A 227,014-nucleotide genomic window follows, 5' to 3' on the forward strand; every position below is an offset into this window, starting at 1 on the left:
GTAGGATGTTGAGCACAGCTCTTGTGGACAAGCATGCAGGATGGTTTGGGAAGTAGGAGCTGAAGGGGGAGAAGTGGCAGATCACCAGGTGAGAAGGAGAACAGAAGGATCCAGAGATTCATCCCTCTGCATCCCTTACCCTCCTCTGCTTTCTCACAGAGACAGTGGGGACGATGGGGCTGGTGGCTTGCAGATGGGACTGAGCCTCTGCCTGTGAAGAGGCTTCAACTGTATGCCCCCCTCCTCCCCCATCATGGAGCCCTTGAAGGAGCGGGCTGGGTGGTGCGCAGGGTACCTGGGGGAGGAGGCTGTGGCTGAAATGAGACCTTTGCTACAAGAGATTGCTGGCCAGGTGAGTATCAGGGAGGCCACCCACTGGGTCTCTCTTATTACATACTGTCTTCTGCATCTTTCTTTTGTGTGCAGTCATCATGACCCAAACTCTGTTCTCTAAAGCTAATTACATTTGTCTAAGAATGTGAAAATGGCTTTGCTGGGCTGAGGATTCAAGAAAGGTCAGAACTCAAAGCTGAAACTATGACTTCTGGCCAGAGCAGCACTTACTAGTAATTTTTCTGTCTGGCTTATGAATCAACTCAACATCAGTTCCATTATTCTGTCTCCTGCTGGTCTTCGGACCGTAGCATTGCAAACGCCATATCCAGCAGAGCACATGAAAAGCTAGCATGTCTATGGCAGTGATTCTACAGACTGATTCTCGGTGCTCTGAATCTAGTAGCTGGTTGATAGGGTAGCCCTGCAAGCCAAATCTAAACCAATTGTTCTGGTTGTGATTCTTTGAAAGAGGAAGTCCTTTATCTTATTTCTGGGCCTATCCCTTGCATCAAGAGGGAAGGATCCTGAACCTCTCTGTTAATCTATCAGTAGAGTACTGCACTATATAGCAGAAAGGGGAAATGTTATTCCTGGTTTTCCTTCAATCCTCCTATCTCTTCTCACATTATCTCTCTTTCTGTAGAATTCCATTGGCCAGTGTATGCATCTTCTTTTTCAGGATGGTATTGAAATGAAGGTTGAGCCCACAGGTTGGGGATCGGATGATCCAGAGTTAGAGGAAGAAGACACTGGTCCAGATCCTGTGCGGGTTTTGATGTTGCCACTTCAGGCCCAGCACGCCATGGAGAAGATGGAAGAATTCGTTTTGAAGGCAAGTTATACACATTAAATAAAGCCGTCTTGGGTGCCACCCCCTTTGTAACTTCATTCTTCTACAACTGCTGTTCAGCAGTCAACTCTTGAATGAGCCCTACTGATTCTGAGGCAAGCCAATATGTCACAGCAGTACTCCGGGAAGCATCATTATGACTTCAGCTGCTGGCCAACATCCTTTTCCTTCTCAGCTTTACCAGGCTGGGAAAAATAGTCCCCTTTGCCAAATGATTGGGAGTGGAAGAACCCTAAGTTTTTCATCCTTTGCCCCGGGGAAGAGAGTCTCCTCTCTGCCATGACAACCTGTTCTGAGCCATCTTCTGGACGGGTTCATAGAGGGGCAAGGCCATCTGGCCACATTACCCAGAACCAGGGAGACCAGGAGAAACAAAATTGGAGATTCTGTGGGCTCACTCTTCTGACTTGCAACTCAGTCACCCAGCTGAGTTCCCTTCAGGTCTGCGTCTGAGGGAGGCCATGGGAAGGAGACATAAGGAAGCACAAAGAGCCAAAGACCACATTTCCAAAGATCTGGAGGTGGACTATTGGCGGATGAAGGCAAGTGAGAACTGAGAAAAGTCAGGAACAGTCTCCTGGATCACTATTGTCCGTATTTGTAAGCTATGTTCAATCTACTTTCAAAATTGATTGAACTCCAGCATGTAAAATATCTTATCTGGGACTCCCAGAAATTGGTTCCAAAGTCAAAGCAGCCTTATTACTTTCCTACTTTAGTAGCCATCAATGGAATCCCCAAGCCAGGGCTTTAGAGCAGAAATCCAGGCTGCCACTCAACAAAGTAAGAGGTCACCAAAATGCAGAAGGACTGGCTTATTACATTTTAAAGTAACATATATATGACTATATAAGAGCCCCCTTCTCAAATAAGATCATTATATCTAGGGCCTAGAGTTCCTCACTGCCTCATTTTGATATTGTGGATCAGCAATGACCAACTTTTAAGAAGGCTAGAAAATAAATTTGTGATAGAAGGCTGACCAGAATTTCAGAGGAAGACATATAATTTATTCACTAAAAAAAGGAACTTTTGCTTTTGTTTTATTTTATTTACATTAACAAGGTCATGTAGGTGATGGCAGGTAACGTCTTGTACTCCTACCCATTTCTTTTCCTTTTTCCCGGAATTCGTTTCTAGTATTTGTGTTAAAAGAAAACACTAGTGCAGGGGCAAGCAACCTTGGCTCTTTTGCGACTTGTGGGATTTGAAGTCCACGAGTCATCAAAGAGCCAAGGTTGGCTACCCCTGCACTAGGGGAAGGGGAAGGGAAAAAGAGAATCTCAGCCTTTTATTCCTTTCTTCTGCCTGCTTTATTTCTCAAAGGGAAGACGTGTGATTAAGAGACAGTTTCCTAGTACCTCTAATTGAATTTGGCACAATAGAATTAGAACTTGAGATAATGTCATAAGACTATATCCATTTACCTGAATATAAGCTTTACTAAATTCCCTTAGACCTCTGAGTAGAAATGCATCGAATAGCAGCATGACATTCCCAGAACCTCTGTAAGGCCAGAGTTCGCAATATGGTCCCTGCAGAGCCCCACAGCACTATTCAGTTGCACCCACTGATTGCCAAAATTGAATAATAGTTGTTGCTGTTGCTTAAACAGCTGCAATTTCTCAGGAAAATTACATCTCAAAATATCTCCATGGTTGGTGTGAAATACTATTATTACTAATAGCAACAATAACAATAAAAATGCACCAATAGTAATAGGAGCCCTTGGAGCAATACCCACCAGGCTGCCTTGATACATGGAAATTGTGAGCTTATTAGACTTGAATATCATGTAAAAAACCACCCTACTTGTACCTATATACCTATATACTCGGACACTACCTTAACAGCTCTTAGGTTCTTGATTAGGACTTGAATTGTTACGTTTTTACCAGTCCTAGACTGTGAATCAAACTGAAGATTAACAACAGCAATAATGCACTGATACATTATGAATCATAGGTTCTTGGAAAGAACTTGTTGCGTATGAAAGCTAAAAAAATGGCAGCTGTAATTTCACGCTGTGTATGTAATAATATAATTCCCATTGTTTTCAAGACTCTAAATGATGCAGTGGTGCCCACATCCTGGAAAGATGGCTTGTTCCTGAAATAAGGCTTTTTGGTCAGTACACCACCCCAACTCAGATGGTTATTTGATTTTATTGCCATTATTTTGCAAACAACTCTTTCTACCTCTGTATCCCTCTCTGTAATGGTCCGTGAGACTGTTTTTGAGAAACAGGAGGAGGAGCCACAGATGAGGCAACAGTTAAATAAGAGGCAGCTGAGTCTAAAGAAGGAATTGGGGTTTCTTGTCTGGACTATCTCTAAGTTGCCCAGACTGCGGTGACGGCTCCTCCTGGCTGCTGTCTCTCCAGGATATTCTCACTTTGCCTTTTTAAAAAGTTTATGTGATCAGACTTGCCACATTTTTTATGATAGAAACTGTCTGATTTTAACCGTAAGAAATTACAGTAGTTTTCCCCCATTGGGGGAAATGCTTGTTTTCAACCAGACATTCAATCAAGATGGAAAGTAAACGCTGTTGGGAAGCAGGTCTAGCTCTGCTCACTTGCTTGTCTTCTGCATCTAACAAATGAACAAGCAAAGCGGAAGGGATCGTGAACCCAGAACATTGTTAAAGAAGAGCGTGAAAGCGGTTGGTGATGCCTGCTGTGGTTTAATCATGAGCTTTAAAAATTAAAAAAATTTAATCTTGTCTTTCTTCAAGGAGTTCAAGTCAATAGAAGTAGCATTCCTTTTTATCCTGCCCATTTTATCCTCATAATTCTGTGAGGTGGGGTAGGCTTTTTTTTATAACAAGAGGTTCTAACTCAGACATGTCAAACACAAGGCCCGGGGGCCAGATCCGGCCCACGAAATGGTTTCATGCGGCCCGCGAAGCCATTCTGGAAACAGTGAGGGAACGGCCCCCACTGCCTTGGCCCTGGCCCAGAGACCCTCTTTCTGCCAGAGACCCCCAGATCTGTCTCACTCCTGCCCGGGCCCCCACAGGCACCCTTGATGCGAACCATGTAGAGCTGGCCATGCCCACCCAGTAGGCCATCCACGCTCTAGCCACGCCCACCCAGTAGGCCACGCCCACCCTGGCCACACCCACCCGGCCCCCTGAGGGCAACCGCAATGCTGATGCGGCCCTTAATGAAATTGAGTTTGACACCCCTGTTCTAACTGGAGATTACTGGGAACTTCCCAATGCAAAAAAATAATAATAGTTTCTTTAAAATTAAATGTCCGCTGGAAGATACCCACTACCCATTTTCAAAATACAGGATCAAGGCAAGTGAGCGCGTCTCCGTCTAAATACATATATGCCCATGTAGTTCATTCAGTTTGATTTACCTTAGGGGTGTTCAAGGTTTTTTTCAGGATGAAGTCCACACTTTAGTTCTGGGTGGCATATGGTGGCTGTGCATCAGAAAAAGAGACAGACAGGTCCAGACGGTGCATTTAAACTAGAACAGATTTATTTTAAATTACATTAAATTCAATACATCCTTTTAATATAATTCATTCTTGGTAGATATTATTACTCTCCTCCACTCTGGCATGAAAAACAGCAATTTGCTTGGAACATTTGGAGGGCCCCATCTAAATCCTGGGGGGGGGAGGGGGAGTTGGGCTGCGCAACTTTGCCCTAACTTCAAAGCACTTTGGAATCTTGAACATTTCCTCAAAATTCCCACCCCCAAGCTTATAGGGAATGAAGGCCAAAAAAAAAAAGACTCTACTTTGAAACTCAATGAGGTGAACACTAGAAAAATTCTTCGGGAAAACGCTAGAAATTCTTATCTCCCAGGTTGTTGGTTTTTTTTTCCCCCAAGAGGGATACCATATCTCCAAATATAAAAATGCACTCACTGTTTTGATGTTCTCAGCTCGCAGAAGGAGGGGTAGGCAAGCTTCTTCTGTGTCTCTTCTAGCCTCTCTTCTGCTCTTGCAGGTTTGGGAGGGCCGCTGGCGTGTCATGCCGTACGATGTGCTACCTGACTGGCTGAAAGACAATGATTTCCTCCTGCATGGACATCGGCCCCCCATGCCTTCCTTCCGCGCCTGTTTCCGCAGCATCTTCCGTCTCCACACTGAGACTGGCAACATCTGGACTCATCTGCTTGGTCAGTCACAGGGCAGAGGACTGTATAGCTCTATAGACTGAGGAGGAACAAAGAGGGTGGGAAACGAACTGCACTCCATTGCATAAAACTCTGGCTTCCACTTTTTCCACTGTGGTTTTTTTTTTTTACGAAACACATCCAGCATAAAACTTGGCTAAAAGTTATGACTCTCAAGTGGTGTCCACTTGACACCAGTGAGATTTAGTGACTGACTGGATCATGATTTCTCTGGGTTTGTATTACCAACTTATATGAACCAAGTATACATTATATAGGTAGTCCTCATTTACAACCATTCCTTTAGCTACCAATTCAAAGTAATAATGGCACATAAAAAGATTGCTTAGACTTATGACTGTTGCTGCATTCCCACAGTCACATAATTAATTCAAAGTTAATTCAAAGTAATAATGGCACAGAAAAAGATTGCTAGACTTACGACTGTTGCGTAATTAAAATTTGGGTGCTTGGCAATGGGCATGTATTTACCACCACTCAGCATCCTGGGGTCCTGTGATCACCATTTGCAACCTTCCCAAATGACCTCTGACAAGTAAAATCAGTGGGGGAAGACAGATTCACTTCATGATTGCGTAATTCACTTAACAATGCACTGATTCACTTAACAGCTGGGGCAAAAAAAAAGTCATAAAATTGGACAAAACTCACTTCATGACTGCCTCACTTAGCAATGGAAATTTTGGTCCCAATTGTGTTTGTAAGTTGAGGACTACCTATATATCAGACATGTCAAACACAAGGCCCGGGGGCCAGATCCGGCCCGCGAATTGGTTTCATGCGGCCCACTCCTGCCCAGGCCCCCATAGGCACCCTTGATGCGAACAATGTAGAGCTGGCCACGCCCACCCAGTAGGCCACGCCCACCCAGGCCACACCCGCCCGGCCCCCTGAGGGCAACCGCAATGCTGATGCGGCCCTCAATGAAATTGAGTTTGACACCCCTGCTATATATCCTAGCAAAAGTCATTTATGGTTTGGGGGGGGAAATCCTATGGTTTACCGTGGGAGTGACAATCTTTTTGGCCTGTAGGGTTGCCCTAATTTGTGGACTTCCAAGTGATATGTTTCGTCCCTCAGTTTCCCCACCACCACCACCACCAATTTTTGCTAAAAATGACTGAAAATGATGTCTGCAGACATCTGTTAAAAAAAAATCCTTGGCAATAGGAAAGAAAATTTGGACCTGTTCTAAGCCAAGTGTCCTCCTCTATCTTCCCTCCACAGTGATTACTAGGGAGTGAAAGGACATCAGGATATGTGTCCTCTTCTATCCAGCCTTGTTCTTTCACTCACCAGAAGCCGAAGCAAATTGCTATAAATGTAACTACAAGGGTAGAGAAAGAAGTTTGTTTTCACACAGAGGAAATCTCATGAGTTCCAGTTTGTATGTGATAAATTGATTCCACTGCCCTACAAAGCTTTTTGGTCCATGGATTGTATCATTATTGTACAACTTGCTGGAGCTACCAGTATCTAGTTGGCACAATTTTGCATTAAGAAAACATGCCTACTAAATAAAAAAGCATTTTAAAAAGCTATTTGAATTCTACATTGAGGAGACATACATTTTTGCAACTACCCCAATGACGATAGTGTCTTCAACATTTACTCTTGGATGCCTTGTCACATAATCGCATCTGCCCAGTTTCTTGGGAACAATGAACTCTTAGATCATAAAATCCTCTTTCAATATGAGATGAGATGTCCAGCACCAAATCTGATCTGACACTGGCTGATACTAGAAAGTTTCTCTAACTACCAGGAGTAAGGCAGTTCAATCAGCCGTGCTCCATCTCTTGTAATGCATAGATTTGAGGACTTAAGTGTAAAAGCAGATCCTGCAGTCTGAAAGACCATTGTTGTCCCAAATCAAGTTTATTGGCGACATGATTAATGCAGGGCTAACTCAGTGGCTACTTCAGTGGCCAGCTTTGGTCAAGTATTTGGCCTTCTCCTCTCCTGGCTAATAGAACAATGCTTACTTTCTATCTCTAATAATGTTATTGAGATTTTTAATAAAACTTCAATAACATTATTATAGTAAAGCTAATACAAAGTAATCTGGAGGGGAAAAATAAAAGTTCAGAAGGTGCAAAAAAACCAAAGAAAAAAAACAGTTAAGACAGTAATAAATTAGTGGCATCCAACCTTCATTATACCAAGCATAAGCAAATATAATAACTTTTCATCCTCTTTTAAAGTTACAAAAAAACCCAACCCACCTCTTCTCCCCACAGCCTTTTATCTATACACAATCCAGAAATCATCATCTTTTGGATCCTAGTTCAGCAAAAAGTCCATTGTGAGTTTCTTGAAATATCAAACAAATAGTTTATCCCTGGTCAAATAATCCAACTTTACATTCTTTCTTTTCATTGTGTACAATCTTGATCTTTAAATCATTCCTGTGCAGATCACAGGGTTCAATCTTTCATCACTCTTTGGCATTTAGAAGTCTTCAAAGCTTTCACCAGCTTACTTTGTAAATCCCATACAGTACTGCTATATTTTTTAAATTTATTTAAAATTCTTAAGACGCTTGCTTAAAGTTTCTTAAATCAAAGAAGAAAGAAAAACTCACCAGGTGTCAAATTAAGCTTGCCATTTTGAAGGTCTCTAACATCCATAAATAATTAAATTGAACCTTTCCAAATGTGATTAGAAAGTGAATCCAGCTGACTTAGTGACCTTATGAAAGGTTACACTGTTGTTCAGAACAAAGATGTTGTCTTGCTTGGCTCATGGTGGTCAAACCAGCTGGAGATGGCTGTTTTGTGTTTCTCATGATGTGTTGCCATCCAGAGCACTCATAGGCAATCTCCAATTCTCCCCTTCTCTGGAGAGACTCGAACAATCAATCTGTTCACTGGTCTTTTGTCTTCATAGTGGTTGTCTTCACTTGTTTTCAGAGACATCTTCAGTCAAGTATGACTCACACCAGAAGCCACTTGTACTACTTCAGTCTCCCATTTCACATATTGATTCTCCCAACTTGAAAAAGGTCTATGAAGTTCCTGAAATGGAATCTCTTCAAGGGTAGATTAAGAAAGGATCCTTGCAGTCCCTGCCAAACCAGATGTATGTCTCCCATTTCCAAACATGTCCTAGTATTTGAATACATGCAGAAACATTTATATATTGATAACTTTCTTCCCTTTCCTCAGGGTTCCTCTTCTTCCTGGTTTTGGGCATTGGATACATGTTCAGTCCTAACATGAAATATGTGGCCCCCATCCAGGAGCGTGTGGTCTTTGGCATGTTTTTCCTCGGAGCCATTCTCTGTCTCTGTTTCTCCTGGCTATTCCACACAGTCTATTGCCACTCTGAGAAAGTTTCTCGCACCTTCTCCAAGTAAGTTGATTTCCCCTCCTCTCTCCATCCTCCTGCAAACTTCTGGGGCATGTGACCAGCAGGCAAGAATTAAGAATCAATATATTTTCTCTCATAATGAAGTGTGAGGACTTATGCTTAGAGTATACAAGGCAAATTTCTTCTTTGGCTGATAACTGGACTGCCTTTCTTATTGTAAAAGAAAATCCCCATCAAGCCAAAGCATATGACCAATCAGATATTGGAATTTGTCAGAAGTTTGCCAGTCTCCCTACCCCCAGTGCTTTTTTTGTAAAAAAAAAAAAAAAAAGAAGTGCTGGAACTCACACATGTCATACAACCTGCCTTGCCTACCCTACAAGGTTCCATCCAAAAAACGGTTCCGGAACTCCGTTCTGGGCGTTCTGTGACAAAAAAAAGCCCTGCCTACCCCCAACCTTTTTCTTCTGTTCTGTGGTACACAAGCTGCAGGTAATGGAGATGCATCAAGATTCTGGTATGCCATTGTCTGGGCTGGCCTCTACCACCATGCAGCATCTGGAAACAATCCAGGGTCCTGATAGGACTTCACACTTGATGCTTCAACATTTGGAACTTAATAAAAATGCTATGCTCCAATTGAAATTGTATCTTGGGAGCCATCCGATTCATTTTTGAAACTATGCCCCTAAAGTGATGTTCTTTACAGCACTATAAATCAGTGTTTCTCAACCTCATCAATGTTAAGATGTATGGACTTCCACTCCCAAAATTCTGGGAGTGGAAGTCCACATTCCTTATTAATGTGTCTGAGGCTGAGAAACACTGCTATAAATGGTTCCCAAGGACAGTAAGTCACAAAGTATATTTATGGTAAATATACCATACACAAGTGTTACACAAGAGATATTTGGGGGATTTCAGAAGTGGCTGTTGCTTATCTGAAGGAAGCCAATAGACAGCACTTTCCCTCGAGACTTCTTGGGCCAATAACAGATAAGCTTCATTTGGTCTAATGCAGCTTTTCACCTCCTGAGCACTTCCTCATTCTGTTGAGAGGACAATTCCCAGGCAGCCAAGTCAAAGGCTGTCCTAGGTGGGAATTTGAAGGCTGACACAGTGGGCCACAAGAAGTGCAGGCCTGAGAAAGAGCCCTGGCCATCTGTAATACCCATAACGATTCCTTGTCTCTGATTAGTGCAATTGAAACCTGTAAAAATTAAGCGGCAGGGATTATAGTGGGATACCTATGAAGAATACCCCCATTTTAGGAGAAGATGACAACATCAGTTACTAGTTCATAAAAGAAGGTTTCATTGTTCTCCTTACAGCCAAGCCACCATAATGTGGCAAAATAAGTGATTCTTCCTTGTAGAAACCGGCATGTAGGTACAATCCTTGCTGTCTATGATGTCTGCATACATGCTTCCCATAACATGGATCATCTTGGCAGTAAAATCAAGGCCAAAGGTACTTCACAATATCTTGTCCACACTGTGACGATAGAGACCTGTACTTTAGTAAAATAGTTTAAAGTCTCCTGTACTTTAAACTTTACACACCAAGCCCTGCCCTCTGCCTGATGTCTACTGATCACCCTGCTTTCTGTGGTACCTTCCGTGCAGATTGGATTACTCTGGAATTGCCCTGCTCACCATGGGCAGTTTTGTTCCTTGGTTGTATTACTCGTTCTACTGCTCACCACAACCCCAGCTCATCTACCTCATCATCGTCTGTGTGCTGGGTATAACTGCTATCATGGTGTCACAGTGGGATCATTTTGCCACGCCACAGTATCGGGCCGTGCGGGCAGGTAAGTATTCTTGATTTGAGTGCATAAGTACCGTATTTCCGGCGTATAAGACGACTGGGCGTATAAGACGACCCCCTACATTTCCTGTTGAAAAATTATAGGGTTTGGGCTATACTCGCCGTATAAGATTACCCCTCTTCCAACGCACACCAAATAAAAATTAAAAAACATCAGATTTGATTTTAATATGGTAATTTTAATTCAAATGCTTATGACATGCAGGTACTTAGTAGGAAAACTGCCACTTATAAACATAAGGCTGTTTGTCATCAAACATGTAAACATAAAACAGTGCAAGTGGATTAAACTTAATAATAATAATAATAATAATAATAATAATAATAATAATAAGAAGAAGAAGAAGAAGAAGAAGAAGAAGAAGAAGAAGAAGAAGAAGAAGAAGAAGAAGAAGAAGTAGTAGTTGGAAGGGACCTTAGAGGTCATCTAGTCCAACCCCCTGCTAAGGCAGGAAACCCTATACCATTTCAGACAAATGGCTGTCCAGTCTCTTCTTAAAAACTTCTAGTGTTGGAGCATTCACCACTTCTGGAGGCAGGTTGTTCCACTGGTTAATTGTTCTAATTGTCAGGAAGTTTCTCCTTAGTTCTAGGTTGCTTCTCTCCTTGACTAGTTTCCATCCATTGCTTCTTGTCCTGCTTTCAGGTGCTTTGTAGAATAGCTTGGCTCCCTCTTCTTTGTGGCAGCCCCTGAGATATTGGATCACTGCTATCATGTCACCCCTCACCCTTCTCTTCATTAAACTACACATACCCAATTCCAGCAACCGTTTCCTATTTTCCTAATTCACTTTTTCACTTTTCCTAATTCACTCTAAAGCTTTCCCTGCGCAGAGCCTTAAGTACCACCAGCTGCCTGCAATTAGTGCAGGTTCGCATCCCACCAGGCTCAAGGTTGAGTCAGCCTTCCATCCTTCCGAGGTAGGTAAAATGAGGACTCAGATTGTTGGGAGCAATAAGCTGACTTTGTAATAATGCTGCTTGTGGGGGGGGGGGGTGAAAGCTCTAATAAGCAGGCATATACATAGAATGAAGGCTATTGCTAAGCACATTGATTTGTGCTTTAAATTGTAAGCCGCCCTGAGTCTTCGGAGAAGGGTGAGATATAAATGGGATTAAAAAAAAAAGACCAAATGGGAGATCCGCTCCATGTTTTCCAGCCAGCCCGCCCAGTTCCTGAGTCAAATGTGTCCTTAGAGCTAAGCAGCTGCTCTGGCTGCGGCATTCCCCACCTGCCTTTCAGGTTGCTCTTGCATTCCCCACCTGCCTACAGCTGCTCTTCAACTTTAGATATAAGACGACCCCTGACTTTTGAGAAGATTTTCATGGGTTAAAAAGTCGTCTTATACGCCGGAAACTACGGTAGTACTCACACTGCTACATTATGTGGAGAAACCTATAAAAGGTGGGGAATGCTGTTGGTTGCTTTCTAGTGTTTTGGTTCTATTTCCTTTGCCTGGTCTTTCCATCCTTCCCTTCCCACAACAGTTTCTGTGGCTTTTGGAACCCCCTGTTTCTATGCTGCTGCAAGTCTCAGGGGTGCCAAGATTCCAAAACCTTTCTTGTAGTTTTCAATTGTGCCCTTTTTGGTATACAAACAACACTCCTAACCTGATCATTGGAAACCAAACTAATTATTATATAATAGAGGCTCGGTGGCTCAGTGGGTTAGCACGCTGAGCTTGTCGCTCAGAAGGTCGGCAGTTTGGCGGGTCGAATCGCGAGAGCCGCAAAGCAGAGTGAGCGCCTGTTACTCGTCCCAGCTTCTGCCAACCTAGCAGTTCGAAAGCACGTAAAAATGCAAGTAGAAAAATAGGGACCACTACGGTGGGAAGGTAACAGCGTTCCGTGCGCCTTTGGCGTCTAGTCATGCCGGCCACATGACCACGGACACGTCCTTGGACAAGCGCTGGCTCTTCGGCTTTGAAACGGAGATGAGCACCGGCCCCTAGAGTCGAAAACGACTAGCACGCATGTGCGGGGGAACCTTTACCTTTACCTAGAGGAATTTACCTAGCATAATGCAAACTTCCCAGACCTAACATTGTCCAAATGTGAGGAAAGTCTGACATGAAAATGTTGTTGTAATCCCAGCACATCTGGAAGAAACCAGGGTCGGAATGGTTGGCATATTGAGTTAATGTAAAAAATGCAGGAACGAAACAATAACTATCATAATATGATAGCCAATGCCAACATCATCAGTTCAATATGAAAAAATGTGTCTGCTTCTTGTCTAACTTTGTGACAGCTGCATAATAATAATAATAATAATAATAATAATAATAATAATAATAATAATAATAATAATAATAATAATAATAATGTTGGAAGGGACCTTGGAGGTCATCTAGTCCAACCCCCTGCTCAGGCAGGAAACCCTATACCATTTCAGGCAAATGGCTGTCCAGTCTCTTCTTAAAAACTTCCAGTGTTGGAGCATTCACCGCTTCTGGAGGCAGGTTGTTCCACTGATTAATTGTTCTAACAGTCAGGAAGTTTCTCCTTAGTTCCAGGTTGCTTCTCCCCTTGATTAGTTTCCATCCGTTGCTTCTTGTCCTGCCTTCACGTGCTTTTTCATTATCAACATTAAAACTCCAGTTTGGGGGTTAAGATTTTATTAGCTGGATTGATGTTAAAGCCATGGAACTGTCCTTCCCAGTTACACTCTTTCTTTCTTTTTTGGGGTAGGTGTATTTCTGGGCCTAGGGCTGAGTGGACTGGTGCCCACCCTTCATTTCATGATCATGGAAGGTTTTATCAAGGCCACGACAGCGGGACAGATTGGTTGGCTCTTCCTCATGGCAGTCCTCTACATCTTGGGAGTGGGCTTGTATGCTGCCCGCATTCCTGAACGTTTCTTCCCGGGCAAGTGTGACATCTGGGTATGTCTTTGGCAAGAAAATATGGAAGAGGGATGGAGGTATTTAAGCTGAAACTGAGAGTGAGTCTTCACATGAGTTCCACATTAACTTTCCTCTTGATAAAATCCATAGCTTTGTTCTGAGGTAAAATACTAAGAATTGACACCTGATTTTGCCATGTCCAAAATATCAGGAGGCAGATTAAAATAAATACTTTGCTTTGGCAAGCTGTGAGGGCACATACCAAATCAGATAAGGTAAGCAACGTTTTTGCAAACAAGAGAAATGATAACATGACAACGTTCCCAGAATAGGTAGAGTGCATTTTTCCCCCTTCCCCTTTTTTTACCAGGAGAATGATCGCCCAGAGGATGCGACAGAGTGCAATTCATAAAAGCAAGATTTTTTTAAAAAAAACAAGTCAAATATATGCAAAATTTATATCTTTAATTATGTTTGCATGTAAGTACCATGTTTCCCGAAAAGTAAGACCAGGTCTTATATTACTTTGTGTTCCAAAAGATGCATTAAGGCTTATTTTCCAGTTACGGCTTATATTTGGGGAAATATGGTAGTAAATGTGTCTGTTTGGCTGACAGTCTTAACTGGTGCATGTTTTTGGGTTGGGGCTTATATTACCAGCATCCTGAAAAATCATGCCAGGGCTTATTTTCCGGTTGGGTCTTATTTTGGGGAAACACAGTGTATAAAATTGATGAAAAACACAGAGTAAGTGCTGTGAAACACTTAGATGACAGGTTTATATGATCTGAAGAGAAACCAGAGTATGAGTACACTTAATGCTTGGCTCAGCTAGGAACCTTAAATCACAAATCCTGAAGGCAGAATTGATTTTTTAACATAGTCCATCTCTTTCAGCTGTGGATTCCTGAGAGCAGATTTTAATGTTCAAGGCAAATACATGCAAGGATAAGCGCTTCCTGAAGTATCAGGATCCAAATTGTTTTTTTTTGTTTTTTGTTTTATTAAAGAGTTTTACAAAAACAAAATTTTACATTATATCCCCAAATCCCTCCCACCCCAAACCCACCCACTTCCCCCCACTTCCCAGAGCTAAATACAGGATTATAGTTGCAATAATCATATTCTAAATAAAAATTATGAATAATATACAATTAACCAAATTCATAATGCGCTTTAACTCTCTTTTAACATAACTACAAACAACGTACTAATAACAATATCCCACTAAAATCTACTCATAAGCTAAATGGAACTTTTTAGTCCCATATTTGTTTTGAATATAATTTATCCATCTCCTCCAAACTGAAATATATCTTTCCTGTGAATGATCCTTCAAATAAGCAGAAATCTTAGACATTTCTGCAAGATTTGAAACTTTAAACACCCATTCTTCTACAGTGGGCAAACTATCCTTCTTCCAATATTGTCCCACCAGTACCCATGCTGCCGTTATCATGTTCAACATCAAGTTAGTTTCTTTAACATCACAACCTACAACAATACCCAATAAAAACAATTGTGGGGAAAACTTTATCTTTCTCTTAAAAATCTTTTGAATGTTCCACCAAATTTTAATCCAAAAAGCTTTTATATTTCTACAAGTCCACCACATGTGAAAATAAGTAGCTTCTAAACTACCACACCTCCAACATTTAGACTGTAAATTAGGATACATGTTGGACAACTTCTTGGGATCCAGATGCCATCTATAAAACATTTTATAAAAATTTTCTCTTAAATTTTGAGCCTGGGTAAATTTAACATTTCTGACCCAAATTATCTCCCAGGTGTCCAACGAAATTGGTTCCTGAATATTTTGTGCCCACTTAATCATGCAGTCTTTAACCAGTTCCGTTTCCGAATCCAATTCAATTAAAGCATTATATATCCTCTTTATATGTGCACAATTTGAATCTCTAATTTGCTTTACTAAATTTTGATCTGTAATTGTGATGCCAACCTTTTGATCTGACTTCCACCTAGCTTTCATTTGGGTATATTGAAACCAAGAGTAACTCATGTTTTCTTGTCTGAACTCCTCTACTGGTTTAAGTTGCCAATCATTCCCTTGCAATCTAAGTAGTTCCTTATAAGAAATTGGATCCAAATTGTTAATGGTCTTAAACATCCATACTAAAACCTTGACATCTAGCTGTTACATATAGATACCTAGTGTGATTATTTGGGGGCTTAGAATTACGTTGTTACATATAGATACCTAGTGTGATTATTTGGGGGGTTAGAATTACGTGAAGTATATTCTTCTCTATAGCCTTATATCTCTCCATTTTCAACTACTAGTCACTTCCAAGAGCAGAACCACAGAGAGCCCAGTAGTAACCTGGAGTAATGGAGTGATCTAAGTGGGATCACTGGGACATGGTTTACTGAGGTCAGGGCAACTCTGTCCGAAAAGGGTTTCAGCTGCTGGGCCAATCACAGCTGATCAGATGCATTTCAGGGCAGTGTACTTGTTCTTTTGGCAGAGAATATCCCTCTTGCAGCAGAGACCAACCCAGTTCTCAGACCCATGACCTAGATGTGGTAGTAATGGTCACTTTCTGCTGATATCTCAGTTCAGAAAGGAGAGACCATGACTGTTTCTGGCCCTTCTTCTTTTTCATAATTGTGAAGTCAAGAGTTACAAACCTAATCAAAGCAGAATTCCACCTACTAAAGTTAACAATAAACCACTCACTATGCTTCTCTAGGCTGATAATGCAGCCATTCTTCCCTCAACTTATGTTGGCCTTAGAAGACGTCTACACGTTCCAGCAGGGAAAAATGTGGGAAGAAAAATTCACAATAAACTATTCCAAAAGGTTTTTTTGTTTTTGGAGACATTTAGGCACTCGAAGCCTCAGTGGTAGCTGATGATGATGATGATAATAATAATATAGACAAGGTTTCATCCTTGAAATAACCTGGCCTAACATTTGAAGCTTCTACAATCTGGCACAAAAACACGAAACGTATCTCTGATGAAGATCAATGCTGCTGTGGGCTTTGTTCATCCAAAGGAGGCAAGAACATTCCTACTGCCGTAAAAATTTTCAAAGCTACGTCAACCTGCCAGATGTTATTTGGCTCACAGACATATAATAATTTAAAGCTTTTAGATGTCATCCAGTCCAGATGGCTAAAATGTCTATAGTACTCTGAATGCCTTTTACTGTATGGTTGCAATAATTTCATGAGGTTTGCGGGAAGTATAGCCAGGTTATGGGTTGACAGATTTTACTGTTAAACCTTCTACTAGAATGGGAAGTAAAATAACTGTGGCCTCACTGCACTTTTTTTAACTGTTAAATCTTCTACTAGAATGGGAAGTAAAATAACTGTGGCTTCACTGCATATTTCTTTGAGTCACTAGTACTGATGACGTTACCTACTTTGGGTAATGAAACATCTGCAAGAAAACAAGCAAGCTCAGAGAGCACCAAAGACCCCTCATACCAACGCTGAACTACAAATATTCCCCCTTATTAGCATATTTCTTTGTCGTTGCCTCCTTCCCCCTCTTTCTGCATACCCAGAGGAAGAGTGGGGCTAACTAGAGGTATACAAGCTGGAGAAGCCACAGCTACTTTGTTTTCTATTTCATTTGTGAATGTCAAGAACACCAAGAAACCTCATAATGTGTTAACGGTCAATATGAGGCAGCTTGGGCTCCAATCCCTCTCTTCTCCTTTCATTCCAGTTCCATTCTCACCAGATCTTCCACGTCTTGGTGGTTGCAGCTGCCTGTGTCCATCTTCACGGGGTCTCCCAGCTGCAGGCGTTCCGCTCATCGCTGGGCGGCAGCTGCACAGAGAACACTGTGCTCTGATACCTTTTGAGGCCCCAGGGACACCTCTGCTGAATGAGGGCAGCCCTCCTGTCACCCTGCACACTTCTGGATATGGACCACAAGGGGCGGGGCCTCTCTTAAAGGGCACTGCACCAAGTCTCCTTTTGAAAAACCATCTTTGTGTCCCAGGTCTTCTTTGCGGTTGGGGGGATGGCTCTCCTTTCCTCCATTAGGGCAACCTACGCGTGAGCCAATGTAATATGTGTGAGCATGTGGATTACGCGTGTGTCTGAAATGCCAGCAACGGGTGTAAGGCTAAAGAGATGGGCGATAATATGGTAGGCAGTTAATCCCTTCAGACAACTTAAAATGCCGGTACGTGTGGGGATTCATATAGAGCACGATGGATGCATACAGTCTCTCCCATAAGCTAAGGAGATGTCTTTTTTTTTTAATGAAGTATTCTCAGGTCTGTCCAAGCTGTGCATATTTGTTCAGTTCTGTTTATGAACTGGTGCTTTTTTAAGAGGCGGCTTATTTTCAGATGGGTGCCAAGAAAGCATGCCTGTCTACTAAAATACGTAACGAACTTATTTTTGTTCCATCAAAAGTGAAAAGTGAAGGAGACGACAAGATAGGATGACTGAGTGGCTTTGTTGCTGGACAGCAACAGATTGCTTGCTTCTCTATGGAAATGTAGGTTATACGTCTAAGAGCTAAGCCTACTGTTCAGACCAACATCAGGGCATGGATGATTGGCATATATCTATTTCCACCACCACCCCAGGGTAAAAATGGATGCAGTTATGGGCCAGTAAGCCTCCCTCCCCCTGAGATTTGTGGATATCCAAATGTGTCATCCTTCCTGGGTTTTTAGGGTACAGATAGGGAAACTTTTCCAATCATGACTGCATAGAGAGAGATCAGGGCCTTGGCTGGAAAAGCCTGCATTTTTTAAAACCATCAATTTACTAGTTTGGAAATTACAGTAGCTGTTGCTCAGTTCTCTGTTCTTTAATCCCTGACAAATAGTTTCAAGGATAGGACATTTCTTAAATAATAGATTGTGTGTATGTCTGTGCATGTGGTGAGAGGTCAGATTTCTTCTTCTCCCCAAGAATCTAGATAACAGCAAATGAAAATAATCTCAACAGAACTCTCATTGCTCCTCCATCTTCTGAAGGACTTGGTGTTTTGCTACAGAACCCTCACCCTTTTTCTGTTGAAGATGAGGTATGAAGGGAAAAGTCAGTCAAGTGTAATGCAAGAGTCGTCTTTCTTTACACATCCTTCCCTGCTACTAGAAGACCAAGGGGCTCCAACTTTCATCCTGGGTGGCATAGTGATGCAACTTCTTTGGATGCTGTCAGTAGAGCACCAATATCAGTCTTGTGGGAAAGAGCCTAGAATTTGGATCTGAACATTGAAACATCCCTGCAATCAAATTCGTAATCACTGGACTCCTACATCAGCCAAGCGAATTCCTAAAATTTATTTATTTATTTATTTATTTATTTTTTATTAGATTTAATGCTCTAGAACATTTATCCTCAGTCTGCATTACCAATGTATCTGGAGATGGCACCAGGTGCTTAAAGTCTGCTCTAGAGTAAATGCCCAGCCTCTCTCTCTTGAAGCAAATTTACAGTTTTTTAAAAATATTTTAATAACTGTAAAGCACAAAGAATTAAGATGCTGAGGCAGGATAGGGAAGTCAGTTTATTAATTCATTGATAACAGCTATAGATCAATCAAAGTGGTGTTAAGTGTATTGGAGATGGTTCTAGTTCTTTCATGATACAATGGAATTTATAGGGAAAAGAAATGGAAGAAAAAAGAGGCCAGTTATAAAGACAATCATGTAGATCCTTTTGTGAATCATCTGGTTTGACTGACATATAAAAACGTGAGAGAGAGAAAAAACTGATATTTAAAATATGCCATTCATTGTGTTCTGAGTATACAGCTGCAATATCCAGAAACTGGCAAGCTTTGAAGAAAAGGGGCAACCAGGCGTAGATACTTTTGCCTCTAGGCCAGACCCTTTTGTGGGAGTGGAAGCACTTTTTATCATGGTACAATATTGAGAAGATGTGTCACTTCTCTAGAAGTGATGGGACATGTTGGAAAGTGAGCCTGGAGACTATGCTTCCAAATGGAGATCTAAGGGAACGAGGAGATCACGTAAGAAAAGGGTGCATGACTTTTGACCTACCAACCCAAACCCAGCATATTAGCAGGGTCTGGCAGCTTCCAGAAAGTTTTATCAAAATACCAATCCATACTTTTGTACAATTCCAACAGGCAGAAGAATCTTGGTATTTTCAGTGAATTGCTAAGCAATGCCAGTCAATTGGGTTTATATTGGAGACTGGGATAACAAGTAGAACAAGCCAGATTTAACAGGATATACTACTGATATGTTTCCCTGAGATGAAACAGCCAAGATTGAGTGTCTTTTAAAATATTTTTCCCCACATCGCTTTTTGGGGGAAATGATTTTCTAAATCACTTGCTAGAGTGAACTGTATAAAGTTCACAGAAAAACAATAATTTCCCTCAAAATCCTAGGTTTTATTCCCAACTGGAAAGATGAAGCAACAGTTCCAACTTCCCAGTTCCATCATACTCCTAAAGAGATTTTGCTGCTTGGTGGGTCATAACAGAAGCCAATCAAGTATAAATTAAAATTAAACACACTGGAGAAAACTTATTTACTACAGATCTCTATACAGGGTTTATGACTCAGCCTTGCATTCCCAATTGTTTAATTCAAAGCAGGGCACTTGCACAGCCATGGATACTAATTGCTCTGTACATAATAAACTGTGAGTCCCTTTGTGATATGCTCTAAACCCATTGCTTCCTCACCCCCATACTGTAAAGTGTCTCCACTGTTCCACGGTTCTCTTCTGAACTTTATGGGAAGTGCTAAAGAGCGCCTTTGTTTTTAAGAGTTTGGTTATTTTTCTACTGGCCATTGTGATAAAAAATTCTTAAGAGATCAGACACTTTAGGGGAAAAAATAGATAGAAAAATGTAAAAATATTCAAAGTATAATATTAATAATTATAAAAATAAAGATTGTTTCCCTAACTCAATATGACTAATGTTTGAGTCTTTTGAACTGGAATTAAAATCGATGGCTGAATGGAGCCCGCCTTTATTGGAGCGGCACATTTCTGTTACTGGATTCTGAACTAAGCAATAATGAAAACCTATTTTCACACATTGACTGTTTTCATACAATATACTTCAAGTTTAGTAAGAAATCATGTAGCTGCATCTATACAACATGTAAGCTTATTTTTAATCTTGGAGAAGGGCTTTTTTCCCCAAAGTTTTCCTTAGCCTAATTAGTTGGTTTCTGGTTTGAGGTACTGTAAAAACCAAAAAAATGACTTAATTCAATATACAGTGGTACCTCGGCACTCATCATTAATTGGTTCCGAGAGGTGCAATGAGTACTAAAAACACTGAGTACCAAACAATTTTTCCCCATAAGGAATAATGTAGTGAGCCACAAGGCAGCTGACACCAACAAGTTCTGGCTTGTGTGTCAGGTACCAAACAATGAGAATTTTTGTGTCAAAATGTACAGAGTATCAAATTTGGTAAGTTTCAAAGCAGGTGAGTACCAAGGTACCGCTATATAACTTAAGTGTATCCTACATACATAGTTATGGGGAGCTTTTAGGAAGTATGTGGTTGGCCAGTGATGGAAAGAAAGTACCAATATAAACTAGGTAATATTTCTGTTAAATTCAATAATTTATCAATGCAACAGAAGGTCCTGAGATCAAATCTTGAGCAGGTTCTCAGGAGGCAAGAGGTCCTTTGGGTAACGTGGTCTTGCAAAGTTGAGTGCTTTAAAGTTCAAAGCCAGCACTACATTGAAGCCAAACAGAGGTAGCCAGTGTAATTAGAACAGAATTGTTAATATCTGCCCTGCTTTCTCCATAATGCTGTAAGTAGCTAAAGTAAGCACTGTATGAATTATATCACTGCAGGCTAACAGCTACATTAGAATTAAATCAATAACACAGCAAATGAGCTTTCACACCTTTGCACATTATTTTTCATAAAGGTAAAAGTTTCCTCTGACCAGTCACGTCCAACTGTAGAGGATGGTGCTCATCACCGTTTCTTAGCCGAGGGAGCCAGCATTGTCCGAAGACATTTGTGGCCAGCATGACTATACACCCAGGCACATGGAACACTGTTAGCTTCCCACCAAAGGTTATTTTTGATATTTTAATTAATTCTATTAGATATTAATCTGTTGTTATATGGCATTATTTTCTTTTCTAAAGAAATACATTTCTACATCCTTTATATTTATATATATTATATTTATATTTATTAAATTTTTATACTGCCCGTCTCCCGAAGGACTCAGGGCGGTGTACAGGGCAATAAATATCAAAATACAAAGTACAAAAGTTAAAAAGATTAAATAATTATGCCCGATATAATACAATAGTTAAAAGCTATAGTTAAAACCCAATAGTTAAATAATACAATAGTTAAAACCCCAAACCCATCAGACCAGGCCGGCTTGTTCAAATAAATAGGAAAGAAGGTTGGGGGCCATCTGGACCTCAACCAGCAAGCGGTTCCATAGGTCTGGTGCGCCCACAGAGAACGCCCTTCCCCTGGGGGCCACCAGTCGACATTCTCTGATCGGAGGCACCCTGAGGAGGCCCTCTCTGTGGGAGCGCAATGGACGGAGGGAGGTTGATGCCGGCAGCAGGTGCTGCCGTAGGTAATTTGGACCCATGCCATGTAGGGCTTTATAGGTCATCACCAGCATGTAAGTCATATCCCTAGACTGGCAGAAAGAGTTGGATCTATCTGGCCTCAATTTTGAAGTCAGGATAATAAATCTACCTGAATCAAATAGTGGAGTTTTTCCTGGCTGTGTCATTTACACACTGTACAGTTCGGTTGTAAGGTTCAGTGTTTCCCGAAAATTCAATTCTCTGACCAGAAAAAACAGAAACTGAACCATCCTTGTAGCCATTCCTTTAGGTGCAGAAGGCTCATTAGAATTTTGGAAAGCATGTTATACTCACTCACAAAATCTTTGCTCTTTTTTCCAGACAGTGTGAGGTAGTGTTCATCATTTTTATTTTCTACAAAATCAAATGCCTCTCTTGTAAATACAAAGGTGGTTTGCTGATTTACTTATCACCTTTCCAGATAATTAAGTATTCAAAAATTAAAACGGGTTAAGGTAGGGAGTCTAATGGGTATGAGGGCAAGGGCCATGTCAACAATATGCATATATGTATGTATGTATGTATTTCACACTTCTTAACCCCCCATCTCCCTCACAGTAGTATTGCTCTCAGCTAGATTTAATTATTTTTTTCTTAGCTTATGATTTCAACTTTCTTTCCCAATAACAATAACAAGAGTTGGAAGGGACCTTTGAGGTCTTCTAGTCCAACCCCCTGCTCAGGCAAGAAACCCTATACTGTCTCAGACAAATGATTGTCTAGTCTCTTCTTAAAAACTTCCAGTGTTGGAGCATTCACAACTTCTGGAGGCAGGTTGTTCCACTGATTAATTGCTCTGTCAGGAAATTTCTCCTTAGCTCTAGATTGCTTCTCTTTCATTAGTTTCCATCCATTGCTTCTTGTCCTGCCTTCAGGTGCTTTGGAGAATAGTGTGACTTCCTCTTCTTTGTGGCAGCCCCTGAGTTATTGGAACACTGCCATCATGTCGTCCTTCTCTTCATTAAACTAGGGCGGGGGTAGGCAACCTCGGCTCTTTTTTTTTAATTGAAAAGTTTTACAGTACATTTTTGAATACAAAACCCCTCCCATCCCCCTCCCCTCTCCCCAAACATCCCCAACTCTCCCCTCCCCTCCCCCCCTCCCCGACTCCCCAGAGCTAAATACAGGGTATAAAAATACAAACAAACATAATCTAAAATATGCAAACAACAATAAAATATTAAATTCTATCGCACTTTAACTCTTAATAAAATAACTACAAGCTAGTTATACATCATATCAATCCACTACTTATTCAAATGCTAAGTGAAACTTTTTAGTCCCATATTTATTCTGGATAATAATCAATCCATCTTCTCCACTCCACAATATATCTCTGTTGCGATTGGTCTTTCAAATACGCTGAAATCTTTGCCATTTCCGCCAAATTTAAAGTCCATTCTTCTATAGTCGGCAGTTCTTCCTTCTTCCAATATTGCGCTACTAAAAGTCTCGCTGCCATGAAACCTTGGCTCTTTTATGACACATGGAGTTCAACTCCCAGAATTCCTGAGTCAGCTGGGAGTTTTTTATTTATTTTTTTATTTTAATTCCATTTATATCCCGTCCTTCTCCGAAGACTCAGGGTGGCTTACAAACTTAGCAGTAGCCTTCATTCTATGTATATGCCTGCTTGTTAGGGCTTTCACACACACCCCCAAGCGGCATTATTACAAAGTCAGCTTAATTGCCCCCAACAATCTGGGTCCTCATTTTACCTACCTCGGAAGGATGGAAGGCTGAGTCAACCTTGAGCCTGGTGGGATGCGAACCTGCACTAATTGCAGGCAGCTGGTGTTACTTAAGGAGGCATTAGCCCACTGCTCCACCAAGTTGAAGTCCATGAGTCATAAAAGAGCCGAGGTTGCCTACCCCTGAACTAGAGACATACCCAATTTCAGCAACCGTTCCTTTTAAGTTTTAGCCTCCAGTCCCCTCCAGTATTCTACTTCTCTTTTGCCTACTTCGGATAAAATGGCATTCTCTGAGAACAGTACGATGGGTACTGTTCTGTCTGCATTATTAAACCACAAAGAGTTGGATACCCTTGCTGTCTAGTGTACTGTATTACAAACTCCCAGAGATCTTCCAGTGAATGCAGACCCACATCCTTATCACTCCCGATGTATTGCAATAGTTGGTCGCTTTCCAAGTTCTCTATACTGGAAACTTTTCCAAAAATATCCTTTGATTTTTTTTATTATTTTTTTTTTGGAACTGGGACATACCCTTCCCTCTAAGTCTAAGCCATAATTCTCTCCCTGCAAGGTTTTTTTTGTTTGTTTTGGTAAACGTATTTCTCACCCCCAAAGAAGACCTAGTTCTTTGAGTTCTCTGGCCTGGTCTGAGCATATTAATTGGGATTTTAACTGTTTTTTAACTGGGGTTTTATTGCAAGGGCTATATAATTCTTTTTAATTGATTTTAAGTTTTGTAATTGTTGTATCTGTTTTTTTGTTTTTTTAAAAAAAAAACCTTGTGAACCGCCCTGAGTCCTACGGGAGAAGGGCGGTATATAAATTGAATTAAATAATAATAATAATAATAATAATAATAATAATAATAATAATAATAATAATAATAATAATAATAATAATAATAATAATAATAATAATAATAATAATAATAATAATAATAATAAACACATGAAATCCTCGACGGTAAAAGAGGCAAAGCGAAACGCTATTTTATTTTGCCCCTCTGAGCTCTCCGCTGCTTCCCGATGGAATTCGAAGGATGAAGGCGAATCAGGAATCAGAACGACTGGCCGAGCCAATGAGATGGGTCCGGGGTGATGAGCAGGAGTGGGGGCGGGCTTTACACAGGAGGCACTATGGCGGCCGAAGGATGGTCCGAGCGGGTTCGGAAGCTGCTGAAGAAGATGAATTCCTTTCACGGAGCAGGTACGACCGCGAGCTTTCCCCGCGAGCAGTTTTCCACAGGATTTAAGCCACCGGAGCGCATGCAGACACGCCCAAGCAGATTTAAAGCCAGCGTTTAGACGCCTTTCATTCTTAAACGTCCTGGGGACAGGATTGAAATTCAACCGCTAGAAATGCAGAAAGCTTCAGCCTAAAAGGTAAGCCAAGGCGAGCTTGCCCATGTTTCATTACCTGCAGCTCTACTATGGGGAGAGACCCAAATAACGGGAACGTATAAAAAAAAAAGGTAACTGCCATTTCCTTTAAAAGCGCGGAAGAAATCAATGAGAAACGGAGTTTACTCCCCCACCCTTTTTTTTGTTTTTGCTTAGCTTCACCTCGTGCAAATCGCACCACAAATCTGTTCGAAGTTCTGGGCGCTTCATGATGGGAGGTTTTTAAGAAGAGACCGGACAGTCCTTTGTCTGAAATGGTAGGGTCTCCTGCTTGGGCAGGAGGGGGTTGGACTAGAAGACCTCGAAGGTCTCTTCCAGCTGTATTCTGTTTGTATTGTATGGCTTGTGGCAGTCAGTTTTTCAAAGACCTCTATGCCAACAGCAAGATAAATGAGCACTCTCTCTTATGGTTTAATTATTTCCAGTACAAGAAAGCCCAGAGTAGGAAATAAATGGGCAGTTTTTGCAAACATTGGGAATGATGCTTTTCAGAGCCTTCCTAAAAGATCCGGAATGAAGGCAAGCTCCGAAATGGATCCGTTTGCTGGTACCTTAAGATCGTGGTTTGTGTTTTTTTTTAAAGAAAATGACAGTGAAAAGCTCTTTGCAAACAGGGAAACAGACATCAAATGGCAAACGTGGTTTAAGATAAGTCATGTAAAAGCAGTGGGGCAAAAGGCTTAATTTTATGTGTTCTGATTGAAACTGAGATGATCAGGAAAGAAAATGGGAATGTAGTGAATTAGACTTAGACTTATATACTTATATACCGCCCTTCTCCCGTAGGACTCAGGGCGGTTCACAAGGTTTTTTAAAATAACAATACAACAATTACAAAAATTAAGAACAGTTAAAATAATTACATTTAGTAATGAGGACATATGGCGGGACCCTGTATGTCTTTTCTGACTTCTGTTGATGGTTCTCCTGGAGGATGGATCCATTCCATTCTTCTGGCTGAGGTCGCCCACCTAGGTGGGTTTCAGATCCCTGGCAGCTCCCAGGAGGGACACCTGCTGAGGTGCCTGAATCCCGCTGGGACGAAGGAGGAATCAGAGGGTTGAGGCTCCCTCCTCTATTTTTAAATGGCACAGGCTTAGGCGGAGAAGATAAACTGATGAACTGGAGGCCTTATTAAATCCTGCTGCATATAAAGGACAGGCAATAAGGCAAAGCCAGAGTAAAAGAATACAAGAGCTGGAGGTCTTCTAGTCCACCCTCCTATTTTCCTTCTTTCTTCCCTCCTTTTTTCTTCCTTCCCCTCCCTCCCTTCCCTCCTATCTTTCTTTTATCTGAATTAGCAGAATACCAGAGCTGGAAGGGACCTTGGAGATCCCCCAGCCCAACCCCCTGCTCAGGCAGGAAACCCACCATTCCAGACAAATGGTTGTCCAATCTCACAAATGCCTAGACAACAAAATTCTACTGTGTTTTTTTTGCCCCTGAATTAGTGAGAGCCAAAAGCCCATTTTAACGTAGCATCATTAAAAATCTAATATGCATTAAAGGCGGTGTGTTACTTTGTGGGCCTCTTGGACCACCCCTGTTTATTTCTGGGCACTTTAAACAGGGGGCCCTTCATTGTGCATACGGAGTCTGGTTCTTCCTTCCACGGCGATGCAACTGATGATGCACGTGTGCCCAGAATCCCAAATGGAAAGGAATGGGATCAGAGCTGGCAGTGTCAGTTGAAGAAAGAGAGAAGTGGGAGTAAAGGGAAACAGTTCAATGGTGTCTACACATTGAGAAAGGCCAAGGGCAGGTAGAAACGGTATTGAATTGGTGGATGAAGACGCCAGCTGAATTGTGGCAGTTGCTCTGAAAAGGCAAGTTCTATATAACTTGCATAAGTAGGAAATGAATTTAAAAAATCAGATACTGTAATGACGTTTCACAAATTTGTGCAGTGATGTCACACAATATCCTTATTCAGGTTTTGATAATTTCACCTTAAGAAGTTGTAGGTTTTGGAAAAGGACAGAAAAGAAAATGCAAAAGCTCAAGTCATCTGTCAAGAAAGCAGTTTGGAGCTTTTTAGCTTACTACATGATAGCCATCAATTTGAATTGCTTGAAAAAGAAATTGGATAAATCCATCAGTAAAATTAGGTAAATAATAATAAAAGGCTTTTCAGTATTGGTTGTTTGCATGCTGCTTGTGACCGTCACATGGTCACCTATTTACCTCTAAAAGAAGAAAACGGTGGTCTGTTTTTTCCCCCTCAGGCTGTAATGACTCTTATTAATCCTTTCCTCATAATGATTTTTGCTGTAAGTTTTGTTACCACAAAAGCTACTTTCCCTACATCATCTTTGGGTTTGTACAAGTAGTCCTTGTCTTATGAGCACAACTGAGTCCAAAATTTCTGTTGCTCACCAAGACATTTGTTAAATTAATTTTCCCCCATTTTATCATCTTTCTTGCCAGTTGTTAAGTGATTCACTGCGGTTGTTGGGTTCGTAACCCATAGATCATTTTCCAAGGAAGTACTTTGGCAGATTTGTCTGATTTGTAGAAACTAGATCTTAACTGCAATAGAGGATTGATTTGGGTTGATTTCTCTGCAGGTTCTTCCAAGGCACTGTGTTTGCCATTTATGGTTACTGGACAACAAGTAGGGTATGTCCCACCGGCTGTAGCCAAATGTCTCCATCAGCACCCAACTGTTTTCTCAGTGCCTCAAGGAGATGAAGCCCCTCCACGGGTGGAACTTAACAAACAACTGACTTCTTGTGACCAGAGGACAGCTGCTGTACAAAGGGTGCTCAAGGAGCTGAAAGAACAGGAAACTTTCCCTTGTTTAAAAGGATGGAGAGATGAGGTAAGAGGATTTGGCACAACCAGGTAAAAGGAAGGGGACTCTCTTCTATTTCTGACTATAGAAGAGATGTAGGCAAGAAAAATCCAGTTTTTCCCTTCTGAATAACAGTTTAGGAGGAAAACAGTGCAGCGGGAGCTATTCACTAATAAAAACATGCCTCTGTTTCAGATGTACAATGTAATGCCCTATTTTTGTGACATACCTTTCTTCAGCATGGAACGTGCTGCAACACGTGAGTTTGAAATTTAAAAATCGTGGCACTGCTTTGCTATATAGGAAAGACCTGACTTGTGCAAAAGTAAATAATAATGCCAATGTGTGTGATTTTTAAAATTATCTTAGAAAAGAAAGCCAGAGTGGTATGTTAGTTAATGTGTTGTACTAGGGGCAGAGAGGCCAAGATTCTAGTCCACCCCTAGTCATGGAAATTCATTAGGTAACTTTGGGATAATCATTTTTTGTTTATCCTACCTTAAAAAAGGTAAAGGTAAAGGTTCCCCCGCACATGTGTGCTAGTCATTTCCAACTCTAGGGGCCGGTGCTCATCTCCGTTTCAAAACCAAAGAGCCAGCACTTGTCTGAGGATGTCTCCGTGGTCATGTGGCCGGCATGACTAGACGTCGAAGGCGCACAGAACACTGTTACCTTCCCACCATAGTGGTCCCTATTTTTCTACTTGCATTTTTACGTGCTTTCGAACTGCTAGGTTGGCAGAAGCTGGGACGAGTAATAGGTGCTCACTGTTACACGGCACTCGGGATTCAACCCGCCACACTGCCGACCTTCTGATCGACAAGCTCTGTGTCCTAACCCACTGAGCCACCGCGTCCCTATCCTACCTTACTGGTCTGTTATTACGAGGAAAACTAGAATGGTGCACTATGTATCCTGCTTTCAACTGTAAAAAATATGGGATTTAAATCTAGGAAGACTGTTTTAAGCTGCAGACATGGGATAAAGCCTCAACCAAAGAACTTATGGCATTCCTGTCAAAGTATTTCATTTACTTAGGAAATTTAGATAAGAAATACCTTAGTGAAGAAACAGTGGGGAAATGTGGCTTCTTTGCTGATATTCTTTTAAATGTGCACATTGACAATTGTTTAAATACTGTAAATACTCCATTTGTTTCAGAAAACATTTCATTATTAAGGTTTCCCATGATCAGGTATATAGAATAAATCTCTTGAGTTTATTTATCACCAATTCTAAAGGAAAAATGATATTTTCTTCCTGTTTCCCAACCCCAAAATAGGAATGAACATTCTATGAATCCTGCAATTACATTTTGTTCCAATATTGCTTCCTGAATAACCAGTATATAATTTTATAGGTCTTTGAACAAAAACTTTATAATTTTATTTTAAAACAGATGGAATAGTTTGGACATAAAGGGTAGATCAGTATCCCTTTAAACTGTTAGGGTGAATACAATAAAGCATGTCAAGATCACTGCACAACCAAAAAATAAACCTAAGCTGACACTAATTTTCCTTTCCTATGAAAAAATTTCTTCACCAATAGTATGCTATAAAAAAAACTGTTCGTGCCAAGCATTCCTCTTTCATAAAATGCAACTATTCAAAGTGTCAGACTTCCATCAGTGTATAGGAAGCTAAGCAGAGGCAAATCACTTCAGAAGAGATGATAGCAATTCATTTTCTGCATTGGAGTTAACCACAATATAGTCTCTTCAGTGCAAAATTCTGATTATTGAAAGTTTGGGACTGGTCTTTAGGTATTTTTAATGGACCACCAATCCTGGATCAACTTCAGCAGCTCTAGAGAAATAAAGAACAGTTTGAACTTGCATAAGAATTCTTCAAATATTGCACTGTGAATCTTACGGAATTGTGCCTATGAACCATCCTCGCTGTTCATTTAATATCCTATTTTCTTGTCAATAATCCCCAATGTTTGTGGTATTTTAAAACAATAGTTATGTTATGAAGACTTAAGCAGATGAAGTCACCCAAATTCAGAACATGTGGTGCAAAGGTAGGTGTTTGATTTAGGCAGCAAGAAGCGTTGTCTAAATTCATTTCTGATTTATTTCTCTTGATTCAGCATTATTCGGAGTGAAGTGCTATGGTGCCCACCTAAATGGCTATACTTGGCGAAAAGGTGAAATGCACATGTGGCTGGCCCGTAGAGCCTTGAACAAACCCACATATCCTGGCTTATTGGATAATTTGGTAAGAGACAAAATAGGATGACAAACAAAATATCTCATCTGAAAGTGAGATTAGCTAACAGCTATCTAATACACTTATCGGTCCAATATAATCAGAGAAATAACTTAATGAGCTTGGGCAGGCCACAGTATTGGGTTGAATGCCCAAAATACAAACAAGCCTTTATTATTTATACAAAATTTTCAGCATGAACCATTTTTTCTTAGCAATGTGAATAGGGAAGTTCTTCTTGCCAACATTCTTACAGATTAAAAGCATATGTACTAGTCCTCAATCTACAATAGGGACCAGAATATAGGGACCAGAATTTCCATTACTAATCAAGGCAATTAACAGAGTTGCACCCAATTTTACGACCTTTTTTGCCACCGGATAAGCAAACCACTGCAGTTAAATACACAGTAATTATGCAAATCTGGATTCCCCCATTGATTTTGCTTGTCAAAAGCCAGTTGGAAAGGTCACAAATTGTGATCGCATGACCTCAGGACACGGCAACTGTTATAAATTCATGCCGATTATTAAGCGCTCAATTTTAGATCATGTGACTATGGGTATGCTGCAAGTTGTAAGTGAAAAGACCAATCATAAATCACTTTTTTCAGCGCCATTGGAACTTTGGCTACTAAGTAAATAATTGTGTGTAAAAGCTCCAAAGCAGTCTTGAAGCCATCTAGTTTGCCAACTCAGAAATTATTCATGTTTCATGGACAGAAAAGATCCTTCTTAAAATACCAAAAATAGTTAATGTTGGCTGTTTCCTTTATGGTAAAGCACAATTTAGGTTTTTGGGGGGTTTTGTTGTTTTTTGGCTAGGCTGCAGGTGGCATTTCATCAGAGCTGGGTGTCAGAGACACACTAATAAAAGAGTGCCAAGAAGAGGCTTGCATTCCTGCTTCACTTGCTACATTATCCAAATCCGTTGGAACTGTCAGGTAATGCAGAAAGTTCTAAAATCCAAGGTACTTTGTAAGTATTTATGTTTATGTTGCGTGTATATTTACATAACTATGTTCCTTGAAGTTGACATCGAGGGAACACAATTGTATTTATAGCCAGTCATTTCACATTTCAACTACTATATGGCAATTTTCCTGCTTGCTACATATTCCAGCTGAATCGTGAAAATATGGAAGCAGCATTAATATGTACAATTTCTAGACCAGATTGCCTTAATGTAGCACACAGCATTTATCTATTAAGCATATATGGACCTTTAAATGTGACTCCTAATTTCATAGGAATCCAGGTAGCAGTATATAAAGATGAGCTCTTCCAGAAGAGGTCACTTCCTCTGTAACTCTAGTCAGTGTTACTCCACATGAGAACATTACCTGAACCATTCTCTACGCAAGTTCACTGGTGCTATTGAATTATTCTCCCTCTTTTCCTGCCCCAGCTACACATATGAAGGGTCAGATGGAGGCATCTATTCTGAATGCCAGTTTGTATTTGACCTGGAGCTGCCTGAAGAATTTGTGCCCCAAGTGGGAGATGGAGAAGTGCAAGAATTCTATCTTTGGTCACTTGATAAGGTTCGTAGGTGTTATGTTTGCTTACCGATAAAGGTTGCCCTGTTTGAACAATAAAAGATAAGCACTGGCAACGCCTCCCACAAGCAATTTTCTTTGTTGTTCCCATTTGTGATGAGTCTCTCTCTCTCCCCCCCCCAATGAGAACTGATTACACATTACTGATCCTATACCATTTGGTGGCATATTTCAAACAAGAGATGGTAGGGCTGCGGCTCCCCTGTGGTTTCCTAGCTTGTTATTATAGTTTTTAACTTTATTTGGAATGATAGAGGAAACGTATTAGCACACATTCTCATTAATTCTGTGCTATGGTAGCCAGTCTAGGCACGACATTAGGAATACTAACTGCCATTTCTACTTTATATGTTCATTGTAAATCTTCTTGGGCAGGTGAGAGAGGCCATCGGATCTTCAGATTTCAAGCCCAACTGTGCAATGGTAGCATTGGATTTTCTGATAAGACATAGTTACATTCAACCTGATCAAGGTAGGAGTCAGCAATGTATGGTCAAAGTAAACAAGTGAACTAGGGGAAGAGAGAAGGGGGAGAAAATGACAGAGACAGGCTCCTTTGTAGAAACGCATCTGAAGGATAGCGAGTACCATGCATACAGTTTTCCTCTGCTTCTCTTTTCAGAACCCCATTACGTAGAGTTGGTGGAAGGGCTACACCAGAGCCTTTGAAAAGCCAAGGACTGCCTGTTCAGATGATCTAGGGTTTTTCCTGCGTTTTCTTTTTTGCTAAGCCAAGACCTGCACCTCAAATGGAAAGCCCAAGGACGGAGACTACAAGATCCTGGTCAGTGCTACTATTACTGCCTCTTTGTACCTATTTGTGGAAAGTTTGTAAACTCAAGGGTTTACTGTACCACATTTATACATAGTGAACATTGGAAACGTTAATGGTCACAAGAGCACCGAGTATATTATTCATTTTCCACATGCTTCAGCCGTGTAAAATCCTCTTTTGTCCATTTGAACGTTTAATAAAAAGTCAACCAAAAGAACATTCTGAAAATTGGATGGCGGGGAGTAAGGGGAGACAGCAGCAAAATACTGTACAATAGGTGCTTCTTACAAAGTTCAGTCTGACTCATTGAAACGAGTGAGCATTGTCTTGTGCAATGCTTCCCGGTACGACTCTGATGCTACAGCCCCATAAGAGCTGCCACGTGCACCAAGGCCAGACCCTCGTACCCGAGTTGGGGCCTAAGAGAGAAGGAAAAATAAAATCACATTGAACCACCCAAACAAGATAATGCCTTGTAACAGAAGGGGGGGGGGAAACTACATCACAAATCTACTGTTTACCCTATTTTGTAAGATGCCATATTTTCCCTAGACCATCATCGTAAGTACACCATCAACTCCTTGTGGAAACAATTCAGTTCTTGCTCCCAATTTCTATTTTTTTAACAATTATATTTCCTAGCTATAACAGCAATTTTCTTTTTTACAGACAGTGTAATATATGGGACAGAAGAATCCCAAGGCAATTATGCATATAAATTGATCTAACAAAGCTCTAATGCTATGCAATAAAACTTGACTTTCCCTTCACACAAAGCCAGTGTATAATAAGAGAAAGCATCTGGAGAGGCTGAACGCCCTTCCAGAATACAAAATTTATTTTTTTTACATATAGATCAATCCGAAAAATTACCTCAATGGGGGTTACGATACCCTGTTTCTTGCGACCCAACCCGCTGCCCTCTTTCCAACCCATGGCCTGTAGCATGCGGCTGCCAATGTTATCGCTTCCGAGTCCGTCTCGTGTGGGTTGTTCAAAATCCCTGTTGCAAATGGGGGAGGGGATGAAGTAAAGAATTAAGACAATCCTGCTCTCTTCTGCCAATCAAGACCCGGGGGGGGGGGGGAACACAGCCCAATGCAATGAGGCAAAGGACACTTTGTTAAGAAAAGCAGCTTCTTCTAAAAAGGTAACACGTAGCGTAAAACGTACACCGTGGCTGGGGTCACAGCTGAATACTTTCTTTTCTTGGGTTCTGGTGGCTCAGGAAGCCCGTACTTTTCCCTTCGCTCAGCTGCACGATCTCGATACTTCATCTGACAACAGTGATGAAGGGACGGTGTTAGCTGATGAGATGCTTCCTTATATAACACGTTCCCTTGTGTCCCACCCACCCCAACCCCATTATCTGCTCCATCTATTGTACCTCCATGTCATTCTTTTCAAGAGCCTCAAGCTCTTGCTCTGACAAATGTGCCCGTCGGTGAATCTCCAAATTTTGCTGCAGGGGAGAAAAAGAACAGAAGGATGAAGGGTTGAAAGTAGAATCAAAACAATCCTCTGGAGAGCCAAGTTGCTCCTAAGACATGTAATCGTTTCTGTGTCAGCAGGATTATGTTTATATTTCAGCTTAATGCTTTATACCTGAAGCACCAAAGGCAATAAGCATCTTGAAAATAAATGACGGCAAATTAAAAATTACACAGATGTGTAAGTGAAACTGGAACAAACGTTTTCAGGTTGCATCTAAACCTTACTAAAGGAACCAAAAACTCGAACAAAGAATGCTTTCCGGGCATCTCTGAAACTATCTCAGGAATACAGTCAGAAATAGGCTGACTCTTTGGAGCTTAAGATTCTGCCGACAAAATTCTGAAGCAAACCTTTTGGGAACTTTGTTGGCCAATCTCACCTTGCTAGCCGGATTTGGCTGTACTCTAACAAGACAGGAGTAACAATGATTTTTGACTTTCCTTGCTGACATTTTCTGCTTTTGGCCAGGATAAAACTGAAGCAGAGGATTTGGCATTTAGATAGTCAAATTTAAACCAGTGCTTCCCATCTTTCCTACCTCAGATCTAGATTTTAATATCTTAACACATTCTTCATTAGACTTTGGCACAAACTGAAATAATACCTATTGGAAGAACAACTGGCTAACTAACTAGTTGAACGCAGTGGTTGCCTTTATTCAGATATAAAGGTTGAATCTATATCACGTGTTACTACAGTTACCTGTTATATAGCTAACAGGAATCAAAACTCCTTATTTCCCATTGTCAGTAATTTCTGTTGCTCTTAACAATTAGAAGATTATACCTCTCCTATGTGATCAATTCTCAGAAACATTTATGAAAGTTGCAGTATTCTTATTGATAGTCATGACTCTTATAAACCACTTGGTGTGTCTCATTATCTCTTTCACAATATTAGCTGTTCATTATTATTATTATTTTTTGCATTTGTTGCTATTTGCTTTTTTATAACCGGTCTAAGATCACAAATAATGCAAATAATAATAATAATAAAATAATAATAATAATAATAATAATAATAATAATAATAATAATAATAATAATAATAATAATAAACCTTTATTGTCAAAGTACAACATGTGTACATTGAGATTAGCTGAGCCTCCCCGTGCTCTCTCCCCCCAACACACAGTGACAACAAACCCTCCATCCTACCACACCATGTGAACCAACTACACCACACACCGGCCTCCCAAGTCAATTCTGCATAAGTTCACAGAGATTATGTCCCATTCAAAAGCCTAACAGCCCACGGATAAAAGCTATTTTTCAGCCTGTTGGTACGGCTGGCTATACTCCTATATCTCCTACTGGATGGTAGGAGAGTAAAGAGATACCGTCCAGGGTGTGAGTCGTCCCTTAGAATTTTCCTCACTCTTCCAAGGCAGCGAGCCCTGGCGAGGTCATCCAGTGGTGTCAGGGGACAGCCCACAATGTCTTGTGCTGTGCTCACTATCCTCTGTAATACTTTCCTATCTGCGGCTGTCAGACCAGCATACCAAACCACAATACCATACGAGAGGATGCTCTCTATAGTAGACCGGTAAAAGAGGGTCATTAGCCGTTGTTCTACCCTGTTCTTCCGCAAGACCCTGAGAAAGTGAAGACTCTGTTGGGCCTTTCTAGCCACCTGGGTTGTGTTAACTTTCCGGGTCAGATCTTCACAGAGGTAGACTCCCAGAAATAGTAGAGGAAACTCTCTCTACTATTAAATATTTAATTTATTTATTTATTAAATATTTATATCTATTAAATAATTCAAAACAATAACAATCTGTTCCAACGTGCTGACAAGAACAAAGTTGCTTTCTAACAATTTATAGGCCAGGAACAGCGAGGTCTTGCTGGAGCTGGCATGGTCCAAGTATTAAAGCTCTGCCTACAAAGAATCAGGATCGTCACAAAATCCCCCCCCCCCCGTGGCCTCTAATCCAAGCAGTCCAATTAGCTGCTATTGTCGATTGTACTGAAAATGGCACACCGTTGTCAGCTGCATACCTTATGTAAACCCGAGAGCTGCTGGTGACGAATAAGTGCCTCCTTGCTGGGAAACTGTCGGCGACAAAGCAGACAAGCCAGTTTGTGCCAATCAGTCAATTTCTCCTCCCGATCAGCTGCCTTCTCTTGTTCCTCTTCACTGTCGCTTTCACCACTGTATGCAGCCACTAAGCCTCGTGGTGGACTCTGCAAGGGGGGGGGGGAGGGGAGGGTTACGTGCCCTAATCAGAACTATTACCGTAATCTGTCGCAACCTTTTTCAATTTAATTTTAATTTAATTTAATTTAATAATATTTCTATACCGCCCTTCTCCCTGAGGACTCAGGGTGGTTCACAGGGCAGAATAAAATACTAAATACAAACATTAAAAAGAGATTAAATGATTGCCCAAGTTAAAACAATTGGAATAGAATTCTAAAACACCAAGTTAAAATTAAGACACCAAAAATAAAAAACCCCGCCAATCCCCATCAGGCTAGGCCGGCTTGTACAAACAGAAACGTCTTGAGATCGCGACGAAAGGAGCGAAGATCGGGCGCCATCCGGAGCTCTACCGGTAGCTGATTCCACAGCTCCGGAGCGCCCACAGAGAAGGATCTCCCCCTGGGGGCCACCAATCGACATTCTCTGATCGGTGGCACCCTGAGGAGGCCCTCTCTGTGGGAACGCACAGGGCGGAGGGAGCTTGATGCCGGCAGCAGATGTTCCCTAAGGTACTCCGGCCCCATGCCATGGAGGGCTTTGAACACCGTTACCAGTACCTTGAATCTCACCCGGAAGACAACTAGCAACCAATGCAGCTCACGGAGCAGAGGTGTAATGTGGGAGTATCGGGAGACTCCCAACACAACTCTCACGGCTGCATTCTGTACCAGTTGGAGCTTCCGGGTGGTCCTCAAGGGCAGCCCCATTTAGTGTTGTTCCCTGGGTGAGTGAATTCCCATAATAATCCCCACTGTTCTGGATAATCTCCGAAATAGCTTTTGACACTGAAGAGTTCTGGCGTTCAAGACTTCCCGTGATACATAAATACTAGTATTTCTTATACCTCAACGTATGAAGACGTCGGCAAGATTTATAGAATCGCTACACTTTTACCCGTTCTTCTGGTCACTCACGAGCGAAACCCAGAAAGTTTTAAATTTCAGAGAACGTCGAGAGGAAAGGCTTACCAGCCTGTCATCACCCGTAAGCTTGGATAAATCCATGGTACTATGTTGTCGCTCAGCCAGCGCTCCCTAAGAAGACACAAAGGGGAGCAAGGGAAGAATTTAATCGTTTTTCTTAATGAAAATACTTTTTTTTTTCTACTCGGCAGTCAAAACAGTCTCTCAAACTACACAAGGAAGTCATTCAGGACGTTGCATAATGATGAACACTAACTCAAGCATAACCACTCCTCCATTTCTGCATGATTGTATTTTTTCAAAACGTCACATTGCAACAGCAATTGTACAATAGATATATGCGTTAATGGTGAAATAATATCCAGTATAGTTCTTTATTAGTTAACGAGGGCTTGATGAATCTGTGTTCTTACACCTTTATTAACTACAGGTAGTCCTCGACTTGCAACAGTTCATTTAGTGACCATTCGAGATTACGATGGCATTGAAAAAAGTGACGTACAATTGTTTTTCACAACCACTGCAGCATCCCCAGGATCAAAATTCAGATGCTTGGCAACTGACTCAGATTTATGACATTTGCCGTGTCACCTTTTGCAGCCTTCTGACAAGCAAGATCAATGGGGAAGCCGGATTCACTTAACAACCATATTACTAACTTAATAACTGCAGTGATTCCCTTAACGACTGTGGCAAGAAAGGTCGTTAAAATGTGGCAAAACTCATTTATTTATTTATTTATTTATTTATTTAGTTAGTTAGTTATTAATGGGGCTTATATCCTGCCCTATCTCCCGAGGGACTCAGGGCGGCTAACATCAACAAAAAAATTAACGATTGTTTCGCTTAGCAACAATAATCTGGGGTTCAATTGTAGTTGTATGCCGAGGACTACCTGTATCGGATTGTTTTGTTTCAATTGTCCAAAACGAGCAAACAGGTATATTCCTCATTTAATGGTGGGCTCCCCACAAACTGTACCTTTTTCTCAAGGATAGCATAGCCAGCATCAGCTGTGGCCGATTCCCGCCTTTCATCCTCTCGTATGGAGGAGACTGGCTGAAAGCTGTTTTTGAAGTTCTCCTTCTGTTTATTGAGGCTGCGGGCCCAGCGTTCCATATCCTTGGCAATCTGGAGGACAGTCCATAAAAAGGAAGGAAAAGTACAGGGGGAAAAGGGAAAAAAAAACAAACAAGAAGGAGAAATGAGCTCTCGTTTCACTTCGAGAAGATACACTGTCCTCAAAAGAGCAGGAACGTTAGCAAGACCGAAAGAGCAACACTAAATTTCTGTCAAAAGGGCTCCAGAGAGAACTGCCTTTCCCCCCCCCCCTCTCCCCATGGGAGGGAAATGCTCTTCCACTATGGCAGACATGTCAAACACAAGGCCCGGGGGCCAGATCCGGCCCGTGAAGTGGTTTCATGCGGCCCGCGAAGCCATCCTGGAAATAGTGAGGGAACAGCCCCCACTGCCTTGGTCCTGGCCCAGAGACCCTCCTTCTGCCAGAGACCCTCAGATCTGTCCCACTCCTGCCCAGGCCCCCATAGGCACCCTTGATGCGAACGATGTAGAGCTGGCCACGCCCACCCAGTAGGCCATACGCACTCTAGCCACGCCCACCCAGTAGGCCACACCCACCCTGGCCACACCCACCCGGCCCCCTGAGGGCAACCGCAATGCTGATGCGGCCCTCAATGAAATTGAGTTTGACACCCCTGCACTATGGGATGCCTTGCTACTATTTCCAGTCATCGTGGAATGTATTTTTCCGCTTTGAAAAAAAAAAGAACATCTTAACACAATGTAAAATTCTTCCCTGTGCAACAGTTACTCAGTCTAGAGAGGAATACCCTTTGAGGAAAGCAGAGCCGCCTAACTACTCCAAGACAGAATCATAACTATACATTATTTATTTTATTTATTAAATTTTTATAGCGCCCTTCTCCCAAAGGACTCAGGGCGGTGTACAGGGCAGCTTGCCAGAAAATTCTAAAGGCTCTTCAGAGGTGAAACATCTAGAATTAAAAGGCAGAGGAAGAGAGGCAGCGTGAGAAGAAAAAAAAAGGTGGTCAGCTCACCTGCTGGGCTGTTTTTGTCTTATGCTTTTCCTTTTTCTCTTTTCCCTCTTTGCTGCTGCCACCTCCCGAACCGCTACCATCCTTGTGGCTGTCAGCCGCTTGGTCTGAGGCTGGGATGTAAGTGCATCTCTCACTTTCCCAGTAGAGATACTGCTGCGTCTGAGCATTGTAGTAATACTGGCAAGAAACATTGACACAGCACATCTTTGGATACCGCAGCACATTGTGCACTCTGAGAGCTATCCTAGTACTACAGGACGAGTCAAACTTTCAGCTCATTGTTCTTATCGCTTTGCCGCAAGAAGAAAGTAACCAAGTCTGCCCCAAGGGCAGACAACTCACCTGGGAATTAGGATCGTAGTAGAGCCCGGTCAGAGGATCGTAATAGTAGCCAGAACTTTCATCATACTGATACGTGGAGACATCTGGGACAGCTGGTGGCCAGAAAGAGAGAAAGCAATGAGCAAAAAAAAAGCAGCCACGCAGCCTAAAAGCGTTGGCAATCTCCTAAGGGGGTTCCCTGCTCCCAAGAAGATCTGAATGTACACCAATCCTTCCTCCCTCCACCACTCACGGTACTGTGTGTAAGGCTCCTGTCCAGCAGAGCCGGCTGACAAACTGGAAGTGCTGGTGGACATGCCGGGAGTTGTACTGGAGAGCTGGGCAGCATTAGGCACATCAGGCTTCAATACAGCTGGGGAGACTATGGTGTATGACTGAGAACAGGGGAGGGGGAGAGAGAGAGAGAGATCAGTAGGTGCACAGATTATGAAATCTTCTTTAATGCATGGACTTAAAATCACCCCAAATATATACCTGACCAACAGCATTTCCTTGGGCTGGACTTGTCCCTTCAGAGCCTCCGCTGGCCTGGTACGCGGCTGGTACAGCTGCGTTCTGGCTGGTGCGAGGGAAAGTTGGTAGGACAGGCATTGGATCAATACCTGGCACACCAGGTTCCTGTGAGGCCTCAGCTATTTTGCAAGGGAAAAGGCAGGGAGGCAAAGTAGCCAGTCAGTCAGGAGGTACAAAGCATCCTAGAGGTCAGAAAGGAGTATGAGGCAAGAGGAGATTACCTGCTACTGATCCCTCCCCCTGGATCTTGTCTGCCTTCCCAGCAGCTGCTGCCCCAGAGGTGCCAGACTGAGATTGGGATCCTTTCAGGTACCCCGCCTGGGAGTACGCTGTGGCTTCTTGAGCGCTGTAAGGTTCATCGTGCTGGTAATAGCCATAATCTACAGACTGCTCATCCTGGGTAGCCCAGGAGCCCTCTCGGCCCTGCGACGCCTATTTGGCAGACCAATCGAGAGGAAACCTGTTACTAAGGCAAGGTAGCAATTATACTTCTTTCCCACAGTAATAAAAATTGTTGAACGTAGATTTCTTCTTTTTTAAAGATTTAAATTTTACGGCACTGTGCTTTTAATGTTAAATTATATATTTTTAGCTTGTTCCCCCCATAATCGGTGGCAGCAATTCACTGTATATCACTGCATTTCTGCTGCTGTATGGGATATACCTAAATGTTCCCCTTCTTGCCCAGAAGTGCTCTAAGAAGTCAGAATATTTTCCAGAATATGTTTGAGAAGAAAAAAAAGTCCACCCCCACCTTCCACCTCCGTGTCCTAAACCTATTCAATCTTCTTTCCTTTCTCTTCCCTCAGTTACCTGTGAGATAGCCCACTGCGCAGCTGCAATGGCGGTGCTGGCTACCGAAGCAGCACTAATGCGGTTTCCATCTGATGAACTTAGGTCCCTGTGCAAAGGGATGAAGAATTTTTAAATTTTATTGTATTCAACTTGTACCCACCCCAAACTCAATGACTCGAGCATTCCTACACCAGCAGAAGACTCAATTCTTAGGCAAATGACTTTTTACAAACCGTTTGGAACCTTTTGCAAATTCCACATTAATTGTCTTGCCATCAATGTTTAGTGGCGGATGGAGGGCCTGAAGGATCTGCAGCAACTGAGCTGCCTCCTGAGAGACAAAAGGACAAGAAATTAAAACCCTCTGAAAAATAAATGTACAATCTGCTGAATAGGATGTTAAATGTGCTATAGTGATGAATCGGGAATATGCAAATTCAACTTCCCGCTCAACTACATAGTATCACTGGGTATCTTTGATCCCCCTGTCTCAATCCAACCTATTTTACAACATTGTTTTCCATCTGCCTAAAGAAACATGAATCCTACTGGCATTTAGTCTTAGCAATTTCTTTAAGTGTCCTTGAGGGTGCAATTCAGAGGAGAACAAAATGTTATTAATCCTGAGCTCCATTCTGCACTATAGATAGTTCTGCAGCAAAAATAGTTCTCAATGCACAAAATATTTTGGATTGTGCTCCCAGGTTGTGTTTTGTTCTTCAATATTTAAGTATTAGTATGCTTACTTTTCCATAAACTGCAAAACCAGACACTGACATAATTTAGTCTATATTAGTTTACTGTCCTTTTCTGTTTGCTTCCCCTCAAGTCTTTAGCCTAGTAGAAGGGAGGGAAATAATGCCTTGAGCCCGTAAGATCTTCTACATAGCTTCCCCTTGGCTTTCCTCAGACTAAAAGTTCAACTAAGCTCTGTTTTCTAAGATATTACCTTCCTAAAGCCCATCATTCTCATGATTTTAACCTCTAAAGCAAAACTGAATTGCCACGTGTGCTATTTGTTGCACTCACCACAATAGTAGAGAGCTGAATGAAAGCAAAACCACGATTGAGCTGTGTCTGCTTGTCTTTAATGACCCGGACATTTGATGAGGAGAGAACTGCATATGGCGCCAAGGCACTTAAGATGGAATCCATTGTGCTATGTGGATTCAGGTTTCGCAAGATAATGGCTGGCAAATAAGACACAGCATGGTAGTTGGAACTTGTAAACTTGCGAGTACATGTGAATTTTCATCTAAAGGAATTTAAAACTCCGCACAAAAGCCAATAAAATTTTGCCTTCCTTTTTGAATGATGATAATAAATAAAATTTATATACTGCCCGACTCCCAGGACTCTGGCCCTTGTGGCTATGAATGAAACTTTACTCTCATTTTATCTGTTAAACACAATATACAAACCAAATTTAAAAGCTTAAACAACACTGTGGGCACTCTCCTGGCTATTCTGTTTATGTATGGCAGTGGCAGATTCACAGTTTGAATTCTGATATACGCTGCCATTACCGTTTGGCTGTTTCGTTTTGATAACAGCTTCTGATGGACAACAAAGTCAGGAGAACACCTTTTTCCATTTCAGATACTGGTTCCCTTTCTCAGCAATAGCAATGAAACAGTAGCAGAGCAGAAAAGTATTCAATTGTAGAGATTTTTTTTCCTTCTCAGTTTTCTTACTGCTATTGCAACTATCTTCTTTTTCTCTTGGAGGGAAAAAAATCTCTCTTATCAAATAACAAGCTGTGGTATATTTTCCCTCAATAGAAGGGGACTTCCGGTTTTGCGTCGCAGCGAGACGGATGCAGGAAGGCAGAGCTCTGCCTTCCGCGCACCATTTTGCCCTGATGGGAGCCCTAAAAAGGCCCTTCATCACCCTGTAGAGGCGATGAAGAAGCAGGGGTGTCTCGTCGATCACAAAGACGGTGGTCTTTCCGTTCGATCCGAGAAAAGCCCTCCAAACCAGCAGGGGAAAGACTGGCTACATTCCTATAGCCACTCAGTAGCTGCTGACAACTGAAGAAGAAAAGCACCAATTAACACATCCCAAACAGCATGTATGGAACTGGGTGAGAATATTGATCCAGAGCTGTCAGGGGAAATGCTACAATTTGGGAGACAAATGATGAGGGGAGAAATTGCGGGAGAAGGAAGGTGGGAGTTGCTTAAGGAACATAAGTGGGCAGAATCCCCCCCCCCCAAAATACCCTACCTAAATTGTTTTCTTCATACCAAACAACTTTCATTAAAAAAAAAGAAAATTCCTGGGCGATCTAATTGCCTTGGCTTGGAAAGCTACTTGGCAAAGAAAGAAAGAAAGAAAGAGTTAGATTTAAAAAATAGAAGACTTGACCTATTAGAGGGGCAATACGTTTAAATACTTGTTTGAATATGATTAAAAGAATGGATGACTCCTAGATATAATTAGACTTTTATAATGAAAGATATGATTTAAAATTAACAGTATTTTTTTCTCTCTTGATATGGGAAATATGAAAAGAAGAGGATTGGTATGAATAGGTTTTAGCTATATAAATGTAATTAATATTGAGAAAATAACTGACAAAGATACTTTAAATATTGATGGGAAATCAAACTTTTAACAAAAGCACGAAAAACAGGATATCGATTTGTGAATTGATATTATTTGTATAATATTAGTAAAATATGATGAAGATGTTTATAACTGTATACATCAATAGTATCAAGAATTATACTTGTATAATGAGGGGAAAATGGAAAAAATATGGGGAAGAAAGGAGGATCGGGAAAAATACTGGATTTTGCAGTACTGAAGAGATTTATATTGAATAAGTTAATGTTAAATATGTGAACCCAGACATGTTGTTTACTAAGCTCTAAAGATTGTAATTCTTAAAAATTAATAAAACTTTTAAAAAAAGAGGACGAAAGGTAACTAATAAAATAGCTGACCAATAGCTATAGCATGTGTATGTTTGTGTGTGTGTTTTCAGCTCACTGCAGTCATATTTCCCCATATTTTTCCTAAACTTATCTTCATTTTGCAAAGAGTGTTTTTTGTTTTTCTGTATTTCCTGTTTCCACTTTATAAATTCTCACTTATCCACTTCAAATCAATGATAACACCATGTCCTGCTATCAGATTACTTTCAAAAAAGAGTTGACATAATTCATTCCAACTGCAGGATCTACTTTTGCAGGGACTTTCTTCAATATAAGATTTCAACACCTACTACAAAACATCTATCTACACATTAGCACATTTTCCCCTATTTGCCAATCAAGCTTACCAATCTGGGCTCACTTTCTAGAGCTAGGAGTTACATTTAAAAACTACACCAATTAAACCAGCCAATTTATATTTTACAGCCAAGTTGGGCCTGCCGACTTCCAAACCTGCCCACAAAAATGCAACTATGTAAAATGTTATGGAACCTTCCTCAGAAGCTTTTGACGTTTTTGAATCAATCAATCAGCGAGTAAACCTAATTAATAAATCTCAACCCTCTCATCTATAACAATTGCCGCCCTGAGTCTTCGGAGAAGGGCGGGATATAAATGGAATTTTTTAAAAAAATTAACCGTTTCATGGGAGAACACCATGAAAATTGAATGACTTTATTGCTCTTATACATCAAATTCTATACTTACTGTCATTAGCATTCTCTGTACATGGTTCAGACATGGGGGCCACAGGCTGAGTGGAAAGAGCTGCCGACACCTGGTATGGCTGTGGGAGAGGCAGAAGGCCTTGGCTGAGTTCACGCCCTGATAATGCCACTAGTTGATCTAAGCGACCGCCAGGGGGTAGTTTCTGCTCAGCTTCTGTTGCAAAATGAAGGGTGATAAAATGGGGGGGGAGGAATAAGAGTAGTTTTTACAAGCACAAACAGAGCTAAAAGAACTGAGCTATTAATCTTACCAGATCTGGGAATGCCACACTTAAAACACTTCTCTCTGCGCTTGAAATTCTGAACTCCACACTGTTGGGGGGGGAAGAAAAAAGATAAGACTTCATCTTCATTTTCAAATAAATGTTCACCCACTGAACGCTCTTTTATAAAAATGTTTCCCTATCAGGATATGTTCCTTATTGCAAAATCACAAATACAAGTGGCTTCCATTATCCAAGGACTTGGTATCTGTGGTTTCATATAATTACAGTTGGAAAATACACAACCTGACTTTGGTGTCCATAATGTTCTATCCCTCACATCCCAGTTTTTTTTTCTTCATGATTTTGTGTTATTTTATGTTTGCAAAGATGCATTTCTGCAGGCCTAAAGTACTTCTTTGTTATCAGCAGATAATGTTGCAATGGAATCTGTGAATGAAAGCCACTGTACCTGCTAGTACTATCCCTTAATGTGTGATTTAGATTTTTGTCCTGATGGTTGTGATGGAAAAGCTTTGAAAAATATTCAATATAACCTTGAAAAATAATCCCTTTGTCCTATTTATGCATCAGCCTTTGCTCATAAAGTCAAGCTTCCTAAACTTCTCTGAATCTTTTATTATCTTCTTGGTGGTGCAATCTTTGACAAAAACATTTGCAATCCTTATTTTAGAAAAATACTGAGGAAAAGAACACTTTAATCCTTATTTTAGAAGCAAAAACTATTCAAGATAAGCAAGAGGGCTGAACTTATCCTGAGCTTTCATTACAGAAACAGATTAATATTCAACATTTACCCCTTGCAACTGCAAAAAGTCATAGCCGTTGTTCACAGTACACCAGGCCACTGCTGAACTCTCCAATCTTGTTCCTCCAGGAGGACCGCATCCTTCACACCGCAGTCCTGACCCACAACTCTTTGAGTACCACATCACAGAATACCTCTACATACCGATTCCAAAAAAAAAAAGATACCTTGCTGCAGAGCCAATCCTCGTTGATCTTGGGTTTAGGGTCACTGTAGTGCATGGAGACCTTCTGGCCAAGGATGGTGAGTGAATGCTGCAGGGAGAGAAACACCCCAATGAGACTCTGAAGTGGAGGGAGAGAGAAGGTGCCCATCACTGCCGCAGCAGAAAGGAGGAGAGGTTCAAACCCTTCAGCTGAATGGATGAGGGTGAGGGAGGGAAGGGAGCATAGGCTGAGAGAGGTTTGGAACTTGTCTATTTGGCTAGTGCACACCTAATCTGGCCGACACCTGTTTCTACCCAAGGCACTGGGACGTCCGGTTGTTGTGATGGAGGGAGAGTGTGTTGGAGAGAGAAAGAAAGATGAAGAAAAGGAGAAACAGACAGGAGAAATGCAGCCGTGCTGTGAGATACCACTAGACGACACCTCTAGACCACTAGAATAACCTTTGTTGACCTTCTGCCCCACCAGCTAGCAACATTTCTCTTTACTTCTCTTCTCCCAACCCAGTGCCATTATGCCCCCCACAATGGGCATCTTTCCCTACCCGCTCCCTCATTCAATACAGATCTCTGCTACAGTTGTGTCACGTTCCAGTTTAAGGGCACGCTTGGAGAAAAACTCAACTCTCCTTTGAAAATGAGAACTTTTGGGAGAGCTTAAATAAGATTTTAAATTATGCACACATCCCTAGAGGTTCAATGCTAGACTTCTATTCTGCTCTACCATACACAACACCCCAGTTTAACTATCTGCTGTAACTGTATATTTTCCTAAACTCAACGTTTGGTGAAGTCGCCAAAAAAAAATTCTACGGGCATATAATCCAGGAGGACCAGAACACTAAGCCAGACCACTTTCCACAAACCAACTTCTAAAAGGCCTAATTGACTAGAGCCTCTTTCTGGTAAATGTACGAACCTTGCCTCTCTCTTCCCCACTGCCAACCTTCAGACAGAAACACTGCCACTTTCACACACAGTTTACAGTCTGTGCTTAAAAGGAAACCCTCGTGTCTCTCCTCCCAATTTTTCCGCATCCCTCCCACATCCAGAGCAACATGTATCATCTCAGCCATGCCTGGGGCTACACGTCGGCTCCCACTGGGGATGCGCACATGTGGCCCGGCTATATTGTCAACACAAGAAAACAGGAAGAAAAGGAAATGGCAAAGGTATCTACCACAGCTGCATAAACCCCGGGAAACCCAGTCAGGGCTAGGATTGCATTTTCATCCACATTATGGTCGCTTGGAAATTAAGAGTAGTTTTAAACTAGTCAGAACAGACAGTTTGGGTCTTGAAAAACCTGGCATGTCACATCGTCTCTACTGTAAACCTACAGTGCTAAAGAGAACATAGGGTCTTAGACAGAGAGGCTGTCACGAGACAGCTGTTGTGGTAAAGGAGGGGGGGGAAAAACCTTCCTAGGGAAGTTTCCGTTTTAAACTTGCACTCCTATCATAATAATATCTGGCAGATTATGGAGAAAAAGACACCCGCTGAGAGGTGGCCAGCTTCCATATCTACTGTTCACCTACAGCTATAAACTGCCAGAGTCACACTGAGCATGCGTATTTCCAGAGCAGGAGAACACAGGCAGGACTCGTGATTTCCCAAGCCCCTATTCCCTACTGCTAGGAATTCCCACAATCCCCTTAAATGTGGATCAGCATCTAGGTTCCCCTGCTCAACGTGTCAGACCCCGCTGTCATCCCCATGGTGGAAATTAAGTCCAGGTCTGACTTGCTGCCTGAATTTTTTTTTAATGTCACTTCAAAACCCTGTTTTCTTGAACCCCCCCCTTTTTTTTTTCCTCCAGGTCATGAGTAGACCTCAGAAGTCCAACGCCCAGTTCCCAGTACTCTGTTTGATTCCTGGAATTGTAAACAAGGCAAGATAGCTGACTTTCAGTTCTAGCTGCTCTTCCTAATCCCAGTTCAGTGATTCCCTAAGGGGAAAGCATCTAGGATTTGTCACATGAACCAGGTGTTCGGATTGGTCATTAACAGTAGCAGTACTTGTGGGTTTCAAGTGCAGCAAAGCAACCTGATTGGCTTCCATCCATCGTGTAGCGTCCTGCAAGTGATTAAACTCGACGAAGGCGAAGCCCCGGCTCTGACCTGGAGGACAGCATTCAGATACAGACGCAGTGTGTTAGTCAACAGATCCAGCCAACATCACGCACCCCTGTTGCTGTACCAAATGGGGCAAGGGCGGGGCGCAGGGGAGAAAAATAAAGTAGAGTGGGAAGGCACAGAAAAGGCACCCTAGTTGCAAAATGGAGTGCTGCAGACTCAAATGCTGGCCACCAGCATCTCTTATGATCATTCCAGTAAGGTATTTTTGATGGACAGATGCTATTCACTGCTACTCAAACCATAGAGTTGCTTTATTTTTTCCCAGAACTGAGAAGAGAATTGTGGTGCCCCACTTCCAGGTCAAGGCTTATCTAGCCTGTATTTCCAAAAGGATAAGGACAAGAGAGAGAATATCGTTGAAGAGATCTAGTTCTAGCACTGATAGAGTCAATTATCTAAAAGAATCTATGCAGGAGGCTACATATGGCACTTGTCCTATTGACTTTGCTGTTTAGCTTTAGGAAAGGTTAAAAAAACACCACATAACAGGACATAAAATGCTCCAGTCTGCTGAACTTGATTCGGAAAGAATTGGATTTTAATTCCAGCTGAACATTCATTTGATGACTCTGTCAATCACTTTCAATCTTATTGGTCCATCTGTCCAACAGAAACAAGAATAGTTCCTTTCTACTGCAATAAAGAATGATAAATGATGCCTGCATAAATGTAACAAATTTGTGTGCCTACATTGAGAGATGTTTCTTAAAATTCCAAAGAGGCATTGATTTCCACTTTTTCCCCCCTTAGTAGCACTGGAATTAAGATAAAACATTTAAAGGGAAACCAAAACTGACATAGGTGAGACCAGTCGGCTAAATGGGAACGTTCAAGAGAAGACATTTTGGGGGGGGGGGGCTCTTTCTCAAAGAGTCTGCAATTCCAGTCTTTGTGAAAATGTAAAATTCATTTTGCATTGTAATTTTCTCCTCTTAGCCTCTGGTTGCCCAAAGACGCAGGGTGCCTTTCTGTACCCTCCATCTTGCTGTATCTGCCAGTCCACTTCAGGCCTTGAACAAGGGCAGATATGGAGGGCTATAATCAAAAACATAAACCTTGCTTTAAAATAAAGGAGGGGGGGGGAGAAAAGAAAGGTACACAGCCCTATCTCAGGGCCTGCAACTGTGTGTGATAGGTAGGGAATAACCTTGGCAAGAAGAAGTATACTTACCTGCTTGATTAAACCACTTACTTTATTCCCAGAACAGGCCTACATCATTTTGTTTTGGAGCAAACTAAAGAGATCTCTTTTTATACTTGCCTACACCATACCCATCCAGCTTGTGGGCAACCTGTCCTCCTTAATGTAGGCTGGCACTATTTATGGTCTATTAAACTTAGCAAGTTCACTAATCAAGTACTGTATTCACACGGGTGCTTGACAATCTCCTATCCCATCACAAAAAAAGGCAGAAAAAAGCCAGGAGTTTTCTTAAATCCTTGGTGAATCACAAGTGCCTGGAGAATTATAGTTAACTTGGTGGGAGGGGTCAAGAGTTGGACACACGCCCAGCTATATGTTTCATCAGTATCAATCTTAAAATGAAGTCTAATTCTCACTGCAGAGATCTAAAAAGGCACACAGATGTATCTGACAAAATATGGTCAAACAGAAAGTGCAATATATAACCAAACGTTTGTCTGCATCCCTTGCCATGTATTTGTGTCTCTTTATCTCAAAGAAAGAGGACAAGTAAGAAACATAGAGGACAAGTAAGAATTCATCTTAATACAAAAAGCAGTACTGAACCACTAAACCTCCGAAGAGTCACACTTAATGCAGAGTACAGTGAAACTTGGAAATGACAGGCCACGTCTTCTGCTACTTTTTCAGGCCAATCTCACAGCAGAAGAACCACTGAGGCCCCCATGTATAAGATTTTGATAACAGACAATAGCGCTTAAAGGACTTACTTCTGAGTCAACTTGCTAACATCTGGAAGACTGACTTATCCTTATCGCTGATTTGGCAGATTCTAAATACGCTACAAGCAGAAGCTACAACTGAATACTTAATGCCACAGGGCAAAACTGCTCCACAAGCACACATGCATAGCATACCACACTCTTAGTTTGCCGTGTGTCAAATGCTAGTTGAATTCTTGCAACCGTATCAAAAGAAAGGAGTAGGAAAAAAAGCTGCGAACAGAAGCTCACCTGAGGCTTTATTTCGCATGAGTCGCACCTCACGGGGCTGGAATCCGTGTGCCTGGAGCTGAGCCCGGATCTACAGATGCAAAAGGATGCCAGTAACAGGAGGCTTTAATATAACAGTCACTGAAAGTAGTAGCGCAAGGGTGTTAAAACTGCTGGCCCACCTCATGCGTCATGCCGAAACCGTGCCCACCTCTGCTCCGGCCATGGGGAAAAACTTGTGATACGTCAAGACACGTCACGTCACGTGACGCGTTTGACACCCCTAAGGAGTAGTAAACGTTGGCCTTTTAGCCCAAGCAACCAACTTACATCACTCTCAGTGGCAGATTGAGGTAACATCCTCAGCATAATGATACTGCTAGCCTTCTGTTCTTCTTCTTCCTGTTCAGTCCGATAATCTTGGTCCCGGTAATCGCCATCACCGGGAAATCCCAAATGCTCATTTGGGCTATCTCGTTTTCTGTGTTGTGTCTCTGATCCGGAGGAGGCCTCATAAGAATCCTAAGAAACAACAGCACAGAAGACAACACCTTAGCAGAGTAGGCGGCCAAGACTGACCTAGACAAAGAAGCCCTTAGGCTTGCAGGCGAAGGCCTAGCACTGTACAACCACGTTGCCCTCCGAGCATTCTGCCAAACGGATACCATGTTTTATGAACAAACACTTATCTACAAACCCAGTTCCAGTGTCTCCATTCTTTTGCATGTAGTCCTGCACAATTTCTTCATATAGCCCGCAGGAGAAAAACGAGGGATGAATCCAACCGGACATGACTTATATAGGGCTAAGGTCTACCTTGCAGCGATAAGAGAGGCAAAGCACCATTATTTCTCCACCCTTGTTGCTTCTGCAGACTGTTGCTTGGCAGCCCTTTTCAGGATCACCCGGTATCTCCTGGGACAGGAGGGCTCACGTGATCATCTCCAGGCCCATACAGGGGAATCTGTTGAAGTTGCTTGGATTCACTCTCAGCTGGGACCCCATACAAGGTGCAGGTCCATAAGAGATGCCTGGGGAAAGATCTTACCCGATCCGGTGGGACCGGAGGAAATGGACAGGGTCCTTGATGCTGTCAGTACAGTGCAGTGATGCTGTCAATTAGATTCCAGTCCCTCCTGTTTGGTGAAAGCCTCTGGGATGGTGAGTGCCAGGTGGGTTCAGGCAGTGATTAATTCTTCATTGCAGTAGGGGACATTTCCAGGACTTTTTAAGGAGGCCCTAGTTCGCCCTCTCCTCAAAAAAACCATCTCTTGATCCCACCTGTCTGGACAATTTTCATCCAGTCTCCCAACTTCCCTTTATAGGGAAAATGGTAAAAAAAGGTGGTGGCTTGGCAGCTTCAGAGAATTACGAATAAAATGGATTATCTTGAACCCTTCCAATCAGGATTCAGGCTGTTTTGGGGACAGGAAAAGCACTGGTGACACAGTAGTTAAAAGTGTAGTATTACAGGCAAACTCCTCCCACTATCTGGAGTTTAATCCTGATGGGGCTCAAGATTGGCTCCGCTTTCCATCCTTCTGAGGTCAGTAAAAATGAGGGCCCAGATTGTTGGGGGCAATATGCAAATAAGGCTTACACTGTAAACCATCTGAAGAGTGCTGTAAAAGAGGCGGCATATAAGCCTAAATGCTACTGGCATTGTGGACGATCTTTGGTCCGAGTGGTATAGGGTTAGTGCCTCCGTCCTTGCTCTCCTTGACCTCTCAGCGGTCTTTGACAGCATTAACCAGGGTATCCCTTTGGACCGGTTGCAGGGCTTGGGGCTGGGTGGCATAGACTTGCCCTGGTTGATCTCCTTTCTCCAACGCAGGTCCCAATTGGTGTTGATAGGGAATGAAAACTCCAGTTCATGGCTGTCCCTCTGTGGCGTGTGGCAAGGCTCAGCATTCTACTCCTTTTTACATAAAGCCACTGGGTGACATCATCCGCCACCACGGCGTGAGGTACAATCAGTACGCTAATGAGACTCAACATTACCTACCCATTCCCAGTGATCTAAGTTCTGCTGTCGCTGCTCTCTTGCAGTGTCTGGAGGCTGTGGAGATCTGGATGGGGGAATGGCAGGTTTTTGCTGTACTCTGGTTAAGACCAAATGGCTTTGGGTGCACAGAGCTTCAGGATCCCAGAATTTTTAACATTTTTACTTCTGGAGGGCTTGTATTACCCCAGACAGACTTGGTGCACAACCTGGAGGTTCTCCTGGACTCATGACTCCTGCTTGACGAGCAAGTGACAGTCATGGCTAGCAGATTCTTTGCACAACTTTGTGTTGTGTGCCAGTTGCCATGGCTCCTGCCCTTTGGAACATTGTGCGTGCACACACACACACACCCAGGGGAGATCAGCACCCACCCTTCTGGTCTTCTGAAAGGGCTTGAAGACCTGACTCTGCCAACTGGCCTGGGGCCCCAATGGGATAAGATCATTCTGGAGACGGTTAACAGACTAGATAAGATTCCCCCACCCCATGCTTTTGCTTTCTTTCTTACCATCTTTATCAATTTCAAATTAATTTAAGGTTGCGATTTATTGTTTTAACATTTCTATTAGTTTTTAATGACTATAAGCGGCGTAGAGCTGCCTCGAGGAGAGATGAGTGGCATATAAATTGAAGAAATAAATAGTAAACAAATTTGACCTCCCCAATCAGCTGCACTTCGAACAGTATGAAATTTCCTTAGGGATTCTAAAGTAGGAAAGAAGTTCTGATGCGTAAGTCGAAGGAATCCTAACCCGTGAGGCAGCAGTTATTCAAAGGCTCCAAGTTATTTAATTGCTCAGAAAAGCCATTACTTTATTGTTGCTGAGAAAACTACACGAATGTGACCATTAAACAAACAGGAAACAAGATTTGCTGGAAGGAGATTTTACCCTCAACCTACCTCCACACTATGTTCTTCGGAGGAATCATCGTAGTCATTAGAAGGTTCCTGGCTGTTGAAATCTCTCATGTAGGATCGATAGTCCATATCTCTGTAATCGTGGTCCCTCTGATTCCGGCCTTCTGAGTTTTCATCCTGGATCTGTTCAACAGCACCATATCGACCTGTCCGATCCCCACGGCCACCTCTAAAATGTGTAAAAAAGGAGAAATGTTAAAAGAGAGTTGTAAAGTACCAGCACCACTACTGGCAAAGAGGAGAGCATACATTCTACTTAAACTTTCCATTACAGCTTCTTAACACAACTGAAACAGGGAAAAGTGATAAAATATTTAAAGAAGTCAGAGCTTCCAAGGAGTATTATTTCCCTTACACTTGTTTACAAGAAGTGTGTTTATATATTTATATTTATCCACATTAGCCGCCCATTTCACAATCAAGTCATTCTGGGCAGCATACAACAGAACACATTCTCTCTGTGCAGGTGTATGAAAACAACATGTGCTGAGAGATTGTGGCTTCGAGACAGTATCGAAGTTATGCCCCATCTTTCCTAGGCAACATGGGAGATGGATTGGAGATGAGTCTTGTAGACTGACATTATTAAAATGGCCGTACCTTCCTCATTATGCCAGCAAGAGAGCATTGCTCTGGCTGTAACTTAAATTACTTGCATGCTGGAATGCAATGAGTAAGGTGGTTAAATGCAACTATCATTCGTGTTTAAAGGTAGATGGACACAATCTTTGTGAAATCTTCAGAACTATAATCAGACTAAGATTCCTAGCTTACGGTAGTTGTTCTCCACCTGTTAAAGTTTGTTGACTATCAGTCAACATATCTGTATGTTTCGTTCCCTATCCAGCAAGCTTTGTTGCTGTAGTGAATTGCTCTTAACCCTCATGAAGAAATCAATGGAAATCAAGAGCATTCACCCCTACTGCACTTCAGTAAAGATACTGGTAATCCCTTATAACAGGTCTGATCGAAATCAATTGTCCTAGTCATCAACTGAAAGGCATAAATTTAGGCTAATTCAGTCTTTAAGAAGATCCACTGATTGATTACTATTTCTTATACTTCTGTAACTTGGAAGGGCATATGAATGATGACACTGCAAGTTTTTCACTTCTTTTTGCTGTTGTAGTGATAAGAAACACAGGCAAAGCTCAGCACGCTAGGTTTCCAAGTACTGCCAAGCCCGTTCTACAGCTGCTTTCTCTGGCACAACGCATTAAGCGCCTTTCTTGTGCCAAATCTTTTCTTTACCACATTAAGGACAGTGGACAAATACTGTTAGATTACATTTTTAGTCACACAATTCTCATATTGCAGTGTTGCTCTGCCCCAGAAAGACTTCATTATGTTTGTAAGGCCAGCTCACAAAGGTTCATGTTCATCATTACAGATTATACATTCTGGAAGTTAATGACAATTAAAGAGAGACTGGCCTTAATTTAGCTATTCATTCATTTTAATAAACTGATTATGTGCCATCATGTTGTTTTCAACACCTAGCAATTGTATAGGTAGATTTTCTCCATGACAATCTATCTCTAAACTGTCCTTTTGGGTCTCCCAATACCAATACCTCTCTATTTGGCTTCTTTAAACTCCAACTTTCACTTTTGGGCTATCAGGGTAGGGTCATCAGTGGTAGCACAGATTATTAATCTTTCGCCCTCCAATTTTAAAATTGCACTCATCTTCTACTAGTCCAGTCCTTCTCTTAATATAATACTCTGCACATTGGTTGAATAAGAGAGCCAGTTTGTTTCACCATGTTCTGTCCATGTTCTGACTGTGGCTACCTGACCTATATCTAAGTTCCTCATGAGGACAATGAGATGCTCTGAGAATCCCCCTTTTCTGAGCACATTGCACAAACTGACACAATTAAAGGCTTTTCTATAATTATAACAGATGCAGTACATAGTGACATCTTTCTGTAATCCTTTGGCTCTTTCAGTTAATCAGCATGCACCAGCAATAATGTCTTATTTTCCTTGGTCTTTTCTAGGCCAGATTGAACATCTGGCGTCTCCTTTTCTACGTAGGGCTCCAATCTGTGTTGGATGACTCTAAACATTCTTTTGCCAGCATGTGAAATTAAGGATATTGTCCAATAGTTTGTACGCTCTGTTAAATCTTTTTTTTTTTTTGGTATTGGAATGTAGCTTGACCTTGTGTCATTCTTCAGATTTGCTGGCCTAACTTGATTAGGATTAGGGTGGGAGCTTCTGCTGCTTGCTTCTGGGTGATGGGTTTGGGTTTTATTGCTTTTTATGTATTTTAACTTATTGTTATAGTTTTTGGGGCATCTTGTTTAATCTCTTTTAACTTTTGTATTCTTGTTTTTTAACCTGTATTGCCCTGTTCACCGCCCTGAGTCCTTCGGGAGAAGGGCGGTATACAAATAAAATTATTATTGTTAAATTATTATTATTTAATGGGTATTCCGTCAGTTCCTCTAGCTTTCCAATTTATTAATGACTGGAGTGATCTAACTTGGTTTTCTAGTACTAGAGGCCGTCATAAATAAAGAATATCTTCTAAGATATCTTAGATGTTGACATCTCTACTGTATACTATTTCAATATACTCCTTCCAACCTCCTTTGACCTCCTTGGAATCGGCTACCATCTGTAGCATCCTTTAGGTTAGAAAACCAACTTGAGGTTGGAACTTTCTTTTTAAAAGACTTTCCTCCTTTTCTGTTTCTTTTCAACTTCAGTATCTTTATAAATGTTGCTGTAATACTGCTTCTTGTCACTTCTAACAGCTCTCTGAAATTCTTTATTAAGTTTCTTTCTGAGATTTTTGTCTTTCTTCTTTCTCGGCAGTCTCTTTTCACATTTATCCTTACTTACTTAAGTTCATTCCATAACTTCTCTGTTTATCCGTGAAATTCAAGACTTCAAAGCGATTTCTGATGTTTTTCTTGAAAACTGCTGGTGTACGATCATATCCTGGAAACTGAAGAGCTTTCTTCTTCTTTAGCTTAAGTTGAAGTAGTTCACGGTTTGTTCCACAGTCAGCACCTGGTCATGCCTTTGATATTATAATTGAGTTCCTCCTATTATTAGCAATAATATAGTCATTATGATTTCTATACATTACATCTGGTTATGTCCATATATAGAGGCACCATTTTGGTTGTATGAAGTTTTAACAGAGCAGATCCTAAAATTACTGATTTCTTTTCACAACTCCTTTGCTTAACAGCATTGCTTATCTAACCTTAGCAATCCTAAAGGAAAAAGAGAAACAATATATTTCTTCCTAGGCTGTAAAGTAATTGAAAGAATACTTTACCTTCTCTCATAGTCCATTGCTATCTGTGAAGTGCAAATGCCTCAGGAATCTCCCAACACGAACCCTTCAATGGGTAACTGCCATCCCAGAAGGTCATAAGAAGTGGATTATAAAGATTTCTGTAGGGAAAATAGAACACCGTGTGTTTATTCAAATCCTCATGTAGCTTAGAATCCCAGCAGCAATAACTTCTAAAGCAATTTCTAAAATCAAAATGTTTCCGGTTTCATGTGTAAAGGCTGCATAATTTTTAAATTAATTGTATTTAATGTTTTGAAAGAAGATAAATGAAAAGAATGTAAGAAAATACAGAACATGTAAACCCAAGAAATAAGATAAAGATAATTATCCTGATTGAACTCTGAATTGAACATACTTGGTTAATGCAGTATTAATCTCTGACAAAACTAGGAACGGTAAGCAATGCATTATCAATACTAAAACTAAGATCTGATTTAGTTCTGTAAACAAGAAAAAGAAAATTCTGGATATGGCACAAATCCATGTATTGCCTTCTAATACAAGAATGGTCACAGGTTCTCAAATCTGCAATTCCCCACAGTGGTAACCCACAATTTCACAAAAACTCCAACTATTATCTTCAATTTTGCAAAGATGTATGTTAACTTAAATATAAATCTAACATCTCATTGCTGGAATCAGCTACGTATGTAACTAAGGTCAAATCTGTATGACTGGTTATTATTAAATAATGTGGAGAGTTCTTTCATAAATTGTTCATAGGGAAAATGTCATGGTTTCAGAAAACCATAGGCAGGTAAGGACAGACCACAACTTTTCCCACTATATACTTCTGATCCCTCCCATTTCCTGAGCTCCAGAAAGAGACTAAATTCTAATACGTCTTTCATGTATTAAACTAGTTAAAACTTTTACAAATGCATTCTTAGCTTTTTAATCGACTGGCTATCTGACCTTGAGTACATAATTCCGGTGTTTTATCAGTCAGATGATCATTTTTGAGGTTTGAAACAGATTTAGAAAGATTTATGGGTCTAAAGCACTTTTGAGTCTCAGTAGCCAAAGCTCCCACTAACAACAACAAAAAAATCCTTTCAGAAACATTCTTTGTTATTCTCTTGTAGAATTCCAGAATTAATTATATTTCTTAGTGCAGTGGCTTATGAAAACTAAATTCCATGAATTTTCAACATGGAGAAGAACAAACACAGGTAAGTCAACAGAAAACTGTGAATTCTTTATGAGCTGCATAACAAATATACAGGTTATCCTCACATTACAATAGTAATTGAGATGGGAATTGCCATTGCTAATTGACACAGAAGTAAAATGCAACATCACATGACCATGTCACTTAGCAACCATTCCAGTAGTCCCAGGTGCCATCATTAAGCAAGGACCACATGTGACCATGACTTCCAACCTCTCCATAAACTTTGCTTGTGGGAACCCAGCAGGAACGTTGGAAATCACAGTTACGTGACCAGGAGACACACTGTGATGGCTGGAACTCCAAGGACCAGTTATAAATCCCCCTTGTTCGATGCAATCACCAAGTCTGAATGGTTGCTGAACAAATGGCCATATCCCAGGGACCACCTGTACTTTGCTACCATTATTCATATACTCACTGTAATGGTTCCCATGAAAAACTGGAATTAATCTTTTAAGAAATAAAGATTTTCTTATCCTTGCCAGGTTAAATCTAATGGTCTTTGTAGGATCTATGCTTGCCTTACTAGTTCCCATTCATCTAATATTAAACTAAAGGCAAGGTACAATTAAATCATCACACAACTGCAGCTTTTATTGTACTAGTACAGTGGTAAGAATGGAGTATTGCAGGCTTAACTCTGCCCACAGTCTGAAGTTCAATCTTCATGGGCTCAAGGCTGACCCTACCTTCCATCCTTACAAGATTGATAAAATGAGGACCCAGATTGTTGCTGACATTGCAAACCGCTCAGAGTGCTGTAAAGCACTATGAAGCAGTATATAAATCTAAGTGCTATTGCTAATGAAATTTAAGACATACAAAGGATATAAATATCGCCAGTTTCTTTGTGCATGCTGACTGTTCTATGAACTATTTTCTTATTCACTCCAACAAGATACAGTAATTTTTATCGCTATTCTTAGAGTAGAAATCCAACCCAAGATGTAATAACTAAACTTAGTAACTTAATTAAAGCCTCTTACAAGTAACAAAAACTCTTCCCAGATATGATTCTAATTAAAACTGACCAAGAAAGACAAATTCCCAGTGGCCAAATCAGTCACGATATCACTTATATCCCATTAGTACCTTCTCCTCTGATGTTTAATTTAAATTTACTTAAAGATAACCAATAATGCGGTTTATAAATGTGTCTCTAGTCAAGAATATTTTAACATTTAAACTATGCCTTCCTTCCCAAGCATGTCAGATGAAATATACATTTGTAGATGAGCGTGCGGAGATTCAGTGGCTGTGAATTTTGTATTTATGTTTGAAAATGTATGCTCAGCTTCATCAGTTTATCTCATAGGTTAAGCATAACAGTTTGTCTCTTGCTTAGCAAGTTCTAAAATCTAATTCCAAAAATGTGATTTCAGAACCAAAGTTTATATCTTATTGCTGAGATCAGCATCACCTTTCAGGTATCACTGCAGAGTATTAAATGTATCACTTTTTTAAAAAAAAACACCTCCAAAATCCCACATCTCTCAAGTTTTGCAAGATTTGTTCATCTTCCAAAGTTTTGATTACTTTGTCTTCATTTTGATCTTCTGAACTTACTTTGATGAGAACAGCCACACTGTCAATTACTGGCTTGATATCTAATACAAAACAAGCATTTTTTTTCTTTAATAAAGCCATTCTGTCAGCACTTCCAAGTCTGGACCAAAACCAAAACCATGAGTACCAATATACTCTTATTGTACAGTAACAGAATCTTGCAAATCTGAAAGCATTTCTCCACTGCCCTGCTTTTACTTTTCAGAAAATTAAAGGGGTAGGTGTCTTTTGAAATATTTTCCATTCCCCTATTACTATCCCACCAGGCTCAAGGCTGACTCAGCCTTCCATCCTTCCGAGGTAGGTAAAATGAGGACCCAGATTGTTGGGGGCAATTAAGCTGACTTTGTAATAATGCCGCTTGGGGTGTGTGTGAAAGCCCTAATAAGCAGGCATATACATAGAATGAAGGCTACTGCTAAGTTTGTAAGCCGCCCTGAGTCTTCGGAGAAGGGCGGGATATAAATGGAATTGAAATTTTAAAAAATAAAATACTTCCACAGGCTGAGATATCTCTTGTCTGACTATTGTCTAAGCTGCAGCGCTTCCTCTCGTCTTCCCAAGATCATTCTCACAGCCCCATTCTATATTCTATAGCACAATGTTTAATAAACAGTACTGTATAATGCACACATATGATACATAACCATATATGTCCATGTGTGGATAAGACGACCTTCAAATTTTTAACTAAAGTATCATGGAAAATGTGCTACCACCTGATAAGCCATACCTCAAAAATTTTGTATTTTTTAAAAAATTTTCACAATTGGCTTATCTGCAGGTGGTGCAGATCATTTTGGTTAAAGATTCAAGGGACTGCTTAGATGTAGATGGGCTTATCCATGAATACGTACAAGATGCAGAGGTTCTGAGGGGGAAAACCTATCATATATATAACCAACGTTTTGCAAAGTGCAGGAAAGGAGTAAAAATAATAAGCCTAAATAATGAAGGCATCAGGTACAAAGAGAACAAAATATGGCTAAATCTAATTTATATCAAACCATTCACTACATCACTCCATATCCTTATATCTTGCAAACCAACCTTGTTTGTATCACTTTCATACACTGCTTTTTACATTTCCTTTAATTTTTAAATTCTCAACTCTTTATCTTTGGAGGATCTTTACCAACTCCACTGCACTGAACCAGCCATGACTTTCACAATCTTTTTCTTCTTCTTTCTCTTCCTTCTTACGCTGGATTTGTGATTCTCTCTATATGGCTAAATCATCTCAACACAGAGAAGATTCTCATTATTCACGATAGTTATGTCCTATGAAGTCACACTGAAAACTGAATTAGCAAATACTGAAACCTCAGCTTGTATAATTTAATTTTTTGCTTCTCTCTGTATCCACAAATGACAGCAAAGGTGCCATGAGTATTTTGTGTTTACAAATAATTTTCACCACATAGACATATTTGAAAATGCAGAATCCACGAATAACAAGAATCAACTGTTCTTTTGTCTTAATCATATCTTTTGGACTCCCTCAATTTCACTCGGCACCCATTCATTCCCGAGTCTAACGTTCCTTGCAACAGCTCATATATATTACCCATTTCTTTCTATCAATATTATAATCCTAATATTTCTCCATCCCTTTTCCTATATCTATTAAATATTCTACCAAGATACAGAAATCATTCTACTTGCTCTAGTTTAGATTTATGTAAAACTTAAATATTAAACTTAAATCAAGTTCAGGAATGGTGAAATATGGAAGACTGCTTTCCCATCAAGTACTACAAATTGAACCATCAATTCTCAGAAAACTGAAATAACAGAATAACAGAGTTGGCAGGGACCTTGAAGGTCTTCTAGTCCAGGGCTTTTCAAGTTTTTCGCCCATTGTATCACTTTTAGGATATGGCAACATCCGAGTACCACCAGTCACCTAGCAAGATGTCAAAAACTTGATGACCCCCCCCAAAAAGGAAAAAAGTGATGAAGTACAGGTAGTTCTCGACTTGCAACAGTTCATTTAGTCACTGTTCAAAGTTACAATGGCACTAAAAAAAGTGCCCCCCAAGCCACAGCCGAGCAAGACACCTGCCTGCCCGCCCGGCGGCACTCTTCCTCCTGTCCGAGGTTTTTATTGTTGTGAGCATTTCTGTTGAGGATTGGCAGCGGGGGTGGGGTGGGGGGTGTTTGGTTTTTATTTCCTCCCATCTGCTGGGTGGTTGCAGCAGGTTTTGGTCACTTCACATGACCCTGGGACACTGTGACCATCATAAATAAATATGAATCAGTTGCCAAGCATCTGAATGTAAATCACAAGACCCTGGAGATGCTGCGACATTCCAGCTGATTGGCGCTTCTTCTGGGCTCAGCAGAAGTGCCAGGATCAGCGCCAAGCTCCAGCTGGAGCCAGGCGCTGATCCTGGCACTTCCACTGAGCCCTGACAGCTCTGCAGCTCTAGCCATCTCTCGCTCAGGCTTGTGTGGTGCTGCCATTCCCCTCCCCTGCTACCCCTTTTCTAGGATGGTCATGTACCAGCTGCCAGGTGCCAATGTACCACAGGTGGTACCCATACCACTGGTTGAAAAGCCCTGTTCTAGTCCAACATTACTGTGTCACCCCAGTCCTTTTCACTACCGTGTTTCCCTGAAAATAAGCCCTAGCTTGATTTTTGGGAGTCGCCCTATAAGCCCTATGCCAAAAATAAGCCCTAATTTTGGGGTGAGGCAAAATCAAGCTAGGGTGGGGGTGTGGAGCCACCCCACGCAACCCCTTACCTTGCAGCCAGGCCTCTCCTTGCCTGTCCACTTCTTCTGTGGCGTCTTCTGCAGCCAGGCCTGCATTTCTCAATCACAGGCCTTTCCAGATTCAATCCACAGCTCAGTTCTGCAAAACCTCTGTAGCCGAGCTATTCAATCCATAGCTTGGTACCCGGCCGCAGAGGCCTTCCGGAAAAACCTGAGTATGAAATTGCAGACCGGAATGCCGCTGCAGAAGGAAGCTGCTCCTTCGGCCACAGAAGAAGTAGACCAGCTGGGCAGGGCTGTCAGTGCCAAAGGGAGAATAAAAGACATCTCCCCAAAATAAGACCTGATGCCTCTTTTGGAGGCAAAAAAAAATAAGACCCCATCTTATTTTCGGGGAAACACAGTAGATTAGACATACCCAATTCCTGCAACTATTCTTCATATACCCCATATTTTATACCCTCCAGCCCTCTAATCATCTTTATTGCTCTTTTCTGCACTCTTTCCAGAATTTCAACATCTTTTTTATAATATGGTGACCAAAAGTGGATGCAATATTTTATGTGTGGTCTTATTAAGGCTTTATAAAGCAGTATTAAATGACTTGTTTCTACTCAAAAATAAACGTCAACAAATTCAACAGAAGATACTACTAAGTACGAGTGGGCTTATCATATTAAAGATAGTAATATTACCAGCAATTGGCAAACCTGGGGTTCTTTGTTATCATGCTGCATATACAGTTCTTAGTGTTTCGGACTAACTGCCTCTCTTCCATTTCCTGGCCCCTTTTAGCTCTCAATGTTTCCGCTCTGAAGTCAATGTTTTTGCAGCGTCTGCCTTTCCAATCTCCAAAGAAAACAGATTCTAGACCTCAAAAGCTTGCTCCACAATTGATGTTTGTTCTTGACCAGCCACAAAAACATGTTGCTCTTCATATTGACCCCCTCCTCTTCATAAGAGGAGGGTGTGCGTGTGTGTGTGTCAACTTATTTTCCAAAGCACCAGAGGGCAAGGCAAGAAACAACGGATGGCAACTAATCCAGAAGAGAAACAACCTGGAATTAAGGAGAAACTTCCTAACAGTGAGGATAATTAATCAGTGGAACAGCTTTTGCCTTCAGAAGTTGTGGGCGATTCATCAGGGGAGGTCTTTAAGAAGGGACTGGTCTGGAATGGTATAGAGCAGTGGTCTTCAAACTTGGCCCTTTTAGGACTTGTGGACTTCAACTCCCAGAATTCCTCAGCCAAGCACACTGGCTGAGGAATTCTGGGAGCTGAAGTCCACAAGTCCTAAAAGGATCAAGTTTGAAGACCCCTGGTATAGAGAATCTCCTGCTTGAGCAGGGGGCTGGACTAGAAGACCTCCAAGATCCCTTCCAGCTCTATTCTGACTGCTATACACATAGGACCTAAGAGGCGAGCCCAAGTCTCTCTCCATAGGAGCTTTTCGCTCCCCACCCCACCCCACCCCCAGCCCCACTACCGAGCAGGTTTCCCCTTCCTCTTTTGTGTTCGGATACAGGGGCAGAATTGGAGAGGTACTTCAGGCGCGGAAAACACAAAAGCGGCCTTTGGATCAGTTTCCGCCAGGCTCCAAAGCAAGGCGGTTTTCTTCTCGACCAGCAGCGAGGAATGATGCTTTCTCTCGGATTGCCCAGGGCCCCCGCCTGTCGCGCCTTTTGGGGGAGGGGGTGGGGGGGAGACCCAGCCTATACCGCCCCCGTCCGGGACACCAAGCCCCACAATCCTCGCCCGGCCTCTCCCGCCGCCTTACTCACCTGGCGAGCCCTTCCCAGGCTCCCGACCGCTGGAGAGACCACCGAGCCACCCGTCTCGCCTTGCAAAATGGCGGCGCTCCTCCAAGCCACCTTCCCCGCCCCCCCGCCTCCCCCCCGCCTCTTCCCAAGACTCTCTTCGTCACGGTCGTCGTCGGTGACACCGGAGCGTCCGACCGCCTCCCTCATTTCCCCTAGCGCGCAAGGAAGCCCATCACCGCGCGCCCATTGGCTCGCACTGTTGTAGCGACCGCCCCCTCCGCTTTACGATTGGTGCAAGACTCCGTCGCTCCAGCTTTTGGTTCGTCGTCGTTCGCTTTTCTCGCGCCGGCTTGCTGAGTTGGTCCTCCGAGCTGCTCGGAGAAATTTGCTTTGATTTCGTTTTGTGTTTGTTTGTTTTTTGTTGTTGTTGACAGATGCGAATATTTGTTGTTAGTTGGAGTCTAGCAAGATCGGCTCCTCGTTTGCAAAAGCCTGTGCAAAAGGAGCAGGGATACCCAACTGTGCGGAACCTACAGTAACCATCAATTTATTCATTAATTGCCTTTGCATTCACATTGACCAGTACACTAACTGCACCAGCTAGGTTTGCACAACGCATCAAAGCACACTTCAGGTCCACTACGTTCGGTAAACCTAACCGTAAATGGAAATCTTTATTAATCAATGCATCTTTCCTTTTATGATATACAATCTTCCAAAGAGGCTTAGAAGCTGATAAACTGTTTTACATTAAAATATTAAATAATATTTAGTGGTACTGGCCTTGAGGAAAGAATACACTTGGGGCAGGCGGCAAGGGAATATTTTCACCTGTCGCTTCCTAAGTTACTTTTTCCATTGTGAAGTCAGGAGGGTGTTGTACTTGGAATAATCTCCCCCTCCCCATGAATTCATGAGACGTTTTCTACATAGAATAAAAAAAAAACAGGACAGCACTATTAACGCAATAAGGAAAACTGACAAACAACTGAGCTCAAATATACCTTTTAAAATAAAGTTACGAGCAGAAACATTTTTTTTTCAGAATAAAAGGTAGCTGGAGCGATTGATCTATTGCTCACCTTACAATCCTACTAGCTTTGCAATACGAACTCCAGGCAATAGAGTAGGGACCATTTGAAGAGAAAACCCTGAGAGAGAGACTTGTTTATACTAGTTCAATACCACTAACAATCTAAGTTGTATTTGGTCGTACACCGTCACAGAGGCTTTTTCAACTTCTCTATCGGGGGTTTTTATTTAAAAGGGAAAAAAAGTCATCTCTTACAATTCCGAAATATCCATCGGACCTTCTCCACCATTACTATATAGCAGGGGTCGGCAACCTCGGCTCTTTTATGACTCGTGGACTTCAACTCCCAGAATTCCTGAGCTCAGGAATTCTGGGAGTTGAAGTCCACGAGTCATAAAAGAGCCGAGGTTGCCGACCCCTGCTATATACAGACTACAAAAAAAAAGCGTGAAACTTTTGCTTCCCCTTCCCAGCACAACTTCCGGAGGAACTGGTTCCGCTTCCGGTTAGATTGTTGTTGACCATGGCGGCGTTGCGGAGGCTGCTGGGCTCGCAGAGGTTGCTGGGGTTACCGGTTCGTGCGGTCTCCTCCGGCCAAACAACGAATGCCACGGTTTCTACCCGGATCCCGCCGGCCTCTCGCTTTCCGGACGTGGTTGAGTGGCACCCAGTGGAGAAGAAAGACGAGAAGAGCGCTTTCATCAAGGTGAGAACTGTCAAGAGGAGAGAGCTAAAGAGGCAGGGGATCATAGGGGCAAGCTGAGTAGGAGTTTTGTTCCATTCCTGTTAAAAAGCAGGTGCGGTATATTTGGAAAGGTGCTTCACGTTCTCTAAGAACATATCTTTCTGCGATATTTATTTTTTATTTATTTTTATTTTAATCCCATTTATATCCCGCCCTTCTCCGAAGACTCAGGGCGGCTTACAATCTAAGAAGCACAAATCAATGTGCTTAGCAATAGCCTTCATTCTATGTATATGCCTGCTTATTAGGGCTTTCGGGGGGCCCCCAAGCGGCATTATTACAAAGTCAGCTTATTGCCCCAACAATCTGGGTCCTCATTTTACCTACCTGGGAAGGATGGAAGGCTGAGTCAACCTTGAGCCTGGTGGGACGCGAACCTGCACTAATTGCAGGCAGCTGGTGTTACTTAAGGAGGCATTAGCCCACTGCTCCACTATGGTATGCCCTCTGGATAGATCGGGCTACAATTTGTAGGATTCACAGCCAGAGACTTGTGCTCACGGAAAGTTTGGACCACGATCTTGCCAGCACGTCTGGAGATTTCTGAAATGTAGTTGTCTGTCCTGGAATTATGAGTATTTCATGGTCCCAGTTTGTAGCTGCAAAATAATACCTTTCATGCTAACCCAAGGATGCAGCTACAGCTAGTCCTCGACTTACAACGGTTCATTTAGTGTCTCTTCAAAGTTACAGCGGCACTAAAAAAAAGTGAGTTATGACCACTTTTCACACTTAGGACCATTGCAGCATCCCCATAGTCATATGATTTACATTCGGATGCTTGATAACTGACTTACACTTATGATGGCTGCAGTGTCCTGGGGTCAAGTGAACCCCTTTTGAGATTTTATGACAAGCAAACTGAATGGGGAAAACCAGATTCATTTAACAACCATATTACTAATTTAAGAACTGCAGTCATTCATTTAACAAATGTGGCAAAACTCACTTAACAAATTTCTCACTTGGCAACTTAAATTTTGGGCTCAACTGTAACTGTAAGTTGAGGATTACCTATTCTGGAATAAGTATAGGGTAATAAGAGTGGAGGATTCTGCCCAAGAGTGCATCATTTATGCTTCTTTCACTCAGGATTTGTGCTGCATGGAGAGATGAGAAAACTAGCGTTGTGTAAGTTTTCTTCACTCTGCTTAGTGAAAATGTTAGTATGTCCAATTTCAGCTTTTCAGAGTCCTGAATTACTAATATGCTCACTAGAGAGAGAGTCATTGAGTTTAGGCTATAGTTTTGAAACAGTCCTTTCTTTTTTCTTTCTATTTTAGAGTCATAGAATTATCATTGGAAAGAATCTTGAATCTTGAAAATCATCTCCAAACCATACTCAGTGCAGTATACAACCTCAACATCAGTGGGAGATAGAAGGCTCTTGATTTTTACAAATATTAAGCAGATTGCTGTCACAACATAACAGAATGAATGAAGACAAATGAGTCTGATTTTTCACTCTAGTGTGTTGTTTAAATTGAAGCCTAAGATAGCACTGCAATATCTAATATCCACTTGCTGATTAGCCTTATGCCATGCTTTAACCGCTACATTAAACTGGGTCTCATAAATGCTGTAGCTGGTTGCAATTAATATAATAAGGCAAGAGAGAATTAAAATGAAGTACAAACAAAAATTCAGTTATGTGTAATAAACAATGGTTTGTGTAACTATACACTTTCCATAACATACTAAATTATCTGTTAAAGATAGACATGAGGTTTGTGAGCATTATATAAACATCTATTCATTAATCAGTTGATTAACATAATCATAATCTTAATATGCAATTTAGTGATTGACTTCTCATTTTACACTAATTCTAATAGTTTGTTTAAAGTAACATGTTGTATGAGTGTAGATAATTATACTTTATTCAAAATTTTTGTCATGAAACAAGCCATGGCATAGTGTGAACCTATCTATATGATTCTCTACTCAGAAATAAAACTTAATTAGTTGAATGTGGCAGATATTGGGAGCAGCCCAGAGTTGGTTGGAAGATGGGCAGCTATATAAATGTTTTAAAATCGATCAAAACTGAATAGCAGATGTTTTTACATGAATAAAATGTAAACTGTTCTTTATATATATTTTTCTTTTCTCCCAAATCGAGCCACAACTTCAAAAAGTATAACTTTTTATTAAAAGAGTGATTTTACCAAGTTTGTAAAATTTATTAAAATCAGCTGTTTTAAAGAAATTAAGAATTGCATTTTATATCTGTATGGATACCTTTTATCTGGTTACAATTAATCAATTGTATGTTTTCAAATGAAAAATTCCAAAAGGAGTTCACACAATAAAATACGAAGCAGGGAATTGTGAGCGATCCAACTTTTGGGTGGTTGTTATAAAGCCAACGACTATCATTGCTAGATTTTTTTCTTCTGGCTGGATCAATATGTATATTCCAAATCAGAACACCCACTCCACTCTTAAGTAATTATTAAGGTAATCTTCTCCAACCCCTTTTGTGGGAGAGAGAAAAAAAGAAATATTCAGCCCTATTAAAATTAAGTGGATAATACATCATCATCATCATCGTTTTAGCCATTGTCTATCCACTGCAGGATGAAGACCTCTCCTGCATATTTCCAACCCATACAGTCCTGAGCTTTCTTTTGCCAAATGGGCCTGCTGATGTTGCTGATCCATCTTGTTTTAGCTCTCTTTTGTGGATGCTTTTTATCAAGTGGGATCCATTCTATGATTGCCTTGGTCCACCTGCCATCAGTTCTTGCTAGGTGACCAGCCCGTTTCCATTTCGATTCTTTTGCTCTCTTGATGATATCGTATATTTTTGTTTGTTTTCTAATCCATGTGCAGAACTTTCTATCTTGTCTTGTAATGCCAAGCATGTATCTTTCCCATGGCTATTTATGCCACTCGTAGTTTTTATATCGATTGTGAGTTAGTGTCCGTGTTTCACCGGCATATGTTAGAGCAGGTAGCACACACACTGATCAAAAACTTTTCAGGCACAGCAGGGGGAGGTTGTTCTTGAAAATTATGCTTAGCTTGCCGAATGCCTCCCAACCACATATAACACACTGTTCCATTTCCTTTATCCTATCACCTTCCTCTGAGATCCTTTGGCCAGGGTATATGTGGTGTAGTACTATATCTAGTAGTACTACTAGATGTAGATCTAGTTCTTCTCCAGATGTATTTTTTTTCTTTCTTTGGTGAATTTATTAAACATAATCTGGCTCTTTTTCAGGTTTATTTTTAAGCCAAACGGTTCTGCCTTTGTGCAGCTCTTATATGTCCCTTTGTAGCTCTTCTGAGTCTTGTGAGAAGAAAACAACATCATCTGCAAATCTGAAATGATTTAAATAATGGTTATTTACTGATTAGTGATTAGATTAACCCATTATGTTAAGAAGTAATTTGCTTTTGTCACCATTTGTTGAAAAAAAGCCACAGTGGTTTAATGTGATGCCAGTATGAGTTTCTTTTACTGTTCTGTAACATCGAATGTCTGTGCTGATTTTGGTTGTTCTTTGTAGTGGACAACTGAGCCTCTGTACAGAGAAGCACCAGGACTTTTTTTTTCCTTGCAGAAAAGAGAAACGAGGAATGTGGAAGCTTTACTGTCTACTCGGGTGTGGAGTTCTGACACTGGTCACCAAGTTGTTGTGGTAGAACAGGGGTCTTCAAACTTGGCCCTTTTATGACTTGTGGACTTCAACTCCCAGAATTCCTCAGCCAGGCATGCTGGCTGAGGAATTCTGGGAGTTGAAGTCCACAAGTCATAAAACGGCCAAGTTTGAAGACCCTTGTGGTGGAATCTTCCCTTTCAATTTTGTTCCCCTGTGGGAAAGAATTTTTAGGCTTTAACCTCAACAAGAGCTTTTCTTTCTTTGAGTGGGAAGAAAAGGATAGGAGATTTGCTTTCTGCCTTGCAGCCAGGGCCAGAAAGACTTCTGCAGTCTTTCTCCGTGCACTTGGAAGGCCCTGGGGTTAGATTTCAAAAAGATTCACAGAAAAATTAAAAATTTGGTCTTGCCCTTAGCACATTGACTTGATGTGTTTTGCTTGGGGATTTTTAAAGCTTTAAAGTTCTGTGTAGGTTTACTAACAGCAATTAATGAATTTTATACTATAATCACTGTTAATATATTATGTGTGTCAGCTTATGCTTTCTGATCAGCGGAGATTAGATTTTTCCTAGTGGAATCAATATCTTCCCATGGGACTATAACATTACTGGGAGTGACTTACTAAAAGAGAGTAATGGAAAACTATTGTGATGAGGAAAACTGTACTTTTTGGGGGGCTACTTTATTTTAGGGATGAAATATATTCCTGGATATTTGTAGTGATGGGAGTAGCTATTTTTATTCATCCAGTGTTTGTGTGGTTTGATATTGTTCTTTTAGTTGATACTTTGCCCTTTATATTTGAGTTTTAAAGCACTGTTTTCTAATGCCATAATAATTTATTGTTAAAAGTGGTTGTGTATGCCATCCCTTTATGAAGGAATATCAATCTGCATTCTCTCAAAACGGTACCGTTTCTTGTACAAGGCTGCCAGTACTAATTTTACTTAATTCAGCCTTATGCTAAAGATAGGGGGGAAAACCTCATTTAAAAATAAAGGCAAGAGTTACTGGACTAGAAAAGAGTAGTGTTTTTTTCCTTTCAAAAAGGGAAGAGAAGCAGAGGATCTTTGCTTCTGGGAGGTTTTATTTCTGTAGAAATAAATAACAGTTTTTAGCCAGGAATTTGTGTGAGGTTATGGATTTAGGGTTCTCTCTGGTGCAAGTCTCATTGTCTCACGTTCATAGTTCCTGAACTTAGAATATTGTGGTTTATATCGTTCTTGAATCAGTACCGTGATTTCTCTTTTTTTTGGTTTCCTTATGATCTGTGATTTCATTTGGAATCCCAACACGTTTTTCTTTGGTTACTGTGGTAGGAATCACCCCATTTGTAGCAGATCAATGCTATCTTATGGTCTGACTGAAACATTTCATTCCTTTTGTATTTTTCTTGTTTAATATTGAATACAGATTTCAGTATCCTTTGAATCTCGAGGTTATAGCTCCAAGAGTAAAGGAACTAGGAACTTTTTAAAGGGCTAAGTGGATACTGTACGCTTAAAAGGGTGCTATTAAAAATAACCTTCAGATGTCATTGGGAAGTCTGCTTTCCAACGGCTAACACTCTTATATAACTTGTTACTACAGTCATATTCTTTTGTAGTCCTTGGCCATTTCAGAGATGAGTGTTCTTGAGCCAGTATTTGTTTCCAGTTTTGTAAACTTTTAGGATAATAAATATTCATTGTTAGAGGAGAACCTCTATGGTTCACGGTTGAACTGTGGACTCCTTGGTGCTCATGTTTTCCTGCAGACGTTTCATTACCAAACTAGGTAACATGATCAGTGCCAGAAGGAAGTGGCGTTTCCTCTCTGTTTATATACAGATAGTCCTTGACTTACGACCACAGTTGAGCCCAACATTTCTGTGGCTGAATAAGACGGTTGGGTGAGTTTTGCCCCACCTCGCTATCTTTCTTGCCACAGTTGTTAAGTGAATCACTGCAGTTGTTAAGTTAGTAACACTGTTGTTAAGTGAATCTGGCTTCCCCGATGACTTTGTCAGAAAGTCACAAGAGGGGATAACATGACCCCCGGGACACCGCAACCTTCGTAGGTATGAGCCAGTTGCCAAACGTCTGAATTTTGGCTGTGTGACCGTGGGGGCTGCTGCAATGGTGCTAAGTGTGAAAAATGGCCATAAGTCACTTTTTTCAGTGCCATTGTGATTTTGAATGGTCACTAAATGAATGTCCTGTCGTAGTTGGTGTCCTGTCGTAGTTGGTGACATATTGTTTTTTCCCCCTTTATAGTTCCTTGATTAGGCCAATTGATTAAGCAACAGCCTAACCTTGAATCACCTTGATTATTAAACAAACAAATGCCAACCCTGGTATCCAGCAGATCAAAAACCTACCAAGGGGAAAACAAAACATCCATCCTGGATTTATTGCCCTGCAATAAACAGAAGATTTTCCTGCTTGCCAGTCTTAGTAAGAGTTTGCAGGCTTCTTTATAGGGTTGAGTCTCTTTGGACTTGAAGACCAACTGGAACTCTTGGCTTCTCAGCTACATCCATTGATCTTGGAATAGCAGTTACATCTGGCCACATGGTGGTGCTGTGACTCCATATATGCCATTAGAACTAGGGTTTGGTTTGGTTTTTTTAATTGCTATATGTGCTATTGTTGATCCTGCCGGCTATGTAGCTTTGGTGCCTCAAGGAGATTTTAAGAAGCAGGGGAAGAGAGCAAGCAGTTCACGTTTACCTTTACCTTTATTGACATGTTCAATTCAGAGTCATTTCACTGTCTGGTTAAGTGAGACAAGAGCTAAAAGGGTATCATAATATCCATTGTCTTTAGAGAGAATTGTAGCTTTTGCTACTAGATGGGAAAATGTATTATTGGAGGAGTGGGATGTTGCTTAGTTCAGAGGTCCCCAGCCTTTGGGGCACCAAGGACTGGTTCCATGGAGAGAGGTTTTTCCTGCGGATCGGAGGGTGCGTGGTTTTGTGTGCTGCCTGCATCTCGTAGATGGGGTTTTGCTAGTTTGTGTGGCCCAGTTGCTGGCATGCCGCGGCCCGGTACTGGTCCATGGATCAGGGGTTGAGGACCCCTGGCTTAGTTCTTTCTTATCCATATTTTTTCCCCGCCATTCCTATAACTTCAGCATCTTCTCCCAGTTTCAGTTAAGTCAAATATTTTTCCTTGTTCCTGTTTCTTTAATTTCTCTCTCTCTCTCTCTCTCTCTCTCTCTCTCTCTCTCTCTCTCTCTCTCTCTCTCTGATATGGATTATTGTCTGAGTGCTGGTAAAAGGAAACTTTACAGGAAAGCATGATGGCTTACTTAGAGTAGGTGCTAGAGAGCCAATGAATACAGATTGTTACCTATTCAGGCATTTTAGTGGAATTTTCTCCTAGTTTCTGTACTGAGAAGCTATGTCAACATTTGCAAAGAGCACATCTCTACTTGACAAGATGCAGGAAAATGAAAACCTCAAATGCATTAAAGATTTTGATGTCTAGCTGAGAGTGATGTTGAAAAATCCATGTTTTGTCTCTTGAATGAACAGCTAAATATATATGGTTTTCTCATTTGATTTAGGGAGCTAGAAACCATCTGCATTTATTTCTTGATTTGCATGGCCCAAAGCTACCGAGTATACAATAACAGGGGTGGTAGAATTTAAGATTATGCTAGGGATCTTGGAATGTTCTTTGACTAGCAGTTATTTTTCTGTATCCCACATCTTGCAAGCATCCATATATATATTTTTAATCAGTACTGGTATCTCTAGGATACTGATACTCCTTTTCATGAGCTGAATTTTCCATTCAGTTGGAGCTGAATTTCAAACTGGCTACTGATGAAGTACAGATTCAGCAGCAGTTTACTATAAAATAAGTGAAGTTATTTGCATTAGCCAATACACACTACTCACAGCTGCACAATTTTCTATTTATCATTCTATATTTTTTATTTTTTTTATTTGTTTTATAATAAATAAATAAAATAAAAAATATATTTAACCAAATATCATTTCTACCATTTATAGAAAGGTAGGATTAAGCGCATTGGTAGGTTTTTTCCATTACCCAATGCTATGAATGTTTCTGTTGAGTACTATATAATAGCCTACTGTGAACACAAAATTGCGTTATGTAATTTCTCAAACAGTACATCTGGAAGTGTTTTTCTGATTTTTGCCTTTGTGGGAATATGTAAATTCAGCTGTAGTGATTTATAAACTATAGCACTTAGTTTAATGCGTTTCTAACTATTGAGAAGCCTTAGAGAATAAACATATCCTTTCCTACATCTGAAAACAATAATAAAGCAGGCATCAGACATATTTGCTAAGAAAGGCATTCTGTAAATAGAAGGTCAGAAATGAAAAGGAAGACTGTCATTTGAATTAACATCCCTACAATTTAGTCAGATGTTTCCTCCACGAAATATTGACACTGTTATGTGCAGAAAGGTGGAAAGATTTGACTTGACCCACAATGGAGGAATGGATAGTGCAGATGGTAGAACCTCGTGAAATATCCAACTTGGCTGCTTTATTTAGAGAAAAGGCATTGTGTAAATTTCATGATTGGAAATCGCTCATTGATTTTTTTTTGTGGGAAACAAAAGTCACAATATATGGTTTTGAGGATTAGATTAAAAATAATAAATTATGGAGAAAATGTAAATGCTGTATTTATCTGTTTAAATCTGCTGGCCGCTCATCACACCGCAAGTCAACTCTATAACCATAAAGGGGTTGTTTCATATTTTTACTTATAACGGCTGCTAGAGAAAATTGGAAGTCACTTCTTTACAGGTCTTTCTCTTTTCTTTTTTTTTCTTTGATTGCTGCACCTTTGTCTTTGCTCTTCGGGGGGGGGGTTTCTTTCATTTTTTCTTCCCCCCCATTTTAAATATTCTGATTCGTTTTTATTCTGCTTTTAAAATTTTATTTAAAAAGTTTCTTCCACAAGTTTCTTCCCCTTCTCTGTTATTCTTCTTTCTGAATAGCTTTTTGATTTCCTTTCTTAGTGGCTTTATTGTCATGATAACTACAGACCTTCCTATACCCTAGCGCTGAAGTTGATGTCTAGTAAGTAGGTGAAGTTGCAATGTATGGCAGTGAAAGTTGGACCATAAGAAAGGCTGAGCACCAAAGAACTGAGGCCTTTGAACTATGGTGCTGGAGAAGACTCCTCCGAGTCCCTTGGACTGCAAGGCAATCAAACCGGTCAGTCCTAGAGGAGATCAGCCCTGACTGCTCTTTAGAAGGTCAGATCCTGAAGTTGAAACTCAAATACTTTGGCCACCTAATGAGAAGGAAGGACTCACTGGAGAAGAGCCTAATGCTGGGAAAGATCGAGGGCAATAGAAGAAGAGGACGACAGAGAAAGAGGTGGCTGGATGGAGTTACTGAAGCAGTAGGTGTGAGCTTCAATGGACTCCAGAAGATGGTAGAGGACAGGAAGGCCTGGGGGAACGTTGTCCATAGGGTCGCAATGGGTCGGACACGACTTCACAGCTAACAAGTAGGTGAAGAGCATTTTCTCTTCCAAAGTTATGCAGTCAAGAATTCTCACATGTGCTTCTGAGACCCTCTGTTTCCATCATTATGGTGATAGTGAAGCCATTATGATGCTGTGCTGTGCTGAGTTTAAGGGGCAACGTCCTTGAAAATTAGGTTACTGCCACCAGAATAATCTATGAATTTGACCAAAGATGGGATGAAATTAGGGCCTTCCTATAGAGGGATGACAAATAATATCTTTACACATAGATTTTCTTTTCCTGCTATTTCTCATAATACCTCAGAGGTAATACTATTTCTGATGATGGCGGAGCTTTAGGAAATTTCTAGAGAAATAACATGACTTTTGAGTTCTTCAGAGAAACCTCATCTTTGTGCTGTTCTTGATTGAATTTGTTGTCAAGGTAATAATCACGATCCTTTAACACCATCAATAAAGGTAAAGGTAAAGGTTCCCCCGCACATGCGTGCTAGTCGTTTCCGACTCTAGGGGCCGGTGCTCATCTCCGTTTCAAAGCCGAAGAGCCAGCGCTTGTCCGAGGACGTCTCCGTGGTCATGTGGCCGACATGACTAGACGCCAAAGGCGCACGGAACGCTGTTACCTTCCCACCATAGTGGTCCCTATTTTTCTACTTGCATTTTTACGTGCTTTCGAACTGCTAGGTTGGCAGAAGCTGGGATGAGTAGAGACTGACAAATAATTTTAAGTTATGCAAATTATGCTGAAAAGGGGAGTTTTTCTGTGTGGGCTGAAATGTTGGTGTAGTTCTGTCATTGACTGCCCCCCATTAACAAATGGGCTGTTGTATCATGTATTCATACCACTCCTGAGCAGCCATCAGGGGCTGCTCTGTTCTTATCATAATAAACAAATGCTGGGTTTGTTAAAGATCACGCAGAACATTAAGTGATCATGTATTTTGTTTGATTTTGACTTGTTGCTCAAATGTAGCTAATTGTAGCTTTTGCAGTAAGTAAAAGTAATAGAAACAATGACTGCAGTCAAGCAAGAAAGAATGAGGATGAAAGGGGGGGGGGGAAAGGCTCAATTGCCATTATAGTTTCAGGAAAGAGTGGAAAGTAAATTGCAGGAAAAGAAGATTATTTGTAATTGAGTTCCGAAATCCCATCTGCCCCCAATTCTTTTGGGAACAAAGTTTTCAAGATTAATTGAAACTGTACAGTGCTATCATTGTGTCCTCTGCTTCATTTATAATTACACTTCCTTTCCCATCCTTCATCCCTCAAATCTGGCACATACCAACTGCATCTTGACACCTTTGATCTAGTTTCCTTTTTCAGATCTCATTTCTAATCCTTGCATGGTATTATGTGGGTCAGAGGAAACACAGCAATGCAGGTTATAAGATTTAGTGAATACACAAGGGAAATTTTTACTGTAGCCGGAATTTGCAGCTTCTTGTTTGTCAGAAATGTGTGGCAGCTGTATTGGGATAGAGAATTATCCTTATCTTAAAATGTTCACAGAGGTTCTGCACTTGCTATGCTTGCTGAAATGGGGACACTGATTTTCTCTACAAGCCCTTTTTTAATGCTTTCCTACTTGGCCTATGGCTGTGGCTGGGATGATGAGAATCCCAGTTCCTGGCGTTAAGGAGCAGCCGTGGCTTTGCAGCTTATGGCAATTCTTGGTGCTCTGATGGATTGGGTTCAGAGCCAGCATATCTACTGGATGGACAGCTGGGATCCAGGCTTCTTGGAAGCATTGAACAGCTGGCTGATTGCTTCCTTTCCGGAGAGGCATTCCTAATGGAGCATCTGCCTACCACACCTGTACTGCTTTTCCCTAGTGGACACCGAAAGCAGCAGTATCCCTTTACTCTTCTTCTAGCTCAGGCATGTCAAACTCGCGACGTCATGTGACGTCGCGTGACATATCACAACTTTTTCCCCATTGCTGGCAATGAGATGGGCGCGGTTTCGGTGTGATGCATCTGGCCTGCGGGCCGGCAGTTTGACATACCTGTTCTAGCCGTTCCATTTGAGTTCCACTGAAAGAAAGAGCTGGGTCAGATCCAGTTTAAAATTTTGCAGCTAAGAGGACAAAATAAAAATGGTGCTGTTCTCCCACCGATCAAAACACAGGAACACCTGTTGTTGCACAGCTTTCATTCGGTCCCATAGTATTTGCACAGGAGAACGGTGGAAACATGAGCTATGAATGGTGAAAATGTCATCCCCTAACTCTGACCGCAAGGAGCGATGTCCTTAGAGGTGCTTAACTGAGTGATTGCTTCTTGTTGAATGAACAAGGACTGTTGGAGCAGCACGCTCCAGGGAACGGCCTCACTAAGTGAGACAACAGGAGTGGAGAAGCCCCTAAAGTACTTTTCCTGTAAGTTGAGAGCTGGTGTTTGGCTAATCAGACAGCCAACCAAGAGAGCAAGAAGCATTAAAAGTCTTTCTACTCGTTGTGCCCCAATAAGCAAAAATAAAGTTGAATGAGTAAAAGTCAACAACTGTGATTTGTGACCGGTTGCTTAGCGACCGTTTTAAATTAAGACAGATCCGAAAACAGTTACTCACAACCCAGATTCAGAGTTCCGGCAGCCACCCCACACCCACATGCTCCCATTTTGGCCGGTCAGCAATTGGCCTGCATTTTGCAGCCGTTTGCAGCGTCCCTCAGTCATGTGACTGTGACTTCCATTGGCCAGCGTGACTTAAGACCTTAATTCCAGGCTGAATGACTGTCGTAAACTGAGGAGCGACTGTATACTCCTACTTTAAAACAAGCTGACATATATGCGGTAAATGCTGGCTTGTACATTTCCTTGAAGAAATAGGCCACAGGTCTGCAACCCGCAGCTCCGGAGCCGCATGCGGCTCTTTCAGCCGTCTCCTGCGGCTCCCGGTCCTCTGCCATGTGCAGTCCCCCCCAAAAAAAAGTGGGACTAAAAAGGTTCAAAGAATCAATTCAAATATGCAGGGTAGGTACATATCTCGCCTTGGCTCCACTCTTCAGTCAAACCTTGTTCTGCGCATGCGCACATGTACGCACATGCGCACATATTTTTTGCGGCTCCCAGTTTTTCCTTTTGTGAGGGAACCAGTTCCGAGTGGCTCTTTCACTGTTTCAGGTTGCTGACCCCTGAAATAGGCAAAGGATTAGGGCACTTTAGCAGGTGAGAAAAGATGGATTTATCAATTGCACAAGGAGACTGTACAACAGAAGCTGACAGTAAAAGCAGGTTCAGTTCAGGAAGACAACCAAAATGGAGGGTTAACACCAATAGCTGAGAGTAACAGTTAGAAGGATAGGAAGTGGATGATATTCTGTACGGTGGGAACTGAGAAACAATTTTTAGAGACGAAACGTGTTCTGAGCATTTAGTAGGAAGGAAAAAAACGTGATAGTAAATTTATAAAGGGCAGAGATGTGCCCTGTAAGAAGGCTAAGAGAAAAGTAGTGACTCGCTACACGCAGGGGTGTCAAACTCAATTTCACTGAGGGCCGCATCAGCATTGCAGTTGCCCTCAGGGGGCCTGGTGGGTGTGGCCAGGGTGGGCGTGGCCTACTGGGTGGGCATGGCTAGAGTGCATATGGCCTACTGGGTGGGCGTGGCCAGCTCTGCATCGTTCGCATCAAGGGTGCCTATGGGGGCCTGGGCAGGACAGATCTGAGGGTCTCTGGCAGGAGGAGGGTCTCTGGGCCAGGGCCAAGACAGCGGGGGCCGTTCCCTCACTATTTCTAGGATGGCTTCGCGGGCCACATGAAACCACTTCGGGAAGGAATCCAAACAAATAAAATGGTAAAATAAAAAGTAGCAACAAAATGCTAAAAAGGAAAGCAAAACAGAACACCTCCTCACCAGCAATCAACACCCAGATAAGCAGGGTGAACACCAGGAGAACAATCAAACAGTAAATAATACCCTAATCAAGGAACTACTAAGTCAAACACTCAAGTAGTAAACAACAGCCTAATCAAGGGACTACCAAGGAGAAAACAAAACAGCCCCATCAACGCTGGCAAGGCAAGCTGCTGTATATAAACAGAGAGCAATTCCACACACACACCACACACACACCACACACTTCTAGCACTGAAAATTGAATGGGGTTGTACTTCCGTTTTACAATTGGAGATATTCTTGGAATCATAGCTCCTGTTTCAGGTGACAGCTGTGGCTAGGAAGGCCTTTGAACAAATTTGTCTTTTTTTTTCCTTTTTACTGTGTACTTATAAATCATTGCATTATTTCCGTACAGTGATGTTTATATAATTAAAGATTATTGACATTCCATTATTATAGCTTATAGGTACTGAAAATAGAGGGGGGAAAATATTCTATGTATCACCCACAATTTCAGGTACCAGTGTCACAGACATAAAATAATGTGACTTTTTTTATTCAAAATTGAATATTATATTGCAAAAAGAACTGCTGTGACTCACATCAGAGTATTTGTTACATGGTAAAGATTTTGATCTTAAACAAATTGCTTAATATTAAACGTTAATACTACTAAACTAAATATTAATTACTTAATATTCAATATTGTTGTAAATCATCCGGAGTTGTCATAGCCATATAAATGAATTGCGTAGCCATATAAATGTGTTAAATAAATAAATAGTCTCAGTTGTTTTGTTACTAGATGTGTGTTATGTGAGGGAGAAATAGAGGGAGGGAGGGAGCGAAGAAAAAAACTATTAAAAGAGTTTTTTTTTATTGAAAAGTTTTAAAATACAATTTTCCTTTAAAAAAAACCCTTCCCCCTCCCTCCTCCCCCCCTACCTCCCCTCCTCCCCCCTCCCTCCTCCCCCCCTCCCTCCCCCCTCCCCCCCCTACTTCCCAGAGCTGAATACAAGGTATATATATATATAAAAAAAAGCAAACCTAAGCAACCATATACTAACAACTATAAATTCTAAAATCCATCACTCTCTAGCTTATATAGGATAAAACAAACCTTAACAATATTAAGTATATGTATAAAAAAAACTAGAATAAGAAAAGGACACTCTCTAGCTTATATAGAATGGAACAAACCTTAATAATATTAAATATATATTAAAGACAAAAGAAAAAAGAAAAAAGAAGAAAAAAACCCCTTCTCAACCCTATACTTATCCTAAATAAACTCCATCCATTTTATCCATTCCATGATATAACATTCTTACAAATAATTTTCCAAATTAACCAAGGATCCCAAATCAAAAAACTTTAAAGTCAACTCTTCTGTAATCGGCCGTTCCTCTTCCAGTACCACAATCCAAAAAAGCTCACCCTTTCCACAGAACCACCAAATATAAAAATATATTGCGTCTACACCCAAATCTTTTCCCCCCTCCCCTACATGACTACTTGACTATATCGTGAAAGTTCCATAGACTTCTGCAATTCCTGCTACTTTCTCTTCTTAGATCGTTTTGCAGCAGCACGCGTCACCCTCTGTTTTATAGATTCATCCGACGAGGTTGTATCTTGATCTCCTCCAACACCGTTGTCTTCTATCTGACCATCTTCGGCCTCTTGATGCACTCCTTCTCCAGATCCCTTTCCAGCTTCCAAAAGTGTTAATGGCGTTGCATTTAAAACATTATTGTAGAAATCACGCGCTTGCATCACAGTAACCAAACGGTACTTTTTACCTTCGTGCGTCACCATCAACCCCACTGGGATCTCCCATCTGAACCTTATATCTCGCTGCTTGAGCTCTTGCACAAGAAATGTAAAATCCTTCCTTCTCCTTAGAATCTTTGGAGGAATTTCTTTTAAGACCAAAACTTCTTGATTAGCAATCATAACTTTAGTATCATAAGCAGCTTGTATAACTTCATCTCTAGTTTCCCTTTTTGCAAAATATACCACCACATCTCCAGGCAACTTTCTCTGTCTGGCAATCCATGAATTCACACGAAACACTTTGTCCATGCCTCCTTTTATTTCAGATGCTGGCTGTTTCAACACTATTTCAAAAGCCTCAGTTTTGATTTCTTCCTTTTTATAGTTCTGCTAATTTGCAATAACTGTAGGCATTTAAGCCCCATATTATATTTGCCCTGCTGTGTAATGTCTTGAATGTATGATTTTTGGCTTAATTTTGGGTTTAAATTAAATATGCACTTATATTGTGTATACAGTATATACTATTAGTTTTGCCATTGCTGCATATCCTCCATATTTTAAGTTTCAAATCAGATATCGTTGGAATTGTGTCATTTTTCCACGCTGAACAAAATTTATTCTTGCTGCTATAAACGTGCATCTCATTAAATTATGATGTCGATTTTCTGGGAGTACGCCTAGTAAGAAAAGTTGTAGTTTCATTTCATATTTAAATTCCAAGAATTTCTTCGTTATACAAGGTATGTTTTCCATATAGCAAAAGGTTCCTTTGGTTTCATGACATTTTCATCATTTATCACTGTATAATTGGTGCAACCATTGTGCCCATAGCTAGATTGGGAAGACATTCACTGATGCTTGATTCATCTTATATGTGGACTGTTGCAATATCATCTGTATGGGCCTGTCCACTCAGGAGCTGCAGCTAATCTAAAACACAGTGGCATAGGCAAGTTAAGAACATGCTATAGCATACTCCTATAAGAACATTGTTTCATGAGCTTCCTTGGTTTTCAGGAACAATTTAAGGAGGCTAATTGATTGATTGATTGATTGATTGATTGATTGATTGAAATTTTATACCGCCCTTCTCCCAAAGGACTCAGGGCGGTGTACAGGGCAATAAATATCAAAATATAAATACAAAAGTTAAAAGAAGTTAAAAGAATTAAATAATCATGCCCAATATAATACAATGCTTAAAACTATGTTAAAATTAGATCCAACCCTAAACCCATCAAACCAAGGCCAGATTGTTCAAATAAATAAGTTTTTAAATCGCGCCGGAAGGAGCGAAGGTCGGGGGCCATCCGGAGCTCAACCGGCAAGCGGTTCCATAGGTCTGGCTCGCCCACAGAGAACGCCCTCCCCCTGGGGGCCGCCAATCGACATTCTCTGATCGGAGGCACCCTGAGGAGGCCCTCTCTGCGGGAGCGCACTGGACGGAGGGAGGTTGATGCCGGCAGCAGGTGCTGCCGTAGGTAATCCGGACCCATGCCGGATTTAGTTATCACATATAAAACCCTTCGGGGCATAAGGTCTAATGGTTTATGGGACCAACTATATTCCATAGCTTCCATACATCCTACATAATCTCCGTGTTTTGGCTCTCATTGATTAGACAGTGTAACTTGATGGAATCTAGGTAATGTGCCTTGTCTGCCACTCACAGCACCTCCCATTTGGCATGTATACTTCCAGAGCTTGTATACTTCTCACCCTAACCCAATTTAAACAAAACCCTTAAAACCTGGTTCTTTCCCCAGGCCTCGAGTTCGTGGTTGGTGGATACATTGGTGGTGTTTATTTTAATAGTGTTAGTGTGCTTTTTCTGGGTGTTTGTTTTGTAGAATATTTGTATTATTATGTTTGTCTCATCTTGCATGCTATTTTAGAATTGGGATAGAGTTGGAAAGCCCATATGTTTATTTATTTATTTATTATTATTATTATATTGAATAAATAAATGTAATAAATAAGCAGTTATGTGATCTGCTGAAGAAAGGGCAAATGCACTGTTGATTTGTACCAAGAGAAGTATACTGTACATTCCAAATGATGGAAAGTATTGTGATGGTTCTACTTTATTGTGCTTTGGTCACACCCCACTTCGTCCTGTTTTGGGTATCTTCACTGTAAGATGGATTCAGATTCAGAGAATGACAGTGACAGTGATCAGGAGACTAGATATTCATCCATATGAAGAGAGACTGAAGGAGCTGACTAGGTTTTGCCTGGACAAAAGATGACTGGGTGGGGACAGGATACTATTCTTGAAATATTTGAAAGGGTATCACACAGAAGAAAGCAAAACCTGTTCCCTTGTATTTCAGTCTGCCAGATACGTAAGAATGGATTTAAGATTTTGAAAGATGTATTTTTCGTAATTGTTAGATGAGGTATCTGCAGGGTATGGTTAAAAAAAAAAAAGTTGAGATGGTAGCCACAAGGGGGTGATTGAAGCTCTACCTGTTTTTTTATTGGGTCATGTATACAATGCACATAAAAATGCTTTGACTGCTGTATTACAGCCACCATATTGACTTTTTTAAAAAAAACCATACTCTGTAGGCACCCCTGAGCATTAGGGGGAAAAAATCTTGTAACAGAAAATGCAGTTTAGCACTAGAACTGATTATTAAGAGAGGTGCAGATTTCATCCTCATTCGGTATACTGAAACAGAATCTAAACTGTTCTTTTCTGAAAATATTTTATCATATTTAAGAACCACCCATTCATCTCATAGAGGGATATACTGTGGGCAGTATATGATAAAATATTAAAAACATGAAAAAAGCTATATAAAATTTAAAGGAAGCAAGAAATGTTAAGAATTACTTAAAAGGCAGGGGCTTTCAGGGCACCAACCAATCCCTCAACTGCATGCTCATCTGTTTTAAAAATGCTTTAATTTGGTTTCCTGCACTGAGCAGATGATTAGACTTGATCATCTACATCATGGGTGTCAAATTCGATCGCGTCACGTGAGTTATTGTGACGTATCGTGAAGTTCTTTGCCTTTGCGGAGCTGGGGTGGACGTGGCCTGCGCATGACGCATCCAGCCCGCGGGCCGCCATTTGGACACCCCGATCTATATGGTCCATTCCAATCCTGTATTTCTGATTGTACAATGGAAGGTACCCATGGAATTAAATCTGTCTCTACTCAGTCAGGTTTGGCACCTAAAATTTAAGATTAAGATAACCTTTACTGTCATTTCTTACTGTGAGCACACTAGCACACATTAAAAATGAAATTCTCTTGCCTGCTCTCAAAAAAAAGTATATATATCTGCCCATACCCATACATAACACACATAGACGTAGCAGAAAGAGGAAACTTGAGAGTTCACAAGGTTGATACTATATGGAACAAAACTGTGACTGAATCTGGATGTTCTGCTTCGGATACCACGAAGCTTCCTCCCAGAAAGTAACAAGGAAAACAGGCTGTGAAGTGGATGTGTAGTGTCCCGGACAATCCTGCGGACCCTGCTCAAGAATCGCTTATATGCTACGTCCTGGGTAGAAGGAAGTGAACTATTAACAATCTTCTCTGCCATCCTCACCACTCTTTGCACCGCCTTCCTGTCTGAAGTAGTGATGCTTCCAAACCAGACAGCGATGCCATATGACAGGATGCTCTTGCTTATCAATCGAGAGGGGACTCTGTCTCGTGTGGAAGATCGAGACTGGTAGCAGCAATGACGCGAATGCCATTTGTATTTACATTCCATCCATACATTCCGTTGTAGAATGAATTGAGTCAAGGTCGCTAGTGCAACCTTGGAAATACAATTTTGTCACTAGTATCTTTCCGTAGCATGGTAGCCATTCTTAGTTTAATGTTTGCTTTGTGTACACTTAATAAAAGAAGTAGCGAGAGGTGTGCAGTTTAGGGAGAGGTGAAAGGAAAGAGACTGCAGAATGTCTACAATCTGATCTTGTTGGATTATTAATCCTGTTAACAGTATTTCCTGGGTTGCTTCCTTCCACATTTATTGGACTGGAGTTTCACCAGTTGTCAATCAATGACCAGGGCCAGAGAAGATTATGAAGTGCATAATCCGTGTCATTAGGAAGATAGCGAGATGGAGAAGCCTGAATTAGAGGATAGAGAGCTAAAGTTATCAAGTACATTATTTGCTATCAAATGAGATAGTTTGGCATCTTCTATTCCGTCAATTGTATGCAATGTGTTCAGAGACCACATGTGTTCAATTAAACTGTGGTAAATTAAACTACAGTCTGTTAAATGAGTCATGACTCACTACAATCATTTCCTTCTGTGAGCTAAAATCAAACTAAGTACCTTAAGGTTATTGTTTTGTGAACAGTTATTGTGTGGTGAACTCAGCCACTGTCTTGTTGGCTGCATACACTTCTCACTGTTTCATTAGTATTACCGGCACTCATCTCAAGTGACAGTGAATGTTAATCAGTTACTTTTCAATGTCACTTCGTTTGTTATAGGAAACAAATACGTGGGTTAGTTAGACAGCTTCTGTTTCAATGTTCTGCTTGACCTCTCAGATTTTCCTTAGTGTTGAGTGTTTCCTCCTTGATGATTGGGAAAACATTGCTCTTTATTGGCATTTTTTCCTTACCACGAGTATTTTAGAGCATGTACAAATGCACAAACTATATGTCAATAAATTTAGCAATATTTATAATCATGAAAATTGGAAGTGTTCACAAAATAGATAGGTAAGGTAGGAAATCAAAAAGAAACATACAGAGGAATTGTGGTTTCAAAAACCACTGACTAGAAAGGCTAGTCTAAACATATTTGCAATATACCCATCTTCCCCAATTCATTTACCATATTATAAAATAAAAGGTTTTTGATGGGGAAGTAACTTACTTCTTTTTTTTTCAATGCCGTATCAGGCTTATAATGTGTCCTCTCAAATTATTTTTTTCTTTCATTTCCTGATACCATATGTATCTTTGAATATGCCTAAGCCAGCTGTTTTTATGATAGATGTTTTGTTATTATCTATTTGGTTATCCACGTTGGACAGCTACCATCATAATATAATTTAGGTTTAGAAAATGGAAGACCACCTCTTTTTCATCTTGCAAAATTCTAAATTTTTCTGTTGCTTTTTCCCACTGCACATAAATCTGTTTTACCGTTCTTATCAATCCCTATACTTTTGATTATCTGCTTGTAGGATGGTCTTATGGAAAACAGCTAGTCTAAGAAGGTATTGGTCCATCTAACTCAGACATATCAATCTACCGGCCCACGGGCCGGTTGCATCATGTGGAGGCTGCGCCCACCCCAGCTCTGGCAATGCAAAAAAAGTCACAATACGTCGTGACATGACATGGCGAGTGACAACCGTGATCTAACTCAATCTTGTCTACACTAACTGGTAGTAGCTTGCCAGGATTTTAGTCAGTGGCTTTCTTAAAACTAGAGCAGAAGTTCCCAGGATTTGAATCTAAGATTTTATACTCGCAAAGCATCAACCAGGCAGCTGAGCTTCAGCCTTTGACTCTACACTTCATGCAATCTCACACACATACTGTATAAGCATTATGCATCCTGCCTTAAGGGATTTAAATAAGAGTTAGATGTTAATGTCACTATACGTCGAGAAAAGTTAGGAAAAAATAATTAAAATTGAATCATTGCTAGTCCTTCCCATGTTGGGCCATAGCTGACCACTTAACCTCTGTTTTGTGACATGTATCTGTTCAGTGAAATTATTAATCAAAGGTAGATGGTCTGTGTTTGTAGTGAGATGCTGTGTGGTATCTCGTATCTTTATAGGATGTAAGCATTCTTTGGGGACTTTGGGAATTAGCTTGCACAATCTACAAATCCACTTCTAATTGTACTTGCCAGCTTGGCACTAAGTCTGGAGATGTATTTCTGTTCTTACAATTATGGTTCAATACTAGGCAACTGATGTCTGCCTTGAAGAGGATTGTGATGGCTAATTTTTTTCTAAGTAGCATGATGTCCACTTTTTGCTAGGACAGCACCAGACTGTATCAGGAATATTAGAATCGCAATCCACTTCAGTTCACAAGAAGTGAATAGTTAAGAAGCCCCTGCTGTAGAGAAATTAGATTTTTTCAGACTGGAATGCCATTGTCATAAATCTCCTGCCAGGTTCATTTTAGCAGACGTTCTCTCTGCAAACCTCAAAATTGACATTACCCAGAAGCCAGAACAGACTTATACCTTTCATGCTGGATGGAAATGTAAGGAAACGTCTAAGCATCTTGGGAGCAATTTTGAACCTTGCTCCATAATTAGCCCTCAGTACTGGGTGGGCTGGAAGAAGGAGGTAGGGGGACTGCCAGAGTCTATACATGATATATCAACTGCTGTATCTTTAGTAAGGAGTTGGTTTTGTAGCTTTAGGCAATGTTTTATACAGGTTCCATGTATGTCAATACTGCAAGGAAGAGGCAGCAACTGTGGAGCCCTGGGGGTAGGCATTTATTAGGCCCAGGGGAAATTAATTGTAATGCCTGCTGTATTTCTGAAGGCTCAGGAGAGAAAAGGGAGAATAGATTTCTGCCTGAGAAATTTTCCACTAAGGAGAATGTGGCTCATGAAATACTAAAATGTTGCCACCCCTTCAATCGGTGAGTTGGGCTTTATGGTGAAGAACTATAAACTACCAAACCATATTCTGCAAGAGTGATCCCTATATGTTACGTTATATTATGTGCTGTCATTTTAGTCTGAGCAGCTCACAAATATCACCAAGTGAAATAAATAAATCCTCAAAAAATGAATAAGCTCATGTATAAAATATACCAAATATAGTATCAAAATTTAAAAATATACAAGAATATGAATGCTCCAAATTATTGTTTTTTTTTCCAAACATAGCATGCCCTCCTCCTGTATGTGGTGGAATAACCAAGTCTTAACTGTTATCCTGAATTACACAAGGGAAAGAACAGGCAGAATCTCCATGGAGAAGGAATTCTAGAATATAAGAACACCAATTAAAAATGTCTCCTTCCAAGGCCCGATCAAATGGTTTGTTCCTGAGCAAGACTGGAGGTAGTGGACCCTATTCAACTTGATCAGATGGACAGATGAATATGGGAGAAGGTGGTCCTCGGATAGCCCAGTTCCCAAAACAGTGGGTTCATCCTGTCCAGGCTGCCATGTTTTGTACCAGATGCTATGTCTGAATGCTTTCCAAGGGCAAATCCATGTAATATGGATTACAATAATCCATGCAGGAGGTGACTATGAACATGGCCTCCTGATCTAGGAATGGCCGCAGTTGGCACATAATACTGTACAGACGTCCTTCTGAGCCCAGTTGCCACCTTCTAATTAAACAGAAGCTGTGAGACAGGAGGACCTCCAAATTGTGAACCATCTCTGTGATTGGAGGCATACAGCTCTGTTGCAGTTTTGTAATTCTGTGGAATTGTTTGGTCCACTAACCCAAAGCCATTCTGTCTTAGAGGGATATGTCCTGAGACTATTTCCCCCCATCCAAACTCCAACAGCTTCCAGGTGCTAAATCAGCATGTCTGTTGTATTACCCAGGCTCAAGATGTATAACTAGATACTTGTAGAAGGCGGAGGGAATAACCTTGAGGAACTGGAGGAAGAACTGCTGCCAAAACAGTGGTCACATTAAAAAAAAAAACATGGTCCAGAGCAGAATGTACACAAACACCTCAGCCAAGCCACTTCCTAGTTTGCGTGATGATAGAGAGGGAGGGGGAGTTGCATTTAGACTGGCAAGATTCTGCTATTAAAACTTTCCAGTGAAAACAATATCGGCTATATTACTTTGGTTTCCTAATCTAATCTGCTTTGAAAAGCTGACAGTATAATCAGCATCTATTGCTGTCAGGCCATTTTACAGCATGTGACTTCTCCCAGCAGTTTTATGTAGATATCAAAAAGATGTGAAGGGAACAGGAAGGTCTGAGGCATTCCACAGAGTAGACATCCATAACCAGATATCTCCTAGCCTCCTATCACTGACTGAAGGCCACCATCCTCTTAGAAAGGAGAACCATGACAAAACAACGCCCGCCCTCCAATCCATTTAGGCAGTCCAAAAGGACGCGATGGCCAATGGAATGGAAAGCCCCTGAGACATCAAGAAAGTCCAAGAAACCTGAAACGTGATTTCCCAGTGTCCAAATAATCCACTTGGCCTAGGATTGTGTTCTGAAGTTGTAGGGCCATCATTTTGTCTCCACTGTTCTCTGAAAAGGGAAGGTTGGAGACAAGTCCAGAGGCGGCTGGCTGTAGAAATCAAATAAACAACCAAATAGTTGTGCCAGACAAAGGCTTCTCGGGGAGGGGGAGGGGGGGAGGGAATACTACAGCCCCTTTCAGCAGTTTATGGGAGCAATCCCAAGAAGTCTAGTTTATCACTTGCATCCAACCTCCTGTCACCCCATTAGCAACCATGGTAACCGAGGGAAAGATGGCAGAGTTGATATTTTAAGGTGCCCTATACACTTCCTGTAAATATTGTTAAGTGTTAATTCAGTGTAAATTAAATCAAAATTTGGTTGTCTGGGCCCCGCCATTATTATTTTTTATTTTGGGGGGAATGCAGCCCCCTGCTTTCCATTCAGAGTCTGATAATTGAAAATGAGTTTGAGAGGGATGCAGGGGAGGATAGGTCTGATTGAAGGGAGGGTAAACGGGGCTGGCAAAGACTAAAGTTCAGAAGATGACAGCCAGTTTTCTGTCAGAGCTGGGTGGCTGCTGTCAAACTCCTCCATTCCTCTTCCGGCCCAGTAACCACCTTCAAATTAAAAAGGTTAGCTTTGTATTTCTGTATTGAAAGTACTCTTGATTGTTTCCTTGAAACCGGGGGGACTCACTTCTTCTCGTCTGGTCATGAATTTTTTCCAGGAAGGTTCAATTTCTGCATAAGCTTTTTTTTTCCCCTTCCACCAATGGTAGGAAGCTTAAACAAAAGATAAACAAAACCGTAACTTTAGAATCAAGGAGCAGAATGTAAACTAATAATACAAGATCGGCAATAAAATTAATAAAATAAATCAAGAAGGACTTAAATTACAAAGAATATAATTTGAGATTATACAGAGGAGGAGGAGGAGGCAGCAAATAATCAGGACCCAGAGTATGATAAAGCGGAATTTTTTTTCAACCAGGTAAAATGAAATGCCAATGGGAAGAAAAGTAAGCTTATTGGGAAAGAGAATTTCCCAGTCAGTTTATCATTGCAAATGTGTTAGGACGCTGAGCTTGTCGATCAGAAGGTTGGCAGTTTGGCGGGTCAAATCCCGAGTGCCACGTAACAGAGTGAGCGCCTGTTACTCGTCCCAGCTTCTGCCAACCTAGCAGTTCGAAAGCACGTAAAAATGCAAGTAGAAAAATAGGGACCACCACGGTGGGAAGGTAACAGCGTTCCGTGCGCCTTTGGCGTCTAGTCATGCCGGCCACATGACCACGGAGACGTCCTCGGACAAGCGCTGGCTCTTCGGCTTTGAAACGGAGATGAGCACTGGCCCCTAGAGTTGGAAACGACTAGCACGCATGTGTGGGGGAACCTTTACCTTTACCTTATATGTGTACTAGTTGTACTGCCAATGGTGCCGTGATAGGAGGCTTTCCCTCAAAGACCTAAGTAAGAAAGAAAAATCATGCTGAAGAAGGCCATGCTTCAAGTACGGTTGAGCCAGTCATTTGGTCTAGTGCTTAGGGCATCAACATAGAAATTAAAGGGACTTTGAGTTCTAGTCCCATCGTAAGCACAAAGCCAGTTAGAGAACCTTGGGCAGTCATTCTCTCTCAGCCCTAGGAAGGGCAAAACCACTTCCAAAATTTTGCCAAGAAAATCTGTAGGGATTAGGGCAGGCAGGTTGCCCGGAGTCAACACTGATTCAGAGATACAAAAAAAAAGTTATTTAAATTGCTTGACAACTAATGATATTGTATCTGTGTTTTTATATGCATGGACAAATTGTGTGGGCCCAGATAAGACATTCTCCGTGAGGTACAGTTTCTAAATGCTTTACAAAGTCAAGCCCCATAAATATAAATTTAAATATAGATAAAAATAAAATATAAATAAATGCAAAAATTTGTGTTTCCTTAGTGTGTTGCGGGAACTGTAAAGCATACAGGTTTGCATGTTTACATACTGTAATTTATAAACAGATTGGAAAACATAATTATTTCTTATTCTGTAGAACCCAATTACAAAATATATTGATACAAGTATGTGACTAAGATGTATTACAGCGAGTTGATCTGCTGATTAAGCAGTTGTAAGGATAACTTTTTTTAATCTTTATCAGCCTTTAACATATCCATCCTGAGTTCAGCTGGACTGCTAAAGAAGCATGTATAAACTTTGCAACTAAATAGCTGCTGCAGTGTTCATTCCAATAACCTGACAATATTTCATTCTACAGGTTAAGATATGAACAGAAGCTGCTTCCCGAGGCCATCAGAGAACTAAAATAAATCAAAAGTATGCCACGTTAGTAAGGCTTTCAATCAATTTAAAATAGAAATAATTGAGTGACTGAAATTTTTTTAGACTGGTAGTTGTGAACGTATAATTATGGATATTTATAGAGGCACCCAAAATGTTCTAGACACTCAATGAAAAATGAAATATAGCAGGGCCCCTATCCTCATGCCAAAAAAAAAGGGGGGAGGGAGAGACCAAGGAGAACAACTGGCAAGTTCAGTCGTAGTTTTTAAATTTATGACAAGTTATCTCATTATCCTAGGAATGATAGCTGAGGAAGGTTTGGAGAGTGGAGGAGTAAATGGCAGGCTGTCCTGGCCAAAGCAAAGGGATAGCCTTAGTGCCACTCATCTCCCTCAAACATAGATCATGGGTGTTTGGCCTTAATTGGACCTTCTAGTGCAGGGGTGTCAAACTCAATTTCATTGAGGGCCACATGAGCATTGCGTTTGCCCTCAAGGGGTCGGGTGGGTATGGCCTGGGTGGGCGTGGCCTACTGGGTGGGCGTGGCTAAAGTGCATATGGCCTACTGGGTGGGCGTGGCCAGCTCTACATCGTTCACATCAAGGGTGCCTATGGGGGCCTGGGCAGGAGTGGGACAGATCTGAGGGTCTCTGGGCCAGGGCCAAGGCAGTGGGGGCCATTCCCTCACTGTTTCCAGGATGGCTTCACGGGCCGCATGAAACCACTTTGCGGGCCGGATCCGGCCCCCGGGCCTTGTGTTTGACATGTCTGTTCTAGTGATTTCGTTGCATTTCGTACAACATAGAATGGAATCTGCTTGTGGTTGTTAATGATATGGTCTGTTTCAGATTTGTCCAAAACCAGTACTGAATCAGTCTATAATTTGGAAAGATTCAAAAGGTGCTTGAATTAAACGAAGTGTTTGCTTCTTTGATTTAGACTCTTCTGATAATGTATGAGTAATTTGAATGACATATAGGCATGCAGTCACTGGTTTCACACAACCATAGCATAGCTTGGTTTGATTTACCGTGTAATAAAAATCCTGCCGTGGTGCCTTGTAAATTGTAGCCTGTATAGCTTAGCACGATGTGAGATCTCGGCATATTGTGGATTATTCAACTAATTAATTAAACATCGTAGCTTTAACACAGTGTGTGAAGCAGGTCAGGGTGACTTTGAAAATGGATATATTTCTCCCCGAGGAAAAGAAATAGGAAAAGCTTACTGTGGGAATGGAGACAGGGACAGAGCTTTTTAAGTGATCTCTCTAAACCTCTATCTGAGGAGCCATCTCTGCTCAACGAGGCAAGCCTGTCCCACTCGTGCCAGCAGAAGAAAACCCACTACGGATCCCATCTGCTAAGGAATTGAAGCAGGCAGGGTCAAGGAGAAGAGCCTTTTCTGCTGTGGCCCCATCCCTGTGGAACACGTATATCACTTGAGGTGAGCCCTGCCCCCCCTCCCTTTTGGCCTCCCTGAAGGTGGCTGGCCTGGGGCCCGAAGGGAGGCACTCACCCCTGAAGGTGGCTGAAAGGGTAAGAAGACTTCATAGCTAGCCCCATCTGTTTCTTAGCTCTCTTGGTTTTTAATAATATTTTAATTGTGTATTTCTAATGTTTTAATATTTTAATTATTATTTTTTCTTGTTTTATCACTTGTAAGCCGCCCTGAGTCACCTTGTAGGGGAGATGGGTGGCATAAAAATCTAATAAGTGAGACAAATAAACTGTTAATTGCAGTTTGTTGTTTTACCAGTTCTTCCCATACGCAGGGCTTTGTGGAAGTAAAATAATTTGTTGTACTTTCAATATTTGGTATTGTTTTTAGTTCTGTCTGCCATGTATAGTAGTAATGTTACCAGGTGGTTTTGGGGGTTTGGGGGTGTTTTTTTGGGGGGGGGGTTGGAATCAGCAGGATGGTAGCCTTGGGTGCTTAGACATTGGTTAAAAATAGAAAAACTGAAATTATATTTTGTTTCTTAGTTTATCATCTGGGATGATTATAAACAGTGGCATAAAGGTTTTGTCTGAACTTTGGGTTCAGACCTCAAATTGAATTGGGCAGCTTCTAAATAGATCTGAGGCACATCGAGTTATTTTCTGAATTGCTTTATCAGAATCTAAAATGAAAGTTTGTGGTCAGTTGGTACAGATTATCAAGTGAAGTCCTGTGTCAGCTCCATTAGGCAGACTGGAGCAGAAAATCCACTGAAAGGCTGAAATTACATTTTAGCTGTAATATCAGAATCTTGCAAGGCAGATTTGTGTTGTACTTTCCTTTTCTTATACTCCAGTGAAGTAGAGAGGCATCTACCTGAGTCACTTCCAGATGTTGTTTCATTCTTTAAAAATATATTTTGCCAATGGTTCCTGAATATCTCCTTGAAAGTAATCTTCCTTGCTCTTTACACTGTATACTAATTCTTCTCTTACTTGTTTTTTTTTCCTTTTTGAACATCTCATGTGAGCCAAAAAGGCTAATAGATGTGTGAGAGAATCTGAGAGAGACTCCACACACATGAGAGTGTGAATGATGAGGCTGTCCGTGACAATTTTGGACAGCCAGCAATAAAAACAATATAAAAAAAATAAACAAAGGGGGAGAAAAAGACATGACATCCAGAGGAACAAAATCATCCAGCTCAACATTTTTCACATTTCTCCATCTTAGTGTTAAATTATCCCATTTCACTTAATGAGAGTGGGTTGTTAATATAGGTCTAAGCTTGCAGCTTTTGCTTTTCACTAGTTGATGAATGTACTAATTTAGCTTTTGCCGGTGATAATAAGAAAGAAGGAATTTTATGACTTTACTGGGCCACCTGTCTTTTGGTGAATCACTGCAAGATTGTCTTAAGTTTGAGCATTCACAAAAATACAATTATGCCTGAGAATGAAAGAACGGGGAGAATAGGATAGGATTCTTACAGTATTGCAGCATGGGTGCAACAGCTTTGAGGTCTCCTAGAAGAAATCTCTGGATTTCCTATCTTGGAATGCCAGGCCGATTGCCTATGAAAGAACAGATCATAGTTTTTATCCTGCAACAGGAAGCCAAATTCTAAGCTGTCTCTCTTCCTTCTGCCTTCTCCAATAGCTGGAATTGACTTTCTTCTTTAAAGAAAAGGGCACGCTTGCTTCCACTCTCCTCTTCTCTCTTTTGTTAGTGTCACACTTCAGATTGCCTTTCGGAGAGAGGAAAACCAGTCCCAGGAGGCTCTTCCATCTCCATTAAATAAATGAATTGGTGAATAAAGGGAAGGGAACTCTGGGGAAGTGCAGGTTTAAAAGTACAAATGGATGTATTTGTACTTTTTTAAATTAAGGTATATTTCATGAGCGAAACGAAACAAATCTGCCCTTTGTTACCAAAGGAAAAAAAAGAAAGAAAAAAAATGGACTGATTCTACTCTTGAGAAAATCGAAACTACATATTTAAAGGCTGCTGAAATGGAGAAACAAAGAAGTCCGGATACACTAGGTTTGGTTGATTCAAGTTACAGCAGGATGCTATTGCTGGGTGTTTTAACCTGCTTGAGAATAATGTATGTCACAATAAAGGGCTAAATGGAAACTGCTCCTCCCATTCAAACTTCCGTCTGAGGGGCAAAAGGGGCTTACGCTCACTTTGCAAATTTAATAACAGCCGGGCTTTGCAGGGCCACAGTGGGAAACATTGATTGAGCCCACAGAAGCATCACTAATGTGACCGTTGCTGCATGCAAGTGCTATTATTGTCCAGTAAAATGATGATTTGTAGACAGGCGTGCGAATGAGCAGCGAGGTATGTGCAATTTTGCGTGCCATTCTGAGTTCTAAGAAGCACGTTTCCCTTGCTTTTATGCGAGTTCCTTACTTTTTAGAAGGGACATTGAAAACAGGTCTTCTGGCACTTTGGGTGTCTAGGGAGTGACACTTCTTTGCTTGGGCAGGAATGACAGCTCCTTCCTCCCTTGAGATCCACTCCTCAGCCGTATTCTTCTACTTATATTATGTACCCCTTGCCCGTTTTTCGCAACTTTTGATTCTGTTACCCTGTACCACCCATATCCGTTCATAGCGCTGAATACGCGTGGTGCGTTTATATGGCGTTTCACGGCAAGTCTGTTTGCGTGATTTGAGTTTTTCTTATTGTGGAAATATTTGGCGATGATAGACAGCTTTATACTTGAGATAACCCCCCCTCCTCCTCTCTCTATTGACTGTTACGCTATAAATAAAAATATGAGGTATGCCGGTTTTAAAATTTGACCACTGATGTTGCAAAATGCATCAATTTCCAAGATAGACTGACTGAATAATTGCTATGCTAAAATTGCCTGAAAAGGTGGAGGTCATGGAAGTATCCAAGAGATGTCTGTCTGCTTCACAGAGGCCCATGTAAAAGTATTGTGTCTGTTTCCAACAGAGCATTTGACAACAACCACAATACATAATTAGGTCTGGCAACCAGAAATGTTAATGGAAGGGAAACAGACATGAAGTGCAAGAGGTCTACATCAACATGGCAACTCTGACTTGTCATTCCAAATTACCTCTTCCCCGCCCCATAAATAAATAAACCTCTTCTGATGTCTGGTATCAGAAGAGATTCCCTCAAAAATGGAAGAATTACATGTGATGTCCCAGGAATTAAGAAGAAGGGTAATGTAGGAGGAATTAGGACTGTCTACTTCGAGATGTTTAGTAAAGCAGCTGCTTCAATACAATCCTTTCAATTTTATTAAAGGTTTGCATTATTGAAACGTCAGTACTTTTCTGAGATACGTGAGAACTTAAAATATACTAAATATATTTTACTGTAGGCAACATGTCTTTGGGGGGCATTTTCTTTTCCATTTCATATTAGCGCATCTCAAGTCAAAATAATTTTAAAAAAAAAATCTGGGGGCGGGGGCTTCAGCTATTACACTGAGGCCAAAAATTCCACTGAATTATTCCAGGGTGGACAGTAGGTAGAGTAGATGAGTATGGTGAATATTTTCTCTTTTCTTTGGGTCTGATTGATACATATCACTGTGCCATAATGTGATTTGGTTCTTTGGCATGGCATGATGTAAGGAAGCGGTTTGTGCGATAACCTATAGCTAAATCATCCTGACTTAATAATATGCACAAATGCAGTACTGTATATGTAGATGGATGAACAGGTTTTGCTCTGAAGTTTGTTACCCACTGGGAGCTTAGTCCACTGGCAGCTATTTCTTGGAGAAGGGCCAACAAAAAATGAGTATGAATTGGGGGAACTCTCCAGCGTTATTGAACAATGCAGTTGGGATTCATTCAGCAGACTAATTACTATGTATTAAATGCACTGAATAATCACTTTGGTTTTTCTATTTTGTTATACAGTGCCTGATTTCCTCCATTTTTAATGTGATTAAAGCTATCTTTCACAGCCTGTCAAAGCTGCATTAAGAAGCATTCACAAGGCTGTCGGCTATGTCTGTTAATCTCGCCCATCTGCCTTGCCCCATCTAAAAAAGCCTTAAAATATGGTCAGATGAGGAGAGATGCAGACAGAGGATGTGAGACAGCTATTAGGACTTGGGAGGCCGGTGTGTGGTGTAGTTGGTTCACATGGTGTGGTAGGATGGAGGGTTTGTTGTCACTGTGTGTTGGGGGGAGAAAGCAGGGGGGGGAGGCTCAGCTAATCTCAATGAACACATGTTGTACTTTGACAATAAAGGTTTATTATTATAATAGTAGCCTTGGGGGGGGGGGGAAATATCTGACCAGTCTCTGTTGTAAAAGTCATGCTGACTACTCATTAGAAGCCTTGCTATACTCTAAAATACCACTGTATATTTCCCAGCATTCCCTGGCAGCAATGAGTTTAGCACCATATGCTGTTTCTTTCAGCAACTGGAGCCTGAATTTCTAGAGCTGAAGGGTATGTCATTTATGAAAGGAAGTTGAGGATATTGGGCAGCTTCAGCCTTTGAATACCCCCAGGGCAGGGGTAGGCAACCTCGGCTCTTTTATGACTCAGGGACTTCAACTCCCAGAATTCCTGAGTCAGCTCAGCTGACTCAGGAATTCTGGGAGTTGAAGTCCATGAGTCATAAAAGAGCCGAGGTTGCCTACCCCTGCCCCAGGGTAACACTCAACCTCCAGATAAAGTCAGTGTCTTTATTAACACACTTGCACATATCACCCGAAAAAGGAATGGATAGAATTTGAATAAAACCTGTTTCAGACAGTTCTAAGGCTGGGGCTTGTTACTGTTTGTTGTAAGAAAGCCGCATCGTTTTTTCTTTCTGCCACAGTAGAGATTTCTTGCTTTTCTTCCTGAAGGATTTGATTCCAAGAACATCATATCTTGAAAGTATCTCAGCGGAAGCATTGAGCTGCTGGCCCAGCTTGGACTTCAAGCGCCAAACGTAGCCTTTTCTGTCGGGTGGTGGAACATGCTTGCTCTGAGCGGGATGTAGTAGGTGGGAAGGTCAGGTATCACAGCAGACTTGCCAATAAAGAAATAATAAGTTTTTACTGACAGTTTGTCATGGCAGACACGTCCACTTATGAATCTGCCAGGTTGACGATGCATGACACAAAAGCTGGGCTTGCAAGGAGGGGAGCAAAATTCTGTAATTTTAAACCACCACCACCCCAAAAAAATATCTCAATTTCTGTGACACCAGAATTGATGCAAAAGAAACCCTAATGATTTGAGATAGATAATAATAATAATAATAATAATAATAATAATAATAATAATAATAATAATAATAATAATAATAATAATTTTATTTATATACCGCCCTTCTCCCGGAGGACTCAGGGCGGTGAACAGGGCAAGCATAAAAAATACAGGGATACAAAAGTTAAAAAGGATTAAATATATGCCCACTAAAAACAGTAAATACAAATATTAAAATAACAATACAACCCCCCCCATCCCCCATCAGGCCAGGCCGGCTTGTTCAAATAAGAATGTCTTTAGATTGCGACGGAAGGAGCGAAGATCGGGCGCCATCCGGAGCTCAACCGGTAACCGATTCCATAGCTCCGGGGCGCCCACAGAGAAGGCCCTCCCCCTGGGGGCCACCAATCGACATTCTCTGATCGGTGGCACCCTGAGGAGGCCCTCTCTGTGGGAACGCACAGGGCGGAGGGAAGTTGATGCCGGCAGCAGGTGCTTATGTCTCTGGTGGTGGCATCCCAGGATAATCATGGTATTAAAGAGCATTGGAAGCCTGGTGATACCAAGGACTCTTTTAAAATTTAGTTACTTTTTCCACACAAACACAAGTTGATGTCTGAATGTGGGTGTCCTAACAAATGTGTAATGTTGATTTCCTTTAAAGAAGGCTCAAGCTGTTGCCAGGGGGAGGTGTGAAGCTCACTCTTTCGTATTCATGATCAGAGGGGGCAGCGCGGCATAAAAGATTGTTGCTATGTCATCGTTGTGGAATTAAGACAGTTATGGACTGTTTAGTTTTAGAAAACGAATATTGAACCAACCTTTATAATTAATCCACTGGGTTTTTAAAAAAAAAATAAACATGCCCCTATTAAGAGCTGGATCCTAGTCAAACCATAGTTTAAGGTTTTGTTTTAGTTCTTGGGTTTGTATTTTGCCCATCCCACAAAGGTTATGGCAAACACACACGTGTATTATTTTGCTGATTGCTTGTAGCAACCCAGTATGAAAGGTTAAGTTGTGAGAATTATTTCTCCTAGAATAAATGTTTGTGCATTCCCAGATAGTCTCTGCCAGGTCTACACAGCTTCAGCCTTACCATGTCAGGAACAGCAAGCCAAGCCTGTCCTGCCCTTCTTTGCAAACCTAGGAGGAAAGCAGTTGTAGCAATTTAATGAATCCTTGTCTTGCTTATATAGTACTTGATGAACTGCCTTCATCAGCATACTTGATGAACTGCTCAGCATATCGCTGTGGGGGGTCTGGCTTAAGAGATGATGGGGGATTTGGAAGTAAATGGGCTCTATCTACCATTTTCAAAAGCGTTAACCAGATGGAATTTTGTCTCTCCTGGTCAAAAGCTGTATGTAATTGAGCCAGACGGGCTTTCTGATCTTTAGAGACCGGCGTTGTTGAAGCCTGTCTTGGGAGCCTGAAATGAGCAAGTGGCAGAAGCCACTGCCAGAAGGGGAAAGGAAAAAAAAACATTTGTAGATCCCTCCTTCTCCCATCCTCTTACCTAGTTTTGGAGCATACACAGCACCTGCTAATTTTCTGTGTGTGTGTTTGTGCGCACGCACACGCTTGCGCCTGCATGCATGCATGTCCGCGTACACATTCATGGAATTGCCCCCTCCCCTTTGCAAAATCTCTTTAATTATTTAAGAGGTGGTAAAGCTGCCCATGCTTTTTAAATAAATCATTAGGACCTAAAATTGCTGCCTTGCCTGAGGGAACGCTGCAAAGCCGCGTGTATGAGGTTGGGATAAATAAGGAAGTGCAGTGGGGGTGGGGGGGTGGGGAAAGGCATTGGGTCAAGATTGGTGGAGCCTTGGTGGAGCAGTGGGCTAATGCCTCCTTAAGTAACACCAGCTGCCTGCAATTAGTGCAGGTTCGCATCCCACCAGGCTCAAGGTTGACTCAGCCTTCCATCCTTCCCAGGTAGGTAAAATGAGGACCCAGATTGTTGGGGGCAATTAAGCTGACTTTGTAATAATGCCGCTTGGGTGTGTGTGTGAAAGCCCTAATAAGCAGGCATATACATAGAATGAAGGCTACTGCTAAGCTTGTAAGCCGCCCTGAGTCTTCGGAGAAGGGCGGGATATAAATGAAATTAAAATTTGAAAAAAATATTGGGAGGATCTCATCGAAATAAAACCCTCTTATCGCCACTCAATTTAGCCAAGGCTGCTTTCATTTGCTCTCCACCTTTAAATCCAGCTAACTTATATCCTTTAATGATCCATACATGTTTGTTGTCTCCCCCCGTCCACCCAAAGGATATGTATGGCTCAATCAAGTTATGTTTCTATAACTTTTCAGTATTGGAACTGTGGATCCCTCCCGGATACTACAAATAGATAAGGCATTGACTCTTTCCGTGTTACATTTGCTTTCTTCACCACTGAAGGAACAAGTTCACTGTAACCAAACTGGGTACCTGTGAGATTTGAGAGCACGCCTTCTGGGTACAACTTCTAGGTTTAAGCTCTTAAAGAAGGAAATAATTTCCGTTGGCTGTGGCCTCGCCGTGTATGTTGCCATATTTGAGGGTAGGAGAAGAAAAGCGTAAGGTTTATGGTTCAGCTAAAAATGTATACGTGAAGCATTTTGGAAAAAAAATTGCAATTGTGTCTTCCCAAAAGAAAACATTGCCTTTGTATTATTTCTTTCGGTCAGGGTGGCAATATGTTTTGACGCAAAGCATTAGGATCATACCCGAAAAAGGAAACTTTAAAAAAAAAATATTACAGAACTTTACATTACTTTGGATGTGGGGCATAACGAGCAGAAAGCAATCTTAAGCACTTTTGTGTCGTAAGATTATAAGTGCCCTTCTTTCTATGTATTGCAAAGTGAAAATAGAGGTTGGGCAGAGGTTTCAGGGTTAGGGACTGCCCTTTGACTAAGTGCTCAGGAGCAAGCCGCTCTATGCAGTTTTTATAAAACTGCCATGTCAGGTTTCTCTCCCTTCCCTTCCCTTCCCTTCCCTTCCCTTCCCCAAATTGAATTGTCCCAGCTCAGCTGGGGGGGGGAAGGAAGGAGGGGAAAGTCTATTCCAGGGGTGTCAAACTCAATTTCATTGAGGGCCGCATCAGCATTGCGGTTGCCCTCAGGGGGCCGGGTGGGTATGGCCAGGGTGGGCGTGGCCTACTGGGTGGGCGTGGCTAGAGTGCGTATGGCCTACTGGGTGGGCGTGGCCAGCTCTACATCGTTCGCATCAAGGGTGCCTATGGGGGCCTGGGCAGGAGTGGGACAGATCTGAGGGTCTCTGGCAGGAGGAGGGTCTCTGGGCCAGGGCCAAGGCAGTGGGGGCCGTTCCCTCACTGTTTCCAGGATGGCTTCGCGGGCCGCATGAAACCACTTCGTGGGCCGGATCCGGGCCTTGTGTTTGACATGTCTGGTCTATTCAGAGGGAGGACTCTACACAGAGGCTTGCTGTGACTCAGCCTCAACCAGTTAAGTAGGCGAAGGAATAAGGGATCCCTGCTGTGTGTGGCATAGCAGTGGGGGTGGAGAGTATGGGTGGTGGCACAGCCCAACTCCACAATCAGCAACTGGCTCTGTAACCAGCTAGTTATCTCATCCCCACCGTGCCCAGGCAGAATTCTTGAGGGTTGGTTCAGCATTCCCACGAACCTTGGCTTCTTGAGGGTCCCATGAACCTTGGCTTCTGTGCATGCCCATGGGCTTCCCTGTGGTTCCAAGGAAGCGGAGAATACAAGAATGCGTCCCAAGTGAAGGCAGGCAGGGCTGCTGCCAGAGAATTTTACTCGTTTGAAGGCTGCTATTCTGCCCCTCCCAGCACCCAAACACTTTAGATTTGTCCTTCACAGAACTGGGCAAAAGGGGTATCCAAGCAACAGCCGAATGAGATTGCAGCTCTACAGGTTTTTTTATTAGCCTTCTGAAATTCCTTTTATTTCCCCTTCTGGTGCATGTGACGGCAATAAGAGAGAAATAAAACCCCAAATGTTGATGCGTAAATAGACAGTGGGCAGTAAACAGACAGCGATAAACTCAGAAGTACAGGTTCCTGCTCCTGCATTTGAGAAATGAGTGGACTTCCCACCTCAAAGGTGTCCTGGTTTCTGCAAGGTTGAATGCTGGGAGGTATAGCATCTTTCAATTTACCATCAGAGAAACAGGCTGCTTCTAGTTCAAAGCCCTCGTCGGAGGCTTTCTTGCTTTAAATCTCCTCTCAGTCATGTAGCTCTGACTAGCCCATTTGTTCTTGCAGTGAGTAGATTATATTACTGTGCTACAGTCACAGCTATCATATATATGAAATTTTTTTATAAATTAACGCATATATTTCATTTATTGCCTCATGTTACAGTACTGCACTGAGAAAGGATATTTGGATGACTAAAGCAAATTTGATATACTGATAACATTGCTTTGGCTCTAAAATCTTGCTTACATTTTAATAATCTAGGCTGCATGCTATCATCTTTGACTGTTTTTCAAACTATAGCCCTTTGGGCCAGTATCGTAGACTTTCAAGGACTTGAGTATGATACCCTTCCCACTTTGTTCCAGCTTACAATTCAAATTGTGCTACTCACTAGGAACGCTATTGTTATTTTCTACCTAGTATGAGCTGGACCTCTTTTGCTTAGCGCCTGCAATTATAAGGGAAAAGAGTTTCTCAGAGCATTTCTTTCCACAGTGGCCCTGCAGTTGGCTTCCTCGTACCTGTGGTTGCTCTGTGGGTGTGTTTCTTTAAGCCTTTGCATCTGCCTTTTTTTTAAAAAAAAAAAATGAAACTCCAGAAGTGGCTGCTGATTTCCACAGTTGACAAACCCTGGTAGCTTGCATCGTTGGCTATCCTCACCTTTTTAAATAGGGCATTGTGTTGCTTCATTCAGTGTGTGTGTGTGTGTGTGTGTGTGTTTCTTTGGTGACCAGCCTGCCTCCGAGCAAAAATATAAGCTCTTTTTCTTTTGTTGCTGAAGCAACAGCTGGCGGACATAACACATCTCCAAAAGCATCCTCTGTGCTTCTGTTCAAGTTCATGATGCCAGGGCAGAATAGGCTCTTTTATGAAGAAAAGGGCAGGTTGGGCACCAGCAGAGTCTGAGACTTAGAACGGCAGTACACAATTCTAGGAAGACAAGGAGGAGGAGAAGTTTGGAAGCAATTGTATCATAAACATCACGTGCACCGATGTCCTTTTTCCTGGAAGAGAATCTAGTCCAGAAAATGCTTGAAGTTCGTACTTTACTCTCCCTCCCTGTTTACAGTTGGTCTCCACTAGTGTATATTTTAGTAATTTTCACCTTTTCCTTTTTGCACAGCTGGGGTAAGATTTTTTGGCAGCATTCGTTTTGTTCCCCTTTTCCCCACCTGACTTCTAGTCTTAGCAAAGTGGCTTCAGGTTTGCTGAATGCTATATTTTTTTAAAAAAAGCGATGCATAATGGAACTGAGGTCTCTGCTGAGCCCAGAGGTCAGATCCATACCCTTCTAGTTGAGAACTGTTGTTTATTTCCCAAAACATTTCATTTTTGTGCCTTAGCAAATGTTTAATGGAATCAGTTGGCAAAGTTATTGGTGTGAAATAGCACACACAAGCATCACACACATACCTCCTTAGCTGAATCTTTGTTGAAGTAAGCAGGTGAGAGAAAGATTTTGAAGACAGGTGATAACTGACAAAATGATTTTCCGTGTCTCCCATTGCTTCACATGTGCACTTTGAAATTGTAAAGACGGTTCTCTTTTTGAAATTCCTATCTTTATAAATGGGAGAAGGTGGACCTCAACTTTGGTTGATGCAGATGGAACCTTACTTAAGGATAGAAATCTCCATGGCTTTGTCATTAGAATGGCTGCTAGCCCTAAAATAAAACCAGATGCCATTTTCATTATTAGCGTGGGATTAGCGGTGCTATTTTTCTTTTGATGGGGAGGTTTAGGGTATACATGAAAGTGAACTTTAAGGGAAAATATCAAAGGGGATATGTTGAAAACACTTTGTGCAGCTGTAAAGTAACTGCATTGTGTGTTTTTTGCATTTCAGAATCCAGACTTTCATGGCTTCAGTGAAGATCCTGTTGTTGATGTGCTGAATATGCGTGCTGCCTTCTTCTTTGGAGTATCTATTTGCCTTGTACTGGGCACTACCTACCTGTATTATCTGCCTGATCATAAGTAAGATTCACAAGCTAAACTTTGTTTTCATTTGTGCATTGCCTTGTAAGGCTTTTGTGTGTTTTGTCTTGATGTTTTCAAAGTCCAAAACCAGTAAGTCTTCACTTCCAAGTTTTCCATCATTCCATTTATTTCTTGCTCCTTCGGGCTTTCCTATTAAGTGATGTACCCCTGCCTCCATGCCGGCAAAGGTCACTAGATTTTTACTCCCATATTTGCCCGATATGTCCTTTCCTAGTAACACACTATCTTTTTTTTAAAAAAAAAAAGCAGGGGCATTTACAAAGAGGAATGGGATAAAAATAACCTTGTGAGAATCCTCTTTAAGGATCACCTAAGGATATCCCAGAACATGAGATGACAGGGTACCAGCATTCCAGGGACTAGGAAATAGTTCAATTTTATCTTATGTCACCTGTATAAAAGGAAAGGGTCATCATGGATGCTTTTAAACCTACAGTATGTTACAATTTACCAAGTGTACATTTTAGCTGTACTAGTGAGCTAAAGTATAAATGCTGACCTTCTTCTCTTATAAGTGTAAACTCAGTAGTCTGAGAGGCGCATTAACTAATGAATATATGAAAGTACTCTACCATCTAGCTTTACAGTGTAGATTCTTTTCATAAGCTTGGCACACCAGCAAAATATTAAACGTGCACACACAGATGTACTATTTCAGTAGGTTAGCAGAGAAGTGCAAAGCTTGAACCCTGAGAATTGCATGCGCCCCCCCCCAGAAACCTTCAAAATTCTAGTCCTGATTTTCAATGTGAGAAAGTAGAAACTTATTACCTAGAGGAATAATGTGAGTTATATTTTAGGTGCGTGCATATCTAAATGTGCTTGTAAATGAATTGAAATTGTGTTTTATCTTTTGCCTGGTCCCTTCCATTAATTCTTGAATATATTCCAGCACAGCATTCAAACGTACACTCCCTGATCCAGAAAATGGTATGTCCCTCTATGTTAGGGGTTTTCCAGCTCTTTATGAGAAATGTTGCATAGATAAGTGTATGGGTATCTATACTGTATGAAGTTTGTTGTCTGCTTTTTTTTAATCACTATTTTTCCAAAGGGACATTTGCAGGAGTTTGAATGTGGGGAAGGTTGTATATAACAGACTCTAGCAGCCTAACCCTAACCTAGCTTGCTACCTTCCGGATACGAAGGAACTGTGAGAAATTTCTTTCTCCCACCTCACAAACACACATATGTGCACGCGCATGCACACACACACAAAGATACATGCAGAGAAAGAGAGGGGGAGGGGAAGAGACAGAGATCGATTTCCATCATGTATGGAGGTTTTCACTACCTTTTGTGGCCTTTTATGGCAAGATAGGGAACGTCTGTGGAGGAGATCAGAGAGAAAGATTTAGCAGAGATGGAGGTAATTACAGAAGAAGGGGAAAAAAATCAAAGGTCTTGAATCTGCAACGTGGTAGGTCTGAGTCCCTGTAGGGATATCAGTGGATTTGATGGACAGAAAGCTATCAAAGCAGATTCCCTCCCACTCGGCAAGAAGCAGACATCATGCTTTGATTTGAAACTAAGACTGCTGCATTTGATGCATGCATCCGACGCCAAAGAGGATTCTGCCTATAACTTTGCTGTTGTCCCACTCTTGACATGGCTCCAGATGAGCCCATCCCTGTGTAATATTGTGGCATGAAATTGTATCTTTCACAGGCAGGGCCTCAGTTTGGTGCCAGTTTTCACAGGTACTGAAGAAGACAGTGGCTACCATAAGCTTGGACAGCAACTAGGACATGACGACCTTTCTTGATCACGGTACCTTGTACATTTGCAAAGGCTTAATCCAAGCATTAGCAACGTGAGGTCCCAGAGCTTTATGTGGCCCACCCCAAATCCTTCTAGGATGTTCCTAAAACCCCTTCTTTTTACAGTTGCCTAAAATGGATGAGATTGTTTCTCATTGTCTTGATTTGGCAGGCACTATCATTGCCTCACCCAACTGCCATCCTGCCCTCCTACTTTGGAAGTTGCTCTATCCTGGTTTAACCAATCGCTATTCAAGCAATGTCTCAGTTAACTTTCCCAGTACAGTTTGTATTTCTATCCTCCGCAGAATGAAAAACCGGGAAGTTTTTATATGTTTCTGTTCTATGCCACACTGTGGTGACTGTTCTTGGATAAGGGAAGCCAAAATGAACCACCCATTAGGAATTGGGATACTTCCCTTATTAGTTTTGGTTTGGGGATGGCAAAAGTTTGGAACCGTGGAAAGCTACGTTTTGAGCAGAATTTGGAAAATCCAGTTTGGAGGCATTCCTTTCTTTCCTCCAGAGACTTTGAGCAGAAAAAGAGAAGGAACAATGTGTCTTGGCAGATGGAAAGTACTAAAAACAAACAAGAATGTCTGTTAACAACAAATCATAAGAGAGAAATGGAATGAGTGATATAGTTCGGACCAAACAGAGATAAAATGAGACAATTTATATTGCTTTTTCTAGTTTTTACTTTTTTGAAATACACCAGTTGCAAGAACCAAGATCCATCCATCCATCCTTCCTTCCTTCCTTCCTTCCTTCCTTCCTTCCTTCCTTCCTTCCTTCCTTCCTTCCTTCCTTTTTGTCACTTACAATTAAATTAGAAAATCTAGGATTACTCACACAAAGACTAGAAACTGATGAACAGCACTTACAATTAAATTAGAAAATCTAGGATTACTCACACAAAGACTAGAAAATGATGATCATAATTACAATTAAATGAGAAAATCTAGGATTACTCACACACAGACTAGAAATTGGCTAGATTAAGGTGAACAGTACTTCATTTGCATCACGAAGATTAACAATTCAAATAAGATAAAACCTTTTCATCAATCGGACCAACTGCCTGGCTCTTTTGCCAACTGATTACAATCATGCCTGGAAGTTCTGGGAATTGTAAAAAGCAGCAAATTAAGGAAGGATGTTGTAGGTTTGTATTTTTAATTTACTTCCACCACTACCTGTTTCCAAGATCCAGGAGCCTCAAAGAGACCATTGTAACCTGGAGCATGGACTATAGAAAAGAGGGGCATCCCTGTTAAATAGCTGCATGTTCTGAGAGTACCAAAACAGAAGGAGAGTCCCTGGCAGCAATTCTGTCCTTGTCCATTTTTATGTAGAGGTAGACAGATTCATGTGACCTTAGAATTAGCCCTCTGTGCCAAGGAGTAGGGATTTCTCTTGGTGTCTGAGATAACTCATAGCATGACTTTGACTGAGAGTTCAAGATAAGATGGCACATCTGAATGTTATGGATGGATTGTAAAGAATTTTTATAGAAACCAGTCTGATAAGGAGGAAATATAAGAGTGTCAAATAGTAGGATTATCTTGCTATGGAAACCCACATAACAGAGGAGAATAAGGCATCGTTGAAAACTGTATCCAGTGCAATAGAATACAAAAAGCCTAATTCCATTGGAACCGAGAGGTAGAAAGCGTCTACTGAATGTAAATAGATTCAAGGCTAGGTTTAGTCCCTAATAAGTTCTGGAAAGACCCTGCGTTGAAATATCAATGCTGTCCTCCCAATCTGAGCTAACTTGCTCAAGGGCCTGACAATTTGTCCTTGTCTGACCTAGAGGAATCAATGGGAAAAAGGTACAGAAGCATAGGACAAAGATTGCACCTTGTCTCTAGGAAGTAACTGTTGTAAAGGTTCCCCCACACATGCGTGCTAGTCGTTTCCGACTCTAGGGGCCAGTGCTCATCTCCGTTTCAAAGCCGAAGAGCCAGCGCTTGTCCAAGGACGTCTCCGTGGTCATGTGGCCGGCATGACTAGACGCCAAAGGCGCACGGAGCGCTGTTACCTTCCCACCGTAGTGGTCCCTATTTTTCTTCTTGCATTTTTACGTGCTTTCGAACTGCTAGGTTGGCAGAAGGTGGGACGAGTAGCAGGCGCTCACTCTGTTACGCGGCACTCGGGATTCGACCCGCCAAACTGCCGACCTTCTGATTCAGCATCTGTCAAGGGATAATTCACATAATACTTCGGAGCTAAAGTATTTCCCTTTGCAGAAAGAATTTCAATCTTTGGTGTTTTTGTTTGTTTTTTTCATTTAGTGAAAAGACAAGTCAAGGGGGATGTAATTGAGTTTCGTGTAATTATGCGCAGCCTAATATGTTTTTCAGTCTTCTGTGAAAGGCTGAAAGGACAAGAAATCCACAGTGGCTTCTGATCTCTCAACCGCAGCTTAAGTGAATGAAAAGTAAGCTACAGGATTGAGTGTTGCTTTCTTTGACGCAAGTTGTTCCTGCCCAACTAAACTGTAGTTAGATGGTATATATGGTATTGTGATCTTGGCATGATGTGGGAAGTCAGTATTTTCTAGTCTTAATGCTATCCTGCATTATTTCTCAAACAAGATGACAGAGTGGGAAATTGGTTAAATGTGAAACTAGAACGGCTATCATATCTGTATTAGGCAATAGAGATATTACGCAGCCTTCCAGTCTTCTTCAATTTGCTTTAACATGATTAAAACACTACGAGAATTATGTCTCCCCCAGCTCTCCTTACCCATCTAAATAAAATCGCATCTAGAAGACCTTGGCCCTCTTATAAGATGCTTATAAACCTGTAATTTTTACCATTCTTCTGCCTCTTGTTCAACTCTTAAGAAAGGAAAGCTATAGAATGGTATTTCTCAACCTTGACCATTGGAAGATGTGTGAACTTCAACTTCCAGAATTCCCAGCATGGCTGGCTGGAGAATTCTGGGAGCTGAAATCCACACGTCTTCCACACATACATTGACATAGAAAGTGGGGTTGAAAGGTAAACTTGTGGAAGGCAGAAAGCAACCAACTACACACACACACACACACACACACACACACACACACGCAAACTTAAAGAACTGTCCGTCCTTTACCAAACACTGCACACCACAACCGCAAATCATTTTTCTACAACCCATGAAGTCTGATAAAATGCTCCTGACTGTTGTAAAGGAAGCTGTGTTTCCTCAGGATGCCAGAGAATGAGCACAATTAATGGGCTCGTCTTGTTTGCGTCTCAAAGCAGTCAATTTGGAAATTAATGTACAGACAGGAACTAGAAGATGTACTTCGGCTTAGGGCATAACTTTGGGGTTCAGCATCAGCGACCACCAGCCTTGCCCCTCCAGTCTCTGAAAGCCAGTGTGGTGCTCTGTGTAAAAGCATCCCTCCCCCAAGCATATGTCAGTTCTTCCTTCTCGCATCGGAATCTTTTCACTGTCTTTTCCGGTCCTCGCTGGATGAAAGAATTTGTTTTCAGGCAAGATAACCTATTTAGAAAGGGAGTTGTGTCAATTCACTGGCTCTCACAGGAGTTATTTTCGGGGTACACCAGCTGGCGCTAGGTGTGCGTACATATATATAGCCAATGGGATATAGATAGACCAGCGCCCAGAACTGGAAAGCATGTTGTTTTGGCTGGCAGGAAGGGGCCGGCTAGAGCCTGACTTCGCTGCTGACGCACTCCGGAACCTTCTGATCAGACAGAAGCAGTTTGCAGAGTTCCTGCTCCCCGTGCGATGGAGCCTTGAAGAGGAACCTCATTAACAAGCTTTGCTCCCACCTTTTGCACTGAGAAAGGAATTCGGGAGCCCTGGTGGCTGTTTCTCCCGTCTCCTCAGCGCCGCGGGTTCCTACGGGAGCAGTGCAAAGCCCACTTAACTCAGTTCTCACTTCCTTAGCTCTCTTGCTTCCAAATCTTGCTCAGGGTTTAGGTTCAGCTTGAGACCGCAGATCAGCAGAGAGTTCAGAGGGGCAGGGTTGCAGCCTTGCCATGCTGCAGGCAGTATTCAAAGGTATCGCTTCCAGGTATCCTCTTCCCTTTGGGAAGGGAAATCCTCTTCCCTTTGTAATGAGGAGATGGGTGCTGATTAAGTCAGCCTAAGAGTTGTGCTTAGTTTTGGTCTGGCGTGTTATAAGTTGGCTCTGGCAGGTAATAATAGATCTCAGTTAAACAAAACATAATATCGGATCACAGGGTACATCGGATAACTCCTTAGCTTCAGCGAAAAGGCACATATGCACAACCCCAGCTTTACAAATCAATCTTCTTCAGCTTTACTACTTCCAAATGTAATGCAAGTACACTAACTTGTGATTCTCCCGGCCCACCCTAAGCAGGTATGCTTTGAAGAATCTGAACACGCTCTATCTGCCATATTATTATTATTATTAAAGAGTTTTAAAGTTTTACAATACATTTTAAACATAAACATAACATACATTATCGAGTACATTTAAAACATAGCCCCAATTCCCCTCCCTCCCCCTCCCCCCCCCCCCTGACTTCCCAGAGCTTGAATACAGGGTATTGCCTTTAACAAACTTCAACTAAAATATGCTAAATAACTATAATCAAACTTCAAATCCTATCGCACTTTAACTCCCTTAAACATAACTAAATAATAACACATCTTATCATTCTAATAATTATACTAATACTCATTCATATGCTAAATGAAACTTTTTAGTCCCGTATTTATTCTGTATATAATCAATCCATCTCCTCCACTCCAATCTTGATGCAAAATTCCAGCTAAATTTATTTATTTATTTATTTATTTATTTATTTATTTATTTATTTGATTTGTATACCGCCCTTCTCCCTAAGGACTCAGGGCAGTGAACAGTGACATAAATAACAGAATGCACAAATACAGATATTGAAAACAAATTAAACCCTAATTTTGCCCAAATGCAGAAGATAGTTATCTTAAAACAATAATTAAAACAGAACCCGTCAGACCAGACCGGATTGCTTAAACAGATATGTTTTTAGGTCGCGTCGGAAGGAGCGAAGGTCGGGAGCCATCCAGAGCTCAACCGGTAAACGGTTCCATAGGTCACGCGCACCCACAGAGAACACCCTCCCTCTGGGAGCCACCAGACGGCATTCTCCGAACGGCGGGGCCCTTAGGAGGCCCTCTCTGTGGGAGCGCACTGGACGGAGGGACGTTGACGCTGGCAGCAGGTGATTCCTAAGGTACTCCGGACCCATGCCATGTAGGGCTTTGAAAACCATTACCAGCACCTTGAATCTTACCCGGAGGACAACTGGGAGCCAATGCAGTTCACAGAGTAGAGGTGTAACATGGGAGTATTGGGAGTCTCCCAACACAACTCTCGCGGCTGCATTCTGTACCAGTTGGAGCCTCCGAGTGGTCCTCAAGGGCAGCCCCATGTAAAGAGCATTGCAGTAGTCTAAACGAGAGGTCATGAGTGCATGAGTGACCGTACGTAGGGCATCTCGGTCTAGATAGGGCCGTGATTGGCGAACCAGGCGAACCTGGGCAAAGGCTCCCCTAGTCACAGCTGTTATGTGGTCTTCTAAGGAAAGCTGTGAATCTAAGAGGACTCCCAAGTTGCGAGCCCTATACTGTATATCAGAGAAGTGCGTTTGGGTTTGCTTTTTTTAAAAAAAAACCCACGAAAACAAAACATTGGTACTAGGTGTGCAGTCTTATTCGCACGGTTGTGACCTGTGTTGAGCTATTTTTGTGACTGCAGATACACAATGTTAAGCCAGCGGCAAGGCTTCAGGGTCGATTCTTCTTAAGCTTTCATCTTCTCCGGATTGATGGAGACTCTTCCTCTCTTCTTTCTCCACCATCATCATCCCCATCCCACCTTTTCATCTTTTCTTGCTGCGCCTCTGCGGCAAGCCTATTTGTGCCGCCTTCTACTTTTTTTTTCATTGTCCCGGCTTTGGCTTTGCTTTCATAGGTTTGTTTTTGTCTTCTGCTGTTCTTTCCTGGACTGCTCCAATTTTTTTTCCCTTCCCCCCCCCCACTTTGCCCCCCCCTACTGCCATCTATTTCTCTGTGCTCTTATTCTTATGGTTAATTCCTGGCCATTCCTGTTTCAAATCACTGCCTGCCTGCTTTGTACGCCTTTTTAATCACTAAAGGAAATAATTAAGAGAAGCAAACTCTATTTCACACCCAGTTGTTTCCTGTAATTTATGCCTTATATCTTCATGATACATATGTACATACATACTTCTTCATCACCATCACCATCCAAATAACTTCTCAGAGCTGGGGATTAAGAGATGTGCTTATTAACCCAAGTTTTTTTTTTAAAAAAAAGCAGCTGACAGAGGGTTTTGTTGTTGTTGTTGTTGTTGTTAGCTGCGAAGTCGTGTGCAACCCATCGCAACCCCATGGACAACGTTCCTCCAGGCCTTCCTGTCCTCTACCATCTTCTGGAGTCCATTTAAGCTCACGCCTACTGCTTCAGTGACTCCATCCAGCCACCTCATTCTCTGTCGTCCCCTTCTTCTATTGCCCTCCATCTTTCCCAGCATTAGGCTCTTCTCCAGTGAGTCCTTCCTTCTCATTAGGTGGCCAAAGTATTTGAGTTTTAGCTTCAGGATCTGGCCTTCTAAAGAGCAGTCAGGGTTGATCTCCTCTAGGACTGACCGGTTTGATCGCCTTGCAGTCCAAGGGACTCGCAGGAGTCTTCTCCAGCACCAGAGTTCAAAGGCCTCAATTGTTTGGCTCTCAGCCTTTCTTATGGTCCAGCTTTCACTGCCATACATTGCAACTGAGAAGACCATAGCCTTGACTATACGCACTTTTGTTGGCAGAGGGTTTAGTCCGTTCCAAAGGAATTGCCTTCATTCTCCTTTTCTGTGAACCCTCATACAGTGCTCTGCCATCACTACTAACCATTGAGAGTCATCTTCATCTGCTTGAAGTCAGAACTCCGAAAGCAATATCAAGGAATGGAGGAAGCTAGTAGATTCACCAAGCCTAGGCGACAGGTTTTTAGGAATGCTGGGCAACGCTGAGCAAATTGCATGCGAGTTCATCCAATTTTGGCTCGGCGGTGCAGAATGCTAGGTATTCTGTTCTAATGGTGAAATGATACAACGAAAGGAAAGACAAGCGAGCTTTTGAGCAGACCGAGGGTCCCCAGGCCCAAATGAGTTTAACGTTTGCAAAGGAAAGTTGGGTGGTGAGCCAAACACAATTTGTGCTTCCGAGCGAAAATGCCACTCTACCTTTCCTGCGCCAGAAAAGGCTAGGAACCTTGAGAGGGAAACAATTCAGAGCTAGGGTTGCTTGGAAATGTAATAGGTAGCCTAGATAGAATATTTGCTGCAGTAACTTGCGCTGGTTTTTACACATGAATAATCCTTTCCTGTGACTGCTGCTTGCTGTGAAAAAACACTAAAGGGCAGCAGGAAATCTCTTTTGCCTACTTACGGCAACCACAGCTCTGCGGCTCGGCTGGGTATCTCTTCTTCAGGATCTCAGTCTCCCCCTCCCTCCCCCCCCATCTCCCTGACATGTAACCTTCTGACTTATGCAGGTGTCTGATTCAGATGATGAGAAGAATGCTGGGTCTATAGTCTGACCTTTGCCCCGACTGTGCCCTGATCCAGGCACACACATCAATGGGAGGAAGCTTGGCAAAAGGCTGGAGGACCTCTCTCTGTATTCCAGGGAGGCATCTGATTGTGAGAAGTAACTTATCTCTAATTGATGGGGGGGGGTCTCATTAGTGAGGCCCTTGGGGTAATAAACACCACCGCTGCAGCCAGCATCTCTGACTGCCTAGTTTAGGAGGTAGAGGAGGGGGAACCACAGGGAATCGGGCTACCAGCTTTTGGACAGGACAGGTTAAGGAAGAAAAAGATGCGGACAAACCCATGCTGGGATGAGAAGTTCTGCTCTTCTGATACAATTCCCTGGAATCACACAGGTAATACAACTCCTCGGAAGAGCTTAGGATAGAGGGGGAACTCTTCTGTTTTGCAGATGGCAGACTGAGTCAGGAGGTCTGGTCGGATTCTGCTGCTGGCAGAGGGCCGCTGTGGCCCCTGGTCTTGCGTGCCTTTGTCTATCAACCCCAACCCTTGGGGCCATGGTGGAGCTCTGCTCCGTGTGTGCCACGCGTCTCCTTTCACTTCTGCGCTTTCCGCATGCCTCCTGAGCGTGAGATAGCACGCTTCGTCGGCCCTGGGTACATATTTAATGGGAGATTTCAGTGCTCGTAAGGGGCATTGAATATTGCACCGATTGGCGGGGGAGAAGAAGGGAGTAATCTGATCTTTTAAGTCTGCCCCTTGGAACTTCCTCCCGGCTGGCTTCTGTTTTCCTTTCCTTTTGAAGGCTGTTGCTGATGAGTGATGCTCTCCTCTCTACTTTCCTTCCTTCTTAACACCCTTCTTCTCGCAGAAGTGTTTTCCCTGCCACAGAAACGTCTTTCTGCCACCGTTCCTGATTCAGCTGCTCATTGGTCCGGCCCCTTTTTTTTTTATCTCTGGAATTACTGCAGTCCCATTTGCCTACCGGAGGGGCTCAGATAACAGCTCGCAACCCAGTCTTTAATATTTGGCTTAATGAGCTGACGAGGCAGATCTTCTGTCACTGCCGAATGAGGAATAATAATTAAAAGTTGCTGGAGGCCAAGGTTTGGCATTGCTGTTCTGGAGTGCAGAACATCAAGACCCGTAATTGGAAGAACGGACTCCCTGTCCCCTTAACGCCTCTTTCCGGCAAATTCAGGTGGTAGAGCAGACTGATTTGTCCTGACAAAGTGCGGATCCTTCAGAAAGCAGTGCAGCATGGGTGGTAGGTACATATTAACATATGTTGTGTAACTCAGGGGTCCCCAAACCCTGGTCTATGAACCAGCAACCGGGCCGCACAAACAAGCAAAGCCCATCTGCGGGATGCGGGCAGTATGCAAAAGCACGCCCCCTCTGGTCCACGGAAAACCTTTTCTCCACGGCATCAGTCCCTGGCGCCCAAAAGGTTAGGGGCCTCTGGTGTCACTGATCAGCACAATGCAAAATGCTGATGCTCTAATAATGCCCTTCTTTTGCGTCTGTCTTCTACTGTATAATACCCAAAATGTTTCCCACACTGCCCTCTGCTGGGAGTGGAGGGTTTATTCTTTCCCCACATTTGATCTGGGTTATGTCTGGGCTGTCTATCCACCTTTCTCGACCCGGCAGCCTCAAGCCATGTTGGACGGCAACTTCCCTGATTTTTGTGGGCAAGGTATAATGGGAGTTGAAATCAAACACATCTGGGGAAAACAGGTTGGGGAGGGCTGGTTTGCCTTTGCTTGGAGGGAGAGAGTCCTGACTGCTTTGAGGGCAGGAAGAAGGATATAAAAGTAACATGGTTTACAATTATATTCTTGACTGAAATTCACATTTCAGTCCCGCCATTTTGAGGTTTCACTTTGAGGCGAAAAGTATCAGTAGAAACCAACTATCTAGTACTATTCAAAATTACAGTAAAAACAGTTTAAGCATAAACCTACCCACCCACCCACCCACCCGCAAAGTGGCAAGAAAACAGAAAAGGCTTCAAGCAGGGCACTCCTTAAACACTCATGCTTAAGAAGTGGAGGAGGGTTCAGACCTTCCTGTCTCTGAGCTTCCCGATTGTTTTATTAAAGAGAATAGAATTATTTATTGGCCAAGTGTGATTGGACACACAAGGAATTTTGTTTCCGGTGCATAAAAGCTCTCAGTGTACACACAAGCCACAAGTGATAAATCATGATCATAATCATCGTAAAATACATTCATCCGAAATCATTAAGACACAAACACTTAGTGATGGTCAAAGGATACTGAATAAGCCATCGACATAGATCATACTAGAATTCTGAATAAAACAATTAATATAAATCGTAAGATACAAGCAACAGAGCTATAGCCATAAGAGGATAAGTAAATAGGTAATAGGAAAGATGAGAAGAAGTTTGACAGTGTTGTGGGAATTAGTTGTTTAGCAGAGTGATGGCATGGGGGGAGAAACCGTCCTTGTGCTTGGTGGTTTTGGTGTGCAATGCTCTATAGCAGACATGTCAAACACAAGGCCGGGGGGCCGGATCCGGCCCGCAAAGTGGTTTCATGTGGCCCGTGAAGCCATCCTGGAAACAGTGAGGGAACGGCCCCCGCTGCCTTGGCCCTGGCCCAGAGACCCTCAGATCTGTCCCACTGCTGCCCAGGCCCCCATAGGCACCCTTGATGCGAACGATGTAGAGCTGGCCACGCCCACCCAGTAGGCCATACGCACTCTAGCAACGCCCACCCAGTAGGCCACACCCACCCTGAGGGCAACCGCCATGCTGATGCGGCCCTCAATGAAATTGAGTTTAACACCCCTGCTCTATAGTGTCATCTTGAAGGAAGAGGTTTAAACAGTTTATGTCAAGGAGGTGACAAAAACTGGCTTGTGCAGGATACAAGTCCTCAGTAGAAGGCAGGCTGGTAGCAGCTGTTTTTTCTGCAGTTCTAATTATCCATTGAAGTCTGTAGCGGTCTTGTTTGGTTGCCGTGCCAAACCAAACAGTTATAGAGGTGCAAATGACAGACTCAGCAATTCCTTTGTAGAACTTTGTATGTCTTTTGTGCTCAAATTTATTTATTTTTTTTTTTTTAAAAAGTAGAAATGCCAATATTGGCAATATGGTGCTTTATGAGTTAATTAGAAAAAAACAGGTATACTGTACCTTCTTTGGGGTAGGGAGTCAGGGGGAAGGGGAAAGTGACTTTGAAGCAAATATTGAGCAATACTTTGTTATGTAAAGGAAGAAGCCTTCCTCAAGTCCTGGGAAGGGAGAGAATATTAAGAAGAGAGTCCAGCTGGCGCCTCCCTGACTCCCTGGAATGTAAGAGGGAGGGGAAGAAAAACCCCAACCAGACCTGCAAAATTCTGTCATTATAAAAAGGTACAGGTTCCCCCGCACATGCGTGCTAGTCGTTTCCGACTCTAGGGGCCGGTGCTCATCTCCATTTCAAAGCCGAAGAGCCAGTGCTTGTCCGAGGACGTCTCGTGGTCATGTGGCCGGCATGACTGGACGCCAAAGGCGCACGGAACGCTGTTACCTTCCCACCGTAGTGGTCCCTATTTTTCTACTTGCATTTTTACGTGCTTTCGAACTGCTAGGTTGGCAGAAGCTGGGACGAGTAACAGGCACTCACTCTGTTACGCGGCACTCGGGATTCGACCCGCCAAACTGCCGACCTTCCAATCGACAAGCTCAGCGTCCTAACCCACTGAGCCACCACATCCCTCTTCTGTCATTATAGCCAACCTTAATAAACTAGAGTTCTGGTCTGCCTGTGACGTGTGTTTCTGCCTGCGAAGGGTTAATATTTGGTATTTGAAGATATTGCCCTTACGAAATCCCATGCAACTCCATGGAGATCCTTTCAACCGCAGGGGGTCCTCAACTTACAACCATTCATTTAGTGACCGTTTGAAGTTACAGCAGCACTGAAAAAAGGGACTCGTGACCATTTTCCACATTTACGACCATTGCAGCATCCCCCCCCCATGGTCACGTGATCAGAATGTGGATGCTTAGCAACTGGTTCACCTTTACGACAGTTGCAGTGTCCCAGTAGGTCACCTGATCACCTTTTGCGACCTTCTGACAAGCCAAGTCAATGGGGGAAGCCAGTTTCACTTAGCATCCATGTTACCACCTTAATAACTGCAGCGATGCACTTAACAACTGTAGCAAGAACGGTTGTAAAATGGGGGCAAAACTCACTTAACAACAGAAATTTTGGGTCCTAAGCCAGGGACTGAATTTCAGAGGCACGACTGCTAACGTAAATAATACAGTTTTCTATCGTTTTAAAGCATATGGCATAAAAACAGCAGAGCAAGCCCTTAAAGAAGCTTCAGGTAGTTAAAAAGGAGTAAAAATGGGGGAGAAAAGGAGTAAAATGAACATTTCAGCCTATTTTGCATCATTGTCCCATCTATTGTTGCTTTTATATGCACACCCCCCCCCCATGTTAACTTCCTGCCACCAAAACTTTGGTCATCCTTATGATTTGTCAGAGGAGCAAGGTGAAAACAAACCACGGTTAAAACATCCATGGTTTATTTTAATCTTGCTTTGTTGACAGATCATAACATTCTGGTAATGCTGAATTACAAAGTACGACTTACAAGCCCCAGTGGCTGGATCCACCATTGTATAATGCCAGAGCACATGAAAGCCAGCTGGGTAACTTTGAGCCACTCATTCTAAGTGAGCCCAACCCATCTCACAAGACTGTTGTGAGAAAAATAGGAGGAGAAATAAATATTAGATATGTTTGCCACCTTGAGTATTTGTATAATGATGATCATGATCATGATCATGATGGCAGATAGATAGATAGATAGATAGATAGATAGATAGATAGATAGATAGATAGATAGATAGATAGATAGATAGAAAGATAGATAGATAGATAGATAGATTGATTGATTGATAGACAGAAAGACAGACAGACAGACAAATAAAATGCCCACAAAACATGTTTTCCACCCTTTTCTTCTTTTTTTTATTGAAAAGTTTTACAATACATTTTTTAACAAAGCAAAACCCCTCCCAACCCCCTCCCCTCTCCCCAACCCTCCCCAACCCCTCCCTCCCTTCCCCCTCCCCCCTCCCCAACTTCCCAGAGCTCAATACAGGGTATAAAAATACAAACAATCATAATCTACCTTATGCAAACAACAATAAACTATTAAATCTATCGCACTTTAACTCTTATTAACTAACTACAAGCAATATAAATATCACATCAATACTTATTCAAATGCTAGGTGAAACTTTTTAGTCCCATATTTATTCTGGATATAATCAATCCATCTTCTCCACAATATATCTCTGTTGCGAATGGTCTTTCAAATACGCTGAAATCTTTGCCATTTCCGCCAGGTTGGAAACTTTTGAAGTCCATTCTTCTATAGTCGGCAGTTCTTCCTTCTTCCAATATTGCCCTACTAAAAGTCTCGCTGCCGTAATTAAAGTTTTCCACCCTTTTCATAATGACAGCCTTCCTGTTAAACTAGGGCTCTCAAAGGAACAAGAGTTTTCCAGCTTTATTGGCCACTGGGCATATTTAGCTTGCTGAGAGCAACTTGGGTCAAGATACAAGATGGAAGAGAACAGAAGAACACAGTTGGAAGGGACCTTGGAGGTCTTCTAGTCCAGCCCCCTGCTCAAGTAGTAGACCCTATACCATTCCAGAAGAGTGGCTGTCCAGTCTCTCCTAAAAGACCTCCCCTGATGAATCGCCCACACCTTCTGAAGGCCAGCTGTTCCACTGGTTAATTGTCCTCACTGCTAGGAAGTTTCTCCTTAACTCCAGGCTGCTTCTCTCCTTGATGCGTTTCCATCCATAGTTTCCTGCCCTGCCCTCTGGTGCTTTGGAAAATAGGTTGACCACAACCCCCCACCACCACCAACCCCCCTCCTCTTCTTTTTGGCAGCCTCCCAAATGTTGGAACACTGCTATCATGTCACCCTTGGTCCTTCTTTTTCACTTTCAACTGCAACTTAAAAAATTAAAACTTAAGTTCCACTTCTTTTCAAACGGGTGGACCTGCCTGTAGAGCAAGCAGTAGGTTATACACCAGTAAGAGATCTCAGCCAGCTGCTTAGTATTCCACACTCACCTTGCTGGGGAACCTGAGCAGGTCGAGCTGGGGGATCCCCTGAGAAAAGCAATTTAGCAAAGTCGGGTAGGAAATGAAGCTCTAAGGCAGAAGGGGATTTTACTGCAGAAAGATGATGATGTGTCAAAGTTGGAGGGACAGACGGAGGTAGAAGGTAGAAAGGTAGAAGAAGCAGGTAGGGGTCCTTTGCCTTTAGGACATGAATCCCATTGTCTGTTTGCTGGCTGCAACAAGTGGAAGCAAAAATTTCTCCCATGACAGGGTTTTGAATGACGTTCCAGTTGGACAAACCAGTTAATTCCTAGTAGACCGAATTAACTGTGAATTATGTGTAGGATGCGTGTGCTTGCATGCTCAGAAGAGTTCTTTATTGGGTTGGGGTGATGAGAAGTGTTGAGAAGGAAAGTGGATAGACCGTGGCTTAGAGTTGGCTTTGTTGTACTAGAATAGCGTGATATCCCAAGACTGGGAAGAATGTAAGGCAGACATGTCAAACACAAGGCCCGGGGCCCAGATCCGGCCCGTGAAGTGGTTTCATGCGGCCCGCGAAGCCATCCTGGAAACAGTGAGGGAACGGCCCCCACTGCCTTGGCCCTGGCCCAGAGACCCTCCTTCTGCCAGAGACCCTCAGATCTGTCCCACTCCTGCCCAGGCCCCCATAGGCACCCTTGATGTAAACGATGTAGAGCTGGCCACGCCCATCCAGTAGGCCATACGCACTCTAGCCACGCCCACTCAGTAGGCCACACCCACCCAGGCCACACCCACCCGGCCCCCTGAGGGCAACCGCAATGCTGATGCGGCCCTCAGTGAAATTGAGTTTGACACCCCTGATGTAAGGCATCCTCTCTCCTTCCTTCTCTCTGTTGGATTTGCTTGACTTCCTGCTTTTCCCCTTGCTTCAAGAGGAGGAAGCAGCAGGCGTTTATAAACTAGGCCAGGCCCCACTATTGCTTTCTAATTCATGAAAGCAGATGGCTGGCTCTCTAGATTTTAGATTTATGTAATATATACATACAAATCGTGTGGCTCAAATTAGCCACTTGGGCATCTCATGTCAGCCTCGCTCTTTCTGGTTGAACTGATTAAGTTCAAGCAGGAAACTCAAGGATCAAGTAGGTAATCTGGAATGGTCCAAACGTGGAATAGAAAAAGCTTGGGCAGACAGAATTAATGAAAAACCCCAACCCGAGATCTCCCTTCCACTTGTTATTTTGATCTTTCTGTGGGTGGCCCTTCCCCAAATCCCGTGAACTGGAACAGAACTGTGCAAGCGGCAGGTTGATGACTTCTTGACGAAGCACTAATTAAGGCAAGCAGCTTTGCGCTTCATCTCGGCACAGTGTAATTAATGCTGTGGCTTTGATTGGGTTCGTACTCTTCACTTCGTCTGCCGATGGCATGTCAAAGATGCTACGGACAAAGCAGCTGGGAGTGCTGCTTAGAAGCTCTGCTAGAGCGTGCTGTGTAAGAAGAAAACAGTCCTTGGTAAGTGGCGGGACCTGGATGGGCCAGTATGAGCGCTACGTGGTCTTTCTGTTCCTTTTAAGAGTCTTTATATCTTTTTTATATCCAGAGACATGAGCCACACTTGGCTTCAGTCTAGCCAAGCTACATTCTACGTCTTGGGTAGTTTTAGCTGAATCAAATTTCTTCAAGTCCTCAGAGTCATCAAAAGTCTCCACTTTGAGGAATGGATTTTTGCACATGGCTTGCCAATTCCATTCTTTCTGGGAACTTCGAATGTAGCTTGTCCGCTATTCCATTTTTCCTTCTTCCAAAGAAACACAAATTCTGTAATTTCTTCCTGTCTTATCTATAGCAACAAAAACACTGATTCCAGTTAAAGCACGCAGCTTGAACAAATGATGTAATAGGCACATTTGCATCAGTATGAAATAAAACACATTTCTGTAATGCGGTGTCTAATTTTCTTTTTAGAAATGTTGTAGTTTATTCCATGCGTATTACCCAATGTACATCCTGTTTCTCTGCTCACCAAGGCAAATTAATACCTAGCAGTTCTTGTGGCTGTTTTCCCTGGAGTAGGATCAAACATCTACATAACCGCTTCTGGATGATACTTCTTCATAATTCACTCAGAACTTCTTCTTTTCCCCCCCTGTAGGCAGCATCTTTGGGCTCGCCGGGAAGCTGAACGAAGAGTTAAGCAGCGAACTGAACAAGGACTGCCCATCATTTCCTCTTATTACTTTGACCCTAGCAAGATTGTGCTGCCTCCTGAGGAAGAGGAATAATCACTTTAATGTTTACTTGTACGTTGAGAATAAACCTCTGAGCTATCTATCCTGGATGCCAGCATTCTGTTATTTCTCTTCTCTGTGGAGATTGAGTGAAAGAGATTTAGCTACTTGGTCTTCTTACTGTATGGAACAAGGCAGGTGTTGCTTTCCAGGGGGAGTTATTGCTTTGCCCATGTGTACCTACTTTTAGTACTAGGTATCAATATCCTACCTGCAGCGCTGGGGCAAGAACTACATGCATGAGGCCTTCCAGGGTGAGAAGAGAAATTGAGCCATAAAGCAGAATATTTCCAGCACATTCTGGACCTGATAAAGGGTGTAAACATCAGAATTGAGAATTTTAGCTATATTTTCTTTGGGGAGAGGGGCATAATGGAGGGATTCTTGCCAGCCTTCTCCTTAAAGCTATTGAGAATCTAGTCGAATTTGGCTGCACCATCCAATCCCTGGCATAATTGTACCCTGAGCAGATGGCTCTGCCCGGTGCCTTCCAGTGGAGGGCTATATATCTATATCGCTGCCCATTTTTGCCGTAGCTCAACTTGCTCCTTCTGCCTACGGTGCCTACCTCGTAGCCAGCCAATCTGGCATGATCATATTACTGGCAACAAGCCTGGAATCTGGTTCTCAGGAGTCCTGGCTTTCTTGGAATTGGATAAATGCTGCTTGTTGGCCACACAAAGATGTAGGTATTGTGCGCAGTTATTGGTACTGCTATCAGATTAATCCTTCTGGCAGGTCTGTTAGGTCTTTAAGGAGCATGTTAAGCAGAAAACCAACAGCCATGCTGTTACATCACTTGCATTCTGTTGTTTCTGTTGGAATTTTGTCTGCTGCACGTGATTTTGGAAACACAAGAGCCTGGCTATGGAAGGAGAGGTGCAACCAAAAGAACAGCTCCTATTTAGGCAGAGATTTCTGGGCCCTGTTTAGTCATTTCCCTTGAAAATGTTTGTGTCATATTTATGTTTTAAAAATCAAGGGTGTTGTCACTCTCTGCCCCACTTTGTGGTTTTGAGGGAGAATAAGAGTGTTGCACATGCCTCCTCAATTTCCTGACTGAAAGGTAGGATATAATTCCAATAAATAAAGTGCAGATGTACAAGACACTTTTGAGGTGCAATTCTTTTGCCTTGTTTGCCACTGCAGCCTTTTTTATGTTAGATTGTGTAGGAAAAAACCATCATTTTTGCCAGAGATGTGTGGTTGCATAACTTTTATCATACTAGCTAAAAGGAAGAGAGAGTACCTTATGCTATGTACTTTCTATCCCTACCCCGCCCCCATCTTTTATTTTACTGAAGAGGTGAAACAAAAGGAAAAGGCAAGGCTTTTATACCATTCTTAGAATTGAAATGCAGGTAGTCCAAAACTTGTAACCATTTGTTTAGCAATTATTTAGAGTTGTGACAGCACTGAAAAAAGTGACTTATGGCCTGCTGTCAACATCCAGGTCGAGAATCCAAATAAAACTCCAGTTTCATTCCGTTTCCGAAAAGTTTACTGTTTATTGAATACACTGCATGGTTATGTCAAAGTAAAACTAACTCTGAAGTTCCATCACCAATTCCTAGACTTAAACAATAATTTTCCCAGTCAAACCCCCAACGTCTTATATACCAACAAGTTCACTTTGTTATGGGAACCGTCTGCTTCAAATCCACACCTGTTCTGGTGTCCTTGAGAAGGCTTCAGGCTCCCAGTCTTCCACTCTCCTTACCTACTTGAAAGTAACACCTCCCCACCTTAATCTAAAGGCAAGTTGAAAGGCAGAGGCATAGCTGCCAAAGTTTCATCATTGACACCTGTCCTTGTGTTTACTTCTATAAAGGGCTTGGTAATTAGCATATATTTACAACTGTTGCATGTCCCAGGTTCATGTAATTGTAATTTGTGACCTTCCCAGCTGGTTTCCAACAACCAAAATCAATGGGAAAAACCAGATTCACTTAACAACTGTGCAATTCATTTAACAGCTATGGGAAAAAGACTGTAAAATCAGGCACGGCCTTCTCAATTACCACTTCAGTAACAGACCTTCCTTTCCCAATTGTGATTATAAGTCTACCTGTAAGTAGCTGAAGTTGAAAAGGAGCACAATTACTTAATGGTTTAGATGGGCAGGGTGACCTCATAACTTTTATTCCTCCCTCTCACCCTACTGGAGAAAACTGAGGATGATACAGGAGGCTTGTTATCATGTATTATCGGATAATGAGGACTCCAACACCCATCATTTCCGACCATTGGCCATACTAACGAGCTGATGGAAGTTACTATCGACTTCTTTTTCTGCTCCTGTATTTCTTGTGTGTTCTGCTTAAGCCTCTTTTTCAGAATACAGACGAGGCCAATTTCAGACACTGGGGGCTGCTTCAGAAAAGAGTGTTGGAAATAAGGGGAAACATAGCATATTGGATAATCTTCTGCCAGCTGGTTCTGGTGAGTCTACCCTCCTGCCAGCTGCTTTTCAAAAGGAAAGGAGAAGAAACACCAACTTTTGCCCGTTACTTATGGGAAAAGTAGTTGCATCCAGTCATCCAGCTTTACAGGTTAGTCCTCGAGGTAACGATCACAATTGAGGCCAAACTTTCTGTTGTTAAGTGAGACATTTGAGTTTTGCCCCATGTTACAATCTTTCTTGCCACCGTTGTTAAGTTAATCCCTGCAGTTAGTAACACAGTTTTTTAAGGGAAGACTTCTCCATTGACTTTGCTTGTCAGAAGGTTACAAAAGGTGATTGTATCCCAGGATGCTCTGGCTGTCACAAATAGGAATCAGTTGCCAGGCATCTGAATTTTGACCGAGGGCAACTGTGGTGAGTCTGAAAAATGGTCGTAAGTCATGTTTTTCACTGCCGTCGTAATTTTCAACAGTCACTAAATGAACTGTTGTAAGTCAAGGGCTATCTGTAGTTGCACCCACACATCCTGCTTTGATCCAGATTCAGTACTGCAGAGGTGTCAAACTGCCAGCCTGCAGGCCGGATGCGTCATGGTGAAACCGCGCCCACCCCTTTGCCAGCAATGGGGGGGGGGGGAAGTCGCGCTACGTTGCGACACGTCACGTGACTTCCAAGTTTGACACCCCTGCAGTACTGGGTTCCTTTTGACTTGGCAGGTTGTGTGAGCAGTTCTTCCGCAAACTATTTATTTATTTTATTATTATTATTATTATTATTATTATTATTACATTTATATCCCGCCCTTCTCCGAAGACTCAGGGCGGCTTACAAGCTTAGCAGTAGCCTTCATTCTATGTATATGCCTGCTTATTAGGGCTTTCACACACACACCAAGCGGCATTATTACAAAGTCAGCTTAATTGCCCCCAACAATCTGGGTCCTCATTTTACCTACCTCGGAAGGATGGAAGGCTGAGTCAACCTTGAGCCTGGTGGGATGCGAACCTGCACCAATTGCAGGCAGCTGGTGTTACTTAAGGAGGCATTAGCCCACTGCTCCACCAAGGAATCTGACTTGTTTAAACCTCGCTCAGTGAAATGTGTGAGCCAGGCCCTCTGCTTGTTTCCCATGCACGAGTTCACAGCTTTCTTTTGGTGTATTTTCTTCTCCCTAGCAGCCTGAGAAAGGGTTGCTCTGCAGATCACATCATGCCCAGAACGGTCTCCCTTGGGTTGTGCAATTCAGGTTTAGAACAGGAGCAAGAAGCTGTTGGTCTGGTGGAGGGAAGAGAAAGAAAGAGCATCTCAAAAAGCAGCTATGACTCACATGTATGCCTGCACACACACACCCATGTGCAGGCAGGCAGCCGTGGGAGTGCATCAGGCAGTGCTTTGGGACCTCATTGTCTTTGCCCCACCTCATGGCTCCCTAAGATGAGCAGAAAGGGTTCTCCTCATTCCTGCCCTGCCATGTGCTTCGTCCTCTTTTTATCCCCCTCTCAGCTGTGGCTGGTACTCAGGCATCCTAATTCTTCACCTTCTTAGCTTTGTCACCAGGTTTCTCTACGCTCTCTCTGGGAATAGCAGTTCCTAATTCAGGCACAGCTGCTCCCATTCAGCAAATGGTGCTAATCTCCATTCACAGGCAAGGCAGAGCTGTGATAACATCTTGCCAACATGTTGAAGCTTTGTAGACGGCTGCACTGCTAGGCCGGCCCCAAAGGTGGCTGCGTTCCGATGTGTGGCAGACAGACATATGGAGGTTGTGAGTTAAATCTAGGGATTGGGGGGGGCGGGGGAGGTGGAGGGAAGGGAGATAAAAGCTAACACGGTCTGGGGTTCACAGAAATGATTGTGTTCCCTGTCAACATACCCTTCAGGGTTTCCCCAAAGAAGTGAGAGCGCTTGAAACTGTTGCTGATGGTGTAAATTAAAATAAGAAAGTTTAAAGCCGCTCATAACATTAGACCAATGTTTGGATTTTGAACAAATCATGATCTATAGTCCTGGGAGATTGGATCAATGTGTTCACCATGCCAGGATTCTCAACATTTTGAGCCGGTGGGCACAACATTCGAAGAATCTTCTGCAGGTGCTATGGCTGCCATGAATAGAGTTGCTTGCCAATTAGAAAAATGGCTGCTACAGTGGCATAGCCAGTCTCAAAACAAGAATGCTGGGAAGAGCTTGGAGGACTCAAGAAAGAGGCTCATGGGACACGGATGCCCCATGAGCTTTGCTTTGGGACTCCTAGAAGCCTCCCACTGCACCATCATCTCCCTTTCTTCAAGATCTCTCCTTCCTGTCCATGTTGTCCTTGCAATATTTTGACAGTCCAAAATGACAAGTTGCTGGGTTTCTATGACATTGTCCCACAGTTGAAATGACATACATTGAGAAATCATGCATACTGCATCAGTGTCAAAAAATGGAGAGAATGCAGAAAAATGAAGAATAAAAACTAGCACTAATGATGTTGGGTAATGAAACATCTGCAAGAAAACAACCAAGCTCGGAGAGCATCAAGGACTCCTCATTTCAACCTTGAGCTGCAAATATCCTCCTTCATTGGGACCCCTCAATAAAGAATATGATTGCAAAAGAGGTTTCCTTTGTCCTAGTCATCACTCAAGTTGACCAAAATTTTTTCCTGCCCTTAGGTTTCTAATAAAATTTTTCAATTACAGCTCTAGTGGCTGGATGAAAACTTAGTCATTCTGACCTCTTTTTTAAAAAAAGGTCTCATTCTTTGAATCAGATCTTTGTGTTACTTTTGTTAATGTTCCAACCAAAATCTGGCAATTGCCAATGTAACTACTCTAATAATCTTGTTTTATAGATATCCAAACCTTAAGGAGTTTGAGATATAGCTCGGGGAAGAAGCCTGCCCAAAACCCTGAAGAGCTTTGGCAGTCCTCTACATCTCAGTGAAGGAGATGCAGTGCAGATGTTTTGCATCACAATTCCCATCATGTTCCATTCAACGTGGCCAACAGAATTTGACTTGAAGGTATCATGTTGCAAACACCTGATATAATCCTACAAATGGGGCCATGTTTTGACCTACCATTGGCTAAACTTATATACACCTATGGTTTACTTGGCTTTGTAATGTGAATTTCATCCACCACAATTTGCACCATAAAGCAGGATTAATCAGGTGGTAGGCCCATGTCTGAACTTGGAAGTGAGGCAGAGTTGGGCCAGGATGCTACTTGACAAAAGACTGCTGGCTTGGAAGTTGAAAGTCTCTCACAAAAGATTTGAACCTCAAGCTGTTGAGTAGGTAGAAGCTTGTGCTTCTACATTCACACCCTCTATGTGGGTAATGTGTGGATTTAATGGGGTTTATGAGCACCGGCCCCTAGAGTCGGAAACGACTATCACTCATGTGCGGGGGAACCTTTACCTTTTTATATACCGTGAAGAATCAAAATGGGGTGGGGGGGGAATCTGAGAACGTTCAAACTGCAGAAGAAGCAATACCGCACATTCATGAGATGAAGAACATTTAGCAGTTTAGTATTCTGCCGGTGAGGAACAGGTCTTCTTTTCCTTAATGGGCAAAGAAACGTTCTTATTGTTCAGATGAGAGTGAGAATTGTGTAACTTCTCCATTCTTCCTGCCTCTTGGGCTGCAGTCAGTTCAAAGCCTTTACCGCATGATGTGACTGAATTTGCAAAGTGGTGGTTCTTATTAACTGGAATGCCCTGTTGATCAGGAAAGAAAGAATCACTTTTGAAGTGCGAGCGCGCACACAAAGGGAGACTGTCTTCCTGTCTTCAATTGGAGCTTAAGCTTCAGAAGTCAGCGGCTCTAGCTTTTCCTAATACACAGATCAGCATCAGTCACTAATGGCTGCGAACGCTGTGTACCTCTTTGTACGGACAGAGGAGAGGGAGCCGCTCGAAGTTTAAGGTGTGAATCTATTTCCACCTGTCTGTGGTGAGTAAAGACAGGTACCACTCAGCTACTTATCCCCATTTTGTTGAGAAGCAGATAGGATGTCATAGAAATAGAAGGAAAACATAAGCGAAGCCTTGAGGGTGGGGGAGGGCCTTAAGGTAAAACTGACCTGATCCTTTGCAGGCTTATGGCTAATGGTGTCTGACTCCCAAACATACCTCCAAACACACACACACACACACACCACTCCAGGGATCTCTGCTCTCATTAGCACTCAGCTCAGCTACATATCCCTGAATTCCCCATCCATGTGGCCCCTCCCCACTCTACAAATAAGAGCTTGCTCCTCCTCTTTCTGAAGAAACTGGGGGGCATGCACCAGAACCCCAACAGGTGCACAGCTCTCCCCATTTATTGCATAAGGTGACATAGGAGCACCTGACACAGTTGCGATAACAGAATTCAGGAGAGGTATATTCAGCTCCCTCTGCGCCCAGAATTATACCTCCAAACAAATATTGAGCTTTTTATTTTAAAAAAATGCCCCGTTCTTGTTTACACAATGCCACGTGGGAGTAAATGCTTGGATGCACACAGCTAGGATGCGTATGATTGCTTATGCGCAGTTAGCTGATGGCAGCCGACCCTGTGGAAGCCAGATAGGGAATGTTTTAGAAACCTTTTGATTCTCCTTGTTTCCTTCCTCCACCCCCACCCCTTATTCCCCCCCCTTTTTTTCTCACCTGGGCATCTCAAGTTTCAACCCAGGGTCTGGTCCAGGCATTCCTGCATCTCATTCCCCATCAACTATCCTTGCCATTCTATTCCTGGCTGTATCCGATTCCCCCTCTCTGGTTCCTGTGAAGAGGAGCTGGACGAAGACTGAATATTTCTGTTCTTTTTAGCCGGGTCGTTGCCGAAGGGTTAACCCTCCTCCTCGACCTTGTTGAGCTGGTCTGTAATCTAACAGGCGTCCGTCCAGCTCCACATGTACATCCAGGAGAAATTAATCCCCCCATCCAAAGAGCCCGCCATCCTTTCAACAAATACATCAATGCATTTTGCCCCCGCGCGTGCCACGCCACAACTTACAGCAGCTCCTTCTAATCTGTAGGAAAGCTGCTTTGGTTTCTCACGTACAGGGGATTAAACTCTGAACCTTGGGGTTCGGCCCTTAAAAGAAGGCGTTAAAAGAAGGCTGAAGCCCAGCGAAGGGCTCCTTGCAACTCGCGTGATTATCCCTACTTGTGGTAATCCTCGTGTTCTGAAGTAAAGGCAAAGCCTTCCCAAACCCGCCTGGGCAACAGGCCACCGTGTGCGCGGGTGTTACGCGCGCGTGTACCCACGCCCCGCTTTCTTAGGGAAACCCACCTGGCTGCCCGCACCCCAGCTGCTCAACCCTCCGCCCCCCCCCCCGCTCCCTTCCCCAAGAGACCCCTGTGCCCATCGATCCCCCCTCGGCAAGGAGCAAACTGGCCCCTGCTTTGCAAGCCCCTGCTGCTCGGCGGGGAGCCTGTTCCCACGCACGCAACTCTCCTCAGCAGCCAACCGCGGAGAGAAGCCGTGCGAAAGCGCGCCGGGCAGGTGAGGCTCCCGGGCGGCGCGTCTCGGGGCGCCCATCCCGGTCCCCAACCCCCCACCGGGAGTGGGAAGCCAGCCCTGCCTCCGTTGCCAGGATCTGCCCCCTACACGCCTCTTTCGACCCCCACCCCACCCCGCCCCGTCCCCAGTCCCGGCTCTCCATCTCCGCCTGGCTCTGGGTTTCTCTCTCTCTCGCTCAGTTTCTTCCCCCCCTAAACCCCCCCCCCTCCCCAGCTGCCGCTCCCTCCCTCTCCTGCCTTCCGCTACTTGGGCTCCTTGCCAGCCTCAGGCAGCGCTCAGACTCTGCCAAGGAAGCGCAGAGGCGGGCAACTCCGTGCCATGGCTGAGCCATCCCGAGCGGCCCATCCCGTGCCCCGCGGCAAGCAGTAACGTAGCCCGCCCGCCCGCCAGCCCCAGCTGGGGGAGGGACACCCAGCTCCACCCCAGGTAGGACAGGGAAAGCGAAGCAAGGGGGAGGGAGGGAGGGAGGCGGCTGGATCTCTGGGCCCAGGCTGGGGAGGGAGTGGGATTCGCAGCTGGCTGGGCAGGCAGAAGATGGGGGGAATAAGGCGGCGCGGATTGGGGTGGGGGTGGGGTGGGTGGTGTTCGCCAGAGCATCCAATGGAAGAAAGAAGTGGGGTGGGTGCTCGTCTGGAAGAGAGGGAGGGCATGGGTTGCTTGATGGACAAGGCCAGGAGTGTAATGGTTTTCTTGACACTGGGATGGTCAGAAAGTTTGGGAGCACCTTTAGGACAAGGGGGCAGAAGATGAGTGTGTATGGGGAAAGGTGGGATGATCAAGACAGAGCAGCTGTGAGTATATATATGCCTGTGTTTTGTGTGTGTGTATAAGTGAGCATGTGAATAAGTGAGCATTAAATAAAAGAGGCCCCGGGCAGTATTCCACAGAAAGGAAATTTACTTTGCACACAGACACAGGCAGTGATACTTCGGTTTGGGCATTAGGTGCAACCAGAGGCTAAAGGCATTTGAACAAGCTTATAGCTGAGTGTGCACCTCATTTACCAAGGCAGAGGCACTATAAAGGGACTATTCTGCACCTGTTCCCAGGATTGGTGTAATGTGGACCATGTGCATATGTTTAAGCACAACCCATAAGATCCTGAACGTTTGGTGCCTGTGAAAAAAGGCATCCATTTATTCATGGATGTCTGCAACAGTACGTTCCTATGTGCTCATTCGTGCGTAATAGGCTCCTGTTAGATTGCCCTGTGATTAGTTGGTGTCTTTGGATCTCGATGTGTGTGTTTTGTGCCTTCACAGCTACAGGGACAACTTCCTTGAGATTCAGTTTGCAGGGAAAATCACTTACTTTCTTTTCACCGCCAATTGCCAAATGACTGTCTCTGGAATAGGTTGTCTCTACAGGGGTCCCCGCAGAGCCACTGTCACAAAACTGAATTGTGGCTTCAGCCAGAGTTGGGACCTTTTGTGGGATATGGGCAATGGATTTGGCATCCAAAAATAACTAATCTTCATGACTGGAAAATACGCTTTTAGGAGACTCCTAATTGATCTTCTTGGCACTCCTTGTCCATTCCTCTTGTCAATAATCTGTCTGCCTTTCTCTGCAGCCCATGACTTTCTTTTGAGTTGCATTTTCACCTTCTCCTCCTCCTCCTTGTATTGTTTTACAATTCGGGCAAAAGATTTGATTGACTTAAGAATTTAGGGAGAGCCCTTTCCCATTCAGTTGATACTCGGCTAATTTGTGTTGTGCTTAAATAACATCTGATTGATTCGTTCCAACAGCTTTTTTTGCATGTATATTTCACACAGTTTACAACCTGGAGCTGGCAGAATATAAGGTTTGAGCATGCCAGAGGCTAAAAGGTCTCATTCTCCTGTCCTTTTATTGTCTCCAAAATTCCCCACTGACTGAAACCTCTGTTGGAATTAAAGAGAAAACTTCCCTGGTAATCACAGTGATAAAGTATGCTGAAAAGTTATTGAAATATTATAAGACAATGCCTTGTTGACAATGTGTCAGCAATGACGTTCAAACTCTGGGCATTTATGCAAGTATCTGAGCGAAAAAGCCTGCCCTGTTTCTGTGTGCTGCACAATTAGAAGTTATAAATTCACGGACTAAAATAACACAGCTTCAGAAAGAGACTGAAATGAAATGGTACTCTGGAATAGATAAGATTTCCCTGCTTTGCTCCTCAAATGAACGCATATGCGATTTCCCACGAGAGCAGATTTGATCCAATTGGCAACCAGTTCAGAGTAGGGAAATAAATAAGCAGCATTGGTTTCCATTATTAAAGTATGGCATTTGCTTGCCATGGTTCCAGCTTGCATAGGAGGTCTCTCACTGGCTATGGAAACTGCTGCCAGAGGCAACATACCACCGACTGCCAGGAGCTGGAAAACACCAGTGTGAAGAGACTTTTTTTTTCATGTCCCGCTTATAGCTTTCCCAGAAGTAGCAGAGTAGAGGACAAGATGCTGGCTGGTCTGATGTAGCCGTGTTTTCATTAGAAAGTGCTTTATATTCAGCCCTGTTCTTAGGTCCAGCGTGAGTCATTTAAGAAAGTGTTAATCTCAGCCAAGTAAAGACCTCTTTCTTATGGGCATACAGTTTTGCAATCTGGGGGTGGTTCCTTGGAGAGATTTAATTCTGGTGGCCTTCACTGGGTCTGCAAGGATTGGACCAAACCCTGCGGATCGCTTCCTTGAAATTAAGGGTGGTCAAAAGAGGTGCCACTCATTTGGACAGGAACAAACCATTAGCCTAGCTCCCAAAGGCTCTGTTTGATCTTGGGCAAGTCCCTGGTCCTTCATACAGTGGATTGTGTTTATTTTTTATTTTATTTATTTTAATTCCATTTATATCCCACCCTTCTCCGAAGACTATGGGCGGCTTACAAGTGTTTGTTTGTTCTCTCTCTCTTTCTTTTGCAGAGAGTGCAATGGACTTAGACTTGGAGTTTAGCAAGTTGTGAGCTCATTAACACTCATGCTAGCTCAAGCTATGTTGTCAAGGTGTTAGTTATGACTTACAAAGCCCTTCATGGCATGGGTCCGGATTACCTGCGGCAACACCTGCGGCCGGCGTCAACTTCCCTCCGTCCAGTGCGCTCCCACAGAGAGGGCCTCCTCAGGGTGCCGCCGATCAAAGAATGCCGATTGGTGGCCCCCAGGGGGAGGGCGTTCTCTGTGGGCGCGCTAGACCTGTGGAACCGCTTGCCGGTCGAGCTCCGGACGGCCCCCGACCTTCGCTCCTTCCGGCGCGATCTCAAAACATTTTTTTTCGAACAAGCTGGCCTGGTCTGACGGGATGGGGTTGGGTTTTTAAAACTTGTTTTAATTTTAATATGTATTGATTTTATGGGCATGATGTTTAATGGCTTTTTAATTTTTGTATTCGATTTTTATTGTGTATTGCCCTGTTCACCGCCCTGAGTCCTTCGGGAGAAGGGCGGTATAGAAATTAAATTATTATTATTATTATTATTATTCTAAATGAAATACATTTCATTTTACCTCCTTTCCCTTCTCTCACCCCTTCCCAACCCTCCAAACGATATATCTTGTTTCCTCTCCAGTGGGGATGAAAAGATCGTGTTGGAGTCCTTGCATTATCCCCACCTGGTTTAATATTTTCCTAGTTGCATCCACATCTGTTCAGCTGAAACAAAGAGACATGTTTTATTCAAGGCTCAGCAGGCAGAACCAGAGGCCTGTGATCAGAAAAAATGGGACGGTGGGAAGGTACAATGGCCAGGAGAACGGCCACAAGGTGGTTCATTTGGTTTTGATGTAGTGTGCGGTCTGTATGCTCCAATTTATGGTTTAAAGAGTTAATTAAAGCCAGATAACTGTAGTTTATGACATAAAGTATGGCTAGGCAAACAGCACAGCATGATTTTTAGGTGTGATATTTCCACAGTTGTTCTCCCGCTTCCTACCCTCACCCCACCCCAGTCTGATCTCCTAATTAGTCAGAGGACCGCTGGGATTCTCTGAGTCCAAAGAAACAACCTCTCTCATCTGCTGGGATGAGCTGCGAGGTGTTTCGCCTTGGCAAATTTCTGCTCAGCAGCAGCTTGCACGTTTTGTGTGCTGTGTTTGAATTTGCCCTTGTGACAGTCTTGTCCAGCTAGAAACGGCACTAAGGCTGGCTGTCCACTGCCCTGCTAGAGCTGCATTCGCACTTGAGCGGTGAGTACATTTCTTTTTAAGTAGAAAGGTCAGTCGCGAGGCTGTCTCTGGGGCCCAAAATATGCATCCCCGCACAGCATTGCTAGATTCTGGTGTGAGATGGATAAATAAATGTGTGAATAAATAAAAAGTACAGTAAACAGAACGTGAAGCTCTTCCTTTAAAGGGAGGGATTTTTGGGGTTGGTAGCCAGAACTGGGAGAGATGGTGAGTGAGAGAGAGTTATTAGACTTAGCCTTGGTGTGGATTGATTGATTAATTGATTGATGAAATAGTTCTGTTTCTCAGTTCTCACATATGTGAAGAAGGTAATCATCGACTTAGCCCCCACCTGAGCATCCTTTTTTTAGCTCCTCCAAGGAAATGCTTTTCAACCTATTCACACCTCTTGATGCCAAACAAGGGTAAAATAATAAATAGAGAGTGATTTGAATGTATGTGTGAATCAGGGAACTGGATGATGCAAGGGCATGCATGGACTCAGAAAAGCTACACACACACACACACACACACACACACAGAGATTTGCATAAACGACTGCCTGCCACTGTATCACTCAGGGATCATGGTAGAATTCTTCCTGCGTTTAGTTTATTGCTGAGACAGTTTTCTACTATCACAACCTTTCCCTTGAATGCAGATGAGTTCAGCGAGCAGCACCTACCCATTTGAGCCAGCTTCCACGGTTTTTTTTTTTACTTGTTGCTTTTCCTTGTAATTTACCCTGAATACCAATGCTTGCTAGCGGGGTTAACAGAGTTAACAGGATTAACAAAGAACAGTCGGGAAAGATTTCCAGGATTTTCATGGGATTCGCCTCTGCTGGACTGAAATGGCAAGGGCTAGTTGAAAATAACACAAAATCAGTCAAAACAAACGAGATGATGGTGGTTGTTAGCAGCAGCAGACATTTAAAATGACTTTGAAAAGTGAAAAGTGCCTTACATGTATTACCTCGGCAATTCTTATCATCAGTATTTGATTTTTCTGAAAGGAGAATAATTTTTCAAATGTGAAGCAAAATACCACGTCGTTGTTTTTGTTGTTGTACTGTAATTTCCCTCAAGTATGAAATAGAGTTTGCCAGGTCTGATTGTGGGATGAACTGATTTGGCAGGATTTTTTCTATTGCCTGAAAAAAAGGGGGGAGAAGCAGTGGTGAGATTCAGCCGGTTCCGGTAGCTAATTTTTGGTTGCCCAGGCCCAGAATGGACTTCCAAAGCGGCATCCACACAAGAGAACCGGTTGTTCACATATTTGAATCCCACCACTGGGGAAGAAGCCTTTTTTTTCCCTAGGTGTAATTGTGGAACAAATGAAAACCAGGGACACACGAGCCATGGGAACGGAAGCTTTTACAAACTTAAGTTTTACTTATTTCAAAAACAATTGTTTGTTTTCTATCTAAGACAGGGGTGTCAAACTCAATTTCATTGAGGGCCGCATCAGCACTGCGGTTGCCCTCAGGGGGCTGGGTGGGTATGGCCGGGGTGGGCGTGGCCTACTGGGTGGGCGTGTCTAGTGCACGTATGGCCCACTGGGTGGGCGTGGCCAGCTCTACGCATCAAGGGTGCCTATGGGGGCCTGGGCAGGAGTGGGACAGATCTGAGGGTCTCTGGCAGAAGGAGGGTCTCTGGGCCAGGGCCAAGGCAGTGGGGGCCGTTCCCTCACTGTTTCCAGGATGGCTTCGCGGGCCACACGAAACCACTTCGCGGGCCGGATCCGGCCCCCGGGCCTTGTGTTTGACATGTCTGATCTAAGATATGATGGTTGGTAAAATGCCCTCTGGTGATCTTACGGCAAAGGAAAGACTTGAAACACGAGGTTGGCTAGCTGCAATTGCCAGTGAGAAAGAGAGAAAAGAAGCTGAAAGCAAGCTGCAGAACAAGGGAAGAGTCCTGAGAAAGGAGCTTTGACTCTTAAAATGCCCATATACGGTTTTTCTGATTCCAGTGTTTGCTGGGCTTCTCGTCTTAAAGATTATGCTAATACAAGAATTTGAGGTAAATTCCTTCTATTGCCCCCTTGGATTTGGTACAGAAGGGTATGATAGTACTTCAAACTTTATTTCATTGATCATATGCCTAAAAAGTCTTGAATGTTTAGGATACAACAACATCTCATGATCCTCAAATGGAAGTCATCTGAAACTACTACCCACCTCCCTGGTATTTAGGTATGAGTGCCAAATCAAAGGATTGCAATGTGAATCAAGGATTATTTGATTTGATCCTTGCTTATTTTTCTTCCAACTGCAGCCTTCCAGAACTTGATGTCCTCCAGGTTAGTTGGATCAATTCCCATAATTCCCTATCAGCAGAGATGCTGACAAGGGATGGCATCAGTGCAAACCCAACACATCAAGCTAGAGTTAGCTGCTGTAATTCCGTGAGTTCACTGGAAAGATTATCCTGTTATCAAAAATAAGCATATTTTTACGGTGGTTCTCCTCCTATTTCCTGGGCCGCTCGCAGTTGGTGTTGACAGGAGGGCAGAGATACGCCCCAAGGCCTCTCGTTTATGGAGTTCCTCAGGGGTCGGTCCTCTCTCCCCTCCTGTTCAACATCTATATGAAGCCACTGGGCGAGATCATTCGTGGTTTCGGGGTGGGGTATCATCAGTATGCTGATGATACCCAACTTTTTTTCTCCACCCCGAACCAACCTAGTGATGCCCTCGCCGTGATGTCCCGTTGCCTGGAGGCGGTCCAGGTCTGGATGGAGAGAAACAAGCTTTGTCTCAATCCTGCCAAGACTCTATGCATACCGGCATCTCGGATTAACCAGACTATTCCATCTTTAACGATGGGGAGTGAGGTGTTACCCCCCCATTGATAGGGCTCGCAACTTGGGCGTCCTCCTGGATTCACGGCTCAATTTTGAAGATCACATAGGATCCGTGACCAGAGGGGCTTTTGCCCAGGTTCACCTGGTGCACCAGTTGCGACCCTATCTGGACCGAGATTCCCTACGCACAGTCACCCATGCACTTGTGACCTCCCGGTTGGACTACTGCAACGCTCTCTATATGGGGCTGCCCTCGAGGACCACTCGGAGGTTTCAGCTGGTGCAGAATGCTGCTGCGTGAGTTGTGATGGGGGTTTCCCGATACTCCCATGTAACACCTCTACTCCGCGAGCTACATTGGCTTCCGGTTGCCCTCCGGTGCTGGTGATGACCTATAAAGCCCTAAATGGCTTGGGTCCGGGATATTTGAGGGAACACCTACTGCCGACATCAAGTTCCCTTCGTCCTGTGCGCTCCCACTTGGAGGGCCTTCTCAGGGTGCCGCCTGTTAAAGACTGCCAGCGGATAACACCCAGGGGGAGGGCCTTCTCAGTGGGTGCACCTGCCCTTTGGAACCAGCTGCCCGTGGAGCTTAGGACTGCCCCCGACCTTCGGTCATTCCACCGGGACCTGAAGACCTGGCTCTTTGAGCTTTCCGGCCCAGGCTGAGAGGTTTTTTTTTTCCCTCGGGGATCAAATTTAATTATTTTAACTGTTTTTAACTCTTGTATTGTATTGATGTTTTTAAATACTTTGTAAACCGCCCTGAGTCCTACGGGAAAAGGGCGGTATATAAATTCAATAAACTTAAACTTAAACTTAATATTTCACATACTGAAATATTGAAGAATCAAGTAAAAATCCCTGCATTCTCTCTCTATTTAGCTGTTAATGTGTGCCCAGTTTTAAAGCCCACATATCCAGGAAAACTATTACCCTCTTTTTATTCCAAATATATGTTTCTTCTGCAAGGAAGGAAATTTGTTTTTTTGGGGGGGTGGGGTTGGCGGGGGGGTGGGGTTTGAATTTTGCTTGCCTCAGGCAAGTTGAGGCTGTTGTCTCAGATGGCTGATTTGCAATGTGGTTTTTAAAATATATATTATTATTATTATTGTTATTGTTTTTATTATATTATTGTTCTTTTGCTGTTATTGTTATTGTTTTTATTATATTATTGTTCTTTTGCTGTTGTTATTGTCATCATCATCATCATTTATGATGATCATTTATGATCATTTATCATTTATGATGATGACGATGCAATTACACTGCTTATGAGATTTAATATTTAAGACTTGCAAGGACCACTTTTTAAAACTGTGTAGATTTTTAAAAACAGTAGGTCAGCAAGATCGGTTGCTCCAAAAGGAGGGCAAGAAGAATAAATATTATTTAGTACTCTAAGCGGTTTGGAGATGAGGGTGGGTGGGTAGGTGGCTGGACCCCTATCAGGTATCAGATCTCTGAAATTCTTGAATGGGGCCTCATTGTAGTTCAAAGAAACTACTTTGCCTTGCTTCCGTCATGCTTCATCAAAAGTAGCTCCTTTTTTCTATGATCTGAAGAAGGCTATCTTGGCTCCCTGGACAAATGCTGATGCAAGCACATGGTGTGGTGGGTAGGTGCAAGGAGAAAGCTGAGAATCCTAGGAATAGAAAGGATTGATTCTACAGTATTGCCTTGACTCAATCTAATTTATGCTGCCAAATTTTGGAAGCTGCAATTAAGTATTTTTCCCATAGGTGTTTGGGCATGTTCAGCAGCCCTTGTTTTCAAGTAAGAAGCAGGTGAAGATCATCCTTTGTTGGCAGCGATTGTGACTGCCCTAGTATGTCCCTGGTGATTATATTTTATTAAGGCTAGACGTATCTGCTATGTGTTTTGTCAGCTTTTAGTATCGCTTTACCACGTGTTTTCACAATGGCAAACCACTCAAGCGTCTGACAGGGGCTGCACCCAAATACTATAAACTGAACAAATAACAGTCTTTCTGGGGAATTCCCAAAATGTAGTAAACTGTGAGGGTTCTGGGTGTACCTTTTGAGTAAGAGCCGGTTTAGGCAAGCCACTCCATCTGCAGTCCATCATCTGAGATTCCGCAAAATGAGTGGGGCAATCCCATCATTGGGGATGGTGGCATACTTGCCAAGAGGCGCATGAGACAGCTGGCTTGTGCAGCGGAGTGTGGCTGTTTATGGCTTCAGGTCTTTGCCACTGCAAGGCCTACTGTGCATGTACTACCGGGCGTGATTTGGCGGTGTGTGTACATCTTGTCAGGTTAGTGAGGATTATACACCTATATCTTGCAGATATGTTGGGCACAATTGTGCACAGGCCAGCAGCCCTTTGACTGCGTCATTCAGCATCCTTATTGAGTTACCTACTGGTAACTCATCCAGATTACCACAGAAATGGCTTGGCATAGAGCTCCCAAGGCCTTACAGTCACATTGTTGTGTGACTTGAGTATTTCCTATACTATCTCTGTCTATGTTGCAGGGTGTAGCTGGACTCCCCATCCATTGTGGCCCATTAAGTTACCTGGCAGTGTTGCTAGCAAGTTGCTGGGTTGCTATGGAAACTCCCAGCTTTCTTGGGGTTAAAGCATCAATAACAGGGTTAGGAGAACTTTCCCCAGGCATTCTCCGTCAGTAACAGGTTTGGAAACTGTAAGCTGAGACTAAAGAACCAAGGAGGCCACTCCAGACCAGCCTAAAGGACTGTTGCCTTGGGCAATGGAATCTATCCCAGCTATTATGGGATGTACAGCTACTTCCATAGCGTTTTGTCGACATCTAAGGAGGTAGCTGCACCGATGGATTGCTACCCCGGCTCCCTGGTCTGATGTGGATCCTTCCACCAAAAGCCACTTTGATCTCCCCGCTGCCTTGATGTTTTTCTTTTCCACCTGCCTTTCCACATTATTTCCCCAAATCCAATCCTGGCAGCTTGTTTTCAGGTTCCTTCAGTTATGATCTTACCTTCTCTCTGGCTTCCCTTGCTTGTGAAGTGACAAAGTTGCCTGTCCCCTACCCACAAGGGCACACTTTTTCATCCAGAGACAACAAATGGGGTTGTATCACAGCTGTTATGGGCTAATTGTCTGGCAGTGTGATGGCATCTCCCGGCGAATGCTGTGGGATTTCACATATTTTTATATATATATATATATATATATATATAAAGAATACCGTCCTATCTCTTGTGGCACCGAAGCCAATGAAAACAGCTTTCTTCTAAAGATGGACATAAATAGTTCAGGTAGATTTCCACCAGAAAGCAGTAAGAGAACCCTGCGCCAGATTTCTAGCAGAACGAAGGGAGTGGTCAAATGTTTCTAATCTCAGTGTAATCTTTTAAGCCATCCCTATTCCTTACATTTCTAATTCTCTGGATTTCTGCTCCATGTTTCTGAGATTTCCCATACTGGAATACAGTGAAAATTATTGGATGCCCCTCAAACTTCACACTGAAATTACCTCCTGAATTCTGGCCAAATTTTCCCCAGCCTTTTTTCTGGCTGCCTGAGACATTTCAGCACTGGACATTCTTTCACCTCCTTTTCTTTCATCTCCACTTCTGTCTTCTCACTCATTTGTTATTATTAGTACGAAGTATCATCATAGTGTGTGTCTTTTTTGAAGTCTCTAGGGAAAGCTACAGAGGGTACTTTGCTTGTTTTTCTTTGTAATTAAAGGAAAAAGAGAAGAAGATAAAAACATCATTCTTTTTTATATATATATATATTTAAAACGAAGTTTACAGTATGGATGTAGTCTTTCCCCCAGAAGCCCTTTAAGGGGCTAAATTCCTCTTGTTGTTGTTCTGTTGGAGTAACAAGAGAGGGAAATTTACATCCATTCTCTTTTAAAGCTGCTTTGTTTTTGTTTTGACGGTTGTTGGGTAGTGTAACTTGCCTAGCAAAATAAGATACAATACAAAGAGTTCAATGCCAGATCAATTTTATTTCCATTTCATGTTATATTATGTGTTATCTCTCCTACAATTACTGCTAAAGGCCTTTCAGGGAGCTTGTGTCATATGTATTATTAACAACTTGGCAACAACAACTTTGTTGTTCATGAAAAAGAACAACAAAGTGATTAAACCATAAGAATCTGTGTTGCAAAAGCAGAAGGCAGTATCTGCAACTAATTAGGATATTTCGACAGCCAAACACTGGGAGAAGAATCCCATTCTTCTACAGTATTCCAGTATTTGAGGGGCTGCCACAAAGAAGAGGGGGTCAAATTATTCTCCAAAACACCAGAGGGCAGGAAAGAAACAATGATTGGAAACTGATCAAAGAGAGAAGCAACCCGGAATTAAGGAGAAACTTCCTGACAATGAGGACAATTAACCAGTGGAACAGCTGGCCTCCAGAAATTGTGGGCGCTCCATCACTGGAGATTTTTAAGAAGAGGCTAGATAGTCGCTTGTCTGAGATGGTATAGGTTCTCCTGCCTGAGCAGGGGGCTGGACTAGAAGACCTCCAAGGTCCCTTCCAGCTCTATTCTAATTTATTTTCACTCTGTTTCTCAAAAACCAATGGAACTGATTTTGTACACTTTCCACTGGTTACCGAAGAGCCCTCCTAGTCAACCCTTTGTTTTTAGATAAAAATAAACAATTCCACAAGGTGAACTCAATTGCTGATGGTTACAGGGACTTGTAATCACATCTATTTATTGGGAATAGGCCTTATTACTTGTTCCTGTAAAAAAATGCTTTTAAATTTTTTTATTAATGTGAACAGCAAACATGACTTGCAGCTCTCTAGAATAAAATGATTCCAACTTCCGTTTTCCTAGATCATGATGGCTGGAGAAGCTGAAACAATATCTAAAAGAGCCTCAGTTTCTTCTCTCCTGTATCTATGGATTCATCTAAGAATAAATCCACTAAACCCAGTGGGGATTCTAAAGAGATATGTAAAGGATTGTGCTCTGTGCAAAGCTGGATATCTTTAATTTGTAAAAAAGGCAGTTGCTGAAGTACATTCAGAATGGTTGCCAATAAAATGTGACCTTATTTTCTGGCATATATTTTATAGTACAGATAACAAATTGGAAGAGCCAGTTTTCTGTAGAGGTTAAGGCACAGGGCTAGAAACTGGGAGACCCTGAGTTCTACTCCCATCTTAGGGACAAAACTAACCGGGTGACCTTGAGCCAGTCACTCCCTCTCCACCCTGGGAAGAAAGCAAATCACTTCCAAAACATTGCCAAGAAAACTACAGGGGCCAATCAGCAACGATTCAAAGGCACACAGGGGCAAAACTCCCCCTAACAATTCCAAATTGGAAAAAAGATAAATATTGCAGAGAGGACCAAATTGAAGGCACAGTAGAGCTCTTGGCAATGTGTTAACTATGAGTTGTTGTTATGCAGAGCAAAACGCTCAGGCACCGATTCTTGGTATAGAACATGGGAATGTTGCAACTGTGAATCTATTTCCATCTCCAAGCAGGAACATTCAATCCAAATATCTAGTAATCCAATAATGCAGTCATTTTTGTCAATGGATTGATTTTGGCAGAACTTTTTCATTGCAATCTTAAGATAAGTTTGCTTTACACATAAACATGACCCTGTGGAACCAGTGGAACAACCAAATGCAACAGATGAATCTACACTATACTTACAATGCAGTCCTCCAACACAGATCTTCCCCAAAGCAAATCCCAATACATTCAATGAAATTTATTCTCTGAAGAACTGTATAGCTTCAACAATTTTCCCTGGAAAGCAATACCGAACGTGGCCAAACTTAGAGCTGTAAAACAACCACAGGGAATCTATTTAATTTTATTAAAAACCCAAGCTTCTCTTCCTTAACTTTGCTCTAAAGTTTATTTTATAGCTCGATTATTGTGGGGTTTTTTGCTTCTTCTTTATTCCTGTCAACATGCTGATTGCAAGCATAGCTCTAAGCTGTTTATATACTATTCCCAGGCTGTAAAATTAATGATGTGGCATGTGCATACTACAATAATGTATTGCTGCAGTTCAGTTGAAATGGAAAACTTTTGCTTCAAAAACATATTGAGAAAACTACTACCCAATAAATCACTTTCTACCCCAAATCCTAATCATTTTATAATGTAGGCATTGATTAACTTTACACTGCTCATTGCCATAGATCAGAACTAGAGAAGAGGTGACTGATTAGGGCTGAAAAGCAACAATCAAATTACCTTGCTCGATAGTAGTAACTGTGAGAGACATCTCGGAGTCCTGGTGGACAGTCGCTTAAATATGAGCCAGCAGTGTGCTGCAGCTGCCAAAAAAGCCAACACAGTGCTAGGCTGCATTAACAGAGGGATAGAATCAAGATCAAGTGAAGTATTAATACCACTTTACAATGCTTTGGTAAGGCCACACTTGGAATACTGCATCCAGTTTTGGTCACCAGGATGTAAAAAAGATGTCGAGACTCTAGAAAGAGTACAGAGAAGAGCAACAAAGATGATTAGGGGACTGGAGGCTAAAACATATAAGGAACGGTTGCTGGAATTGGGTATGTGTAGTTTAATGAAGAGAAGGGTGAGGGGTGACATGATAGCAGTGTTCCAATATCTCAGGGGTTGCCACAAAGAAGAGGGAGTCAAGCTATTCTCCAAAGCGCCTAAAGGCAGGAAAAGAAGCAACAGATGAAAACTAATCAGAGAGAGAAGCACCCTAGAATTAAGGAGAAACTTCCCGACAGTTAGAACAATTAACCAGTGGAACAACCTGCCTCCAGAAGTTGTGAACGCTGCAATACTGGAAGTTTTTAAAGAGAGACTGGACAACCATTTATCTGAAATGGTGTAGGGTTTCCTGCCTGAGCAGGGGATTGAACTAGAAGACCTCCAAGGTCCCTTTCAATTCTATTGTTGTTGTTGTTGTATCTTCAGTCAAGGATAGCTCTAAAAAAGGGGGGGCTTGGATTATTTCTGAGTCTTGAACTATGTTTGCAAGCACACAAAATTGTTGTGCTGTAAGTTGCTTTAAATTTTCATGCCATTTTCTCTCTGACACCTATTTCCTGACCTGTGGAGGCCTCTGGATTCCATATCCTCTTTCTGCCTCAGCTTTTCAGCCATACTAAGTCTCCTTTTAGTCTTCACCTTCTCTGCTTTCCTTTCACCTTTTTGTCGGTATGGTTTCTTTCCAATATGGTAACCATGTCAGGAATTGGGTTTTTAAACCTTCCCTCCCCTGACTGTATTTTAAGTTGTATTTCCTTCTATGGAATGATTTGCATTTTAAATGTAAATAGGTTATTTAAACATAATCCGTGTACAAAATTTAATCTAATTTGGAAATCATTTTTGGATTATATTCTAGTCATGGACTTGTCCCACATCCACATCCTTTAATTTAAAGCAGAGGTCCCCAATCTTTTGGGCACCAGGGACCGGTTCCGTGGACAAAGGTTTTTCCACAGACTGGAGGGGGTGTGGTTTTGTGTGCTGCCTGCATCCCACTGATGGGGTTTGCTTCTTTGTGTGGACCGGTTGCTGGCATGCCGCGGCGCAGGACTGGTCCACGGACCTGGGGCTGGGGACTGCTGCTTTAAAGGATAGGGGTTTTTGCCAACTGACAAGCCTAATTTTTCATTTTAATTTATAGTTTATATTCTGCTTGTTACTGCTGTTGATACCTAATATTAACTAATAAAGATCTGCGCATGTAGATACGATATCCAAATATGTACAACAAATGTTATTTTGAAAAAGTGTACTCAGTAGTCAATTTTATGATCCTTGCAAATCTCCTGCCTGTTTATTTTGTACTCCTCTACCATTTCCCCACTTTGGGTTTTTTTTGTTTGGTCTTATTAAATAATTTTTTTAAAAAAAAATTGTGTGCTCCTTCGGCCATAATCTATGCACTGCCTTCCAGTGACTTATAGGTTGTTCAAATCTGTTCATGGTTGCATTCTAATTGTCTTTCCTACTGTTATACAAAGTGAAGCTGTAGGAAGATGATGTAATGATATGTGAGAAAGACCTTGAGAAAGATTGGGGGTGGGGGGAGAGAAGAGATGCTGCCTAGGAAACACTCAGATAAGAGAGGGCATAGCCTGTAACTACATAATGGGCAGAAAAAGAGGCACAGAAAGGACCTAATTTTTCGGGTCGTAAAGGAGATGGTGGGAGATTTGTACATTCAGGTTTGCAAGATTCTGTTAATATAGCTTTACAATAAAGTTAAAATTAGCTCATCTGGTTTGGTTTTCTGTCTGGTCTACCTGGGAAGGCTGGCAGATGTCTCCCTGGCCTATTCACACTCCCATTTACCTACTTACTTAAAAGAGGGGCTCCATTATCTGAGCCGCAAAAAAAAAAAATTCCAAGTGAGCCATAGATGGCGGTAAAAGGATACAGGACATTCTTGCTGTTTGCTACCATGGATGGTAGCACCAAATGGCTCTCTTAATTCCTGCAACCCAGACTTGGGATGGTTGGGCAAAAATGGGGTTGGGTAATTTTAATTCAGATGTTGCAGGAATCCAACCATTGCTTTTAAGAGATTGTGCAATCCTCATCCTCACATTAAGAAATAACACAGTTTATTCTTTGATATTCTGTGATATAAATACTTTATAGCACTCATGTTTTATTAGTCCTAGACCAGGGATAGCCAACCTTGGCTCTCTTATGACTAGTGGACTTCAACTCCCAGAATTCTTGAGCTGGCTCAGCTGGCCTAGACCTAGGGTTCAGTGTCTTGTCTTTTCAATCTTCAGGATGATCCTGTCTACTAGAGTCAACATTACAGGATTCAGGATGAGCTGACTGGTGATGAACTTGTTTAAAAGTGTCCCATGTGCAGCCTGTTGGGAAAAGCCTTTCTTCTTAGTTAATAGACAGACAAAGCAGTCAACTTAGGCCTCACATATATGTGTGCCAGCTTTTCTCAGTCTCTAAGATGCAAATGCTCCTGCACTGCTGCATTTCTGTAATTGCAGGAAATAGAGGTTCAGTTGGAAGGCCTGCTCAGTGAGTGTCTATGGAGATTCTCAGTCATCCAGGTCAGGGTTGTCCCAAAGGTGCTTCAGTGGTAAGGATGGCCAAAAAGATCATTGGCAGTTCCCTCCCTCCCATCCAGGACATAACACAGAAGCGTTGCTTGAACAGGGTCCGTAAGATTATCTGGGACACTGCACATCCTCTTCACGACCTGTTTTCCTTGCTACCTTCTGGGAGGAGGCTCCGTGGTATCCGAAGCAGAACATCCAGATTCAGCCATAAGTTTCATTCCATACAGAATTAACCTTGTGAACTCTCAAGCTTCCTCCTTCCGTGATATATTCAAGATGGACAGTATTTAATATTTTATTGTTATGTAGATGTAGGGCCATGGGTTTATACATATGTTGTATATAGTATGTTTAGGTGTGTGTCATGTATGTGTTTCACTTTGAGAGCGGGCAACTAAATTTCTTTTTTGATGTGTGCCGTTGTACCCACAGTAAAAAAATGACAATAAAGCTTATCTTATCTTTTCAGGAGGCAACTGAACTTTCTTTTTTTTTTAATATGTTTTATTGATTTTTAACATACACCTTAATATTTGGTAAACAGCATGTTATCTGGGTTAGTGTTTAAAAAACAATAACAATTAATTTCTATAATTCTATAGCCCATATAATAGCTTTGCTTGATTTCTTCTTCTTCCAATAATATTCTCTTTTGCCAACCTTAAATTAATACAGTTCTTATTTAAATAAATGACAATTAAATATAGACATTTTTCTCACGTTTCTGCCAATAATAACCACATCAATATAAAGCTTCTTTTCACTGATCATCTTGATTGAGGAGGCAACTGGACTTTCTTGTGTTTCTTTTGAAGACTTTTCGCTTCTCATCCAAGAAGCTTCTTCAGCTCTGGCTGGACGGTGGGGAATAGAAGGATTTATATTCCTTGCAGACAGCTGGTCATTTGCATTCTTTTGGAGAGCAGTTGAGGCCCTTTGGAGATTTATCTGTGTCCTCAGGGTCACCTGAGTGGTGCAAATGTGTGTGGCGCCTTCTTGGCTCCAGGATGTTCTCTGCCCTGGGTCCCTTCACTGCTAGCTTCAGTTTGAGATGCAGACAACACAATACTCATTCCCATCGGCCTGTTCAGTGAGCGCGCTTGGGCTCTGGAATGCCATTCCGTGGGAGACCCATGTCACTTCCTCATTAGCAAATCACCTTCCAGATGATGGAGAATTAGGAGAGACTTGGGTGCATCATTCTCATGCCATTTTTTAGTATTTGAAATGTTTGGCATTTCCCTACTATTTTGTGGTCTTCTGGATTGATTTTGACAGGGCTGATGTTATGAGCCACTTACTACTATATCAGATATACACAAGTTAATACCTTGAGCAGGGAGTGACCAAATATGACGTTGATGCCACCTTGTGGCACTCTGCCCTTTCTCTGCCCAACCAATTTGTTTTTCTTAGTCCTTTTCCTTGAATCCTTGCAAATTTTGCAACTCATCCTGGCTCTGCCTTCCCCAAACCTTAGTGTTTCATCCAGTTCTTTCTTTTCAGCCCAACATGCTTCCTTAATTGCCATCCTTTTCCCATTCGGCTTGTTTCTGTCATTTAGTTTCCAGGCTCTCAACCATCTTCTCTGTGCTGTACTCTTGGTTTTATTTTCCTTAATTTTGCGGTTCATCTTCCTATCCTCTTTCTTATTTGCTGGGGAAAGTATTACAGAGGGTGGTGAGTACAGCACAAGACATTGTGGGCTGTCCCCTGACACCACTGGATGACATCGCCAGGGCTCGTTGCCTTGGAAGAGTGAGGAAGATTCTCAGGGACGACTCACACCCTGGACCGTCTCTTTACTGTCCTACCATCGGGTAGGAGATATAGGAGTATAGCCAGCCGCACCAACAGGCTGAAAAACAGCTTTTATCCGTGGGCTGTTAGGCTTTTGAACGAGAAATAACTTGTGTGAATTTTATGCAGAATTGACTTGGGAGGCCGGTGTGCGGAGTAGTTGGTTCACACGGTGTAGTAAGATGGGAGGGCTTGTTGTCACTGTGTGTTGGGGGGTGGGAGCACAAAGGGAGGCTCGGCTAATCTCAATGTATACATAGTTGTACTTTGACAATAAAGATTCATTCTATTAGCTAGAAGATCCGTCATATATCACACTCGGCTCTAACGTGGTTTGCCTAGGTTTGTTTTGTTATCATTATTATCACTATGAACCCAGGCACTGTGGCTTAAGAACTGATTAAAGGTATGTGAAAATAAGATTATTATATTGAGCCTTGGTGGAGCAGTGGACTGATGCCTCCTTAAGTAACACCAGCTGCCTGCAGTTAGTGCAGGTTCGAGTCCCACCAGGCTCAAGGTTGACTCAGCCTTCCATCCTTCCGAGGTAGGTAAAATGAGGACCCAGATTGTTGGGGGCAATTAAGCTGACTTTGTAATAATGCCGCTTGGGGTTGTGTGTGAAAGCCCTAACAAGCAGGCATATACATAGAATGAAGGCTACTGCTAAGCTTGTAAGCCGCCCTGAGTCTTCGGAGAAGGGCGGGATATAAATGGAATTAAAATAAAATAAAATAAATAAATTATTGATTGCTTTCCTCAGCATCTTGTCCTCAGACCTTTTTTTTCTGGCAAGTCTTCCCCTATTCTAGTTCTTCTTTTTACTGCGTTACCTGTCCTTTCGTTCCTGTTAGCTTCCTTATTGAAGGTGCTCATTTCTCATTTATCATCTGAACTCTCTGTCTTTCTGCATGCAGTTCTTCCTTTCTTCTTCATGATGTTTTTTTGCTGGGTACACATTACCATTTTACTTTCCACTTAGAAATGTGAGTGTTTGTGAGCATTCGGTTGCTAATTGTTTTTCCCTCTTGGGCTAGAATGCTTTTAAACATTCCACGACACTACAGCCATTCACAGATAGGACCTTGGAGACTAATCAACAGTGGGCAAAGTCTAACGCTGGCAGTGAAGATTCTCATAGAACCGATTTTCTATTCAGCCCCTTTCCCTCCCTCAGTGATGGATTTAAGCCACTGGATTCCGTGTAATGGACAGCTGTTAATTCTAATTTATACAATAGATTTCATCTCAAGAGAACATACAGATTTTGATCATTTCAAGCACTCCAACCACAGGAACTGCTCAGAAGTGAGTGACATTAAACTTAATAATTTCTCTCCTTCCAGGTTGCATAGTTAAGAAAACTCCAGAGGTCTACATGCCCAGTATCCACCAGCTTCTAAAAAAAAACCTGCTAAAAATCTTCCTAATTCCAAGTTTCTGCATTTTGCAACTTTTTTTTTGCACCAATTAATATAAAGCACTGGTTAAGATATTTAGCAAGTGGGTTGTCAAAAGGATAGATTTAAAAAGTCAGAAAGGAATAAAGACTGAGGAGACAGAAATTGAGTGAAAATTCAAATCCAAACCATCCATAAAAGAAAATTGCAATATTTTACTTCTGGGCTCCATGCAGCTGCCTCCAGATATTATCCCTAGCTCTTTAAACATGAAGCCAGAAATCTATGGATTTGTTGCTGAGATTCATGGCGATGACTCACCCAGAATTGGCTGCATGAATATGGCCCCGGCTCTCAATGTTTCTTTGTGCAAGGAAGATCAAGTCTGCTCTTGCTCTGTTTGAACAAGAAGGAGCATCTGCGTCTAATGATACCCCTTGGGGTGCTTTTAGAATGCATTGCGGAGCTAGATTTTGAGAATGGGCAGTTTGACCATCCTTTGAGGGAAAAGGCATTGGAAATTTCACATGGGTGTCACAGATCATCTTGATACTGAGGAAAGTGTCCTACTAGCACTATAACAGCAGATTTCACATTAACAAATTTTAACCTGGCTTCTATAGTACTTCTCAGATTTTTACGTAACAGAGACTACATTTGCAGGATAAACTGGCACGTGCTTAACTTCCATAAATATATGGCAATTAATAGTTAACCATGGTTACAATTAAGCAGCCAACACACCCCTCCCCTACCTCCCAATTACCAGATGCATAACCTCTTCATATGCTGCCTTTTCTTTTCCCCTGGAAAAACACTAATTTGAAATGAAGACTACATTTGCAGGATAAACTGGCACGTGCTTAACTTCCATAAATATATGGCAATTAATAGTTAACCATGGTTACAATTAAGCAGCCAACACACCCCTCCCCTACCTCCCAATTACCAGATGCATAACCTCTTCATATGCTGCCTTTTCTTTTCCCCTGGAAAAACACTAATTTGAAATGAAGACTACATTTGCAGGATAAACTGGCACGTGCTTAACTTCCATAAATATATGGCAATTAATAGTTAACCATGGTTACAATTAAGCAGCCAACACACCCCTCCCCTACCTCCCAATTACCAGATGCATAACCTCTTCATATGCTGCCTTTTCTTTTCCCCTGGAAAAACACTAATTTGAAATGAATTGGTCGAGAGAAAATGACTGCCCCAGAGTTACCCAGTGGCAGAGGAAAGCCTTGAGACTCTCTACTCCGATGGTCCCCAACCTTTCTGGCTCTGTGGACTGGCAGTAGCGGTGGCAAGGGAAAGGGGATGGTTTTGTGCACATGCCCAGCCCTTGCGCAAATGGGGCTTTGTGCACTTGCCCACCACTTATGCAGCCCGGTTCCCAACGGGCCATGGACTGGTACCAATCCATGGACTGGGGGTTGGGGACCCCTGCTCTAGTCCATCCCAACATTGTAACCACTAGGTCATGCCAGTGCAAATCAGAGCTAGTCATACATTATCCATTGTCTTCTTTTTTGCAGGGATAGAATCCCAGTAATCAGTTGACAAATAGTTGACAAACAACAGGAAGCTCATATACAGACGTTACGCAGGATACAGGGAATGTCTAATGCTTCCCACATCCCCCTCTTTTCTGATAAGACAGCCCATCAAAACTGCAAAGGATAAAAAACAAATATGGAACAGCAGAACAGATGTTCCTGCTATGTCTGACCTAGTTTTCTTAAAGGACTAATAGTTACCATTTACTTTGAAACATGCTACACATTACACCAAGGGCTCTACTTGTCCAAGACAAACGTATTAGAATTACTTTACCTCTCAAGATGGATATTTCCATCAAAAGCAGCATATCTGCACCATGAAGTATAATGTGTGATAATTTGGAGCAAAATTTAGAAATAAGAACGAGTGACCAATTTTACCATTCTAAATGGCTAAGTTCCTGAGCTAGTTGCAGATTGTTATCCCCTACATACAGACCCTGAATGCCATTTTGGATCTTTGGAGACAGATCAGACATAATTGCAGTCAATAAATGAAAGGAAGGAACATCATGATAGCTAGATGATGCTATAGCGTACTGTTAACCCTAAAATAGATTTGGACTTTGATGTGACGCAATGCACACATATTTATATGCCAAGTCTTAAACTGGAACTGCCTGACAGGATTATGAAGGAGGTGAAAAACTGCAAAGATAGCCTGTGACATTATGAATCAAAATAGAATATTGTCTAAAAAGCCATATCATTATACTTACTTTAATCTTTCAAACATTGCATGGTTTTCTTCTTCCCCTTTCGGGAACTCATTCTGTTACAAAAGGAAGACTAAAGGAAGACTGTTTGTATATGTAGAATTTCATATGCAAAAATATTAGAAGCCTCTAGTAACCAGCAATCATTAACAATTGTTTAAAGGTAAAGGTAAAGGTTCCCCCGCACATGCGTGCTAGTCGTTTCCGACTCTAGGGGCCGGTGCTCATCTCCGTTTCAAAGCCGAAGAGCCAGCGCTTGTCCGAGGACGTCTCCGTGGTCATGTGGCCGGCATGACTAGACGCCAAAGGCGCACGGAACGCTGTTACCTTCCCACCGGAGTGGTCCCTATTTTTCTACTTGCATTTTTACGTGCTTTCGAACTGCTAGGTGGGCAGAAGCTGGGACGAGTAACAGGCGCTCACTCTGCTACGCGGCACTCGGGATTCGACCCGCCAAACTGCCGACCTTCCGATCGACAAGTTCAGCGTCCTAACCCACTGAGCCACCGCGTCCCATATAAACAATTGTTTACATGGATGCAAATCAAGCCACAACAGAATACCAAAGAAAGATTATGAACCTTGTTGTCCAACGTATCTGGAGGGTAGCAGGTTGGGGGAAAATGCTTAAATCCCATCAAAATCATTGGGACACATCAGTCATCATTTTATTTAATTAAATTTTAACCTCTGAAACAAAAATTTCAATGCGCTTGGGCTTTTGTAAACTGAGATGCTCAGTAAACTTGGAGATGAAAAGTTTTCTACTCGTGAAATCAATGTGACCTCGGGTCATCATATAGGTTCCACCTTATAGGGGAGATGGGCGGCACAAAAATTTAATAAAGAAGTAAGCACGCTATCATGCTTTCCTCCTTGATGATGTGACCTAAGATCCTTTACTGGCTCGTTGGCCATAGGAAAAATGGAGGACTTCTAGAGAATTGGAGCACATGTTGAAAGTGTGTTCTCCTGTGAGTGGAGAGAGAGGCAGAACTTATGGCTTTAGCCTCAGCTCTAGAAGATTTCTCATTTTCCCTCTCTGTGTGAAGTAGGAAGGTCATGCTAATGAAGCATGAAAGGAATTCTGACAGAAAAAAAAGGCGTCATAAATCCACAGACACTTCAAAGTAGGACATAGCCTGATCCCCTCTCTCCACTGAAGGACAATGCCTCCGATTCAGAGCTAGTTTTGAGTACACATGAAGCTTCCATGAGAGGATAGAAATAGGGGATTTGATTATAAAAGTTGGGAAGTATTCTGCAAAGAGAAAAATGAAGCTGTTGGTTCAGAACAAAACATGCCGATCCTTCTGATTTGTGCTTGGAATCAAGGCTGTACTAAAAGCTGCATGACTACTGCTTGCTTGAGTATTTCCTTTTAAAGCTGGCTGCTTGAGGTTCTACAGCAAAAGCCAATCTCCATCTCCGACTTACAACCTGTAGGGAACTCAGGATAAACAGGCTCAGAGAAGTTATACCGAAACTCATAATCAGTCCTTATATTTCCCCCCAGGATGCCGTTTGGCTGCATCGGACTGCGGGATGAAAAGAATTACAACAGCCTTTCTGACATCACCGACAAGTATGAGATTGGACAGCTACTACGAGCGTAAGTAGGGAGCCTGCCTAAAACTACTCCCAGTTTGCTGGAGTCCTGAGGGCCACCTTAGAAAGCAATGGATTTGCAACCAGTGTCCTAATAATTTGAGAGATGCATCATTAAGGAAGCTTCTTCCTTTCTTCTCCACCTATTAGGAGATACCCTGCAGTAACACTGCCACATCCAATACACTGTGGCATCTTTTCATAGTCAGCCTATTATGAAATAGGCATATGGATTTCAAATTGCAGGACAGGTAGACTACTTTCTCTGCTGCTACCAGGTACATTCAAGGTTCTGGGTTTATACCTCCCGGCTGTGGATCTATGACCTTCTTTTCACTGTGGACTAATAGTCCCTCTCTCTTTGTTTGTCATGTTCTTCGTGCTGGGGTTCCTGAAATACAGTCTATGATGCTCAGTGGATACGGAGATTCATCTCAGCCTGTACCTGGCCAGATAATTTGCTGCAAGCAGCAGGAGGAAGGAACAGCAACATAGGTGCTGTGAAATAGCTTATCTGATTGCAGCTGCATTACTGGCTGCTGAGCGGGAAGAGCAATAGCTACCGGTAGTAGATGGCTTCCCACTCTGACTGCCAAATAGACAATCTAGTCCATATGGTATTTATAATATAACACGACTCGATTTCAAACTTTTTCAACACTAAGATTACAACGCTCAATGAAGAATAGAGGGACGGTATCAATACATACAACAGTATTGCTAATACCAGATCACCAAAACTAATAATTATGTTAATAATAGAAGAGTTAAAGGATTAGAAAACTATTCTAACAGAACAATTCCTCTATGTAATGGGTGTCAAGCTCGCCACCTCATGTGACGTATCGCGAACTCTTTTTGCATTGCTGGCAATGGGGTAGGCACAACTTCAGTATGATGAAACCGGCCCGCAGTCCGGCAGTTTGACACTCCTGCTCTATGTTCTCTACTGTGGCCCACACCCTCTAGAGCAGGGGTCTTCAAACTTGGCCCTTTTATGACTTGTGAACTTCAACTCCCAGAATTCCTCAGCCAGCATGCCTGGTTGAGGAATTCTGGGAGTTGAAGTCCACAAGTCATAAAAGGACCAAGTTTGAAGACCCCTGTTCTAGAATAACATGCCCCCAGAGCTATAGACAGCACTCACTCTCCTGGTATTCCAGGAAGCCCTTAAGATCTGGCTTGGTTTCCAGCTAATATGGTTGTTATTAACTGGTGGGGCCCCTGTGGCATTTTTGTACTGTTTGTATCATTAGTCGTGTAGTAATTCTAGTCATGTGCCTGTTAAGACGGATTTTAACTGCTTTGTGTGACAATTCTGGGCTCCATTATGGCCATAAGTCAACAACTACTTATAGCTAAAAATTACTTCTGCAGTCCAATATTTTCCACATAGGATGTCCTACCTGCTGCCGGCGTCGACTCCCCTCTGCCCTGTGCGTTCCCACAGAGAGGGCCTCCTCAGGGTGCCTCCAGTCAGAGAATGTCGGCTGGTGGCCCCCAGGGGGAGGGCCTTCTCTGTGGGCGCTCCGGCTTTGTGGGATCAGCTGCCGGTTGAGCTCCGGATGGCACCGGATCTCCGCTCCTTCCGGCGCAGGTTAAAGACCCATTTATTTGAACAAGCTGGCCTGGCCTGATGGGGAGTTACTTAGGGTTTTAATATTTATATATATTTTCTATTGTTTTTACTGTGGGCAATAATTTAATTCTTTTTTAACTTTTGTATTTTTGTAGTTTTATGATATGCCCTGTTCACCGCCCTGAGTCCTTCGGGAGAAGGGCGGTATAAAAATTTAATAAAACCTAAACCTAAACCTACAGATTTAAGAGCATAAGCAAGAATGCCACTCTCTGCTAGATTTCCGTGGTGTCACTCAACCTCTGTTAAACTGAGCCCAAAGAAGAGTTAGCAACTGAACTTCTTACTCCAGTCAGCAATTAGATAAGTGCCAGTGATAAGGCTGTAAGTGAGGCAGTCTGCTTTTCTTTACAGGTAATTCTGTGGCATGTGCTTGCTGAAGAAATTTATGCAATGGCCTAAAAAAGTTGTTTATGTAAGGCTTCCCAAAATGTAAATCAAACTTGGAAATAAAATAATCTTAATGACTTTTATCTTACCCCAAATACACAAAGGGATTCTGGATGTTTCAAGTCTGCCCTGGTGTTTTGCCTTTACCTATTAACTCTATTTATATTCTCTCTTTTCTCCACTCCAAGGAGGTAAAACACTGTATAAGCTCTCCTGTCTCTTTGACACATACATTTTATTCCTTCAATAAGCACATCAGGTAGGCGAGGCTGAAAAATGGGGACCATATTGGGCCTTAAAATCTCTGTTTTGCTTTTTTTTTGATCTTGACCAGAAAAAGCATGTAAAATATAGTTCTGTCACTATCTATTAATTCTGATAGGTAAACAGTTTTAATTAGTTGATGCTGGGATAGACAACAGACATTAGACATCTCTTTCCATTTTGGCTATATACCATCTAACGATATTTGGCTGGTAACTATAGAAAACAGAACATCAAGAACATCAACCTAGACATTAAAAAAAATGGAGTTCTTTCTGATCCCTATTCCACAGGAAGGAATTCTGTGAGATCTGTGTGGCCCGCGAACGACAAACAGACAGGCTGTACATCTGCAAGAAATTTCTCAAGAAAGATGGGCGCAAAGTGCGAAGAGCAGCCAAGAATGAAATCTTCATCCTAAAAATGTAGGTTCCTGATGTGCTTGTGTGCACGCATGTACAAGAATTGACATTGTCCTTCTGCATCCTTGAGTAGCAAAAGGAATTTCAGTAAGAGCCACAATCTGTATCACTGTAAATAAAGATACTCCTTTTTTGTGGCAACTGCCAAATGAATTAGATATACCGTCCTAACACATCTGGGTTGCATATATCCAAATGGCTACTAGATGGCCACTCTTTGCTGTCATCTAGGGGTTGCCCAGATTTCTGCATCCTCAGTGAGGCCTAAACTGAAGAGTGTCTATAATAAGTTAATGGTCACTCTAGCTAAGTTGTAGCATATATGTTCAATTATGACAACAGATGTACAGGGAAGGTACTTGAGCGCGCTGGAATAATGAGAGAGGGAACAGAGAGACCAAAATATTGGGGAAAATTAAAACAACAGACAGCAGCAAACATGCTGAGGTATTAAGGAGCCATCTGCTTCTTTGTTTTCCTGGCAAGGCTTCTGTGCCCTTTAACAACTGTACCACTAGATAGGAAATTGCTCACTACAGCTTTCCTCCTCAGTATTTTTGAAGAGTGGAAACATATTCTCTTAATGGAAACTGCATCTATGGAGAAAATATGCTCACCATACGATCAAACAAGAGCTGTGCAAGATAGCCAAACTTTAGATCAGGCAGGTTTGGATAAGAATCCCCTGATTAGCTGGCTCTGGATAACTGCTAAAGCATCCGTTTCCAGACTTACTTGGAAACATTGCAATGCTGATATTTCCCACCGGAAAGTAGGTCAATGCTGGCAAGTAGGGGAGGGCAGAATGGCTTCTCTTTTCGGATGATTTAGTGACATAGGACAAAGGACTACTGTGTATGCTTACTCATTTAAATCCTACTTTTTGTCCACTGCACCAAACTGATGTCAATGTGGTTCCAAGGGAATCTTCTAGATCAGGGGTCTTCAAACCTGGCCCTTTTATGACTTGTGGACTTCAATTTCCAGAATTCCTCAGCCAGGCGTTGAAGTTTACAAGTCATAAAAGGGCCAGGTTTGAAGACCCCTGTTCTAGATAGTCACTAAGCCAAATTCAGCTCTATCCTGGGACAACTATAGCAAGTCTCTGGCTATCAAAATGATAAAAAAGAACTAGGCTCAAGATCTGGAGAAACTTGCCCAAGTGGGGGGAGGGGCTCCCTGCCAATCAAAGCTCGATATATATTTACAGCAGTAAAGTAACAATGAAAACTCACCGTTTCCCAGTACGTATGTTTCCCTGCAACCAACAGATCCCTGGAAGCAGGGTTCTACCCCACTAGACAGCACCCAAGGTACAGACTGTGCAGAGAGACTTCAATCCAACACACACTTGCAGGAACAGTACACACTAAACAGCACAACCAAGTATACAGGAACATCTGTATTGTATACAGGAACATCTGCACAATGTATGGGCTAACGTTCCCTCCCAAGCCCAGATGGGAGGTTCCATAGGTCATGGAGAATAACAGAACTCGGATCATGTGTGACTTCCAGATTCAAACAGACAGGCAGACAGGCACTGGACAGTCAACCCACAAATGATTGTAGCAGACGACAGAAGACAGCAGTTGTGATAAATGCAGCAGTGCCAAGTGACAGCAACTTCAAGGAGGAGTCCCAAAGGTGCTTTTATTCCCCCCAAAAGGCAAGTGGACTTGATTGGGGTTTTTTTCCTTTGAAAATATTTTACTTCTCATCTTTTCATAGGAAAAAAAAACTAAGGAAATCCAGTTGCCTTTGGGGGCGGGGGGAATCAGCTTTGAGACAATCATGACCTGGATGATTAAGAATCTTCTAGACATCAGGAAGGAGTATGGGAGTTGGAGAAGTACCAGGGCCTGAAGGAGGAACTAGAGAGGATGTGGAAAGTAAAGGTCAAAGTGGTGGCAGGGACACGCAGAGTTGTGACTTCTAAGTTAGAAGAGTTGGCTCCAATAGACCCCAGGAGCAATATCGGATCTCTCTGCCATGGAAGAGTGCAGTGCTAAACCAGTTAAGATACTCTGGAGAGCCCACAACCTCCCATGCCTCTGGTAGAGGACCTGAGATTGAGGGAGGACATATAACACCCACAGCAGCAAGGTTTTTTCCCCTGCTCATGCGTGCTAGTCATTTCCGACTCTAGGGGCCGGTGCTCATCTCCATTTCAAAGCCGAAGAGCCAGCGCTTGTCCGAGGACGTCTCCGTGGTCATGTGGCCGGCATGACTAGACGCCAAAGGCGCACGGAACGCTGTTACCTTCCCACTGTAGTGGTCCCTATTTTTCTACTTGCATTTTTACGTGCTTTCGGACTGCAGAAGCTGGGACGAGTAACAGGCACTCACTCTGTGTGTGTATGTATGTATGTATGTGTGTGTGTATGTATGTATGTGTATGTATATATATATATATATATATATATATATATATATATATATATATATATATATATATATATATATATATATATATATACATACATACATACAGAGAGAGAGAGGGGGGGGATATAAAAAAGCTACACACCCCTATTTAAATGCCAGGTTTTGAGATGTAGAAAAATCAGACCATAATAAATCACTTCAGAATTTTTCCCACCTTTAATATAACGTAACAGTATAAACTGTATAATTCAATAGAGAAACAAACGGAAATATTTTAAGGGGAAAATAACAATAAAAAACTTACAATAACATGGTTGCATAAGTGTGCACACTCTTAAACTAATACTTTCCTGAAGCACCTTTTGATTTTATGACAGCGTTCAGTTTTTGGTGGTAGGAGCCCATCGGCATGGCATATCTTGCCTTGGGAATCTTTGCCCAGTCTCCCTGGCAAAAGCACTTCAAATCTGTCAGATGATGAGGGTATCTCATATGCACAACCCTCTTCAGGTCACCCCACAGATTTTTCAATTGGATTTGGGTCTGGGTTCTGGCCAGGCCACTCCAAAACATTCATCTTCTTCTGATGAAGCCATTCTTATTGTTCTGGAGGTATGCTTTGGGTTGTTGTTGTGTTGAAAGGTGAGATTCCTCTTCGTGTTCAGTGTTTTAGCAAAGGCCTGAAGGTTTTGTGCCAAAATTGACTGATATTTAGAACTGTTCATGATTCCCCCCCACATCTTGACTAAGGCCCCAGTTTCAGCTGAAGAAAAGCAGCCACAAAGCATAATGCTGCCACCACTAGGCTTCATTGTGGGTATTCTGTACTTTTGGTCATCCACAGTGTTTTTTCATTATGGCCAAAAAAATCAGTTTTGGACTTACTAGACCAGGGGTCTTCAAACTTGGCCCTTTTTTGACTTGTGGACTTCAACTCCCAGAATTCCTCAGCCTGGGAGTTGAAGTCCACAAGTCATAAAAGGGCCAAGTTTGAAGACCCCTGCTTTTGTCAGACTTGAGGTATGTTTTTGCAAAATGAAGCCAGGCTTGCATTTTTATTTTATTTTTTTGAAGAAAAAGCTTCATCTTACTACTCTATCTCACAGGCCAGACATATGAGAAATATGGGAGATTGTTGTCACATGTAGTACACCACCAATACTTGCCAGAAATTCTTGCAGCTCCTTTAATGTTGATGTTGCTTCTTGGCTGCCTCTCGGACCAGTTTTCTTCTTGTTTTTTTCATTAATTTTAGAAGGACATCCAGTTTTTGGTAATGTCACTGTTGTGCCATATTTCCTCAGGTTTTTGAAGACTGTCTTCACTGTGTTCCATAGTATATCCAATGCCTTGGGGGGGGGGGAATTGTACCCTTCTCCTGACTGATATCTTCCAACAATGAGATCACTTTGATGCTTTGTAAGGTCTTTGCAGAGACCATGGCTTTTGCTGTAAGAGGCAACAGAGTACGGTAAATGTTCCAAAAATCCTACTACAACAGCCAAGTTTTATATGGTGTTGATCAGAGCTAAACTTTAATTGATGGCAGGTATGCACTGACTACTACTTAACACCAGTGAATGTGATTGGTTAATTCTAAACATAGTCACATCCCTAAGCATAAGAGGAATGCACATTTATGCAAAAACGTTATTGTACATTTTTCCAACAAGGGTCCAAATCATTTGCCTATTTTGATTCCAATAAGTTCAAAGTCAGGTTCACACACAGACATAAATCAAAATAACTATTCCCTTTACCTGTTTTAAACTTCCCTACATCTACTTCTTAGTAAGCTTTTTGTTAAAAAAAAATTAAAACATTTTTTTCCTTGGTAATTCAGAAAGAATGTTGACCCACTAAGTGGAATTTTTTATCCTACTACTTAGAAAATCTCTGTTGCCCAACCACGAGATGGGCAGAAAATAAATTTGATAGACAGACAGACAGACAGACAGACATAAAATGTCTCTTTGGTAGTAAATTAGTTACATTTGAAAGTGTTTAAGAAGTGGAGTTGTACTTCATTGAAATCCTTTAATTCCCGGTGCTCAACTCACAAGTTGAATGTAAATACCTGCATTCCTGCAGTCTACTTATGAGGAGCAACTATCCAGAGTATAAGTGGGCAATCTCACAATCTCTCCTTTTTCTGGGGACATTGCATCAACCAGAATTTATTGTCTGGCCTCTGACTTCATCAAAAACAGCTTTAGCAGGTCTTGATGCCCATTACTATGCATATAGTGGGACCCAGAGGCCTCAGAGCTGCCCACCAGGGCCTCCTACTATTAGGACTTATTGTAAGGTTTGTTAGTTTTTCTTTTGTTCTTAAATAATGCCAACAAGTTTAATACAATTTTATGATAGTCCTAACAATAGCAAGGTTATTAACTGCCAAATTATTTGGGAAATATTCCTGTTCCTGTTCTTTTTTAATAGCACGTAGACAGCTGAGGCATAATTATAGCAAAACCCATAATTCAATTTGATTTAATTCCATTCCTTAACAATGCTAATTTTCTCCTCCAATTGCAAAATATCAGACAGTATGCAACAGCAAAAAACAAAATCCAATAAAATCATAAATCAGATACCAAAGATAAATGTCCTCAGGTGGGGGAGGGGGGTGTCTATGTTTGTTTTCAGAATGTTAAAAAGGTAGTATTTCCAGCAGTAAAAAACAGGTTAATTTTTTGCTTTAAATTCATGTTGAGTACTTTGAGTCAACAGCTGTTATGTAAGCAAGCAAAAAAGTAAAGCAATGACAAGGAAGAACGAGATTCACATCCTCAGAAAAAGAATGAACATCCATTCCCTTTTCTGTCCCCCATCATTCATTGTAACTAATGCTGCTTTTTTAAAAAAAAGAAATGCACCATTTATTTTCTGACCTGCTGGCATCACAAGAACTGTTTTAAGTTTCTTTACTGTTTAAAGGCCAGGCATGAATTATTGAGATAGCCGTAGGGCAGGCTGAGATTTCTGCTGACTTGGTCTCTGTAGAAATGAACTCTGGGGGGCAAACAACAGAGCCAGACCAGTAGGGGAAGAGGCAAGGCAAGAAAGATCTCAGCAGCGGAGGAGATGGAGGATATCACAGGCCAGGCAAATTGATGACAGGCAGAAAACATTTATGATTGGGCTAAGGGGATGAGGGGAAACTGAGGTCTCTCTGCATTTTTCTTCCAGGGTGAATCACCCCAATATATTACAACTGATTGACACATTTGAAACGAGGAAGGAATTCTACATTATCCAAGAATTGTAAGTTTGACTGAGAAGTGATGATAGATATAGATTAGATGATAGATAAGATTGATAGTTAGATAGATAAATGAGATATACAAAAAGAATACAGAACATTAATATTAATGTACTGAAGTTATTTCTTTTTCTCCCCCTAGGCTGAAATGCCAGCTTTATTTTATTGCATTTATTTATTTATTTATACTTTCCAAGGAAATCAAAATAGCATACGCAGCTTTCATATAACCCCCCTTTTTTTCAACACAACTATTCTATTAGATGGTTTAATCAAGAGAGACATTATTGGCCTAAAGAATCCAGAGAGTTTTGTGGCTGATATGAATTGAGGTCTTTCCACTTCTAGGCTAGGATTACTCGACACACCAAACCAAGCGTGCACAGGGCCCCAAGCTGCTGTCAGAAGACTTGAGAGCAAACAGAAAGCCTCCCCTAACATTATCACCAAATCATACCTTTTCATGCCACAAAAGGAAAGAATAATTCTACATATGAAAGGGAATCATATAAATAATTTAATTTATACATTTTTAAATTGCAGCTGCCCGCTTCTTTGTCCCAGCTGCATCCACAAATTTCTGGACTGCAGCCGTTAACATGTCAAAGGAGTCATCTTTGGGATGGAGAAAGTCATCTTTGCCACTCATACCCCAAACTAAAATCAAACTATACTTTAGCACGATGGAGAAACTGAACCAATGTACTGTGGTTTGTAAACATGTTTCATGGTTTATATAAATGCAGCCAAATATGTCTATAGCAGATGATAGTTAAGCAAGCCTTGGCTCAGTGGATATATAACCCAGCCCAAGTGTGATTCACCCCGCCTTCAGATTGCTTCTGTTTAGCATTCTGAACAGAGAAACTGCGTATGTCAAGCTTTACCCTGGCAATGATATGTATGGTGTCTTTGCCTCGTACTTAATCATACCACAGCTTTGCTGCAGAAGTCCAGATGAACAGTAGATGGTAGCAAAGGATGAGACTTTCCCATTATGTCTTTGTATGCCACTGAGTGGTCATCTGAGGTCTACTCAATTCCACTTGTCAAGCTGGCTGTGGTATTCCCTACAGGGCGACTGGCGGCGATGTTTTTGACTGGATTCTGGACCAGGGCTACTACACAGAAAAAGATGCCAGCAATGTTGTGCGGCAAGTACTGGAGGCATTAGCTTATTTACATAATCTGCACATTGTTCACCGCAATCTAAAGGTAAAGAAACAGCACTGAATGCTAAAGCCAAAATTTTCAGAGCAACTATCCCCTCTAGCGGTTTTACCTGGGATAGCTGTCCTTTTAGCACTGGAAGACATTTTCATGAATGGGGGGCACCGCACCCTTGCTCCCTGTTGTGAAGGAGAGTGCAAGGAGGATGGCTAATTTGGGGCTCTTTCTTTTAGCTGGAGAATCTTATGTACTACAACCAGAATAACCGCTCAAAAGTGGTTCTGCGGGATTTTTACCTCTCACGCTTTGAGAATGGTGCCATTACAGAACCATGTGGGACTCCTGAATATTTAGGTATGTACTTGCCTTTGGACAGAGAAGAAATATCCCAGATGTGAGATATTTTCTCCTTGCTACATTGCAATAAATGGGCTGAAAACTAGAAGCTCCATGACAGTTTGCAAACTGTCCTGAAAAAGAACCGCACAAGCAAATATTCAACAAGTGGAGTTTTTCTCTCCGTAAGACAGAAAAGCTCACCTCTTAAATTTGTTTTTTGTGTATCGACAGAGTTCTATTGGGAAATGTGAAATCTAGCAAATCTAGCTTCTTGCTGCGCGGGATATGTCTTGCTCACATTTTCTATGGTTGTCTTTGATCCATTTGTCTGCCCTCCCAGCTCCTGAAGTGGTTGCTCGGCAACGCTACGGACGTCCTGTTGACTGCTGGGCTGTTGGAGTTATCATGTTTATTCTGTGAGTTCCATTTGTGTTGTGTGTGTGTGTGTGAGAGAGAGAGAGAGAGGAGAGGGAGAGGGAGAGAGGGAGAGAGAGAGAGAGAGAGAGAGAGAGAGAGAGAGAGCGCCTGCATAACAGAATGTACAGAGAACGGGCAGGTCCATATCTTTGCAGTTGCTTTGCTAGGACTATCAGATCTGAGCTACACAACGGCAAACAGCTGCTAAATAGAAGTGATATGGAAAACATGAATTCTTTGCTGCCATCTAATGGTTACCAGGATTTCTGTAGCCTTGATATACTATGCTAGGTGGACACAATAACCCTCCTAATCGAGCACATTTGAAGCACGTCAATCCAAGGAGTGAGGTGAGAGCCAGCAGGTCCCAGGCTAGAGGGAGTTGTTATATAAACATTTTTCAGCAACTTCAGCAACCAAGCAACCACCTCCCATGTATCCTTTGGAGGGACTGAGAGGAGGATTTCATTCATACCTCCCCCCACCCACCCACCCACTCCTGATATTCATTTAGAAGGATTAGGGGAAAAGCCCAGTATTTTAATTCTGGAACATAGCCACACAGAAATCTCTGACTCTTGCACTGTAATAGGATGCCAACTGTTGCGTTTCAGGTTTCATTCTTGTCTGCAACAAGATTCTAAACTAGCCAAATTGTGTCTTCTGCCAAATCTAGTTTAGACTTGAATTAACATTAAGGGATTGGAGACCTTTGCTTTACTGCCGAACGCGGGTGTGAAGCCTAAGAGTCATGTTGGGACAAGTTAATATAAGTTGAAAAACCACAACAAGCTGACCAGCATATTTGGCTGTAAGCATAAGCACTACATTAAGAAAACCTGTGACTTCTTTTTCTTCTTCTTCCCTCGCTTACCATCACAGATTGTCTGGGAACCCCCCCTTCTATGACGACACAGATGATGAAAATAGTGACAGTCACAATCGCCGCATCTTCCGCAAAATTCTGGCTGGGGAGTATGACTTTGACTCTCCATATTGGGATGACATCTCCGTCGCTGGTAAGCACCATCCAGTCTCGTTAGCTTCTCTCCCATAGACGTGGAATTGCTCTTATGTACCTACAAGGCCAGGAGGAAGTGGGACACCTCTGAAGACTTCTTCTCTGCAAGCTGGAGATGCCATTATGAAAAGGGAAATGCTTGCCAATTTTAAGAAAGCAGAAGCACAACGAGGAAGGAGACTGCAACTCTGCCCATTCTTTGCTATTCCAGTTTCCTGTCTGAAAACAGGAATACCGGTATTCAAAATTTCAATCCTCCATGCATTAATCTGTTCTATTTTCTTAGAACAGTTCCTGTTTGTTTCCTGCAATGTGGAACCACAAATATAACCCTAAGAATGATCATCTGACTCTCCTAAACACTAATTCCCTATCTTTTCTATTTTCTTGAAGCTAAAAAGTTGGTATCAAGACTAATGGAAGTAGATCAGGACCAACGAATCACAGCCCAGGAAGCCTTGGGACATATGTGGTGAGTGGAACTCTTTCAGACAGGAGCAAATGCATACCCTGTGCACAGATATACATGGCTGACGTGCTACACTGCATCACCTAATTATGTATCACACATAATGGTATCAATACTAATGGGATGTGAATGAATACAAGATGACATGTAGTGTTAATACCACTTTATAACGCCTTGGTAAGGCCACACTTGGAATAATGCATCCAGTTTTGGTCATCACGATGTAAAAAAGATGTTGAGACTCTAGAAAGAGTACAGAGAAGAGCAACAAAGATGATTAGGGGACTGGAGGCTAAAACATATAAGAAACGGTTGCTGGAATAGTCTAATTTAATGAAGAGAAGGACTAAGGGGGACATGATAGCAGTGTTCCAATATCTCAGGGGTTGCCACAAAGAAGAGGGAGTCAAGCTATTCTCCAAAACACCTGAAGGCAGGACAAGAAGCAAGGGATGGAAACTAATTGAAGAGAGAAGCAACTGAGAACTAAGGAGAAATTTCCTGACAGTTAGAACAATTAATCAGTGGAAAAAATTGCCTCCAGAAGTTGTGAACGCTGCAATAATGGAAGTTTTGAAGAAGAGATTGGACAACCATTTGTCTGAAATGGTACAGGTTTCCTGCCTAAGCCGAGGGTTGGACTAGAAGACCTTCCAACTCTGTTGTTCTATTCTATTCTATTCTATTCTATTCTATTCTATTCTATTCTATTCGATTCGATTCGATTCGATTCCTAAAGATCTACTCTATTCTATTTCTAAAGATACAGCCATTTTACTTCCCAACTCATTCCTTCTGTTCTGCCCCCCCATCCCCACCCTCAATATTCAGAACCTGCAAGTTTCTATCTCCCAACATAGTATTGCAGTCGAAAGACCACTGATCTAAATTCAAAGATGTGGTTTGCCATGAAGTCACTGAATAATTTGAGGCTAGTCATTATATCTGCATTATTCTATTTTGCAGAATTATTACAATGATAAAAAAATAAACACTTTCACATAAATAGGGAGGTCCAAAGCAATTCCTGAATTAACGATAAACAGAAAATCAGTATCTCAGTTCTGATGCTAAACCAATTTGCTAAGCATATCTAAATTCTCAGTATGCATATCTATTAAAAAAATCTTAGTTTATCACATTTTAGGGATCATTTATTTCTACTATTTGGCTAAAAATAATTAATGTTTGCTCTTAGCTCTTTCCTAATAACTAAATTCCTAAATTCATCTGAATGGAAAATAAAACCTCTGATTAAAGAATTTTGGTACAAGAATAGAGAGCAAGCATTCAGTCGTCTAAGGAGCTGCACATAAGCTAAGATTGCTCTACATAAAAAAACATTCCATATATTTAGGACTACCTCTTCTAAATGTGAGCTCCTTTAGGATAGATGAGTTACCTGACATAAAGAGACAATTTGTAAAATTAGATACAGATCTCTTGAACTGTTCATAGATTTTGAAAATCTCTTAAATTTTCCGTTTAAGATCACCCCTCAAAGTATGTGCTAAGCCATAATTCTACATTCTTTCTTTGTTCTCAGGATATCTGGAAACATTGCTTCTGAAAAGAACCTCAAAGAAGGGGTCTGTGCACAGATTGAGAAAAATTTTGCCAAGGCCAAATGGAGGGTGAGTCATTGGAATAGATCAATTCTATATACCCTAGTTTACAAAAAAAACAATGCTAAATTGGAGCAAATCCAGAGAAGGACTTGTAACTTCAAGGGAGTAGATACAAATTAGATATGAGGAAGAACTTCTTCACAGTAACAGCTGTCAATCAGTGGAAGAAGTTACCCTATGGCAGGGGTGTCAAACTGCTGGCCTGCGGGCCAGATGCGTCACTGAGAAACCACGCCCACCCCATTGCCGGCAATGGCGAAAAAGCTCTGATACGTTGCGTGACGTCACGTGATGTCGCGAGTTTGACATGTCTGCCCTATGGAGTAGTTTTTTCCCCTTTACTGGAGGTTTTTAAACAGAGGCTGGATAGTAATCTAAAAGAGATAGTGAGTCCTACAGTTTGCAGTTTGGATTTGATGACCTTCCAACTCTATGATCTATAACAAAGGGAAATATGTCAAGTAATCAGAAAATAAAGTATTTTAAGAAAAAGGTAGGGAAAAAGTGTCTTCAGTGGTGATGGGTCAGAAGGACCGATTCCTCCAGACAGGCTCTAGAGAAAGAATGTTAATCTTTCAATCAGCCTGGCCTCAGGTTATGCAAAGCTTATAGGACAAATAAATACAATCATGTTTTTCCTTCTTCTCTCCTATGAACCTTTAGAATCCAGTGTTTTAAGGAAAGCATTGATGCAAATGTATTCCTGCTGTTGTAAGGCTACAAAAAGAGGAGAAAAGGAAACCATGTTCCTACTTCCCAACATTTTACTTCTTTAGTTACAGCAGTGGCAAGCTGCAGATGCCTTAATCTGTACCAGTTCTTCATTCAAGAACCAGTATCGTTTGGTACTTGGGTGAAGAACCAGAAAGGGTAGCAGTTCAGATACTCATTTCTTGATATTGCTTTTCTTATTGCAGAAAGCCATTCGAGTCACTACATTCATGCAACGTCTCCGGGCCACAGATGTCAGTGGCCGCCTCCCTGTTACTCCTCGTACCGCTATGAGCGTGGCTCACGAGGTCACCATTGAAGTTCCCAGACTGGCTGAACATTTGGAGACTCCATGTTCACTAGAGGAGCAACCGAGCAAGAGAGAAGTAGCTGCTGAGCAGAGAGAATAGTTGCTCTTGCTTCCTGACGCTTTCTCTGCTGGATCAACACACTCTGCTCTTCAAAGGGGAGGGTTCTGTGGGATAGCAGCATGGGGGAGCTTCACAGTGGTATTATCCCTTTCCCTTTTCCTGCCTATTGGTCAGGAACTGCTTGGTTTGATGGACAGGCAACTGGACATCAGGACCACTCAACCACATCAAGTTATATATTGTATATAGGAAATAAAGACTGAGGATCAGAGGCACCATTAGCTAGATGATTTTCAGCTGTCATCAAACGCAGTCTACACCTCATACCTTTATGGGAGCATAGGCCTGCTTTTGAAGCCTTTCCCAGTAGCCAGTACAAGCCATGGCCCTTGTCCTCCAGCTTTACTTGTCCCCATGCAATGAACCCTTATGCCTTGCTGAGTGACAGTATTTCTCAGGTCCAAAGACCAAGGTCCCACAATATTTGCATCCCTGCCTCTGTGGTTTCATGGGGGCTTAGAAGACGACAGCACAGTTTGATCCAGTTGCTTCCCTCAGGGTGGAAAGCCAAAAAAAAAAAAAAAGGAAAAGCTTCACCTCCTACTTGTAGATACTCTTAGGAACTAAGAACTCCTACACTACTGGCAAAAGTATATCCAAAGGTAATGGAAAAGAGGTTAATGCCAAGCTAGGGAAGCAAGAGTCAGAAAACAGTTCATTCCACAAGTCAGAGGTCAATTTTCCAGCTTTTTCCCCATTCTACAATGCTGGTCTGACATGTAATAGTTAGCAACAACAGGGACAGCTTGGAAAGGGAGTAATCATGAATTTGTTACTCTGTTAACTTGAATCTCAACCTCAGCTGGACTATGGAAGGAGGGAATGGAGTAAGTGGTATGCATGTCCAGGCCAGCTGCATGTTTTATGAAGATGTTATTTTAATATAGAAAATCCTAACTGCCTTCTCCTGGTGCTGTCTTTCCCTCCCCTGGGGCAGTTCTGGGAAAGAAAATAAACAGGGTCTTTCTCTGATTATTGTCTTTTTTTTAAAACATGTGTTTCTTGGGGATGAATTTATCATCCAGGTACCTCAAAAATCCCCAAACAGGTTTGGGAAGAGGAATAAGAATCTAATTTTAATTTTGCTGCTTTGAAAAATACAAGGTTGTGTTCTCACAACACACTTATTCAGGCCACAGAACCCATTCATTCCAGCTAATTATTAAGACCTAGCAGTTGCAGTTGCACACAATGCTGAATATGGGTGTTAGTCTTGATTTGTCTGTTTGGCTAGTTCAGTCCAATGTATATAGCCTAGAAAATGGGTTAACTACGGTAGATTATTTTAGTGACCAAATTGAAAGTGTTGGGTTATTGCAGCTTAAATACATTACAGTGCTTAGATCTTTTTCCAAATATGACTAATCAGTCATCCTATATTAAAGCTATTTTTCGATTCCCAGTAAGAAAATACCTTGAAACTGAAGCATGGAGAAATAATCAACCTTTGACTGATAAAACCAATGAAGATCACATTAAATAAAAGTTTGGGTTTGCCTCTCAGTTGAGAAGTGGAATTTTGCAAAATTACAATGTATATTATAGAATTTTTTTAAACAGTAAATCCTTTTGAATTCAAATGGAACATGAAATACTGTCACCTGTCAATCAAGACAACCCACCTTGAGATAGTTGTCACCAGAACCAGCAACCTTTTTATCCAGGACTATATATCTGACAGTTATCTTCCCATCTTTATACATCTCCAAATCAAAGCAAAGGATGTCAAAACAGTCTAACATGTTTGAATACTTTGTTTGGAAGCTTTTACTGGTTCCCAAATGCAGAGATCAAGCTATTATGTGTGCTTTGGAATAAATCTACATTAAAACTTTGACACTGCATACACGTTTCTAGTCATTTTTGGTTCCAACTAAGCTATATTTTTCCTTCCCCATCATACGCCTCCATGTGAAATGTGAATTTACCTGAAGAAAACATTTGGACCAAATGATGCCACTCCTTCAACCCTAAAGTGACGATCCCAAGTAGTTGTGATTATTCAAAGGATAAAGAAACCATTCTTCAGAAGCATCCTCTTATTTTCCTAAGGCCCTCTAAGTAGGATATGTTCCCATCATTATCTGATTCAAATGAACCTGCCACATTGTCATCAATCCTCTTCTTCTCTTCTCCTCCTCTGTCCAACGCTCCTTCAACGCTCCTTCACCTTAACGCCTCTCGCGTAGACGTCTATTTCTGCATTTGATCTTATTCAGTTCTCCTGCTCGTTTCATCCCGTCAATCCCTCTCGGCTTTCAGCCCTTTTTATCGACCATTCGTCTCTAGTAGCCTACCCGCAATTCACGCGACCTCAGAAGCCACGTGCTCCCTTACCCATCCAGCCGATTGTAAACTACATTTCCCAAGTAGTCTTGCGCTCCCGGAGCTCCACCATTCCGAACGTGGGGGGGTGGGAGAATCGCGGCTTTGACTCTTCCTCCTTCAATCCAGCAATCCTTTTCGCAAAAGGATCGCCCACAGGAAAAATAGCATTTTCCTTATCAATACTGCGCAGGAATCCTTACATGACCCGATAAGGTAGCTGATGGTAGTGCTTAGGGAGGATTGGGGGGGGGTTACCTTTCTCACCTGTGCCTCTAAATGGACTCGGCCGACTCCTTCTTCATAGCAGGCGGCGGCGAGGGCCTGCAGGCATCGGTAGCGGCGGGAGCAGAAGCCGGAGTCGGAACTCAGACGGTCCAGAGTGGGGGGGTAAGAGCCGGATCGGGGGAGGCGTGAAGAAGAGGGCAGGGAAGGGGCGAGGAGCGAAAGCAAGGGTCAGCCCTTCTCCTCTGCTGCGTGGGGGCATCGTTTAGCGGAGAGGGTGATAAAATGATGGGCGGAAAGGGTGAGAGTGGAGAAGGAGAGCGGGGGCGGCGCGTTAAAGCCCAAGGTCATTTTGCTGATGGAGGGGGGGGGGGCATCAAGGTCTCTGGAAAAGGTATGGCCGGGGCAAAGTTCATAGCCTGTCATGCAGTTTGCAGGGTGGTGGTGGTGGTGGTGGTGGTGGGGGGTGTAGTTCACTTCCCCATCCCAGTATTTCCCAGCTGGGCATATTTTTCCTGAACGGTGGGATCAAGCAATATGGATGAGTTCCCCCCCCCCCCCCCGCCGCAAGCATTTTCCCCAGCTCGACCATCCCTGGGCTCTATTGATGCCGAGTGAGTGAGTCCTGTCCGTTGGTTGATAAGTAAACAGACGCATGCATGCTGCACATGCATAAGATAGGGAGAAGGTGTAGTAGTCACTCCCCTTTACCCAGCTCAGGACAATCCACAACGTTTCATATTCCTTATATGAGCCGCATCAGAGCCTCCCTATCTCGTAAGCAAAAAAAAAAAGAACATTTCTCAAAACTCCCCAGAGACAGCCTAAGTTTGGATGTGAGAAAAAACGGCCTCAGCAAAGCAACCTGCTCTGGATCTCTATAGTGATCAGAGGGAACCCTTTCTTTATTCAGCATTACCTTCCTGGCACATTGGCCTGGGAAGAGAATACTATCTTTAAAAGAATTGCTTAATTAATCTGTGCTAGATAGTTTCACTTCCAACCTTTATTGGATTGGGCTCGCAAAGCAAACCCTGCCTTAGTGCTGCTATGAAGCCTTTTAACAGCATCTTGGATCTTAGGAGCTCTTTCTTTGTATTTAGGAGAGACAAAGGGGTTGTAATCAGTTCTGTTGGAAGGCTTGTCAGGAAGAGAATGTGAATTTAAATGAGGCAGACTAACTGGGCTGCAGAAATTTGGACAGCCAGTAAACGACAGAAAAGAATTAGTGTTACTGCCATCTAGTAGTTGTCTGGAGCTTTGCAGCCCAGACTTGGTAGACCTAAGGAAATCTCAATGAGAATAATGGAAGAGGAATTTTCTTTATCAATAAGTAATGATAATGACAGTCTTTTTTTTTTGCATGTTTCAACCACACACCAATGAAAAGGATCTAATTTTAGGTAATTTAGGTGATTTGCAGTAGATTTTCAAGCACCTGATTTTTAAATATAATGCCTCATTTTAAATTATGCTGATGAAATTGTGAAAATTGGGTCACACTTGGAAAGGATATTTGTGTGCAGGACTATAGGCTCTATTCTGTTACTCTTGCCCCAGACTCCAGTTGTTGTATCTCCAAAGTTTAATAAAAAAACAAAGTAGATCCCATAAACCTAAAAACTGCCATTCTTGTTTAACTCAATGAATGTCCTTCTGATGTGTACCATAGGAGAACTGGAACAACATAAGACTTCTCTGATCTCTCTTTCTCTTAATTAGACTATCTAGGTTGCCAGTTGGAGTTATGTACATGGAGGAAAAATAATTTTAGACAGCCATATGCCTCCTAAAATTATTTATGCATCTGAATACATGGCTCAAAACAAAAATTTATATTCAGGATCAAAACTTAGCTTGCAATTCTTTCTCACTACTCTTGGTGTGGCAGCCAATAAAGCAAATTTATTATTGCTAAACAGTTGTTAAAAAAGCCTATAAATATCCTATTACTTGCACATCCACAAAGAAATTTATATATATATATATGTCTGTGCTCAGTACTTGATGTATTCTGATTTATTAAACCAGTTCATAAAATATATTGAAGGCAAGAATCTTGATTTAGCTCCTCCATTTTCAGACATGCCCTAAGCGCTGCTGAAGCATTGGCCTCATAGAAATTACTTTTCTGGAACTAGAAATTGGGCTGTTAGATTATCAAAAATGGCTTTCACAGTCAGCTTTTATTTTAGACATTGATATCCATTTCCACCTGTGGGAGAAAGGAATTTGCCTGCCTGCTGGTTTCTGACTTGTATCAGACTCTTTTTTTAAGAGAGAAGCAGGAGAGAAATCTGATATTAAGGCCCTGTGAGTCTCTTGCTAGGGAATGGTGTGAAGTCACATTAGTACAATAGGCTTAAACACAAGGCTGCACAGTGAGGCACTGCTTGTGGTTTTCCTTGCAAGCTGTCCTTGACTCCTATCTGTAAAAGGATGGCATGGTTTATAAACAATTATTTCAGTTGGTTTATAGCTAAAGCATATCTTCTGAATTCAAGATACATGCGTTTGGCTGAGTGTTATTGTGCATGCAACAGTATAAATGATACTGTTCACAGTAGTCAAAAAACTTTGCAGGCATGATCTCAATAGAGTTTACAAAAGCCCTGTTACAAAGAAAAGCATCTTGAAGTCTCAGCTGAATTTCAAAAAATAAATCTTGATTTTATTAACTTAAGTTCTATAGTTGATTAATAAAGTTTTCAATCTTCATCAGTATATAGTGATTTCTTAATACTTTAAGGCTTAACAGAACTCTTACTGTGATTGAGTAACATCTGTAATGTTCAGGAAAAGAAAGCTATGTATTGTATTTCAGTGAAGTCATAAAATGGCTTGAATAAATACCCCAAAATGTAGAATTAATTCTGCCTAGTTCAGTCATTTTTATGCAACTTGTCCACCTCTTATAACTGATTCATTTAACCTGGTTAACATGGAGCAGAATAGCTCAATTAATAATAATCATCTGTTAATGAACTGTTAAAACACTTCAAAACAGGGCTTTTCAACCAGTGGTACGGGTACCACCTGTGGTACATTGTCACCTGGCAGGTGGTATGCGACCCTCCTAGAAAAGTGGTAGTGGGGGAAGGGAGTGAGCTGAACCGGTGGCAGCACCGCACAAGCCTGAGTGAGAGACGGCTGGAGCTGCAGGGCTGTCGGGGCTCAGCGGAAGTGCCAGGATCAGTGCTTCTTCGGGGCTGTCAGGGCTCAGTGGAAGCGCCAGGATCAGCGCCAGAGTCTTGTGATTTACATTCAGATGCTTGGCAACTGATTCATATTTATGATGGTCACAGTGTCCCAGGGTCATGTGAAGTGACCAAAACCTGCTGCAACCACCCAGCAGAGGGGGGGGGAATAAAAACCAAACACCCCCCCTTGTCAATCCTCAACAGAAATGCTCACAACAATGAAAACCTGGGACAGAAGGAAGAGCGCAGCCGGGCAAGCAGGCAGGTGTCTTGCTCGGCTGTGGCTTGGGGGGCACTTTTTTCAGTGCCATTGTAACTTCGAACAGTCACCAAGCGAATTGTTGTAAGTCGAGGACTACCTGTACTTCATCACTTTTTTCCTTTTTTTGGAGGGGGGGTGTCAAGTTTTTGATACCTTGCTAGGCAACTGGTGATACGCAGATGTTGCCATATCCTAAAAGTGGTACAATGGGTGAAAAGGTTGAAAAGCCCTGCTTCAGAATACAATTTGGGGAAGTGTTCCCCAATGCCTCTCCAAAAGTTGTTACCAAACTTGTATTTTTAATGTGGCGCATAAAGAAAAGTATTAAATAGGTGAGTGGAAATAATGTTTTCTGTATCTGATTAATCTAGAGTAGTTTTAAATAAACGTCAGTTTAAATCAAATTTAGCTTTTGACCAGGCTCCATCAATTTTTGGAGGATAGTCTCTGACACATCAACCTCAAGAGGTGGAAAAAGATTTGCACTATTCTTTGTACTGTAAAAAAATATATGTCCCCGTAGGATAGAGGTTGGTGACTATCCATAGCCATGTTGACTGAGGTCCCCATGGGAATGTCAACGGGCCCTTCAGTGGCCAACCTAGACATTTAAAGAGGAAACATGCTGTCTAGCAAAACAAAACCTGATAAGCAGACATATTGGAGCTCGTCACTGCTTGTTCACGTCTTGAAATATTTTTTTATAAAAACTAGATGTTATCTGAGCCCTTGTCTCCAGTGAATTTTATGGCTCATTGTGATATCATGCTAGTTTAAGAAAGATAGCTGCTCCTTAGTCAAAAATCTGTTACCGTGCATCACAAGAAAAATTGTGTACTGTTCCCAGTGCTTTTTTTGTAAAAGAAAAAGGTGCCGGAACTCACACATGTCATACAACCCATTTTGCCTACCCTAGAAGGTTCCATCCAAAAAAGGTGCCGGAACTCCATTCTGAACGTTCTATGAGAAAAAAAAAGCCCTGACTGTTCCTATATAGAAGGATAACTTAGTGTAACTCCTTAATGCTAACTCTGACAACATCCTGTCCCTGCTGCCTAGGGGAATAAAGCATATGCTTATCATCTTCCTCAAGGCCAATAGAGTTGGGGTTATTGGTATTTCTGGAGGGGGGGGTTCCATAAGGCAGAAATCTTGACAGAGGAAGCATTTTTCTAAGACCTAACCAGGTAATACAGTTTCACTACGAGGATCTGGATATCCAGATTAAGTGGGGCAGATGGAAACTATCGAGGATATCTAGTCACACAAGTTACCTGGCCTCATGTCATACTGAGCATCAGAAGTAACAACCAACCACTGGGATTCAGTGTAGCTCATATAGCAGCAGTGCTATATGGATGTACTGTGTATTACTGATTGTTCCCCTGCATTCTGGACCAGCTGAAGTTTCTGTATACTCTTCAAAGGAATTCCCATGTAGAGTACATTGAAAAAGTGGAGGAATAATAGGAGATCGGACAATGGTAGATTAGTAAGGTACAAATCACTGCAAATAGTCCCTGTTTGAGCGGAAGCTATGAGTTTAGAAAGATCCTCAGATAGCCCACCAACTTTAACGGGGAATATAGACAATTAAAAAGGGTAAATCACTTGATATGGTGGGATATAAACTCCACAGCTACTCAGTCTATCAGGCTTGAGCCAAATCTGATTCTTCCCCATTTAGACATGTACAGTTTGCAGGCACTGAGAAACAATCCACTACCTGGAGCAGAGATGTAGAACTGTATATCATCAGCATAGTGATGATACTTGATTCAGTGGGTGACTTAGGTCAGAAGTTTCATGTAAATGATAAAAAGGAGCAGGGAAAGAGTTTGGTCTAATGCAGGGGTAGGCAACCTTGGCTCTTTTATGACTCGTGGACTTCAACTCCCAGAATTCCTGAGACAGCATGGCTGGCTCAGGAATTCTGGGAGTTGAAGTCCACGAGTCATAAAAGAGCCAAGGTTGCCAACCCCTGGACTCTAATGGTTAAGGCACCAGACTAGAAACTATGAGTTCTAGTCCCACTTTAGGCATGATAGCTGGTTGGGTGACTTTGAGCCAGTAACTTGTATTTCAGCCCAATCTACCTCACAGTGTTATTGTTGTAGGGAAAATAGGTGGAGGAAGGAGTATTAAGTATGTTCGTTGTCTTGAATAATAGAATAATAAAGGCTGGATAAAAATAAAATAAATAGAGCAAAGTCTACTCCCGGCAAAGAGCAGGTCTATGGGTAAACCTTTTCCGCGAATCATCACCATTGGAGCTGGTCCTGGAAGAAGGATAAGAATTGCTGGAAAACTCGGCTATAACCAAAGTCTTTGAGGCAGGAGTGCTCAAAGCTTTTGGTGACTTCATATATCTTTTTTTTAATAGTTTGGGATTATGAAATGGGTGGGGCTGTTGGGTTTTGCAATAGGATTTGGATCCCCCCTCCTTGGTTTTATAGCTTATTATTCATTTAGCATATGGCATGCAATCACAAATTTAATTTGGGATGATGTCATCACAGCCACACCATATATATAGCATGTGAACAATACAATATAGGAGATAAAATACTACATTAAGATAAAACCACAATAAAACCATCATAATAGGGAATCATCGAATTGCAATGGGATAGATGTTATAATTTGATATCTAAGGAAGCTAACTATCTAATTGCTTCTGGTGTGGCTGTGGTGAGATGACCTCAGGTGTCTTGAAATTTTCTGAGGGGACATTCATAAACTATATGTGTTATAGTTTGTTCTGCTGCCCCACAGTCACACTGCGGGCTCTCAGCCCTTCCCCACTTGCTTTGCCTTAAGTTGTAGCATGGCCTGTCCTGTGGGTTCATGGGAGTCATAATCATGGCAATAAAACGTAATATACCTTTGCAGGTACATTCCTTGTTGGAGCTGCACCACAGAAAACTTACATGAAGAATACCAACCAACAGGTGTCCCAATCTGGGAGAAGAAATACAATGTTCTATTAACAATGAGCATAAAGAAAGATGGATAGAAATAACTGAAAGCGTAGACTTCACCTTTAGTAGTCGGAAAGTGTGGTCCCTATAGCTGTAATGTACTTATACCACAGTGTTCATATCTTTTCCATCTCAAATTAGGGGCTTTCAGGGTCATGGAAAAGGGACTAGGTGGTTGCCAGTTGGCATCCTGGCTTAAAATACCAAAGGACTCTTGTTTTTCTAACAGTGGAATCATTTTATTCCTATTTAAATAGCCATCAAATAGATGAACAGAGAATAGAGAAACGAAAGTAGCCCAGAATAAGATATGTTTTATTATATATGCACACATCATTTATAAAAGAGGTGATAGACTTTTTGATTTAATAGCTAGTTGGGTTAAAGGTAGGCTATAAATCTAGGAAATAAAAATACAATATTTTTCATGCTTTATAAATCAGGTTCTTTACCACAGCAATAGATTATATATTTATTCCTGAAAATACTTGCCCTGATAAAAAGGATTTGCACTGCTTCCAGAAAGTTGCCAAACTGCATCCTCCTTGAGTCTCTCTGAGGTAGCAGGCAGTTACTAACAAATCATTTTCCAGTGTCCTTTTCCATATAGTTCCACCACTTGAAACAAGGCAGGCAGGACACAGTGCTGATTATGGGGCAGAAAAAAACAATTAGTGTTTTGCTCTGGCATGACTGACATAGGTAGTACTGTGGGGGAACTCTTTTACACAATTGTTCAGTGTATTCAGGGTGATGGTCAGTGGAATTTCCATGTTCAGTGGTCAAATACCTGTCATTGAGGGCAGACTATAGAGATTCAAGGTGCTGGTGATGACATATAAAGCCCTACATGGCATGGGTCCGGATTACCTACGGGAGCACCTACTGCCGGCGTCAACTTCCCTCCGTCCTGTACGCTCCCACAGAGAGGGCCTCCTCAGGGTACCACCGGTCAGAGAATGTCGACTGGTGACCCCCAGGGGGAGAGCGTTCTCGGTGGGCGCACCAGTCCTTTGGAACCGCTTACCGGCTGAACTACGGATGGCCCCAGACCTTCGCTCCTTCCGGCGTGATCTAAAAACTTATCTATTCAAACAAGCCAGCCTGGTCTGATGGGTTTGGGGTTTTAACATTGTTTTTAACTAACTTACTACATTGGGCACAAACATTTAACTTTAAATCTTGTATCCTGTATTCTTATTTTTATTGCCCTGTACACCGCCCTGAGTCCTTCAGGAGAAGGGCGGTATATAAATAAATAAATAAATTTGTTTATGTGAGCTCTCTGATGCACTTGACCAGCTGGAATGGAGAATCTTCTGTCTCAACCAGTGAATTCTTGTTCCATTCCTAAATAGTTTTATAAGTGGACAAGAGATTCTCTGCTCAGAAAGCCAAATGTGCGGACACTGTAGTATTATCTATGTAGGAAGGAAGCCGGTGTTGTTCAAATTTCCTGTATGAGACCTGCAGAGCGTGTACTGCAGGTGCCCTTGGAGAACCATCTGCAGGCTTCAGCGTGTTGGAAGCTGTGAGTCTTTGCAGGAGGAAGGCTGGGCCGGCAGTGAACAGAGGGCCTTGTAGTTAGGCTCTGCAGATGCTGGGCTTGCTTCCACCCCTTTCTGAAATCCGAAGCCCAGTTTTCCAGGAGCGCTTCCAACATGAGTTGCGGAATATGCACTGTGCCTCTGGGAAGCCTGCCTCGTTCTGCTTCCTTCAGTTCTGCTACCACCCAAAATGGTGCCTCCTGCAGAGCCTCTCCAACTTCGTCTGGGAGCTGCCATCGGCTGTCCTTGCCTCACCCAGCAATGGAGAGCAGCACAGCTTGCCATTCCACTGCCTTCTCGCCAACCAGGCCTGGCAAGCTGTCTTTGGCAGACAAGGCTCCGCAACCCTGTTCTACATAGTTCAGGGCCTGGATGCTGGACCAGCATAGAACATAGAATAATAGAATTGGAAGGGACCTTGGAGGTCTTCTAGTCCAACCCCCTGCTCAAGCAAGAAACCCTGGCCTAGACCATTTCAGATAAATGGTTGTCCAGTCTCTTTTTGAAAGCTTCCAGTGACGGAGCACCCACAACTTCTGAAATCAAGCTGTTCCACTGGTTGCGCTCACCATTAGGAAATTTCTCCTTAGTTCTAGGTTGTGTCTCTCATTGTTTCTTGTCATCCCTTTAGGTGCTTTGCGAAATAGTTTGATTCCCTCATCTTTCTAGGAACCCCTCAAATATTGGAACACTGTTATGTCTCCCCTAGTCCTTCTTTTCATTAGACTAGACATACCCAATTCCTATAACCATTCTTCTTTTAGCCTCCAGCCCCCTAATCATTCTTGCTCTTCTCTGCACTCTTTTTCAGAGTCTCAACATCTTTTTTATATTGTGGCGACCCAAACTGGATGCAGTATTCCAAGTGTGATCTTACTAAGGCTTTGTAAAGCAGTATTAGAACTTCACGTGATCTTGATCCCTCTATTAATACAGCCTAGGAAATAGGGACCACTGCGGTGGGAAGGTAACAGCGTTCTGTGCGCCTTTGGCGTCTAGTCATGCCGGCCACATGACCACGTCCTTGGACAAACGCTGGCTCTTCGGCTTTGAAACGGAGATGAGCACCGGCCCCTAGAGTTGGAAACAACTAGCACACATGTGCGGGGGAACCTTTACCTTTTAGGATTGCATTGCCTTTTTTGGCTGCTGCCGCAGACTGCTAACTCATATTTAAGTGATTGTCCATTAGGACTGCAAGATCCCGCTTCCAGTTATTGGCATTAAGCCATGTTTCACTGAGCCGTACCTGTACAGTTGGTTTTTCTTGCCTACATATAAATCCTTATTTTTATCTAGGTTAAATTTCATTTTGTTAGATAGGCCCCAGTGTTCAAGTCTGCCAAGATCTTTTTGGATCTTGAACTTGTCTTCTGGGGCGCTGGCTTCAGGGGGAAAAAGATGTCATAGGTCAGCTGCAGGCAGTGCGGGTGGCAAGGATAGGCAGCAGGGTGCTAGGCAACCAAAAGGGCAGAGATGGTGGTTAGATAGGCAGGTTGGCGGAGCTGAAGCAAAGGCAAGCGCAACAGGGCAGGAGAAGTGTGAGGTCCTTACCTAATGAAGGCACTGTCCTGGTCTAACAATTGCAACTGGGACTATTGGAACTCTGGTCACATGATGTTTTACCTAACAATCAAATAACTCGGCAACGGAAATTCTGGTCGCAGAATATAGCTAGGTATATTCATAGTCAGTGTGATATCTCTCCAGTTTAAAATTTCATCTTGATTGTCATGATGACAGTCGTGACAATCAAGTAGCGGACATCACTTTGTATTATTACTACAATACCCATTTCTGTGAATTTTCAAACACAGGAAGAGCATCTCTTACTACTTCAACTACTGTATACATGTACTTGCATTGGGATGGCACTGCTTATTGACAAAATCTTAGTTTTTTTTTTAAAGAAAGCAGTAGACTGGCCTTTGTACTCTTCTTTCACCTTCAACAGGAGGTTCTTAGTTTTCCTCATTTTTAGACATCAAAGTTGTGTTGTTCCAGCTACTGATGTTTTTCCAGAAATGTTAAAGCCAATTTCTATTTCTTCTAGTCCAGCATTTCTCATATACTGCAAGTACAGTAGTTGAAATAAAGAGATAATATAGAACCTTAGGGGCATGATGACTCAGCAGTTAAAGAAGCTGAGCTTGTCAACTGGAAAGCTGACAGCCCAGGTTCAAGACCCAAGTGGATGGGGTGAACTCCCATTACATTAATTATTAGTTATTCTGTATTGTGTTTTGTTTCTTTCTGGTCAATGTATAAATTCTTCAGCGAACATGTAAGATAGCTTGAATAGGTCCATGTTTTAAAACAGGAATCCCCAACGCCTGGGCCGTGGACCAGTACTTGTCTGTGGCATGCCAGCGACCGGTCCACACAAACAAGCAAAGCCCCATCCGTGGGATGCAGGCAGCACACAAAACTATGTGTTCTCTGGTCTGTGGAAAAACCTTTCTTCACGGAACCGATCCCTGGTGCCCAAAAGGTTGGGGACCTCCTTTTTTAAAAGACCATCCACAGTTTGTTGTAGTCTATACAGTTAAGTATATAATCGGTAAAGTAAAAGTAGATTTTTTTTGAAATTCCCCTGCATTTCTCATTATCCATTGAATGTTAGCAATATGTCCACAGGTACCTCATCTACTTCTTTGAGTAACAACCGCAACTGAGCCCAAAATTTCTGTTGCTAAGGGAGATATTTGTTAAGTGAGTTTTCGGCCCATTTTATGACCTTTCTTGCCACTGTTGTTAAGTCAATTACTGCAGATGTTGAATTAGTAACATGGTTGATAAGTGAATCTGTCTTCCCCATTGATTTTGCTTGTCAGAAAGTCACAAAATGTGATCACATGACCCCAGGACATTGCAACCATCATAAACATGAGTCAGTTGCCAAGAGTCAGAATTTTGATCACATGATCCTAGAGGTGCTGCAATGGTCACAAGTGTGAAAAACAGTTCTAAGTCACCTTTTTTCCAGTGCCATAGTAATTTTGCAGAGTCACTAAATTGAACTACTGTATACCTGTGGTATTCTTTTTTTTTTTGCTTTTGGAATATAAATTGATATCTTCCAGTCCTTTGTCCACTGCTCTGTTTTCCATACCTGTTTATAGAATACAAGCAGTGCTTAACTGCGTCATCTCGTAAAATTGTACTTTTTCTGATACTTCATCCAATTCTGCAGCTTTGTCATTAGCAAAATTTTCTAGGGGTCATTTAAGATGACCTCCAAGGTCCCTTTCAGCCTTATGATTCTATGTTCCAACTCAGTGATGGCGAACCTTTTAGAGGTTGCCCCTCTTCCGCCCCGCCCCCACCCTGCCCACCTGCAAGGCCATTCACCGCCTCCACGGCCCGCTGCAGATCGCCCAGGCATCCCAGCAGTGCCATGGTGGCCACACCCTCCGCCCATGCCCCGCAGCATCAACTGTGCAACAGGGTGCAAGGGCAGTCTTGTTCCCTCTGCCCAGCTGCCATATCCTTGGCTGTGCTGCTCCGTGCAGGCCATGCTCGGGGGTTTACCCCTCGGGGGGGGCTGCTGGTGAGGGGGCCATGGGGGGAGGCGGGGCTGGGCGACGGCGTGCGTGCCCACAGAGAGGGATCTGAGTGCCGCCTCTGGCACCTGTGCCATAGGTTTGCCACCACTGTTCTAACTTCAGCATAGGTATCCGTTTCGGAATTATTTTGGCATAGTTGTTTTATAAAACCACATCACCTCTTCTTTATATCATTTTTCTCGGTCTTTAAGTTTGCTCATCTTTACATAAACGGTTCTCTTGATTTCTATTTTTAAAAGCCTATTATCCTTCCCATAAAATGGCGTCATTTCTTTAGATATAAGAGATTGTCTCCTCTTTGCTGGAACTCAGCAGGCATTCAGGCACATTTTTCTGCGTAGCTTTTTGTTTTTGCCTTTTTTTTACTTATTTTTCAGTGTGTCAGCGGATCTTTTTATGGTTTCTCATTTTGGGGTATTTTTCTTTGCCTCATCCTCAATGATGTCATAAATTTCAGTCCAGAGTTCTCAGTCTCTAGGCCTTGTGTTTGTCAGATCTAATGAGCTAAATCTCTTCTGTACCACCAATGTATAATCAGGTGGCATGTTGCTAAGGTCACTTCCTGTTGCTCTGATGATTATATTCATTTTCTTTATGTTTAGTTGTCATTTTGCAAGGAGTTTGTGAGCTGAATATTATTTCTACATCTTTGCTACAGTTAGTGATTTGATTTTGAGGTTATTCATCTGGTGATATACAGACTAATTGTTGACATTACTGAAATGTTTGTTATAAACACTGAATCCCCTTGTCAGAATGTTAGTCTGTCTCCTATTTAATTTTGTATATAGAGCCCAAATTCATTATTCCAGACGCCATTTTACTTCCAGTGTTAGCATTGCAGTCTCCTCTGAGTAATATGAGGTCTTTTTTCTTTTCTTTTTTTGTTTTGTGTTACATTGACAAGGAGTTGCAAGTTGCCATAGAAATGTTCAACCTCTGCATCTGTGTTTGGAGGATAGACTTGGATCACTGTGCTACTGATTAGTTTAATTGTAGGGGGATGAACCAAAACACTTACCTCTTTACCCTTTTATTTTAAAACGATGGCTACTTCATTTCTGCAATGGTTTTCTTCTCCACAGTAAATTTGATGTTCTTCTGAAGTGACCCATTCCAGTCCATTTTCTCTTTGGTAACTTCCAGAATGTCTGACTACATTCTTGACATTTCTGTTCTGGGAGCATCAAATTGTTGCTCTGACATTCCACATGTCAGTGGTTTAACTGTACATATCTTTGCAGCATTAAATTTTCCTTTTGGCTATGAACATATCAACAGGTGGTCATCCTTTCAGCAGCCACATCATAAACATTAGTGCTTTTCTTGCTTACCCGCTGTTTGTTCTTTCTGAGTAGCTTGATGGATACTTTCTAAATCGGGGTGGGGGGGTGGGGGGGCCTCAGCTTTCTGTATCGTGCTGATATTGGCCTTGTGAATGTCCATTTGGCTTCTGTGCGGGATACTGAAATGTGTTGTCATTTCCTTCTCCAGTCTTCAAACAGTTTGAAATCTGTGGGAAACATATCCTTTATCCCTTGAACTTTCTAAAAAGTCCATTTTGAAAGAAGAAATAATTGAACCTAGTTCGCATAACATATGAAACCACGGTTTCCTAATCATATGGATAAATGGTAATGATCTTGCTTGTTCAGCAAGCTAAGCCATAAACCATTTCAAATCACAATGGCTAGATTTGGACAATATGCTAACCTAAAGTCAAGCAGACCATATTTTGGCTTAGCATCATGTGTGGACCTAATTTTTATATCAAACCTTATATGGAAAAGCACTCATTTTTGCATACACATTCATAGTCAGAAATGAAATGGTATATGTTATATTCTGAGTATGTAATACATGTATTTATAAATATACACATATACTAATTTTAGAAGTGACAAACCTTGTGAAAGGATCTCTGCTAAATTATCTCTAGAGCTGGGCAGTCACAAAGCTCCACAAAAATGTATTACATTTTGCACATTAATAATATATCACACAGCAAAGATTAGAAAGATATATTTATATGTTGTTTTTGACTACCTTTTAAAAATTTATACAATATCTGTCCATTAAGAGCCCAACTTCCCAGCCTTTTGTTCAAAGACGTCAAGTATTAGAAGTGCTTGGGTTCATAATGCCAAACAAACCAAATATAGGTTGAGATGTATGAATCCAGCTATTGCAGTTGGTAAAGAGTGGCTTACGACTTAGTATGTTGAGTGAACTCCACCTGGCAGGAGTGGTATCTTATGTGCCCTTTCTGCTAAAGAGCTCCATTTGATGAGACTCGGGAGACAAGCTTTTTCAGCTGTGGCTCATGCTTTCTGAAACACCATCCTTCCCAAGGTGATCTTAGCCCCATCTCTACCAGCCTCGTAGAAAGCCCTTAAAACATTTTTTGCAGCATCTTTGGGGATTCCATGGGAATAAGAAGCCAACAAGATAGTTGTATTATATTTAGGATGTTGTCCATTCTCCTGCAGTGTTGGTTTTTATCTATGTTTGTTTTTAATAATTGTTTTAACTCTTTTATTTTATGCTGCCTAGAGTCTCATTTATATATATTTGCTACATAAATGAGATTTATTCAGTTAACCCTGTTCTTAAAAGCCAGTTCTATGTTGATATAATGTGTATAGTGGTGTCCAGAGGTACAGTAATCTAGAGGTAGTGTAGCACTTTCTACATATAAATCTGCTAGGCTTAAAAGCCTGGCAAAGAAATACATTGGATTTTCTAGGCAATTTATGAGTTCATCCAATACTTCCTTTAGGAGTGCTCTGCCTTCTGTTATAATGAAACAGCGACATACAAAGGATTTTTTTAAGGAATGATTTTTGTGTTATCTTTCTGATATCTATTCATCACAAAGTACTTGGGACAATATGCATAGTGTGTAAGCTCCATCTTATTTTGGGTGAGTTGGTTTAAGCTGAAAGATAGTGTCTGGCCCAAGACCAATAGATAAGTAAAAGACGTCTTGAGCCCTAATCCATTAAGCAGGGACCTTTGTCATTGCTGATTGTGCCTAGAGTTATAGCAGACTGTTATGAGAGAACCTTTGCTGTTTTCCCAGGTTGCTTCTTACTGCTACATATTACTATTTTGGTGGTGGGCTTTTTAATTATGTTTATTAGATTTATTATTAATTCAGCATACAGGTAGTTCTCGACTTACGACCATTCAATCAGCAACCATTTGAAGCTGCAACCATAGAGCTGAAAAAAAGCACTTATGACCTGTACCCATAGTTAGGGTCATCACAATACCCTTGTGATCGTGTAATCAAAATTCTTGGCAATCCATTCACACCTACAACACGGGGGGAGGAGGGGGGATTGTTTCCAGTCCTCACACCTGCCTATCTCGCTCTCCTATCTATGCCCTTTTGGCCACCTGCACCCTGCTTTGTAGGACCCTAAGTTGCCCCAGAACTGTGCGTCTCTGAGACTATTTGCCATGTCCCGGAAAGAGTCAGTCATCCTAACCTACACCAGCAAGCATTCATTCATCTGCCTTCTCTCCCAGTTTCCTGCACTGACCTTTTGTCTTTGGCATGCAGCCGCTGTGGCCAAAAAAGAAGTGCCTCCATGCCTTTGCTCTCTCCTTTTCAGGCCTGCAGTTTCTATGCTATTCCAGGAACTCCTCTTTTTCTGGCTTCCTGCATATGACTCCCCCAGCCTGCTGCAGCAGTCTAGTGCCAAGCTGCAGTGCCCATGAAGCCTCTGCAAGCATCTGTCTGGCCAACTGCCTTCTCTCCCAATTCCCCATGCTGGCCTTTTGCACCCACCTTATTACCTTTGCCGTCTCAATTCCCCAGTGAGCATTCCTTACAAGTGGCTCATTGTGCTTTCGAAATTGCAAGCCTTCGGGAACAACAGCTGGGCGCAAAAGGCAACAGGTCATTGCGGGGAATTGGGAGAGAAAGCAGCTGGGCAAATAGATGTTCGGTGGCACTTGATGGTATTCCATGAGTTCTGTAGCTTGGCACTGTGCTGCTGGAGTGGGCTGGAAAGCCACATGTAGAAGTGTTTGCTGGAGAAGCAGGAGTGCCTAATGTAGCATGGCGGCTATGAGTTCAAAAAGGAGGCAGCAAAGGCAGCAAGGCACTTCTGCTTTGGCTATGGCTGACAGTTGGTACATGTAATAGAATGTGTGGATGGCCTTGAGGACTGAGGGAAAGAGATTCTGCCTAGGAAACAATCAGATAAGAGAAAGGAGGGGGCCTCCAAGGGCTTAATTGTTAGAGGAATAAACTTAGGAAGGACTTGATCTGATTGATGAGATGGTTAAAAGTGGCAGTAGGAAATTTGTATCTTCAGACTTGCAAGATTCTGTTAAAGAGGACTTACAATAAAGTAGAATTATCGCATGAAGTCATATTTCCTTTCTGGCTTATCTGAGAGGGCTGACAGATTGTGCGGGGGAACTGGGAGAGAAGGCATATAGGCAAACAAATGCTTGCTGGAGTTTGTTGATGTGACTGAGGGTTCCTGGGCCTTGGCCAGCAGCCCCAAAGCCTGCAGTTGTGGGGCTGCTTTCCACCCTGCAATTATATGGAGCTGCTTTCCATCCTGCAAGGCAAAGTGCCAGGCAGTGAAAGGGCAGAAATGGGAGGGTGACAGGTGTATGTGTGTGTGTGGGGGGGGGGGGAGTTGGATGTGGTCTCTTACCTTAGTGAGGCTTGGGACTGGGAGAGATGAGCCCAGAATGTCTTGGGTTGGGATGGGTGCTTTCTTAAAAGCCCATAATTCTGGGTTAATGACCTTAAGAGGAAGTGCCAGGATTTCCATCCTAAGTTGGTGGGTTCATGTGATGTCTTACTTTATGACGGCACTAATTACAGTAATCTTGGTTCCAATTGTCATAGAGTACTATCTTTATAGAGACACTCAGTTGACTAGTGATTCAAAGCAGCTTTTAAAGCTTTTAGCATACATTGACAGGCATTAAAACAATGAAACACCTGCCCTGACAGAAGAGAAAAAAACGAAATCCTGGCTCTTCCAGTAAGCACTAGGGCAGGCAAGAGCTAGTTTTTTAAGGCCTTCCTAAAGGATGACAGTGGGGACGCAGTGGGTTAGGACGCTGAGCTTGTGGATCAGAAGGTCGGCAGTTTGGTGGGTCGAATCCCGAGTGCCGTGTAACAGAGTGAGCGCCTGTTACTCGTCCCAGCTTCTGCCAACCTAGCAGTTCGAAAGCACGTAAAAATGTAAGTAGAAAAATAGGGACCACTATGGTGGGAAGGTAACAGCGTTCCGTGCGCCTTTGGCGTCTAGTCATGCCGGCCACATGACCACGGAGACGTCCTCGGACAAACGCTGGCTCTTCGGCTTTGAAACGGAGATGAGCACCAGCCCCTAGAGTCAAAAACGACTAGCATGCATGTGCGGGGGAACCTTTACCTTTACCTTTAAAGGATGACAGTATGGAGGCTCTTAAAAACCCATATTTCCTCTACGTGACATACAGTATCTTCCATTTATTTTTGTCATTATAATATCTCTGTAGTGATTGGTTGAGGTATGATTATTTCAAAAGTCATCTGTAGCAACTTTTACAACTTACAAAATATATAAACCATAAGCCTCAGTTCACTTAATCAGATACAACAGAGTGGCTAGAGTGATATAGGATTTAGATGGGATGAGATGGGGAGGGAAAGACAGAAGACAAATAATTATTCAAATGCAGCTCATGTATGAGAGAGACTACAGGGAGCATGTCAATTAACAATTGTAAGGTGCTTGTTGAACCCTTCAGATTGGACCAGGTTACAATAGTGAAAACCTGTTGAGATCTTTTCATTTTTGTTTCCCTTATTTGGTCTTTGTGATATCTGAAAGAATAGAACAGTATTTTATAAACGCATTGAGATGAGATGAATGTGATTTGATATTTTTGAATCAGTTTTCAGTAGTCATAAAAGTTCAATGATTGGGATCCCTTGATATCTTACAACTGTGTTCAAGCAAATAGCCATGATGAATGTTAACCACAAGTATGCAGCAGAAATTATTACACTTGTTCTTTGCAGATTTGTGCAGTCCGACTTCATGTTGACAGCTTGGCCTTTTTTATTATTGCAGAAGATTTGTACTGTAGTTTCATTTTACTCATGCATGAATTGAGCATAAGGCTTACGATACTTGGAAAATCTTCAGCGTTGGGTGTTGGTTTCACCAGTATGAAAGAGCACAAATAGTTGCTGGATTGTGCAAGAACAAAGAACATACTGCCTCTTTGTTATGTGGTTGAGCTTGACATACATGTTTTAGTAAAAACAAGTGGAGATATCTGATTGAAACTACTATAACTTATTTGGGGCAACTCATTTTTCCATTATTATTTATACTGTCCTGTTTTATAGAGTTAGAATAGAGCTGGAAGGGACCTTGGAGGTCTTCTAGTCCAGCCCCCTGCCCAAGTAGGAGACCCGAGCAGTACTAATATAAATTGTTGTAAGGATAAATGAGATTATGTAAGAGAAGTACTTTTAACACTCCAAAACTCTCGATAGGCAAAGTATATTGTAGGCTTTTATGCTTGCTTACTAGCAAAGGTAATTTTTAGAAGTATAGGGTTTTTTTTCCTACACTGGCGAAACACTTCTCCTGCCGAAACACCCCTCTTGCTCGCAGTTCCTGTAAATAACGGATTGTATTTATCTTTCTCTAGCTCAGGAGTAAGATACACATTTCTATTCCTACAGCGTTGCTGAGCTCGTTCGTTTCCTCCGCCTTTGCGTGAAGTTTCGAAGGGGCGTGGCCCTGATACTGCAAGGGCCGCCTCTTTACCTCAAGGCTGAGGCCGGGCGGGGAGGGGCTTCCCCACATCAGTTTTTTTCATCATAAAAGGAGGCAGATTCCCCAGGTCAGTGGGCGTGGCCTCACGCGAACGTTTCTCCTTTAGCCTATCAGGGCGAGCCTCTGTGTGACGGACGCTGGCTGAATCCAATGGGTTGGGGCTTAAGTCTCGACTCTCGATAGGAGCGGTGCGACACTCGGGGGAGGTTTTTGTTCCGGGCCCTGCCGCAGCCATCTTATGTCAGTGCAGGCCGGAGGAGGAAACGGCAGCAGCGCAGAGCGGTGACTCGGCAGCAGCGGCGGCCGCGGCGGGGCCTGACACAGCCTCATTGGTAACCTTTGGGGCCTTTTCCTCCCCCTCCCTCTCCCGTCGCCTATTTCCCTAGAAACAGAGAGACATTCCAAGGGAACCCTCCGGTCTCCATAGAAACACCTCCCCCCCCTTTGGTAGGGTTCCTTCTCCCAAGCCGGCAAAGGCCTAGCACAGGGGTCGGCAACCTCGGCTCTTTTATGACTCGTGGACTTCAACTCCCAGAATTCCTGAGCCAGCATAGCTGGCTCAGGAATTCTGGGAGTTGAAGTCCACGAGTCATAAAAGAGCCGAGGTTGCCGACCCCTGGCCTAGCACGTCTCGCCGGCAAGTAGCATTGCGGCCAACTGCTCCTCATCTGCCTCCCCCACTTCCGTTCTTTACTTCAGCTGCCTCGGGATTTCCAGCTTCCCTTCCCTTTCAACGCCCTTTTTCTGAGGCAGTCTGGTGCCAAGCTGCCCTCTAGCAGGAGCAACATTTCTTTCCTTCCTTCCTTCCTTCCTTCCTTCCTTCCTTCCTTCCTTCCTTCCTTCCTTCCTTCCTTCCTTCCTTCCTTCCTTCCTTCCTTGTTAGCCTTTCGCCCTGGGTTTTCAGCCCATTCAGAAAAAATCCCCCCTCCTCTTTTCTTGCTCTTTGGTTCCGCCGCTCAAATTCCCTTCCTCTTCCGTGAAGAGACTGAATGGAACGACTCGCATTTCCCGGCGAAGGATTGTGATGCTCGGTCTGTCCTGTCCTGAAGGATTGGGGAGGGAGGGGGGGGGAAGGGAAGTTAAGAGAGGATGCGGGTTGCAAAGGAGCCCGAATAAAAAGTCCAGAGGGCGCGGGGGGGGGGGGGCGGCGGGTTCAGTCACCTGGACTCAAGTGTTGAGTTAAGAGGGGGAAGCATTTTGAATTGGTTGGGTGGGAGCTTAGCGTCTGTCCTAACGGTATTTGTGGAGAGAGGCCATATCGGCTCACCTTGTGCTTCTTTTTACAGTATCCTTTGGTTTACTGTGGAGTTACAAAGGAGAGAAAACAGAATCTGTCATTGCCAGTAGATGGCAAGCGGATATGTGAAGGATTGATATTTCTCCCTCTCTCTCCCTCTCTCTCTCTCTCTCTCTCTCTCTCTCTCCCTCTCTCCCTCTCTCTCTCTTCTCTAGGGAATTAAGATTCTTCAGTGTTCTTTGATAGGAGTATAATCCAGTTGACTTTTAACACTTGTGCGCTTTCTGCATCCTTGGTTGCAGTGGTGATCTCAGTATCTATTCCTAAAATCCTCCCCCACCCTTTAGTTTTCCACTGACTTTCTCTACAACTGAGATTTGTTTTCCAGGAATGTCAAGAGTTGCTCTCTGGGTTTTTAAACTTGGGAGAATCCATTTTTGGAGTGGGCTCTGTGTTTACTGAAAGAGGGAAGGCAGAGGACAGGTACTGTAGTTTGCATCTTACCAGTTTATATATTAAAAGGGATAGGTGAGGAATTTTGAGGCAGTCAGAGCAATTGCCCTTTCACGTATCTCTAGGTGTGTCATGTAATGTTCATCTTTGTCAAGTAATCCCATCTAGCTGTAATGTAGCCCATATTTGTACTTCTCTGCCTGTGCATGTGTGTCATGGGGGCAGCTTGAATGTGATTCTGGTAAGTCTGCCTGAACTGATTTGTGACTTAATTGTCTTGCACAAGAAGCTAATTAAAAGATTGTCCTGTTTAATTTTTATCCTTTATTGGCAGTCCTTTCTTGGAATGTATACTGTAGTTGACTGGCTATATCTTGTAGGTCCAATAAGAATTGATACTTAATGTGCCAGGTCAGGTTTCCATGGCAATTATTTTTATTTGTAACTATTTCTTCAGATATCATAACTTTAACCTGAGATAGCTGTAAAGAGGAAGAAAAGATGTATTGTGTTTTCATTCATGACCTCTGAGTTTTATAGTAGAAAAGCTCAGAACTTAGATCAGAATTATCTATGTGTTTTAACTTTCTTTCCTGTAGGCCAAAACTATTTAAAATGTATTATCTCCAATTCTGTGGTATGCTTTCTTTTATAGAGGTCAAGATGTTTGGAAACTGAATTCCAGATAGAAAGCATAGGATTATGAATCTAATTTTGGCATTTATATAAGATCTCAGGGCATTGCCTTTGTTTTGCTTTTTGTTTCTTTTCATTACCTCAGGATTAATTTAAAAAATTAATAGTCTTTGTAGCATATGCCTTTTAACAGACATACAAAACCTGAAGTGTTAAGCTTTTTAAGGAATCTGTTCTGATGAATTATAAGGCTTGTTATAGGACTTGTGGCAGTTAAGTTAGACAGTCCATTAAACTCATGTGCTTTCTCATAATATTTGTGCCCATTATTATGCTTTTACAAGTTCTTCTCAAACCCCAAACAAGGTTAACATGTTATAGAAGGTTATAGAAATCTATATTTACTCTTTATATATAAAAGATTAAATACAGGTTTCTATGTACAAACTCACCCTAATGAAGATTTGTCCTAATGTTGCGAAATTTTACAGACTTTTATCTTCAGCATCCATAATTATTTTGATTTTATTTCTAATAAGGCTTTTGTCTCATCTCTTGATGGGAAACCTTATTTTTGAAATCAATTTTATCTAGCATTCGGTATATGCACCAATTTGCAAAATTGTCAATCATGGGACATTTTGAGCTAATGGAAATGGACATTTGTTAGATGGAAAATCCTCAGATGGACTACATTTCACCTTGACTCTAGCAGAGATTATTATATTTGTGCTAAGTCTTTTTAACTCCATTTTTTCTGAAGCATATCTGATATGTTGGTTGATCATTACATAAAATATTCCTGCTTATTGCTTTACTGGACTATAACGAGAGAGGTTATGCTTTCTATTTCCTGAAACCTACCTTGTGTATTGTTTTGTTTTTTGGCTTTTGCTGGGCTTAAAATTCAAAATATATATACTAAGGTTAAGACACTCTGTATGTAATATAGATTTGGGGTTTTGAGATCATTTAGAAAACAGCACCAATGAGTCTAGAATGGGAAGCTGTAGATCACAGAGTTGATAAAACATAGTGACTTGTAGCTTAAAAACATACCTGATTACATACATACCAAATTTGTTGTCAGTGTTGGAATAAAATTAAGTGTAATTTCACATAAAACCTATTCCTGGCTTAACTCCAAACTTTGAGCAACCTGTTGATATGAAAACTTGCTGTATTGTTAAACAATTGGGTATCTGAAATTCCTGTTGTTTTTACAGCAAATCATTCATGCCAGAATATCCAGCTCTATTTTCTGCCTCTCTTTAGTCTATGACAGTCATGTCAAACCCGCGACGTTATGTGACGTCGTGGGGCACGGTTTCCTCGTGATACATACAGCCCGCTGGCTGGCAGTTCGACACCCCTGGTCTAGGAGAAAGATTTCCTTTAGAACTCAACTTCTAGTGACTGCATGGGCACCTTTCTTTTTTTTTTCTTTTCTTGTTTGCTCCAAGTCACAGCTATTTATTTCACCATTGTAGTGTTTGTCTCATATTGTTACAGAGTCCTCTTGTTTTGCACTGTGCCCACTTCAGTTCAAATATAAAGTTATCAATACATAAAATTACCAGAGCTTTTGTTTTTTAGCCAACTTGCCACAGAACCGGATTTCTATATTTAAGGAAGGATTAAAACATATGTTCTTCCCATTCCTAGTCCAGCATCATAATTTCAACATTACATTGGCTGTTACAGTTTATTCTACAGTTATTTATATTTAATATCATTCTTGTGTTACTGCTTTTTCCTCACCCAGCTCAAATAAGAGTAAATGCTTTTAGGGGAAAGTACCATATAATGTATTACATGTATTTTTTATCAATATTTATTAGGATTAATATCAACATATTAAAATGACTATTACAAAATGTTTGAAATTATTACTCGTTGTTTGTTCCTATTGCTCTTCAGGCTTACAAAGAAAAAAGATTTATATTTTGCTTCTGTTTCAATTAACTCAGATGGAAAATTGTTTTATTGTAGTGTACGTGTATTTTTGGTAACTTTGGGCTCTTTGAATACCCATTAAAATGAATACATTTGTTAATATGCGTGCTTGTCCCAAGATTATATGCTGTAGACCAGGGGTCTTCAAACTTGGCCCTTTTATGACTTGTGGACTTCAATTCCCAGAATTCCTCAGCCAGCGTGCCTGGCTGAGGAATTCTGGGAGTTGAAGTCCACAAGTCATAAAAGGGCCAAGTTTGAAGACCCCTGCTGTAGACTATAGCTTCATAAGTCAGTATGATGGGAATAGCAAAAACTGTTTCTTTTTATTTGAATTTGTATGACAAATGTCCAGTACATCCCTGTGGATTTCTTAAAAAAAAAAAAGTAATAATGGCTGATATTTAATCTATGAGGTAAACATAACTGGAAATTCTTCCAAAATTCTTTGGATAATTTTTGAGTTACCAAATTATTTTTCATTCAAAATAATTTCCTTTGCCTTTTTCTGCTTAATTTATTCTACTTCAGTAATTTCTGCTAGAAAATTACTACAAATATAACTTTGGAGAGGTGAGTATAGTAAAAAATTATCTTTTAGGACTATCAGTACCATTTGATAGCCTTTTAGTTCAGTGATTGTACTGGATAAATAAAAAATGTCATTCTTATTAGAGATATGCGACTTAAACAACGCACCAAAACAATTGCTGAACCCATTGCTCACTTGGTTTTATTAATCAAAAAGCTGACAGCTGTGGTTTCCTCAATGGTCCCTGCATAAAGGATGGATTAACTTAAGTAATGGAAGCTGTCCTTGCCTGGATTTCATAGTTATAATGCTGAGCATGTTAGGTCCAGTTGTATGCATCAGTCAGCAGTAGCAGTGTCTTTTTATAGTATAGGACTTTTTTCTCTCTTCCCCCAAATAGCCTCAAAATCCAGTTCAGAGAGGTACAAATTTGTATTGTATAGGAATGTTCTTTTTTCAAAAGCTGAGCGGAAGAACAGCTTGTAACTAATTTTAATTTAATTTTTTATATGATCCTTTTGTTCCTGATTCGTGCATTTGTTGCCACAAATCAGTACTGTGATTTAACTCAGTAAAAGTCTTTCTTTTTTTTTTCTTTTTTTTCATTTTTACTTAAGTCTGTTTATATTTTTACTCTACATGGCCTGAGGCCTTTGTATATATTCTTCCACATATTGAGAAAAGAAAATATACTCACTATTTTTGTTGGCCTGATTTTGATTTGAAAGCTGTTGTACTTCCTACTGTGTGTTATGCTCTTTTCCAGACTGCTTCTCTTCAATCTGGAAACTAACTTGCTGTTGACATTTCCTTGCTGGATGATTGAATATGGTACATTCTTTTTCAAAAACCAGAAGGAATTGTATTTAATCAAAAAGTAAAATGCTACAGTGGTGTGGAACATGAATAACTGCAGTCATTTTACAGTTACATGGAACAAGAAATCCTTCCTTCGTCTTTGTGATTTATTTTTACAAGCAGATAGAAAAGATTACAGGTAGTCCTCGACTTAACGGCCACAACTGAGCCCAAGATTTCTGTTGCTAAGTGAAACATTTATTAAGTGAATTTTGCTCCATTTTACAACCTTTCTTGCCATAATTGCTAATTGAATCACTGCAGCTGTTAAGTTAGTAACACAGTTCTTAAATGAATCTGGCTTTAGCTGACTCAAGGACACTGCCACCGTCGTATATATGAGTCAGTTGCCAAGAATCTGAATTTTGATCACATGACCGTAGGGAATGCTGTAATGGTCCTAAGTGTGAAACAATGGCCATAACTCATTTTTTTTCCAGTTCTGTTGTAACTTTGAGCGGACAGTAAATGAACTGTTGTAAGTCAAGGACTTGTTGTTGTTAGCTGCGAAGTCGTGTCTGACTCATCGTGACCCTATGGACAACATTCCTCCAGGCCTTCCTGTCCTCTACCATCTTCTGGAGTCCATTTAAGCTCATGCCTACTGCTTCAGTGACTCCATCCAGCCACCTCCTTCTCTGTCGTCCCCTTCTTCTCTTGCCCTCAATCTTTCCCAGCATTAGGCTCTTCTCCAGTGAGTCCTTCCTTCTCATTAGGTGGCCAAAGCATTTGAGTTTCAGCTTCAGGATCTGGCCTTCTAAAGAGCAGTCAGGGTTGATCTCCTCTAGGACTGACCGGTTTGATCGCCTTGCAGTCCAAGGGACTCGCAGGAGTCTTCTCCAGCACCATAGTTCAAAGGCCTCAATTCTTTGGCTCTCAGCCTTTCTTATGGTCCAACTTTCACTGCCATACATTGCAACTGGGAAGACCATAGCCTTGACTATACGCACTTTTGTTGACAGGGTGATGTCTCTGCTTTTTAGTGTGCTGTCAAGATTTGCCATGGCTTTCCTCCCCACATGTACTTATATAACACTAAAATCATACATACTATTGGGAGGAAAGGTGGTAAATAAGTATTAGCTTTGCAGAAACTGACTGAATTACGTTAAAACTTTCAAGTGTTGTTAGGTTACCTTGCAACCAGCATGATAGTTTCTTAGGTTTGAGAACCATTTCAGCCATTGAACCTATGTTGCTTTTCCCTTACATGCTGTAATTTCTTAAGACAGATCCAGAGTAGTAATACTTTGCTGCTAGAACAAAAGTTTCAGCACTTCAAGTTAGCATCTGGCTAACATGTATTTTTGACTAGGATTTTCTTTTGACTGATGAAATTTAGTCATTTGTGTCTGGCATCATGATAATATAGCACTTTGGAGCTGGATGTATGGTGTCATAAATTAAACCCAACATATGGCAAAAAAACCTGGATGCTCTTTTGAATGGATGCTCTTGAGAGAGGGGTTGCAATAATAATAGGATTGTAAGCAACTGTTTTTCTAGGAGGATGAATAGAGCTGATAATGAGATGCTGAAACCCAGACTTGTGCATGCACAAGAATAAATGTAATACCACTGGATGGATTTAAGTAGGCTATAGGTAAAAAGAGTAGGATTCAGTCAAAGAATCTCGTTCTTGTTTAAGCATATCCTTAGGAAGAAATAAGGAAATGCTTTCTACCAATGCATTTGTAGTACAGGTAGATCTCAACTTGCGATCATAATTGAGCGCAAATTTATGGTCATAAATTGTCATTATAAACCAAGGCATCATGTGACCGGACTGGGTTTCTTAAATATTTTTTGCCAGATATGAAGTAAATGTCAGAACTTGACAAACAAGGTTGCAAATTGTGGTCACTTAACTGTAGGATGCTGCAAATGATCATAATGGATGCAGCAAACAATGGTCAGTTGCCCAAAATGCAATCACATGACTGTGGGGTATGTGTGTAAATAGCCTTTGTAACGTCAAAAAGGGTTAGTAGCTTTTGGGTGGTCCATCGTAATTTTGAATGGTCATTAACTGGTCATAAATTGAGGGCTACCTCTACTTGATAGTGGACATTTCTTCTTTTGTGCCTTTTCCTACCTGCATTTACCACTCTAAATGGTAATAAAATTGTAAAATTGGGATTTGTTAGGATAATTGCAAAAAAGAGCTGGACTAAGTAAGTACATGTTCTGATTATTGGAATTATTACTATTACAAGTATTTGTATTTACTCAGAATTAGTAACTTTATAAATACTAATACAGGAATAAAATAAATGGATGGATAAAGTAAAAAATAACTCATTCAGGATTAATGCTTTTTATTCTTAGGATCAACAATGTGCGAATGTTTCCAAGTGAATAAAATGTATACACATTGCAAAATCTAGGTATTGGACTGTCAGTTTAACTTTTTGCAGTTTAGAGTTCGCTTTCTAGAGAAATATCTAAAGATTTCAGTGGGGCTTCAAAGTTGATAGGTATGAAGCTATATATCTAGAAGCATAGAACTGAATCTACTAGATTCACAAACTGGCAGTGGTAATAGGTGTTGCATGAATCCAACCATTATAAAATATGGTTTTTTGGCTTGGCCTGATATGTAAAGCTAGCTGTTGTTTGATCAAGTCCACCTTTGTATTTTCTTTTGGAGTGTTTTTATCAATTTCTACAGAAGTCTTCTTACTGTAAGCTGTTGGAATACTTAGAAATGTAAAACTATTTTAATAATATTACATTCTAATGCTCTGTAAGCAGAAAACTCATTGGAAATTGCTAATAATATCGTCTTTGCCAGCTAAGAGTGAGTCACCTGCTCTTTTTTGCCAACAAACTGATTCATTAGTAGCCCCTCCTTAGCCTGTTCATTACTTAAGTTCTTTCTGTGGCAACCTGGATACATTTGTCATAAAAGAACAGCCTAAACTGATGTCATCTGGTTCATATTTCTGTGATAATAGGTGAAGCATTGAAAAATAACTAGCTTTATATAGTAGATTAAAATGAACTTCATACTTTAAAACAGTTAAAACAGCACACCGTATTGTTTCGGCACACTGGAAATACTTGTTTTTTTTTCTGATGAGAAATCTGCTAAGAAAGACAGTGCCCTTTTCAATTGATCCAATATAAAGGACTTGTTTTAGGATAAAACGTAAAGGTGTTTCCTCAAAGGTGGCTTTCCATTGTGCTGCTGCTATACTTGCTTAACTGGTATGATTCAGTTGGTTGATACTGCAATTAGCACTCCAATGGGACCTGGGGAATAGTCCCTTTTGGGTGTCCTGAGAGACCAATGGTAGCAACATGTTCTTCATGTAGGGCAAATCTTTTGATCCCCTCAGGCAGTAAAGATTGTGGACTAGTATTGGGAGGAAACTGCTAATAGCTCCTGCTTTGTTTCAATAGCCGCTATTTTTGTATTTCTCTCCTATTCCCATAAGTGCTTTGCCTATTACATAGGATATTTTTGTTTTTGGCAGAGTCATCGTCCTGCTGCAAAATGGTAGATTATCAAACGTTGTAGTCTCATATCTGTATTTTCAATTGTGGCATTTAGATGTCCAGCTCGCCGTTGTCCAAGAAGCGTCGCTTGGGTGAATCAGAGTCAAAGACGGGTTCAAACTGCTCCTCTGGAAAATCCATACAGACTGATTTGCGTGAAGCGCCTGCCAACGTACGTTTCTGAGTTGTGTATACCTTTAGTAATGTGCAGATATATGGGTCATTGTACCCATTGTTACTATCTCTTATGTCTAGCTTTTTGTACTGTAATGAATGCTGTAATGCCTGTTTCCTTTGGTATTTGTTCTTATTTCTTGTAATCCGGTTTTGGTTTTGTGAAGTATATTCCCTGAGTTGCCATTCACAATTCAATTGACGAGGTCTCTTGACTTTTTTTTGTACTTCAAATTCTTCCTTGGTAAATAATTAATATTTGAAATGCATTGAGAATGATAAAATATAGAAATCAAATAGCAGCTGTTCTTTGTGTTCCTTTATCACATTCTTTTAATGATCAAAAGGCAGCAGAGAACTAAGTGATTATATTTATCCTTTCCAGGGTATGGCCAAGAATGGAAGTGAAACAGACATTGATGAGGGTCTATACTCAAGACAGCTGTAAGTATCAAAAGGAGAGTGGGAGGCCTACTGTTTAGTACCAGTCTAATATGTGAATAATAAGTTTTAATATGTTCTGGAGCTGTTGAACAGATGTTGAGAGGAAACTGTATATAGGATGTTCTGTTTTTAGGCTGGACCAACAGGGTACTGCAAATTTAATCCTTTTTCCAATTTGTCTTGAATAGATATGTATTGGGCCATGAGGCAATGAAACGAATGCAGAATGCCAACATCCTGGTATCCGGCTTGCGAGGATTAGGCGTGGAGATAGCAAAAAACATCATCTTGGGTGGAGTTAAATCAGTCACAATCCATGATCAAGGCGTAGCTGAATGGTCTGATCTCTCTTCCCAGGTAGGACCTTCATCCATTCACTTCAGCGTGGTTCTGTTTGTGACATATATGTACTACTAAAACATCCCCCTCCTTCACCCTCCTTTCTTCCAGTTCTACCTTCGTGAGGGAGACCTTGGAAAGAACCGGGCTGAAGTATCTCAACCACGGTTAGCTGAGCTCAACTCCTACGTACCTGTTACTGCTTACACTGGGCCCCTCAGTGAGGACTTTCTTAATAACTTCCAGGTGCTTTAATTTCTTAATGTCTCAGAAGAGGGGGTTTCTAAACACTTGATATCAAGAATTACTTTCCTGGTTCAGTAAACAACGTAGTTAAATATTTGCCCTGTGTTTTCTAAATGCACAAAAATCTAATGTTCTTGAGAGTTTCTTGTGCGTTACAAAATAAAATGAAAAATAACAGGATGGGAGAGAAGACACGGTTGGGAATATTGCTTACCATAGCCCAGGAAGCTTGAACGGTGAGCTGATACTGGAGAGCTTCGTACTTCTGTGTGATTTACTGCAAATGCTTTTTCTTTCATCTGTCCGTCCATCCAATTTCCTAACCGCCTATTTGTCTGTCTACTCTTTGCAGGTAGTTGTGCTCACCAATTGTCCCTTGGAGGAACAGTTACGTATTAGTGATTTCTGTCACAGCCAAAATATCAAAGTCGTAGTGGCAGATACAAAGGGACTTTTTGGGTAAGACAGGACCTTGTTTCTGTGTTATAGCCTCCTTTCAGTAGGGTTCTTCGTTCATTTTGGACGAGCTGTTTGGGATTCCCAAACGCCATACGTGGGGGCGCCGCACTGCCCAGCTGTGGGCTACCAATCCTGGCTTGTAAGGCCACCTGTCACAGTGCTTGAAGGTGCTCCAGGGTGCCTAATAACGTCCTCCCTTTTCTCTCTCTCTTGCAGCCAGCTCTTCTGTGACTTTGGTGAGAACATGGTTGTGACAGATACCAATGGAGAGCAACCACTTAGTGCTATGGTCTCGATGGTTACTAAGGTAATTACTTCTTGAGGCTGGCAGTTGGGGCTCTCTTTCTGAGGTGGATTTATTCTTAACCGAGACCCACAACAGCTGAGCAGAATTTTGTTCAATATTCTTTTTTTCCTGTGCAGGGGTGCCCTGGAGAGGTAACCTGTCTAGATGAGGCTCGGCATGGTTTTGAAAGCGGAGACTTTGTTTCTTTCTTGGAAGTCGAAGGCATGAAAGAGCTTAACAGCTGTGAACCAATGGAAATCAAAGTATTGGGTGAGGCATGGTGACTTGCACAAAATTTAGATGTCCCTAGAATGAAGTATCTTGTCAAAGGTTTTTTTTTTCTCTGTTTGACAAAATTACCTTTTGGTATGTTGGGAATCATGTAGAAGGTCTAATAAGTAATATTAACTTGGGATTTTAGCCTGAATTACAACTGACGCTCAGTTTAGTGTAGTGGTTAAAAATACCAGGCTAGTATTTCTAGGGCTGTCTTAGGCACAAAGCCATTTGGGTGGTTTTGGGCCAGTCACACTTTTTAGGAAGAAGGCAGGGGCAGGCTATTTCTAAAATTGTTGCCAACAAAACTGCAGAGCCTTGTCCAATAGTGAAGGCTGACTTGAAGGCGCAAAAAACGAAACAAAAACAAAACCCCTACAAACATTGAATTGGTTGTGAAAGTTAAGCATGCTACAAATAAGCTTGTTAGAGAATGTGGAAAGATACTCACTGTAGCATCTTCAATCTCTTGTACAAAACATTACATTTTTAAAATTTCCTGAAAATTCTCCAGTTCTTTATTCAGAATATAATTCCTCTGGCACAGGGTAACAAAAACATTTTCCACAGTCTGCCTCCTCTCTTTGCTGCTTGTTTATTGCGCCATGGTGGCATATTTCTTTTCTTCCACAGTTACTTGCAATTTAATCCTGTTGTGGAAGTATTAGAAAAATCTTCTCTTTCTTCTTCCTCATGTCTGTTAAGAAAGTTCTCTAAGAATGTAGCAATTTGAGATGATTGTTGAGGACTCTTGGTCCAAGTTAATATGGCAATTCTGCAGTGCTATTGTGTTTTTTTTTCAGTGTGGTTCTTTGCCTGTGACATCTGTAAGGATGTATTTCTTATTCTTTTCTAGGCCCCTACACATTTAGTATTGGTGACACCTCCAACTTTTCAGACTATGTACGTGGCGGCATTGTTACCCAGGTCAAAATGCCAAAGAAGATTAGCTTTGTAAGTGTCTTCCGACAGGTTCTGCCCTTTTTTGCTGGGCAAATTCCCATGGTTCCCAGCAAATGTTCTGCCATTCGAACAGTCTGGCACCCTTTGATCTGCCTATGCTTGTTCTTGGGTGGCATGTAAGCAGCGGTTTGGAGGCTGCCTGCAGAAAAGGATAGCTACGTTGGCATCACTGCCTATTTTCAATTTCTCCATTATTTTTCTTTCAGAAATCTCTGCGCGCCTCTCTGCCAGAACCAGAGTTGGTCATCACTGACTTCGGCAAGTTTGATCGGCCAGGCCAGCTGCATTTGGGATTTCAGGCCTTGCATGAGTTTCACAAGAAGCATGGCCATTTCCCCAGGCCTCGTAATCAGGTAGGCTATTCCGGTTCCCCGTTTCTTTTTCTAGTCTGCGCGTTGAGATTTTTTTTTCTCCAGTAACAGTAGTTCATATCAGTCACAGAATATACAGATACTATTGCGAACAAAATCACTTAATCAAAGAATAATGCTTGGAATAGTAGCGTAAATCTTGTACAGAGTTGCTCCATCTGCTTGGAATATGTTACATTAAATACAGTGCATTTTTATTCGGGGACAATTGGTTGTGGAGTGTGATAATTTTATGTAACTCTTGTGCTTAGGCATTGTTAATGATAGCCACTATTTCACACAGATTGCATTTAGCACAGGTTACATTTATGATGTTGATGAAAAACAGCTCCTCACAGCTGCTGTGAGGCTTTTCCTTAGCCTTTATCTGACTTCTTCCATCCTTCCTCAGGCAGATGCTAGTGAGGTGCTATCTTTAGTGAAGGATCTCAACGAGCAAGCCATGCCCCCAGTTAAGCAAGAACATCTGAATGAGGATATCATCAAGGAAATGGCTTTCCAAGCCTCTGGAGATCTGGCACCTGTCAATGCCTTCATTGGAGGCCTAGCCGCACAAGAGGTTATGAAGGTACAATATTTGAAAAACTGGCTAGATAATAAAAAGCATTCCGCTTAGTCCATGTTTCCCTTAACTAGCAGCTTTGGATTTGGTAAAGAAATCTTCTCTAACAGTGCGATGGTGTATAATGCCAGTTTATTCCTGAAGTTGGCTTTTTCAGACAGAACCAAACAGGGTGGCATCAAAGAGATGTTCTTTTCTATTTCTCTGTTTCAGGCCTGTTCAGGGAAATTCATGCCTGTCATCCAGTGGCTGTATTTTGATGCACTGGAGTGCTTGCCTGAAGAAAATAAGGATACCTTGACTGAGGAAAATTGCAGTCCTGTGAGTAATTAGTATAAGCATAAGATGTAGGCTGGGAATAACACAAAAAGTACTCTTCAAGATGGCTGGGAAAATAATTTGTAGGCTAGGAGTTTTATGTATTAAGCTCAGGGCCAAATTGCTTATACTAAATTTGATGGGAGTGTATTAACGGATAATATAGTCTTCATTAACGTATAATATATTTTTGGTATGCAATTGAAATAGCATGTAAGATCAGGAACAGGCTCATAATGTTCTGTACCAGCCTGCTACCGGCCCTGCAGAAAAGGCAGGGACAACCCTTTTTACAAGAAGGCAAGAGGCTGGAACTAAGCCTGCCAAATTTATGGATACAAAAGCAAACAGAACAAGACACGAACCATGAAACAGGAGCTATTCAAGCGGTTGCCTTCAGCAAACCAGCCCTTCCACGCATTCCCCTTTTATACAATTCAGGGCGTGGCTTCTCTCTGCCTCCTTCCGAGGTGCCCCATTGCCTTCCTCTGTTTACTCCTGATTGACTGCCTCCTGCGTCGGGCGTCCTTGAACAGGGCCAGCTGTGGGTCATCTTCATCCATGCTGTCAGGCTCACACAGCTGGGTCTGCGTTGTGACCAGGTGGGAGGGGCCTGGCTGAGGGCTCTCATCAGCAACCTCTCCAACCCCCTCAGCAACCTCTCCAACACCCCCCTCCTCCTCTGAATCGTCCGACCCAACTGCCGAACCCACAGGCTGACCCTGAATCACAACACACAATGACGTCATTGTACTATTTAGATGAAAACAGTGTTGGGAATTTGAAACTTTTGAAATAGCCCATAAATAAAATGCAGTGTTCTGTATTTATAATAATAAAGAAATTATGGTTATGATTTTGAGCAGGATTAGGGAAACAGGGAAATTCCACACTTCGGAGAACAGGTACAAACTGGTTGTCTCTTTCCCCCCTTGTCTCGATAGAAACATTGCCGATATGATGGACAGATTGCTGTGTTTGGCAATGAATTACAGATTAAACTGAGCCAGCAAAAATACTTTCTGGTAAGTCTTGGCATCATTTTTCAGTTTCTTGGTACTTCCATCCAAGCAGCCTGCCGACATTCTTTTTCCCTCTCTCTTAGGTTGGTGCTGGTGCCATTGGCTGTGAATTGCTGAAGAACTTTGCTATGATTGGTCTAGGATGCGGGCAAGGGGGAGAGGTGGCTGTGACTGACATGGACACCATTGAGAAGTCCAATCTCAACCGGCAGTTCCTCTTCCGACCTTGGGATGTTACGGTCAGTTCCATTAGTGTCTGGAGTGTGGTTTCTGGGGTTATAGAAAGTCAGCCATAGGACTTTCTGTGAAAAATTATCATGATTTGCTTTGGAAGTTCAGAGGAGGTTTAACAGTTCGCCTGGTGCGCCAGTTGCGGCCCTATCTAGACCAGGATGCCTTGCGCACAGTCACTCATGCGCTCGTGACCTCTCGTTTGGACTACTGCAACGCTCTCTACATGGGGCTGCCCTTGAGGACCACTTGGAGGCTTCAGCTGGTTCAGAATGCAGCCGCGCGAGTAGTGTTACACTCCCATGTTACACCTCTACTCCACGAGCTGCATTGGCTGCCAGCTGCCCTCCGGGTGAGATTCAAGGTGCTGGTAATGACCTATAAAGCCCTACATGGCATGGGTCCGGATTACCTACGGCAGCACCTGCTGCCGGCGTCAACCTCCCTCCGTCCAGTGCGCTCCCACAGAGAGGGCCTCCTCAGGGTGCCTCCGATCAGAGAATGTCGATTGGTGGCCCCCAGGGGGAGGGCGTTCTCTGTGGGCGCGCCAGACCTATGGAACCACTTGCCAGTTGAGCTCCGGACGGCCCCCGACCTTCGCTCCTTCCGGCGCAATTTAAAAATATTTGAACAATCTGGCCTGGTCTGATGGGTTTGGGGTTTGGATTTGGTTTTAATATTGTTTTAATTATTGTATTATATTGGGCATAATTATTTAATCTTTTTTAACTTTTGTATTTATATTTTGATATTTATTGCCCTGTACACCGCCCTGAGTCCTTCGGGAGAAGGGCGGTATAAAAATTTAATAAACAAACAAACAAACAAACAAACAGTTGATTTTTGGCAAATTTAAGGGCCAGAAACCTGTCATTTTGTGATCCATTGTGATTCTGTGTTTTGCTTTTTATTTTTAGTTGTTTTTTTTTAATAGTGATAATTCTGGAACCTATAATGCGAAGTTTCTATACCCAGAGTAAGACTTAATGTTTCAATCTATCTAGAAAATGAAATCTGATACAGCAGCAGCTGCTGTGAAAGAGATGAACCCAAGCATTCACATCACAAGCCACCAAGATCGCGTAGGCCCAGACACTGAACGTATTTATGATGATGACTTCTTTGAGAATCTTGATGGGGTGGCAAATGCACTGGACAATGTAGATGCAAGTAGGTATCTGCATGTAGTTTTTGTACAAATCTGGATGTTGGAAAGAGATCCAGGATAGAAGGATAGCAGATTAGTGTCATTACCTCCATTTTTTAAACTTAAAAAAAAAGAATTGGTTTTAAGTGACTGAAGATTAGATTTGTTTGCCCCTCCAGATCATAAGTCTCTCAAGTACAATAGTTATAGAAATGAAATGTGAAGAGTGCTCTTGCTTCAAGCACTGAAAATACAACTTACCCAACTTGATGCTTTTAATTTCCAGTGCTATCCTGACTGGCAATCATTCACTATTTTCTTGTATAATTGTCTTTAGGGATGTACATGGATCGTCGCTGTGTCTACTACCGAAAGCCCCTGCTGGAATCAGGGACACTGGGGACCAAAGGGAATATCCAGGTGGTGATCCCATTCCTAACAGAATCATATAGTTCTAGCCAAGATCCCCCTGAAAAATCCATCCCTATCTGTACACTGAAGAACTTTCCTAATGCTATCGAGCATACTCTACAGGTAAGATTCCAATGATTTAATAGCAACAGTAATGGGTTTTCTTTGTGGTTGGAATGTGATAATTGGAGTGTGATCCTTTTGAATGATCTTGCTGTTGGCATGATCAAGGAGTTACTTTTCAGTATGTTGCTTTGTAGTTCTTGTTTCTTCTATAAGGAGCAAACTGAATCTCCACCTTGTTAGCAGGTCCTGCTGATCTTTATGTATATCAACTGTTGTGTGATACTTTAATTTGTATAGTTCTGTTGAACACAAGACAGACAAATTGCTGTTATAAACATCAGCACTTGGTACCAATTGGTTTAAATCCTGTGTCAAGGTTGGAACTCTTCTTGTTTTATTTTTCAGTGGGCCCGTGATGAATTTGAAGGCCTTTTCAAGCAGCCTGCAGAAAATGTCAACCAGTATATCACGTAAGAGTTTTGAGGGCTCCAAATCAGCTAAAAGTGGTTAAATTTTCATTATAAATACTCAAGTATAGCTCCGTGCATCAGTAGATTTGACACTATTCAATAATGTGTAATGCTTTCTGATAATTTCTAATGAAGCAAACTGTTTCAGAATGATGAAAAAAATGCATCTTAGTGGTACGGCTATTTCTATTTCTATTTAAAAAAGTTTTATTGATTTTCTAATTTTACAGTTATTTAAAAAGCAACGTGGCGGCTGAGTTAATTGATAATTCCATAACATACAAATATCTTTAGTACAAGTCTCAAACTACTACATTAAGTATTTCCTCTCTTTCCCCCTTACTATTTACTGTCTCATGTTTAAACCAATACAATTCTTATTATATCAATTAAATAAAAATGACTTTCTTACATTTATCGATAATTTTTAGTTTATACATATCTTGGTTATTTTAACATTCACTCTTTATAGACAATCAATGTCCTAATTAGTTTTTCCCAATTTTTAGTTTCCCATTAATATTTAACATTTAATATTTATAATTTCCAAGTTTTAAATGACCACAATCCCCTTTTATCACAATTCATCACAAAATCTAATATTCAAAATACACATCTTATCTATTTAAATATATTCTATTTCTCATCGTCTTACATCAGTTAAGGCTATTTCTGTCAGCCTCAGGGAGAATCACTAAACCATTTCTCATTTTTCTCCAGAGACACCAAATTCATGGAACGGACCCAAAAGCTGCCTGGCACTCAACCTTTAGAGGTTTTGGAAGCTGTGTACAAAAGCTTAGTGACTGACCGTCCTAAATCCTGGGCCGACTGTGTGGCCTGGGCATGTAATCATTGGCATACCCAGTATAGCAACAATATTCGTCAGTTGCTGCACAACTTTCCCCCAAATCAGGTGAGTTGGTAAGCATTCCTGCATCATAGCCTCGGTCTGTCTTTATAACGGCAAAATGGTGTGTTTTGCTCTGTTGTGCTTTTAATGCAATTTCCATTTTCCTTTTCAGAAAACTAATTCAGGAACCCTCTTTTGGTCAGGCCCAAAGCGATGTCCTCATCCACTTACTTTTGATGTCAAAAATGTAAGCATTGTGATCTGCTTGAAAATTGGGGGGGGGGGAAACCCCTAATTAATTGATAGGTGGTAGAAGAAAGATCCCTACTTCTATCTGCTACCTTTACAAAGTACACTATTGGCACGATACAGGTAGTTCTCGAATTATGAACATTGTTCAGCACCCATTTGAAATTACAGTGGCAAGGGACTTTTTTTAAGACACATGAGTAATCCCCAAAGGTTAAAATTTGGGCACCCACAGAACCATTTCAACTCCCCCCCTCCCAAATCGATGCCTTTGGGGCCCCCTGGCGCTCCATGGCCCCTGCTGCCCTAGCTGACCTTTACCATCGTTCTGCTCCCACTGTTGACCAAGCATGCCTGGTCTGGCCCTTTGCAAGGCACATGCTGGCCACATGAGTCTTTCTTCCCCAGCTCGCAAATGGCAGTTTCCTCACAAGACCTGGGGAAGATGGCCTCACGTGGCCTCACAGCAGGTCAGAGCAGCTATGCGTCATCATCATCCATCGGGGGCAAAAAGATGGCAAAAGTCACCTGGGGTGGGATGGTGGAATGCAGAGCAACAGAGTTCTTGGGAGTGCAAGGCAGCAAAGGTGGCTAGACCGAGGCAGCCTGGGGTTCCCTGGATAGCAGTTTCACACAGTGGTATTGGGCCAGTCTGGGCTTTGCACTGCAAAGGGCTTTGCATTGCACTGGAGCTCAAGGCTTCTTACAGCTCCAGAGCTTCAGCGTGGCAAGCAGCCCCAGAGCTGTGTGGTTCAGGGTCTGTTTGCCGCGCCACAAAGCAAAGATGTACCGTGGCCAAAAGGCATAGATGGGGAGAAGATAGGAAGGTGGGGAGAGTTCAGGAGGAAGCCGTCCTTTACCTTGCCAAGGTTCAGGGCCAGAAGAGCTCAGGCCCACAATGGCTTGGCTTGGGATGAGTACTCCCTTTTAAAGATTCACAATTCTCAATTAACAACAGAAATGGGAAGTGCCGAGATTGCTGTCACTAAGCAGTTATTGCAGTCACATTGTCAGCTGCTGCCTTTTCTCGCTTATGCTTTGCTGCTATGCAGTGACAGACTGCCAAGACCTATGGGGAGGGGCACGAGAGGGGGAATGCTTTGGGAAATGAAAGTAAGCTTGTACCTCCTCCGAGACTCTGCCTTAAGGTCACCCAGCTGGAAGAAGGAAGGAGACGCATGCTAAACTATGTTTGACCCTTAGGAACCAAATTGGTTAGAAGGGGGTGGGGTGGGATGAGAGACGAAGGAAAAGTAGAACTTAGGGATTTTGGCAGGCAATTTTCAATTCTGGCTTTGCAGTTGCTACAATACACTTGATCTCTAATAAGCATGGTAGAAGAAGGAAATAAGGCTTACAGTTTATTCATTTTGAAAAAGGTGTAGACTGTTAGTGGATGAACTAGTGCAATTTTCAGTGAAAAACAAAGATAGTTTTGCTAAATATTGAGACAGAAGTCTAAAATTACCCATCAGACAGCTTCTGATCACTCCCAGAGAGAAACAGGGAATAAAAGAAAAGTTGTTCAAAATAATTTATGAATGGTTCTGCTCAAGATCTGATTATCATATTTAGGGATGAGAATAATTCCTCTTGGCCTGTTTTGGCTAAAGGCACTATGATAGACCACCAGCATTTAATTTGGACCTTTTGCTTCATCTGTCTTGTTATTGCAGCTTCAAAGGAATAGATTGTTAATAGAAAAAAGCTTAAAGGCACCTTAAGTATTATTACAGCGTAAGCTATGGAGCACAGTCTATCAGATGCATGGAATATAATCCTCAGGAGGAAAAAAATATGCATATAGGATGTAGCATATAAAGCAGTTTGTTAGAAGACAATGGGGTGAAACCTAGGGGTGATATAATTAAGCCGGAGTAGATAATCTTCAGTTTTCTTTTATGTAAACTCTATACATATACCTATGGATACATTTCAAATAGTTCCGATAAAAGCTGGTTGCTGAAGTAAAACTTTAGTCATGTGTACAATGTTTCCTTAAAAAGGCTGAATTCAGAAAAATTGCCAGTCTGACTCAACTGATGTTATCTCCACAGCCTTTGCACATGGATTATGTAGTGGCAGCTGCAAACTTGTTTGCCCAAACATATGGCATCCCTGGCACTAGAGACAGAGAAGCTATTGTGGAGCTGCTGTGCCAGGTGCAAGTTCCTGAATTCACTCCCAAGTCTGGTGTCCGCATCCATATCTCTGATCAGGAGCTACAGAATGCCAATGCTTCAGTTGGTAAGAACTGGGAATGAGATGAGTCTGCCAGAGGCAAGATTTTAACCAAAGCAAAGCGAAGAATGCCAGGCTTTGAGTGAGAATAATTCTTCTCTCTGAGTAATTTTGATTCTATTTGAATGGAAGGCCCAGTTTCTTCTTTTTGCTATCTCTCACAATTTCACAATGCATATGTTGATTTACTGTTTCATTTCGGGAGCAATACTTGTGCAGCTTGCAGAATTACTACGAGGTTGTAATAGTATTTTTTCAAAATGCTGTTTATGGATTTATGGTAGAGTCTTGACTGCTAAACAAGTTTTAGGGCTTTGAAATTGCAAGGCACTATATCGGTTTAGATAGAAAAGGTTTTAGGTTGCTGAGAAAGAGGTGACATGCATTGTAGCAATTTTTTTCTGAAATTTATACATTTATTTTTCTTAGATGATAGCCGGTTAGAAGAGCTAAAAACCTCACTTCCGAGTCCTCAGCAACTTCATGACTTCAGGATGTTTCCAGTTGATTTTGAAAAAGTAAGGCAAACTGACATTTTTAAATGAATAAATTGTTATTTTAACTATAATCTTGACATGCAAATGATAGCAGAAGTGATCCCTGCTGTTCAGTTTTGAAGCCGTGGGCAAGCTTCTGGTTTGGCTAGCAAGCTGCTCCAGACTTTTTCTGGCATTCACTGTGCCGGTCCCAAAGTCAAAAGCATGCTGAGGATCGCGCCATTGCTGGTTGTAATTGTCACCTTATTTGTACTAAATTTCAGGATGATGACACAAATTTCCATATGGATTTTATTGTTGCTGCTTCTAACTTGCGAGCCGAAAATTATGATATTCCTCCTGCTGACCGGCATAAGGTAAGCTTTACTCTGATGGATAAAAATGATGTACAGTAGAATGTATTAGGGGTGTGAGGGAGACAGTGCAGACTTTTTCTATACCCCAGCCCCAGCCGTGGAAGCTCACTGGATGATTTTGAGCCAATCACTCTTTTTTAGCTTGACCTTCCTCACCTGGCTGAAAAATTGGGGGGGGGGGGGAAATGCTACGGACACTTCATTGAACTCCTAAATGTGGTCTAAAGTAAAAAATTAAAAAGCTCCGGTGTCTTCTCTTTTCAGAGCAAGCTGATTGCAGGAAAAATTATACCTGCAATTGCCACGACGACTGCAGCTGTAGTAGGCTTGGTTTGTTTAGAACTATACAAAATAATACAGGGCCACAAGCGACTTGAATCTTACAAGAATGGTTTTCTTAACCTGGCATTGCCTTTCTTTGGCTTCTCTGAGCCTATTTCTTGCCCAAAGAACAAGGTGAGTGGGGCGGCTTTTTTCCCACATATATTCATCTTTTGCTTACACAAGTGGCCTCTGGTACTAAATGGAAAAAATATTGTCTTCAGCATGCATTTGATAGTCCCTTCTTTGAATACCATGCAAAGAATATTACCTAAAGCTTGTCAAAAAATTGTCTTTATTTTTTGGTAAGTTTTGCAAGTGGGACATACTTCCTTAGCAACTTAAGGTAGAGAAGGGAAAGAGAGCCAGGCATGCTAAAGCCTCTTGGAAGTTTGTGTAAATCAACCTTTCTAAGAGCGTTTATCTAATTAGATGTCTCATGCAACTGCCTCTTCCATTTCTTTTATTTGCATATTTGTTGCTTTGTTTTCACCATCTGTTAGGGGAGAATACTTCTGTCCCTTTTCTCTGTTTGTTATTTGGATAGAGATACAGAAATCAAGAGAGAGCCTCTAAGATCTTTCCCATGTCCTCATATTAGAAATTATGAATAAATACAATGCCTTCTTACATGGAGTAAATGGCTATGGATTATGCTTCTGTCTTGGTTGCATTTTTTATTGAGCATTAACTGTAGTAACTAACACTTATATTACATTTTTTTCTACAGTACTATAATACTGAGTGGACTTTATGGGACCGCTTTGAGGTGCAGGGTATCCAGCCTGATGGACAGGAGATGACACTGCGTGAGTTCCTGGCCTATTTCAAGGTAAGCATTGAGAGTTCCCCAGTCGCCATTTGCCACAATATGTTAATGGCTGCAGAAGAGGCTTGCGAATGGAGATGAAAAACTTTTCAGTAAAGAACCATTTTTTTTCTTTCCTCCCCATGTACAGAAAGAGTACAAGCTGGAGATAACAATGCTGTCCCAAGGAGTCTCTATGCTTTACTCATTTTTTATGCAGCCAGCTAAGCTGAAGGAGCGCCACGATCAGCCGTATGTATTGTTTTAAGAATGTGAGCAAGGGCAGTGGGTACCTCAATTGAATCTGCATCTGCCTGACCGCTATCCTTTTCCTCTCCCCCACCCAGGATGACGGAGATTGTCACTAGAGTTTCCAAGAAGAAGATTGGACGCCATGTGAAAGCCCTGGTCTTTGAATTGTGCTGCAATGATGACAGTGGCGAAGACACAGAGGTGCCATATGTGCGCTACACCATCCGCTAGCAGTCCCCTTGCTAGCATTGCCCACTTGCCTGCCACGGACTGTTAGTGTGGAGGAGGATCTGCCTCCCTCCCTCACCTGTCACGGTTAAAGTGACTCAAAACATGAAATAACTTTTGTAATCTTTTAGGATTTTTTTTCCTTTTTTGTGTCCATCAGGGCCTGGGAAATTTTCCACTCCTGCGGCTGCTCCCTCTTATCCTTAGCCCGTGCAGTTATGTCATGTTATTGAGGCGCCTTAACATCCACTTCCCATTCTGTCCTTTCCTGTTAATGTTAGTCGTGTTGTGTTTTGACTCCTTGACCACCTCCTCTCCTTCATCCCTATTACTAGTAAGGGAAGCTGCCTCCTCTGTTGACATCCTGAGGAAGCAGCTAGTAACAGGAAATGCCCCTTTGTTGTATTCTGAGAACTTGCCCCGGCTGGCTTTGCAGGGGGTTGGGGGGGGAGAGGGAGAGGATATGAATGGGTAGAAAGTGTAGGTCAGAACTGCTAAGAGAAGTAAATGAGTCAATAAACATTTGCAAAAGCCAGTAGTCCTTTATTGTTCAAGTGGAATGGGGAGAGTTGCTATGTACATAACATAAAACCTCATCCCAGTTCAAATGCTTGGCATTCCTAGTGTGCTAGCAAATTCTTAATTTATCTTGATTTATAGCATAATTTCTCATTTTTTGAAAGCAGTTTGTTTCCACGATAATCAGGTGTTTAATGCTATTGTCTGAAAATTTTCCTCTAATCCTCTGCTGTGAATTTTTTGTATCTTGCTGCTTTGCTTGTTTGTGACATCTGGAATAATACAGTGACAACCATACTGTCTATCCTTGAACTCCTAATGAAATTAGGTGCATGTATACAGACTAGCCTGGAAGCAGCTTCACTCCTCTATGTCCATGCACTGGTTCTATATATTGGCTAAGAACCTAATCTAGTCAATCATCATTTATCAGTTCTTTGTTATATGACTAATATGAAGAAGCTGTTCCATTATGTTTCTAACTTTTCTTAGATTGCCATCCATTGAAGGATAGGGCTCTAGGGATTAATGATTATAAAGCTCCTTGTTTACAAAGAAATATTCTTTTGACTACTTCAGTGATAATAGTTTACAAACTTCTGTGAGCTTTATAGCATACCTTTAGTCTAGATTTTGAATCCATGAGTTTTGGATGGGTCATAAATAAGGATTTTCCATTTTCAGAAATTGGGCAGCATTTTTATTTCTACTTTTCTACAATCTATAAACATACCTGTACTTATGTAGTTTGATTGGCTGCTGTAGTCTCTTAAAGATGTTCCTCCATATGAGCTTGAAAGCAATTTTTTCAGGATATATTTAAGCTTAATATGCATCAAGCATGCAATTCTTGTTTAGAGTTGCAGCTCTAGCTAGTAAATTGGAATGTGAAATCTGTACAGCTTTGCTACTACAGTCAGGTAAAATCATTGTGACATTGTATTTGGAAGTTGTAGAAGTCTCATGGATGATAATTGATATTTGTATTCACATATTTTCACAACTTTATAACTAAATGAGATATTCTGCCCTTTCAATGGCACAACTGATGAGTTTGCAACATGCTAATCCAGCTTGGTTAGCTATAGTTTATTGAACTGCAGATGGTTGTCTTCATATAACACATTTGTAATATTATAGTTTACAAGCTGGATTCACATCATGCATGCCAAAACCAAACAGTTCACAGGATGGTTTATTCCTTAAGTTCATAAGGAATCTCAGTTACGTCCTTTAACAAATCCATTTGTGAAAATACATCAGTTTTGTTTCCCAAATGGATTTTCACAGAATCTTCTGAAGGCTTGCTTATTATGGAAGGATTTTAACAGTGATGAAGTCATTTTCCAACTACTAAATTGTCTTTCTCATCCCAGAAAGAATCTTACAGAATTGGCCGATTTGATAAAATGACAATGACTTCAAAGCTGGTGTGCGGGTAGTTATTGCCATTCAAAGATGAGAAAGGAATTGCACTTCAGTTTATAGAATGTCCTATGTTACTCCAAAGAATATCATCCTGTTAGTTTTTATAAAACCCTCATAGTACTTTCCCAAAATCCATTGGGGCTTAATTTTTGAAATAAGGTTCAAGGTATCAGTTTTTCCAATCTTTGTGCGGAGACAAATATTTAAAAAAAAATTGCTATGAGGAAAAGTTCAAATGCATGTGTTGCCATAAAAATGTGCAATGAGTTCACTATAAGTTTTGTAAAATAATGTAGGGGAAAACAGCCTAGCTTTTTTCTGGTGTTCGATTGCAAATCTAGCATGTTGACTAGGATTGATGGACATGAAGAGAACCAATATCCAAATATGGATTAAAACTAAGATTAAATTGCTGCTATACACAAGATGTTCCTTTCAATTTTAGGCTCCTTCTAGCTATAGTGTTTATTTCTTTTATTTCTTTTGCCCATATGTTACCTCCCGTTGATAGAAGACACAACCTGGGCGTCCTCTTGGATTCACGACTCAGTTTTGAAGATCATATTGGAGTCGTGGCTAGGGGGGCATTTGCCCAGATTCGCCTGGTATACCAGTTGCGCCCCTTTCTGGACCGAGATGCCCTACGTACAGTCACCCACGCACTCGTTACCTCCCGTATAGACTACTGCAATGCTCTCTACCTGGGGCTGCCCTTGAAGACCACCCGGAAGCTTCAACTGGTGCAGAGTGCAGCTGCACGGGTAGTGATGGGAGCACCCCGATACTCCCATATTACACCCCTCCTGCGTGAGCTGCATTGGCTACCGGTTGCCCTCCGGGTGAGATTTAAGGTGCTGGTACTTACCTTTAAAGCCCTACATGGCTTAGGCCCGGGATACTTGCAGGACCATCTGCTGCCGGGAACGAATTCCCATCGCCCAGTACGCTCACACAGAGAAGGCCTCCTCAGGGTACCGTCAGCTAGACAATGTCGGCTGGCGACCCCCAAGGGAAGAGCCTTGGGAGCGCCAGCCCTGTGGAACCAGCTCCCCCCTGAGCTTCGGATGGCCCAAGATCTCCAGTCCTTTCGCCGCGGCCTCAAAACACTCCTTTTCCACCTGGCTGACCTGGACTGACAGGGATTTTAATTATGTTTACAATTTTAACACTAATCTTTAATTTTTTTCAATTTTTAATTTTAATTTACTGTACAGAGACCTTTAATTTTTGTTGTTGTTAGCCGCCCTGAGTCCCTCGGGAGATAGGGCGGGATATAAGTCCCATTAATAAATAAATAAATAAATATATTCCTATGGAATATTGGCTGCCAGAAATTCCTAGCTTTAACTTTTAGCATCTGCAAGTCTTAGTCCTCCTATATGATGAATTCTTACATCTTTAGTGTGAGGTATACACATAATTGGGCCTGAAAAACTTCTCTGCAGTTCCCCCTTGTAGCTGGGAAGCCACAAGTCTTCCCTGTGTTGGAGTTGCAATCTCAAAGCATATAAGAACTGCAATTCAGTTACGACTTCTGGCGTGTTTTGGTAAGGTTCCCAACACTGGCTTCTTGTTGCAGCCTGTAAAACATAAGAGTATGCCTATCTACCGGCTGGAGACAGGTCTAAGAAAGTAAAAAACGCTCAGATATGTCTGCTTCACCTCATCCTTCTACCGCCACAAATCAGATCACAACACTGGTTCTTCTAATTCAATTTTGATCAATGGTCTGGCTACTTAGGAAATCAGTTCGGATGTTCCCCGAAAGTGAACCTTCCCCCTGCCCCATTGCGACTTCACTTTTAAGATAGCCCTTGAATTGGGGCTGTAGAGGAGCATCCTAATTCCTGAAAGGACTTCACACAACTTGCCACAGACGTCAGGCAGAATCTGTTGGCAGTTTTTCGCGGAGGAAAGGAGGAAACGTGTCCCTTGGCCTCTGGGGGCGCGAGTGAGAAACTTCCAAAATGGCTGCCATAGAAAATCACATTGTCTTGGAAAGCGATAACGGCGGGAAGTAAACTCCCAAGTGTCGGACGGGGGAGCCTGGTAGAAGGATTAAAGGGTTAAATTTGCCGGGAAAACCCGATTGGTTTGCACTGATCGTATATTAGTGGGTGGGCGTGGCCTCGAGCTTAAACCCGCCCTTGCCGGGAAATGACTAGAGTACTTTGTTCGTGCGTCCTTATTGGCCGCGATACCCGACCAATGACAACCAAGCTAGGGAAGGGATGGCCCGCCTTCCGTGTGTAATTGGACACATGTTTACTTGATCCAGGTATGATTGGTCTATCTCAATTGCCTATCAGATCGTTCGGGAGGTTGGCTGCCGATTGGTCGTCGGGTTCCATCATTCCGGAATCAGACAGCGCCCGATGACACGATCAAACAGAAGTCGGAGAGCATGGCGCTCTCCCATTGCTTGTCTTCTATTGTCAATCTGATAGCGGGGCGGACTCGGCCCGCTTTTACGTGACGGCAGCGCTCCGAGAAGTTTGCATAGGGTTATGCAATAGGGTGGGGTTTTTTGTCAATCACGAAAGTGGGAGGGGCTTGTAAGTGGCAGCTGTAGAGAGTCCGGGCGGCGGCGGCGGCGGTCAGGGAGCCGGGCGGAGCCGGCAGTCGGGTGAAACCAAACTGGTAAGATGGCAGTTCGTGGGAGATAGGATTTTTTTTTTCTAAAAAAAAAAAAAAAAGACGAGGGTGCGAACATTTTAGAAGTTTTGTGGGGGGTTTTTTTCCCCCAAAGTTAAAAAGCTTCAGCTTTTTTTTTTAAAAAAAAAACAAAACTGTTGAGGTAAAGTTGGATGGCGGGGTGGGAAGGAATCGGGAGAGGTGCCTGGAACGCACGCGCGAAGCGAGAAGACAGTTGGCGGTGGGGCGGCTCGCGCCTCCCTCCCCACCGCGGGGTGGGGGCGGGAGGAAGGAGGAGGTGAAGGGATTTTGATTGGGTGGGGAGGGTCTCAGTCACGAAATTGGGGGTGAAGATACGAGGTCCCTCGCGCTCGGGCCGCTTCGTTTTTGGTTAGCTTGGGGCGGGGCGGGGGGGGGGTAGCTTGTGAAAAAGAGTCAGTCCACAGGCTCGCTGGTTTTCCGCCTCGCTTCGGAAATCTCCATTTTACACGATAAAAAAAAGTGGTTTAAAGGCGCTTTTTTTTTCCAAATTCCCTGGGAGGGAAGCCGCCTGTTTTTTTTGTTTTTTTCCGTCGCGGCTTCTCTGCGTTTCTCTCCTCGGCTCTTTTTTTCCCCCCTCATGAAGTTGAAGTGAGTTTGGGTGACAGACGCGACCGCTTTCTTTTGGACGCACTATTTTGTGTAGTCTCTCTCGCCTTGTTTCTTGGCGGTAACAGATTTTGCCCGAGGTAGGACTCCTAGTGAAAATTTGGACGTGATAAAAGTAGAACGTTTCGATGGTTCTCTCTTTTTAAGTTTATCCTTGATCACGAGGGGAGTTTGTACATCAAGAGTTTTACTTGTAATAGGAAGCTTGGGAACTCTTGAACCTTTGCAAAAAAAAAAACATTTTCCCTTTCTTATTAAAAAATAAAACCTCCTAAAATATATACGGTATTTTTTTTTCTTATTCTAAGAACGCTGGAAAATATTATGTTTTTATCCCTGTTTGGACAATAACAATAGTAAACTCAAAACTTACCACTTCCACCAGAATACATTATCTTTGTTTTGGCTAGTTAAAATCAGAGAAAGAACCAAGACCACAAATTTTGTGGTAAATTGTAATTCATTGTAATCTGTTGGCTGAGCTTTTTCATCTGTAAATAGGAAAGCTAGTGTATGAGAACACACACATTATCACAGTATGCTTATAACTGTATAGTAAGTTTCAGTCATATGCTGTACAAGTGCTGTCTTCTGTGCCGATTTGGGAAGCAAATTGAATTTTGTTAAATTGAATTTTGTGAAATAAGTTTCTGTAGAAATTTGGAAATGTGCTACATGTATTGCAGTACATCATTTCTCTAATCAGTTTTCTTTGAACTTCATATAAATTGAAAGTTTTCAGGAATTAAGTTTGCATCTTGAATATATTTGCAGATACCTGCATCATAATATGAGGATTATGCTGTTGGTAGATTATTTTGTGTTTGCGCTTAATGTTTCTTGTATATGGCTCTTCTCTTTTATGGCAGCCCTATAACAGTTACACTTAAGCAATATCTGACGTTTTGGTAAAGAAAATTCAGTGCAAGTTTCTGTTTTCCCAAACTTCCGCTTGTCCCACTGAAAAAAATGGTGACACATCCACATAGGAGAAGTGCAAAATGTTCCAACTACTCTTTTTATTCCCCCTTATCTAACTTTGTTTTCTTTAAGTCAGAGGTGGGCAAAAGTCAGGATCTGGTAACTTTCTGGAAGATTTGTGGCACAGTAGATCAGCAAAGAATTGATTGAATTGTTTAAACAGTCCAGAAAAACTGCCTGTTGTAAATTGCATTAGGAATAGATTAATTTTGAAAGGAAATTAAAATAGATTAACATATTTTAAAACTTGGGTGCAAGCTTATTTTATTTTACTTATAAGTTTGTTTCCAAAAGTTCTGAGATCCAGCAATTTCAGTTTCAATTTATTGCAGCCATTATTCAGCAAAAGCAATGAGCTAAATAGATCCTATCTATTAAGATGAAAGGAGGCATTGTGTGATACTTTTCTCCTAGTGTATATGTTCAAGTCTATTTCTACACTATCTATTTCTACACTATTCTGGCTAGAACTAATGGTAAATTGGAATTCAACAGTATGTCAGGGGCTGCAAGTTGTTAAATCCTGCTTATTTTTCTCAATGTTCTTTACTAAACTTTCACCTGTGGTATTTATTCAAATAATATAGGGACAGTAACTGGATTTGCACAATGGATATAACACCTCTCAATCTTATCTCCAAATTGTTCTTCAAATATGGAAACAAATGTACAAATATATAAAAAATCTTATTTTTTAAAAAAATGAACAATTTTCTTACATCGGAAACCATGTTTTATGGAGTATGAATAGTATTGTTTTTGATGTATGCGAATAGAAACAAAATGCTGTCAAATCCCCAATACCAAATTGCTACAGTTCTTTATTGTGAGTTATCCAAAACTTTTTCTGCAGGTAGATTGTCCCTGTGAGTTGAACTCTTGAATGGTGTGTTGAAGAATATTTAAACTTTCTTAGATCACTGGGATTATACTCATTTCATTGTATGTTCCAAAGGTGCTTTTCAAAAGGCAAGTGGACCTTCTTGATTTTTTTCCTTGAAAATGTTTTATTTCTCATCCAAGAAACTTACTCATTTCTGGATGAGAAGCAAAACATTTTCAGAGAAAACCCAAGAAAATCCAGTTGCCTTTTTAAAACAACTTCTGTGGCTTTTATATGTGTGTGTGTGTGCGTGCGTGTGTTATATGTATATGTAAAGTGTTTTTTAAGTATTTGGAATACCTTGCTAGGCCCCAAACATGGGACAAATCTTATTTCCTGTTTCGGCCTAACCCAAGGCCATCCACAGGCAGTAGTCACAGCAGTGGCAGCTGATTTGAGTGTGTAAATAGAATTATTCTGGGGAAGCCGGCCTGAATTCTGTATAGTAGAATTTTGAGGCTGGTTTTGGTGACTGAAAATGGGAAATATTTGTAGTGCTCTCACCCGGTGCTTAATTAAATCATAATAAAATTGTTTGCCAACTTGCTGAGTCACTTGAGGATGTTGACTCTAATCATATACTAGCTGAGAACAACATAGCTTAATTTTAGAGTTTGTTAATTGGAACTGTGTTTGATGATTGCAATCTAGCACCAAGGAGAGGTTAACACTGATTGCTCTTATGGAGGATTTTCTAGCAGTATGAACTCTCTTTGCAGAATTCATGTGGAATTGAATTTGATCAGTTAGTTCTGGCCTTAAAATCTTTTAACAAGTATTTAGTGTAAATCTTGGTCAAGCAGATTATATTCACTTTCCATCTGAGTATATGAGAAAAGGTTGTTTAGAACTCCCGATATTGGTGTAACTTTACTAGCTTTAAATATTTTTATCCTGACATCCAAAGCATTTACTCACTGCTCAGTTCCTCTCTTACTAACCTTGAGCTATGTTATAAAAAGATTCTCATCTTTAAAAACAGAATGTAAGTTTCCAACAACATTAGATTTGGCAGTGCCAGATTTCAGAACTGGGCAATGAGAAATTTCCTTGGGGAAAAAAAGCTTCTGTTTTGGATCTAATGCGTCTAACTGTAGAAGATTATTCATTCAATCCTTTTTCATAAGCATTGTTATGATATTTTTCTAATGTGTATTACATTATTAATTTACACTTTAATGCAAATTAAATTTTAAATGCACTTTTTAAAAATAAGACTAATAGCTATTTTAGTCTTATAGTAAATCAAGGTTTAGCCTTCTGGTTATTGCTGAGTTGTAGTTGATATCAGTCGCCAGCCAGCATGACCAATAGTTATATAGGTAGTCCTTGACTTGCGATCACAGTTGGGACAAGAATTTCCATTGCTAAGCAAGACAGGTGTTAAATGAGTCATGGCCAATTTTAGAACTTTTTTGCCATAATTATTAAATGAGTCACTGCAGTTAAGTGAATCACACATGGTCGTTAGAGTGAATCCAGCTTCCCCCATGATTTTGCTGTGAGAAGGCAGTTGGGAAGATCACAAATGGTGATCACATAAGCACAGGATGCTGCAACTGTTGTAAATAAATGTTGGTTGCCAAACACCAAAATTGGGATCACTTGACCAAAGGGATGCTGTGATGGTATTAAGGGCAAGGACCAATCCTAAGTCATTTTTTTCATTGCTATTTTAACTTCAGACAATTACTGAATCAATGTATCTGATTGGATTTGTACAATATCTAATGTTTTATAGTTGTGCTTGTTATATAAGCTGATCACAGATACACAAAACCACTTTTCCCCAGGCACCATTGAACTCCAGGTTTCCAAGGAGAGATTGTTTTTATATTAAAGTAGCAATAGTTAAATTAACTGAAAGATGCACGGTTTGAGCACATATAATTGCTAACCTGCTTCACCCATCTTAAAAAAGGGACGCGGTGGCTCAGTGGGTTAGGACGCTGAGCTTGTCGATCAGAAGGTCGGCAGTTTGGCGGGTCGAATCCCGAGTGCCGCGTAACAGAGTGAGCGCCTGTTACTCGTCCCAGCTTCTGCCAACCTAGCAGTTCGAAAGCATGTAAAAATGCAAGTAGAAAAATAGGGACCACTACGGTGGGAAGGTAACAGCGTTCCGTGCGCCTTTGGCGTCTAGTCATGCCGGCCACATGACCACGGAGACGTCCTCGGACAAGCGCTGGCTCTTCGGCTTTGGAACGGAGATGAGCACCGGCCCCTAGAGTCGGAAACGACTAGCACGAACCTTTAGATTTAGATTTAAATTTTATTAGATTTATATACCGCCCTTTCCCGAAGGACTCAGGGCGGTTTACAGGGCATTTTAAAATAATACCAATACAAAATACAAAGTTAAAAGACAAATAAAAGATTAAATTATCCCTGAAAATAAAACCCAGTTAAAATTCTCAGCCTGGGTCAGAGAGCTCAAAGAGCCAAGTCTTCAGGTCTCGGTGGAATGAACGTAGGTCAGGGGTAGTCCTGAGCTCCACAGGCAGCTGGTTCCAGAGGGCAAGCACACCCACAGAAAAGGCCCTCCCCCTGGGTGTTATCCACCGGCAATCTTTTACCGGCGGCACCCTGAGAAGACCCTCTCTCTGCGAGCGCACTGGACAAAGGGAGCTTGATGCTGGCAGCAGGTGTTCCCTCAAATATCCCGGACCCAGGCCATTTAGGGCTTTATAGGTCATTACCAGCATCTTGAATCTCACCCGGAGGGCAACCGGAAGCCAATGCAGCTCACGGAGTAGAGGTGTTACATGGGAGTATCGGGAAACCCCCATCACAACTCGTACCTTTACCTTTTCACCCATCTTACTAAACTATGGTTTGTTTCATAATGTTTTTAAATGTCACTACTGCCTGGGTTTGCATAATATATGCTATAAAACTTTGTACATAAAAAAGTAAAAGTCCTGCCAGCCTCTGAACACAAACTTCATCATGACATTGATTTCCAGTAAGCTTCCAAGCCCAATTCTGATACCTGGTTATTATATTTGTTGGCTTCGTGTGGCGGCCTAATTATCATGCTTTCTTGGGATCTAGCAGTCAGTGCCTGTCTAGTCCAGTCATTTAGAGGAAGCCAGTTGACAGTACCTGCCCAAAGAAGAAATGTATGGGCGTGGCTTAGGCAGCAAGTCTTCTCTGTAATAAGCATTACCCTTTGGAACTCTCCTCCTGAAAGTATATACAGCTCCTACTCTTTTATAGCCTTCCAAAGTAACTTAAAGCTATTTCATTTCAATATATATATATATATATATTTGGAATTTTATTTCCATGTTGTAAGTTAGGTTATATATTTATATGTTGCCCAGAATCCTTAAAGATAGGGATAGACTCTAAAAATTTATAAACAAATTTATAAAGATATGTTCAAAGCATGCATTTCAGATACCATGTGATTTCACCGACATCAAAAATAAAATGGGCTAAAATATGGGGTTTTGACCATTTTGAAAAATACATGTATCCTTGCTTATTGATAGTAATTGAGATTGGAACTCCATTGCTAAACAATGCGGTCATAAAGCATGATGTCACATGACCATACCAACTTACAAAAGCAGTTCCAGCAGTCCTGGTTGTTAAGCAAATCCTGTATAGTTGCAGCATCCTACATTCATATATGTTTGCCATTTTCAAACTTCTACCAGCTTTCCCATTGATTTTGGTAGTTGGAAACTAGCAATAGTGATCCTATGACTATGGGACATTACAATGTCATAATAGCGATCCAGTTAGCAACCATATGGATTGCGACTGTGGTGACACTGCAATGGCTGCAAGTACTAGGGATGGTCTTAATTGCCCTCATTCACTGCCATTGTAACTTTGGTCGCTGAACGAATGGTCATTAAATTAGGAATGCTCCATAGTAGGAGAAGCAGAATGAAATAAGCTGCATAACTGTTATTCATACCCTGATGACTTCCTACTTGGATTACTGCCGTGTACTTTACATGAGGCTGCTCTTGAGCATTCAGAAGCTTCAGTTGGTGCAGAATGTGGCAGCACAGGTAGTAAACAGTGCCGGTTATTCGGCACGTGTAATGCCACTATTCCATAAGCTGCATTGGTTGTCAGAATGCTTCCTGATGCCATTCAAGGTGCTTTTGTCACCTTTAAAGTTCTTTAGTTTGGATCAGGTTATTTGAGGGACTGTCCCCAGTTTTTTCGGGTCAGAGGATGGGTGTGCTTTGGAGCCCATCAGATAAGGAGTGCTGGTTAGTGAGGCCTGCAAGATGTACTGTACCTTTTCTGCCAACCCTATGGGACATTTCACTTCTGGAGATCAGGATGGCCCCAATTCTGCTGGCCTTTCACAAGTCATTAATGATCTGGCTCTGGGCCTGGGGCCTTGGGGTGTATTCAAGGATCTATCTCTTGGTTATATTGGTGATTATTATAAGATATATTCTCAGCTGCTATGCATTTTATTTTTTGGATTATTTTAATAGTTTTTATTTGGTTCACTGCTCACGGTCACTTGTTGAATTGGGCAGCCATACAAATTGAACGAATTAATAAATAATGAATTATTGCAATAATATTTTATTAAATCATATTACAACTAGTTCTCAGCTTACAACCACAATTGAGTCCAACATTTCTGTTGCTGAGCGAGACAGTTGTTAAGTGAATTTTGCCCCATTTTATGATCTTTCTTGCCACAGTTACGTGAATCACTGCTGGTGTTAAATTAGTAACTGGTTATTAAGTAAACCTGGTTTCCCCATTGACTTTCCTTGTCAGGAGGTCGCAAAAGAGGATCACAGGTCCCTGGAACACTGCAACTCTCATAAATATAAACCAATTGCCAAGCCTCTGAATTTTGATCGTATGATCATGGGGATGCTGCAGCAGTTGTGTGAAATATGGTCATAAGTCATAAGTGCCATTGTAACTTTGAATAGTCACCAAACAAACTATTATAAGTCAAGGACTACCTGTGCCTGTAATGAAATGTAACTGATAGATGCATAATTTGTTAAATTACTTTTACTTATTTTAGCTACCTTTAGGACAAGTGCTTATTTGAACATATATTGCATAGAATAGTGTCATTATGTACACAATGTAGCTTTTACTTGCAATGGTACTAACATAAGAAGTTCCAGCAGTCAAGCATAACATCTTGACTTCTTCCATCTCAGAAATATATCTCTTGTCAATCTCAGGCCCAAATCTCTGGAGTGTCCTCCCTGTTGAATTGAGAATAACCTCCTTTTTGATGTTGAAAAATTCCTGACACCACATTTTTTAAAAACAGACTTTTAATAACAGTTAAAATGAAATTTGAACTATTAATGTTTTAGATTATTATATATTTAGTATAAATTCTCATAAGGCTTTGGTTGCCAATAGTGCAAAAGGAAACTGTGAGGTTTAATTTTTTTTATTGTGCTTAACTTGTTTAAATGACACAATTCAATAGTTCAGCTGAGGGCCACTTTTTTTAAAAAAATGATTATATTTATACGTGATTCTGGCTTAGTATATCCCTTAACTGGCCTGTTCTATGTATTTAAAAAAATTAAGGATTGTATCTCCCTGTTTGTTTTAAATAAGATGTCCAGGCACTAGTTTAGCATCTCAAGAATGACTGCCTGTATCAACATTTGTGGAAATTCTCCTCCTACACCACTTTTTGTCACAGTAATGACATTTAGCAAAATAAACTTTGGGCTCAATTGTGGTCGTGAGTTGAGGACTACCTGTAGTTTTAATTTCACATTGCTACTTTAACTTTTGCCCTGCCATTTTGGAAATTCTTGGATGAAGGATTAGAGTTCTGTCTTCCTTGGGACCAACAATGATTATAGGTAGTCCTCGCTTAACCTTATTTGGTATACATTTGTCAAATATTTTTTTCAATTTTGCTGATCTTTCAGTCTTCAGACAGTCTTTAATCTTATAACATATCTCTTGAAAATATATTGTCAACCATAGTTCTTGGAAACATGTGGATTTACTTGGCAGTTCATGTTCTGGTTCCACAAGTACCCAGGTAACACTTCTTATAAAAAAAAAGTGCATCAAGAGCCATGCAATCAGTTACTGAAGAATATTCTTCTTTTAGTAGAGATGGCTGCCATACGCAAGAAACTTGTCATTGTGGGAGATGGAGCTTGTGGAAAGACCTGCCTCCTTATTGTCTTCAGCAAGGACCAATTTCCAGAAGTCTATGTCCCCACTGTGTTTGAAAACTACGTGGCTGACATTGAAGTGGATGGAAAACAGGTAATTTGCTGATTTTCAAGAATCATTTAATTCTATAGAAGTATGAAATTCAAAATGCAGCTGATGGAAAAGGATGATAGTAAGATACATTTGTATTCTGCATATATACAGAAGCAAAAATAAATTATTTAGTTATGTGGGGTGTGCTTTGGAATGCATAAAATGACTGCTGCAATGTGACATAAGTTATGAGTCTGCCTTTTACCTATTGCTTTGGGCACAGGACCATGCAAGTATGGACATCTAATATTAAATATATTCCTCTGTTCTGATTGGTCTATGCAATGTGGTTACCTTGTCAAGCTTGTTGTAGCTCCTTAAGAATAGGAATCAATGTTAGTGTGAAAGAATTGAACTATGGTAAAAAATAAAATACAGCTGCATTTTTTTCTGGTTGAATTCAGTTAATACTGAATTCTGAGCTGTTTTACTGAACCATTCTAAGTATGTAATGGTGTAAATAACTAGATTATTTCAGAATGTACTCTTGTAAGACCATGTCTCTACAATTTGCCAACTTGTACAGGTAGAACTTGCCCTGTGGGATACAGCTGGACAAGAAGATTATGACCGTCTGAGACCTCTGTCTTACCCAGATACAGATGTTATCCTCATGTGCTTCTCCATTGACAGCCCTGACAGTTTAGGTGAGTCTTTAATCTCCCATTTTGTACAGAATAAGAATATTTAAATTGGGAGGTGAGGCCAAGAATCCTATTCTCCTTCTGAGAAGTTTGTTGAGATCCACACTCCAAAATTTGGAGTCAGAGAAAATGGTAGGTTGGACCAGGAAACTTCCTTCCTTTTTTGTTTAATTAAAAATTAAGTTCAGTTAATTTGATGGCCCCCTGTGTATATAATACTTCATTTGTTGGTTACACTAAGTATTGTTTTATTTATCAAATCTTTATATTTCAAACCTGGAAACTGCATTCAGGTTTTTAATGGACTGTTTGTTGTCCCAGATCCTCAGATTGTTTATTCCTGGTAGAGGGAAGAAAGTGGAGTTCACAGATTTACTCATTTTTTCTTTTTCCTTTATATTAATGTTATATTAGTGTTTAGAAACACTAATATATTTATGGTGTCTATTCTTTAGCAAAATTGTCAGTATAGTAGAATATGATTTTGCCGTTTACTATATTTCTCCGTAGCCATACTGTTACTTAAGCTGTAATCCTTTTCTGAGGATTTCAGTAATCTTCCAAGAAGGGGAAAGGTCTTTAAATTTCTTTGAAGCAATAGTTAAATTGCAAATGCTTCTCAGAAATTGACAACTGTGGAGTAAAAATGCTTTTCTATGTGTTGTTAGCATAACAAGAAGTCTTTATATATTAATAGGAGTAAGATACTTTGATCTTATTAAAGTCGCAATACTGCCGGATTACAGATAGTTGTAAACGGTTCACAAATTTTCTGTCGCAATTGTAATATAGTCTTATAGCCAAGCTGCTTAGTGAATTGGAGCCTCTCATGAAAAGGTCTTAGTTGATTTATGTTCTCTTCCTACACAGAGAACATCCCTGAGAAGTGGACTCCAGAGGTCAAGCACTTCTGTCCCAATGTGCCTATCATCCTGGTAGGAAACAAGAAGGATTTGCGTAATGATGAACATACACGTCGGGAATTAGCCAAGATGAAGCAGGTGAAGTCAATAGTTTAACATCCCTTTCTGGACCTACTCTGTTATCATGGGAATGGGAAAGCTTTGGATTCTGTTAGAGAAAACTCAAATAGTTTTAAATTGCTAGAGATCCTTATCTAAGGTGAAAGTGACTTCTAGAAGCCCATAATTCTTATTGCTGGATTTTTGCTGTGAGCGCTACTTACTTCTTATTTCCTTCCTTGGTTTGAAGTCCAGGAGACCTCACTGTCTTTTTTCGCATTTAGGAACCGGTGAAGCCAGAGGAGGGCAGGGATATGGCCAACAGGATTAGTGCTTTTGGCTACCTGGAATGTTCTGCCAAAACAAAGGATGGAGTCCGGGAAGTGTTTGAGATGGCAACCCGAGCTGCCCTACAAGCCAAACGTGGGCGCAAGAAGACCTCATGCCAATTGCTCTAAAGTCCCCAGCCTGCCTTCCCCGCCTGCCAGCCAAGTCATTGAGCTGTTAGCTTCCAGGCTTTCCTCCCTTCTGATACTGTGCTGAAGGCAGGACTGGCATTGTCTCTTCAGAGGGGAATCCTGCTAGAGCTGGGCAGGGGTTCTTCTGGAGCAAGGCAACTAACTGGCGATGGGCTTCTCAATCTGTCCCAGCAGTTTCCATCACTGTGCAGGGGTGGCATTTTCCCCTTCCATTACCAAAGACTTACCCTTCTGACAGAAGGGGTTGGTCTTTGATGGGTCAGTCGGAGAGCTCCTTGTCCTTCTATGCCTGCTTGCTCACAGCAGTCTTGCCTCTTTTGTTAGTAGTCCACGGCACTACATTGTTCTTGGCAATTATTTTAGGGAAGACTTCCTGCAAAGTGTGAAAGCTTCTTAACTTTAGTAATCTGAACATCTAGTCCCAGAGAGTTTCCCCTAGTTCAGAAGGGATTATTGATTTGTGAAACAAGTCAGTCACTTTGGGAGGTAGGGAATGCCTCCAGCACAGCAGTCAACAATTCACTTACCACCTCCTACTTTTGGCAGACACATCGATTCCTTCGTTGCCTTTTCTGCTGTTCAGGATGTAGCAGACGTACTTTGGACCATGTCCCTTTCCTCAAGGAGAACACAGACCGATCAAAAAGCCATCTAATTAAAGATTTTATTTTGAGGGGTGCCTTATTAAAATGACACGGGCTCCTCTTATCTTTTTTTGCCCCCTACCCCCTACTCTGAATATTTTTTAATAAAATGTTTAATTTCCTGATAGCAGAGTAGGGAGCTCTTTCTTTCAGTCTGCTCAGGAGATGGGATCTTACAGCTTGGCCCCTTCTTAGCAGCGTATCTACATTTGTAAGCAGAGGTGCTATGGGCCAGCTTTCTGGACTTCCTGTGGCTGAAATAGTCACTGCCACAGCTCCAAAGTGCAAAGAACCTTACTCTGTTGCTTCTGTCTCTTTGCTCATTCACTCCTGCTGCTGCTGCCTCCTCTCTTCCCTCAGCCCCACTCACTGCGTTGCCACCGGGATGTATGATTTTTGTGTTTAATTTGTATTCACATGTTTAAAAAGTGGTTGTTACTTTTCAAAATGTACTTGAAAGAGAAATCTGTAATAAATTTGTAGCAATGTTTAGTATATGTGAGGTTCCGCTTCTTGCCTCTTTACACATTTGCTGTTGAAAGGGAGCCCTTTGCTCTGTAGCCAAGAAAGATGAAAGTTGTCAGGACAGGGTCACAAGATACTCCTCACTAGAGGGTACATTTCAAGAAAATCAAGTGAATGGTATGTTACCCTTGGAGTGATTTATAGACACCCTGAAGACAAAGAGCATTTTTATCCCTACTGTTAGAAATAGGGTAAATACTCTAAAAATTTATTTATTTATTTATTTTATTTTAATCCCATTTATATCCCGCCCTTCTCCGAAGACATATTTGGAACACAAATGACATATTTGGAACACAACGGAAAGAAGAAAATCCAATGGGAAGCATAATTTATCTTGGATTCTGGCTACAAGCAATCCTGATAACCTCACCTTTTCCTGAATCCATATAGTTTCAATAATACACATAAAACCAGCTGTTCCACTTTAAGCGGATATGAGTGAAGTGTGGCAGTCTAAACAAAAGGTTTTTTCCATGGTCTGAT

General features: G+C 41.8%; 7 protein-coding genes across 10 annotated transcripts; 6 read left to right on the forward strand and 1 right to left on the reverse strand.

Moving 5' to 3' along the window:
* Positions 1–253: 253 nt before the first annotated feature.
* LOC310634416 (adiponectin receptor protein 1-like) lies at positions 254–17,165 on the forward strand (the record flags this gene model as incomplete). Its single annotated transcript, XM_083352785.1, has 7 exons — positions 254–352; positions 1,016–1,168; positions 5,156–5,327; positions 8,513–8,699; positions 10,283–10,470; positions 13,179–13,372; positions 17,037–17,165. The coding sequence occupies 7 exons, from the start codon at positions 254–256 to the stop codon at positions 17,163–17,165; spliced, it is 1,122 nt and encodes a 373-aa protein (XP_083208911.1).
* Positions 17,166–24,701: 7,536 nt separating this feature from the next.
* Positions 24,702–32,333, forward strand: LOC310636931 (uncharacterized protein; the record flags this gene model as incomplete). 2 transcript variants are annotated; one of them, XM_083357104.1, is made up of 8 exons in its annotated part: positions 24,702–24,810; positions 27,572–27,825; positions 27,994–28,057; positions 29,893–30,020; positions 30,837–30,955; positions 31,420–31,555; positions 31,946–32,042; positions 32,193–32,333. In XM_083357104.1, 8 exons carry the CDS (start codon positions 24,702–24,704, stop codon positions 32,237–32,239), a joined length of 954 nt encoding a protein of 317 aa, XP_083213230.1. In that variant the 3' UTR covers positions 32,240–32,333. The 2 variants fall into 2 exon arrangements, with proteins under 2 accessions (XP_083213230.1, XP_083213231.1); XM_083357105.1 differs by lacking the exon at positions 24,702–24,810 and adding an exon at positions 24,873–24,986.
* A 177-nt stretch (positions 32,334–32,510) lies between these two features.
* RBM10 (RNA binding motif protein 10) lies at positions 32,511–63,414 on the reverse strand. Its single transcript, XM_083357103.1, has 24 exons — positions 63,313–63,414; positions 56,053–56,171; positions 52,738–52,924; positions 50,162–50,353; positions 49,853–49,922; positions 47,604–47,677; positions 45,562–45,648; positions 44,614–44,674; positions 44,343–44,516; positions 41,725–41,885; positions 40,929–41,026; positions 40,714–40,801; positions 40,122–40,332; positions 39,862–40,019; positions 39,620–39,761; positions 39,388–39,479; positions 39,046–39,222; positions 37,949–38,098; positions 37,013–37,078; positions 35,840–36,025; positions 33,733–33,807; positions 33,519–33,622; positions 33,219–33,348; positions 32,511–32,764 (listed from the first exon to the last, which is right to left on the reverse strand). The coding sequence occupies exons 2-24, from the start codon at positions 56,067–56,069 to the stop codon at positions 32,639–32,641; spliced, it is 2,826 nt and encodes a 941-aa protein (XP_083213229.1). The 5' UTR covers positions 56,070–56,171; positions 63,313–63,414; the 3' UTR covers positions 32,511–32,638.
* Positions 63,415–63,871: 457 nt separating this feature from the next.
* Positions 63,872–120,753, forward strand: NDUFB11 (NADH:ubiquinone oxidoreductase subunit B11). The gene is made up of 4 exons (XM_083352788.1): positions 63,872–63,939; positions 64,798–65,030; positions 102,864–102,994; positions 120,576–120,753. The coding sequence occupies exons 2-4, from the start codon at positions 64,848–64,850 to the stop codon at positions 120,703–120,705; spliced, it is 444 nt and encodes a 147-aa protein (XP_083208914.1). The 5' UTR covers positions 63,872–63,939; positions 64,798–64,847; the 3' UTR covers positions 120,706–120,753.
* Positions 120,754–151,606: 30,853 nt separating this feature from the next.
* Positions 151,607–166,230, forward strand: LOC310633778 (caM kinase-like vesicle-associated protein; the record flags this gene model as incomplete). The annotated part of the gene is made up of 10 exons (XM_083351658.1): positions 151,607–151,701; positions 154,284–154,415; positions 159,993–160,067; positions 161,142–161,280; positions 161,469–161,589; positions 161,915–161,990; positions 162,874–163,010; positions 163,406–163,484; positions 165,028–165,115; positions 166,027–166,230. 10 exons carry the CDS (start codon positions 151,607–151,609, stop codon positions 166,228–166,230), a joined length of 1,146 nt encoding a protein of 381 aa, XP_083207784.1.
* A 2,666-nt stretch (positions 166,231–168,896) lies between these two features.
* UBA1 (ubiquitin like modifier activating enzyme 1) lies at positions 168,897–210,753 on the forward strand. Of its 2 annotated transcripts, none has more exons than XM_083351421.1 (26): positions 168,897–168,966; positions 196,398–196,514; positions 196,902–196,960; positions 197,149–197,317; positions 197,411–197,545; positions 197,898–198,004; positions 198,221–198,311; positions 198,428–198,560; positions 199,423–199,520; positions 199,736–199,882; positions 200,292–200,468; positions 200,676–200,783; positions 201,725–201,805; positions 201,886–202,041; positions 203,038–203,203; positions 203,518–203,714; positions 204,063–204,127; positions 204,848–205,043; positions 205,153–205,227; positions 207,287–207,476; positions 207,900–207,988; positions 208,231–208,323; positions 208,588–208,779; positions 209,375–209,476; positions 209,604–209,704; positions 209,800–210,753. In XM_083351421.1, the coding sequence occupies exons 2-26, from the start codon at positions 196,398–196,400 to the stop codon at positions 209,933–209,935; spliced, it is 3,180 nt and encodes a 1,059-aa protein (XP_083207547.1). In that variant the 5' UTR covers positions 168,897–168,966; the 3' UTR covers positions 209,936–210,753. The 2 variants fall into 2 exon arrangements, with proteins under 2 accessions (XP_083207547.1, XP_083207546.1); XM_083351420.1 differs by lacking the exon at positions 168,897–168,966 and adding an exon at positions 187,372–187,501.
* Positions 210,754–214,297: 3,544 nt separating this feature from the next.
* LOC310636179 (transforming protein RhoA-like) lies at positions 214,298–226,518 on the forward strand. 2 transcript variants are annotated; one of them, XM_083355743.1, is made up of 5 exons: positions 214,298–214,519; positions 223,117–223,274; positions 223,801–223,921; positions 224,789–224,919; positions 225,165–226,518. In XM_083355743.1, exons 2-5 carry the CDS (start codon positions 223,119–223,121, stop codon positions 225,336–225,338), a joined length of 582 nt encoding a protein of 193 aa, XP_083211869.1. In that variant the 5' UTR covers positions 214,298–214,519; positions 223,117–223,118; the 3' UTR covers positions 225,339–226,518. The 2 variants fall into 2 exon arrangements, with proteins under 2 accessions (XP_083211869.1, XP_083211868.1); XM_083355742.1 differs by having other exon boundaries at positions 214,300–214,519; positions 223,114–223,274.
* The last annotated feature ends 496 nt before the right edge of the window (positions 226,519–227,014 follow it).

The sequence above is a fragment of the Vipera ursinii genome, assembly GCF_947247035.1.
Source record: "Vipera ursinii genome assembly, chromosome: 2".
NCBI lineage: Eukaryota > Metazoa > Chordata > Lepidosauria > Squamata > Viperidae > Vipera > Vipera ursinii.

Excerpts from the sequence above, each read along its gene's own strand:
- RBM10 (XM_083357103.1), bottom strand. Across the intron at positions 40,802-40,928 it reads TTTGCAAAAGGTTCCAAACG|GGACCTAAGTTCATCAGATG; the intron begins GTTTGTAAAAAG and ends CCCTTTGCACAG. Across the intron at positions 33,623-33,732 it reads TTGAAAAGAATGACATGGAG|ATGAAGTATCGAGATCGTGC; the intron begins GTACAATAGATG and ends CACTGTTGTCAG.
- UBA1 (XM_083351421.1), top strand. The coding sequence starts at position 196,398 with ATGTCCAGCTCGCCGTTGTCCAAGAAGCGTCGCTTGGGTGAATCAGAG. Across the intron at positions 204,128-204,847 it reads AATGTCAACCAGTATATCAC|AGACACCAAATTCATGGAAC; the intron begins GTAAGAGTTTTG and ends ATTTTTCTCCAG. Across the intron at positions 205,044-205,152 it reads ACAACTTTCCCCCAAATCAG|AAAACTAATTCAGGAACCCT; the intron begins GTGAGTTGGTAA and ends TTTCCTTTTCAG.
- NDUFB11 (XM_083352788.1), top strand. The coding sequence starts at position 64,848 with ATGGCGGCGTTGCGGAGGCTGCTGGGCTCGCAGAGGTTGCTGGGGTTA. Across the intron at positions 65,031-102,863 it reads AGAAGAGCGCTTTCATCAAG|AATCCAGACTTTCATGGCTT; the intron begins GTGAGAACTGTC and ends TTTGCATTTCAG. Across the intron at positions 102,995-120,575 it reads TATTATCTGCCTGATCATAA|GCAGCATCTTTGGGCTCGCC; the intron begins GTAAGATTCACA and ends CCCCCCCTGTAG.
- LOC310636179 (XM_083355743.1), top strand. The coding sequence starts at position 223,119 with ATGGCTGCCATACGCAAGAAACTTGTCATTGTGGGAGATGGAGCTTGT. Across the intron at positions 223,922-224,788 it reads TGACAGCCCTGACAGTTTAG|AGAACATCCCTGAGAAGTGG; the intron begins GTGAGTCTTTAA and ends CTTCCTACACAG. Across the intron at positions 224,920-225,164 it reads AATTAGCCAAGATGAAGCAG|GAACCGGTGAAGCCAGAGGA; the intron begins GTGAAGTCAATA and ends TTTCGCATTTAG.